Here is a 288,358-nt window from a genome sequence, read left to right as displayed (position 1 = left end):
ACCAGGCATCAGTAGAAATTTTGCATGAGCTCAGTCCTGATTCCTTTCCAGAGGAATAACTGGAGCAAAATTTCCAAAATAACTCAGCATGATATCATTAATCTTAAAGATGTCAAGAGACTAGAGAAATGTCAAGGGATTCGGTGTGAAAGAGTCCTAGGTTTGAATCCAGGCCGTGCATCTTACAAATTCAGTGCCATTAGGCAAATTTTTTATTAACCTCCCAGGCTTGGATTCATTATCTGTAAGATGGGGATAATAATACTTACTTCATAGGATTAGAATCACAGTGATAACATAAATCGAGCAGTTAGAAAATATCAGGCACATAGGTGCTCAGTAAAGCAACTCTGGTTGTTGAGAATGTGAGACATGCACCTACTGTGAAGTAAGGACATCCCTCCCAACTTCCAATTGAAATACGAACAAGGACAGAGAAAAGAAACTAAAGGTAATGACAGAGACTCTTAGGATAGACTGACCACCTAATGTCAGAAATGAAAGAAATTTCTACAAACTAATGGGCTTAGAACTACACAGAGAAACATTTACCTGGGCTCCGTTTTATAAAATGGAGATTACCTACAGAAAGACAATTCTACTTCTCCCCTTATCCACCCCCAAACTCAAAGACTATCCAGTGTTTGAACCAATCCAGAAGCTGAGCAGCTTTCCATCTGCTGCTTCAGTGCTGAACCGCGAGGGAGCACTGTCTGTTGTCATTCGTACCCCAGTATGCAGGAGTTCTCAGAGCACACCTAGAAGGGGGCTTGCTCCCACACAGCCCATTCTAGGCTCCACAAGGAGAACACTACACAGGCTGGAAAGGGCCCACTGAGAATGATAATCCCCCCATCCCACCCAACGTGATCCAGTAACTCAGAGGGCAGTGCACCAGGCACTGGGGTTGGGGAAGGCTATCAGCTCCACGGAACGTGGCACACCAAGCAAATGCTGACAGGAGCTGAGCCCTGGAGGCTGAGGGACCACAGCCACCAAGAGCAGATGTGAGGGAAAAACTCAAACCGCATACATACAAGTGGGCAGAAGCGGACCAGAGTCCGTTTTCCTCCCATTTGTTGACAAATACCGTGGATGACAGTTCTCTGAATCACTGGCTAAGAACAAACTGAAGAGGGGGGAAAGGAGAAGTCTAGGACAAAAATACTGCAATGCAGGAGAAAGACATCTGGAAAATTCTGAGAAAGGCATATGTCTGAATGTGATTTAATTCACATTTCAAAAAAATTTCAGAAAGCTGAAAAAAAGAATAATGAAGAAAAAGGGAAAAAAAGGCCTTATAAAATAATACTATGAAAGAAAGAACAGGTTATAAGCACCATACAGACAGGTAAGGCTCTTGTTTCATTTATTTATTTTTTTTAGGCCAGTGCTTAGCACAATTCCAGGCACATAGTCACCACATAATAAATATAAATGACATTCACCCAAAATTAACTGCATTTACCTCAGGGTGGTAACTTACCAGTGATATTCATTCCCTTCCTATCGTTTTACTGCATTTTCTACAATCTCTACAACCAACATGACATGCTTTTGAAATAAGGAGAAAAATGCATGTGAATTATGTGACTTCCTCGCTGCTGTTATCCCCTCTGAACATGGATGCTGGATCGCCTCCCAGGAAAATTACTCTAATAGAGCTACGATGAGGGTGCCAGCACATCTTCAAGCACATCTGGTAAATCGGGCAGGAATAGCCCAGTGGAATGAAATTTCAAGAAAGAATGTGGATCCTTATGGAGAGAATCTGCCTGGAGGGAAGGAGAAATCTGCCATACTGAGCCAGGCTTAGGAGCAGAGCCTGAGGATTAGAGGAGAGACATAGTCCAGCATGGTGGGTGGTGCCTGAGACATTCCAGCTGCTTAAACCAACATGTGTGGCCCTGGAACCTGTCTAGGAGATCGCAAGAACCTAACTTAGAGCCATTGCCCTGGTAGTGACATTAGCTGTGCTGGTGATGGCTGGGCCTCCGGTGATGATGGGCGAGGAAGCAACTGGGTAAAGATGCTGCATAGTGAGTGTTATGCACAAACAATGAATCACGGAACACTACATCAAAAACTAATGATGTAATGTAGGGGATTAACAGAACAATTAAAAAACCCAAATAATTAAAAAAAAAAAAAAAAGATGCTGCATAGAGCAGTCAGCCAGAGAAGAGACTAGTCCAAGACAGGGGCAGGCCGGTGGTCTGGAGTGGGAAGGTACTGGCAAATGGAAGTGGGCAGAGGGAAATCAGCCAAGTCTAGCGGCAGCAGCAGTGGGATGTGAGTAGTGTCAAGAGGGAGAAGCAGACCCTCAGAGGCAAACATGCGGACCACACAGCATCGAAGGCAATGGCCTTGATGGGGTGGGAAGGAGCGGACAAGCAATGGTAGCAACATGGGCAGTGGTCCAGATGCTGAGGAAGCAGACTAACCTAATATGTGCGAGAACATAACACCCCTGAGGATGCCCTGGAGGGACTGGTGTCCACCATCAAATGGGAAAGCCCACTGAGCTTATGTGGTGTTAAAATGACCCCAGGTCCACCCAGAGACAGGGGAGACCTATTTGTAGTTGAGTTCCACAAGCAGTACAAAGTAGCTGAAGGGGGAATTAGAAGAACGAGAAGCTTCAGTGGCTCCCCACTCAATGCCTCATCACCCCATCTCCTTAACCTGACATTCAGGACATCCAGGATTTGGACCCGGTTGCGTCTCCAACCACTTCCCACTGGCGTACTGTGATCAAACTGTAGTGTTCAGCCAGAAAGTCCCATACATTCCAGAACTTGGTGCTGCCTGGGAGATCCTTCCAGTTCCTTTATTACTTCAGCTTCCAAATCTTAGGACTTGCCCTCTCTGAGTTTGCAAATATGATGCAGAGATGTCCTAAGCCTTTTGGATCTGAGGCCATCTTTGAGGGTCCTGGTGAACTGAAGTGTATAGGTGTGGAGGAAAATCTCAGCTCTAGGTACCAGGCCTCCTGGCTTTACCACCCACTGGCTGTTGAGGATCTGATGTTGGCTAGTTTACTAGCTCCTAGTTTACTTGGCACCTCCTCTGAACCCACCATATTTGAAATGGTAAAAGTAGTATTTACCTTACAGTCTACCATGAGGAATAAATGCTATAACAGTGAGACCCAGGAAATATGGGCTCTTTGTGGCCTGACATATCTGGTCCAGGGGCTCTGGCTGTCCCCGTCCCTTTTCAAACATCTCAAAGGTGGAGAGTATCCACATCTCAGCACACCTGCAACTCTGTGATGGTGTCTCAGCTTCCATGACACCCAGTTAGGCAAGATTCTGATAAATGGTACAAAAAGTGCCTACCACAATGCCTGGCTCTGTGCATGTACTCAAGAAATGTTATGTCCCTGCACTACACCTGAGCAAAGGATAACTTCTCCAATCATGTGCAAAAAATATCAGCTTAATTCAAGTAGCTAATGGGTTCTGGTAGAGAAAAGAGATTATAGAAGGGCACTTAATAACACTCTATGCTTAGTAACCTGTTCTAGATGTAAAGTCAAGCTTTACTTCTATTTTAGCACTTAAAAATCTAAAATCTACTGACTCCTAGGATCTATCTGAAATGTTTGTCGCTGCTATATCTACTTCCACCAATTTTATCTGTGAAGTAAGCTAGAACCTCTCAAATTCAAGAAAAAAGTAACCCAGGACATGAGGACGGATTAATACAGAGAGTATTTATATTGACAGGAATCCCTGGACTAAAGGTCTGAAGCCTCAGGTGGTCAAGTTAGTGACAGGCACCGCATCAAGAGTCAGTGAGGGAATGTGTCTACTCTGGCCCTGCTCCGGGTGAGTAAGTAATTATACTTCTCTCCAGACCCCTCTCAAAGCCCCTTTCTTTTCTAGCCCCACCAGGGCAGTGACCTTTCCCCTATGTTCACACAGCATGTTCTCTCTACCTTGTTTTGGGGTCTTTTCATGGCCTTCTTATAGTTTTCCCACATACTATGATGAAAATTTAAAAACATACAGAACATTTAGGATGATACAATGAACATCTCTATCCCCTCCTACATACTTAGGTTCCAGAGTTGCCAACGCTCCAGTAGCTTTGATCTTCAGTCCTCACATCCATCCTCACTCAAGTGGGACCTGCTTTCTGGCTGTGAATGCCTCTTGGTGCTCTGTGTTCTGTCACATCTGGGACCCTACCACAGACATCTTTCTTCCATGTGCTCCCATGTGACCTCAGCTCTGGGGTCAGCTCCTGAGGCAATCCACTCTTTCTAAAGTTTATCCCTCAACCTATATATAAATTGAAGTTTAGTATTTTCTATCTCACAAGCATGCTTCAGTCCATGGTCTAACTGAAGTTTTACTTATTCTTCTTTCTGTCTCTGTGATTCTTGGAGGATGTGTGGACAGATTCTAATTTAGTGGCTTCCATTGTTCTAATTGCTTTCTCTTATAACAATTTATTCTTGTGCCTTGTCTCCATGACATTGGGAGAACCACAAATTTGATCTGTACAACTCCAAGGATACATTTGTACCCTAAGTGTTGAAATTATAGAGGGGTAGATTCTGGCTCTGTACAATTGCAGTTGTGAGAGCTGTCCAGAGATGCAGGGATGCATATTAGAAACTACTGTAGTCCAAACTTGTGCTCAACGTTGAAAGATGCAAGAAGTCTCTTATTCTCTAAGGGCCTCACAACTTACTGAGAGAGACAGATACACATCAAGGAATAAATGCAACCAAGGAGGGGCGCCTGGGTGGCTCTGTTTGTTGAGCATAAGACTCTTGATTTTGGCTCAGGTCATGGTCTCAGGTTTGTGGGATTGAGCCCTCCATCAAGCCCCGCCCCCAGTCAAGCCTCCCCTCCATCATTTCCCCCAGATGAGCTCCCCCAATCAAGCCCTGCATGGATCCCCACGTGGAGCTCCCCATGGAGCCCCATGTCAGGCTCTGCACTCAGTTTCCAGTCTGCTCTTCTCTCTCCCTACCCGCCCATCCTACTCGCACTCCTGCAAACTCTCTCTCTCTCTAAAATAAATAAATACAATCTTTTTAAAAAATGTGATCAAGGATTACAGCCATTAGGATAGGAGTATATACTGGATGCCCTGGAGCCACAAAGCAGAGGGCCATCAAATCTACCAGCAGGATACAAGCATCAGATGGTACCATAGTTGGAATGTCTCCAAATAAGATTTCTTCCACCCAGTGAACTACCTTTTTAGATTTTATTTTTATGGAAGTAATGCTTATACTTAAGACTCCTTCCCCAATGGGCCATTGTGTTCTGTTAGTTTGGAAGTTTTCTCAGACACAACTCATAAATGCATGGGGAGAATATGAGGTGTGAGTACATTAGAAGGCAGCTAGAGCACATTATTTGTTTAAAATAAGCTACTCCTTGTCAAGCAATCCTTTTCAAGCAATCCTTGTCTCAGGCTTTAAGCTCACACACATGTTCAACCCTGGAAGGAATGGCAGGGGAAATAGTCACTTTATTTAGGCATCCTGGAAGGAATAATTGACCCCCACTCACCTGCCAGATGTCTGGGTTAGCCAACATGAACTTGGGTTATGAACTAGGAGGACTAGGGAGACCTTCTGCTGCCATTAGAAATGTGAGGTAAAGGAGAAAGGTGATTAGATTCTTGAACCCACATTCAGATAAAGTTCAAGTTAATGAGGAATACTGAAATATATTTTTTAAGAAAACAAAATCATGACTCTCATATAAATATAAAATTAACATGTCAAAGATTTCACTTAACTCAACTCATGAGGGAACAAATAGGATGTTACAACCAGTTCAAAGGAGAATTCAAAGCCAAATAGATATGTACCTCCATCCCCCCACAGAGGTGTTGGGACATCAGTTGTCCTCCCCACTGGACAAACTGTGTTTGCATATCTATGAGAGAATTATCTACATTGCTACCAGTTAGTTATCTATAAGTTATATCTTTAAGACAAAGAAAACCACGAGGACTCAGTAAAATCAGGGAAGGCAGAAGGTGTCCTAGACAATCTCCACTTTTCCGTCAAGTTCACTCAGTAATCTTGTTGGTTCATTTCAAATTCTTTCACAGATGACCACCCCCTCACCCCCAGGGATTACTTCCAGACACCTTGAACCAGCTGTAGATCACTGTCCTCATGGCTTGAGTCATCTCTGCCGCCTCGCCATAGTCACCAGCAACATATCCTCACTCTTCCCACTCCCTCACTCTCAAGCTGCAGCTCTTCTCTCAATGTGACCTCAGAAATAAATCATTTGTGTCTGTGTCCTCGTGCCCCACCTCCCCACAAACCTCCAGACACTCATCAACTCATACCAATAACTATGTACAAGTACAATTGATTGTAAGCACGTGTGGAACAAGGTCGAAGGAGACATAAATAAATACAGAGATTAATATGACAACCATGTCTGGCATATAAAACTGCCTCCTCTTATACCTGTGGTCATCTTTATGTGCAGTCCCTTGGATGAGAAATCTTATGCAGAGTATTTAGTTGTTCCTTGTCTGTGCTCCAAGAGTACTTAATTTGTTTCAGATTTGTTCTAGATTTAGTTTTGTAGACACATGTCTTCCTGCACTGTAAAAGGCGCTCCTTCAAATAAGGGTCATGTTTTTATCATCTTCATGCTTCTCCCATCCTCACTCAATTATTAGCAAAAGGTCAGACAATTCAATTGAATTATAAAAGAATTTATTGTACACCATCAAATAAGACCTGGACAGTTCAACTGAAATAAACCGCTATTATAGTGACAGCCAGAGTAGAAGCTGAGCTGAGCTGAAGGTGGGAACAAACAAAAGGTGAGGGTTCAAGGATCCCTGAAATGTCAGAGAGTCTCAGGGAGAAAATAATTTTTAACCCGTTCAGTGGTTCTTCCATTTCCAACAGGACAACATCATTTCATGACAACAAGGCCTCCCACCATGGGGTCACCTGTGCACCTCTATGATCTTGGTTCTCTTCCACTCATTACCCCAGGTTTACACAGGATCCTTGAGATTTTCCAGACATGGCATGCCATTTCAAAACCCATGCCTTTGCACGTTCTGTCTGGAATGTTTGCTTGACTCTTAGGACTAAAAGTCAAATGGCATCTCCTTTATGAAACTTTTCATGGCTTTCCTTAATGCAGTTGACACTCTCACCCCTCTGCCTCCACCCATCTCCCTACCTGTAAATCAAATTCGGTAAAACCCATAAGGGCTCTGGATTTATTCCAGCTATTAATATGACTTCTTCCTCCAGCCAGACAGAGAACACTGACATTTCAGCATTTTTCAAGTGGGCTCATACCTTCTGAGTCCTATGGCTTCCCTTTGGAGGGAGCTGCACTAGTCTGGCCCTCCTAGTCTACTTTCCTTGGATCACTCATTGTTCGGAAGAAGAATGATTTTTCTCAGCTGTCAATGTGGTAAAATGGGCCCCCTCCTCAAGACATTTCTTCCTCTGTGGAAGCTTGCCCAGAGCACAGAAACATCATCACACAGTCTGTTTCTAAAACTGTTAAGTGGCACAAAAAATGGTACTTTGCTGAGGTTTTCTTCTTACCTAGACCGTCCTCCATCACAGCTCACAAAAGGCTGCCACACAATTACCACACTCTGACAGGCACTTCGTAATTTCCCTGAGCACTTCAGTCAGTTTACTTCCTTTACCTCTTTCATTTTCCAGAGTAATTGGAATGAGTCAGTCTCTCCCGTTGCCTCCCAATTGCCAAGCAACCTCTTCGAGAGCGACGAAAGCAGGTACTGTTTAGGACTTTTTATGTATTTGTAGTCAGGGCCAGAAAGGTAAGCTTAGAGCTGACATTTCCAGTTTCAATTTTGAGTCATTTTGCTCTTATTAACTGAGATGTGACTTTGTTTCATCAGGTCACTCCGACAGTCTAAGTCCTTCATTGTCCTTTTTGTGTCACGCAGGATTAGTTCCCAACTCTTGTCCTACTTTAGCCCAATTTTCCTTCCTATACCCCTCCACCACCACCACACACACACAGAGTAATATGAACTTCCTACTTCAGTCTTGTGCTTTTGTTGTTGCCAAAACTCCTTTCTCTTACGTGCTTCCCCTTTGGGTATATCGTTGCTCTTCTGCTAATCCAAGTCTATCCTTCAAAGACCAGTTCAACCCTTACTGCCTCCAAGCAGATGCACATCCTGCATTTTAAGATTAAGAAAATTAATGAATTCGATGAATCACTCATTTTTTTTAATTTGCAAATACTGCCTTCTAGCCTATCTGGTTTTATTGGTTGCTAATACTCTCTGTTATATGAAACCCTGAGATTCATATACCTCGGAGAGCTCATAGAGTTATCAGGGATACACAAAAGCAACAGATAATTACTTAGCATTGCAGTAAATACATATTATTGATAGGGGCAAGTGTAGGGGTGTCTGGAGGGTACAGGTGGGGGGTATTGACCCCAGGTTAAGGGTAAAGAAAACCTTCCTGGATTGAGGAGCTAGGTGGTGTTTATTAGATACCTAAAAGCAGTAGTGCACTCCACCTGGGCAGAATGGCACATGCAGGCCTTTTCATTCTCTTGGATCTTGGCACACGCCATTCTGTCCAGGAGATCTGCAAGCAGAAGCAAATAGTCTGGGGTGTGGTGCTAGAGGGGGGCAATGGTGGAGCTGGGAGAGCGAGCTTGGTGACTTAAGACTTAAAATGGCCCTGCAGGTTAAGGCACAGCATGTGGTATATGCTGTAAGCCCTTGGGACATAATGGAAGAAGAGTTTTAGGTGATAGTTGTGATGATCAGAGACTCTAGAAAGAGCTCTTTCGAAGTGGTGTCTTAGATGGATCACAGGTAGACAGAACTGGTTTTTCTTTTTAAAGATTTTATTTATTTATCTGACAGAGAGAGACACAGCGAGAGAGGGAACACAAGCAGGGGGAGTGGGAGAGGGAGAAGCAGGCTTCCCGCAGAGCAGGGAGCCCAACGCGGGACTCAATCCCAGGACCCCGGGATCATGACCTGAGCCGAAGGGAGAGGCTTAATGACTGAGCCACCCAGGCGCCCCAAAACTGGTTTTTCTTTACAAGTCAGATCATTAGAAAAGAATCCAGACACATAATGAAGAAAGCAGAGATTGCCTCAAGCTCTTGCTTATTTCTTGAGGTGAATATTATCTCCCGAATGGCTAAGTTCCACAAAGGCAGGAACTGGGCCTGATTTATAGCTACCTTCTCTCAACCCACTCTGAATGTGCTCAACAAAGTGGCGACACACAGTAGGCCTGCAGTGATGCTCTCAGTCAGGGATGCTTAATTCAAAAAACCAACCTGTATCTTCTCTCTTATTTTTCCAGCACAGATACAGTTTATACGTTAGATCTATCATTTCAAATACATTTTTAATAAATCTTAAATACACACAAAAGAAAAATTGCAATGGCAATACCCATAGTCACCATCTTGCTAATGAAATGGTCATTATGAGTACATTGGATGCTCCTGAGTCAATTTCCCTGTCTCGTCATCCCCTGCTCCTGCCACACAGAAAATCCAATCCTGAGTTCTGTTTTTATCATTGTTCACCTTTTCTTTGTAGTGTGAACACATCAAGGTGTGTTCTTGGTCCGAGTATTTTTGAGTTTTACCTGTGTTTGAACTTCCTAAGAACAGATTCATATTGCATGCATCCTATGACTTGCTTTTTTTCAGTGATTAATTTGTTTCTGAGATTCAGGCCGTACTCACTTTCACTGCCCTTTATCACTAATTAAGTGAGTATCACATTGTGTTTATCCATTGCTCTAACAGTGGACAGCTGGGCTCTTTTTGGCCATTGTAACATTGCTGTTATAACTTCCATTTGTATATTTCCCAGTAAATTTACCACTAGCTGATTCCATGATTGGAATCAAAAACTGTAAACTTTCGATTTCAACTGATCTTGATATTGCAAATGTAAATGACAGTTGTAGAGATGAGAAGTTTTTGACATGAATGGAAAATAGGAAGACTATTGATATTGCCTTTTCCCACATGATTAAAAAAGTAAGTAGAACTTATAGAGGATTTACATTTCCGTGATCACAGGAATATAATAAACCAATAGTGCTGTTAGAAATAGCTTGATGGACGACAGATGAATGGATAAAGAAGATGTGGTATATATATACAATGGAATATTATGCAGCCATCAAAAGGAATGAGATCTTGCCATTTGCAATGACGTGGATGGAACTGGAGTGTATTATGTTGAGCGAAATAAGTCAAACAGAGAAAGACATGTATCATATGACCTCACTGATATGAGGAATTCTTAATCTCAGGAAACAAACTGAGGGTTGCTGGAGTGGGGGGCGGGGTGGGAGGGATGGGGTGACTGCGTGATAGACACTGGGGAGAGTATGTGCTCTGGTAAGTGCTGTGAATTGTGCAAGACTGTTGAATCTCAGATCTGTACCTCTGAAACAAATAATGCAATATATGTTAAGAAAAAGAAAAAGAAGAAGAAGGTAGCGGGAGGGGAAGAATGAAGCGGGGGGAATCGGAGGGGTAGACGAACCATGAGAGACGATGGACTCTGAAAAACAAAGTGAGGGTTCTAGAGGGGAGGGGGGTGGGAGGATGGGTTAGCCTGGTGGTGGGTATTGAGGAGGGCACATTCTGCATGGAGCACTGGGTGTTATGCACAAACAATGAATCATGGAACACTTCATCTAAAACTAATGATGTAATGTATGGGGATTAACATAAGAATAAAATTAATTAATTAATTAAAAAAAAAGAAATAGCTTGATGGAGCAAAGGTCTTATATAAGATTAAATATTGCCTCTGATTATTTTGCCTACATATAGTTCTCTTATATTTACTGATAATTAATGGGAAGAAACAAAACCCTCAAACAAAGATCAAACAAAACTGCCTGAATGTAAAGCTTGTAAAGGTAACTTTTGACCACACAACTTACAATGACAACAAAGATTAAAAATCATATGAAATTGCAACTATTTTCTTAAAAGATTAGACAATTGTTCTAGGAAACTGAATTTTCTTGCTTAAGCTATAATTAATTCACCACTCAGTATGCTAAGTGTGTTTTGGTGAAAGAGCATTTTGACTGGCTCACACCTAGAGCTATGATCATTAAAACTGCCCTTCCTGGCTCTGATCCAAACACAAGGTGAGGCTTTTATCTTTCCCAGTGATCTTGGGCAAGGGGACCAATCTGAGCCTCAGATTCCTTTGAATCGGGTTTTATCATCTCAACCCTGCATTGCTTAAGTTGCCAGGATGGCCGAGTGATGCCAAGCATGCAGAAGCTCTTTGTAATCAGTAAAATTCTGGCCGCATGTACTGGATGACGATGGTGATGGAAATTATGTTACTAATATGCTCAAATAGGCCACAGGAAGACAAAGTTTCTTATTGGGAATGGGGGTAAATATTAGGGTTCACTCTGAATCTTTGAATTTTATGCTACACTAAATGTGTCAGTCTGTGAGTCAGTCATACTGTTCCGGATTGAATTTGGTCCCTTCAAAAATTTTATGTTGAAATCGTAACTCCCGCAACCTCAGAATGTGACTTTATTTGGAAATAAGGTCATTGCAGATGTCATTAGTTAAGTTAGGATGGGGTCATGCTGGACTAGAGTGGGTCCCTAAGTCAAAAGGGAAAATTTGGACACAAACACACACAGTGTGAAGATATAGGCAGAGTTTGGAATGATGCTTCTGTAGGCCATGGAGCGCCAAAGATGGCCAGGAACAACCAGAAAGTAGGAGGGAGGCAAGATCAAATTCTCACTCATAGCCCTCGAAAGGAACAGATCCTACCCACATCTTGATTTTGGACTTCTGGCCTCCAGAACTGTGAGAAAATGAATTTCATTTGCTTAAGACACTTGGTTTATGGAACTTTGTTACAGCAACCTTACAAACTAATACACACATATGCACACACAGACATGCTTAAAATATATAATAAGGGGAAATTGTTTCAATATTTGGTCAGATTTACAAATATCTTTCACAGTGATAGAATGGATTATCAACACTAATTTCAGGAAGCCCACTGTTATAATAATTACATGTACAGTATTTTCATTGGTAACTAATAAGCATATAGTCAGCTTTACACATCAATGTGCAAAGAATTTGAAATATAAATTATTTTTTTCCTAAGAGCAGAGCAAAGATTATTTGATATAATATATTCAGTGCTCCTGAGGACTCTGATATCTGCTCTTTTATCTTATTTGATGAATAGTTGGTAAAATCCTTCTTGAAATCAAGTTGGTAAAACGTATTAAGTACCATAAAATACAATCTTCAACCTCTTGTAATCTGCCAGAAAGGAATTTACTATGGAATTCAGATGCAGAATTATGGATAAAAGATATATATTCCCATGTTAGGTTTGTTAATATAGACAGTAATCATCCAAAATGCTCAAACAACATGGAGATGGTTAAATCAATTATAACAAATTTTAATTTAATTTACTTTTTTTTTTAAGATTTTATTTATTTATTTGACAGAGAGAGACACAGCAAGAGAGGGAACACAAGCAGGGGGAGTGGAAGAGGGAGAAGCAGGCTTCCCGCCGAGCAGGGAGCCTGATGAGGGGCTTGATCCCAGGACCCCGGGATCATGACCCGAGCTGAAGGCAGAGGCTTAACGACTGAGCCACCCAGGCACCCCAATTTAAATTACTTTTAATGTTTAAAATATACTGTTGGGTGACAAATAGAATATATATGAAGCAGGGATTCTCAAAGTCTAGTAGTGAAGCTGATGGGTGTCCCCAAGAGTCTTTGAGGAAGTATGTGAAGGTAAAATTAAGTTCACAATAATACTAAGAAGTTATTTATATTTTCACTCTCTTCTGTCATGTGTACAGTGGAGCTTTCCAGAGTCTATAGGATGCATCATGAATATCTGAAAAAAGCTATTAAAATATTCCTCCTTTTCCAATTTCGTATCTGTGAGGCTGGATTTTCTTCATATATTTAGGCAAAGCAATATATATCACAACAGTTTGAATGCAGAAGCATATGTGAGAATCCATCCGTTTTCTATTAAGTCAGACATTAAAAAGATTTATAAAATGACACCATTCTTTTCACGTAATGTTTGCTTTTGAAAAATATAGTCATTTTCACGAAAGTATGTCACTTGTGTTGACATGTAATGAATTTATTATTGCAATTTTAAACAAATAAATGTTTAAGTTATTTGTCAAGTTTAATACCGAAGAGTAAATATCAACAAAACACATGAACAACACTCTTGGGAATCTTCAATGATTTTTTAAGATGGGAACTTGTTTGAGACCAAAGAGTTTGAGAACTCTTATTCTAGAAAATATTATTTCAACTATGTAAGGAAGAGCTGGAAGGAATTTGCTGAATTATTGGGACTATCCTGAATTGTTAAGAGTGATTATCTATGGATGTTTGGATCAAGGGTCATTGTTATTTTAACATTTTTACTTCTCTGTGTTTCCAAAATTTTCCACTTTAGTATGTCTTTCTTTTACATCTGATGAAGGGTAATTTTTTTTAATTTGCAGTTTCTGTTCTTCACCTTTAAAAAAATATCTCTGCACTTAAGCCATCATTTAGAACCTAAAATTGTAAAATGTCTCTTAATTATACTTGCATAGAATCTCAGCTCATAAAATTCTGCCAGATTTAAGGTCTACAGACAAATTAACCACAAGTTATATAGAGGTAGAATTTATAAATGGAATTTGCACTGCACCAGGGGCTTCCAGAGAAATGGCCTTTGAAACACCGGTGAATGGAGGAGGTATCTTCCAGGCGATGTTTATGCCAAGGTTGAGATAAAAATTCACTTTGCATGTATTTATTTATTTATTTACTTATTTGGTTTATTAATTAAAGGTTAATTGCCATAGAACCTTAAAATTATCAGTAACCTTAACTCTTATCCATTTCAAAATCTGACCTGTACAGGGAGGCTGACAACTCAAGCTCACCACCCATTTGTTTGGACGCTCCAATGACCAAAGGTTTTGGTTAATACATTCCACTATTCAGTAGCTCTGCTTGTTAAAAAAAAAAAAAAAAAAAAAATTCTGAGTATGGTCTTCTTAATGTCTACAAACCAGGACTAGATGTATGATCTTGGGCTAGTTCCACAGGTAGAACATTATGTTCTTAACGTGTCATAGGACTAATAATATATGTTCTCAGAAAGTTGTTGTGAGGATTATATAACATATGAAAATAAACATAGCAGTACCTGACATATAATTGATGCATAATTTATGTCCATACCTATAGTTTATTTGTTTGTTTGTCTATCTATTTATTTATTGGTACTCTCTATACCCAACATGGGACTCGAACTCACTACCCGGAGATTAAGAGTCCCATGCTCTTCTGACTGGCACCCCTGTATGATGCCTATTGTTATTTTTGTATTTCCAAATACTCCCAAACTGGTATTGGGGCCAGCCAACATGGGACCCTCACTATCTTAGGAACATTCTAGAATCAACTTACTTTTCTCTGATCAATTTCCAGTATTTACATCCTCCAGCAAACCCTCCCAGCCTACTTAGGAGTTTTCCTTTGGCTCCAGAACTTCTAGAGCATATATTGCCTGGGATCCTTCTTGCTGCCTTGCCGTACCTATATCACAGGCTTCATAATAGGCTAAACAGAGTTTTCTGTCTCCCTGGTTGTCTCCCTCTTGGTGCCTAGCACAGCCTCTTGGTGGACTAGTTGGTTTCTGATACATCATCTCACTCATGGTTCTGCTCAACATTTCTCCTCTGGAGTACTTTGGGACTATTTAGTCTCCTTTGCCCCCCGTGGAATAATTATTAGACTAAATTAGACTCCCTCTCTCCCATTCAGTCATCATGGCTCTGGAGGTCCTGTGAGTAGGATGAATTAAAACAGAAATCTCTGTCTTGCTGAATCCTAAGATATGCTAAATTTGATTAGCAATTTGTCGTATTTCTCAGTCCTTTGGGATTAGGCAATATCCCAGACAAATTCTCACCCAGACAAGTTTTCATAAATATTTTAGAAATGCCAATAAGTTCCCAAATCCCTTACCATTAGTTTCATCCTTCTGCCAGCAGAGGAGTGTAACCATCCAGAACTATATGGAGAATAGAGAGGAAGGGAGTGAGCATCTTATCAGGATAAACATGTTACCATAATGGCCTTTGTCCTTATTCTGAGAATCTGGAGATTTCCCAGTAGACCAAAACCAGGTTTCATAGTACCTCAAACTGAAACTCAATATTCGTAAAGATATATAAGACAGATGCGTATACATTCCCTGTATTTTCTACCTCTAACTTACTATAAAGGATTCTCTGAGTGAAGGCATGTTTGTTTGAAAAAAAAGAAAAAGAAAAATCATTAATCAGATGGCTATCAAAAAAAAAAAAATCTCATCCATTTTGTTTTGAAGAGTCCAGATAGAGTTGGGGAGGAGAGTAGCAAGTTTGAAATTTTCTGTGTGAGTTTACATTGAATTCTATTTTAAATCAGAGCTCTGTATGAGTATGGAAATTTGATCTCAACAAATAGCATGAAATAATATATGAAAGTTCCTCAAACAGTTCCAGATGTACAGTAGGGTCAAGAGAAATGTTCCCACTCATCTGAAGTCCTTCTCTTCTGATGTTATGGAAAACCTGAACTATTTTTATAACTGTACTGTACAGCAGAGGACATGACAACTTACTCTCAATATGGGGAAAATGATCATACTCTTCAGAGCCGACCACTCTCACATTTACTCTTCTTTGGGGAGTTGGAATATGCCAATCAAATGAATTGTTGTTTGCATATTCTTCTTTTACTTCTGGCAGCTTTAATACTTCCTAAAGTGTTGGGCAAGCTCTTCCTGAAAGTTCAATATCCCTAAGTTCCAGTCCATAATGCCAGGTCTCATAGATAGTGGCCAATGGCCTGTACCTTCCTCCCTTCCATTATTTTCATCAGTCCCTCAACTTCTGTTGACACAATGAGTAATCCCTCTATTACATAATGCATTCCCAAGCAGATAACATCAGATCAAAAAATCGCCTTGAATTCTTCATGAGTTTAACAAGTCACGTCAAACGGTTCACTAATGCATTTGCAATGAATCCCAAAGTGATTGCACTATTCCTTTTGTAACATTACAACTTCTCTTCTGTCTTCTTTTAGAACTTTAAAGGGGTATATTATGTATTTGTGCTTTACTAGTGGTCTGTGCGTTCCTCTATATGTATCTGTTTGCATACATGTGTTACTGTGCATGTCTACATGTGTTTGTGTATGTATGTGTGTATGTGTGCATGTGTGTGTGTGTGTGTGTATATATATATACATATATATATAGTTTTGTTTACAGTGTATTTCCCAATACTATGTGATTGTGTGAAGGTTGTGTATCCACAGTGTGTGTATGTGCATGTATTTTTGTGTGTCCATGTGTTCCTGTGGGCTTGCCACATAGAGTGAAACACTTGAGTTTCCTTTTCCTTAGAATCCAGGGCGTTTGTCCTGTTTTGCCTGTTGTTACATAAGCTGGATAAGTCAAAACTCAGTGGGTTTATCAGGAAGAAATGGATTTTGCAATCTCGCACTGTATCTGTTATTTCTTCCTCACTGGTCAACGACTCCACTGACGTGTCTCCTGATGAATCATGGCTCTGAGAAAGGCAGTGACGTCAGGTTGTTTAAATGAAGTAACTGTGGAAGGGACTTGTTATCTTTTTTTAATTTGCTTGGGAGTATTGATAAAAAGATTTATTCTTATTTTGTTCCCTCAGAGTCTTGGGTGTATTTAGGCTGCTGACCAGATTTATCTATGGAAACAATTAAATTTCATGCATAGCTGAGCTCACACACAACAAAAAGTGGGCTTGGCCCTGCCGAGATGGAGGGTACCAAGAATCCTGGCAGGTTGTATGGTCCCCCAAGGCTCAGCAGCTGTCTGCCCTGTTTTTTTGGTAGCAAAATCCAATTTCCACTCTACCCACATGGGCTGGGAGACAGCAGGGATCCACACCAGCTCACAAAATTTTGGCTTCCTCATCTGTGAAACGTGACCAGACATATTAATCTCAGCGGCGGGCAGATTAGATTACTGGACAGGATGAACAGATGCCATCATCAGACATGAAACTGCCACGACAGAGCCAGATTGGAATTGGAGACAGATCCTGGGTTAGGGAGCAAGCATGCAAATAAATTGGGTCTTGGAAGGACCTCTCAAGTTTTTAAATGATATCTTGTTTACCCCCAAAACATATCTGAAAGTCTTCTGAAGTATTTTTGGCCAGAACACCGTAAGTCAACTCTCCTACACAGATAGCTTCAGAGGATCTCTCTTCTGTGGTTCTCAGAATGAAATTTCAAACTTTGTTGCTTGAGGCCCTCCATCATTAAACCTCAGCTTCTCTTTACAATATAATCACCTGTACCTGCTTTCTCAAGCCTTCTGTACAGCGATCTCTTGCGTCCTGTGCTAACCCAGATCATCAAATACTTGCCTGTAGAAAATACTTCATTGAATTTCTTCTCTGATTTCCTGGCCTGGATTTGTGAGATATCTCTTTTGTTTTGAGTAGAAATTTTCAAGCTGGACATTCTAAAATACCTGCTAAAGGGTAAAGAAATAAGAATAGTCAAGACATTTAGAAAGAAAAGGAAGAAAAGGAGGAGGAGAAAGAGGAGAAGAATGGGGGGATATGCCCCAATGGATATTAGGTCTTCTTGAGAAGCTAGAGTAATCAGGACAGTCTGGTGTTGGTGTAGGAATAGACAACTGGACCAATGCGACATGATGTTGAGCCCTGATAAATGACAGAGATTGTTTGCCACATGTGCATGGGGAACATCTATTCAATAAATGGACATGAGACTAATCAAACATATTTATACAGGTGCAGGAAAAATGGACTCTCTCCTGTCATACAAAAATCAACTCCCTGTGAATTAAGGACGTCAATATCAAAATGAAAGATCTAAGTAAAAAATATAAATGCTATTCAATTTGGAAAAAAAAAGTCATATAATCCAAGTATTAGGATACAGACCAACTTGATCTCTTATATTGCTCTGGAATGTGCAATTGGGTAGAACCACATGGGTAAAAATGTTGTGTCATTATCTTGAATGTTAGATGTTTTCATACTCTGTTCCAGACATTTTACTCTTAGGTACTTACCCAAGACAGGAGAAAAAACAGATTGAATAGGAAATTTCAGGATCACAGAAGGTGGTAACATTTAACTCCATACCTCAGAGGGAGAAAAGATAATAATAAAAGCCAGTACAGAAATAAAAACAACTCAAAAGCAGCAAGAATAGAACAGCTTAAAATAGAGTCAAAATGGAAGAACATAAGCTTAAGAAAAAAATCATGCAAAAGTAATTGGAAAATTACTAAGAGATCAACATCATTGGATAGAAAATGATATCTGTGCTAAAAAAAACAACAACAAAGGACACTGAACTTTCGCATGATTATTTTTCTTAAAAATAAAGAATAGTATAAATGAAACAAAATGTATTCAGGTATATAATATAAAAATACTTCCCTAAAATATAGAAAATCTGCACGTGAAGTTTGAAAGGCCACAGTTTTTGGGTTGTTTTTTGTTTTGTTTTGTTTTTTTCCAGAAAACTGATACATAACTCTAAAGCCAAGAAATACTCTGGTAAAGTCACTGAACTTCAAAGACTGATCAAACAAAAGAAGTCAGAAATTTGATGTCATTTTTATGGATGAACTAAATTCATATCACATCTATTTAAATTGAGAACCAGAGCTAAAAACAATATGAAAGGGGCGGCTGGGTGGCTCAGTTGTTAAGCCTCTGCCATCAACTCAGGTCATGATCCCAGGGTCCTGGAATCAGTCCTGCATTGGGCTCCCTGCTCCACAGGAGGCCTGCTTCTCCCTCTCCCACTCCCCCTGCTTGTGTTCCCTCCCTCGCTGTCTCTATCAAATAAATAAATAAGATCTTTAAAAAATATATGAAAACTACTGTTGCAGAAAAAAGCATAAACATTATAAACTAACACAACGCGAGACAATATAATTAATAGAAATTAGGACATTAATGTTCTCAATTAGGAAATTAAGAAAAAATGTAATTGTATTGATGTCCTCGTTTTTCAGAAAAAAATTCAACATACTGATAAAAGTAGCTACCTCAGGAAGTACAGATTTATGTGTATTATTTATGATTCCTGTAGTAACCACAATAATACCTAAGAATATATTATAAACTCTGCAGATTTTCTGAAGGAAAGACACACACACACACACGAACGCACACACAATCAGTGGGGGAGACAACAAAGAAAATGGAAATCATGGCAAATCTCTTTTTTTCTCTTTAGCTCCACATATAAATATATGAATGTATTTATTTATATCTCTCTTATCTTTGTACATTTCTTATGCTAGGACAACATACTTCACAAAGTAAGTACTTGCAAAATCCATGCTGTATTGGAGGAGATCAGGATCACCTCAGAGCCATTAAAACCTGCTGCACCACATCCTCCCAGGACCTCCCAGCTGCACCTCTACCCCCCACCCACCATGCTACACTGGCCCTTCCATTCTCTAAATCCTCTTTTATCTGGGATATCAGTCTTTGATCCAATTCTGGAATCAGAGAGCAGATATAACTGGGAGGGATCTTTCAGGCCTGGGAAAATCCCTTTACCTGTCTGCTTTAATTTCTTCCCTTGTAAAATGTCTTATTTTGCTCCTTCACCATTTCTAGGGCATGTGTCTTACTTTCCTACTAAACTCTGTGTTCTGGAAAACCTGTACCGTGGTCTTGAAAATCTTCTCTTTCCTATAAAGCGTGAAGCACTATCTCTTGCTCATAGGAAGGGCTCTGTATTCAGCTACGATTGAATGAATAGAGGATTACATGTTAGATTGAATATACTGGGGTTTAACTGTATGCCAAAAATTCTGCTAATTGCTTCACATGCATTGCATAATTTAATCTGCTTAGCGAGCGTATTTCTATTTTATGCTTGTACCGAAGCATAAAGAGATTAATAAACATGCCTGAACTGGGATTTGGACCCACGTAATCTGGCTCCTGACTTGCTTGACTATATGGCAGAGACAAAAGAGTAGCATGTATTTTTTTTTTTTTAATTCAGCTGACTTGTAGCATGTATTCAAAGCTTTAGAATACATGGGTCACTTCCTTCCGCATGCCCAGCTGCACCAGCACCAGGGAACTTCTCACCCTTTCAGCAGGTGGAGAGGAACCCCCAGGGGTAGAGAGATGCTCAGTGAAGCAGGTGACCTACAATTGTAGGATGGTGTGCAATATCAGGCACCACTCTTGCATAACAGCTCCTCTGTGAGCCAGGCCCACATGGGACTCAACAGGCACAAGACATGGCCTTCCTGCCAACCTGCACCTCCTCTGCAGACAGCTTAGGAAGTGAGTGCTTCCAACTCACTAGGTGCAGGAAGGAGTCAGGGATGAAGAGAGCCTGGGGCAAGTCCCGGCTTTGAGGAACTAGCCCAGGAGGGAGGTTTACTCTTACTTGTGTGTCCAACTAATGAATTATGCTACTTGAAGTCTCACAAAGCCTTTGCAGTTCTAGGAGAGTCATCATTACGACTGTAGAAATGTGTTTGTGTCTTCCAGAATTTTTAGTTTCATTTTCATTTAAAGCAAACCTGACATCATTCATTTATCAATGAATCTCCCTCAGGGGTCTGCTATGCTATCCTGCCTCCTTTCTGCTTCTGGAAGAGACTGAGATGTAGCACTGACTGTATTATGGTGCCATCTTTGTTCTCCAGCTGTCTCCCCAGTTAGACTGCATTGCTTCTAGATCGAGGGAAGAATATGTTAGTCATCTCTGCATCAGCCACACCTAGAAAACTAAGTGGAATTTGAAACACAGGGAGAATGTGGATTATTCTTTGTGGCATTCAGGTCAACATTTTAATTAGTATTCAAAATGCTGGCACAACATTTTTGTATGTGTGGCACATAAAATGGCACAACATATGGTTTATGTATTTACTACATATACAAAATAAAAACAAAACGTATTATCATACAGGAATAATGACTGTGACATCTGGGGACATTTCATTCTCACACAAATGTGTGTAATAGCTAGATAGCTAGCTAAAGAGAGTCCCCCAAAATGTGAAGATTTCCATCTCCAGACTCTCAGGATGTTACCTTGCATGGCAGAAGGGACTTTTCAGATATGATTAAGAACCTGATATGGGAAGATTGTCCTGAATTATACTGAGTAGGCCCCATGTAATCACAAGGCTCCTTAGAAGAGGAGGGCAGGAGGGTTGGATTCACAGAAGGGGATGAAAGGACAGACGCAGAGGCTGGAGTTCTCCCAGGTATGAGTTAAGGAATGAGCAAAGCCTCTAAAAGCTGAAAAAGGCAAAGAACAGGTTGTCCCCTATACTTCCAGAAGAAATGCTTTTCTGCTGACCTATTTGGATTTCTGATCTCCAGAACTATAATATAATCAGTTTGTATTGTTTTAAGCCACAAGTTGGTGGTAATCTGTTAGAGAGCCTATAAAACTAACAGATAAAAAGTATATTAGTTTCTTAGGGATGCCACAACAAATTACTATAAACCAGGAGGCTTAAAACAATGAAATTTGGGCGCCTGGGTGGCTCAGTCGTTAAGCGTCTGCCTTTGGCTCAGGTCATGATCCCAGAGTCCTGGGATCAAGCCCCGCATCGGGCTCCCTGCTCGGCAGGAAGCCTGCTTCTCCCTCTCCCACTCCCCCTGCTTGTGTTCCCTCTCTCGCTGTCTCTCTCTCTGTCAAATAAATAAATAAATAAAATCTTTAAAAAAAATGAAATTTGTTCTATCACAGTTCTGGAGGTTAGAAGTCCAAAGTGAAATGTTGGCAGGACCATGCTCTCCCCAAAGGCTTTAGATAAGAGTCCTTCTCCCTAACTGGCAGTCCTTGTCATTCCTTAGTGTGTAGATGCATCGCTGTGATGTCTGCTGTTCCCATCACACGGCAGTCCCCCTGTGTGTATGTGTCTTCACATGGTCTTCTTATAAGGACACCAATCACTGGATTTAGGGTCCACCCTAATCCAGCATGATCTGAATTTAACTAATTCCATCTGCAAAGACCCTATTTCCAAAAAAGATCACAGTCTGAGATTACAGGGGATGACTTTGGGGAGGATATTATTCAATCCAGTACAGATTAATAGGTAGGTAGGTAGGTAGGCAGGTGTATATAGATAGATAGATAGATAGATAGATAGATAGATAGATAGATAGATAGATAAATAAACATTCTTTTACAATGCAATTTTCATTGTTGTATAATATTTTGTTATATGTTTATAGCAGAATTATTCATTCTTTTTGCCAGAAGCACATTGTTATATTTACCAAAACAGTTATTTCACTAGAAGAACTGCCCCTGTTTCTGAGTATCACATTCTGTATGGGATAATGACAAACTGCAACCTACCCTGGCAAACCAGGACAGAGAATGGACTCAAATCATTTCTCATGAAGGTCCATGGAAGGAACTGGAATGATTAATCAAGATAAGAGAAGCTTCAAGACATACATGGAAGATATTTTCAAAGACTGAATGTATGACCACATTAAAGAGAAATTAATCTTATTCTATTTTTCCTCAGTATGTTGAACTAAGGCAAATGGATCAAAAACCATTCCAAAAGAAAAAGTACTACAGTGGCCTCACCTCTCTGTGTGTCCTTCCTCATGCAGATCTTGGACCCCAAAATCTTCAGTCTTAGTAGTGCTCCAAAGCCTTCAAACAAATGTTTTCTTAAAATAATTTTGTCAAAAACCATGGATGGGAGGTGCCTGCATGGCTCAGTTGGTTAAGCATTCGACTCTTAATTTTGGCTCAGGTCATGATCTCAGGGTTGTGAGATCGAGAACTGTGTCTGGCTCCATGCTAAGCATGGAGGCTACTTAAGATTCTCTCTCTCTCCCTCTCCCTTTGCTCCCCCCACCCTGCTCACACACACACATTATCTCTCTCTCTCTCAAAAAAACCATGGATGGTATGATATTTTTTTAAACTGTCAAGAACTGCTATGGGTCTGAGATTTCCCCCTTCTTACAAATGAACAAGTTATTTAATTAAAGTTTCATTAATGCTTTGGAAGATAAGAGACTCCTGAGTCAGATACAAAGGCTGACTTATTACTCATAGCAACAGCAGTAGCCAGAGTGTCATCATTTTCTTGACCTGTTTCCAGACCCCAGTTCCAGGGTGATATGAAAAGGGCCAGGTGGTGCCTGAATGTGCAAATGGTTGTTTACAGGAAAGAAACACTGCATTTAGGAAACCCCAATCTTTTGTATGGTCTCTGCAATCCTGTCTGACCATTGCCCTGGAAAGGTGTATTATTGCTATGGAAACAAGCTTGAAAAAGTCATCCACATCAAAAGTTGTCAGCATATCATTGCTCACAAAACATTCAGAAATGCAAGAAACCCATTGATATTTGTGTCTCAACAAGAGCCACCCCTACTTCATTTTTATACCATCTTGGTTTCTGGTCAATTTTCCCATGAGTTCATCACTACGTCAGCCACTTTGATTCATCTGACCGGCAGCACTGGGATCAACCCCATTCAGTTTGTCTCATATTATATTTAGTTAAGACTGCTATGAATAGGACCCCAAACAGCAAGATGAGGTCAACTTGAAGTATTAACCTCATTCAGTGAGAAGCAGAATGTGGATGAAGATGAGATTGGAGCTGTAAGCTAGAGGCAGATGAGAAAGGATTTTGTATGCTTCGTTCTGCTTCCAATTTATTCTACTGGTGCCAAAGAATGATCAAAGAGTATAACAGGAGACTTACCCAGCTGATGTGCACGTGAAATCATTCTCCAGGGTGGCAAAAGGGATAACAGCTTAGAGAAGATGCTAATAGAGAGAGACCCAGTTCTAAAGACATTTTAATACCGCATTTAGTAAACACTGAGGCTTGAAGAGGATAGACTTGAAACGTATTTAGGAGGTAAAATCAAGAGAACCTTTAAGAGAAGGAAAGAGGAGAGAAGAAAAAGTCAAGCGTGACTCCCAGGTTTCTGGATTGGGGAACAGTGTGGAGGGCAGTGACGTTCCCTGAGATAGGAAAGCTTAGGATAGTGGTTTTGAAGGGTATTGGCAAGTTCAGATGAACCTGTTAAGTGTAGACATCCACTGGGACGTCTAGCAGCCATTAAAGTTAAGGATCTGAGGTGGTAGGGAGAAAATGTACTGAAAAGGTCAGTTTGGAAGTTATCGGCACATAGGTTGTAACTAAAGTCTGAAGACTGGATGAGAATTTCTATAGAAAATATATCTAGAAAGGTCTAAGGGAAGAGCTCTGAACAGCAGTGTAAAGCCTGCAGGGGTGGCGGTGGGAGTGGGGAGGAATGGGGAAGGAGGAATTTCTGCCATAGGGCCCTGCAACAGAGTGCCAGAAGGAAGGAGTAATCAGCAAAGTGATTAACTAAAAGGATGAAGATGTGTATTGGATTTAGGGAGAATAAGATCATGGAGGACCTGGGGGAGAGTCATTCCATGGAAAGGTGAATGCAGAAGCTAGTTGTAGTAGTGAGCTGTGAATGTCATAATTGGGCATGTATTGAGTATGTCTTTCAGCCATTAGGAAAATTTCATTATAAAATGTCAATTCTTTTTAAGAATTAAAGGGAAATCCTTTGCACTGAGGCTTCCCAGGGCCTCTGATCTTACTAAAGGGAAAGGAGGAGATGTATAATTCATTCGCGTTTCACGTTTGCTTGGCAAACGTGCAGGACATTCAGTGGGAGGCCGTACTTTGAGAATATAGCAGAAGTAGCAGTAAGATGCCTTCCACTGATGGGGGTGAAAGGGTGGTCAGCTTGTGGTGCAGAGTTTGTCAAATTTTACTAAAGCGGAAAAAGGAGATGGTCTAGCAGTCTGCAGCTGGGTCAGACAATAGCATACCTTATGTCAATACACAAAAGCTGTAATAATGCACAGTTTCACCAAGCTCATATCATCCTTTTTTTTTTTTTTTTTTAAATGTGTAAGCCCCAGAAAAAGATTTCATAGAAGTGTGTCTGGAGGAAAATAGGAAATGTCACTGCCACTGAGTTCTATTCAAAATGAGCAGGAGAAAAATACAGACTCAGGTAATTAGGTTTTTAGATCCAGCTCAGACTGTGGCATCTGTTACCCCACTGTCTTCCGAGTCTGATGTGTTGATCAGATGTTCAGTGGTGGGAAGCAGAGGGTCCAGAGCTTTCCTCCCAAAAGCAGAGCAAGAACATGGGCTTTGAGCTGACGGAAGCTAGAGGCAGATGAGAAAGGATTTTGTATCCTTAGGTAACTTGCAAGTTACCTAACCCTCTGAGCTTCATGGCATTTGGTTTGTATTTTTCATTTGTGAAAAGGAGTTAGCAACCCTTTATCAAAATATTATTGAGACGATTAAACCACTCTTCCTTCCTTCCCTCCTTTTCTCTCCAGTGAATATCTACTCCTTCAGGTAAAGGACCTCTCAGGAATCTAGGTGCCACCTTCCCAGAAATTTGTATTATTTACATCAAGATCATATCCTGCAGATAATGGATGTGAACTTGAAAGTACCGCCAGAGGCAGGAAGGCCTTCAAAGGCCTTGGAATTCCCCTGAGCAGATTGACCCTTACCAGGACTTTATTTCAGCAACAAAGCTTTTTCAAGCTTTAAAATGACTCAGCTCCCGAGGGCCATATGCACAGTTTTCCATCTCATTAACAAAAAGCTTATTTCTCATAAACTTTTAAAGAAAGAACAGCTCTTTCCCAAGAAAACAACCTCTTCTCACTCCAGTCCCTGAAATTGGATTGAATATCACCAGGCAAACTGTAAACACCATTTATTTCCCAGTGCAAATGACCCCCATCTGCAGACTTGGCAGGATGGGAAGTGTCTCCTTTTGATATTCCAGCTATCTGGTATTTTCTTGGCATCAAGGTGTAAACTGCAATTTGGAGAGTCACAGCTATTCAATTTTCAGAGGAGAGAATTTGGAATTCTTTCATCCAAAAATTTTAGGGAAGGGAAACTAAACTGATCTCTGGCAAGTGAAAATGTACATCAAAGTCTCTTCATTACACTCAGAAGGACCTTTCCATTCCTTGATGGGGGTTCTATTCCCTTAAGTCTACACTCAGGTCTGAAATAATGTTTACTGATACCCAAATGCATGGTAGATTAGAAGTTAAAAAAAAATTTGAAGTAGAATGAGAAATTATGGGCCGACGGCCTATCAAAAAGAAATGTCAGCTAATATTTAAAAACGGGAGTGAAAGCTAACTATGACAAACGTAGGAAATCAAAAGCCACAGCAGTTAATGAACATTTGGTGCTGAGAGATAGGCCCTGTATCTGCCAATCATGCCCAAGGTCACCACTCTGATGCTGCTTGTCACAGTGAGGGTTGTTCAATGCAACATCCAGGAAGTTCCCTCTTTCCTTCTGTCCTGATTTCTGTCTTGATAGATTCCTTTTTCCGGTTCCAGAGTTTCAAGTAGATGGAATCATACAGAATGTATTCCTTTGTGCCTGGCTTCTTTCATGCAATATCATGTTTTTCAGATTCACTCATGTTGTGGGTGTCATGTATCCATTCTTTTTTCTTTTAATTCATTTATTTGAGAGAGAGAGAGAAAGAGCATGAGGAGGAGGGGCAGAGAGAATCTCAAGCAGACTCCGCACTGAGCGTGGAGCCCAAGGTGGGGCTCAATCTCACGACCCTGAGATTGTGACCTGAGCCGAAACCAAGAGTTGGATGCTTAACTGACTGCCTTACCCAGGCGCCCCATGTATCCACTACTTTTTATTGCTATTTAGAGTTAGTATGAATTTGCCACAGTTTTGTTTATCCATTTACATATTGATGAGCATGTCTACGTAAGTCTTTTCGTGGACATATGTTTTTATTTCTCTTGCTAAATATCTAGGATTGAGACTCCTGGGTTTTATATGGTTGGTGTATATTTAACTTTTAAGAAACCACTAGTTTCCAAAGTGATAATACCATTTTACACTCCTACCAGCAATATGCAAAAGTTCTAATTTCTTTACATCTTCACCCACACTTAGCACTGTCAGTCTTTTCACGATTTAGCCATTCTAGTGTGTGTGAAGTGATATTCCCATTGTGGTCTTAATCTGCATTTGCTTTATGACTAATGAATGATTTATAGAGCAGGGATCTGCAAGCTATGTCTATGGGCAGGGCCGGCTACATAGAATATGTGGAATAAAAACACAGAGACACTTGCATTAAAGTTAATAAAAATGCCAAGAAGGCAGCAGCAGAACATTAAACAAAGCAAGAAGCCCTTCTAAGTACAAGAACCTGTGGACTGCAGAGGGCACGTGACCTTAAACCTGGCCTTGCCTATGGGCCAGATCCAGCTCATATTACGGGCTGTTTTAGTACGGCTTATGAGCTAAAAATGGTTTTTATATTTTTAAATAGTTAAAAAATGAAAAAGGTCATATTTTGTGATACTTGAAAATTACAGGAAATTCAAATTTCAGCGTCCATAGATAAAGATACTTTACAATACAGCCATACTCATTTATTTATGTATTATCTATAGTTGGACAATGACAGTGTTAGTAGTTGCAACAGAAACTCTATGGCCTGCAAAATATAAAATGTTTACTGTCTGGTGCTTTATAGAAAGAGTGCCAACTCTTTTCATGTGTTCATTTAACCATTTGTATATTTTCTTTTTTTTTGAAGTGTCACGTCCATGTTTAATTGCATTGTTTATCATTTCATTTTTCAGTTGTAAAAGTTATTTATTTATTATGGATATGATTCCTTTGTCAGATATATGTGTGAAAGATATTTTCTCCAAGTCTCTGATTTGACTTTATATTTTATTTAAAAATTTTCAGGGCGCCTGGGTGGCTCAGTTCGTTGGGCAACTGCCTTTGGCTCAGGTCATGATCCCAGGGTCCTGGGATGGAACCCCGCATTGGGCTCTCTGCTCAGCGGGAAGCCTGCTTCTCCCTCTCCCACTCCCCCCTGCTTGTGTTCCCTCTCTCGCTGTCTCTCTGTCAAATACATAAATAAATAAAATCTTTTAAAAAATTAGATAGATAGATAGGGATGCCTGGACAGCTCAGTTGGTTAAGTGTCCTGGGATCGAGTCCCACATTGGGCTCCCTGCTCGGCGGGAAGCCTGCTTCTCCCTCTCCCACTCCCCCTGCTTGTGTTCCTGCTCTCGCTGTCTCTGTTTCTGTCAAATAAATAAATAAAATCTTTAAAAATAAATAAATAAAAAAAATAAAAATTTTCAAAAGAGCTAGAGGTTTCAATTTTGGTGAAATCCAATTTATCGATTTTTATTCTTTTATGATTAGTGCTTTTTTGTGTTTTAAGAAATCTTTGCCGGGGCACCTGGGTGGCTCAGTCGTTAAGCGTCTGCCTTCGGCTCAGGTCATGATCCCAGGGTCCTGGGATCGAGCCCCACATTGGGCTCCCTGCTCCGCGGGAAGCCTGCTTCTTCCTCTCCTATTCCCCCTGCTTGTATTCCCTCTCTCGCTGTGTCTCTCTCTGTCAAATAAATAAATAAAATCTTTAAAAAAAAAAAAAAAAAAGAAAGAAATCTTTGCCTACCTCAAAGTTGCTAAGAACTTTTTCCTGCTTTTTTTCTGGGTATTTTATACTTTAATCTTTTATACTTGGGTCTATGATCCATTTTTAATTATTACGATTTGAGAGGGGCATACTGAGAGGTAGAGGTAAAGGTTCATTTTTTTCCCACATGAATATCCAGTTGGTTTGCAACTGTTTGTTTAAAAAAAAAAAATGTTTCTTTCCCCATTGAATCAGAATTCTGTTGAAAATCAATTGATCATATCTTTTTGGACTTTTAAATGGTAAAATGGTGTAAGTGTGAACTCATGCTATATTTTCTCTTTACAAAATCATCTGTATTTCCTAGCTCTGTCCACCAGTAGTGTCTAAAAACAATAACTAACTTTGTAGAAATGAACATCACAACTCAAATATTGGTGTCTAAAAACCATTTCACACCAGAAGAAACCAGAACGAATCTGGAAGAAAAAATATAGTCTGGGATATTTATCATGCCAGAAAATAGATAAGCTATGGAAGACTATTGAGTTGTGGCAAAATGACAGAATAGCCAATTTCAAGAGGCTCCCACTGGCCCAACATGCACCAATTTGTAGACCAAATTAATAATAGATGTAATAGATTTAATACATCAAAATGCATGAAAAAAATCTATATGTTTATAATCATGCAAAAATAAACACGCACGCACACACACACACACACACAGAGCAAGTCCATTTATATAAAAAGCAGTCTATCATACAGTTACAAAAAAGCAGATCCAGGGTTATTGGGGGGTGGGACAAAGAGAGCGTTGGACTGCAGAAGGGCACAGCGAATCTCCTAGCGGTGATGGTGATGGAAGCATTGCCCATCTTGAGTGTGGCAGTGGTTTCACGCATGCGTAATTACCAAAACTCTTCAAACTGCGCACTTTAAATGGATGCGGTTTGTTTTACATAAGTTATTTCTCAATACAAATGACAAGCGGCAAAAGTTCAATTAGGTAAATTTAGTTGAAAGGATTTTTCTGAGTTTCTGTATACCTAGTAATTGTCTTTGTTCTGTCAATTGGGGAGAGAGGAATGTTGAAGTGTAAAACTATAAATTTGCGTGTTTCTTATCTTAATTTTATAATTTTTGCATTCGGGAATTTTGAAGCTGTTTTTAGATTCATACATATTTATGATTGCTGTGTCCTCCAAATGAGTTGCTGTTTGTATTATTATGAAATGCCCTCTTTATTTTTAATTCTGTCTTGAAGTCTATTTAGTTTCATAAAAATACAACCATTTTTCTTACGCTCATTTTTATGGGATTATCTTTTGCATCCTCTATTTTTTTTTCTTCAAATTGAAAAAACATTTATTATAGGTCACATACAGTTGAGTATTGCTTTTTTTAAAATCCATTCTGACATTCTCCTCTCTTTTTTTTTATAAGAAATCTTCAGTCTGTACCTTATGCAATTATTGGTATGGCTGTTTCATATCCACATTTTGCTTTGTTTTTCATTTGTTTGTCTACTGGTTTTCCTTCTCATTGCAAAAATCTTTTTTGTTTTTTCTTTTTAGTATTCCATTTTATTTTCTCTGTTGGCTTCCCACCTATCCTAGTCTTGCCCCAGGGCTAACAGTATTCATCATTAACATATCCGTCTGTTTAGAGTCCACATTGTACTACTTCATACTTCACACTTTACACTTGGCTTTTCAAACATTCAGTTTCCCAATTCCCACTTCTAACTTCATGTCTGCTGCTTCCCATGCTCAGTTCCTACCCCCTACTTCACAAATATAATAGCTTTAGAAAAAAATATAATTCCATTTACCATTCCACCCATCTTTTTCTTATAGTGCATTAAACCATCAGGTGTCTTTTATGGAAATCATGGGAATAATAAAACATAATAATAAAACATAGCATTATATACACACACACGTGTGTGTGTATGTGTGTGTGTATTTCAATTTAATTACCATGTGCTGTTCTCTTCCTTCCTTCTTGTAGATCTCAGTCCTAGTTTGCATCTGGGATCTTTTTTTTTTTTGGCCTCAACAATTTTTTTTAAATCATGCTTTAGGGAAATTTTTTTTTTAATTATTGAAGTATATTTGACACAGAATGTTACATTACTTTCAGACGTGCAACATCATAATTCAACTGCACACTTTAACATTTATTGTAGTGTGATTCTGCTGGCAAAAACATTCAGCTTCCAATTTTCTGAAAATGTCTTTTCACTCTCATTTTTAAAGGATATTTTTGCAGGTTATTGGATTCTGGATTAACAGATTTTAGTTTTGCAGCAATTTAAAGCTATTGTTTCAGAGTCTTCTGGATTCCATTCTTTGTTTCTGATGAGAAGTTAGCTATCATTTATACATTGTTCTTCTGTATGTTATGTGGCTTGTTTTCTCTAAGTGCTTTGAAGATTTTTCCTTTATCTATTATCAGTTTAACTGACCTACTTACATCTGATTTTATCTGTATTTTTTTCTGCCTTGAATTTACTGTGATTCATGGATCTATATGCCGAAATTTTTCATCAAATGGGGAAAGTTTTTAGTCATTGTTTCTTCCAGTATTTTTTTGCCCTATTCATACTACCCTCCTTTCATAGGTCCTATTACATTTATAGTAGACAGTATATATTGTCCCATAGTTTCTTGAGCTTCTATTCATTTTTAAAATCTATTTTTTCTTTGGGCACCTGAGTAGCTCAGTTGGGTGAGCATCTGACTCTTTATTTTGGCTCAGATCACGGTCTCAGGGAGGTGGGATCCAGCCCCTGAGTGTTGTCTGGCTCTGTGCTCAGTAGGGAGTCAGTTTCTTCCTTGTCCCTCTCCCTCTGTCCTTCCCTCCACTCATGCACTCTCTCTCAAATAAGTAAATCTTTAAAGAAAATCTATTTTTTTCTCTTTTTTATTTCATATTAAGTAATTCCTACTGATCTATCTTCGAATTCATTGACTTTCTCATTTGTGAAGCCAATCTAAGGATTTCCTCTTTTAAATTCTAAATTCAGGAAACTCATTTGGTTCCTTCTAAAGTTTTTATTTTTTTTGCTGAAATTTTCTTTTTGTATTTTATTTATAAATGATTTTAATGTATTAAAGCTATACTTTTCTCTTACTCTTTTAATAGTTTTTACCCATTGCTTCTTCAAACTTTTTATAATAGCTTTTTAAAATACAATATACTAGTGGTACCTGGGTGGCTCAGTCAGCTGAGAGTCCTACTCTTGGTTTCAGCTCAGGTCATGATTTCAGGGTCATGGGATGGAACCCCACATCAAGCTCTGTGTTGGGCTCCATGCTGACTCAGCATGGAGTTTCTCTCTCCCTCTCCCTCCCCCCGCCCAGTACTCTCTCTTCAAATAAATAAATAATTTTTAAATAAATAAATAAATACAATATACTAAATCCAACATCTAGAGCATTCCAAGGTTGAATTTTAGTGACTGTCTTTTTTTCTTGATTGTGTGTCATGTATCTTTGCATACCTGGTAATTCTTGATTGTCTGCTGGACTTTGTTGGCAATATGTAGTACAGATTCTGGATTCTGTTGTTATGTCCACTGAATGCTGAATTTTGTTCTACTAGGCAGTTCAAGCACTAGTTGATTAGATTGAACTTGGATAGCCTTGGTTTTATGCCTTGGTAGGCCAGATCTGTGGAGCATACAAGCTGTTGCCTGACTTCTTCTAACTTGGCAGGACTTCCCATTCAAACTCGGCATCTCCTATAAGTCTCTTCAGGGCCTCATTTTAGTTTTGTTGAAGGTACGTCTAAAATAGACTTTTCTCTTGAACATGTCCCTTGCTCCTAACATAATCTTTATGGTGCCCTAGCTAGATGCATGTAGCGTTCATGAGATATTAATGATTTTATCGATTTTGGCTAGATAAAATTGTCACTATCTCCCAGCCCTTTCAGACCACTAGGCTATTTGTTTTACTCTCAAATCCATGGCTGCCACTTAAGTAAATATCATAAAATTCCACATGCATGTGCAGCCCAACCCTCAGCTAAGGACTTGTGAAGAGCTGCCCCCCCCCACATGCTTCTGGATCAGCCCTCCATTCCATGACCCCTTCTTCTCTAGTGCTCTGCCCCAGAATGGTAGTCATTTCGTTGTCCTGAATCAGATCTCTACCTCCTCGGATCAGTGGGACCACCATGCTCTGCTTACATCTCTCTCACTGGCAGAAAGCCAGGTGGGGTTCACCTCATGAGTTTCCCTTTTCTCATGGATTGGAGTCTTGCACTGCCTGGTGATCAATGCCGAAAAGAATTATTTGTCTATTTTGTTCAATGTTATGTTTGCTTATATTGGGAGACCCAATATAAGCAGGACTGGCTACTCCATTAGTCAGAAGCATGTCTTATGCAATTGCTTGTATGACTATATCCTATTGATATATCACTTAATTTTAAGTTTCTGCTTTCTAGAAATGTACACGTGCAAAACATACAGATACTGTTAGCTGAAAGTCCTAAAAACTTTTTCATTATAATTAAATTATAATTTAATCAATTATAATTAATTATAAAATAATTAAATATAATTAATTAAACCAATTAATATTTTGTTTTAATGGATTAATGTATTAATGTTTTAATATTGAAACTTTCACAAGAATGATATTTAACCTTCATTATTTATTGGAGTTTTTTTTCAACAGGATTATAAGCTAGTGATGGAATAAAAATTAGTAACTGCTTAGTCCTGAGGTCATTACCAAGGATCTCTGGAGCCTAGCTTGCTGTCAGTTCCTTATCACCACCTCCACTTCCCTCCAACATCTAGGACTGGCTCAATTTGATGGAGGCATGAGCTATTTAATTTCACTGCATTTATTCTCTTGTAAATAAGGTAGCACGTATCTTTCTTGAAACTCAGGGATGATAAAATTAAGGTTAAAATGGGTCTCAATCAGCTGTTACACTTTCATCTAGTTGGAAAAAAATATTGGTGGAGTTTCTATTTAATGTGCCAAATACTAGGTAGGAGAAAATATTCAGGAAAAAAAAAAAAAAAAACATTAAGAAAAGGAAGGGAGGGAGGGAGAAAAAAAGAAAGAAAACAGGAGGAAAAAGAAAAACAGGTCCCTGTTCTGAAAAATATTACTGTTGAATAATTTCCCAAAAGACCTAAATTGTGATGCCATATGATGGGATTGATTCTGGAGATACATAAGTGAAATACTAAGGAAGCTTGGAGAAAAATATTTAAGTAGGTATAAATGCAATAGGTACCAATTTCACTGTCAAAATTTCTCACTAGTAAAGATACCATTTGCTTTATTTCTCTACAACTAAATTTACTTTATCAGAGAAAGCACCATTCCATTTTGGTAGAAGACAATTTAATCTTACCAATTCAAGGAACATTCAGTCATTTCTGGTTTAATACTGAGTCTCTCAAGAAACCACTAAGCCAATTCAGTATTTTCTGATGCTTTTTATCTATTTGTTTGGGTTTGAGTAGGCGGTTTACTTTTATTATCCAAGAATTGTGGTGAGGACAAGTAGTCCGTAATTATCAGCATGTATCTGTGGTGGCATCTTCTATGATGAGGATCATTCTTCATCATCACTGCATTGTTGACAGAAAATTCTACATTTTGGTTTGTTAATTCATCACTCTGTTCATGCAGGTCATTCTCTATCTTCTTTAACCCTACTCCAATGCCTGTCCTGGTCAGTTGGCTTACACTGTAAAATTTCTGTACCCTTCCCAGAGCACAGGCATAACAGAAACTGGACAATTGCCTTCCCCAGACTGATTGTATGGTGTATGGCTGCCTTTGGGCCCATTTTGGAGTAGTGAAGTAGAGTGATTAAATGTACAGACATTGGAGACAATCTTCCACAGTTTGATCCCATTCTACCAAGGACCAATGGTCTAGCCTCAGTCACCTAACCTCTCCATGCCCCTCATTGATGAAGTGATTATAATAGTATTCTTTACTTCCTAGAGTTGTTGTGAGAATGAATGGTAGTGATATATACAACGTGCTTAGAAGCTGGCACAGAGTGAGCATTATATAAATATTATCTATCTTAGCAGCAGAGCCTAGACTTTTCACTCAGCAGTTTCTCCTCAAGCACCAAGTTGAACCTGGCTCTTAAATTATAATGCTTGCAGTCTTACAACAATACCTCATGGGAAATTAAAGATAACCAAAAATAGAAACTAGGCAATGTCTCTTTGTGTTTGGATTTATATCAGAGAACTTCTCCAGGTTCGCAACCTTTAACTTCCAGTTGTGTTCTTCAAATTTGCCTTTTCTCACCAACTATATTGCTTTAGAGTAGAAAACTTATCTTGCAATATTTGATATTTTGTTCTTTTTCTCTCTTTTTAATTTTTTTTAAGGATTTTATTTATTCATTTTGAGAGAGTGAGAGAGAGTGTGAGAGAGCACAAGCCAGGGGGAGAAGCAGAGGGAGAGGGAGAAGCAGACTCCCAGCTGAGCAGGGAGCCTAATGTGGGCTCAATCCAGGACCCTGAGATCATGACCTGAGCCGAAGGCAGACACTTAACTGACTGAGCCATCCAGGTGCCCCTTTTTTCTCTAAACTTATGGGATAAACATGGTCTGCATCCTAGAGCACTCAACTTTTGCCATTCAAAACAAAAACAGAATCCACTTTCCTTTTTCAAAAAAATCCTCATATTTATAAACTTTGATTTAAAGACTTGAATTTGCTATAGAATTCAAAGCTTATTTTTGTCAATCAAAGTTGAATATCAACTACTTCTCTTTGCAAACCTACTGTCCAAGTCTATTCTGGGGCAATGGATGCTAGTGACCAAAGAGCCAGAATATCAAGTATAAAGAAAAGATTATTTAAGGCCATCTGAATATGTTTTACTTGCTCCCTCCAGATCCACCTTCCAAATTTCTCTGCCCTTCTCTGTATCTCAGGATGCTGAGTTTTATGAACCATATCAATGGGCCCACTTCCCCTCTGGCTTCCTGTTGGGTTTGGCCAATGGGCAAGACTGACAGTCATTATACTTGGTTTCCTTCCTGTTTGCTCTCTGCAAGTGAGCTGGGACCCTCTGCTAAAGTCATATCCTTTCCCACTATTCTGGGTACTCTTTCCCAGGCCCCAGTATCTGCTCCTTATCCTTCCCCTTTTTGGATTGGGGTTGCAATTACTGTCCAGCCTTGGTAGCTCCTATTGGTTTCCTTTTAACCTCCCCATAATGTTGTAAGTAGCCTCTTTATTAAATACTTCATTTTCCCATTCAAGTGGGCTCTCTGTTTCCTGCCAGGATATTGAGTGATCCAAAAGGAAAGCGGAAACTCCAGGAAACAAACAAACAAACACATTGACCAAAAAGGGAAACATAATCATGACATTCCATTTATTGTTCAAAAAAAAATATTAAGATATTCATATTTTTAAATTTAAAAATCAGCCTTTAGATGATTCACTAAAGATTTCATTATGGTAGCAGAATAGAAGGTAATATAATCAACTGTGAAAATTTTAAAGTCAAGGTAATTGACTTTACTGATACTGAAAGATACTGAAAAGAAGATACTGAAAAGAAGAAGAAGTAAGGTGAAGAACCACTAACATCCAATCATAATAAGTAAAGGGTGGAGGGGTGTCTATGATCAATGGTAAATAGACTAGAAATGTGTGCATACATAATTTAAATCTATAAAGGTCACTAAAAATAGTGGACTAATGCTCTTTCAGGGTGGGAGGAGGAAGGTAGAGAGAGGTATAGGTGAGCTAAGTCTTCATCTCTCATAGCAGGAAATCAATAGCTTACATTTAAATTTGACAAATGAAGAAAGAGAGATTTGAGTGTATTATTTAGACTTATGGAAATAATGACCAGAATAATGGCGAAAGGAAACAGTATGGAGTAGCTGCTTAGAGGGCAAGGCTGTGTCAGAGAAGGAAATAGGGCAGAGGGGAGATTATGACCTCCCATTCAAGGTCCTCTCCACAATTAGGGACATGGTTTTGAAAACTGTGTGCACGCCTTACTTTGATTCTAATATTAACAACCCTGAGGGAGTTGTGAGGAAGCACCACTGGTCTTTGGTCAGAGTTTCACAGTGAGTATGAGAGTCAGGCAGAGGAGAGAGAGGATGAGAGCAACTTCCGGCAGCTCCCCTTTCCAGTTCCTGGGGGAGGAAAGTGGTTTTTCTTACATCCTAAGAAGGCTTGCCCCTATGGCTCCAGGTTTGCTTCCTCCCTTTGTGCCTGAGTCTCAAACCTGGGCAGCTCTCTTTACTCTATGGAGCTGTCTCTTCTCAGGGGAGCTGGAGAGAGTGAGGCTCTGTTCCACTTCATGCTAGATGCCTCATGCTGGGATCTGAGGAATACACATCTCTTCTGCTCTGAGGTAATGACATCATTTGTTTGGTCATTTTTATACATGAGTGAGAAATTTGCTTCTTTATCAGCCGCCCTCCTCCAATCTTGTGATAGCTGTTGTTTCAAAATGCAGTTGCCATTGTTTAATGTATGTGGGTACCTCACAGGCAAACTTTGTAGCCCCCCCCCCCCTTTCTCTCAGGGCCTTTAAGACTGACTTCTGGAGAGCAAAAAATGGGACCCTTGGGTCTACAGTCAGGCTTGGGTTGAGACTATGAGTCTCAGATGAAGAGTGAATCAAGACACAGGCTGCTCTGATTTCAGAATGTCACAAGAATCTGGAGCCTGCTGGTTTAGGTTGAATGTTCCCTCCATGAAAGAGTAAAAGTTTCCATGTGAGCACACAGGTACAATCAGTGACAACCAAAGCCAACCATGCTTGAATCTTTTCATTCCCCAGTAGGAAAGGGCCCATTCTCTTTAACCCATCACCCAGGGTCATCAATAATATGCCCCCGGCCCTATTTCCCCCTCCCCTCTCATACATTCAACTCCTCACTCACAGAATAGGCACACCTTGTTCCCGGCAAATATCCCATGCTCTCCCAAGTCCATGACTGTGCTCAAGCCATTTGCTTTCTCTACAGCATCTTCAGCGGAAACACATCCTCCCATTCCTTCAAGTCAGCCAATAGGCTGCTTTCCCAGTACCTTTTACAGTGGAGAGACCAGGATTTAGTGAAGGGAAGAAAGTTCCCCAAGGTTACTTAAATATTTAGCAGAATTGCAGAAAACAAGACTCTACTCTCCTTGTAGAACTCCTCCCATCAAACTACATTGATGAATATATTTGTGTCTATAGTTTTGTGTTGATAATTACAACTGACTTCTGAGTGAAATTTTCTTCCTCTTCCTGACTTGGATATCTGGGGTTTTCCATATGCTAAGCCTCCCAGGCCCTGATGTGCTTCCCTCCTGGTCTCAAGGCCACGCTACATGTTCATCTAGATGTTTTCTACTCCTTTACTCTCACAAGGGCTACTACTTTGCTTCTCTTCCCCAGTGTTCATGGATTTCTTGCCTGTGGTTCAGCCTGGGACTGATTTTCATTCATCCTCTTCATAGCAGGGAATTCATGAAACTTTTCAGAGCACCTAGAAGCCAAGAATATGAAGTGAGTCACTCATTCACAAAGAAGTGTTTGCATCTAACAGAAGTAATCTCAGCATCACACCCTGGTCCCACCAAGTTAGGAGAATGCTCACAAAGGACAGAATTGGAGACAATAGGTGAGGTCCCAAGAGTGGCATCTCAGGCGTCAGCAAGCCAGTGGGGAAAGGATTTCTGCAGGCTGCTAATCAGCAGAACCACAGACTCAGAGCCTATCAGAAAATGGCAAGACCATCGAAGGTCTGTGGTACCATCACTATGTGTTCAGATAGGAGGACTGGCTCCAGTGGAGGGCAGTCAAGTGCATGATAGCAGCCAGTTAGCAGGGAAGCCAGAAACAGAACAGAGGTCCCTGAACATAGGGATCCAGAATTCTATTTATAATTTTATTCTTGCCCACATTTATCTTCTACACTTACAATTTTAGACTGTGTTAAAATGTACCCCAAGTTCCTGGGCAATATGACTCTCTTCTTGGGTGCAGCTATGGCCCTCATATGGATTGGTTACAAAAGACTGGGTTGAATGATGTCTTGTCCTGGTGATAATGTTTCAGTTTCTATAGGTCTGGATACTTGATTCTATGTATGCTTCAGAAAATAGAGAATGGATTTGCTGAGGCAGTCCCTGTGTTGTGACCTCTTGATCTGGGCCCTCTTGATCTGGGCCCATTTCTATGTTCCCTTAACCTTAGCATGCTCTGCAGATATCCCTGCCCCACTTTACCCCATACTCCCACGAAACTTGCAGGTGGTGAGAAACTTGCATGCTGGTCCCCTGACTGGACAGACCAAATTGCATCAGGGGAAATCACCAATTGCACAGCCATGACTAGATGTAAGATGACCAACTCTCCCCTATTTGCCTGGAACTTTCTCACTTCTAAAATTGGAAACCCTGCATCCTGGGAACTTTCTCAGTGGGATGGTTGGTCATCTAATGCAAAAGGAGGCAAGGCAGCTGCATTGTCCTGCTTCTAAACATGCAGCAGGTAGCAGAAGCTACTGCTCTTCATGTTAGATTTGGTGGTGGGAAATTGGATAGTCTAGATAATTAACAATTGGTCCACTACTGGATAGAATAGCCAAGTATGGAGGGAGTGGGGGTATGGTGGTGTATGCTACGTAAGGAGATTGGACCTTGTGCTATAGGCACAGGGGAGTATTTGTGGGCGTGATTCTGTGTTTTATAGTGACATGCTTTTCAGAGATATGCTGAGGCATATTCACCCAGCATTTAGGACAGAATAGATTGGACTCGGTGAGACTGGCAATAAAGATGGAATTTCAGGGGACAGAGAGAGGATGTGACTCCTCAAGGTCACACAGAAAGTACATTGTAGGGTCAGAAATAGGACTTAGGGTTCAATAAATGTCCCAGATACTGACCAACAATTGGCAATTTTCTCCTTCAGTTGATGGTAGTGAAGGGGTAGCACTGGTTATAGTGGGAGCCAGGAAAGTGGTGGTGGGGACCAGAATATGAGGTTAGTTAGAAGGGGTCCCTCAGTGACTTTTTCAACATCTCCCTCTCTTCTTTTCTCTCCTTGTCCTCCTCCTCTTCCTTCTCTACCTCTTCCTCCTCCTCCTTTCTTTTTCTCTCCTTCATCACAGCCACCTCCCCATGGTCTTCCAGCCTTCAGTCTTGCTCAGTGTCCCCACCTGTCTACCACATCTATCCTCTGCCAACATCATATTATCCCAGGATCACAGGGCAGTGAGCCATCATAATTTAGTATGAAGGTCAACCCCTCGCTCCTGCTCCTCGGGATTCCCACACTGCACCTTACCTCTTCCCAAAGGAAATAGTAGCTCTAGGAGAGGGATATCAGAGCTCAGAGAGCAATGGGGAAACACCACCCAAGGACCTACATCTCCCTCATGCAAGTGGAGCCCCATGACAAGGGGAAAGTATAGAGAATTTCCCACTCACTGCAATGTTTCTCTTCTCTTCTTGGTTCTTGGCCCACTTAGGTCATATGGCTGCTCTGTTTGCTATCTGATGCTATCAAACAGCTATTTTTTGGTTATAGTTTCATAATTTTTCTCAGCAAATGGACTGATCTGGTCAAAGATTTTCTATCGGAACCAGAAGCTGAAGCCTCAAGATACATTTCAAATGCATCATCTTTGAGTCACATTAAATTAATATTTTTAAGCATCTTAATAAGTAATATCTGCCTTCTAGGAATATTGTGCTAAGTTTTGCTCCTAATAGCATTAATTAGAATACTTCTTTTCTACTCCACTGAGTACCACTGGACCACCCCCCCATCATTATTTAAAAAAAAATTAGTTTGTTTCATGAAAAGTGTCTTTTAATTTATCAATATCTGCTGAATGAGAATCAACTAGAATACTTAGAAGTGATTTTTAATGTGGTTTGTTTCCTAATGCTGGGGAATCGTCCATGATTCATTATGAAGAATTAATGTGCAGAACGTGGTAAAATTATGAAAACATTTTTTCTCTAATCCATCCCTCTTCTTTCATCTTATTCCATTCTCTCATTTTTGCCATGAAAAAAACAAACTGTGATTTCTTGCTTCTCACTGAGAGAACTGATAAGCCTTTATAATACTATTATTATATTATTATACTGTTTTTACTATATTGTTATACTATTATTATTTAATGTGCCTGAACCCACATTAGAATAAGTGCCAGAACACGAGCATGAAGTACAGTTAGTCAGTGCGGACAGTCAGTGGTGGGATATTCCAAACAGCTCACCTGAACAACCCGAGCCCCACTGAGCTCTGCAGCTCACCTTCACTCCAGGGCTATCGGGGGCAGCAAAGACAGAGAAACAAGTGTCCATCCATGGCTGTCAGCGGGGGACTAATCAAATAAACCAGATTTTTTTTTTCCTAGGAAAAAAATAAGAAGTATCTTTATTTTTTGCTACAGAGTGATCTCCAGAAGTTATTTTTAAGAAAACTAAGAATGAAGAAAAAAAAAAAAAAAAGAAAATGCATGTGAGTGGCATTCTAATCTTCATTTAAGGATGTGGAGATATTCATATAAATATGTCAGTTTAAATGTTTAAAATATGGACAAATAAACTATAAAAATTTTTTTAAATTATAAAAAGAATGAGGAAAAGGAAAAGGATGGACAGGAGTAGACAGGAATAGAAACCAGACTTCCTTGAATAGATCTGGTTCTGCAGATTTGATTTTGAAGCAATGAAACTATTTTATATGATAATAAAATATTAAAGTCATAAAATACTCTACCTAAATTTAAAAAAGTGAATAAATGAACTAAATTTACCAGTTGGTAGAAAAAAACTGTTAAATAAGAAAGTATTGCATACAACTTTAAAATATAAGAATTTGTACATGTCCAGTAGGATATACTTTTAGAGGAAAAAGAATGACCTGCAAAATTTTTAAATTTTTTTCAGCAACCATATTGTTAATGGTAGTATCATTCTTATTTCTTTTTATAGAAGTATTTCAGCTAATGGAAAACAAATAATAGAATTAAAGTATCACTATTTTACAACCCTTAATTAATTAATCTGGGCATTCTTCATTAAAGTCACTAACATAACAAAACAGTCACCAGACATTATCAACCTCCTGATGTAAAAACATAATACCTCCTGTGAGGCTTAGAAAAAATAAAAGCTCAAATCTGAATATCAAACCCCTAGACTCAGGCACAGACTTACACAAAAGCTGGGAGATAGACCTATGCTTAACACACCACAGGGTGCCATCAACAGAACCCAATCAGTGGGAAACTTTATAGGACAAATGGCCTTTTTTCATCAACAAATACATAGCAAGGGGATAAATAGTAATGGATAGTGAATCTGTTGATATAAAAGGGATCAGAAATTATATCCACCAATTGCGATGTGTGGACTTTCTTTGGATTTTCTTTTGTCTTGAATAAAGCAATCTATAAACACAGTAAAATATTTATGACAATTATAAGGCAATTAGAAATTTGGGGGGGTGGGCAAAATGGGTGAAGGGGGTCAAAAGGTGCAAGGTTCCAGTTACAAAATGAGTAAGTCGTAGGGATATAATATATAGCATGGTGACAATAAGAGAGGGAGGAAGGGAAGGAGAGAGAGGGAGAGAGAGAAAGAGAAGAAGAAAGGGAAAGAAAGAAAAGAAATTTAAATGTTGACTGAAGGGACACCTGGGTGGCTCAGTCATTAAGCATCTGCCTTTGGCTCAGGTCATGATCCCAGGGTCCTGGGATCAAGCCTCATAGGGCTCCCTGCTCTGCTGGAAGCCTGTTTCTCCCTCTCCCACTCCCCCTGCTTGTGTTTCCTCTCTTGCTGTCTCTCTCTCTCTCTGTCAAAATAATTAATTAATTAATTAATTAAATCTTAAAAAAATAAATGTTGACTGAATATTTGATATTATAGAACCATTGTTAATTTTTTAAGTTGTAAAAATGATATTTTGTAGAAGTGCCAGATACAATACAAAATATCCAGTGAAACTTGAATTTCTAATAAACTAAATATAAATTGCTCTTGTAATTATGGTTTTGGGGTTTGGTTTTTTTTTTGGTTTTTTTGTTTGTTTGTTTTAAAGAGGGAGAGAGTGGGGGGAGGGGCAGAGGGAAAGGGGGAGAGAGATCTCCAGCTGACTCCTTGCTAAACGTGGAGTCCAACACAGGGTTTGATCTCATGACCCTGAGATCATGACCTGAGCTGAATCCAAGAGTCTGATGCTTAACCAACTGAGCCACCCAGGCGCCCTGTGTAACTGTTTAATGCACTATGCCCTGTGTATTTTTATTTGATAAACCTGACAATTCTAGTATTATGGATATATTGAAAACAACAGTCCTTATTTCTTACGTATATACATACAAAACTATTTAAAGATGGAAAAAAATTATCTCTGAATTTGCTTCAAAATACTGTGGAGACAATGCAATGTATTACGGTATAGATAAAACAAGATGAACTTTCATCGTTAACTGTTAAATCTTATAGATGGAGATGGGGCTGGGGCAGGCTCATTATATCATTCTACTTGTGTGTCTGTTTTGAATTTTTCAAAATGAAAAGTTTAAGGAAACGTAGTCTGAATATTTCCAGTTCTATCAGCACCTGCATACAAACAGGCAAAGTAATATCAATGCCCACTTATTTAACTTCCAGTGAATTATGTCAGAATCTTCCATATTTGTGTTAGCTCCTTTGGGGCTATTTCACATGTACTTAAGATGGTTTCAGTGGGCTCTTGTCAGGGCAACAAACACCTGTCTCGACTGCCAACACCACCGGCCACTGCACAGCCCCTTTCCTGATGGCTTCTGAGCTCTCCAGGTGTCAAAGCTGCGTTCTGGAAGCAAGGTTAGGAGGGGATATTATGCAACTCTGTATCCTGCAGTGTAGTGCGGGTCCTGAAGCAGCGCTCCTTGGAGCCAGTCTCAAAAAAGCGTAAGACATCTCATGTAGCTCCAAGAGTTAGCTACTTTCTTCACTGAAACAAAAAATCAGCTGCTCAGGCTGAGAAAGAAGTAAATAGTGTTCCAACTCCATTGCTTTTTTCTCCTCTGGTCCCTTCCACCACCCCTGTCTTGGAACTCATCCCGAGCTAAGGTCTTTGGGAAGGGTTATTGCAAATGAAGAGGTGATTTCACGACTCCAACCCCCCTATTATACAGCTGGAGAAACTGAGTCCTGAAATAGGCTGCAATGTGCCCAAGGAAAACTGCATCAGAGGCTGATTCTAAATTCAAAAACCTGTTTTCCTGTGAAACAAAAATCAGCTGCTCAGGCTGAGAAAGAAGTAAATAGTGTTCCAACTCCATTGCTTTTTTCTCCTCTGGTCCCTTCCACCACCCCTGTCTTGGAACTCATCCCGAGCTAAGGTCTTTGGGAAGGGTTATTGCAAATGAAGAGGTGATTTCATGACTCCAACCCCCCTATTATACAGCTGGAGAAACTGAGTCCTGAAATAGGCTGCAATGTGCCCAAGGAAAACTGCATCAGAGGCTGATTCTAAATTCTAAAGCTGTTTTCCTGTAGTTATTAGGCACTGGGGCAGGTGAGATGAGCCACTACACTCTTTAGGGGATTTTCCTACACATAGTGGAAGCAGTAAGAAGCTCCTCCAAAAGGCAAAGTTGTAGCCCTTGAAGCAAATCCCACTGTTATCCTGGGTCAGGGCAATGATTCTTGCACATTTTACTGGTAAAAAGAGGTAATATAGCTGTCCTTTAGAGTAGGTGAGGTAATGCGAAGTTCCCTATAAACTGGTGTCCTGGGCATTACATCTGAATCATACCTCTGTGCATCATTATCCAGAAGGGTGCTCCTGAACATAGCTTTGATCATCCAGGTCCTTCAAGCTGGGATATGGTAAACAGCTACCAGTTCAGCTATCTTTGTGGGGAGAGAGCAGAGAAGTGAGCCAGGCAATGTAAGAAGTGAATACCAGTTGCTATGTAGGGAGCACTTCCTAAGGGACAAGGACTTTTTAAATGCTTCCCACCACAATATCTTACAAAGTACTATATAGTCCCCATTTTACAAAGCAGGAAGCTGAGATCCAAAGAAGTTAATATACTTCTCACACAGCAAGAAGACTTTCTCACTTAATGTCTGATGCCATATTCAGAACAGATCAGAGATAGAGATGGCTATTCCCATTTGCAGATACCCAGGAAAGATGTGACCTACGTGAGGTCACTGAGAAATATTAAAGCAGGTCTGGGTTCATAGATCGTGTCTCCTCCTTCCTGGTCAGTGGTCTGTCTACAGTTCCACATTGTACCCATTGAGATTAGGTCATCTTACCCTTGGGCTGCAGTGAGCAACCAGGGCCATTCTAGAGAGATCTGCTCAAAATATGCTCCTTCCTAGCTCTGATTTCAGCAAATTCCCCACTCAGAGTTGTATATACTCTCCTAAATGTTAACTAAAAGGTACACATTACTGAGAAGAGTGGATTCTGATACTCATCTTCCTGCAAAGGTTAACTTCTATCCAAATTTTCCATCCATGGCCCCCTCTGATGATTCAGAAGTTGTGTGGTCATGAATGAAGAGGTGCAACTACATATTTGGAGCTTTAATTGAACAGTAGAGATATAACTCCACTTGAATTAATAAGAACTGCTCTCCTCCTTACTGCTGGTAGAATCGATGGTATTTTGTATCTTTGCAAATTAGTCCTGGCAAACCAAAGGAGGTGAGTCAAGTATTATTCATCTCCTTCCCAGAGTCCTTAGGATCAGAGATATAATATTGATTTTTGTATTGACAAATTTATAAAACAATATTAGAATTTATATGCCAGGAATAAACCTTGTTCATATCATCTGCAACCTCTTTTGTGCTAGAGAAGAGGAGCCTTGGATACTCTGTAGCAGCCAAGACAGCGCAGAGAACATCAGTTACCAGGATGCTTTTGGGCAGATCTGGGCATCCTGCACCTCACAGGCTGGTACATAGTACATGCTCCATTCATGATTCCCGAATGAATGAGTGAGTGAATGAACATAGCAAGGGAAGTCTGCTTTTTAAAGTAAAATAGTACATAAATGAAATGAAAAGTATTTATGAAAGCAAATCAACCAACCAACCAAATAACAACAAAATGTTATAAATGAGTATGCTGATAAAGAGGAAAATAAAACAAAATGGCTAAAAACTTAATGTTCATGAAAATTAGACTCCAGAATGAAAAATATCACAGTCTGATTCCCTCTGAATTGTAAAGACATGAAATTTCATTTTAGCCTCTATATAATTCTATTTTAGGGGATTTATGTTTATTTCTATTTAATTCCATTTATTTTGGATAAATGTCAAGTGGATCTGTGGTTGATAATTGTGGCAAACTAGGGTTGTGATATCTGATAACTCTCTTTGAAATCACACACACACACACACACACACACACACCCCACCCAATTATTTATGTAGGACAGAATGGTAAATAAATCTCAGTTTGAAAAGTCAAATTGATCTGTGTTTGCTTCCTGACCCTTCACTTACTAGCCTGGCTAAAACTAAGTGTCTCATTTGCAAAACTGGAAACATGATGTTTATGTTACAAGAAAGTTTCAAAGAAATAACTCATTTATCATTTTAGCAATATATACACAGGATGCATCCGATACCAGGTATCACGCTAGGAGTTTACATGCATGCACAAGTTTCCTGACTTCTTGGAGTTTACATTCTAGAGGGAAAGACACAGAATAAAAAGACAGCAAATAAGTGACAATTATAGATTGTGATTAATGCTCTGAACAAAATAAACAAGGTGTTTTGATAGACAGTGATAGGAAGACCTACATTAGATAATCCAATCATGAAAAGCCTCTCTGAAGACATTGAATCAGAATCCTTAGAATTGAGGAGTAACCACTAAGGAAAGAAGCTCAGGCAGGGAGAATGGTGAATGCCAAGGCCCTGGAGCTGGCAAGTCCTTGGGAGGGTCAGGGGGCTGCAGAGCAGTCGTCAAGGAGAAAGCTGATGTGAGCTGAGAACAAGGTCAGAGTCAGGTCACACAGGGCCTTGTAGACCTGGAAGAATTTAGGTTTTATTCTAAGGGCAAAGTGAAGTTATTCAAAGTATTAAGCAGGAGGATGACTTTGTCTGATCTACATCTTTTTAACAATCTGGCTTCTGTCTGGAGCATGGACTGTGGAGGGGCAGAAGCAGAAGCCAAAATATAAATGAAGAGGCAAATCATAACAGATGAGAAAGAGAAGATGGGGACTGGAACCAAGAAGGTGTCACGGGAGAAAGAGCTAGATGTGGGCATTTTTTGTGTATTTTGGGTAGAGGATGGACAGGACTTGATGAAAGGTTGGATAATGGGAGTATGAGAAAGGGATAATTCTAAGAAGGTCCCACATTCTGCTTTAGGGAATAGTCTGGCTATTTACTGAGGAAAAGACCTGAGGAGGAACAGGTTACTGGTCACAAATAAGATAATGCATACCTTGTATGGAAAGCGCTTAACGCAGTTCCCGACTTGTAATGTGCTTTCAATGGGTGGTACTAAAAGAAAATGCTTCTATTATCTTATAATTCAGGTCCATTAGTTTCCCTTGACAACCTATTACAATTTAAATAAAATCTTCCAGAAGCATTTTCAGTTTCACATTTCCTTGCTTTATGTTCACTTGTCAGTAACTAAATGTTTAAGGTTTATATACTCCTTATCTTAAAATCTCATGTGGGTAACGAGAACAAAATTGCCATCAAACTGTTCCACTTTTCATTTTAAATAAACACCGCACACTAGAGTGATTTTTGTGATCCATTCTTCCCGATTCTTCCTTTACAAGAAGACAGAGATGCTCTTAGGCCAACCTCAACAATGGCTAGAGCCGTTGACCACAGAGAGACAGACTACAGTTCTTCTTGTCCAGGACCAGTGACTGGGGAGTCCCAGAAATAGAGCAATCAGTGTTGCTAACATGTACAGGGAGATTGCCACAGGCTGGACAATGTGCCTTAAGTACTTATAATAAGGGCAGCCCCTTGGAGCAGGCATGTTGCTCCTTGACTTAGAGATTCAGATAGTTATTAGAGCAACTTTCCAGCAGATGGCAGCAAATGGTCCTAAAGAAGGGGCACCTCATTAAATTGCACAAAATTGCTATTGGGCTAGGACTGGGTACACAATCTCTCATTAAAAAACTTATAACCACCCAGTAGATGGGTTATATCATTACCTCCATCATGCTGAAGCTCACAGAAGAGCGGCATATGGCCTAAAGTCTACTGTAGAAGAAAATGAGAGAGTTGGAATTTGGAATCCAGGTCTGAGTCAAAAACCTAGGAGCTTAATTCCTATGGTGTGTGAACTCCCCAGAGACATTTCTGGTTCCTCAGAATGATTGTGGACCTTTTGAGGTTACAAATTTTGGCTGATGTAAAGGAACCTCTTCTAAATAGCAGAGCTACCCCACAGTGGAGCAGACTATTTCCTGAGATGACTTGCTCACCAAGGCAGGAGACTTGAGTGGAGATGCTCAGATGGCTGACCATGTCCAAGAGACTTCTGCAGGAAAATGAATTTGAGCTAAATGGCCCATGACATGGAGTACTGCAGAGTAAATGAAGTCAGTCTCTGGGGGAGGAGTGTAGGCAATATGCTCATTTCAACAGTACTTTGTGACTCAATGTTAGGTTACATTTGGAGAAAGTTTCAGAGCCTATTTAAAAGCCAAACAAGAAAAGAAACTTTATTACTTGTTATTTCTTGTTTCTCTTGGCTAGCTTTCCCTTAAGTGATCACCAGACTTGACTCTAAATAACATTTAGCTGTTTGTTAAATTTTAATGTAAATCAAGGTACAGCCTACAATCTACCCTACTGATAATACCCAAAAAGACATGTCTACTAAAGACAAGTAGGATCACTGGATTAGTACATAAGCCCCCAGGGTAACAAATTTGATTCAGACAATACATTTTAGTGCTTTTTTTAAAAAAAAATATTTTAGTCACCTTCCTTTGTAGTTATACTTGCTGCTTTTGGAATAATAACAATCCCCTGGCATTTATCTAGTACATGATAAGTTTTAAAGTCCAATTGTATATATCATATCATTTTCATTTGATCCCCGTAAAAAACTTCGTGACGTGTAACAGACCGAGATCGGTAGCTCCATTTTCCAAATAAGAAAACTGAAAGAAAAGAAGTGACTTACTCATAATAAATGGCTGGTCGAGACCTGAACTCCTGAACCCCGAAAAGACACTATCTTGGTTTGGTATTTAAAAGCTTGGACTTGGGGCGCCTGGGTGGCTCAGTCATTAAGCATCTGCCTTCAGCTCAGGTCATGATCTCAAGGTCCTGGGATCGAGCCCTTCATCGGGCTCCCTGCTCTGCGGGAAGCCTGCTTCTCCCTCTCCCTCTACCCCCTGCTTGTGTTCCTTCTCTTGCTGTGTCTCTCTCTGTCAAATAAATAAATAAAATCTTTTAAAAAATAAATAAATAGTCCATTGTCTCTCATGGTTTGTCTACCCCTCCGATTTCTCCCTCTTCATTCTTCCCCTCCTGCTACCTTCTTTTTTTTTTTCTTAACATATATTGCATTATTTGTTTCAGAGGTACAGATCTGAGATTCAACAGTCTTGCACAATTCACAGCGCTTACCAGAGCACATACCCTCCCCAGTGTCTATCACCCAGTCACTCCTTCCCTCCCACCCCACCAGGGGTGTGGGAGGATGGGTTAGCCTGGTGATGGGTATTGAGGAGGGCACATTCTGCATGGAGCACTGTGTTATGCACAAACAATGAATCATGGAACACTACATCTAAAACTAATGATGTGATGTATGGGGATTAACATAAGAATAAAAACATTTTTAAATAAATAAATAAATAAATAAATAGGGGCGCCTGGGTGGCTCAATCGTTCAGTGTCTGCCTTCGGCTCAGGTCATGATGGGTCCTGGAATCAAGCCCCGCATCGGGCTCCCTGCTCAGCGGGGAGCCTGCTTCTCCCTCTCCCACTCACCCTGCTTGTGTTCCCTCTCCCGCTCTCTCTTTCAAATAAATAAAATCTTTAAAAAATAAAATAAAATAAATAAAAATAAATAAAAAATAAATAAATAAAAGCTTGGACTCTATCTTCCAATAATTGGGTTTACTTCCCAGCCCTTTCTCCTCTTAGCCACATTGGCCAGGTCATTTAATTTCTCTGGCCCTTAGTTCCTTCATTCTTACAATAAGGTTAATAAAAATATCTATCAGTTACAGTTGTTGTGAAGATTATATAATGAAACCTAGGTACTGACCAGAACATGGTAGCACCCAACAAATTTTAGCTACTACTAGTATATTCCGCTATCTCTGATACTTGTGTATTTATGCTGCGTGGGTGAGGACCACATACTGGCAGTTGTCTCTGACATACTGGAAGCAATAAAAGCACTTCAGTGTGACCCAACACCAGTCCTTCTCTGACACATTGATAATGTGAGTACAAGTAGGTGCGGCACCCAGGCTGACTATTCCAAAACTGAAACCCAAATTGGAAAGTGTTGATAAAGGAAAAGATTGTTAATGACACCGGAAGAACAAAATCCATGGTGGCAAAAATGGATAATATAACCACAGTAAAATTAAGAATTTCTATATTTTGAAATATGCCACAATTGGTGTGAAAATACAAGCCTCTTTCCAGGAAAATATATTTCATACTAGATGAGAACTAGCATAGAATTCTTATTCAGAATATGGAGAACTCTCAGATATTTGTATTATCTTGACAAAGGGTGATTTGGCATCTACTGTGTGCTAGGAAGTTTTCTGGATGCTGAAGTAGAACTTAAATTCTAGAGAAGGAAATACACAAGCAAAAAACTAATTATGTAAATGCATATATAATAAAATCTTCATAGGTGCTATGAAGAAAGCTATAACACAGTAAATATGTCAAGATTGTTGTGAGCAGTCTCTTTTTAATGGGTAGATTGAAGAAGTATTCTCTAAACAAATGATATGTGAATAAAAATCTGAATGAAACATCCAGTTTTGCAAACCTCTGGAGAAGAACATCCTAGGAAGAGAGAACATCAAATGCAAAGATCCTAGGGCAGGAACATTTGTGATATAGTCAAGGTATAGTGAGGATACCAATGGAGTTAGTGCTGGAAATTGGCAAGAGATGACCCTAGTAGATTGAGACAGGTGTTGAGTCATACTGTGACCCATAGGCCTTGGAAGGGCATCTAGATTTTATTCTGAGTGTAATGTGAATCCATTGGAGGATTTTGAGCAGGGAATGCACAATCTGACTTCTAGAATCATAGGCAAGAGACGATGATGGATATGACTTCAGTGGCAGCACTGGAGATGAAGAAAAGTCAGTGTTTACGGAATATATTTGGAAATAAAACCACCAGTGATTCCTAATGGATGTGGGAGATGAGGAACAAGGAATCAAGGGGCTTGAGCCCAAGGAATTTGTTAAATGATGATAGCACTTTCTGAGATAGGGAGATCATGGGGTAGGGGAGTGTGGGGGACAGTGATTTATTTCAGAGGAAGGGCTTTCAAGAATTCTGTTTAGGCAAGTTACGTTTGAGATGCTCAATAGAAATCTAAGCAGAAATACCAAATAGGAAAGTGAAGATATGAGGTCTTGGAAGAATGTGGGACAGGATGAGATCATGTAGGGAGTCTGTGGAGCTGAGAAGGGACAGGAAGGGGAAAAATAGAAACAAGTGAAGTGGGAGTAATCAGGTTATGGGAAGAAAACTGCAGTTGGAGTGGAGATGAAAAGCACTTGAAAGAAGCTAGAATGTTTCAAAAGCAACAATCAAAAGTTACAAACACACTTAGCCCACCTCTATATCTGTCAATTCATGGACATCAGAGAAAAACAGCACCCACTTGAGAGGACCTCTGGGTAGGGCAAAGCACTTTGGATATACCCAGTTCTGGGGTACAATAAGACAGTGAATAGTCCTAGAAGATAGTTCAAAAATAGTGAATTTACTGGTGACAGATAGCAAGTGCTAGGAAGGCAGAGAAAAGCTGTGGAAAGTTTGAGGAAGGGTGGGAAATGTAATGAGATGACAGAATGCACAACCACATGGGATCAGAGTCCTGGGAATGGTAGATGATGACCTGGGGGTCTTACACTTCCCAGCTGGGTGGGGAGCCATTCTGTGTTACTTCTGATGGTGTTATAGGGGAAGATAGGTAACCCATTTTAACCTCAATATTCATCTTGGGATTGGTCTCTAGGTCTATTGATGTTGTCCTGCACAAGGCAATAGGTGGTTGTGATTTGGGAATTATTTCTAGCGGGCCTGAAATTGCCTTCATGGGACTGACTTCTGGTCAAGATGTAACATGTACTGATTAATAGTATTGCTTATAAGCATGAACCAAGGTGAGCTTGAGAAGAGTTTTTATCAGCTTGGGGGCATTGTTTATACAGCAAAACGGATGGTTTACACCTTAATTTAAAAAAATATATTTTATTGCTAAAAATCGCTAACCATCATCCGAGCTTTCGGCAAGTTGTAATCCTTTTGTTGGTGGAAGGTCTTGCCTTGAGGTTCATGGCTGCTGACTCATCAGGGTGGTGGCAGCCAGAGGCTGGGGTGGCTGCGGCAAGTTCTTAAAATAAGGCAACAGTGAAGTCTGCTGCATCGATGGACTCTTCCTGTCATGAACAATTTCTCTATAGCATTCGTTGCTGCTTGATAGCATTTCACCCACAGTAGAACTTGGAGTTGGAGTCAATCCTCTCAAAGTTGGAGTCAATCCTCTCAAACCCTGCTGCTGCCTACACAGCTAGGCGTATGTAGTACTCTAAATCCTTTGTTGTCATGTTGACATTTTCACCAGGAGTAGTTTCCATCTCAAGAAACCACTCTCTTTGCTCATCCATAAGCAGAATTCCTCATCTATTGAGGTTTGATCACGAGATGGCAGCAATTCAGTCCCATCTTCAGGCTCCACTTCTCATTCTAGTTCTCTTGCTGTTGCCACCACATCTGCAGGTACTTCCCCCACTGAAGTCTTGAACCCCTCAAAGACATCCATGAGGGTTGGAATCAGCTTCTTCCAAACTCCTGTTTATGTTGATATTTTACTTTCTCCCATGAATCACAAATGTTCTTAATGGTATCGAAAGTGGAGAATACTTTCCAGAGGTTTTCAGTTTACTGTGCTGAGGTCCATTAGACAAATCACCATCTACGGCAACTATCATCTTACAAAATGTATTTCTTCAATAGTAAGACTTGGCAGTTGAAATTACTTCTTAATCCATGGGCTGCAGAATGGATGTTGTGTTAACAGGCATGAAAACAACATTGACCTTGTTGTACATCTCCATCAGAGCTCTTGGGTGAGCAAGGGCACTGTCATCAGCACTCTTGGGTGGCCAGGTGCATTGTCAACAAGCAATAACACTTTGAAAGAAATCTTTTTTTCTGAGCAGTAGGTCTCAACAATGGGCTTAAAATATCCAGTAAAGTAGGTTCTAGACAGATGTGCTGTCATCTAGGTTTTGTTATTCCATTTACAGATCACAGGAAGAATGGGTTTAGCATAATTCTTAAGAGTCCTAGGATTTTCACAATGGTAGATGAGCACTGGCTTCAACTTAAAGTCCTCAGCTGTATTAGCCCCTAACAAGAGAGTCAGCCTGTCTTTGAAGCTTTGAAGCCAGGCATCGACTTCTCTCTAGCTATGAAAGTCCTAGATGGCATCTTCTTCCAATAGAAAGCCGTTTCATCTACACTGTAGGTCTGTTGTTTGGTGTAGTCACCTTCATGAATTATCTTAACTAGATCTTCTGGAGAACTTGGATGCAGCTTCTACATCAGCACTTGGTGCTTCCTTCACCTGGCACTTTTATGTTACAGAGATGGCTTCTTTCCTTAAGCCTCATGAACCAACCTCGACCAGCTTCAAACTTCTTCTGCAGCTGCCTCACCTCTCAGCCTTCATAGAATTGAAGAGAGCTAGAATCTAGCTCTGGATTAGGCTCTGGCTAAAGGGAATGTTGTGGCTGGTTTGATCTTCTATCCAAACCACTAACGCTTTCTCTATATTAGCAAAATGGCTGTTCTGCTTTCCTATCGTTTGTGTGTTCACTGGAGTAGCACTTTTAATTTCCTTCAAGACTTTTTCCTTTGCATTCACAACTTACATAACTGTTTGGCACAAGAGGCCTAACTTTCAGCCTATCTTCGATATGCCTTCCTCACTAAGCATAATCATTTCTAACTTTGGATTGAAATGAGAGATGTGCTGTTCTTCCTCTCACTTGAACACTGAGAGACCATTGTAGGGTTGTTAATTGGCCTAATTTCAATATCGTTGCATCTCAGGGAATGGGAAGGCCAAGGAGAGGGAGAGAGATGAGGGAACAGCCAGTCAGTGGAACAGTCAGAACACATACAACATTTATCAGTTAAGTTCACCATCTTATATGGGTATAGTTCATGGCACCCTAAAACAATGACAACAGTAATATCAAAGACCACTGATCTCAGATCACCATAACAAATATAATAATAAAGGAAACTTTGGAATATTGTGAGAATTAACAAAATGTGACACAGAGACACAGAGTGAGCAAGTGCCAATGGGAATAATGGCACCAATAGATGTGCTTGACACAGACCTTCCATTTGTAGAAAATACGGTATCTGTGAAGTGCAATATAGTGAAGCACAATAAAAGGAGGAATTCCTATTTTGTGATAAATGTCAGAGTAGCTGTAGCCTTGGGGAATAGGGACAGTCTGTGAAGGGCAGTGAGGGAACTTTCTGCTCTAGCGGTTCATGCATGCAAAACGCACAGCACATTTAGGCTTACGGCACTTTAATCTATGAATATTACAACTTATGGAGGATCTCAAAAATGGACAGAATAAGATACCATTTATAAGAATTTTGAAACTTGAAAAGAACACTAAATGTGCTGTATACAGATGTAGACATGTTGTAAAATACAAAACATATATATTAACCATTAACACAAACTCTGGGATGATGGTTATTTCTGGGGAGTGAGGGTGAAAGATTTGGTCCAGAGGAGTGGATTTTAATTATCTTTATTTTTTTTTCAAAGATTTTATTTATTTATTTGACAGAGAGAGACACAGCGAGAGAGGGAACACAAGCAGGGGGAGTGGGAGAGGGAAAAGAAGGCTTCCCGCGGAGCAGGGAGCCTGATGTGGGGCTCGATCCCAGGACCCCGGGATCACAACCTGAGCCGAAGGCAGACGCTTAACGACGGAGCCACCCAGGCGCCCGTTATTTTTATTTTAAAGAGAACACCTTGTCTCAGTCCAGTTAGGCTGCTATAACAGAATACCATTGACTGGATGACTTATAAACAACAGAAATTTATTTCTCAGTTTTGGAGACTGGGAAGTCCAAGATCAAGGAGCCAGCAGATTCCGAGTCTGGGGAGAGCCCACTTTCTGGTTCCTAGATGCCATTCTCACATGCCCCCATGCCCCAAATACCATCACACTGGTGGATTTGGTTTCAACAGATAGATTCTGGGGGGACACAAACATTCAGTCTATGGCACATATGGTACAAAAAAAAATGTCCAAGAGTTAACATTTAGTTGATCTTGGCTGTGAGTATATAAATGAGAGCTACATATTTGTTCTATTTTAATGTTTTAAAAAATTTCACAATAGCAAGCTTTAATTTTAATGAAAATGATAAGAAATTTCTGGGGGTTAAAAGCTGAAAGGCAAAAAGTAGCTCGTAGTGCTAATTCACATCAGATGGGGCTGCATTTCCCTGGTACCTGAAGGAGCAGCACCCCACCCCTGCTTCATAAGTCCTTCTGCTCCTCAAGTGCCTTCAGCCCAGATGGTTATTCTCAGAGGTCCTGGGAGGAGTCCATTGCCAAAAGACTTTATCAGTGGTCAGGAAGCTATTTGTCCTGTGTTTCCAAGCCAATCCTGGTCTACAAAATCATCTCAAGCAATGTGGTTTCAGGACCTCTGGTTTTATATTAGGAAAGCTGAGACTTTGGCAAAATCGATGAGTGCTGGAATTGGAGCCTTCAAGCCTCTGTGATTAGTACGGCCAGAGAAGGTATTCTGCCACCTAAGCTTGCTCATCTGAGCTGAGCCACATCCTGCCCGGCTCTGTGAGCAGTGGCTGCCCCAGCGTCAGTGATCACATGGTGGCCCAGTGGTTCTGGAAGCTCAGGGTCAAGCAAGATTGACTTCCTTCTCTTTCCACTTCCATTGCCTACTAACATAGTGGAAATTAATATTATCAATTTATTATTTTCCCTAGATTTTTTATATATTTTTTAATTAAAAGTATATTTTATATATATTTTTCCCCCATTATTTTTCCCTATATTACTCCTGGTGAGCTTTTACTCCTTGGGGTAAAAAAATGTCAGAGGACCTTTGGAAACATACATTCTTTCTTTCTTCCTTCCTTCCTTCCTTCCTTTCTCTTTTTTTAAGATTTTATTTATTTATGTGAGACAGAGAGAGTGTGCACAAGTGGGAGGGAGGGGCATAGGGAGAGGGAGAAGCAGGATCCCCGCTGAGCAAGGACCCCTACACAGGGCTTGATCCCAGGACCCAGAGATCATGACCTGAGCTGAAGGCAGACGCCTAACTGAATGAACCCCCCAGGTGCCCCTTGCATATGGGTTTTTCTTTGCTTCCAATGCCATTTTCAGTCCTTAGAACTCCTTATTCTCAAAGACTCTAAGTTGTGATGGCTTCCTGACACCTGTTGACACTCTTGGACATTCCTTATTATGTGCTCCATCCTCAGCAAAGCCCGTATGGCACTGTATTGTACCTAGGGACTGGTCTGTCTGCTTTCCCCACAATTATGTCAGGTATTTGAGAGAAGGACACTCTTATTCCTCTTTGTATTCCTATTGGGTAGTGTCTGGAATACAGTAGATATTTCCTATATTCTTTTTTTTTAAGATTTTATTTATTTATTTGAGAGAGAGAATGAGAGAGAGAGAGAGCACATGAGAGGGGGGAGGGTCAGAGGGAGAAGCAGACTCCCGCTGAGCAGGGAGCCGGATGCGGGACTCGATTCCGGGACTCCAGGATCATGACCTGAGCCGAAGGCAGTCGCTCAACCAACTGAGCCACCCAGGCGCCCGATATTTCCTATATTCTTAATTACGGTATAAATTAATGAGTGTTTTAATTAACAGAGGAGTGAGTGGTTGTGTGAGGGATCAGGAGATGGTAGAAATGAAAACATTTTAAAGAAAGAAGAGCTTTGAGACAGTCCCTGTTCAGCCTCTGCCTCCTGGCACAAGGGAAGCTGATTGCTAAGGTGATGGGAGAAAAACTATTTATTAGACTAGAGCAGCAGACATGCTGGCAATGAGAGTCTATCAGGCTGGAAAGATTTTGATCACAAGAGCTGAGAGACGGTGTTCTTTCATTAAGAACTTTTCGCTTGACAGTAGCAATTTTTATCACAATGTTTTCTGACCCGGGGACATATCAAGGGGCTGTTTTAGTGAGTCTGTTTCCTCTCAGTGGATAGCCCTTGACTTTTCAACTACTTTAATAAAAGAAACCTTGATACACTGGAGCCATTAGCAATGTGGCTTTCCTCTTTCGATGGAGTTTTTAGCTCAATCCTAAATATGGATTTCCTGAACTTCGTATTTAAAGCCCAATGGATCTTTCAACTGCCCCTCTTCACCAGAGCTTCAGGTACCATTAAGTCCATGGCTGTGTGAGAAGAGTGAGTAAGCCTAAGTTCTCCTTCCTTTAAAAATGAATGTATTATTAAGGAATAAGGAATAGAAGGTTCGTGGCACAAGACAGATCAGAGAAGTGCATAGAGAGCTGTAAGAATAGAATCCAGAAGAGGGAATAAACCCCCAAGAGAAGAAACACTTCCAAAAATGCTGTTAGAATGTCCTAGGTAATACATAAATAACAATTTCCTCCAATATATTTTATACCCATTTTTTTATTTGAACACAACAGCTCTGTGAGGTAGGTAGCAATCATTGCTCCATTTTACAGCTTGAGAAACTGAGGCCAGACCATTGGTGCTACACACAAGCACTAGATTAGAGAGCAAACAAGTGGTGGAGCTAGAATTTAAAACAAAATATTTTTGTATCCTGAGATTAGACTGTTTTTACCGTGTCACATTACCTCAGCTTGAGAGGTCGAAACAGACAAGACAGGCAGATGCCTTTTTATTTGATGGCCTTTTTTCGAGTACTTCATAGAAAACAGGTTTTGCACCATAAAGCACACCTAATCCTCCAGAGGTGGCTATTAGTTCCCATTTTTATTCATTACTTTGTGTCACACAAGGAGAAGCATCACTGAAATTCAGTCTCTGCCCCCAGGAAGTTCCAATGAAGAAGTTGCTAGTTATTCAGTGACTAAGAAGCTTCAGAGACTTGCATAATTCTTACGAGACTGAACATCAGCTGTTTGCCACTTCTTGGGTAGGAACTACGTTAAACGCATCCTGGAGACATCACTTGACGTCTATAACTCAGCGCTCTTTTTGCCTTCAGAGATCTTCAGTCCCCATTAATAAAAGGAAAGGGTTTCTCTAAGATCTTCCAGTTCCTGGAGAGATATAATTCAAGGAATGACCTTCCTGAAAAAAATGCATCACACATGAAGGGCACATGTTGAAAATAAGCCATTAGTTAGTTGACAAATTACACAAGTTATAGGAGAGGAGAGAATTGGTCCACTCAGACCAACCACCTTACTGCCTTGTCGCAGAACCATGGACATTCCCACTGGGTTTATTATTGACAGTATTTGACAGATGGGGAAACTGAGGCACAGAGAGGCCAAAGCGTTCGCCTAAAGCCACATAGTCATTGAATTGCCAGGCCAGGATATAGCCAAAGCACCATCTTCTTTTTTTTTTTTTAAGATTTTATTTATTTATTTGAGATAGAGAGTGAGAGAGAGAGAGAGCACGAGAGGGGGGAGTGGGAGAGGGAGAAGCAGACTCCCTCCTGAGCAGGGAGCCCGATGCGGGACTCGATCCCGGGACTCCAGGATCATGACCTGAGCCGAAGTCAGTCGCTTAACCAACTGAGCCACCCAGGCGCCCCGCACCATCTTCTTTTAAATATAAAAAATCAGTTCCATCAAATTAATTTGCACTGGGAGCCAACTACATGCCAAGAGCATGAGTTTTGAAATAAAACAATCTGAGTGTGAATTCATAGAGTAGTGGCTACTCAGTTCTGTGAAGTTTAGCCAGACAGCCTGCCTTCTGGTGCCTGATTCCTTGACTATAAAAGGTGTTGGATGGAGGGAAAGAAGAGAAGATGGACATGATGTAAATAAAGTGTCATATGTTCATGTGTCCTGGATAATATCCAGTTCAAATTAAGTTTTAAATAGTTGGGATTTTTTTTTTTCAAAGTCTGAGACATACTTATTGATTCAATTATTAGCTACCTATTACTGGCCATGGAGGATGAAAAGGTGTTCCTCATCATTGATTCTTCTCAAGATGACAGTTAATGATATGATCCAGTGAGGGGCAGGCCTGGAAATGACCTGTCTCGTGAAAAAGAATTTGGGACCACCCAGAGGCACCTCCGAGCCCCACAGTTCTAGTGGAATGGAATCAGAGCCTGACTCAGAACTCTCTGTTCAGTTTTTCCAGCTTCACTGTAGAGGCTGTAGCATCTACCTTTGAAGAAGTCAAAGATTAGTTGGGAGTGAGAGATGAAGACCCAGGGAGCCATCAGAGGGAAAGGCCATGCTCTTTTCCACATCTCTGACTCTGGAAATAATAAAGAACAGAAAGCACAGCATGGGCAAAGGTGGCCCTTCCTTGAGGAGATAGCACCTTCAGTGGGAAATCAGGGCGTGTGTGTTGTGTGTGTGTGTGTGTTTGCGCACGCTCAGGCCAGTGTAACAAGCTAGTGGCATGTGGACACTTGAACCCAGGGGACATGCAGTGGTATTCTGGGAGCTCAGCTTTCATGGAGGCCAGAAAAAGACCTAAAATTATCCCACTTGCCCCTGAGCTATTGATCCCTGGAGGCCAGCATGAGACAGCCCAGTGCAGGAGAGGGCGGTGAATGCTAGAGTCTGGGGAGGATGTGCTTCATAAGAGAGAAACTGGGGCTGGAGAATTGGACCCATTTGATGTCAAGTCCTCAGTTCTCTCCTTACAGTTCCGTGACCACACCTCCTTGAGGAACACTATTCCCTTTGTGTGCACAACTAGGGTAAGAATACATACTTTGGTGTATAAGAAACAAGATAACCTATTTAAAGTTAGCAAGTGTGTGGCACAGAGTAGGCAATTAAGAAATGGCTGGAATTAATGATTCTGAAAGAAACAAGGAGACAGTGTATGGAAATATGAGACCTAAAAGACCCAAACTGTGGGAAAAACCTGATTGCACAAGCTTCAGAGGCTGGTTTCCAGTGTTGAGGCCAGATTGGAGACATTCCGATGCAGATATGGAGTCCTGGATGCATAACAGCCCTTTGAGCCACTGGCCAGAGGAAAAAAAGGGACCCCATCTCCCTCCTACATCAGTCTATGTTTGATGAGATTCTGAAACCAAAATACACCTCTTCAGACCAAATAGCTACTCAACACACCTTTCCCAACAAAATCCTTACCTTCTCAATATCCTTCTTTAGCAGATTTAAGCTCTGAAGAGAGAAATAAAGAATATTTAGGACTAAAAGGGCAATTACAACAAACTTAAACCCTGCCTTGTATTACATATAGGGAAACTGAGGCCTGGAAAGGAGAAATGACCACTAACATCACAAAATAGTTGGGTGGAATCAGAGCTCCTAACTTTCCCCCACCTACTACAGAAGCCACTTTAAGAATTAGTTTTTTCTAGAACAGATAGGATAAAAAAATAAAGGAAAGAAGGGAGGGAGAGAAGAAGGGAGGGAGGGAGGGAGGAGAGAGGCATGGAGATCAGGTACATCTAAGAAAAGTTTGCTAAATCTAAGGATTTTTTTCAGCAGGCTTTTGGCATGGGAACTTCCAGAAGGTAGGAAGCCCTTAAAACTGCTTGTCTTCTGGCCCTTCTCTCTCTGATTTCATCTCCTGCAAGCACCCCAACCATCCTCTACTGCATCAGCAAATCCTAGAACAGACCTTGCCTCCTGACCTTTGCGCATACTGATGCCTTGCAGTGTTTACCTGGGTTATGACCAATGGAGTTTCATTTCCCAGCTCAGGCATCCCACAGGACCCTGAGCTCTCAGCCTTGGCACTTTTCATACCAAATCATAATGGTCTGTTTGCTCATCTGTCTTACCACTAGTCTGTGAGCCCCCAGAGCACAGGGGCTGTATCTTACCATCTTGATTTCCCAGTGCATGCCACTTATTTATCTATCTATCTATCTATCTATCTATCTATCTATCTATCTATCTATCTATCTATTTATTTATTTATTTTACTTATTTAAATGACTGAGTGGGAGTCCATGTCAAGCATGAAGGAATATTTATTTCTGCAAGGTTCTTACTAAAGCCTTGTAGGTATGTTCATAAATCCTTCATCCATAATGCAATGCTGATTACATTATGAAGTCCTATCCCTAGAGTATATCTCTACCCAGATTATTCTATTAGATAAAACAATATCTATAAGTGATAAGTAAATAGTATTTATATACTGCAGAGATTGTTATTAGAAACTTGCCACAGGAGGTTTCTAGTATAGTGAAATAGGAGTTTCGAGTGTAGCAACTGTAACTCCACTAGAAGATTCTACAAGTCCATGCTGGGCCTGCTCACGACGACAGCTTCCTCGTCTCCCTCTCCTACATGCAGGCTCTCTACTTCCCATATCTCCCCTCCCCCGGCCTGGAAGCCAGGCCTGCAGCAGTAGTCAGTGCCCTGGAAGGAGCTCCATCCTGAGAAGTTCTGTTTCCATTGGGGGCTTCTCAACCTTGGAGTGAACCCTCAAAGAACAGACACCCAGGCTGTCTGCTGTCTCTTCCTCGGAGGTACTTTTTTACTTGCACTGTGATCTTACCGTCACTGCCTAGGGAGAGATGGGCCAAGCAGGAAGGAGGTCTCCAAAGCCCAGAAGAGGTTTGAAGCTTCTGTTTGACTCACACCTACCTGCTCCAGCATTTTTAAGAAAGCTTTCTACAAATGAGATGCTTATGGGGACATTTTGTAGACTACTATCCAAACACAATAGTTCTTAGTATTTGTCCACCATATTGTAAATTCCTTTCTGGGTGGGGACTCCAGCTTATTAGTCTTTGAATCCTTAGGACTCAGCACAGCATCTGGCTCAGAATAAATCCTTAAAACACACACTGAATGAATGATTGAATGAATGAATGACAGCATGAAGAGTTAGCTAGCATGAGTCATGAGTAATCATATGATTTAATGTAACTTAAACCCTTAGTCTGGCACTCAAGGCCTCTTATGACTAACAACACTCCGTGCATGTGTGGACATGGCTCATAAAGCTATCCTGAGGATTTTTTAAAATTTTTTGATAAAAAGATTAGATTCAATAATCCTGATTATAGTTAAATAAAACAAAAATTGAAAATCACCAGAGGAGAGAGCTAAAGAGTATTTTGTGCTCTCTTACTCTAAAATACCTGTGTTCTGATGTAAAATGTCCTAGATTTTAGCATTAATATGCTCTGGCTTGCCGTGGCCACACATGGCTGGTTTTGTTGAGTTTTCTGGAGCAGCTGAGTGTGGCCATAGGCCGGTGTGCTCATTCTGTTGATTATGTCTCACTGCAGCGAGCACAAGGATTTATTGCAGAAAGGAGAAAACATCAAGATAGGAGAGGACTGGGTTTAGCTTTCCGTGCTGCACAGACAGGCATCTGGACCTTTTCTGCCTCCCTGGGCTTGCCTCTCTGGGTTCTGGGGCTGAAATCACAGATTCACAGTGGCAGTAAGAAAGTTCCTCAGGCTCTCTGGGGGCTGAGAACATTCTCACGCAGCCCTGAGTGCCCATGTCAGAGGAGGAGCACCCCCTCAGGAAGTTGCTGGACAAGAGAGAGTCGAGGGGGGCTGCCTGGGTCAGACATTTCGAGGTTCATGAGAATCATGATCAAAATCTGCAGCGGGAAGCTCCTGCCTCAAGCGCCCACTTTCTTGCTGATTTGAATGACAGGGTGGTAATTACAGGTTCTTCACAAGCCTCCTTAGACCACACTGTGTCTCTGTAGGCACTTACATTTTATTTGATGACAGTGACATTGATGAATAATAGTTTCCACCCCTGCAAATGATTACTGATTCTATAGCTGATCTAATAGAAATGTTGCTGCAAAATTTAACACTTTACACCAGGAGAGAAACATTCTCCCTTGTGTGCAGTTTTCTCATTGGTGGTCTTGTGCCTGATTTTCCTCTTCCCCAAATCTCAGGGATTTTGCTAGAAAACTCCATTCGTCCTCTCTCAATCTGGGATACAGAGCTCAGAAACAACACCTGAGGTTCACTGAACGATTACTGCATGCCAAGCACCCTATGGGTAGTAACTCATTTGATCATTTGCATTCCCGAAATAATTTGGGTTGGTACAACCTCGTTTTGCTGACCCAAGGTTATCATTGGTCCTTATTGCAGCACAGAAATACGCTATTAGACAAAGACACCTTGTATAAATTTAAGTAACTTGTCCAAGAGTAGTGTAGCTCGTGATGGAAGGAGGCTGAGATGAGGATCCAGGAAATTCATAATCACCGCACCACAGTCTAGCAGGAGGGACAGGGACCTGAAGCAGCAGGAAGAGCACAAGGAGCCAGAACTCCTGGGGTCAAGTCTCCGCTCTGCCCCTAATGACTTGCTGCGACTGGTGCCAGACCACAGTGCCAGTCTCTCCAGCTGCCACAACAAAGCACCACAGAGCAGGCAGCTCAACCAACAGAAATGTCCTGTCTGACAGTTCTGGAGGCTGGAAGTGCAAGACGAAGGTGTCGGCAGGGTTGTTTTCTTGAGGCATCTGTCCTTGGCTTGTGGAACTATCTTCCCCTGGTGTTCTCCCATGGTCGTCCCTCTCTGCACGTTCTCTCCTGGTGTCTCTCCCTCTTTTTATGAGGACCCCAGTCATATTGGAGTAGGGCCCCCCATATCACCTCATTTAACCTAAGTACCTCTTTAAAGACCCTGTCTCCAAATAGAGTCCCATTCTGAAGTACCGGGGTTAGGACCTCAACACACGAATTCCAATAACACTGGCAAAAATCAAGGCATCAGCAGGGCTGCATTCCCTTCGGGGGCTCTAGGATAGAGTCTGTTTCCTTGCTCTCTTCAGTATCTTCTTCCTTCTTCAGAGCACATCATGGCTTCTGTGACCACATCCCCCTTCCCGCTCTGACCCACCTGCCCCCTCCTCATAAGGACTCAGGATTGCATTGGGCCATCCGCATCACCCAGGAAGATCTCCTCATATCACAGTCCTAAAGTAATTACATCCTCAAAGCCCCTTTTACCATAAAAGGTAACATACTCATTTTATTTAAGTGACTATTTGAGACTCATTTAATCCTCTCTTATAATCAATGCTGTTTTGCTTTTCTATTGCTGCATCCCAAACTACCCCACAATGTAGTGACTTAAAATGACAGTTGTTTCATTATATTGCACGATTTTATGGTTAGGCATGCTGGCAGGCTGTGACTGATCGGTTCTGCCCCTTGTGGCATCCACTGAACTCACTGGCAGTGAGCAGCTAAGAGCTGGCCAGCTCTGCAGATCCAACATGGCTTCTTTCTCCAGCCTGGGGCCTTGGTGGGCTGGCTGAGAGGCTAGGCTCAGATGGGGCCCTCTCCTCTATCGTGCCAGCTCAGAGACTCTCCTAGTGTCCTATGGTAGGTGGACTCCTTACCTGATGACTCAACGTCCAAGAGAAGTGCCTGAGCTGCAGGGAATAGATGCCGCCAGTCTCTTAAGCCTGTGCTGGGAAACTGACATAGCCCATTCCACCATATTCTTCGAGCCAAAGCAGTCACCAAGGCCATCCCGATTTAACAGGAGAAGATGCAGACCCACTTCTTAATGGCGGTAGTCAGAGAACTTTCAGCTTTCTTTAACCTGCCGCAAACACCAACAAATGTGAGCTGTTGTCCTCTCTCCATAAGAGGTAAAGAGCAGATAGAAAGAGAAAAGATATTGTTGCAGGCAAAGCCGTTAAATATTTTGGTCATTATCTCTGGTGGACAAGCAAACTGAACAGAAATGAGACATAACTGGAGTCATGAGGGGAAACAGAGAAGGCGCCTCAGATGGGGCCATAGCAATGAAAGAGGGTAGCAGCCTGGAGCTAACAAGTGCAAGGTCAGCTAGCCAAACGGCTGGTCGGTCCTTGAGGCCATCACTACTCACAGCACAGGATGGTAGGAATGTCCATCCGTCTTTCCATTTATCCAACTTAACATTTACTGAGCATGTACTATAAACAAACACTGAGCCTGTCATTAAAGATATAAAGATCAATCAGACAAGATCTGCCTACCAAGGGCTCCGAGTCCCTGGAGAAAAAGACACGGCAGTCCTTAAATATGGCATACTATCTACAATTATCAATGATAACCTTGGGTCAGCGAAACTACGTTGTACCAACCCAAACTATTTTGGGAATGCAAAGGAATGGATAAAAAGACCAATTATACATTTATTTAATTTTCCTTGCAACTGCTACTTAAAACATGTCCGTCCAAGGGAACTTAATTGCTGAGTTTCTTCCACAGTCTGGAAAACTCAGATATCAGGAATTACTTGTTTGCTGTGCTTACTGCTGTCTTCCAGGGGAGTCTCAAGATTCCTCTGTTATCGAACACTGATAGAGGTCCCACGATGTCCCTGGCACGGGGCTGGGAGTTTGTGTTACATAATCAACACAGCACCCATCCTGGAGAGCTTCTCGTTTCTGTGAGAGAGACCAGTAACTACTCTAATGTCTATCCCACACTGTTCAGCAAACGAGAGCCCGCTGTGAGCCAGACAGCACTCTAGGCGACAATACTCAAGGCACGCTGAGCTCTTTCCCTCGTGGGACCTACAGTCCCATGGGAAGGATGACAATAAAGAAGTAAACAAATAGGTAAATAATATAAATTTAGAGTACCATATATGAGCGGAAAAAAAGAAAAAGGAGGAGATGAGGCCAAGAGGACTGGGGCAGAGTGGAGAGGGAGAGGGGGTCTATTTTAGATGGGGTTGTTGCTATTTTTAAATTTCCTGAGTCATTGAAACACACAGCACGTGCCTAGCCTAGTGCCTGGAACACATTATATACTTACTATTCCAATGTGTAACCACCACCACACCCCTGCTGAGACAATGTCACTCCTAGACGTGTCTCTTCAGAGAGTAAAAGCACGATGAGGACACAGACCAAGGCTAATTGGCCAATAAGTAGTGAATAGTTGGTGAAGTGTTGTAGCCAGCGGCCCAGAAATATTCTAACTCTGGGGCCCCAGATTGCCTGAGAAAAGACGAGACAGAAATAGATGCCCCCAATCTTTTCATCTAAGATTTTTCATGGACACTCCGAGAATGCAGCAGGAAGGGACCCCACATGGAGAACAATTAGATTGTCTTCCTAATCTGGTTGCTGTTTTATTTATTGGCTGGTCTTGGGGATGAGAAGTATTTACGGAGCAGGAACACCTATTAGTTTGGAAATTCCAGGGCATATTTATGCACTTGTGTTAGTAATTAACTCCCCAGAAACCAATGTGGGACTTAATTTGGGGAAATTTTGTACTACCTGGTTTGGCCAGATTGGTAAATAAATGTAAATCGCAAAGTTACCTGTACTGGGAAGGAGAGAGAAGTGGGGCGGGGGGCAGGGAGACAGAGAGACAGAGAGAGGAAGTTGGGGAGAGAGGGGGAGAGAGAGGTGTGTGTGAGAGAAAGAGGGAGGGAGAGAGAGAGAGAGGGAAAGAGAGGCATTTTCCTCTGAGGGGAGAGTCAGAGCTTCATTCTCAAGTCAAAGGTCAACCAAGAGAAATAGGCAATATATATTGACCTTGTGGCTTCAGGGTCCCCTGTGTGGCAAGAGAGGGGAGCTTCAGTGACCAAGCCCTCTCAGCTCTCCCACTGGCCAAACCAAGTCACACGGACAAGCCCAGTGTCAGGGAGGGAAAACTACTCACGAGCACGGAAGGGAAGAAAATTACTGTGGCCATTTTTTCCATACAACCTAACACTGTTTGGGACCGACTGTTTATTCATTCACTCAGACATCCTCAGTGAGGACCTTTGTAGCAAAGCTTACTCTGGACCAAAGAGAAATCTGAAACAGACTTTGATCTAGAGCTTCCTATCGAGAAGGAGAGATAAGTACACAAAAAGATGGACGATGTAGTCAGTATTCAGTGTCGTGTGAGGGGGAGGAACAAATTACTCAAGGAGTCTAGAGAGCCAGGGAGTTACATCAGGAAAAGCTTCATGAAGGAGATGGCATTTAATGCGGACCTAGAGGGATGGCTAGGAGTTCTACACACTCCGATGTCTGTGAGAAGGTATGGTATTAGTATGGGGCTGAGCAGCAACTGGGCGGGAAGTGACGACTGAACCTTTATTTCTCGAGACCCAGTGGCTTCCCACACTTGCATTGCCCTGTCCATGTGCTGCACATTTCTAGGGCTTTCTCCTTGATAGAAATCGCTCAGGCTTTTGTTCACACTCCAGCTCCATTATCTTGGCATAGGAGTATTATCCAGAGAAGAAATTGGTGGGAATGGGGAATTGGGAAGGAGTACAATGTTTCAGGAAGGCCCTGACCCTGTAGTCTCTAACCCTATCCCAGATTCAGAGACCATCCCAAAAGAAGGATAGACCAGAGCAAGAGGTATGAGTGGGAGTGTTGCTTCCAGAAAGGAGGAGGTAAAAAAATCAACAGAAAGGGGATGCTTAAGAGATACTGGAGGCAGGCAAAGCAGAAGCACCACTAACTCTGAGATTTCTGAGTTGGCCACAAAATGACAACGATGCCATCGACAAGACAGGAGAGTGAAGTGGGTGCCCAGTCTGGGATTTTGCATTTGGGGTCTTTGTGCGACACACTGGAGGGAAGGTGCAGGGTAGCGCTGGACATTTAGATCAGACTGTGGGCGCAAGTTGGAGGTTGGGAAGGAAAATCATCAACGAGGGGATAGGTAGTAAAATCCTGGGTACAATGAGGTCACCAGGAAAGAATTTACCAAAAAAAAAAAAAAAAAGGAGAGGGGGAATATGGGATCTTTTTGTAGCAGAGGCGAAGGGAAGGCGCAATGATTAAGAATACTGATTTTGAAACCCAAACTGTGGCATTCAAATCCTGGCTGCACCTAATTAACGACTGCATCTCAGACAAGTCACTGGCCCCCTCTTGGGTTCCTCGGGTGTAAAGTGGAGATGGCGCCTACCTTGATGAGTCATCCCAGGGATTCCTGGCATGAATATAAGTGAAGTCTCGAGACCTAGGCCTGACACAGAGTACGTGTTATGAAAGTGTCTATAAATTTAAATATGTGTAGATGCCCACACCCTAGGTGGAAAGAAAAAGAGATCGAAATGTTGTGCCATCCGATGCACAGTTTGGGGAAAAAATGGACCAAACTGCTGAGTACAGGATTGCTGTTCCACTCAGGAGGTGTGAACAGCTGGGGGGGGGGGGGGGGGGCTCTGTGAATCATGACCCACACAGACCGAGAGACTCAGCCATACGGGAAGGGATTGCAGGCTGCAGACATGCAAACACCCCGCAGTGTGCAGGCTGGAGATGCGGCGGCCCTTGGGCTGAAAGCACAGGCCAAGGAAAGTGGGCTTGTAGCATCAACCAAGCCCTAGAGCCTGCAGTGGGGATGAAATTAATCACACAGGACAATTGGAGACCCGGTGGCTCAAGACGCACCATGACTTGATGATGCTATAAAAGAAAGGAGCAGAGAAAGAGGATTTTAAAGATAATTCCATGTTCACTTGTGTTCCTCTGCCTCCAGCTGCCTTGAGCGCTGGGCTACCTCTACTTTCTATCCTGGGAAACTCCGAGAACACATTCCAGACTTTAATAATGCATATGCTGGGGGGAGTGTATGGAAATAGAATGCCTGATGAAGGTAAGAACTGATAAGCAATGTCAGCCAAACTTTCTAAGCACTGCTCCCTAGAACTCCATCACCCTTGTGTATATGCAGTTGTGTGTGCATGCGCTCCCCCCCCACACACACACACATTCTTTTCTTTCCTTTTCTTTCCTTTTCTCTTTTTCTCTCTTCTTCTTTTTTTAATTTGTGCACTGGCTCCACATTACCTGTAGGACAGGCTCTCCCTCCTGAGGATGACATTCAAGGCTTTCCGCCATATGGCCCCACCCTCTCTGCTGCCTCATTTCCCATGATTCCCTCAACTCTGTCCTGCAGCTAAGTAAGCTGCTCCTCGTTTTTTGTGCATGCTACAAAGCCTTATAACTTTTACCTTTAATAATTTGTTCTTTTAGTGGATCAGAAGGAAATCACCTAATATCTCAGTCTCGGTTTCCTTTTTGTTAAAAATTATCTTGCCAGATTTGTAAGGAAAAGTACTTTAAATACTGGTAAATCGTTTTTCTTTCACTGCCAAGCATATGATAAGCATTTAATAAACAGAGACAGCTGGTTTTTTCTTATTATTTCTTCTGTTAGCAAAACTGCTGTTATTTATAAGAGTTTTTGTGTATTACAAAGATTATGAAAATAGAAAGACATTGAAATGCCCCTCATTCCATCTTTGTGAAACATTCTGTTCATTTCCTGGATCATCTATATACAAATTTATGAGATCATGCCACATGTAACTTTGTTTCCTGATTTTTCCACACAGCTTTATATCACAAATATTTCCCTACATTCCTAAAAATTTCTTAAAAATACATTTTTTTGCTATGTATTATTCTACTTCATGGATTTGTTTACTAGAGCATCCCCAATTCTTAACTATGTAGGTGGCTCTTCTTGGAAATATCTTTTTATAAGTAAAGCTGTGATGTACATACTGTTAGAAAAAAAATCTTCTGAACTTGGATTATTCCCTTAGGATGATCTATAGAAATTGAATTAGTGGATTAACACATATGAACACTTGAAAGCTCTTTACACATATTGAAAAAAATTGCTTTTGGAGACGTGAGACTGATTATACGCCCACTGCCTACCCCCAGTGGGCTTCAGTTTCCTCCAACCCTGCCCCTTTGGGACGGTGTATGTCAGCACTGGAAAGCAGTAACCAACAGCCATGGGTTTTCCAGGGAGCTGACTGGCTTTTCTGGATCCCTGGACAGTAATAGCACGGATTTAGATATTCCTGAGGTCTCCCCACATGAGACAGAGCAGGGACTGGACTCTGGTGCCCTCAACCCTGACCGCAGAATCCAGCATTCTTTGGCTACCTCCGTGAGAACAAAATAAAAGCTCAAGTTCTGTGCATCCTGAGCAGCGTATCTTGCAGAAATTGGGAGGTGAGGTGCTTACTGAAAGGAGGCTGCTTCCTACAAAGACTGGCGAAGACCAGATCATGCCAGTCTGTGCCACGGTGAACCCCAGCCCTGGCCTTTCACCCACTCCCCACCCCCTGCATTACAATACTAAAAACCTTGCCCAGGGGTGGAGACTAAACATGTTAATTACACATATGATGCGTGATGAAGCATGACCTTGAAGTGCGCAGGTGCGAATAAATGCCCGCCTCTCCACACTCAGACACCGCTCTTTTCCCACCTAAGTTTCTTTAAAAACGTCTCCCTGATTTCTCCTTGGGGAAGTCAGCCTGAGGATTCTTCCCTTTGTGCTGCACCCCACCTTGTGCTCGAGCATAAGCCCCAGTAAAGCCTTGCTTGTGCTTTTAAATTTGGGGTCCTGCCTGGTACTACTGTTGCTGGGTCCAAGGACGTGAGTCCGGTAACACCCACACCTGCCGGGGAACCTTTGTCTCCCTCGACGAGATGGTAGAGGGCAGGCTCTCAGCCAGGTCTCTTGGAACGAATGTCACATCATCTCTGCACCTCAACCTCCCCATCTGTAAAATGGGGGTAGTAATGGCATTGGTCATGGAGGGTTTGAGGTGAGGATTTGGAGAGCTAGTGTGAACACGGAATGATGAGAACACCTGCATCTTTTGAGGTGAGTTCCTTTGGTGCTCTGCGAACACTCCTGGGGATTGCCACAGTGGAAGGACTTGCTCACAGCACGTCCCTGCCGCCGTAGCTGCCCCGGGAGAAGAATGTGACGGGCAAAGTCAAAGCCGCGACTGATGAATACAGCTGGGCGCGCGGCCCTCGGAGGGGAGGAAGGTCGGTGGCAGGCCCCGTTCTCATGGGCTCAAGCTCCGATTCTAAAATTAAACTCTTCTCCACTACCCCAAACTGCCGCGTGCATTTGAGTGTCGCCCGCATTAAGGAACAGTTCGTCATCTCATCTCATTGCCATGGTTACACCTCCAAGAGCAAGAAACGTGTGGCTGCCGCGGTTGTCAGATCAGGCCTGCTTTTCTGTGATTCAGGCCCAGCGCTGCCAAGTTGCTGAAGGCTGCTCTCGGGAGGAGCTCACTGAGGCGGCCCGGGAAGGACCAGAAAGCCCTTCCGCTGGAAGGCCAGGCCTTGGCCCGAGGTGCAGACCAGCTTCCCAGCCCAGAGACTGACTCTGACTTGTAAGGAGCCCTCTGATGTGAGAACCGGTTGGTGGTTCGGGTGGACTCAGAGGCATTTAGCAGCACAGGGTGTCGCTCGAGGCCGTGCGTGAGTCCCTCGGCTGGGTCCGGAATGCCAGGCCTGGCGAGGGTCGTGGCGCCTGCCGGGAGTCCAGCAAGGAGACAGACACTTAGAGGAAATACACGGAGGAAACACAGAAGGGTTGGCTTTGGGGGCTCAACAGGAGCCCTCTAGCTGCAACCTGGAGAAGGGTGGATCTGAGCAAGCCAGCGGGCCTGGTTCTCTCATCCACACGTCCCTCTGCCCCATGAAGAGAACTTGCCCTTCAGGGCAACTCAGAAAGAGAGCGGCGGACTGACTAAAGTGCGACTGCAGCCTTGTGCTGTGAAGGGTCAGTCAGCATCTTAGTCTTTGAGGGCCACGTATGATCTGTCACATAATCTCTTCTTTTCCCCCCACAACCCTCCTGAGCTCCTGGGCCACATAAACAGGTCCCGGGCCAACCTCCCTTCTGGTCTCTTTGTTATTCAGGGTGACCTCTGAACGGGCAACATCCCCATCACCTGATGGGCTCTTCCAAATGCAGAGCCCCGGGCCCCTCAGCAGACCTCCTGAAGTGGGATCTGCATTCTGAACAAGATCCTAAATAAAACTCTGGAAAAATCCCGTATGAGGTGTTGAGAACAAGTGTTTCTCTCTAATAGCAAAAACCACAGAAACCTGTAAGCATGGATGAAATGCCCATTTGGCAAGTTATTGTTTCAGCACCCATTACAATGGGGCTTGTAACAGTGTGTGTATGTGTGTGTGTGTGTCCTTCTAACTACATGGTGAACTCCTGGAGGACAGGGAACCAGAACTTGCTCACGTCTGAGTTCCTTGTTCCTTGGGTTTCCCTGTGTAGACAAAGAACAGGGCAGAAGTGTTGTTTGCCTTCCTGAGCAAGGAATTCCTCCTTACCACTTGCTGTGAATCTTTCGAAATCTTCGTTTCCTGTTTTGTAAAATGGGGTTCTGAATCCCTTCTTTCCAGGACCATTGAAAGTATTCAACTCTGTACAGAGAGGGTCCCTCCCAGTGCCTCGTGCATAAATGGTACTTTGCAGGCGGCAGCTCTTGTCGGAGTGATGGGTCAGGCAGAGTCCTGAGGAGGTCTGTGGCATTATACTGGGAAGAGGCCTCTAACAGAAGGGCTGAGGAGCAGCTGGGGCCCTGAGAGCCCCCCACAAGCACCCTGCCCCTGCCACACCTCCTGTGTGATGGGTCAGATCCCCTTGACCTTGACATAGAGCAGCTGATGTCTGTAAAGTGATACTCTAAAGTCCTTCCCCACCGGATAAGAATTTCGGGAACATAGCTATCCAAGTACCCAGCATGGATATGTCGCACGATGGTACCAGGACCATTAATAATTACATGATAGTAGCAGGATTCTAAAAAGCACCAGGAATATGAGGTGCTCAGCACTTGAGTCTACTCTTGGTGACTTGTTGGGAATGAGTGCCATCTCGTGGACATAATTAGAAACGCTTTAATGATTACCCCCAAATCTTATCATACACATCTAAGTCAGTGTTCCTTAAAGGTCTTTTTTCAAAACTCCTAAAAAGAAAAAAAAAAGTGGTATCTATCCCAATACATGTTTATTTTTTATTAAGTTATATACATTATAATATTAGTAGTGTATTATGCACTATATATAAAACATAGCCATTTAATCAATCCACCCTTCAACCAATATATATTGAATTTATTGTGTTCCTGTTATGGGTCAGGCACTGTCCTGAGCATTTGGAATATTTCCACAAATAAAAAAGACAAAAATGTCTGCCCTCATGTAATCAGATAATACACTTAATTAGTAAGAAAATTACACAGTATGTTAGAAGGTAGTAAGTGCTATGGGAGAAGAAAATGAGCAAATTGTGTGAGGGGGATTGAGTTGGGGGGGTATTGGGGACAGGTTGAAAAGATGTTACTTAAATAAGACTCGGAGATGGGAGAAGTGAGCATGTTGGTGTCTGAGTTTCTGGCACTTGGGTCAGAGAGAACAGCCAGTACAAAGGCCCTGGGGCAGGAGTTTCTGGCACATTTGTGGAACAGAGTAAGCCTCTGAGGTTGGAGTGGAGTAAGACACAGGGAGTGGGAAGAAAGGAAACCAGAAGGAAACTCAAGGGTATATAGCATTGGGTCTTAAAGGAAGATTCTGACTGACATTTTAAAAGTATCCTTCCAGCCGTGGAGAGGAGGCTAGTATTGTGGGTCAGGGACATAGAGAGCAACAGAACCTAATTAAGGGGCTATTCCATTTTTTCCAAGTGAGAAATTAAAGTAGCTCAGCACAAAGGGATTGTTGTGGTAAGGGCATACCAATATATTTTTTAATGAACAGATGAGATAAAACTGTAGAATTAGAAGCTCTAGTATTTTTTTCCATACTGTGAGAGCATGTTGCATTGGCGATCACACACTTAGGCAAGGTAATTTCTGAAGATCAGAAGGCTGCAGATGAATTTTATAAATCTGTACTAAGTGTTTTACAAGAAAAGGAATTCATGGAAGAGCATGCTTTTTGTGCTGAGACTGGCTTATTTCACAAGGACATTGGCAAACAAACCTATACTACACAAAAGGCATTTAAGGTGATGAAAATATTGTGACCTGACCCTGTATTTCCCCTTGGAGCAATAATTCAACATTCACTAATTGAGTATTGGTGATGAGTTTATAGAACATAACTATACTGTAAATAATAATTGATTGTATATTTTCTGAAGGCGAACATGAATATGTTCATCCATTTTTGGATGCTGTGATATATTGATTGGAGAATGGCCCTAATTTTTCCCTTCCTTCGCAGTATGTCTTTCCAAATCCTTCCTTCTAAAAGGAGAGTCTATTTTCTTCCCTTTGAATCTGCACTGGTCTTTGTCTTGCTCTGGTCAACAGAATGTTGGAAAAGCAATACAGCGCCACTTCTGAGCCCAGCCCTCAAGAGGGCGAACAGCTTGTATTCTCTTTCCCACACATACCCTGAGGTCATCATAAGAACATGTCAGTGGAGGCGCCTGGGTGGCTCAGTCGTTAAGCGTCTGCCTTTGGCTCAGGTCATGATCCTAGGATCCTGGGATCGAGCCCCGCATCAGGCTCCCTGCTCAGCAGGAAACCTGCTTCTCCCTCTCCCACTCCCCCTGCTTGTGTTCCCTCTCTCGCTATGTCTCTATCTGTCAAATAAATAAATAAAATCTTAAAAAAAAAAAAAAAAAGAACATGTCAGTGGAACAGAAGGAGTTTTCTGAGCCATGGCCACCTGAGATCAGCCACTAGCCTGCCACCTGCTGGACACGGGAGAGAGGAATTGCCAGAGCAAACTCAACCAGAATTAGCAGAACCAAACCACTCCACCAATCTGCAGACTGGTGAACAATAATAAGTCGGTGTTATTTTAAGACTTTGACCTTGGGATGATTTGTTATGCAGCACTATTATGGCAATACATTACTGATGCAGATGCTGAGAAACACTCTTGGCTTTGCTTGGTGTTTTGTCTGTGATGTAACTTAAGATGACAGCACAGGGAGACCAGAGGATCTGACACAAGAGTCAGCCTCAGTTCCCAAGTACTTTATGGGAATCGAGTTTTCTTACTTGTCAGATTTGGCTTCTGGAATCATCCCTCGAGCTCGGGCTTCTAACAAGACCCCAGATAATCCATCATATAATAGAGGTGGACTGTGGTGGTTTCATCCTAATAAATGGACAACTGGCTTATTTGTTTTGAGCAGCTAATATTTGTGCACATAGTCCCATAGCAGGCTTACTGTTTAGACCAATCACACACATGCATCCTCAACAGTGACCATGTGCTCAACAGTCCACATGTGAGCAACCTTGGGGCATTTGCATCACCAACAACAGGAAGCCGAAGGAGTCCAGTTTTGTTCGATGCCATGATTTTAACATTGAATAATTATTCATGCTTGTTTCCCTTCTGCCAAAAATGCTGCAAATATCCCAGTTTCATGATATAATGTTAGTGAAATTAGACTGGAATAGTTCAAGATTGTGTAATTCATTATATTCGGCTTTAATAAAGATCGCCATTTGATGTAAGCCACCAACAGAATCCCTGGTAGTGCCAGTTACATAACACAGGTGGCCTCGTGGGACTTAAGTATGATAGCTAATTGGATCCCCACACTTCTTTAAAATTAAATTCTCTGTTTGTCTAGGGTCAGGGGGGTTACATTTAGTCCATCAGTGAATTATTAATGTCCAGTTCCAAGTTAATATTCCTGGAAAGACTTTAAGTACTATAAAACTAAATATAATTAAGACCTAAAATGTATTAGGTGTATTTCCAAGCCTAGGTAAGGGGAAATGATTATCGCGTGACCTTTTAATGTCATCTTGGAGTATTGTATAACAAGCCTGCCTGGGAGTCACCTTTCTGTCTGTATTAGGAACATAGCCTTTGACTCATTCACTGGTCATAACTGACTGTAACCTCTTACAAAGTCAGAGGTTAACTACAGAAAATTGATAAAATCAGGGCTTTATATGTGTGCTTCTGAGGTCTATGATATTTAGAGGAGAGGGACGGGCACCAGAGGCCTCAGCTGGGGTTTTGAAACATGTGTAAAATTGGGGAAGTCGGAATGAAGAGGGAAGGGGTTCCCCAAGACAAGGCATATCTGAGAGGAGACACAGAATCCAAAGGATCTTTTGAGGTTATGAGATTCATGCACTGACTTCCTGTATTTCTCCTTCCTCTGTGGTTTCCAGCTCATACTAGGATCTCAAATCAGTGTTGAATGAGCGCTTTGAGGGAAACACAGAGAGAAGGCCGGATCTGGGTGGGAGGAGTCACAGAAACCAAGCTCCACATAAGCAACATTTTGCTCAACTGAGTGGATTGCAGGAGGGGCCATGTGACAGATGGCATATGTCAGCACCTTAGTTACTCATTTGAGGAAATGGGAAGATTTTTTATTTCTAGATTATTTCATGCATGCAAAAGGACTCATTAGATTTCTTAAAGAAGCCACAAGATGAAAAAAACTTACCTAAAATAAGAAGTTGTAAGGTGTATTAGTTATTTATTGCTGTGTAACAAATTACCCCCAAACTTAGAGGCTTAAAACAACATGCATATATCCTCTTACAGAGTCTGTGGGCTGTGAGTCTGGGCATAGCCTAGCTGAGTCCTCTGCTTCAGGGCCTTCCCTGAGGCTGCAATCATGGTGTTCACTGGGGCTGCAATCTCATCTGAATGTTCAACCGGGGAGGATCCACATCCAAGATTGTTTGTGTGGTGGTTGGCAGGATTGAGGTCCTTGTGGATGTTGGGGCAAAGACCTCAGGTCCTTGCTAGCTGCTGGATGGAGGTTTCCCTCAGTTCCTTGGCAGGTGGGATGCTGCACTAAGGCATCTGGTTTCATCACAGCACACAAGATGACAATGTGGGACAAAATGCCAGCAAGAGAGCAGTTTAGCAAGACAAAGCCACAGTTGTGCATAGCATAAATCATAGAAATGATAGTCCATCACTTGCCTTATTCAGTTCCTCCGAAGCAATCATCAGGTCCAGGCTTACACCCAAGGGTGGGGATTACACAAAAGCAGATGCCAGGAGATGGGGAAACTTGGGGGCCTTCTTCCAAGTCAGCCTACCTCAAAAAAGGCTCTGGTGAGATGGACCCCTTCATACTCTGCTGATAAAATTGTAAATGTGCACAAATTTTTGGAGAGCTATTTAGCTATATGTGTCCAAATAACAAATGTGTATACTGTATGATCCAAATATTTTTTAAAAGATTTTATTTATTTATTTGACAGAGATTGGGGGGGCAGCAGAGGGAGAGGGAGAAGCAGACTCTCAGCTGAGCAGGAAGCCCCATGTGGGACTCAATCCCAGAACCCCAGGATCATGACCTGAACCAAAAGCAGATGCTTAACCAATTAAGCCAGCCAGGTGCCCCTGATCCAAATATTCTAATGCCAGGACTATCATAAAGAAATGGTTAAAAACACACAGCAAAAGTCTGAGGACAAAGATCTTTGTTCTGATCCTATTTGGACAAATGAAGCCTAGGAAGGCACATAAATAGGTCCCATTAACGTAGAACTGTGGCATGTTTAAATTTGGGGATGTTGAGCAATAATTGAAAATGAGCTTTGTTCACTTAAACATATATCTTAGAGACAATCACATGGCAACAAACATAGTCTTTCCTCAATCTCACTAATGGCCACATCATATTCCGTTATATGGATATTACATAATTATTTTAACCCAACACCTACAGAAGTAGATAGTTCAGGGTTTCCCATCTTGCTTTTACAAATGTTCTTGTAAATAAGCTTGCCCACAAATTGCAGTTTATGTGGAGAACAAATCCCTAAAGGTGGAATTGCTTAGGCAAAGAGTTTATATGTCTTCAGCGTAACTAAATGAAGTAAGTGGTAGCAATACTCACACACATTGCCTTCATGCAGAGTGAGAGCAAGCATCTACTCATGATAGCAACTTGAGACAGTCGTCTCTTTCCCAGCTCCCCTCCCCACCCAGATTCCCGCCAGTAAGTAGACTGAAGGAAGACCATGCCAGAAGGCTCCAGAGGCAACTGAGCTATCAAGAATCCCTCATGACATGTGGGTGTCTGCATAAAGTGCAGAGGGGCATCTTATTGGTGCCTGGATCTTTCTTAAGCCACAGTGTCTGCTGACCCACACTAGTGCCACCAGGCTTGGGCAAAGGCCAGACCCACAGAAGGATGGAGCCCTCCAGGCAGGAAGGGGCCATGATGGGGCATTGGTGGCATTCCATCAAGCACCTCTGTCCCTCCACTCTTCTTACAGTTGGAGGTTACAGACAGAGGTGGGTGCTCATCCCAGCAGAATCTGGGTCACGATCTTTGATCATGCCCCTGGCAGGTGATCTCACGCTTGGCTTTACATGGGAAGGTTCTCTGCACCTCTTTCTGCTGCTCTCAGTTTGGGGCTCCACTAAAACGGACAAAGACCCAATTTTAGCCTCATGCTCACCATTAATACCTTTTTCAGCACAGCTTGCAAGGAGGACTGGTGCTCTATGCTGTATACCTTATTGTCCTATTATATTTCTTTAAAGAAACAATCAATGAACTATTTAGCCTTCAATAAAACAAAGAAAAATAAGCTCTATGAAGAATAAGCTTTATTTTACAAGAGAAAAGACTTTGGATGTAACTATAATTTTTTTAAATGTTTAAGCCAATTAAAACTGTACATTTTTGTAAAAATTATTGTAAAATATTTTAAAAATATAGGTAAACTTGTATTGACTATGTAAAAACACCATAAATTACTAGAAAGAAAGGACCCAGGATGTTCTATCCCAAGGCATGAATTGTTTTCAACTTAATATTTTGGGGCGATAAGAAAATAATTTCATTTTGTAGATTTCATAATGTAGATAGCTTATTTTCTCATTTTTATAATTATTAAAAATTTCTAAATACCAGTCAATACAATTTTCTTTTCTTTTACAACTAGAAAATCTAAGTTAAAAGATGTCCATGGCCTGAGGTATGTCTCAGTCTACTACTACCACCCAAGGGACTCATCAAAATATTTAGAGCAGAGTCAGTCACCCACGATTGACTTCATTCTGAAATGATTATGCATGACAAGATGGTGGCTTCTCCCACTGGGCCTGAAGGCAGATGGCTACTCCCCTCTGCTATGACAGAGCTTTGGTGTACTTCCTGTGGAGCATCTAACTGAACACCCTTGGGTCCTGTGTAGCTGCCCTGTGTACAAATCATGAACAAATTAACATTCGATTCAGACTCAGTGCTAACTCTTTCAACTGGGAGACATGTGTCACAAAATGAAGATCAGAGTTTTAGCCAGATTTGCTTTGAGCTATTCTCTTCAAAGCAGTGAGCAGGAAAAATTACACTAAATCTCTTCTGGGAAGGAATGTTTTTATATGAGGTTATTTACAACTCACTCTGAAAAGATATTAGAATTTGAGAAATTTTCTGGAGTGCTATCCTAATGATCTTTAACCAGGATTTTATTTTTCTTAAATCTAGTTTCATAATAGCTGACCATTCGATTTTCCAAAAAATTTGCCCACCGAAGTGGAACCTTTCAATGGAGCTGTTAGAGACCTCTACCCTTGAAGCCAGTTGCTTGAGATAAAAACATAAAGCTCATAATAGAAGTGTCTAGAAACCATTGTTAACAGACTTTAACCTTTTCCTAAGGCTCTCCAAATCATGTTGATGCCATTTGCTTGGAACTCAGAGCACAATGGGCGCCATTTTTGACACCAAGGGAACCGACCTCCATTTTGTTTAAGAAACACTGTCAGTTATTTAGTAATTGGGGAATAAAAGTAACAGAGAGGGAAGAGGAGGGAAAGAGAAGAGAAAGGTTAGGGAAAGGAAAGGGGACAAGAAAATTGTTCCTGCTCATGAGAAATCCTGACAATAACTTTCTCACCGAGGCTCATCACCCTTTCTGCAGGTAGAGAATGGTGGGAGTGAGCCGAGAAGAAAGGAGTAAGGAATCAGAGAAGTCCCTGCATCAAATCACAATGGGCTGAATGGGCCGCGGTGAGGACCTGAGCTTTTACTGGGATCCGGTGGAGGACAGAATATGAAGATACAAGGTTGGAGGCCGGGAGGCCCATTAGGAGGCTGAGGCTGATGTAAACAGATACGAGATGGCGGTGGCCAGAGCAGAGAGACAGCCCTGGAGGCACTGAGAAGTGGCTGCCCTGTATTGTATTGTGATGGTAGAGACACCAGCCCAAGTAATTTAAAAACCAGTAGCTGCACAGGCATGTGCTGCTGAGAACAAGGCTAGAGCTGTTCTAGGGTTTCAAGTTCACTTCATTGCCAAGGTAACAATCAACTCTTCTAACCTACTAGCTGGGCATAACGGCCATAGCTTTACCATAAGAATATTGTGAAATACTGTGCTTATCCTTGGCTTTGCTTAGGTTTTGTTCGTTTTGTCTTCACTTAAAAATTAAACGTGGCACCTGGGCACCTGGGTGGCTCAGTTGGTTAAGGGACTGCCTTCGGCTCAGGTCATGATCCTGGAGTCCCGGGATCGAGTCCCGCATCGGGCTCCCTGCTCAGCAGGGAGTCTGCTTCTCCCTCTGACCCTCCTCCCTCTCATGCTCTCTGTCTCTCATTCTCTCTCTCACAAATAAATAAAATCTTAAAAAAAAATTAAAAAAAAAATTAAACGTGGCACCCTATTTCAGTAACTCTTCTGTCCCTAGTTGCCCAGTATAATGTTCAGCCTTTTCTTAATAAGGTTTCAAATCTGTCTTTGGAGTGATAATAGGAATAATAGCAACCACCACACCTAACCGTGGACCCAGTGCTCCTCCAAGCAGTGCGCGGCACCCAGGAGGTGGGTGCTATTATTATATTATTATATTCATCTCATATGAGGAAGCTGGGCACACAGAGTTAACTTGTGTGAGGCCGCAGAGCCTCTCCTGGAGAACTGCGGATCCAAACTCTGCACTGCCATGTCCTGCTATCTCCCAGCACAGCCTGTATTTTTGTACTTGTAATATTGAAAGAGGGCAAATCATAAATTGAAATATATATGTATGTATATATATTTATGTATGAATATATATTTTTATGTATATATATATATATATATATAGAACATGGTTTGGGATATTTGATAGACACATCTATAATGTGAATTTCAGCGTCCAATCTGTTTTTGAATGTTATGTCCATTTGGGGTTGGGGACCTGAAGAAAGACAGGATAGTTCTGTCTTTACAGTGACGTCACCTAGAGCAGAAAGCTCACACCCATACACCCAAGAGTCCAGCCCCACAAGAGGAAGATAAACCTCACAAGCACAGGAGACAGGGACAGGGCTGATGGTAGGAATTCAGACACTGGCATGATCATTTAGAGCAATAAATCTGCTATGAGCAACACTGGCTGCTACTCACCCATGGTACCATGGGATTAAAATAAGAATGAAATAAACAAACTAGAAAGAACAAACCTGGATTTTAGAGTCAGGGAGACTTGCATGTGAATCCTGGATTCAACACTTGTTCCCTAGATCACCTTGTAGATTACATCTTCCGCCCACCTGTACCATAAGGATAGCAACCCCTACCTCCTAGGTTTGTGGAGGAGTGTGCTGGAAAGTCTTTTGTCCACTCAACTCCACCGCCTCTTTCTTCTAATGCTAGGAGCTGTGGATCCAGAATCACCTTCCCCACACAGTTCCATGTCAGAGAGGAACTCCCACGGGATTTGGAGCGTGGAGGTGAAGCAGAAGCCACCAGGTGGAGTGGTCATGAAGGTGAGACAAGTGGCTTCATAAACGTCTCCATGAGCTCCCACGTTGGTCCCTAGACATGGCGGCTCCTCGGACTCCCCAGTGAGCCCTGGTTTCCCCACCTGTCTCACTGCCTCAGGCTGAAGTCATCTGTGACGGTTTCTACCATCATCTGCCTGCAGCCTTGTAGATCTCTCCCTCTCAGCTCCTCTGATGTTCGCAGAAGTCCCAATTCCTGTCAAGCTCACAGTGATTTTCTTGTCCTGACAATTCAGGCTGAGACACGAGGCTCAAATGACAATACACACAGAAAGTTGGCACCAAGAAATGGGTAGAACCAAGTCCTTTGGTATCTCAGAGTGATCATGAAGACATTTGAGGCAGTGGTTTGTACCAATGATTCTCTTCTTCCTTGGATGTCAGAAGATTCTACCTACTTACCAGAGTCCAAAGGTAGTAAGGGTCTGGAGAAAATGCAAGTGGGTTTGAGGCCTAGTTCCAGACCATTCTTGCTGTGTGGTTTTCACTGAGTTACTGAACCTCTTACAGGCTCATTCACTTGTCTATGCCTTTCTAATTAATACAGTTAGAATGATAAGACTTAATTTGAGATTTCAAGAACACACCCATGAAACACCTTGCACAGACCTGGCATGGAGTAGGGATTCAACAAAAGTTAGTTACCTTCTCTCCACCCCTTCCACAGTAAAATGAAGGGTGTTTTCAAAGACCTGGGGGCCACTCAGGGCCCCTGGAGCTTCAGGTGTGAAAAGGAGAGAGTCCGAGCAGTAGATAGGAGTCCAGGTCAGAGAGAGAGCCTTGACCGTCCATCTCCGTCTGTTACCTCTTACACATATTGTTTAATTGCAGCAACATTTCCAGGCAGTAGGTGCTATTATCCCCATTATGCAGACAAAGAAACAGAGGCCCAGAGACACTGACTACATCACCCGAAACCACTGACTCCCTGTCTATGGAATTTGCTTTCTAGTCAAGTAGAAAGACACACAAATCGTTCATTGATAGTGACATGAAGATGTTATTAGCACCAGGGCCCGGAGGAGGGACGCCTCCTCCAGCCTGGTGGGTGAGGGAAGACGTTCTGCAGGCTAAGAGTAGGAGGAGGTGTTGAAGCAGGAGTCTTCAAGCAGAATTCATGTGGGAATCTTCTGAGACGTCAATATGACTGTGACACATCCTTGCTTAGACTTTCTAGTGACTTCCACCGCATGCAGCATACAAACCCAGCTCACCTCCCAAATCAGGTCTCCACTTACTTCCCTGATACCATTATCCTCCACTCTTCCCCTTGTCCACTAGAACACCCCTTCCCTGGCCTTCTCTGTGCACTGGACCTGCCAATCTTACCCCAGACTCAGGGTCTTTGCACTTACTCTTCTTATTGCTTGGAATTCTCTTCCCGCCCTCTCTTCTTCCTTTGTAGCGGGGCCCTCTCCAGGACAGCTCTTCCTGATCACTCTTGCTCATTATCCCCAAAGTTGTTCTTTATCACGTTTCCCTATTTATCATCTTCAAAGTGCTTATTAGTACCTGCAATGATCTATCGATCTACCTGTTTGTCTGCTTTTCTCTATCCATCCGTCCACCTGTCCATCCATCCATCCATCCCTCCCTCTCCCCCTGCAACCACTGAGGGAAGTCCCCTGAGCGCAGGACTTTGTCTTTTGTGTTTTGCTGCCTGGTGTCTAGGTCAGTCCCCCTGTAAATGTTGGATGAATGGCCAGCTGCTGGAGGGAATTCAGAAGGGATACTTGCAACTGCTCTACCAGAATCTTCTGGAGGAAGGAGGACCAGAATTGGAGCCAGTTGATAGACATTTGGAAGAGAGAAGGAGATTCATACTGGAGTGCAGGTTAGCCCTCCTTTTCCTCTAAAACAGCAATGCAAATGAAAAGTAGGTCATCCCAATGAACTGTTCTAAAGTACTAGAATGGATGAATATCAGACAAGGGGCCTGGAAACCTGGCTTCTTGTCCTGACTCTTCAAGTAATTTATCCCAGGGCTTCCCCTCTCTGGACAGAGTGCAGTTTGGCTGTCTGAGAAGGGAGCGGGTGGAGCTCGGTGGATCCCTGCACCACCCTTCAGCTCACAGACTCCAGATGAACACATTGTCAACACCCTTGCCCAGTCACTGCCCAAGTAGGAGGTGGGGCTGCTTATTCTAGACGTGGCCGCACACACTCGGACCTGCCACCATTGGACAGATGTCTCAAAGACAGCAAGGTCTATTCTGAACCTCCAGGAGGACATCACGGACCCTGTTGTCACACAGCCTGTGTGGGCCTAAAAGTCATGCCGGCTGGGAGTGTGGGTATAACTTTCTGCAGCCAGCAGGTGGCGCCACTCTCCAAGGCACAGTGCTTCCCAGCTAGAAGGTCGTTTGCATGCCCTTGGAGCTGGATGACATGCAAAAAATAGCCAAGGCTGATGTTTAGTAAATATGTTCGGGTGCTGGTGCTGGCTCCCAGGGGATGAGAAGGGATTGACACGTAACTGGATACGGGAAAGAGTGCAACTTGGGAAGCGGGCTGGGGAGAACAGCCATTCCTCTGAGTTCCTGTGGCCAGTCTCAGCAGGGAGCTGGGCACGGGACTCAAGCCCAGGGTCCCCACATCTCCACCCAGAGCCCCCAGCCTCCGCCATCACCCCATGTGGCCTCCTCCCACAGCCCTGACCTCAAGGCCATGAGGATGTTGCAATCTTCATTTTTGGAGTGAACACAAGACAGTTGTTTCTCTGACCCAGGGGCTTTGGCCTGTGGGCCCTGCAGCTGTCTCCACAGGAGGCGAAGGCAGGCAAGGGCTAGGGAGAGGATGGGACGGACCATCTTGTCTGAGATCTGGTCTCATTCTCTGACAAAGTCAACAAACATCCGCCGAACCCTTCATCTGGGCCAGGCTCCCCAGACGGAGCCGGCCCCACCTCCAGGAACTCCTGCACCAGCAGACGGACAGACAAGTCCACAGATGGGGTCACTGTGCCGTGCAGGTAGCCGGACAGCTGGTCCACAGCAGGGAGAGGGCTCCCTCCAAGTCTGGTGGGGACCCGGCTGGTGAAGAAAGGGTCATAGAGGAGGTGACACGTGAGCTGAGAAGTAAAGGAGAAGATGTGACAATGGTTCCAAGCAGACAGAGCTGCCGAGGCAGAGGCTGGGGGTCATGAAAGAGAGCCTGGAGTCTGGGGGCTGTTTTGATCTTGCTGGACTTCGTTGTTCAGTGAAGAGGTGGAACTGTGGCAGGCAGCAAATAAAACCTGGAGGGCAGCGTGTGCCATGGTGAGGGGCCTGGCAGTATGAGAGCAAGAGACGGTCCCCGAAGGGCTTTAGGCAAAAGAGCAGCCTGGCGACAGTGCAGGAGAATGACCTTGACTGTGACAGTGGTGTGGTGTGAGATTCATGGGAGGGCCGCTGGGGAAGGCCGGAGCCAGGCTGACGGATCGGAGCTTTGCAGCGAGATGCTGAAGCCCAGCTTAGGGCTGAGACCTCGAGGACAGAGAGGAGGCAGAGGAGGGGGCGCCCCAGGAAGAAGAGGCTCTCTGCCTGCAGCAATGTCAGCCAGAGAAAAGAAGCCAGCCCCCTCGGTTGGTCAAATACCCTCCTTTCCATAAAGGCCGGAGAGAGAAAGCCTCAAGATGTAATTTATGTGTAAATCAGCCTGCATTTTTCCCTGGCTAACAGCAGAGGATATTTGAAGATCTTGTCAGCCTCTCTCTTTGTTCGCTGATCTCCTCTGATGAAATCGTTTGGAAATCCCAAGTTTGATAGGACTCGGGAGTGTCCAAACCTCAGCTGTATACACAGTGTCATTTTCAGCTTCTCCGGAGCCCCTGGTCTCAATGAAGCATCAAAAACAAACAGACGAGATGAAGCCAGAATCCAAAGGCAGAAGGGCTGGGAGCAGGAAGCAGCCAGGATCTCGGAACGAGCGCTTCTTCACAGTTGTTTCTACTTACTGTTCGCCCCGGTTCTGCAAGCGGGGCCCATCACCCCCTCTCCCCACCCACGCTCGCCCCCGGCCAGAGGCAGCTCGGGCTTGGGGAGACAGGCCAGCCCCTGGACACTGAGGACGGCGCTTTCCAAGGCCCGCTGCTCTGCATCTGCTGGATTCATCTGCTCCGTGAACTCTCTACAAAACCGCTGCATGGCTCACGGGTGCTCTTCCAGCAGAGTCCCCCAGGGAGGGCAGGCAGTGTCCGTCCTGAAGGCCAAGTTCACGGCGCCGGCCTTGCTCAGCAGCTCCAGCCTCCACGGTCACGTCTGCAGCTTGCGGGGGGTGGAGGGCAAGCCCTGAGCCCGGCCCCTAACACAGGGCTCTGTCCTTGGCAGGATCCCACTGGTGTCCATGGGCAACACACCACTGACAAAAGTCCCCAGAAAAGGAAAATAGAATTTCTGAAAGGCCGAATTCAGGAGATCCTTTGAGGTCCAGGGGTTCTCCCTGCCCCGTGCTATATGTTAAGACTGTTGCCCCGATTTACTGCCAACCAGCTATGCAGACTTCAACTAGTTGCTTAAATTCTTGAGCCTAAGGCATATTCTTTCTCCAAATAAAAGAAAGATGAGAGTGTTGAACGGATGGCCTCTAAGTTCCTTCGAGCTGTAGGGGGTTCGGATTCCTTCACAGTTCTCTCACTGACTCATTGAGCAAAGATTCAAACCAGGAAACCATCAGCCCCTGCTCAGGGGCTCACACTCCACGAGAGATAGAGCCATGAGTAAAGAAGTGGAAGAATACTGTCATGCAGAGGGACAAGGGACGGGGGACTCACAGAAAAGGCAGTGAGTTGCTCTTCGGTGGAGGGTCAGGAAGGCTCCTGAGAAGCAACGGGCTACAAGAGGAGGAGGGTCCTGATGGACACCAGGGTGGGTATGGCCGGGCGGGCACAGCAAGCAGCATGGGCAGGGCCTGGACACATGAAGGAGCTGCGTGTTGGCAAACTGATGAGTGATTCACTCAGGCCCTGAGGATGGCAGGGCAGGTGAGGTGGAAATCGAGCCTGACGTTTTAGCCAGAGTCGGGATCATGAAGGGCCTTGAGTGCCATGCTCCAAGTTCAACATCAGCACCTGTTCTGCCAGAAACAAGCAGAGGACAGGAACCCCAGGCCCTACACATGAGAGTACACCTCTGCAAGTAGTGGAAAACTCAGGGAGTAACTAAGTTAAGGCTTTAGTTCAGCTCAGAAATTCATTTTTATAAGATAGGAGGCCATAGATCCCCTTCCGGTACTGGCTCAGGTCATCCGTGAACTTCCAGGGCCTCATCCCAACAGTCAAATCCATTCCCTTCCAGGGAAACTGAGGCGCAGAGCAGCCCCGAGTCTGTGCCAGGAGTGAAATAACCAGTGGTCATGTGGCTGGGTTCCAGAACTCTGGGGAAAGTTCCAGAAGGAGCCAGGACTCCTTGATGCTCACCACAGCCAAAGGCGACCAGGGACTGAGACAGCCCGGGCAGTAGCCACAGGTGGTCCAGAGGATGGGGCCAGGAGACCAGAGCAGGAGGAAATGCCTTGCAGCCTTGGTGAACTGCTCCCAGTGCAGACACTAAGGTTTGGCGAGTTATGCACACCTGGGTCTCGGTGCAGGCTCTGCCACCTAGCAGGGTGACTTCGAATGAGTCAGCCTCAGTTTCCTCTCTGTGAAATGGGGCCAATACTACCTTCTTTGCAGGGTTACATGAGGGTTAAATGAGACCATGGATGTAGGGCACAGATGCATGCTGCTGAGAAGTGGGGCCCCAGCAGGGGACCATGTTCCAGCCCCCTTTACACTGTAGCGGGGCCAGGAGACCGAGTTCCAGCCTCGGAATAAGGGTGGGAGCAAGGTCACACGTTGAAACCTGGCCTGTAAAACCCTCTCACATGATCTCTGTCTTCTTTCTTTCACCTGCCCACCAGAGGGTGGTGGCCACGGGGGCCTCGGAAGCCAGGTCTTGATGATGGCAGAACATCCCCGTCAGCCTGGCTCCCTGACATGTTCTGTGAGTTAGATCGACATGTTCTGTGAGTTAGCGTTACTCTAGTAATCCAGTGTTCAAGGAAATACCGTGCCTAACGTAGAGAAAGTGTTCAGTAAATGGATTCCGTTAACGGATAGTCCCCAGGTGTCTAAGCATATGCCAGGCAGTGAACTAATTATCAGAAAGGATCTGTGAGTACAAAGCACTCCCATCTTCAAAGAGTTGGTCGGAAACCCAGATGAGTAATTGGCGGTGAGGGCATAGTGTGGAAAGGGCTCTGGCGGGGGTGGGCCCAGGACAGCAGGTGCCATGCATGGGGCACCTCGCTCGGTGCTGGATAGTCAGGGAGCATCATGTTTCACCTTCACTCTTGCTTTCCTTGAGGAGCCCGCCCTGGCCTCTCAAGTGTAGGAGTGACCCACGTGACCAGGAGAGTGAGGGAGACGGGAATGGGTGAGAGAGCCTGTTGTAGGCGCTGGGGGCTGACAATGGTTGGAGCACAAATTATGAGTGGGGAGAAGTGGAGCTGGAGGGAAAAGCAACCATCAGATCATGAAGAACCCGCACAGCACGTGAAGGAGGGAGGTATATATGCTAAATACTGGTGTGTGACTGAAGAGATGGAGGTGGGGGAGAGACAGGGAAATATGTGCTCTTTATCTTTTTATTTTTTTTAAAGATTTATTTATTTGAGAGAGAGAGAGCAAGCATGGGGGGTGGGAGAGGGAGAAGCAGACTCCCCGCTGAACAGGGATCCCGACGTGAGGCTCGATCTCACGACCCTGAGATCATGACATGAGCCAAAGCCTAGAATCGGACACTCAACAGACTAATCCACCCAGGCGCCCCAATATTTGCTCTTTTTTTTTTAAGATTTTTATTTATTTATTTATTTGAGAGAGAGAGAATGAGAGACAGAGAGCATGAGAGGGAGGAGGGTCAAAGGGAGAAGCAGACTCCCTGCCGAGCAGGGAGCCTGATGTGGGACTCGATCCCGGGACTCCAGGATCATGACCTGAGCCGAAGGCAGTCGCTTAACCAACTGAGCCACCCAGGCGCCCCTCAATATTTGCTCTTTAAACGCATTATTGCAGCCGAAGTGTGGACCACAGTCAGCTGGGAGGCGGAGAGATCGGATGTTGGCTCCTGTCCTAACGCACAGAACATGCCGGTAGTGATAACAGCTCAGGCTTTGACCACTCACTGGGCTAAAAGCATTATTTAAGCGGTCCGCGTGTATCACCTATTCTGACCTCTCAACAACCTAAGTCAGCCCAATGATCATCCCCAACTTAAAGGTGAGGAAACAAAAATGCTACAATGTTAAATAAATTGTCAAAGGTAACATAGGCCAGATCTCCAACTCCAGAACCCACACGTAGGCCCTCCAGCAGTGATCACTGCTCTCTAGGAAGGCTAAGAGCCACGACGGTGGGCGTAGAGAAAAGCAGTAAAGCAAGAAAAATCAGAAAAAAGCCTACGAGACTTGGTGGAGCCCTGACAGTTTCTCGGCCCTTGAAGCTTGGGGGGGGGGTGCCATCTGCTATATTAATTTCCTAGGGCAGCTGTAATAAACTGTCACAAAACTAGTGGCTTGGAACAGCAAAACTGGATCCTCTCACAGGTCTGAAGCCCAGAAGTCCAAACTCAAGGTGACGTCAGGGTTGATTTCTACTGGAGGCTCTGAAGGAGACTCTGACCCTTGCCTCTCTTCCCGGTTTTGCTGGCTGCCAGCAAGTCTTTGTGCTCCTTGCCTGGTACTTACATCCTTCCCATCTCTGCCTCCGTCTTCACCCTTAGCCCCTTCCCTTCTCTTCTAAGGACACTTGTCTTTAGATTTAGGGCCCACCTAATCCAAGATGATCTCATCTTGAGATCCTTAACTATGTCTGCCAAATAAGGGTACCCCATTCACAGGCCCAAGTGGACATATCTTTTGGAAGAACTCCATTCAACCCACCAAGGTTGAGAAGTCTACCCACCAAGGTTGGGAACACAAAGAGAAAGCTGTCATGGGTAAACTCTCACAAGCTCCATTTTTCATATGCTGGGATTGGAGGGTTTTGAGATTTCTGAATGTTGCTAAGTAAAAGGTAGTTAGATAAATAAATCTAAAGCTCTGTGTCCCCATCAATGCTGAGACTCAAAAATCTTCAGTAAGTGGACAGAGGAAATGCCCCAGGGAATACATATTGAGACAGAAAAGACAGGAGCTCATATAAGAGCCTGAGAAGAAATGGCCCAAGGGCTTGAGACTGGCCTGAGGAGTCACAGAAAGGAAGAGAGGAGTGGAGGTAGGAGGGAGTGGGCATGGGGATAAAAGCCTTGGGGCAGCCTGTGGGAGGTCCCCAGAAGTGGCTCTAGGGCTTAGCTTCCCAGGACTCTTTTGGGGCCTTAGTGAGTACGGTCTCAGAGGAGGATAGTCAACTCTAGACGGCACAGACAATGTTTTCATCAAGTTTGATTGTTAATGGAAGGGAGAGATGGGGCTGTGTTCAGAGGTGGACACAAGACAGAAGACCCTGGAGCGAAGGGACAGATCTGGGGAGGAGAAGGATGGAAAGGCAAGTGATGGAGGGGATAATCAATGGGGCAAGTGAAGAGTGAAGGAATCACATCTGAGACATCACAGGAAGAACAGGGCATTTTTTTTGGCTATAGAGGGGAGGTATTTCAAGGATGAGAATGACTGCAAGTAGTCTGTAGGTATGAAGTCAGGAAGTAGAGGGAGATGGTACCCTGCACCACCTATTTTCTCTGTGAAGTGGAAGATAAGGTTATCTGCGGGGAAGGAGTGGGAAGTGGAGGGTGGGAAGTCTGAGAATCATCAAGAAAATTTTAAATAGCTACTATGGGAAACAAAGTTGACTTGGGAACAGAAGGATTTCTTGGCAGCATCAGGGTTGGAGACCATGAATGTTCTCTGGCAGCATTCTGCACAGTTGTGTGAATTTCCCCAGAGGTCCTAGTGAGGCTCAGAGATGGTTTCGTTGGAGCAGAATTAGGGATATCCGGGAAAATCCAACAGAAAGATAGCAGGGCAGGATGTCCGCAGAGAAGGTTGAAGGGATGGGCCCTAAAACCCACCCTGAAGAAGGAAGGAAGGAAGGAAGGAAGGAAGGAAGGAAGGAAGGAAGGAAGGAAGGGAGGGAGGGAGGGAGGGAGGGAGGGAGGGAGGGAGGGAGGACAGAATAGATCTGACAAGGTAGTAGAGGGGTCAGGGCACTGGCAGTATTGAAGTACACAAAGGTTAGGGGTTAAGGGACAGAAATGAGCAGCCAGAACACAGGAGGCATGAGCAAAGAATTGTATGTTTAAACTTAACAATCAGAGGGACAGAAGCTCCAGAAGATGGTAGTATCTCAGAGTGACAAACTGAGGCCCCAAGGAAAAAGGAAGGTGTCATCTTATGTCAGGTCCCCTAGAAGCAGAGCCTGAGGCAGGGATTCTCACAAAAGTGATTCATTGAGGGGATGCTCTCAGGGGAAGAGGAGTGAGGGAAGCAGGAGAAAGCTGAGGAAGAAAGCTAAGCAAGGATGTGGTCTTGCCTGGAGGCAAGTTTCAGCCAAAGGAGCTCTGGGGCACAGACTGTACCAACAAATTGACCCTGACTCGAGGCAGGGGACCAGCCTTTTGTACCCCAGTGCCAGTCAGCTGTTGGTCACTGGCACCTGGTGGCCCCATCTGGTCAAGGGCAATCCTGCAGAGAAAGGAGCAGCTGCAAGCAGTTGGCGACCCACATTTACAGCAAACAGGAGTCTGCCGCCTCAGCGTGAATACAAGTCTAGGACAGGCACCAAAGGCATCCATGTCCCAACTCCCACCTCCCACCTCTACATACAGGGGTTCGGGAAGAATTGACAGCCACCATGAAGGGAAGCAGCTGGGGAAGTTGTGTCCTCAGGGGTAACATTACCCGATTTGACACTTCAGGATATGGGATATTTGATGACAAGTCCGAAGGGGCAGGAGAATTTGTTTCCCACAGATCAGCAGTTCCAGAGGGCAAAGGGACAAAGTCTTGTAGGAGAAAGAGGGTAGAAGGTTGAGAAACACAGAGTAGGTGATGTGTCTGAGAAAGGACAGGTGACCGAGGGGCTCTGAGCTTAGATAAGGCACATACAGATAGAAGGCCTATGCGGTCAGCTGGTGCAAGGTATCTAGCCTGGTGGGAGAAGAGAACCAGGCCTCTGGGAACATACCAGCTCCATCTCAGTTTGGTCATGCTCTCCTCATGAGCAGGGCGGTAAGTCAATGAACTGACTCCAGGACTGCTATCCATGATTTCTCCTTCCTAAGACCCACTCTGGAGCCCAACACTCCCACCTGGACCTGCACCCATTTTCCTGCCAGGAGACAGATCGTTTGGAGGGACGCATCAATGGTTTGGACCCCAGAAAGAAAAGGAGCACTCCATCTCCAGCTGACTGACTTTCCAGCCCATCTCTAAGGCTGAGCTCAGGCAGGGCCTGTCCTCCCCAGGTCTGTGTAGGCAGCTGAAACATGTGTGTTCTAGTCTCAGCCATCAGAGGAAGCAAGAAGCTGGCCTGAGGATCCGTCCCACAGTGTAGCATATGACAAAAGTGCCATTGGATCTGCCCATCCGGTGAGTTTTATGCTCCTGGAGCCCAGCCAGGCATGTGGGGAGGAAGAGATTTGGGTCCACTGCAGGTGTCTGAAGGCTGGTTATAATTTTTTTTCTTTTTTCAGGGTGTGAACCTGTCTCTAGGACCTGTGAGTGAGCAACGTTCTTGACCATTACAGAGCTCCAGGTTTCCTAAGTGTTGAGCTAAAGGACCGGCAGTGTCCTTGGCATCAGAACGCTAGGGTACTCTAGCTATTTGAAACTTACCAGGTGGCTTTGGACAAATCCCTTGCCCTCTCTAGACACCATTTGCCTCATCTACATGGTGGGGGATGCCACTGACCACCTTCCAAGGCTTTGGCAGGGACAACAAGGAAACCTTCCTAGCACAGGTCCTAGCAATGTATGTGTTTGGGGACTGTTCCTGCTCAAGACTGTGACCCCCCAGAGGACTGTCCCAAAGACCTGGACATCTTTGTATCCCTAACCCTATGGCCAGAGGCAGTGTAGCCTGCAGTTGAAAAGGAGCATTCTGTTCTCCTCCCATAGGCATGACTGTGGACTTGGCCTTCACTGGACTTTCCAATCCTGGGTCCAGGCTGGCCTGGTGTCCAAGCAGAACAGGCTTGGGGTAGGACACCACACCTCTGCAATCAGCCAGAGCACACCTCATGAGCAGCCACCTGGGGATGCGCAGGATCTTTCCCTTTAGAAGCAATCTTTGGACCTAGAAAGGAATCATTAGAGGGAGGTCATGGAAAGATAGAAATCCCCTTATTTGCATATCTTGCCCCCTTTTCTTTGGTTTATTTGAGGCCAGCAGATGACTGAGTGGATGCACGAGTGGGAATCCCAAACTGGACATCGTGGTGACAGAAGGGTTCTGTAGCATCCCCAGTTCTGCACACTGTGGGGAGGCAGGAAGAGAACCCCAGGAAAAGCACTGTTGGAATCGGGGAGCAAGAAGGGAAGGACTCTGGGTTCCCCTGGTTTGGGGCAGGTTTGGTGGCCCCGTCTGCCTTGAACTACCATGGCACAGGCAGCCGCCCAAATCCCGCACAAGTGGACCCAACTTGACACTGACTTCTAGTTCTGAGGCCCCAGAGCAGGGTCGTGAACTCCTATGTATCTGAACCCAAGGTGGCAGAACAGCCAGGATCTCAGAGCCACGAGGCGGCTGAACCAGAGGCAATTGTTCTAGCACTGATCCGAGAGTGAACTGGGGAGGACGTAGAAAACAGCAAAACCTCATGTCCCGTCTCCAGCTCGGCAAGTAAAACCCTTTGCAGAGACCGTTGGAGGGACCTCTCATCTCTTCAGGCCAATGATTCGGGCCGCTGAAGTCCCCAGATCATCCCGGCCAGGATCTGAGTTTGCAAGGCCTGCCCTAACAAAGTAGCACAGGCTGGGTGGCTCGAAAAACAGGAGATTCCTCAGAATTCTGAAGACCAGAAGTCTGAGATGAAGCCCTCCGCAGGGGTGGCTTCTCCTGAGCCCTTTCTCCTTGGCTTGTCCACGGCCGCCTTCCTGTGTCTTCACGCAACCTTTTCTCTGTGTGTCTCTCTGTCCTGATCTCCTCTTCTTGTAAGGACGCCAGTCTTAGCGGATTAGGCCCACCTGTGTGACCTCATTTCACCCTAATTACCACCTTAAAGACCTATACCGTCCCCTAATACAGTCACATCCTGAGGCTCTGAGGGTCAGGCCTTTAACAGATCCATGTTGGAGGGAGACAACTCAGCCCATAACAGCCTATAACTCATTCACTGAGGGAGCTGGCACGGTAGGGTGCAAACAGGAAGCTACTTCATTCTTTCTCACCAAACCTCATTAAATGCTCTGCATGGACACCCCTCCACCCCCTCCCACACCAGCCCTGGGCGAAGTCTCAGGCTGGTCTCTGCTCTTCCACTCGCCCTCAGTAAATAAAACAAATGTGTCTATTTCTGTCTAAGACAAAAACTCTACCTTCTCCTCTGGGTGTTTCCAGAACTCACCATCTTTCTCACCCTGCCCCCAGGCTGTGGCATTCTGGAGACCCCATTCCAAGTAAACCAGGTTCCGGTGTCTCCACCAAGCTCTCTTGAGTGGGTTCATCACCACTCCCTCCAGAGAGCTAGGTGGTTGGTGGGCAGGGCACCCTACTCCTCTCTCCCATGAGCTGGGAGGGATACTCAGCAGCCTGAAACTCTCCAAAGAAATCTTCCCTGCACGTTCTTCCACCTCTTTTTTGACTAAGGACTGAAAAACCAATTTTGCCATTTATTCCCTGGCCCCAGGTCGTTGCTTGGCATGCACTCTACTGGTGTCAGCCTTTGGGATCTCAGCAGAAAGTCTCAGTATAACACCCTCTGAGATTTGTTTCCACATAATTTCAAAGTCAACAGTTGTCTTAGGGAAACTTAGAGCTAGAAACCAAGTCCCTGGTAGAAGGGACTGGCTCAAGGGTGCCCGGGCGGTGAGTAACAGAACCAGACTTATAGTCCCAATGGCACACCTCCCCGGGTTGCAGTCTTCCCAACACACCGCCGTTACATTGGACCAGAATCAACATGGTTTCAGATCCGTGTTTTCCAAATTGAATAGTGCATCGTTAAAAGTATATTGGATATGCTTTCAAAATGCCTCCAACTCCGCGTGTTACAGAAACCTTTTGTCTCCATTTCCCTAGGAATGCTATTGTCTAGAAGGGTCTGACTGCAAAGGGAAAAGAGGGGAAAAAATCATTATTGAGTTCAAGGAGAAGAGCTTGGCCTGACCATAAAAATTCATGCCTTCTGGTTTGTCCCCAGCATTGTAGGCCACTCCTGGGTTGAGAAGAGTGTGACTTCTCCCTCCCCCTTAGCTCTCTCTCCTCCCTCCCTCATTCTCCACACCTCCCCCAACAGGAGGATGTTTAAATTCTGGGAGTGGAGCTCCCATCTGCTCACGACTTCTCCTATCACCATGGTTACTGGGCCCAGAGTGGTCTCTGTGGGGACAGAGGCAGAACAGTAACCAGGGGCAACTCTGCGGCAAAAGGCTATAAAAGTGAGCATCAGTTTTAAACCCCCAGTTAAATTGGCATGCCCATACTCATGCAATTTTGTTTTTTGAAGTGCCATGTCAGATTTTAAAGGCTTTTGATCCAGGACAAAAAAATAAAATCTGATATGTTTGGTAATTCCTTACAACTGTATTACAAATTCACTCTTTGGGCAGTGCTATGTCTGAACACAGGAGTGAGCGGTGGGGGTGGTGGGAGGGTATTGGCCACATCTCAGCCCACCTCAGCCGCACCCCGCGCATGGCCCAAGATCCAGGTGGGGGCAGGGAGCAGGGAGTGGTGGGGGTGAGTTCCTAAATCTAAACCCAATGCAAAGGACAATGGGAAAAGCTGGTGATGCTTATAATTCCTGACCCCCAGTGATCTGACTGAGTCCCCAGCATAGCCTCAGTAACGTTCAGGTTCTGTGTGCAACTGTCTTTATTTTTTTTCCAACCAGGTAGGATTTTTATTCACTGAGCTCTGGGCTTAGGTGCCATAGGAAGAGAGAGAATGCAGACACCTGAAGTGGTTTGGGAGGACTTTCCATTTGGTGGGGAAAAAAATGAGCTTTATAATCAGAGGGTCTCCGCTTCCAGGCTGGGCTCTTGCTCTTTGGGGCTTTCCTGGTCCTCTCTCTTTCTGGGAAATGAGTAGGGTGGCAGGGTGCTGGGTTAGAGCAGAGCATCTCAGTTTGGGGGCACATGATGCCACCTGCGAGTATGTCAAGGACACTGGTGTCCCGGTCCAGCCTCCAGACATTTGATCAGAATCCCTGAGAGTAGAGCTCAATGGAGTTTTCAGAACTTCCCAGATGATATCAGTGGGTGGTCAGTTTAAAGCCAGTGGCCCAGAATGCTTCAACATGCCTTCCAGCAAGGAGCTGTAACCCTATGAGGAAATGACCTGGAACTGCCAGCAAGGGAAAATGCCCAGGGTGGACCGCACGCAGGTGAGGCGTCCTGGTCTGCTGGCAGCTCCACACCCGGGCACGGCCAGGGCTGAGTGAGCCCAGAGGCACAACTCTGTAGCCAGCCTGCGGGGCCATAACCCAGCTGTATGATCTCAAGCAAATCCTTTTCCATTAATACTACAACTTCTTTGTATCTAAAATGAAGGAGGCGATATTTTGAAAGTGTTAAAATGCAGTCTCTTTAGCCTATGTAACTAAATAGCTGTGTGACCTTGATCGAGTTACTAAACCTCTCTGGGCTTCTGTTTCCTTACCCATAAAATGGAAAGAATAATAGTTCACAGGCTCAAAATATTGAGGGCTTCCCTGAGCTAATTCAGGCTTGGCAGTACCGGTCTTTAGGAAATACACAGTAGATGTTGGAATTACAAATCAACCCTGCAGCATTGCAAATCAGAGCGGATGGACTAGGTGCTTGCTGAGGGCCTTTCTCGGTCACTGAAGCAGCGCCCTGAGGAACAGAGTGTGCTTGTGGCAGATAGTGAGGGAGCGAGAGAGTCACAGAGAAAGAGGAGAGAAGACTTCACTTGCAGGATAGTAAATGGGGTGCACACCCTTTTGGGAGCAGGGGCTGGAGCTAAAAGAGATATGGACTTACCATCAGACAAGAGAATAGGGAGAATTCATGAAGGCGGGCCCCTAAATATTGGGATGCAAAGGTTGAACTTTTCACGTACCCTAGCGATCCCACACATTTCTCACTGGCGGATTTCAACCTCAAACAAAATCTTATAAAGAATCTGATTGTATACAACCAATAAAAGTAGAAGTCTTTGAGCTGCAGCTAAAATTCTAGGATGGAGCTAGAATCCCTGCTCTCCTTGGCGTCCTCGTACCATGGCTGGCCCCTAGCAAGCTTTCTGGTGCTCCAGGATTCTGTGGAGCACGGTTAATACCCACCAGTGTGAGGAGCAGAGATGCTGGGATACAGCAACCAACTTTGTTTTTTTTAATCCCCCCTGTGCTGTGCTATGTGCAGTCTACAGCCACCAATCCTTGATATCTGTCTAACGTCAGACATAGGATCTTGAACTTGGAGTCTTTGAACCTGAGCGATTAATATATTTTCAGGCTGATTTTCATCACGTGCCCTATCCCCTTGGAGAAGTTAAGAAGCTTACCTGAGTTTACTAATGATTGAGGGCAAAGGAGTATTGTTCGAATACTGCTATAATAACACTGTGTAACACACAATCCCAACAACCTCACAGGCTTATTAAAATAAATAGTTATGTCCCATGCACAGGTGGACACACCCACTGTGACGTTGTTGGCATCTGCCGGGTTTGGCTCAAGTCCGTTGGGATTGGCAGAGCTTCGCCCTGACAGTGGGTTGGGTGTAGACCTGCTCCACACGTCTGTAAATTCTGGGGCCAGCAGCTACCTGGGTGTTTTGCTTCCCATGGTGAAGTAGAGGGATAAAAGGAGACTGGTGTAGCCTGGCCATGACCCTTAAAGCTGCAAATCAAAACAGGCACCTGTCACTTCCACCCACATCCATTCACCAGTGCTCGCCATATGGCCAAGGTCAAGGTCAGTGGGACAGACAACATTCTGCCCACAGGGAAGCCTTGGCAAGAGAAGGAGGGAAAGGAAAAACAGTCAACAGACATTCCCTACCATAGGTGAGGATGGTGGGAAAGCTGAGCAGGCACCAACCCGAAGCTTATCACCTCTTCTCATGCTCCCAGCCCATATCCTCTCTCCTCCAGCCAGCCTCTCTGGGCCACCCAAGTTGAAAGAGACCTCTGCCTCTCTGACCACCGCTAGGCTTGGTTTTTGTCCCTCTGTTAGCTGTCTCCTGAGTTAGATTGCAGGTGGTTCAAACACCGGGTTTCCCTTGCTGCCCAGCACAGGTGGGCACATCATTGCTCAGGCAATATATGCCGCTTGGTATACAGCTAAAGGAAGGATCCAGGAAACTTCTCTGGGAGGGTGATGCAGGATGGTAAGGTCATGGGTCATCCCACTCTCTTTTTCAACCACTGAGAGCTGCCTTGAGGTGTGGCAACATGATGTGATGAGAAGAACCAAGGCCTTGGTTCACCACAGGCCTCATGATGCCTGTGATTCTTATCTGTAAAATGGGAATAATAGTAATTACTTTGCAGGATGACTATTGTTTTTCAAACATACTACCCATAATCTTGACTCAAGGCCATCATACTTGCTGTCCCCTCTCCCTAAGCTGTTGTCCCTGTTTATCTGCATGATTCACTTCATCACTTTAGCCAGGTCTCTGCCAAAATGCCACTTTGTCAGAGACCGTCTTTCATAATCTCTCTGAAACAGCGCACAGCCTGCTAGAATACACTATCTCCTTGCCCTGTCTGCTTCCTTGCTGTACTCACTGACACAACACTCATTTGTTTATTTGCTTGTTTATATGCTTAATTATTGTCTGTGTACCTTCCCAAACAGGAGGTAGACTCAGTGGAAAATTGAGACGTTGTTGTTTCAACCATTTTAATAATCTCTGTATCTCCGTTGCCCATTATGATGTCTGGAAGCTGCTTATGAAACATTTCTGGAATGAATGAACTATAAGGATTGAATGAGATCATGTCTGTTTGGATCCTCACACGGTGCCTGGCACTCCATGCTCGCTCAATAAATGGTAGCAATGCACTCTTCTAGTCTGTTCCGGCTCAGAGCCCAGCCTGAGTCTTTCTGCTCTGGGTCCAGAGGATGCTGCGAGCCAAAGGAGAGCACTGAGCCTCTGGGGCAGGAGTCTGCTTGCAGACTTGGGCACATACTTAGGAATTTTCAAGCACTTAGCTCTCTTCCTTCATCCTTAGCAAACAGAAGAGCCTTGATCTTGAGGGGGCCCAGAATATACTCCATCATCTTTATTTCCTCTGAGGGCCCTGGACACATCATCCTCCAGATTTACCATGTGAATTACATGCATTCAGCTCATTCCTAAATGCCTTCCTCTGTGTCAAGCAGAAAAATCAAGTCAGAAAACTGAACTCTGATTAAACACATGCATGATTCCATTTTGTTCAATTAGAAAAGCCACTATAGTAGAATGCATTGACATGAATTGTAAGCCTGAAAGTATTTTATACCCCCCCGCCAAAAAAAAATTCCCTTAGTGGTGATTCTGGCCCCTCTAGTATGAAACTTACAAGCTCTGAAGAAGTTAGATAATTCTGTAAAAATGAAGGATGAAAGCATGGACAGTTCTGTAAATGGAACTTCAGTACAGCTTAAATTTTAAAAACCTGCTTTATGGATTTTTTTTCATATTTGGGGCACTTTGCCTAAAATCTAAAAAGTGAGGCTCAAAGTTTCATGATTAAAAAGTCTATTGATTCAGGGTTAGCCCAGCTCCTGCCTGATGGGCAGTGGCCTGGATCCTGAAGAGACACTGAAACAGAGTCCCTGCCTTCAAGGACCCATCCTGCCGGTAGCCCCAACCACGTTCATAAGTGTGGTGGACCTTCAGGCTTGGGGCCGGGGCCCACGATATTGCTAAGGGCAGACAAAAATGTTTTAAATTCTTTGGAAATCAGAAGGAAAATGGAAGGAATGATGATGAACATGTAATAATGAACCCAGCCCATACTGAAATCATATTCATACCAACACAGTCATAAACTATAATTTTAAAAAAAAGTCTAACAGGGGAAGGGCCCACAAAACCAAAAGTGCCAAAGGCCTTGGAAGTCCTAACACAGTCCCACGTCTCCCCCGCCTCACCCCTGCACCCCCCCAAGGCCATGGGTCCTTGAGATGCTGGTGGTACATCTCCCCACCCCAATTCTGCGTCAGCACCCTGGGTACAAGCTCACTGAGGTGCAAGTGTGGTGAAGAAACTGGGCCCACTGGGGCATGGGACGAACGGAAGACCACTGTCACAGGTTTGTGACAGAACGGGGCCACTGAGTCCTGAGAAATCAGTCCGTGTGACCCTACAACTCTATTCTTAAAAGCTGAGGGAAGGGAACTGAGGACAATCTGAAATATTGGGGGGAATCTAAATACAACAGACTCACAGGCCTAGTCTGTTGCTGGGGCTGAGAATCAATAAAATGGTTCTGTATGGTGACTGGGCAGAAGAATTAGCTCTGGCTACCTCTCTGAAATTGATCCTGTGAGAATGCAGGACTCCTGAGGCAATCCTTAAGACCAAAGGACCTAGACAGGCTTCATAAACCTTCAGTAAGAATGAGCAGTGGGTAATATATTTTCATTTTGATGTGATTTTTTTCAGAAAGCTAGCTCCTGGAACAATAATCACTGATAATGAAAGTTCTCCTCATGTCCATAGGCCAACTACTTAATAAAGACTCAGAAGATGCACCTACATTATTTTTAGTGGGGGGTTGGGGATTCCGAATGCCTTACAGGAAATGATTTTTTTTGTCAGTTTCTAAAGTAGGAGATGAATGGTGGCCTATAATAAAGTCAAGAAGTAAAGTGTTTTCCATCACAGAATTCTGGCTTGGAAAGCTGGGAAGCCCCCTAGAGAGCATTCTGTGCCTTCCCCAGGCAGGGAGTGGGTGGCCCCAGGTCTCCCAGGGAGGTAACCAGCAACCATTCCTGGAGGATAAGAGAAGAAATCATGCAAATATTTAGTGAAGGGGCTGAGAGTGAACCGCCCCCTTCAAGCAGCAAAGTCCCATGTAGATGTCTCAGAGAGTGGGATGTCTTTTTTTGAAGGATGAATGCAAGATCTCCAGATGAAGTAGACATCAGTGTATGCAAGCCCAGAGGCCGTTTGGAAGATGGACAATGGAAAAATACAAGTCACTGTGTGTCTGAAGCATGGGGACCGTGTTGGTGGAGCGGGGAGAGGTAAGGCTGGAAAATGAGGAAGGGCTCCAGAGCCAGTTTAGAGCCTCACTCATGCTCCTGTGTCATGAGCAGGAAGGCATTTAGCAGACATGGAATTTCCTCTCTGTGATGACCCGAGATGTCATATTTTATGTGCGTGAAAGGGATGAGATTCATTCTAAGTGAGGCACAGATAATATGTTTATTCTGAATAGCCTTGCAGCACTCTCTTGTTGGAAGATAGGATGTGAACCTCAGCTCAGAGGGGAAGGGAGAGGGTCTCTTGAGTAGGAGGGAGACTGATGTCTATCAATATTTCAGTGAAAAGAAACATGAAAGTTTTTTCCCCTGTGGTGGGAAAATCATTACAATTATATTCTTTCCTTTTTTTAAAATTTTTTTAAAAGATTTTATTTATTTGCGAGAGAAAGAATGAGAGACAGAGAGCATGAGAGGGAGGAGGGTCAGAGGGAGAAGCAGACTCTCTGCTGAGCAGGGAGCCTGATGTGGGACTCGATCCCGGGACTCCAGGATCATGACCTGAGCCGAAGGCAGTCGCTTAACCAACTGAGCCACCCAGGCGCCCCTTATTAAATTCTTTCACTTGAGCGTTGCTTTCTGCCTTCAGGGACAGCATCAAAAAAGATGCTGAAAATTCAGATGGAGAAATCATGGCGAAGAGAGAAGGAAATTGCCAAGAATCACTCACAGTGAGTGATTGCCAGGGCAGTGATTAGAACTCAGGACTCCTAGAAGCTCTATGAACCCAGAAAACTAACATCAAGAAATGCAGAGAGTGAACATTAGGCCCAATCCCCTCCCCACTGGGGTCTTGGGCTAAGGTTAAATTCTGGGCTGACTGGTGCTTGTCAGATGTGAAGTCCACCTTATAGATAGATAACTTTCGAGGAGGGAAGAGAACCGGATCCGATGAGAATGGGGAATTGGGAGAGGTATGGCATGGTTCAGAGTCTCTCTAAGTGGAAAATGTCTGAATGCCAAGCTCTTAAGGGGTTGGGAATCAACAGATCTGAAATCCCTGTAGGGAATATGGACACCAGTGCCTATGAAAGCAAATTCCTCTGGTTTCCCAGTTTTGCCAACCCATGGTCAGCTCCATCTGACAGCTTAGCAATGGGTGAGTGCATCTCAGTGTTGAGTGCCCCCCTCACTCTATAGCCAAATGAAAATGCAATGCCCATCTAGTTTTCCTGTAGACATTTTGTCCGGGAATTACATTCACTTTTGTTCAAATGAAGGATGTCCTGAGCTACATTTCCCTCCCTGTTTGGGCCATAGTTGGTCTCAGAACTATCCTAGCTCTGATATTTATAGCTTATTTATGTTAGAAGAAAAGTGGCTATGTGTGTAAAGCAGATACTCCTTGTGATGTTTTAGAGCAAGGTTGATTGTTGGATCATTCTGCCATGGGTCCTTAGATTAATGACCCTTAAATAGAGCCTCCACTCACAGTAAAATCCTGGGAAGACACGAAGGATGGAAGGAACCCCAAACAACCAGCAGAGCTCCATGAGAAGCAAGCACACAGGAAACAGGCCTCTCTATTACCTCCAACATTGCAAGATCATGATGGGAAAAAGCCTGCTTCTGAAGTTTAAGGAAAATGAACAAAACCTGAGTTTTTATGGAAAAATTACCTTGATGCTTGAAGACAACATTTGCAGCTTTCTTACTTATAAGGTGTGAAGCTCGCAGGAATTATGTGGCTTTTGTTTTTATTTTATTTTCCCTGTTCCATAAGGGAGAATGATCAAAACAGGATGGCGCATCTTGGAGTCTTACACTGGCCATTGTAATGGGCAGAGCATTTGAGAGTCGATGAACAGACCAGTTGCTTTATCCCTGGAATATTGTTACTGGGGCAGCCTCAAAATACATAAGAATTTCAGAGATAGCTGAGAATCTGGGCCTTTTCACACTATTTTGTTTTCTAAATTTAATTATTTGCATTATCTTGAAAATCAATTCAGTGTTGAAATTATTCCCCAAGAAGAATATGATATGCCAAGCATTTTTACTCCTCTGAAGAACAATCCACTCTCCTCTCCCCATTGGTAAAAATACTTTCCTATCTTCCTAGTACCCTGCCAATCTCCTGAGTTGAGTGCTCTCAACTATTGAGCAGGATTGCCTTCTCCATAATATCCTCGTCCCAATTATACTAATCACATGTGATTACTCTTCATTCCCTGCCTTCATACATATCCCTCAGTCTTCCTCTCAGACAAAGTCTCTACCCTCTAGGTGTTCCTTGTCCCCACCCTTTGTCCAGCCACCCTTTGTACTAATATTTTGGTTTTCTGGTAGTTTGTAGCATTGCCTTGGCAATGTTGATGTGAAACACCACCACAGGGAGTAAATCCTAGTATGCTTCTATTTCCCCAGAAAATAGCATGATATATTCAATAACCCATGTGAAATTTTGCCTTTCCCCAAGTCCAGCTAATGATTTTCATTGCCTTCTGCCTTCATGGAAATTTGAAGATCAGCCTGAATTATAGGTAACTTTCCTTATGTCATGCAATGAGTTTGAAGAACTCTTGACTCCCACCTATTGCCACAAAGTGGTGCTAAGATCATGGGTATTTGATGAGGTGTCTGTTGGGTATTTGACTAGAGAATTTAGACTCAATGTCCTCTGGTCATGTCAGACCCTGATATTAAATGATCCACCCTCTGGTCTGGATTTTTATTACTCGTTGTTCCCTCCCCTCTTTTGCTGCCAACAACTCTGTGTCTTCCATTCAGAACAAATGACATCTGGGCGCTCAAGTGTGCAAACACACACACACACACCACCACCACCACCACCCCCCCACCTTTGATCCTGCAGTCTTCCTTCTCAAGAATCAAGGAAAGCATCAGACAGATGATCAAGGTTACTTGGTGTCCCTTTCCTGCAGTCAATTGCTTTCCACACTCTCTCTTCCATTCAGATGCTCTGTTGAATTCAACCAATATTTTCTGGACACCGTACTGAGTGTGGAGAATACAGATTTGAACAAGATATTGCCCATGCCTTCTGGTTGTCCACTGTCTGATAAAGGAGGCAATTGCGTAAATAATTGAGAATGCAACATGATCAACAAGGGAATTGAAATATTATATGACTCCTCTGAAGTCACAAAGCCAACGACTAAGGGAAGATGACTAGAATTCAGGTGTCTTGTGTTCTAGCCAGACTTTACCAGAAAGAAAAATATACCTTTGTTTTCATTATGATAAAGCAAAGGATGACTTAATGAATACATTTAATTACCCATATTTGTGAGGAGCTTTAAAATGCCTCAAGAAATAGACATGCATGGAAGAATTGGAGGGTTGGGAGAGGAGGAAGAAAAAACTATAAAAAATAGAACAATGTGTATTCTAGCATTCTATTTTAAGAGGAGGGAAACAAATAGTGTTTGCCAATCCATCTTGCTCCAAGCCCCTAAATGTGGCTCGAAAGTCCTCTGGGTCAACATGACTTCTGGAAGAGAACAGGGAAAAGTGAGCAGGGAGAGGTCAGACATGGGGCATCTCAGAAATAACAGCTCCTGTTGGAATTTCCAGTCAGGGAAAGTGGTTGTCTTTCCATAAGAATCAGAAGAAGCAGGGATCAGGCATTCAGCATGGAGTCCCCCACTTGGCTCTGGCATGGAAATATCACACAAATCCTAAAAGGCACAAGGGAATGAGAATTGATTGAAAAAGATCGAATGTGATGAAGTGGAAAAAAACAAAGTTTCGAGTCAGAGTCTTAACTCCTTCACCTGCTAATGTGCAACCTCAGTCATGTCCCTTGACTCTCAAGTGCCTCAGTTTTCTTGTGCATGACAGCAGAATAATGATGCCTTCCCTGCTAACCTCCTGGGATGGCAGGGAGGTAAGGATAAGATAGAGGACGTGATGCCTGGGGAATTTTGAAATGCTCCGCACAAGTGAAGAGTTCTTGAAAAACTACCACAGCGTGCAACGACTTGTGTCATAGCATCTGAACCCACAGAGCTGGGAAGACTTTTGTCTAACCACAGCTTTCATTCATTTGTTTGTTCATCTGCTCTGCCATTCGTTCTGTAAGCTTTCGCGGGGGATGGACCCTGCGCCAAGCACTACGCCAGATATGGACTTCAAAGATGAAGGAAAATGGCGCCTGCTCTCAAGGCGCTCACAGTCTGGTGGGGGAGACCGACCCTCAGATAATCAAATAATGAAAGGCAAGGAAAGCACATTGAAGAGATTCCCTCAGCTGTGTGAGGCAGGGGTGATGGCTGAGATGAAACAGAACTATAGCTGGGTCTTAAAGGGCGTATATGGTTGAGGCCAGGTTTCTGATTTGGGGGAGGGGGCATGGTGGAATTCAGTTTCGGCAGAAGGATGAGCCCAGGCTGTGCTTGAACTAGGAGACAGTGAGCCCTCTTCTCTCTATTGTGGAGGACCTGCCTCCTGAGGCTCTGCCAGGACCACTTGGAGGGCTCTCTGCTTTCTCTACCCGATTCTGACTCAAGCACTGAAGGATGTGTGACCTTCCATTCTCCCACTGAAATTGGGATCATAGTTAATTGATCTTCTATCATTGATCCAAATGTACCATGCCCCTCAGGTGATTAGGATGGCAGAAATATTGGGGCGAAGAAATATTAAGTCATTGAGCTTAAGTGACTCTCAAGCAGAACACCTGTGAATGTGTTTCTGTACATGCTCTGAAGGGCTGCATTTTTATCTACATACAAAATTAAGTAGCACCATCAGCCAAAAAGAAAGAGTATGGAGGGGGGCGCCTGAGTGGCTCAGTTGGTTAAGCGACTGCCTTCGGCTCAGGTCATGATCCTGGAGTCCCGGGATCGAGTCCCGCATCAGGGTCCCTGCTCGGCAGGGAGTCTGCTTCTCCCTCTGACCCTCCCCCCTCTCATGTGCTCTCTCTCTCTCTCTCATTCTCTCTCTCAAATAAAATCTAAAAAAAAAAAAAAAGAAAGAGTATGGAAACTCTGTGGCGATATGTTGAAAAGCCCAACATCAGATTTCATACCAGGTTCTGAACACAGGCTTCTCAAGTGGCTTAGTTCCCTAACTCCAGCATCTTTATTCAGGAATAGACCTGCAATTTCCATGTTGCAGTATGGATGCTCAGAGAAGTCAGGGCAAAGAGTGGCTCAAGCAGTAAATATGTCTGAAACCAAGCTATGTTCAAAGACTGGGGTTTCAGATCCTACCTCTGACCCCTTCTGTCTCCTTCCCTGCTTCAGACCTGTTCTCAAACCATAACTCTGTGCCCCCTACACACACACTCCCCATTCATATGGCTTTAACAAGTCTTAACCTCTTTGGGTCAATTTCTCCTAACCCCCGCCACCTCCACCACACTTCTTGCCAAAAGCTAAACCTTGAAGTCCTCACTACCGCATCCTTCTTCTTTCTTGCTATCCAGATCAGTGTCCCATCAAACATGCATCTCCTTTTCCTGTCCCCACCTCAAGCCTTGTGTCCTGAAGGCCATAGTGGGACAGCATTCTCCCATCCTCCCCCAATCCACCTTGCACACAACTGCCATATGGCCCTTCCTCAAACACAAACATCTCCATGCCTCCCTGTTTCTTAAGAAGTGGCTGGTTTCGTGTTGTCTGATGTTCAACTTCATTGGCTGGCCTCCAAGTTCTCCCCAGTCTGCACCCTTCCAACCATATCTCTCGCTCTGTTTCAGCACCTCCAGGAATACTCATCATAGTCCTCATCTCCTTCTATCTCATACCTTGCTTATTCCCACTGCGGCTCTGTGCAATTGATACTGTACTCCTTGAGGATGTCCTCCTCACATTAGAATTACCATATCTTGCTCTTCCTTCAAGACTCAGCTAGAACTTCATGTCCTTGATGCCTTGCCCCAACTCATGGTGAACTCCCCCATGGCATGAGCTCCTGCTGGTTTGCCAAGTCACTGGAATAATTTCTTAGTTATTTCCTGGGCTTATATGTCAGCTTCTTAACAGGATAATAAATTTCTCAAGGACAGGAATAATCAATTCTAGGTGTGTCCCACTAGGCCTGGCACATAAAAGACATTTAGCAAATGCTTTTGAATCAAGGAATTTTTATGACAAGCAACCTGAAATAGATTCAAAAAAACCAAAACAAAACAAAAGAGAAAAGCACGCATATTATCCTATGAATTAGGTAATTCTGAGATTAAAATAATAGTTAGAAATTATAACAGATCAAAAAACAGTAGGCTTTAAAGCTCTTTTGTGAATGCTGGAATCCAATCCTTGTCTCAGGGTATGCTCTGGGGACAATCCAAGCTAAGACAACTCCAAAAGCCATACTAGAGTTTAAATTCTACCTGTGGAGTGAGGAAGCCAATAAAGTATTTTCATCAGGGAAGTGACATGTTTCACACAAACACACACACACACACACACACACACATACTCATATGCATATACAAATTATATATAGATAGATTCATTTTTAAAAAATAATTATCACTGAGATGGCTGGGAGGAGGAGGGATTGTAGAAGCAAATGAGAAGAAGAAGGAATCTGAATTAAGAATTTTTGGCCAAAGTCAGGGCAGGTTTAAGGTGGTCATGACATAAAACATTAAGTTCCTGACCTCCTCTGGCTCTAGCCTCTGTAGCTACAGCTGGTCAACTTTGCCTATTGGAAGTGATTTTTATTTCCAAGGAGGTGCCCGCCCACTTTACTGGAAGCTCTAATTGCAGATTACACCCATGTTTTCCAGGGAGAAAATGACACCTCCCCACTGACTCATGTTCATTTATTGAATAACTTCTAATCCCAGGCAGAACAAGAACAATTTGAGCATTTTTTCCACTATGCTCATCCTCAAACTTATCTTGGGCCTCTCGTAGAGCACGCCATGTGAAATGTCTTCATTTATTAGGAAGATACATTACCTGGTGGTAGAATAGTTTATCTCTAATCCTGGCTCTGCTTCTAACTACCCTTATCTGAGCCTCAGTCTCCCCATCAGAAAAATAGGTATGAAAATCCTCACAGAGGAGCTGCATAGATGAAAAGAAGTAGCTAGATGTTCTAGAGGCTCACTGTTGGCATGGCCTTGATTAAAATGTGACTATCCACATCCTTAAATCTGCAATGAGTTAGTCAGACCTGGTAAGGACTTGTCTGCTAGGAGGTCCGTGGGAGAGTCAGGGCCAAGCCTGCTTATCTCTGAATTCCCCACCGTGTCCACCTGGGGTCTAACATGTGCCCATCCTCCTCGGGTCAACAGGAAACAAGGGGCCCGAATAACGTTTGAAGGAGCCTGATGCTGAGGCTGTGACCCCATTTTGGCATCCTGGGGAGGGGAGAATAGAGGAGTGAGGTGAACAGAGGAGTTCATGTGCCAGAGCCTGGCTCAGCTGGGCATCTCAGGAGAGCAGTGCTCATGCACCCCGAGGGATGGGGTGGTGAGAGGCTGGGGATATCTCTGAAAGGGGTGCTGAGCCCCTGTGATGAGCCCAACTGGTGCTAAGCTGGACAGCTCTGAGGACAGGACATGGAGAGAAGCATCTCTGGCCACTCAGGGACTTGTCACAGGGCTGGGGGACAGAACTTACATATATGAGAAAGCCTGTGATCCCTTTCCTGAGGGTTGTCCAAGGGGAAGTTCTGGGAGGGAGGTGGGGCTGCCTGGATAAGGGAATTCTTCATGAAATGCTTACAGATGTCTCTGCCTCCCCTACTCTCCCATGTTCCCAATGTCCTGTGTTCCAGGTTCTAGCTCCCGTCCTGGTAGTTGTCATCTGGGTACTATTCTAATCCCTTCTTGCAAGCTGTGAGCATCCAGCGCCACAACCAGAGCATCCCCAGGCTTTTGCTCAGCCCAGGACATGCTTAAAAGAGTTGGACATCCAACGTTCTCTGTGATGTTTACAATAACCCACAAGACAGGTAAGACAAATGTTCTCACGAGCTCCAATTTATAGGTGACATAATACACGAGGAGGTCAAAAAGCCCACCCAAGGTCACACAGCTTATATATGGGGGAGTTTGGACTTGAACTTCCAATTCTACTTCCTATCATGGGGTATTCAGGTTGTTGCTAGTTTCAGCACTAGATCAGATGAGGACACGAGCAAGTGCACTGGCCACTATGCAGACTTCAGGTGGTGAATGAGGCAGCTGGATGCCCTTTTTCAGGGAAGCAGAGGAGGACAGCTCTCTCTAAGTGGGTGAATGGAACCGTGACCTCAGAGCATCATGGTCTCTGGTCTATGGGTTGCATGAGCTCAGAGCTACCAGCTTAGGTTAGCTCATGGGAATTCTGAGTCTAGGATGCTTGGAAGGCAGCTTCTGCATCCCCACACCCGGTGACACTTCCCACTGCAGTGGAGTTTTATCCCCAAAAGGTCTAGGAGGCCCCTCTCTGTAGCCCAAGACATGCCTGCAGGATGCAGGCTGGGCAATCTTGGCACTGTCTAGTTGGGGACACTGGGGTGCTGTGCTAAGTGACTTGTCTAGCAGGGAGCCGACGGCTTCTCAGTGTCCCCACCCTCCATGCCAGAGGATTATCTTTAAAAAAATTAAATAAAAATACACACACACACTCCCCAATCCTCCCAGGAGTGCACTTGCTGTGCGACAGACGGATTCTATTTCTGTTCGAAGAACACGTGGCCTCGTCAGTAAGAACACGCCAGAGACACAGCAGCTCCAGGAAGGAGGCCTGCTCAGCCTAGCCTGTGTTCAAATTACAGAGCAGGTTTTGGGGATGGGCTTGGAACCCCCCCGGTTGCCCGTCATTTCTAAGGAGCTGACACTTCACAAATGTTATTTCTTTCAGAATCTGGGACGTTTAGGTAGCTAGAGATATTATTAAGGCAAGCTCCGAGGGTGGCAGCTAAGTGTGATTTCTGTTAGAAACAGATCCACAGAGGGTCAGAACTGAAAGGCACCTTTCAGTTGATGATTTTGCATGGGGGGACCCAGAGAGGAGAGGACAAGGCATCTGCCCAAGGACACATAGCGAGGGCACCAAGCAGCTGGGGAGCCGAGCCAGGTGCTGGCCGTAGCCAGGCTCTTTACTCAGGCTATAGCTACCTCCTAGTTTTCTTTGTGAAAGACAAGTAAGCGCCTCTGTCCAGGAATCAAAACCACTGAAGGCCATGTCCTCCCTTGATCCCTTCCTATGAAGGTTCTGACTGCAGACCTAAAAAACAAAGAACTCTATAAAATAAAATCATCTTTGGGGCGCCTGGGTGGCTCGGTTGTTAAGCGTCTGACTTCGGCTCAGGTATGGTCCCAGGATCCTGGGATCGAATCCCACATCGGGCTCCCTGCTCGGCGGGAAGCCTGCTTCTCCCTCTCCCACTCCCCCTGCTTGTGTTCCCTCTCTCGCTGTGTCTCTCTCTGTCAAATAAATAAATAAAATCTTTTAAAAAAATAAAATAAAATAACCTTTGTTTCTCTGTTCTTGCTTCTGGAAGCTCCTGCTTATTGGTCTATTCAGTACTGAGGACTATGGCTATGGCTCAGCCCCTGGGGTGGGGCGGTGGGGTGACCCCAACAATTTTGGGTGTTACCACCCCCTCCCACTGAGAACTCCCAGCACAGAGCAAGACCGGAACAAGGGCTGTTTGTCGAAGTCCTCACCCATTTTGGAAGCCCCATCTCAGACATCAGCTATTCTAGAAAGCTTCATTTGACTGCCAGCGAGGTAAACTATTTATCAAATGAGCATCCACATTGTGTTTCTGAGCCAGCTTCCTCCTAAGGAACCTGGGGACACACAGCGTTGCCGTGAGCATGAGGTGACACGCATGGGCCCACAGGCCCACACTACAGTCCGTGAAATCCCGTTCATGGATTCTCTGTTTGACCTTCCCAAGGTCACATGCCAGCCAGATGAAACAGTATTGAGGGCTGGTAAACTCCTAGCGCTGCTTTTCATGCCATTCCCAGCGTCTATAGCCTTCTCCATTCTAGGCTCCCACACCTCCCGCACTCCCTTCCTCCCCCAACCCGCACGCCCGGCTCCCAGGAAGGGCCCCGCCTCTGACCCAGACCCCCAAATCCAAGGTCAGACACTGCATACCCCCATCTATCTTCTTACCATGTTCTGTGTCTGAGCACTTGGAAAAATGCTGTTGTCTACCAAAGGGGAATTCTGGTATCATTCGGCAGGGGCCTCATGGCAAAGCCAGAAGGTCTTCCTGGAGACCCTGACATTGCCCAGGGATGAAGCAATCTCCTCCCTCATACAGCCCATCAGCCTGGAAGGCAGCCTCAGGGTGGCCAGATTCCAGACTTGCAGTCTAGACGGTTAGTCCAGCCTGACCCCCAACTGAAAAATGTGAAGTGCGAGCTGGGGGCAAGGATGAACTCCTGGGGGAGGAGAGACCTTTCACACCCGGCCCTCTGTGTGACCTCTGGAACACGGGAGAAATCTGAGCAGTGGTACAACTGTCTGGGGAGGGGTCATGCCCCATGGCCTAGTTAATCACGGTCCACAAAGTCTGAATTCAGGGGCTCAGAAGCAGCCCTAGTGAACTCGCCGCAGTGTGACCGCTGACCCTCTGTGGAGAATGGAGCCACTGTTCCGGAACAGGCCTCCGCCTCTCGGCGTCCGTCCTCCAAGTCTCTTGCTGCCAAAGCAGCAGTCCACCCTCCCAGCTGGGGTCCTCCCCTGTGAGAGGTCCCAGAGGGGCCCAGGAGGCCCCAGAACCACCCAACCTGGAGACATTCTCCCATCTGGTGGAGTCTAGGCTCTTGCAAGTGTCACGGCAGTTTCCCAGGGTCACAAGTTTGGAGCCCAGAGATGCCCTGGACACAGAAACAGAGCAAAGCCAAGGCTCAGATACCTTCATTATAATTTTGATTTTACATGGCAGCCAGGGCAGCCAGGAAATACCGAGTCCCCTGCCTGAGAAACCAACACAGACATGAGCCTTCGTAGGTAGTGGTGAGAAGCATACTCATGCGCGGACACGTGCACGCCAAGGCAACATCCTGAACGTGAGCCCAGGAGGAGCGGCAGAGAAGCAGCAGTGTTTAAAGATCCAGGGCATGCAAACGTGTGCCACGGGAGCTCACTGGTAAGAGAAGAGGGAAGAGTGTTGCAGAGAAAAGCCCATTTCACAACCCCTTCCTGACTGTTCTGTAGCGTGTCCCCCAGATTGCCCCAAAGGACTGAATCACTCACTCCCCCAACTGCTGGGAGTATTGGTAGCAGATGGTTCTCAGCTGAGTTCCTCTCTTTGAATCCCTGAATTGCACTTCCTTAAAGTGAAACACTTTGCCCAAGGTCACACCCTTCCTAGAGGCAGGCAATGACATCCAGTGACTGGTCATTAATAGGGTACAAGAGCCCAGACTCCCTTCTTCTATTTAAAACAACTCAGGGGACATCCCCGCTCCAGAGCTGTCTGGAGCAACAGCTGAGGCCTTTCTTGCAACTATACTGCAGTGTGGCTTCTCCCTCTGCCTAATCCACAGCCTTTGTTCCCTGTAGATACCAACACTGAGGAGCCTCCCCAGTGAGATTCCTTTTTTTTTTTTGGTAAAGATTTATTTATTGGGGGGGGGCAGAGGGAGAGGGAGAGAGAATCCCAAGCAGACTCCACGCTGGGCGTGGAGCCCAACGTGGGGCTTGATCCCAGGACCCCGAGATCACAACCTGAACCGAAACCAAGAGGGAGATGTTCAACCAAATGTGCCACCCAGGCGCCCCTCCCCAGTGAGCTTCCTGCACCCTAATCTCAATTTCTCAGGCTGGTTCCTGGAGAATCCACCCTAGACACCAGGTGAGGCCCCAAGCTCACTGATGAGGAGGCACCCAGAGAAGATGGTGCCCCCTGCCCTGAGTAACTCCTAATTTCTGGGGCAGGTGAGCATGCTCAAGTCAGAAGACCTGGATTCAAGCCTTCCACTCTGGTTTTGCCTTGTACTACCCTGCTCCTGGTGCCTCACTTTCTCTATCTTGAGAATAGTTCCAATGACCCATCTCATGTGGAGCATGTGAAGATCCCAAGAGAGTGAGCACTGGTCCAAATGCCTCGTGAGCTGTAGGGGGCTGCATGATGTGTTGTGCAGCTAACTCGACGTGTTTCAGGGGTGCACAGGGCAGACCAGGAGCCATTCAATCAGCCCGGGGTCTTCTGGGAAAAGAAAGATCAGGGAACGCATGAGTCAGGGTTCTCCAGAGAAACAGAATCAATAGAACAGATACAGGAATGGGTATTTATTATGAGAGATTGGTTCACAGGATCATGGAGCCTAAGAGATCCCATAATCTGTCATCTGCAAGCTGAAGCCCCAGAACACTGTGGTATAATTCCAGTCCAAGTTCCAAGGCCTGAGAACCAGGGAGCTGAGGGTGTAAATCACAGTCCAAGGTAGGAGGAGACTGATATCCCAGCTCCAGGTGGCAGGCAGGATGCAAAAGGGGTGAATTCTTCCTTCCTCTACCTTTTGTTCTGTTTAGTCCCTTAAGGGATTGGATGATTCCCACCCATACTAGGGAGGACAATCTACTTTATTGACCCCACCAATTGAAATGTTAATCTTGTCCAAAAATATCCTCACACACACTTACACCCAGAAATCATGTTTAATCTGGGCACCCCATGGCCCAGTCAAGTTGACACATAAAACTAACCATCACAGGGAGCGGGATTTTGAAAGATCCTGAAATGGGAGACTCGAGTCCCCATAATGGTCACCCCTGAGGGTCTTGGGCAGGGCATGTCTTCCTACTGGAATGCACTGTTCTCTTTTCTTCTGTCCAGAAAAAAATCTGAAGTTATCATCTCTTCCTAATGTTCTAACTAATGCAAGTGGAAATGATGAGCTTTCTTTCTGTTCCCTAGAACACTCAAATATACTACTTTGACAACGATTGGGCTACTACCAATCTTCCTAACCAAGTCTCTTAATTATAAATACTCAGTGTGAAGTGAGTTAGACTCTTAAGCCCCTGTAGACATCCTAGGACCCTCGTTGTGGGGAATGAAAACTGAACCAATTGGCCAAGGATGTGCCATCTTGAACTGCACTAGAAGGAGCATACCAGGTCAGTGCCCCTGCTAATTAGAAAAGAGTAAGACCTACAGAAAGGGACATGGACATGTAACAAAGGGGAACAGGGCAGAAGGCAGGAAGGGAAAGACAGAACCCTCTACAATGTAATGTGTCTGACCTTGGAGATCATTAAGGGGTTTCACTGTGACCCAGAGATGCCACTTCAGCATCCATGGACAAAGGATTCAGCCACAGCACTGCTCAAAACACATAAGTGAAGCCAGCATTTCTCCATCTCTGTTTGGCATGATTCTTCCATCAACTGAACCAGTGACCTCACAGACTCAAAGTCTGGCTTGCTCATCTCCTAAGTGAATATTTTTTGAATGAACAAATAAATGATGTTTCATCCTCAGCCGCTCCCTTCCTCCTACACAACAACAAACATATAGAATCTACATACGCATGCATAAATTTACTAACACATACGTATACAGACATATCACAGGAACTCACAGACTTCCATATGTGCCCCAAAACCCTAGTCCATAGAGTCACATGCATAGATAGAATGAACTTTGACATAAAAGCAAACACTGGGACCCATGTCCATATTCAGATGCACACACACATACACACAGAGATACTTACACTCAAATTTCTTTGTCCTAATTCATGGTTTATCCGTGGATTTATGACCCTGTCTGTGACCCTAGGACCTGGTGAATTGTGATGACAATTTGACAATTTGACAATGTAATCATTATCTATTTGACAATGTAATTACTCATGTAAACCCTTATTCCAGCACACAATGGATGAACAAGGTGGAAAACCAGTGTGACTATTGAAGACCATTGAAGACCATAGCAACAGCAGGTGAAAAGTGAAGAAACTAGTGTGAAGCTAGCCTCAGCACTTCAAATAGGACTGGCAAAGCCCTCTGTTATTCAGGTTTTTTGTTGCTCTACTTTTGGTGAAAAGTGAGAATTTCTTGTTCTTCCACATACACAAACAATTCCACGTGTGTCCAACTTTAAATTGATGAAGCCCAGCAACTCAAACCAAGTGCTAACTACAGACGCTGGAGGGGGCTGGTCTTCCGAGAGACCAGTCTCCTCCAACTCATTCCCACTATACAGAAGGTATGATGGTTGGATTCAACGCCAGCAATGTTATGTGCCAGGTATCATGGCAGCCATGATGGAAGGCAGCAAACTATAAAAGCATGCCCTCAAACTGATGTCCCTCTGCCCTCCCTAAAAATCCCTTTCAAATATGAAATGTTATTGAATACTCACAACTTTACAAGGGAGAAAAATGGCCAAATGAATGATTGCCTCCATTTCATAGAAGACACTCTGACTCAAAGATGGTAGGTGACAGCTCTCAGGTCAGAGGTCCGAAGAAGGGTAGACACATTTTTAATTATCTGTTGAAAAGTGAAACCTAAACTCTTTGCACAAGAGACAGCTTCCTCCATATTTTAGACCATTTATAACAGGAGTGACAGTTAAGCGTGACTTAAGAAAAAAAAAGGGAACAAGAGAAATTAGTGCTCTAAAATAATTCTGGTTTGGGTCATACTGATTCATGCGGGTGAAAGGAAATCAGAATCCTGCTGGGCGGGCAAAGGACTTGGAGGCCTCCGACATGTGAATTGGTCACGTTGAATTCTGTCATCAGATTCCGGGTCTATCAGTGGTGCTTCATTTGCATTAAATGAAAACGAGTCCAAAAATACACACTGTTGCTAAGGTTACATCTTGCTGGATGCAAATGAAGATGTGTTTGTGCAGACCAGTTAAAAATATCTTGGCACTAGCTTATTTTCCCATTGGCAAGAAGGGATTTATCAGGAGCCTATTAAACTGAGAGGTTAAGTTTACCTTAGTCAGCATTAGGGGTCTGGAAAGAGCATTATTTCTGAGTGATATTTCTGGAACTTGCAGGAACTACTCTTTTTTTTTTTTTTTAATTCAAGTCATAAGTCTGGTTTCAGTAGGGTTTTTTTTTTTTTTTTTTTTAATAGAAATATCACCTAATAACAGGACCTACTGCTACAAATGTAGACATACTTCTCCAGGTTCTGAAAGAGCTAACTGCATTGATATTTGTGAATCTGAGAGGAAATTGGGAACGAGCAAGCAGAGGGGTTGCAGTCTAGTCGGATAAGTAGAGAAGAAAAGCATCATTTCCATCTTGCTGAGTCTTTGATGTACATTGTTATACTTAATTCTCCCAATCACCCTGCAAATGAAGGGTTATTATTTGTTTTTAAGTTGGGGAAACTGAGGCTCGGGGACATTCCTCCACTCTGTAGTAAGTGGAGGGGCCGAGAGTTGAATTTAGAATTAATTCTGAATTCATGGCCTTTTCTCTATATTGTTCTGCCTTAATAACTGAAGATAAATGATCAAAGAAGACTATAAAATAGGACATATGAGCCCAAAAAAGCAGATGAAGTTTTGACATTGGAAAAAAAAAAAGGCATTATTGAAAATGGAAGTGGTTTTGACTTTTTAGCCCAAATTCATAGCTTTGCCTGAATGTGTCTCAGCTTTCCATGGGTGGGGACAAATGCTTCTGCTTCCCTTCCACTTCTGGACACAGCCCACCCCCCAAATCATTGTCCCACTAGTCATCAAATCCAAAAATGTCAAAGCCAGAAAGGGCCTCAGAAGTCATCCCACACCTCCTTCTTGAGGCATGAAACTCTGGTAGGGAGAGATTCCCAGAAGGGAGGCCATTCATCCATCTGGTTGAAACCCCGAATATAGATGGTAGCTCACGTTTATTGAACACTTACTCGTATTGAACATGTGGCTCTTCTCCAAGTACTCTACCCCCTTTAATTCCTTTTTTTTTTTAAAGATTTTATTTATTTATTTGACAGAGAGACACAGCAAGAGAGGGAACACAAGCAGGGGGAGTGCGAGAGGGAGAAGCAGGCTTCCCGTGGAGCAGGGAGCCCGATGCGGGGCTCGATCCCAGGACCTGGAATCATGACCTGAGCCGAAGGCAGACGCCCAACAACTGAGCCACCCAGGCACCCTACCCCCTTTAATTCCTTACAGCAACCTTATGAGCTAAGTGCCATTACCACCATTTTGCCAATGAGGAAAGTGACACATAGAAAGTGTCAATAACTTGTCCAACCTCACATAACCTCTGAGTGGTGGAAATGGAATTAAGTCTCATGTAATATGTCTTAAAATACTGGCTTCTTCACCACTGCCCTTTACTTCCTCAAAGTATCTCCTACTTCACAAAACAGGCCATGTCAGTGTGTTTTTAGAAGGGTATTGTCCACATGGGTGATATCTCTTGTTTACTTTGGAATTCTGTGAGATCTGGAAAACTGGCCAGGCATGGGAAGAGGAAGCCGAAGGAGGGAAAAAAGAAAAAAATGAGAGAGAGAGAGGGACAGTTAGAAAATCTTGGGCTCAAAAAGAATATGGGGCCAATGGTCAATTCTTTCTAGAGCTATGCTATGGGAAAGGGGACCAACCTAGTAATCACTACACTCAACGTATTGAGCATAGGTTAGAGGTCAGATGTGTGATGTGCACTGTTTCTAAGCTTCACCACAGCCCTGCAAAGTATGTGTCACTTGAAATACAAAAATAAATAAAAAGTCCCTTGAGTCTCATCTTCCCTCAAAACAGCCCGCCTTCCATCCCATGCCTCCCAAAACGCCACTCTTTCTGGCTGTGAAGCCAAAGCCTACGTGTGCCCCTGGATTTCACTTTTCCTTGGTCCCCACATCTGAACTACTAGTAAGTCCTAAGGGTTCCACTCTTGAAATACATCTTGACTCCCCTCCTCTCCATTTACCCTACTACTGTCCTGGCCCAGACCATGACAATGAGTTACCCAGATAACTCCTAATCCCATCATTGTTCTCCCACTCTCTGCTCTTGTTTTTCAGAGTAACTGGAATTATTTTTCTAAATGTAAGTCAAATAACATCTCTCCCTTAAAAAAAAAAAAAAATCCACTTGCTTCCGAATGAATTTCAGATAAAATCTAAACTGATCTTAGGATTTCTCCCTTGCCTTTCTCTGTAACCCAGTTTTGAATCACTTTCTGTGTCACGTGCCATTCCTCAGTCACACTGACTTCCATTTCTTCCTGGAGCACTCTGAAAGTGATTTTAGTTCGTGTTCCTTCTGTCAGCAAAGCCTCCCCCCCTTCTCTTCAAGTAGATGGTTATTTCTTATCTCTTAAGTCTCAAAAGCTGAATGTCCCCTCCTCAGATCAACCTGTCTGTGTCACCCAACCTAAAGGAATATTTTCTATAACATTCTATCATATTACCGTATTTTACTACTTTCGTAATATTTATCAATATCTAAAACTATATTTTTATTTGTTTACTATTCATTATTTCGATGGACTGAATGTTTGTGTCTCCCTCCAAAGTTCCTAAGTTGAATTTCTCATCCCCAAGGTGATGTCATTTGGAGATGGGGCCTTTGGGAAGTGGTTAGGTCTAGATGAGGTCATGAGGGTGGGGCTCTCGTGATGGGATTAGTGCCCTTATAAGAGGAGGAGACTCTAGAGCTCTTTCTCTCTCCAGAAGCTTACACCAAGGACAGGCCAGGGGGGCACACGGGAAGAAGGTGACTGTCTAGGAGCCAGGCAGCAGACTCTCCCCAGACACCAAATCTGTCGGCACCCTGATTTTGGTCTTCTGGCCTTCAGATCTTGAGAACATGAATTTCTATTGTTTAAGCCCCCCAGTCTGTGGTATTTTGCTATGGCAGCTACAGCAAACTAATACACATAATATTAAAACATAAAATGAAGAACATAATTGCACAAAGCCATGTATATGTCCTGTGAAGCGTTGTTTTTGCAGTCGGGGACATTTGGAAATAGACTTAATTTTTACTCAAAAGAGAATTATTTAAGTAAACTGTGGGTAATATGTCTATTACAGGGAATAAAAGTAACATTTAAAAATATACAGAATATCTATTTGTGCTAATATTAAAAAGATCAACGAGATAAATCAAAAAAGCAAGTTACAAAACATTACATATAAAATAACCACATTTACATGTTTTTTTTTAATATGGATATATCTGTATGTGTATATGTATTTGTATGCAAATGCACAGCAGAAGTTCTGGAAGGATACCACAAACAGTTAACTGTGGTTACCTCTGGGGAATGGCATAGGTTGTGTACATTTATGAGTGTGTGTTGACCTTTTCCTTCTAACTCTGTATATTTCTATGTTTTGGCAAATTCTACATTGGTTATGTATTCCTGTACTAGTAATGCAGAAAAATGATTCCTTAATTAACTTGCTATATCTTAATTAACCCATAATGCTAATTTCCTGTCCCTCCTGGCCCAGCCTGTTCTGCCCAACCCCCCAGTACTCTCTGATGCAGCCTCTAATATCCCTCAGCTATGTGGGAAGCATAGTTCAAGCCTTGTAAGTCTTAGTATGAGTAAAAATGCTGGGACAGCAGAAACATGATGGAAATTTCATTAGTGAACTGCATTACCAGGACCAAGACTGTTAGGTTTGGAAACGTCCACCCTTCTGCCTGGGAACATGGGGTGTAAGGTTCCTGCTGTGGCTTGAACAGTTGTTTCCATTTTGGATGCCTCTAAAGCCAAAGGAAAAAGAAAGATAGTCATGAAAATTAAATTATTTGAATTTGAAAAAAAAAATTATTTACCAAGCGCCTACAACGTGCCAGAAACTACACTGGAAAATGTGCGTACGCAAGCCCATTCAAGCTGATATAACCATGCAAAAGCAGTATTATTGTTCCCATCTTACAAAAGAACCAGAGCTAGGAGAGTTTGCTTAAGTGGAATGATTCTGAGATCCCTTAATGAAGGGCTGTGTTCTCTCAGGAGACAGAAGAAAGGAAAATGTCCACTGCCCCCTCCATCTTCCCAGATATTAATTAGTACCTTCTATGGTATGCCTTTTGTCTCTTGCCTGGGTGGTGAGGCAGGGCTTGGAGGCAGGGCTTGTTCTTTCTTCCAGGGGAGGTTTCCTGAGGCATCACTCCCTCTTACCACTCCCCGGCCTCATTCTCTTGGTGCTGATGCAGAAGGAGGCACTGGGAGGCAGTCTCTCACTTGCCAGGGCTCTCACTTGCCAGAGGCTATCAGCTAGAGCAGGTGTCAGAAACAGAAGTTTGCTTCAGACCAAGAAAGGAAGAAGCTGGAATGAGGTATGAGGTCTGGGGTAGTGGGGCGCTATGGGGAAGTGGAGTCAGAAGTAGGGAATTTTGGGGGGTACCTGGATGGCTCAGTTGGTTGAGCATTCCACTCTTGATTTTGGCTCTGGTCATGATCTCAGGGTTGTGGGATGGAGCCCCACATCAGGCTCTGTGCTCAGCATGGAGTCTCCTTGAGATTCTCTCTCACCCTCCCTCTGCCTCTTCCCCTGCTTGTGCTCTCTCTCTAAAAAAGAAGAAGAGGAAGAGGAAGAGGAAGAAGAAGAAAGAAGAAGAAGAAGAAGAAGAAGAAGAAGAAGAAGAAGAAGAAGAAGAAGAAGAAGAAGAAGAAGAAAGGAGAAGAAGAAAGAAGAAGAAGAAGGAGGAGAAGGAGAAGGAGAAGGAGAAGAAGAGGAAGAAGAAGAAGGAGGAGGAGGAGGAGAGGAGGGGGAGGAGGGGGAGGAGGAGGAGGAGAAGGACAAGAACAAGAACAAGAACAAGAAGTAGGAATGTTGGTACATTAACTATATTCTGTCTTGATGTATCTGGAGACTCACTGACCAAGGAGAAGATAACCTTCCCAGAGCTAGCTAATTCTCTGAGATAGCAAAGGATTTGCCTGGGAGTGCAACTTTCCTGTGCATGGCTCACAAATCCAGAGCCCATATTCCCAACCACCTCCTCTATCTGGCTTTTATATTCCTGAAGGTAATATTCCTCTGCCCTACTTTTCCCAAAGCCAGGTCTCAGACAACTAGGGACAGCCCCTATGCTCAAGAGCCTACTGAAATTACCCAAGAAAGTCAAGGCTACATCTGTTTATCCTGCTTTACCTCGCCTTTCCTTCAGAAGCCGCAATATAAAGCCCATGTTTTCCCTCTCCTTCCTTCTGCCTCCTGACTGAGCATGGTGCTTCCCTGTGTGGCCCTGTGTGGCCTGCCATGCCTCCTGTTTCCAGGGAACTTTGAGTAAAAATGCTTCCTTTGTGACAATCACTTCCGTTTCTCTGTGTCTGACCATATCTGATTAAAAACAAATCCAGGGTATGATCCAGCAATGGCACTAGTTACAGGTACATGATGAATCACTAAATTCTAATCTACAAATCAATATTGCACGGTATGCTAAGTAAGTAAAATTTAAAAAAACAATAAAAACAAAAATAAGAATAAACAAATAAAAACAACAATGCTGGGGAGCAGTTTTTAAATAGTTTATCGGGACAGAAAGTAAGTATCAAGATGCTTAAGATGCTCACTAATTTAAGCCACCTGGGACTGTGAGGACTGGCCTGTGATCGCTCCACCCTGACAGGAAGCGGTGCCCTTTGTCAGTCAGAGCTCTAGAACCCTCTTTCCCTCCCCTTTATCATAACTGCCTTTCTGAGAAGTGTCTCTATTGGTCACTTATTGCTCTCTGATCTTGAAGGACTGCTGTAGGAACGTGAAAACTCTTGTCTCTGGGAAAGAATATGGAGACCTTTGTGTGAAAACCTGGATGGCTTCCCAACTCCTGATCTGACCCCTCTAATGACAGTAAGGCATGCATCTAACCCCAAAAATGCAGGAAGCATACGAGTATTCCATTGAGAACAAAGACCTTGGGCCCAGTATATTCTAACAAATGCAGGTGCAAAACGCATTTCAGAAGGAGGAGCTGAGTGAAGAAAAACTCTTTTTATTCCTTCACTTTAAGGAACTTTCTTGGCACATTTGATTTTAAATATCCAGAAGCAAACAAAGTCGCCATTAAATTCACTTCAAAGGCCTTTTCTATGAGCTCTAATGGGACTTTGGAAGGCATTGATGGTCATGAATTTGCTTTTATTCCTTTTAATGCTGTGCATCTGATGTGCTAAATGCGCTAAGTACCTAATAAGCTATAAATTAAATTGAGAACCACTTCATTATCTTGTTCAGGGAGTGAGTTATCCAACCATTAGTTAATTCACCCATTTCAAAATAAACAATAGACATATTTTACAAATGGGAGAAATGTATGTTTTTTTTGTTTTTTTTAAAGATTTTATTTATTTATTTGACAGAGACAGAGACAGCGAGAGCAGGAACACAAGCAGGGGGAGTGGGAGAGGGAGAAGCAGGCTTCCCGCTGAGCCGGGAGCCCGATGTGGGACTCGATCCCAGGACCCTGGGATCATGACCTGAGCCGAAGGCAGTCGCTTAACCAACTGAGCCACCCAGGCGCCCAAAATATATGTTTTTTTAATAACATTTATTAATTACTGCTCCTGACATACAAGCAAGACAGTAGGCTGATAATGAGCTCTATCATACTCCTCTGCTTCTCCCACGGTAAGAAAGAAAAAAGAGAGAATTCCAAAGTTCACAGATGAGTAAGAGTATACATCAAAATAAACTCCTATGAGTATTTGTATTGTATCAAGAGCCAAGAGTTAATACCTGTGGCAAAAATGAAGAGATATGGCCATGTATTTGGAAGGGTCTAGAACAGCATTCACTGCATGAAGCCCAGAGCTGTGGACTGAACCTAGAAATATCCTAACCAGTGCATAGGAAGCAGGATGACCTAACCAAGTAGGGGATAGAGGCAGAGTTACCACAGAGAAATTAAAGTTCTAAGGCTATAAAGGGCACTATCATGTGGCCTTAATGAGCACTTTTTAGAAGTTGTAAAACTCCTGAATTGGGAAAGTAAAAAGTGGCCTAGTTCCAGTTAATCTCATAGGTCTCCATATGACTGGTTCTGCAAGTCAATCCACAAAGGAACTCCCACAAAAAGGAATTCTACTGAGTGTGAGAAACCACGTGAAGAACTGCCACGTGAGGTCATTAGCTGCAACAAAGAAGGGAATTTATTAAAGAAGAGACTTTAATCAGCATTGTTTAAAACATCCAGAGAGACAAATTAAGGAAGGGAAAATATAAGCAAATAGTATGGAATGAAAACATAATGGATAAATTTCAAAAAGAAAATGTGAATTCTTAAAAAGAACAAGGAAAGGACTAAAATCAGAGTGGGAGGGAAACTCAGTCATTTATTAATTGATTAAACAAATCCAAGAAAGAGATTCATCTAGAATGCAGAAGCAACAGAATCTAAGAGGAATGGAAGCTAGACTATGAAATTCTAGCATGCATCAAACAGGTGTTCAAAAGAATTGTCCTGTATTTGCTATCTTATGCAAGCTATGACCTAACTTTGATCTAAAGGTTCTAATGACCTCATAAAGTGTGTTGGTCAGTTTTACTTCTTTCCCTATTCTCTGGAATATTTTCTTTTTTTAAAAAAAGATTTTATTTATTTATTTGACAGAGAGAGACAGCGAGAGAGGGAACACAGGCAGGGGAGTGGGAGAAGGAGAAGCAGGCTTCCCACTGAGCAGAGAGCCCAACGTGGGGCTCGATCCCAGGACCCTGGGATCATGACCTGAGCTGAAGGCAGACACTTAATGACTAAGCCACCCAGGCTCCCCTGGAATATTTTCTATAAGTTAGGGGTTAGCTGTTCCTTCCTTGACAATTGATAAAATGTCTATCTTTAGCCAAATGAGCATGGGGAACATACAAAGTGGTTGGTGGCTGGGCATTGGACATTTCAACTCTAAATGAAAGTTATTTAATGGTAATCTTTTAAGGTTTTCATTTCTTTTTCTTGTAAGGTTTTTTTCTTTGAGATGTAATCGACATATAACATTATGCATTTCAATACATAATGCTTTGGCATTTATATATATCATTGCAAAATGATCACCACAGTAAGTCTAGTCAATTTTTTTTCTTGTGATAGAAACTTTTAAGGTTTACTCTTATCAACTTTCAAATATAATGCAGTATTATTAACTATAGTCACCATGCTGTACATTATATCCCCATGACTTACTTATTTTATAACTGGAGGTTTTTACCATTTGACCCCCTTTACTTCTTCTTGCATCAATTTTCATATTTACATTTTGCCTCAAAAATTTTATGTTTGTTATTGGTGGAAAATTAATTCATTTCTAAATGTGCATTTGATAAAATCCAATACTCATTAGTGATACTTTTTAAATGTGAGAGCCTACTTTAATCTAATAAAGGTATTCTACTAAAATATACTAACAAGCTTCCCACTTGTTTATTTAACATTGTATTAGAATTCCTGACCAATGCCTTTAAGCAAGAAAAATAAATAAATGATAAGCTTTGACATACATAAAACTTTTATTATTATTTTATTTATTATTATTATATTATTATTGTAACTTATGTGATTTTGCAGATAAAAAATCATCAAAAGAATCTACATCCAAACTAGTAGAATTAGTAAATGATTTTAGCTAGATAGGTCTCTGGGTGGATTAATAAACAAAAATTGTATTTTCATATACCAACAACAAAAAAATTTGCAAATGAATTTAAAAATGAATTCCATTATAAGAACATAAAGAAAATATCAAACACCTACGGATATCTCTAACAAAGGATATATAAACACTCTATACAAAAAACATGCAAAACATTACTGAGATAAATAAAAAAAGACAAAAATGCAGGAATATAAGATATCATAGAATGGAAAGCCCCATATTATGAAGATATCAATTCTCCCCAGTTTTATTTCAGAACTCATTGTACACAAAATCATACTACCAGCAGATTGGTGTTTTTTCTTTCATTTGTATTTATTTCATTTGTATTTATTGTTTCTTTTTCTGGGAAAATTAATTAACTGATACTAAAATTAAAAAGAAATGCAAAGGAACAAAATAAGTTATGATAATCATGAAGAACAAAAGGAAATTGGATAAATTGCACTCTCAGATATCAAGATTTATTAGAAAGCTATAGAAATTAAGAGTGTATGACATTGGCTTAAGGACAAAGAAATTAGTGAAGCATAGCAGCAGATTCAGAAACAGATTCACATATATATGGAGAATTTATTTATGACAAAATGGCTCTGCAAAACCATGGGGAAAGGACTTTTTCAATAATTTTTTTTTCTAGTTCAAGTAGACTTTCATATTGAAAATCATAAATCTTGGGACGCCTTGGGTGGCTCAGTCAGTTAAGCGTCTGCCTTCGGCTCAGGTCATGATCCCAGAGTCCTGGGATGGAGCCCTGAGTCAGGCTCCTTGCTCAGCCAGAAGTCTGTTTTTCCCTGTCCCTCTGCCTGCCGCTCCCCCTGCTTGTGCTCTCTCTCTTTCTCTCTCTCTCTCTGACAAATAAATAAAATCTTCAAAAAAAAAAAGAAAATCATAAGTCTTGACCCTTACTTTTTATCATATTCATCGTATAAACCATCGGATTGTTTACCTAAATGTGAAAGGTAAAACAATACAGTTTCTAAATTATAACATTTACTCAATAATATATATACTGAAGGATATAATTCAGCAAAAAGAAAAAGCCAGAAGAAAAACAACAGTGAGTTAAGAAGTTGATAAAATACTTCAGTAAATATGCATTTTATTGATTGTAAATAATAAAACTTAAAATAAAAGTAAAATGTATATTAAGTTGGATACTACTAACTCATTTTTAAATAATTCACGATGAAATAGAAAAAAAGGAAATCACTCAGTATTTAAAATGAACAGAATATACTACATCTTAAAATTAAGACATGTAGATAAAAAGGACATACAAATATGGAGCCAAATGTCTCAATTAGAAAACAAGAAAAAGTGAAAACAAATGAACTAGCAGTGAGGGAAAGCAAAATAACATGATAAATCAAAATAAAAGGAATTTTATAAACAAATAAAATAGTAATAGAAAATAAATCAACAAAATATTAAGAACGTTTTTTCCAAAGGTTTTCTTTTCAAAAGCCTAATAAAATATGAAAAACAAACAAAAAAATGGAAGGCTAAAAATAATATTACAAAAAAATAGAGACCTACTCTAGATTGTGTAGAGATTTTTAATTAAAGGAGAATAAGAAAAGCTATGTGCCAATGGATCTGAACTCTAAAAAAAATGGAAAACTTTTTGGAAAGTGATAAAAATAGATTCAGTAAGAATATTATTAAAAGATCATTGTACATGTTTAAATGCACTATTGAGTCCAGCTTACTGGTGTTGTATCCGGGAATTTTACATCTATACTTAAAAGTGAGAAAGATCTATGTTTCCCTTATTTGTGTGTTTGTTTTCTTCTTTTTCTAATAGAAGATTAGATCCTTATTTCATGTATTCCTTTTAGTAGTTAATCCCATGAAGTTGTCTCATATGCATTATAGGAAATATTATTCTGAAATGTACTTGTCATAAAATAATGACCTTCTGTAGTTAAAATTTATGAGGACCTTGCTCATAAAACAAAACAAAACAAAACAAAAACAACCTTGCACGCTCTGTTCTTCCATCCTTCTCTCACTGTTTGGTTTATTTTAATCACCCAAGATAAGCTGATGTGTAGCAGGCTGGAGAAATACTGCCAGCTACAGAGTCATCTTTTCCAGTCCCTTCTATGCTAGCCTCCCCCAGCCTTGCCCCCCACACAATTAGAAATCTCACAAGTTAAATCTCCCCTAACACTGTGCCTGACACATAATAGGAATTCTTTTCTTAAAAAAGATTTTATTTATTTATCTGAGAGAGAGAGAGACAGTGCAAACACATGAACAGGGGGAAGGGACAGAGGGACAGGGAGAAGCAGGGATCCCAATGAGCAGGGATCCCAATGCGGGACTCGATCCCAGGACCCTGGGATCATGACCTGAGCTGAAGGCAGACGCTTAACCGACTGAGCCACACAGGTGTCCCCGTCCTAGGAATTTTATGACAGTCTGTGGAATTGAGTAAAACTGAATAATTATTATCATTTTTTTTATTAATCACATTATACAGTCTATTTCATGTTCTACACATTTTGCTTTTTTCTAACAGAAGAAACAGGAAGATGCTGATCAAATCAAGTTCCAGGCCTGGGGCTACTCATAGACAAATCTGATTACCAGGTTGTGTGGATATTGAATTCCATTAAGTCCCAGGCATTTTCATGTCCTTTTTAAAAGCTTTTTTTTATTATAGAAACTTTCAAACAGTTACAAAAGTAGCCACAAACTCCTATGAACTTATTATCCAGCAGCAACAATAATCAGGTCATAGCCAGTCTCATTTCATCCGTTCTCTCTCCTATTCTTCCCCATAATATTTGTTCTGTGAATTTTATCCAACTTTATTGAGATATAATTGAGATATACCACTGGGAAATTTTAATGTATAATGTGATGATTTGATACACATATGTATATTGCAAAATGATTACCACATAAGGTTAATTAACACATTCATAATATAATACAATTCACAACATACTAATCACTCCTTTTTGTGTGTGGTGAGAACATTTATGGTCTACTCTCTTAGCAACTTTCAAGGTTACAATACAATATAGTTAATTACAGTCACCATGCTGTACATTAGATCCCCAAAACTAACTCAGTTTATAATTGGACATCTATATTCTTTGACCAACATCTCCTCCTTTTCTCCACCACCCAGCCCTGGCAGCCACCATTCTACTCTATTTCTACGAGTTTGCCTTTTCAGGTTCCACATATAAATGAGATCATGCAATATTTGTCTTCTTTGTCTGACTTATTTCACTTAGCATAATTCCCTAAAGGTCTGTCCATATTGTTGCAAGTGGCAAGATTTCTCTTTTTTTTGTAACTGAATAATATTCCATTGTACAAATATACACTGCATTTTCTTTTTTCTTTCTTTCTTTCTCTTTTTCTTTCTTTCTTCTTTTTTTTTTTGGAGAGAGAGAGAGAAAGAGAGCAAGAGAGCAAATGCAGTTGGGGGGAGGGTCAGAGGGAGAGGGAGAGAGAAAATCTTAAGCAGGCTTCATACTCAGCACAGAGCTGACATGGGGCTCTATCTCACCACCCTGAGATCATGACCTGAGCCCAAATCAAGAGCCAGACACTAACTGACTGAGACACGCAGGCACCCCTACATTGCATTTTCCTTATCCATTCACACATCAATGGACACTTAGGCTGTTTCCATGTCTTGTCTATTGTGAATAATCTGTGATGAACATAGGAATGCAGATACCTTTTCTAGGGAGTTATTTCATTTCCTTTGGATAAATACCCAGAAGTAAGAGTGGGATCCTAAAATTTATATGGAATCACAAAAGACCCCAAGTAGCCAAAGCAATCCTAAAGGCGGGGTGGTGGTGGGGGGCGGGGAGATAGAGGCATCACACTTCCTAATTTCAAACTATATTACAAAGCTACAGTGATCAAAACTGTTTGGTACTGGAGTAAAAGCAATCAAGCAGACCAATAGAATAGAACTGAGAGCCCAGAAATAAACTCATGCATATCCAGTCAATTAGTATTTGGCAATGGAGACAAGAATACTCAATGCAGAAAGGATATTCTCCTCAATAAATAGTGTTGGAAAAACTTGGCTATTCACTTGCAAAGAATGAAACTAGACCCAGATCTTTTACCCCTCACAAAATTTGACTCAAAATGGATTAAAGACTTAAATGTAAGATCTGAAACCATAAAACTCCTAGAAGACATAGGGTAGAAACTGCCTTGACATTAGTCTTGGCAAGAATTTCTTTGGATATGGCACCAGAATTATAAGCCACAGAATGCCTGCTACATGTTCTGCATGGAGCACTGTGTGTTATATGCAAACAATGAATCATGGAACACTACATCAAAAACTAATGATGTAATGTATGGTGACTAACATAACATAATAAAAAAAAAGATAAGAGAGAAGTGTTGGTGAGGACATGAAAAAAAGAACCCTTGTGCACCATTGGTGGGAATGTAAATTAGCACAGCCACCATGAAAAACCATATGGAGGTTCCTCAAAATATTAAAAAATTAAAAATTTTTCTAATGAAAAAATGCTAGCCATCTTCAAAAGTGTGTTTGTCAAATCCATGCGAAGTCTAGACCAAAATGTCTATGCAGTGAATATTTCCTCTGGAAAGCTTTCAGTTTTTGCAACAACAGGAAGTCTCTATTTGAAAGTGACAGTAGCAGGTGGCCATCAGAAGTCCCCAAAGAATCTTCCAGAAGGAAAGGCCTAGTGTGAGCATTTTCTGTACTTGACCCAGCACCCACCAGTAACAGAAACGTGAGCCCTGGCCCTTTGCTGAAATGACCACATTTGCCTCTGCTTACAGCAAAGGAGATGCCTGATAGTGGCCAAGTATACTCTTCGAGAGAACGAATGACACTCTGGGAAGCAATGGCTTAAGAAAATAAAACCAGGGGCGTCTGGGTGGCTCAGTCATTAAGCGTCTGTCTTTGGCTCGGGTCATGATCCTGGGGTCCTGGGATCGAGCCCCGCATAGGGCTTTGTGCCCAGCAGGGAGTCTGCTTCTCCCTCTCACTCTGCCCCTCCCCTGGCTCGTGCCCCCCCGCCAAATAAATAAATAAATAAATAAACCTTAAAAAAAAAGAAAGAAAATAAAACTAAAACAAGGTTTCTGTGACACTAGGGACTCTACCAAGATCCCCTGAGGTCTTTGTACTATTTTGGGGTACCTATTTCTCCCTCTGCCTTTGCTTTGTACAGCCTCAACCTGAGACACTTCCTTCAGCTTCTGGAGAAGATTTGCCTGAAAGCAGATGGAGCTGGAGCCAGAGGGCCTGGGGATTTACATTCTTCTTCATCCACCCATCCGCTCTTAGCCAAGGGACTCCATGAAGCTCAAGGGAAGACCAACTCTGGTGCATTCACACCCAGAGCTCCCCTTGGAAGCAGGCTGAGCCTGGAGCTTTGCTTGTAATCTCATCCTTGCTTGCTTTCTTCCTCCTTCCCCTTTTCTGTTCTGCTTCCATCGCTCCCTTACTGGTTTATCCTGGCAGCACATTCTACATAAATCATTTGCACATGAATTTCACCTCACCGTCTGCTTCTGGAAACTCAGCCCAAGAAACTTCCTAACCCCCAAAGAAGTTTACAACTATAAAAAAAGGGTATGAATACAATGGTGTTCACTCACTATTCAGTCAAGCCTGTGCCGTGTGTTATAGAAATATAATGTTGAATCACTCCCTCAAGGAACTTTTAGGCAAGTAAAGAGCACAAGATAGAACATAAATAATTATGCCATATAGCATCAAGTAGGATGTCCAGGGTCTTGATGGACCATATATTTGACTCCTTCCACAGCCCCATTCCCCTTTCCAACTTTCCACTGAAGTGCATCAGCCAGGAAAAAGATGGCAACTGTATAACATCACTGTAAAATAGCGGAGCTTCACACTACATGCCTGACCACAGATGAGGGTGGAGAGAGCAGCCATTTCGTATACACAACGTGATGCCCTCCCAGGCAGTAAGTAAATGAAGCCAGTCCCACTGCCATACCTCCTAGCTTCCCGCCAATATCACAATATCTACTGGATAAATTGTTCAGGATGGAGAGCAAGGACAGAAGAAGAATAAGGTCGTGTGTCAGAACTCATCAGAACAAGAGTCCTCTCACATCGTTTTTAACACCCATGCACAGACAGCCAGGGACATGGGATGGCTTTGGATCGACAGGATGGACATGAGGAAGAGTCTGTACATAGAAGGAATTGCAAGATTCTACAATCTCTGTGGGGGCCCATCTCAGTTACAAGCTTGGCCTCCTATGGAGAGGATTAGATGCAACAATACCATTGGGTATCTGAAAATTTTCAGGAGTCTCAAAAGGCAAGCTGAGCTCAGCACTCAGAGCAAACGGGACATAGGGAGACAGACTCTCCAAAGAAAAAAGAACACACTTAAACACAGAACAGAACAAGCAAAAACCTCTTGTGCTCTGAAGGCTCAAGTTGTCATCTTGCTTGAGTTGAAGGTGGTAAATATGTACATTCTGCTTTATTCTTGACATTGATAGAGAAACACAGGTGCATTTTTTTAAATATAAAGTAATCATGAGAAGAAATGAATTAGGATTAACAACTTCCAAAGCAATACAGTAAACAGCCAGAGGGGAAATAATAAGAAAGCAAAACTAACAGAAAGTATAAAATAGCATAGCAGGAATGAGGTCAGCATATCCATTATCCATAATAAATGTAAATGAGTTATGAAAATAAAATATATCAAAAGTTTAAAATAAAATAATAGATTAAATTACACCAGAAAAATGCAAACAGAATACAACTTGTAGTGATCGCATTATAATAACAAAGTGGAATTCAAGAAAAAAGCAGTAATGGGACATTACGGTTTACTGAAACAGTGCTTCATAATGAACATAGAATACCTATGTACACTTAGAAAGCTTTTTTTCCAAAGTTTCCTCAGAATTTGCTATTACAAATAGACAATAAACGATAACAGGATAGGCTAAAGTATACATCAAGCAAGTTCAACTACATAATCATTTTTCCAAATGTACGCAGGATAGTGGTCATGGAAAACTCAAAATAGAAAAAAGTTCCAAAATCAAGATTGACAGGCCATATTCTATGACCACATTGCAACAAAAGAGGAAATTACTAGGGAAAAAAAGCTTAAAAAAAAATAAAACCACTCTTTTAAGTAACTTTTGTTTTTTTAAAAAAATCAAATTTGATGTCATAAATTATTAATACATTAATAATTAATTACAATAAAACACAGCATAGAAAAACCTATCCATTTACTTAAAGGAAATCCATGAGTTTAGGCTATTTTTCATTATTAAATAAAAAAGATGGAGAATAAATGAAATAAGCATCACGCTCAAAAAGTTAAATGAAGGCAAACAAAATAAACTGGGAATAAATTCCTAAAGATAAAGCCATAATTTATTGTGAATCAGAAAACAACAAAAGTTAAATTAAAAAAAATTTAAAAATAGAATTGAGGGAAGAAACCAATAAAATGATAATTCTCTAGTAAATGATCTCATGGAAAAGAAGAGATAAAGCAGAATTTAAAAGCAACAAAAAGTAGAACTTTATTTCTTTTTTTTTTAAGATTTTTATTTATTTATTTGAGAGAGAGAATGAGAGACAGAGAGCACGAGAGGGAAGAGGGTCAGAGGGAGAAGCAGACTCCCTGCCGAGCAGGGAGCCCGATGCGGGACTTGATCCCGGGACTCCAGGATCATGACCTGAGCCGAAGGCAGTCGCTTAACCGACTGAGCCACCCAGGCGCCCCAAAAAGTAGAACTTTAAAGGACAATTTTAAATTATAAGACAACTCTCTGTATAACGGAATGCTAATGAATTTGAAAACCCTTTATGAAAACACAAATTTCCAAAACTGGCTTGTGAACAAAACCAACATCTGAATGGATCAATAACTTCAAAAGACACTTAAAACTCAAGTCACTTAAAACCAGCCCCCTAAAATGGCAATAGTACAAAGTATTTTTAAAAGTGGACATTTAAGGATTCAATAATTCTGGGCCACCTGGGTGGCTCAGTTGGTTAAGCCGCTACCTTGGGCTCAGGTCATCATCCCAGTGTCCTGGGATCAAGTCCCACATGGGGCTCCTAAATAAATAAAATATTTTTAAAAAGAAGGATTCAATAATTCTCATGTTATTATGTTTTTAGAGCACAGAAAGAGATGGAATGTTTCCCAATTATTTTTATAGCTGAATTCTAATGTCAAAATGTAGTAGAGACATCCAAACATAAAACCACAGACCTAACATTTGAAAAGGAAATATATGTGTATAAATAAATTACATTTTCACAAATTCAACTGTATATTTCATGATATAAAAACATGATATAAAAACAGGGCACAGGGGATACCATTGTAGCAGTTTTAGCAAACGGAACAAATAGGATTCATTTTATTTATGTCAAAGTAATTCAGCTTTAGGAAATCTATGAAAGGAATTTAGAACATTAACAAGATAAAAAAGGAAAAACCCTATGATCATTTCTGTAGAGAGCAAGCTGACATTTGAGAAAATTAATATCCTTTCCTGACTAAAACAAAATAATTTTTCAAAATGGAGTCAGAAGGATGCCTGTAAATGCCATCTACTTGGGAAGCACAGGTGAGAGGTCTTCCAGGAGGAGGGGCTCCCCAGCATGCACACTACCGAATCCAAAAGAGTGTACGCTGATCATCTCCCAGACCCAGGGAGCAGGAAGCCCGTCTGCAAAGGAACCAAGCCAGTGTCTGCAGGGGTAGGTTGAGGGGTGCAGGGAACGGGTAAGGTAAGGTGGAGAAATAAAGAGTGGAAGGCTTCTTGAGAAAACACATTCATGATGGGGAAGGGGAGGAGATTTCACTCTAAACTTAAAAGTTTGGACTTTCACTTGGTATCTTGGACTTCAAATTCTACTTTCTGGACTGAGATTAAGTAACCATAGAACTATCTGTTATCCAAGAATGAGGAGGCAAATCGTATGTCTGCTGAAGTTTTCTATCAGAGGACAGAGGAAAATGACCTCCTCTGAACATCTTAGATTCGGGTTTTAATTACGTCATCAGTTCGTGGTTAGTCAATTGCATTAGTTACCTTTATCTTCAATTCCATGTAAACATCTGAACCTATTAAATATTTTTAAAAATCTTGTTGTGGGGGGCTGCCTGGGGGTTAAGCATCAGACTCTTGGTTTCCCCTCAGGTGTGATCTCAGGGTCCTGAGATTGAGCCCCAAGTCCCACTCCTGAGACTGAGCCCCAAGTCGGGCTCCATGCTCAGTGTGGAGTCTGCTCCAGGTTCTCTCTCTCCCTCTGCCCCTCCCACTTGTGCTCTCTCTCTCTCTCTAAAAATAAATAAATAAATCTTAAAAAAAATTTGTGGGGATACAGGTAGGGCTGTATTGAATCTATACATTGACTTGTGGGGAAGTGATATTTTTATAATATTAGGTTGTTTCTATCCAGGTATTCTTTTTAAATCCTTCAATGGTTTTCTAATTTATTTCCCAAAGGCTGGACATATTTCTGTTAGCATTTTCCTTAGGTATTTTTAATTCATTTTGTAGCCATAGGAAGTACATTTTTTCCTTTGTAATTTCCAAGTAATAGTTATTATATGTTGGAATCTATTCAGATTTCATATTGGTCTTGAATCTAGCCTCCTAATACAATTTGTTATTCTTGTATGTTCATGTTATCACTGAAATAATTAAATGGTCTGCAAATATTGTTTTTGTTTTCTAGTATTTATGCCTCTTACTCTTTGATTCGTTGTGGGAATTATGAAACTATGTGGACTCACTTTATGGGAGTGAGGATGTTTCCTTTATTTGTTCACTTACTGAGGAGTCTGTGTGTGTGTGTGTATTATCAAGAATGTCTCTGGTATCTATTTAGATGATCCCATAGCTCTTGTCCCTCTATGTGCTAAACAGTGAATTTTATTGGTTTCCTCATGGAGAACCATTATTACATGGCAAGTCTTGGGAGAAACCTTAGATAGAATAATGCACTATTCTTTGAATTCCACTGCAAAACTCAATTTTATAAGCGTGCTACTTCTGAGTTTGGGACATATGCTTGTGAGATTGGCAAAGATTTGTGTGTGTGTGTGTGTGTGTGTGTGTGTTATCTTGTGCAGGTTTTATTATCAGGATATTAAATTGGCTGTGAAGTGTCCATCTTTTTTTGTGCTTCTAGGACAGTTAATATAACATAGGAATTACCTCACTTATAAAAGCTACCTGGAGAAGAATCTTCTATAGGGCTGGATCTTGGCTACTTTTTCCCCCATCTCTCTCATGTAAATAAATAGGTATGTTAACTTTTATTTGTTCAATTTTGCTAAATTTTATGTCACCAGAAAAATCACCCGTGATTTTTAGTTTTTCAATTTTCATTAAGAGAAAGAATGTATTATTTTTATTATGTTTAATCATGGTCATTTACTAATCTCCATATTTGTTCCTTTATGTTTTTTTTACTATTATGTGTTTTGGGTTAATTTGCCAGAGATCTTCCACTTTATTGATGTTTTCAAAGAATCATCATTTCATTTAACTGTTCAGGTTTTTTGGTCACTTTTTAAAAATTTCCATATTTTTGTTTTTCTCTTTGTCAAAGATCTATTTTTTAAATTTATTTTAAGGGTTTTCCCTGCATTTTTAAGTTGTATACTTCTTTTATTCTCAATTTTTTTTTCTCTTACACGAAAGTAAGACTATGTTTTCCTATGAATACTACCAAACTGACATGCTATAGCTTTTAAAAACGTAATACACATATTGTAACTTATTTCTAAATAGATATCTTTCCTCTTTAATTCAAAGCTTATGTTATATCTTTGCATTCTAGCCTTGAATCATAACATACATAGAGAAAAGTGCACAAAAAGTATCAGGATGATGTGTGAAATTTTTTTAAATTTGAAATTAGTTTTTAGTGTAACCCATCCTTGTGATGTATTTTCTAATTTTATTACAATACTGCCAGAGAATAAGATCTATATGAATGCTTCCTTTTTTATATATTCTATTAAGATTTTCTTTGATATTTAACATGTCAATGTTTTGTATTATTTACTCTTTTGGGAAAAAAAAGTCCTCCTCCTTACTGGTATAAAGTTTCATAGAAATTGTATGCAAATACATATCATACAAAGACATGTGATGTATCATGTATGTCCCATCACATCATGCTTCAGATTTCATTTAGTTATCCTCAGTCATTCCCAAATTTGCTCAGATCAGAGTACAGCTCACATAAAAATGTATTTGGATGACACCTTCGGAAAATGTGCAGAGCTGCTAGAAGCCTGAAGCCATTGATTCAAGGCTGTGGCTGCCACACGTGCTGCCAGGACAGGCCATGGCCACATGGCTCAAGATGTCAGCACTTGAGTGACCCATCTGCAGCCCCTACCGCTGTGGGGAAGAATCAGGACGCTCAGCTTTCCATCCTTTTTTTTTTTTTTTAAGATTTTATTTATTTATTTGAGACAGAGAGAATGAGAGAGAGAGAGAGCATGAGAGGGGGGAGGGTCAGAGGGAGAAGCAGACTCCCCGCCGAGCAGGGAGCCCGATGTGGGACTCGATCCCAGGACTCCAGGATCATGACCTGAGCCGAAGGCAGTCGCTTAAGCGACTGAGCCACCCAGGCGCCCTCCATCCTTTTTTATTGATTACTTAATCTACCAATCAGAAAAATATGTATTAACATGTCACACACAGAATCTGTCTCCAGTTTTATTTCACGTATTTTGCAACAAGATTGTTAGAGGTCTAAAAAACAACCTGGTTCATTCATATCTTCATTCATTCATATCATATTTATCAGTTATAACAAACATTTTATCTCTCTGTTGTCTTGCTTAGAAATCCTCACTTTCAGTTCTCTTTTGCCTAAACTTAATATTGCTATTTGAGCATTTGTCTACAGCCACGTGCCTTGTGTAGTTAAAACAGTTGCTTAAAATTGTTCCTTCTGGGGGTGCCTGAGTGGCTCAGTGGGTGAAACGTCTGCCTTTGGATCAAGTCATGATCCTGGGGTCCTGAGATTGAACCCCTGCTCTAAAACCAGGGATTTTCTATGATTTTCTATGACTCATTCCCTGCTCAGTGGGGAGCCTGCTTCTTCCTCTGCCTCTGCCCCCTACTCATGCTTGTTCTTTCTCTCTAGTGCTCTCTCTCTCTCGAATAAATAAAATCGTTTAAAAAATAAAATAAAAAATAAATTGTGCCTCCTGTGTTTCCTTCTGTTTAGGTGTGTTACTTGTAGATGGTTCAGAGCTAGCACCCCATCTGAGGCTCTCTTCCATTTGTATTCATCGTAATGATGTCTGTTGGACTTAGTTTTGCACCCGTATTTTCTATTGAGTCCACTTTCTTGGTGCATCATTTTATTTCTCTGTCCTGGGTTTGTTTTAATCAGCTGAGTTTTCTTTGTTCATATTGCTCTTCTGGCATTTTAATGTTTATGCATCCTACTTCACTTTTGCTGGGGAAAGCTTATAAATTGTGGCGTGACTTATGGACTGCTGACCCAGCTGGTATCCACATCCTTTACTTCAGCAAAGCAAAACCTTAGTAAAGTTTCACCTTCTTCCTCTCTCTAACTTCAGCCTCCTTCTACATTCAGATTGGCGTTAAAATATTTTTAATGTTGGGGCGCCTGGGTGGCTCAGTTGGTTAAGCGACTGCCTTCGGCTCAGGTCATGATCCTGGAGTCCCTGGATTGAGTCCCGCATCGGGCTCCCTGCTCGGCGAGGAGCCTGCTTCTCCCTCTAACCCTCCCCCCTCTCATGTACTCTCTCTCTCTCATTCTCGCTCTCTCAGATAAATAAATCTTTAAAAAAATATTTTTAATGTGTGCAAAAATAATCACTTCAACCGTAAGTTTTATTGGCTGCTGGTGTTTGTGTGGTGTGGTTTTGTTTGTTGTAGGTTTTATTTATTTATTTAGCAGAGTCATTTTTTTAAACCTGTATCCTTTCTTGAATTTATTATGTATTTGTCAGAATCTGTGCTTAAGCTTATTCAAAGGCTCTCTGAGTGCTCAGTTGTATGATTCTTGGGTTGTTCAAATATCTTTACTTTGTCTTCTCATTCGAAATTTAGTTGGGAGTTTGTACTAGGATTCTAGCTTCAAAATGATTTTATCTCATAACTTTGTAAAAAGCATGTTCCACTCTTTTTAGCTTCCAACACTGCCACAGAGAAGTTATGTGATAATCCAATCTTCAAGCCTCTGAAGGTACCCTGGTTACAGTTTTCTTATTTCTGGAAGTTTGAGAGGATTTCTCTTCTCTTTTATTCTGAGCTTTTACCAGCAGGGGTATGGGTGTCCCATCCTTTATTTATTTGTTTGTGTGTTTCTTTCTTTCGTTGCTTATTTTAATTAATCTCAAGCAGCACTTTCTGGGTCATTAGATTCGAAGATTCTATTCTTTTTTTTTAGCTTCTGGATTATAATATGTGACCTGTCTCTTCTGAAAGGAGAGTTGTTCTTGCTGTTGATCACCTGAAGAGGGGCAGTTTCTCGGTAGGACAAGGTGTGAGTCTGTAGACCAGAATAAAGCCTAGGGTCTCTGTGTTCCCTCCGCCAGAGGACAACTTAACTTCCTCCCACATACTCAGTCTCTGTCCCAGTCACTGGAGCATGGAGGAGCGGGATCCCCAAATGATGGAGCAGAGTTTTTTTTTTAAGTATTATCTATTTTTTTATATTTTTAATAAAGATTTTCTTTATTTATTTGCCAGAGAGACAGAGAGAGAGAACACGAGCAGAGGGAGAGTGGCAGCCAGAGGGAGAAGCCGACTCCCTGCTGAGCAAGGAGCCCGATGCGGGACTTGATCCCAGAACCCTGAGATCATGACCTGAGCCAAAGGCAGACACTTAACCGACTGAGCCACCCAGACGTCCCAGAGAAGTTTTTAGCCAAAGAGAGATTGAATAATGTCTCAAGAGATGGTTTAAATTTCAAGATCAGAATAAGCTTTATACCAGATTGAAATTTAGGTCTGGATAGTATTTGTTTTGTTCCACGTGTGTTTGGCATGCGTGTGAGTGTGTTTTGTTTTCCTCTGGCTAACCAGTACGTAGAGATTTGGGGGTCAAGTCCGTTTAATTACATGCAAATGAAAAACTAATAATTGTCATTTTCTCTGAACATCCAAGTTGTTATGAGTGGTACCTTGTGACTCCTTCTAATAGCAGCCTTTCAATAAATTGTTAAAAAGAAAGGGGAGCAGGGAGAAGAGCAAATGAGTAAAATCCTAGCAAATCACTTAACCAGATATTTAACTGACTCTATGATCTCTCCCAACCCACCTTCAAATATTTTTCTCATTTCTTCCTTTCATCTACCCAATCCCTTTCCAAGGGTAATTTCTTCCAAAATTAGAGTGTCTCAGAAAATGTACTACGGCTTCATCATGAGAAAATTGCTCTTTTCGTTGAAGTGGTGGCCTCCTCCTTCCATCTGTCCCAATGCCTCTCCCAAGCCCATTCGCTTCCCTTCTGTTCTGAGTTCTTAGCTTCTGAGTATCAAATGCTGAGCCTCGGTGGGCACAAAGAATGGGAATTGAAAGTGGAGCTGAGCAGAAACAGAAGCACAGCCTGGCAGAGACATGAGGTCTGATAAGAACCAGGGAGCAGAAACAAAAAGAAGGCGCTCTATACAAGTGGCCCAGAAATGGCCTTTGTGTAGACCCGTCACTGCTGGGAATTGAGGGAGGAACCTGCTCAGGTTGTTGTCAGGAATTCCAGAACATCCTATCAAGGGGCTTCTGGCCTTGTTTGCTTTTTTCAGCTTTCTGCATCGGCAGGTGTCAGGCTCTGGGCTAGTGTGGGCCAGGGTCTCAGCGACGGTGCCAATGGAGAGGAGAAGAAATCTGGCTATAAAGCAAGTTTTATTGTGAGAACAGCTCGAGAAATCTCCAGCGAGTGTCGGCTGCTTTGCACCTGGCTCTGCGCTCATGGAGTCAGCTCCGAGAAGGGACCGTCAGAGGGCACCCAGGCCAGTGGCACAGAGGGCCTTTACGTGTACAGATCAGAATCAACTGCCATTGGCTTGGGTGCCACTGTTAGCAAGGAAAATTCCCTCCCCAGCGATGAGTTCTCACAGACCCTCTGGTGAGTTATGATTCGAATAAGCCTACCTGGGCTAATGTTGTGCTCCATGCCCTCTCTTCTGCTCTCAGCCCTGTCTCTTTCCTCTGTCCCCCCGGAGAACGGTTCCTCCAGCTGCCGGCTCTGTGGTATTTTGTCCAGAGTTACAAGGCTGTCCTCGAGAGTGTTGAGAACAGTAACGTGCTTGCTTTACCACAGCTATCTTGAAAACCATCGACATTTAAGTTGTTTTCCTTAGCAAGTCATGCCAGAACAAACACTGTCACCTCAGCTTTCAGCTTCATCTGTCCCTGATGAGTACCCATCCCTGAGCCTCCAGGGAAGGTCTGAGGGTTGGCATCAGGGTCGACATGCACATTTTCGGGCCTCCGGGTCTAAGGGACAAACTGGACTGGCTGCATCCACCTTCTCCGGGTTGACTCTTCCGTTTGGGCCTGGCTTCTGGGTCTGGGCAAGCAGGCCCCCTCTCTCCCCTAGAGGGCTGAGCTCTACGTGCCCCGACTGGGTCGGCTGCATCTGTGCCCTCATGGTGACGCCCTGAACAGCCTTTGACAGCCTCGGCTAGGACGCGTGGAATTGAATCATAACCCGGAGCTCCCATCCCACCGCCCAGCAGCGAACTTGGCAGAAGCAGACTCATTCGTTCATCTTCCTCGGCTTGTGTTCGCCCACAGAGTCTTTCCTCCCGTTCCCGGAACAGCCGTGTCATCTCCTCCCCTTTCCTCTATGTGTGAGTTCTCGGCCAGCTGGCTCTGCCCTTCTGTCACAGCGTCCCGAGAAGCTGCCCTCCTCCGCCCCTCACCCTTGCTAGCTCAGGCCCCTGCAGCCTTCTTTCCGATGCCTTTGGCCTCTGTGGATCCGCATGCTGCTGCCAACGGTGCGTTTCCAGAGCTGCATTCGAGGTGACCCAAGCCCTCTCCCTACCCAGGGTCCAAGTTACCCCCTCTAGCAGCCTTGCCAGATGGCCGATCAGCTCTGCCCGAACATAGCCAATGACAAGGGAGTCCCTGCCACACCATATTGCTCTCCAATTTGTGCAACTTGGACAGAAAGTTCTTCCTCAAAATCATAGAGAAGGAAAAGGGGACCTTGTCAGGTTCCCAGAACACAGACCTATTGTGGTACTGCATGAAACGGGGCCAGAGCACTCCAAGAACCACCCAGTCACTGGGGAAGTCAGCGCCACGTCTGGGCTAGAACAACTGCACCGCCTTCCTACCTTTGAGTGAACCCCGCTGCACGGTCTCTCAGGTGTAGCTGAGCTCTGCCTCCCGTGGTGTCACCTCTAGCCAGACTGCTGTTCCTCTGGGGACGCAGGGGACCCCCTTTCCTTTCGCTGCCCCACACCAGCGGAACTTGCACCACTGTTCTTTATGGAAATTATTTTCATGGGTTCCTGGAACCTTCTCTTCCTCAGGCTCAGTGCCCAGTGCTGGATCCATAAGTGGACAACAGTTCCACCACGGATTTTAGTCATGCCTATATCCAACCTGGATTTCCTTTCTTACTGGTTCATGCACAGCTCTTCTTTCCAGAAAGACGTTTCCCGGGACCTCCCTCTGGAAGCCGTACCTGATAACTGACCTTTGCCAGCTCTGGCTTCTTTCTGCAGAGGTTCCAGTAACACTGGCCAGAGATTTCTCTACTGCGGCCATGGTCTTGGCCATGTCACTTGGGGCTCTTTGTTTTTCTTGAACACACGGAGCTTCTTGGAGGCAGAGGCTCATGTTTTATGGACCATAGGTAAAGAAACCGGGTGTGACTTTTTCATCAATAACTGTTATCTAAGTTTCCAGTTTTGATCACTTTTGCATGAGGAAAATGGGGCCCAGAGAGGTTGGGGATCCCTCAAGTTGAGTACTATCAAAGCCTGGCCTAACACCCAGCCCTCTCATCTTCCATTCCAGTGTTTTCTTCAACACATCCCCTTGGCCTATATAGAGTTTCAAGACACCAGTTCTTTATGTAATTGATTTACTGGTTTAGGCAAATTTGTATGTCCTCTGAGTAAGATAGTCACCCCTTTAATAACGTCAGCAAGCTCATACACCGTCTCTAATTGAACCTTTGTAGGTTTTCGGCCTCCAGAGAGAACTAGGCACAGAGGGTCACTTGGTAAATGCTTTTTTGATGACAGCAGTGATTTTTATCAAAAGCCTTCATTTAAGCTAAGTGTGCGAGTCTAGGGCACAAGGCTAGAGTTTTTACTCACATTCCCACCTTCACCATAAACAACTGCAAGGAAGTTCTGCAGGCTGAGCAATGTAAGCTCTCCCTCGTCATTACTCCACAACCACACTCGAATTCTCAATTCCCCAAATAGAAAATGAACTGAATAGACATTAACAAAGCAATCTCTCCACTTCTTTGAAAATTGCAAACTAGCTGAGTTTTTCTCTTATGGTTGATAATAGCCATGCAGAAATCAATCATAATTCTTTCTCCTCAGCCTCTGAAATACATCATTTGGAAAAGCTTTCCTTATTGGGAAATAAAATGAGGAGAAAAATCGTATTAGAGACTAATGAACTCACATAGCGTTATTTTCATTACTTAGTAACCTTGGGGTATGAATAATTTTCTTTAAATAAATTTTTTAAACATGGACTAAGGGACACATTGCCTTAAACATCTGCAGTCATCAAACAATATTGATAACTTTTTTTTCAAGTTCATGAGCTCTGAGACAGAAAAAAAAAGGTCTTTTATATCTTCAGGTATCTTTAACTGCAGTCACATATTCTAGCTAAAGTCCTTTAGCCTAGGGATTGACCCAGATTGAGACAAAGGGGACATCCATTCTAGAAGCATGAATGTCTATGCAACAACCACAGCCACAGCTCAGGGTGCAGGTGTCTTGTTTTCCTGTAGGGATGGACAGAGGACTTCACACAGGGACTAGGCACATACTCTAGGCTGAGGTGTCTCCTGGGAACCAAGCTGGGCACCACTCAGAGCAGGCATTAGCTGGACAGGTTCTAGAGAGTCAGGCACAGACTTTGGGACTTCAGAAGCCAAGGAAGGGTGTGGTGAAAGGGTGAGTTGTGTAACTGGGCAGGGCTGCCTCTTTGCTAAATAGGTGGCATGATTTGAAGTTAAGAAGAAGCCAGCTTCAGGGGTGCCTGGGTGGCTTAGTCGGTTAAGCATCTGCCTTCAGTTCCTGTCATGATCCCCTGCGTCCTGGGATCAAGCTCTGCGTCTGGCTCTCTGCTCAATGCGGAGTCTGCTTCTCCCTCTCCATCTGCCTGCTGCTCTGCTTGCTTGTGCCCTCTCTCTCTCTCTCTCCCTCTGTCAAATAAATAAAATAAAATAAAATAAAAAGGATAAGCCAGCTCCAGCCCAGTGTTTCCTATGCACCTACTAAGTGTCTGGCTGCCCACAGGAGAGCCTTCTTTTTTGCTCAGGGTTTGTCTCTTCCTTTCAGAACGTATGTGTCCCCAGTCCACTGAAAAGTAAGGCACCCTGAGCTGAAATGAAAGATGCTCCTCTTACTCAAAACAAGATAGAATTGCTGGCTTAAAAATAGAAAAAACAAATCAACTAACAATTGTAAATTCAGAGCTCTAACTTGAGACCAAGAAGGGAAAAACCCCAAGTTGAAAAAAAAAAAAAAAAGATGAGAGGGAATCTCAAAAATGGTGAGTGAGAGTTAAAACCAAAAAGTGTTACAGGAGAATTGGAACCTTAATAGCTGGGACTAGGGATTAATGCCCACACAGAGAGAGAAATTTAGCCAGCAGCCTCATGTGGGTGGGCAGCTGGGACTGAGTGGCCTGAATTGATTCTGCAGCCACTAGCATTGCAATTGGTAAGAAAATCACTGCCCACCTAATCCAAGAATGCTATAATGAAGCTGCCTATTCACCTAGGCCCATAGACGAAAATAGACACACCTGCAGGTAATCAGAACACAATGAGGGATCCAAATTTAAGGCACCCGAATAGTTCAGGACCCTGAATAAATAAATTAGCATGAATTAGCATAAACATCAGTTCAGTACACTTAAATCCATAAAGTCCCCGCAGATGCAAATGAGAAACTGTCACCTAAAGGAAGTCACATGTGTTTCTCATGGAAAATATCCTCACTGACAACTAGATCATAGCCAAAATTATAAACCATATGAGAAAATGAATGACCAGGAAGAAGAGGCAAGAGGAAAAACAAATAATCCCAGAGATAAGAGAATACTATTTAGAAGACTGTAAAATAAGTATTTTTAAATGTTTGCAGAGGGTGCCTGGGTGGCTCAGTTGGTTAAGCAACTGCCTTCGGCTCAGGCCATGATCCTGGAGTCCCAGGATCGAGTCCCACATCGGGCTCCCCGCTCAGTGAGGAGCCTGCTTCTCCCCCTGACCCTCCCCCCTCTCATGTACGCTCTCTCAAATAAATAAATAAATCTTAAAAAAAAATGTTTGCAGAAATAGAAGAGTAAATAGAAATCACAATGTAAGAAAAAGGACAATATGAGATAAGGAAAAATAAATTCTAGAAATGTAAATTAATTAAAAACAAACAAAAAAACCTATGACACTCCAAACACGGAGACTGTGCATTCTTTTCAAGTACATGAGAACCATTTCTAAAAACTAAATATGTATTAGGACACAAATGAAAATGTGTTCTTTGATCAAAATGCAAGTAAATTAAACAAAAACTTTTTTTTTTAATTCGAAGGTGGAGACTTTCAGTTTCCACTTCAACATGTAAAGAACTTGGAAATTTTCACTCCCACACTCACAACAAGAAAAATCTAAAAAACTTAAATGAAAAACAACAACCTTTTATATATCAGTGACCTGAGGTCACAGAAGCAGAGGCTGAAACCTCTAGTGGAGCCTGGTAGGAACACTTAAAGATTCATTGACTAATATCTGGAGATGAAGTGAGGACTAGCTTGAGAGAGTTTGAGCCTTAGGAGGACCCCCTCATAGGAGTAAGACTTAATCACAAGATTGTAGAATTTTTCCCCTTTTCTAACATCACAACATCAACAAAGCTCTTCTTTAATAAGAGGTGATTATAACCAAAAGAAAATGCAAGCCTCAGCCCCCATTTAAGAAGAAGTCTCTAAGGAAACTCAAAGATAACCAGAGAAATAAAACAAGGACACTAGAAGAAATCTCAGCCTCTGGCACAGAAGTTACAGGGAACAATAACACAGCTTAACTCCTAGCCAGATAAATATAAAACCTCGCAACTCAGTTGCTTTTACCTGATAGAAACATCATGTAGGCTTTCAATAATAGATTACAAAGGATGTTAAAAGGCAAAATGCCAAAAGGAAGAAGAAGGAGGAGGAGGAGAGGAAGAGGAAGGAAGGAAGGAAGGAAGGAAGGAAGGGAGGAAGGAAGGAAGGAACGAAGGAACGAAGGAAGGAAGGAAGGAAGGAAGAAAGAAAGGAAGGAAGGAAGAAGAAAGAAAGGAAGGAAGGAAGAAGAAAGAAAGAAAGAAAGAGAGAGAGAGAGAAAGAGAAACGCTGTCTGAAGAGACAAGGCAAGCATCAGAGCCAGAGTCATATACAGCAGAGATTTTAGAATTATCAGACAAGGAATTTAAAATAACTATGATTAATATGTTAAAGGCTCTAATGGAAAAAGTGGACAACATGCAAGAACAGATTGAAAACTCTAAGAAAGAATCAAAACAAGTGCTAGAAATAAAAAACATTGTAAGAGAAACAAGAATGACTTTAACAGGTTCACCAGTAGATTGCACAGGGCTGAGGAAAGAATCAGCGAGCTTGAAGACACGTTGGTAGAAACTTCTCAAACTGAAAAATTTTAACCCTAAAAAATAAACTCCTACTGACTGTAAAAGAAGGCCAAATGGAAGTTATAAATATTTAGTGCCTAACAGCAAAGAAAGGTTTACATAGTATAACATTTAAGTTACTCACCTTCACAATTTCTGGGATACAGCTAAAACAGCAATTAGATGAAAATTTGTATTGTTGAATCCATTTACTCACAAATAAAAAGATACAGAATAAAAGTGAATTCAGTTTTCTATTTAAGAAATTTTAAAAAAGCAAAACAGAATATACCTCAAAAAATAAAAAAATAAGAAATAACAAAGTTGAAAGTTAAATTAATTGAAAATGAAATATAAGAATTATAGGGTATGATATGATTAACCCAATTCTTAATATCTGCGATAAAAATAAAGAAAACAAACAAAAAATACAGAAATTCATTCATAATAATCATTAAAATCAAAAGCTTACATACTAAAAGTCTAACAAAATATACAAACCCCTAGCATAATTTTTAAAATGAAAGGAAATGAATAATATCAAATATATTAAAAATAAAAAGATCACATGTTGAATTATATAATTACTGATAAAAAATTTAAAAATGTATAATAGTACATTGCAAAATTTTATGTTAATAAATTTGAAATTTAGATATAACCATTTTCTTGAGAAATATAAATTACCAAAATCTACTCAAGGAAAATTGAAATCTTGAGCAAATCAGTCTCATTCAGGAAATTGAATAGATAACTAAAAATGCCCCTTCTTGGGCACCTGGGTGGCTCAGTTGGTTAAGCAACTGCCTTCGGCTCAGGTCATGATCCTGGAGTCCCTGGATCGGGTCCCGCATCGGGCTTCCTGCTTGGCAGGGAGTCTGCTTCTCCCTCTGACCCTCCCCTCTCTCATGTGCTCTCTCTCATTCTCTCTCTCTCAAATAAATAAATAAAATCTTTAAAAAAAAATGCCCCTTCTTCAGGGAACATCACAGTGAGTTATAGTTTCAAGAAACTGATAATTATTGTTTATTTTAAAGCACGCACAACTATTTCTGAGAACAAAGAGAGCCACCTGAAACAAACAAGGGTAGTAAAAATAAATAAATAAATAAATAAATAAATAAACAAACATACCAATTTCATTTGTAAACACAAATGCAAAAGTCTAAATAAAATACAATTGTTTCAACTTGGAAGTTTATCTTAGAAATTCTCATAGGATTCTCAATAGTCCAACAACAGGGACACCTTGGTGGCTCAGTCAGTTGAACCACCAACTCTTGATTTTTGGCTTAAATCATGATATCAGGGTGGTGGGATCCAGCCCTGCATCAGGCTCTGTGCTTAGTGCAGAGTCTGCTTGTCCCTCACCCTCTCTGCTCTCTGTCTCTCTGTCTCTCAAATAAATAAATACATAAATAAATAAATAAAATCTATTTTAAAAAATAGTTCAACAACAGAAGATCCATCAATAATAGCTTATCACATTAAAGAAAATGAAAAAGAAAACCTATATGAGATGTAGAAAAATAATTAGATAAAATTCAGCATAAAGATCCCTAGCAAATTACGAATAGAAGAAAATGCTCTTGTTTCATAAAAGCAGCTACCAAGAACTTTCTGAATTATTATAACTAATTGTGAAATTCTGAAGGCATTCCCAATAAACTCAGAAATGAGACAGGGATGACCCATATATGCATCATGTACATAATCTACATAATTATGTAGTTATGATTGATAGTTCTAAAAATCCATACTATTGAATAAAGAGAGGTGATAACCAGAATACCATATGAAGGCCTTTATGAAAACTTTAAAACTACAATACCATATATTAAGTGCACATACTTATTTAGGAGATTTTTAGAAAATATGAATGGAAATATTCCCTATGGCTTCGTAATAGTGGTTGTCTCTGGATGGGGAAGATTGGGATTGGGGCTAAAAGATGTGTCAATTGGTTAGATAAGGTTATGCTGTCAAAACAAACTCCAAATTCTCAATCTCAGTGGCTTAAACAATTGGATGTATCTATGTCTCAAACCATATGTCCATCAGGCACTGGTGGTAGAGACCGGGTGGCTTCTCAATGTCATGCTTTCTCCGGGACCTAGAGGGATAAAAGTTTTTGGAGAGTGTCACCTTGGCAGTTGAGTGTTCAAACCCAGAAGGGCCTTATATCTGCCCACAAAGCACTGGACAGAATAGGTGACAAGATCCTGAAAGAAGGCAGGGAAGTGTGGTCCCCCAGCATCCAGAAGGAGAGAAGAACCAGAATTTTTTAGCATTAAAAGTTCCTACTACCCATGGGAACTTTTTAAATCAATAATCATTAGTATCCTATTATTAATCATTAATGTCCTATTATGAATTATTAATATCCTATTATTTAATAGAAAAAAATGAAGCACAAATAAGATGTTATTCTAGGTGATGGGAACATGGGTATTTGTTACATTATTCTTTGTATACATATTCCCCAAAAAGGGGTAAGCACTTCTCAATCATCACTCGGTAGTGTCAATTTAAGTGTCTGTGCTTGGATCAGGACAAAAAATAGGAGAAAGGAAATGGGTGCATGCTGAAATCAAACTTTCCCATTCACTTTCAACAACTAGTATCAGCTTTTGAGAGTATCAGAAAGTCTCTCTGTAATGACCGCTCTCTAAATCTCTCATCCCCAGTCATGTCTGTCTAACCACAGTATTCATAATGTCCCAAGTACATCAGCATCACAGTACATTGCCGTTATTTCTAACTTTTCTTTTTCTTCCCTGGATCAGTCCTTCTCAGTCTTTCACAACTTTTCCTGGAAGCTCTTCTCACAGCTGGGTTGAATGCCTGTCCCTAAATTCCTTAAATGCTTCTATTTTCATGTCTGTTTCACACCTGGGCAGTGAATTCACAAGAGCATCCTTCCTTGTATCTCTAGCACCAATGGGAGTATCTGGCATATAGTAAATGCTAAGTAAATTCTTAAATATGGGAAATTACAAAATGTGTTCTGAACTTCAGTGATTTTTGGTAGGAGACAAATAAGGGCCAAGGAAAACCTGACCACCTGCAGGAAATTAGCATGAAATTACCATGCATGACACTATGGCAATAAACAGAGGCAAAATAGTCTGCTGTCTTTCTGCTGCTGAATGAAATAATGATTTTTTTGTTGTTGTTGTTGTTTATCTTTTCACATCTGTCATTTTATTTGATTCTTTCAACATTCTCTAGGGAAGGCAGAACAGACATTTATTATCCATGAGTTTACTGACCTACTCCAAATTGTAGAACAAATCTAGCAGATCTGTTCCTAGAACACAGGATTGAGGACAGCAAGCTCTTCCCACCAGATCACGATGCCTGTTTGGATTGGTAATTTCCAGTGCTTGTCTCCAGAACTCGCCTGGGTCTCTCACTCCATAGGCTCATCCATCTTGGGGACAACACCCAATGCTGTGCAATAAAATAGTTTTAGGACTTAATAAGCAATTATGGAGGTAACTGGATAATTTATGTACAAAAGATAGTATCCTAAATATGTAACAAACTGAAATTTTTAGGGCTTAAATCAGAAGGGGGGTGTGTGTGAAGATTTGTTCAGCATCAAGGAGAGAAAAAAACACTAGGCTGGAACCAGCACACCATGTTTTAAATCCACCCCCCCCTCGAAAAATCGCAGCTTCTGCCATTTATTTACCAAATGACCTTGGGATATCACCTTCCCTTTCTGGGCCTCAGTTTTTTAATCTGTCAAATGAACAAACTGAATTAGATTATTTCCAGGGCCACTTCTGCTCTGAGATTCTTTTAAGACCTTGAAGTGCCTAAATGTGTGTAATGAAAGATAATGTTCTTTTTATTTCTAAAAAAAAAATCAAACCCATATTAAATAGATTCGTGGAAGCCTTGGGTATAGAGGAAATGTAGAAATCAGAAAACGAATTGCATTTATGTACAACAACATAAAAATCATCATATTTTCTAAAATCTCCCATTTCCTCCCCATTAACAGATGGGAAGCAGTTTGAGGGAGTTTATTGGATGAAGCGGCTGCCATCTGAGCAGTCACACCACATGAGTGACGCTAATGAGACAGGTGAAATATTCAAGAGTCCAGGACTCTGCCCAAGAAATCACGGCATCTCTACCAGGGCCCTGTTGGGCATGCTCATGAATTAGTCTTCAGCTCCAAGAATAGACTCTGTAAATACTATTTCTTATAATGATGATGATTATTATTTATAGCTTGCCCCCGCCTCCCAGGCAAATGTTCCAGGAAGAACAAAAAGACGCTTAGTGTAATTAAAACAAAGAAAATGTAGAGGTGTTGGCATGTAAGGAAAGGGATCGTTTCAACATCAGAAGCAGAGAACTATTAGTTAGATTTGCTTAATAATCACTAATGTGGATTTTATTTTAAGATCACACAGCTAGAAAAGCACATTGTAGAAGGTTTTTTTTTTATTATTATTCATCAGGAAAAAAAACCACTCTAAAAAAGCACTCTTCTATTAAAAAGATCCTGTGTTGGTACTTTCAAGCTTGGTTATACTTTACTTTTCCAGAACTAACTTGAAAAGACAGTTTTTCTAATCTCTGGATCTTGAAGGATTCAGTTTAACTCATATTAACTCAGTGGATATTTATCTAGTGGACCTTAGATGTCAAGCACTAAGAACACAGATGTTTTATATGTATATAAATATGTATATATGTATACCTATCGGGTATATTTGTATTTTTATATGTTTATATATGTATAAAATATGTATATGTATGCATATATATGAGATATATATACATATGTACATATATATACACACATATGTACATATATATATATTTCTAAATTTCGGGAGCTCAAGAAGTGAGGCACAGAATTAAAACACTGAGATAAAGTGTGTGTGAGTCAGTGGGCCTGGGCAGGCTGAGGATCAGGATTCAGAAAAGATTTTGTTACAAGATGATGTTCTCCAACCTGGAAGGATAACTTGGAGTTTGTCCATTTGATAACAGAGAGTGGGCATTCCAGGGAGAAGAAATAGCAGGCACAGAGAGAGGAGTGATATAATATTTTGAGTTAAGGAGTAGAAAGAAATGCAGCAGGAAGAACAAGCAAGGGCAGACTATAAACAGCCATGTTCTACAAAGATGTAAGACTAGGTCCTGGGGCTGCCCCCATCACATACGTCTCTTAGTGGGGTTGCTGGAGCTTCCGATGGACAGTAGTGGGGTAGATTGAATGTGAAGGCCGAGGACCAATCAGAAAGCTGTCCAGGTAATTCAAGTGAGAGCTGGTAAGGGGTTGATCTGGGCAGTGGCTAAAGGGAAAATGGAAAAAACAAAAAAACAAAGCAGTAGGAGTTCTAAATATATCAAGCATCACTATTATAAGGTAATTTTGAAGTGATTGAAGAGTCAAAACGCAAACACAGTAGGTTGAAAACCATTAACATGGCCATCTATGTGAATGTCACATACAGTATTTCTGTGCATGTAGACATGAAACCTTCGTGCATTACTAGCAGGGCTTGTAAAAAAGTTCAATACAGTTAATCATTCTGTTTGGTGAGAATTTTTACATCATCTTAGTACCCAGTTGTGCTTTCAGCTTCCCACATTGGACACAAAGTCTGATAGCAAGAGAGAGTATCCTGGCTTGTGTCCAAATTAACTTGTCAGCTTGCTCATTGATAAATTTCCTGAAAAGCAAAGACACCATTTGTAAAGAAAAGGAAGAAGATCAGGTTGTCCAAGGAATGCAATGCTTGGTTCTCAATTGTGATTCATGACACCTATGTTTTATTTTCTTAGCTGTGGCTAGGACTCAACTGATGACTTGAATGCGTTACATCAAGCCTTAATTTCCCTGGCTATAAAATAGGTATACTCAGAAGCGAGCCCCACTTACCTGTTTGTGATGCTGCATAAATGACTAGGCAATGCCTATAAAATGCTCTCAGCCTTTGCTCAAAGGTCCCCATATATGTGTCATTACTTTGTTGATGGTGATTTTGGAGTTGGTGTGGGCTTTGTGGGTGGTGAGGCAGAGTCCCCTAGAGGGACTGACTCATTTTGTCTAAGCTGCCAAAAATTGATGCAATCAAAAATTTCTGGATTTACCTGGCTAGCCAAATATTGAGATCAACTGACCATGGAAAAGTATCAGAGGGTTTGGACTTGGAAGAGACTAGAAGAAGTCTTACCTTGAAGCCTTGCAAATTAGAGATGGACCGAGAGAGAAGAGAGGAAGAATGAAAGTAGAAATAACCTAAGGGTGGAAATAGTGAAAATCATTTTTAAAATTTGGTAGCGAAGTTGCATCAAGCACTCCGTTAGGTACTAATTAATTATCTGCCTATATGTTATCTCATTCATGTTTCTATCTAGCACACAGTGGCATCAATAAATGTCGGTTGCGTAAACAACCTTGTATGGTACATCCTATTACCCCTGTTTTATATGTGTGATGATCAAAGAAGCAGGAAGTTGAGAAACCTGCCCAAAGTCATACTGCTCTAAGCGGGAGAGAGCCCAGATTGAAATCTTGACCTCACTGCAAAGTTTCTGCACAGTTCCCATGACTCCCCTGCCTCTAGTCGTCCACTTTCTTTCCCTCTCACCACTGTGTACTTCATCACCAGTGTCCCCCTTTCAGATCCTGGGCTATGTCATCTTTCTGCATTGTTGGCCATCATTTGACACTATTTTTCCAGATCTTAGAAATGTATTGCTCCCTCTTCTCTTTGGGAGGAGATGGGTGGATGCTGTTGTGTATCATTTTTTACCCATCTTGGAAGCCAGTACCTATATCTTCCAGATTTGCCATATGTAAGGGATCTATTCCATATATAATGCTCCTTACTTTCAAAGGCAGGGTTTTTTCTCAAATAACTGCGAAGAATCAAATTAGGCCCATAACCTTCATATGGGAGAAGAACCAGAGACATCTTGCTGCTTTATTAATATGTTTATAAATTGTTGGGGAAATCGCCAAAGAAATGCAAGACGGGATTGAATGGCTCACTCATACAATTGGCATTCACTGAGTGCCATGTTTTTATGTATCAGGTGCTCTTCAAAGTACTAGAAGGATACAAAGAATAATAACACACAGATGCTGGATTCAAAGAGTTCATAGTCTAGGCAGGAGGCACTTATAGTCTATGTTCATTATTTGCAGATTTCATGTTTGTGACTTTGCCCACTCCCTGAAATGTATTTGTAACCTCAAAATCAATACTCTGGGTACTTTTCCAATGTGTCATTTTCCAACGTGCACCAAGCAGTGAGAAACTCAAGTCGCCAACACTCATGTTCCTAGCGGAGGTTGACTGAGGCAAAATTGACTTCTTATTCGGCTCCATACTGTGAACACGTGCCCTTTCCATGGCCTACTTAGGGCCAGGCTTTTCATATTTTTGTGGTTTTTGTTGGCCATTGTATGTTTAAAATGGCCCCCGTGCATAGTGCTCCTAAGTGTGCAAAGGGGTGGTGTGTCTTATGGAGAAAACACACATTAGGCAAACTTCATCCAAGCATGAGTTACAGTGCTATTGGCCAGTTCAATGTTAATGAATCAAACCATATAAGGTGACATTAAATAAGGTGTTTTCAATAGAAACAGATGCAAGACACAGTCTGGTGAAGGTGATGGTAAAGGTGTGAGTGCAAAACTATAGAAACACACAAGAAAGAACAATGGACTCCACCCAGGAGAGCTGAAGGAGGCATTATAGAGGGGTTGCTTATGAGCTGGGATTTAAAAAAAAAAAAAAAAGTAGAAACTCAATGAATGAACCAGGATGGAAGGTCGTTCAAGGCAGACTGGAACCATGTGCAAAGCAAGGGAAATCTGAAAGAGCCTGACATGCTCAGGGATTGAAAAAAGGATTTAAGTCAGATATTTTAAGTCACAGCCTCCAAATCATCCACATGCAGAATTTGCAGGCATTACCAAATTTCTCCACACAGTTTGGACTGTGATTTTTTGCAACAAGGAAGTGTGTGGTATGTCAGCTGTGAAAATTGGCTCAATATTCATAATCAAATCTATTATGCTCCCTCTGAAGCCTGGGCCATGTTTCCGTAGAAACCCCTGGTTACATAAAGGAACCCTGGCCTGTAATTGGCAAGAACCTCCACCACCTTTGGAAGCCATTATAGTAAGCCGGAGGGAAAACAAGTGCTATATAATTCCTGCTGGAGGAAAGTAAACTGGGAGGACAAAAATCAAGATTCCTGGGGGGCCTGGGTGGCTCAGTCAGTTGAGCATCCGACTCTTGATTGCAGCTCAGGTCATGATCTCAGGGTTGTGGGACAGAGCGTGGGACTCTGCGCTCAGTGGGAAGTCTGCTTGGGATTCTCTCTTTTCCTATGCCCCTCCCCCTGTTCAGGCTCTCTAAATAAATAAATAAATAAATAAATAAATAAATAAATAAATAAAATCTTTAAAATAAGATAAAATAAAGATTCCTTCCTGGAGAGTGGCAAACAGAGAGCACTGTAGGGCTTTGGGATACGGTATCAATCATTCAGCCTCTGCCTCTCATCCTCATCTATGAATCAACCCAGTAACCAGCTCATCCGCAATCAACACTAACTGTGTGGCCAGCATTATTCAAGGCACTAGGAGGCAACACATACACATACCCGATTGCTCTGTCCTTCACAGCTACAGAGCAGTTTACGTTAGCCTTCCCATCAACCTTCTGAGGTGGGTTTTATTACTTCCATTTTATAGAAGAGAAAACCAAAACTCCAGAGTAACTTAAGTGCACACAGCCAGTGAGTGGCAGAATCAGGATTTATGCTCAGCTTCGATTTCACATCAAGTGGAAGTTCTATCCATGTCTCAGAGAAGGTCCTTGTCCTCGAGAAACTTGTATGTGTGATGACTCAGAGAGGTAAGTGGCTCAGATTGTTAGTTTCATAGGAATTCAGAGTAAAGAAGCACGAACCACTGGCCCCAGACATCATGAGCATCAGAACAGGTTGGTCTTTGATAGCTGGAGATGGGAGAGGGAATCATCCTAGGTGTCAGAGAAGCAAAGGTTCAGAAGCAGAAATGATCTTTTGGAGGAAGGGACTTACTCTGAGAAAGAAAACCTAATTTGTCCAGGAATTTAGAGGGAACATTCTCCCAGCCCTAGAATGGATCTCAGTGGATGTCGAGGAGCCCCACGTGAGATCAGCCCTTGTGGCTTTGTCTCCATAGAGGATGCTCATCCTTCATGACCCTGCCATTCCATTCCGTAAATATTAGTGGGCACCAAGTTTGTGCCACGTATTGTTCTCTGCACTGGGGATGTTCAGAGAATGTGTTTTCAAATGTGAGAGAGTAGAACCTGATCCCTGGGGGGCAGCCCACGCCCCCCCCCCCCCCCCCCCGGTGATGATGGTATTTTTCACCTGACCATTCTCATTGCTGCCTTTTCTTTCTCCACCCAATCCCCAAGCACACTTCATCTGTTGTCAGACTCTGTATCTGACGCTCGGGTCAAGGCCACCCAGTTCCCTGAAGCTGCCAGGGTCAAGGGTAGCCTTCCTGGGCTGGTGTTCTGGTTCTTCACTCTCAGCCACTTTGTGCTATCCTTCAGACACTGCAGCCACACCAAACCCCTTTCCACCAGGGCCTCCCTCTACCTGGAGTGTCAATGACCCCATTTCTTGCCTATTGAAGACTAACTCACCCCTCAGGATTCAGCTTAAAAGAATCTACTTCCCGTTTCTCCCAATCTCGATGAATTCCTTCTTGGCCTAGGCCTATACACCAAATGCCCCTATTTTCGCCTGCTTTCTTTTCTGCCTGGTCATAAACCAGGCCTGGCAATCTGTCTGAATCCTCCTCAGGGCCAGGGACCTGGGTCTTTATGCCATCATTTAGCACAGCCTGGCCCTGTGTCAAAGCTCAAGAAATCTCTTTTTAAAAAATAAATACATGAAGAGGATGTCCTTGAAACTAAACTAGTTCAGTTTTAAAGTGAATTTAATTAAGACATTAAGGTTCATTTTAGCAAACTTATATTGTGAATGAAAACCATCTGAAATTTAATCTCAACCTACCTGCCCCTTCAATGACAGTTTAATTTCACTATAATCTTTATTATAGTAACCTCTAACCCTGTTATTAGTATTACTAATGAAGTTGAAAGACCATGTCATCTGATTATTGTGTCTTAGGAAACATTTAATTGTTAAATTCCACACTGATAATTAGAAACCCTATCATTTCATAATGGGCTAGGCAATGTTTTACAGGTATCCCTCAATTACTGAAACAGAAGCCATCTTTTAAGTGTGTGGAAGTGAAATCTCATACATCAAATAGTCTCTTCTCATCAACCTAAGCTATATTATTATTAGAGACAGACCGTGTAAAGTAAGGAGTATTCCTGTGGTCCGAAATGATAGTGTTTTATGGGGTGAATGGCATCTGTGGCTGGCTCATCCTTGTCCTTTCCAGAGCCTGGCCAGGTCCGAGGTGGAGAGAATAAGCCAGAAGTTGTGGTGTGTGGATGTATGGGGGTGCGCTAAGAAGGCTCTTCTGATAGAGCCGCCCAAAGGTAAAATGGACTGTCTTTGCAGGGATCGACAACTGAGGCTGGGCGGGGCATGAGGGGCCTTGACCCCCAAATGAAGAAGGGGAAAGTGTTTGTTTGTTTGTTTAAGATTTTATTTATTTATTTGAGAGAGAGAGAGCACATGAGAGGGGGGAGGGTCAGAGGGAGAAGCAGACTCCCCGCTGAGCAGGGAGTCCGATGCGGGACTCGATCCCGGGACTCCAGGATCATGACCTGAGCCGAAGGCAGTCGCTCAACCAACTGAGCCACCCAGGCGCCCGAAAGTGTTTGTTCTAAGGACACTTCCAATTGGGAGAATATTTCGTTCTAACTAGACTGTGCCCTCCTGGGCCTTACCCGAATTCCTACCAAAACCCAGAGCAGGAGCCATGCTAGGCAGCTCACAGAAGCTTTCCAGAGTCTGAAGGAGGCTGGGTTGGCATCACCTTACGCATGGGGACAGAACTCAGAAAGGAGATGGCGTTGAACAAAGTCTCCCGAAGCTCTCCACACTCTGGGACCTGGGCACCTTATACTCCCAGCCCACACACCCGCTGAAACTGACCGGGCTTCCCGCACAGGGCTAGGCCCATTGTAGGGGTTTAATAAATGTTTCATGATGCTCTGGCTGACTGGGAAAGGAAGCAGGAGAAGGCCCCCCCACCCCCTCACCCCTCCCAAGAGGAGCTCTGACTCACAACCTGTTTGGCACCGTGCACCTCTCCGGTTTCCTGGATCTCTCTCTCTAATGCAGAAAGCCTCCATGGCAGATGTTTTAAAACAATGATCATGACAATGACACCTTAATCCCCTACACTCCCCTTGCATCATAGAATTTTTAAAAATATTTTTGCAGGCTTACTCTTCTGGGTAGTTAGGTTATTTGGATCGATCATTTGCAAGACTTTTTTGGTGGTCCCATCAGATCGCTGCAGCCCCCAGGGCTGGGAATCTCCTCATAGTATGAACACGGAAGGACGGGGAGGAAGGCCGGCTTCAGAACCCAAAGTAATGTGAGAGTGAGGATAGAGGTTAGGGTGGTCTGGCTGGTGGCGCGGGCACTAAATTGAGGGTGGGCGTGCGCGTCTAGGGACTGATTGCAGGGTCTTTCTCCGGTTTTCGTGGAGGGAATAATGGGTATGAAGGAATTCCGTGTGTAGAAGCAGCAAGGGCTGGTCCCGGCTTCCTCTCGGAGGCCAATGCCAAGGGGCCAAGGCCGAAAGGAGGGCAGGGGCTACCGTGTGCGGGGTTAGCCCGCACCAGCTCCCGGGCGCGGAAGGGCTCGCCGCGCGCGTGTGGGGCGAGGCGGGTGCCAGCGGGGGTGGGGAGCCCGGGGGGCCGGGGCGGGGCGGGGCGGCCGCAGCGGGCCGGGCTGGGGGCGGGCCGGGGCGGGCCGGGGCGGGGCGGGCCGGGGCGGGGCTCCGGGGCCGTCTCGCAGGCTGCGGCGGCCGCGGGAGAGGCGTCCACAGCGGCGGCGGCTGGGGCAGCGGTGGACGCGCGGCCGAGCTGGGCGGCGGCGACCCCGGGTGAGCGCAGCGCGGACGCGGCGGGGGCGCGGCGGGGGCGCGGCGGGGAGCGCGGGTGGGGGTCGGCAGGGAAGGGGGCTCCGGAGGCGCCGGGGCGAGCCCTGCCATCCTTCCCCAGCTCCCGACGCCCCTGCAGCCTTCAGGGGAGGGGGGGAGGGAGGGAGAGCGGAGGACCCAGTCCTTCAGCCCTTCTCCAGCCATCCGCCGTCCAGATGTCCGTCTGTGCGCCCGTTGCCCCGCTCCCCAGGGCTGCCTCCTGATTGTGTTCCCCGATCACCCCTGTCACCCCTCAGCCACGCGGTCCCCCGGTCCCCCCGCCCCCAGCCAGGTATCTTCAGCTCCAAAGCCATTTCTCCAGGACACCCCAACCTTCTGCTTCCCCCTTCCCATCACCAGAGGCCCAGGCTCCCCACCTCTCTCTACAGAGCCAGAAGCAAGGATGATCCCCCTCCCCAGTGCCTGCACACCTGGACCATTCCGCTGCAGCCTGCCCCAGATGTTCTTAGCCAGTCAGCGCACTGCTGTGCCTAGGACCCAGGCCTCCTGGCCCTATCACCTTCCTCCTCCTGAGAATCCCAGTCTGGCAAAAGGGACTTTACAGATCTTACGCTTTGGGAACAATTTGACCCACTTCCCAAAAGGCTGGTCCCAGGCCAGCCATGCAATTTGTTGGAGACACCTGTCTTGCCTGCCAGCTGAAGGACTAAGAAGCCTCTGTCATAATGGGCCAGTGGGTACCTGGATCCTTCTCCAGGCTGTCCTGACTTGCTGGCCAGTGTCCCCAGGGACCAGAACCAAGACCTTTGCCATTTAAGACCCCCAGAAGTATATGCTGACCCCACCCCCCAGATCCTCAGAATTCCCCCAGCCACTGTGTTGGACGTGTAGGGTCCAGTACTGATGGGCCACCCTTCTGGGCCCGGTCTCCTCGCCCATGTCCCTGTTTCCCTGTTTGCTCCCCAGGGACTCCAGGGCAGAGTAATGGGGCAGGTGTTTTGGGCCTCGGTCGCCCCCACAGCTCTGTGGCCCTCCTGCCTTACTCTGTTGGAAACTTTTCCCGTCTTTCACCATCACCATCCCTCTGGATAGGGCCTGGGCCATCTTCATAGCACTGAGTCTCCAGGGCACAGCAGGCTGGGCTGGGATCTTGAAGGACTGGGACCCGTGCTGCATGAGGGCCAGCAGGAGGAGGGTGGCTGCTAGCCAGGTCAGGCTGGGCATCTGGGCCTGGGGACTAAGGCTTTAGGGTGGGTCCTTGGCTTTCACTGAGCTCCGAATGGGGTCCCAGGCTCGCTTTGCTGTGAAGAGAGGAGGCAGAGCAGGGGCTGTTTTTCCTGCGTGCTTCTGACTGTCTTGTGTTGCTATGGTGACAGTTTTGCCTCTCTTCCTCCTCCTTACTCTTCTGGGAGCTGGTTTTTATTGGTCTGTTGTCCTGTCTTTTATGGCTCTAATTTCTCCTTTCTACTTGCTCTGAAATAAACAGTCATAAACATGGGCACTGGGCCCAGGCTGGGGGCTGGCAGAACTTCACCTCCTTCTGGCCCTGGGCTCCAGCGAGGGGAGAGAGGTGGGGACAGACCTGCCCACACTCCCTCCTGCCCTCAGCTCTGGGAAGCGGGCAGCGCCGCCGTCTCGGGCACACGGTGCCTTGCATCCTACCTCGGTGCTAATAAGAGATTCCATGTGTACTGGAGGAGCTCACTGAGGTTCATGACAGCGCTGTGTGGTAGGGACTGTCCCCACTTTGCAGATGACAAAACTGAGCTCAGAGTGAGCCTTCTCCCTCGGGTCACACTGGATTTAGCACCGAGTCAGTGCTCCGTTTTTGTTCAATGAATGAAACAGTGATGGAACTGGCACCAAACGCCCATCTCCCTGACTTCCCACCCTGTGGGCTTCCTGGTCTTGCTCCTCCCGGGACAGCAGAGCCCCCTAAACCCTGTGTTCTGGGGGTGCTGCTGACTCCCACAGTGGCAGGCTGCCAGGGAGCTGCCTGTCAGGTCTCTGGTGCACCCTTGACCCCAACTGTGGGAGACCCAAGTTGAGAGGAGAGTGAAGCCACTTGTGACTTCCTGTTTTTTTACTCAGCCCCCAGAAGCATTCAGTTTGCTTTTGCTCTCCGGGCCTAGATGCAACTGGGTAAGTCAGGGGCACTGAGAGCCAAGTTAACCCACTCCCCCGCTCCGCCCCCATCCCAGCCAGCCCTGAGTGAGGAGTTCAGCGTTTGCCAGGGCCACAGGGTCACCGACTGTCAGCTGTCGGTGACACTCTCCAGAGAAGCTGCCCCCTCTCTTCCCTTTTATTTTCCCTTCCTCACACACACTCTTCTTTCCCACCCTCTTCCCTTCACTTTGCCTATCTATGCTCCAGGCTTGGTAACATGAAAAGACTAGGGAATCAACAGCCTCATTGCCGGATGTCGGCCCTGGGGAACTCAGTTCACTCCTATGGGCCTCAGTTTACCGTCTTTAAAATGGGGCTGACAGCATCTGTTCCAATCGCCGTGTTTGCTTGTTCCTGAAGGATGGTAAGGAGTAGCCTGAAGAGGGTACTTTGAAGATTTGAAAGCCTGAAGCACCGATAATGTCTTCATCCCGTTGGGAAATCTCAGTGTTGCAGAGACCCTGAGCTCCTGCCCAGAGATGGAAAGCTGACCTAGGAATCATTAAGCTGTGATAGCTCAGGTCTGGGAGGCATTGTCTAAAGTCATCTTGTCCAGCCTTGATGTTGAATTCACTTCCATTCATGCACTTGACCTTCACTGAGCATCTACTCTGTACCAAATACAGTTTTGGCAACTGGGCATTTAAAACACTGTCCATTATTCCTTTTTTCAAAGAACGTAGTCAGACATAGAAAGAGATCCTTATGATGCGTCAGAGAGGTGGTGTGATGAAGGGGAAGTTGGGGTGATGTGGGGCCCCAGATGCCTTGACTAGGTCACCCATTAAGGTTGAATCAGGCAGCCTGTGCTTGGTGGTTACAACATAGTTGTCCTACCGCTGCCTGCTTGGGGAGCCCGAGTCCAGCCCTCACTGCGATGGGGTGATTGCTGCAGAGCCCCTCACTCAGCTGCTGAGCAGGAACAGCAGAGGCCTATGGCAGGGGAAGCAAGTCCTGCCTTCCTTGCTGAGTTTCGACTCGTCGACCCAGTATCCTCTGGTTCCTAGTTCATCCAAGTTAAAATCCTTTCTCAGAAGCTGCATGGTGTGATTGGAAGGAAGTGGATCCTCGAGTCAGCTATGAATCCAGACTCTGCTGCTGCTGTGTCTCAGCTGGGGGATCCTGAAGGACTAACAGCTCCGAGCCTCAGTTTGTGTACCTGTAAAATGGCAACACTGATACTTGCCTTCCAGGAAGTAAATGATCTTATGTCTTTATGGCTTCTGGCATGGTGCCCACCTCACAGTAGACTTGCCCTTATTTACTTTCATTGATTAGAAAAGAGTTCTCAGTTACTGGGCCTCTGGGTCCTCTTAGAACTGCGGTGGGGAGCTCTTTGGACTAATTCTGGCCTTCAGAGATCTATTCGTTATCTGGGAAGGTTAAAAATTGCCCATGCTTTGGTTCTTCAACTGTTGGTTAGTCTTTTGAGTTATCTCTCGCCAGATAAACTATACTCCACAAAACGGTGCCTCTATGCAAATCACCAACACTTTGGCTTTCTCAAAGGGGAACGAATTTGAAATGGCCAAAAAACACTCTGAGTTTCAAGCATAGGTTACTATCTGTGAGAATATTTTAATTTGATATAAACCCACATGTTTATTTTTGCTTCACTGCCTTTGATTTTGGTGTCAAATGCAAAAATTCATTGTTCAGACCAGTGTCAGGGAGCTTATCGCCTATATGTTCTAGGCGATTTATGGTTTCAGGCCTTATTTGCAAGGTTTTAATCCATTTCGAGTTCATTTTCATGTACGGTGTAAGATAGTGGTCCAGTTTCGTTCTTTTGCATGTGGCTGTCCAGTTTTCCCAGCACCATTTGTTGAAGAGACTGTCCTTTCCCCGTTGTATATTCTTGGCCCCTTTGTCAAAGAATACTTGAAAATGAATGCTTCATACGTTTCATACTGGACATGTTTAGCTTCCTTTTTTTAAAGTTACCATATATATGTTATACATTTTTCTCAAATCATCACCAGAACTCTGTGACATTAGTATTCTTGTCCCCTTTTTATAGTTAGGGAAACCGGGAAAGGCAAGGTAACTTGCAAAGAGTCCATCAGCTAGTAAGGGACAGGGCCAGAATTTAAAACTGGGTCCTGCTTGCACTTTCTGCCATAGTATACAGTCTTGTCATTTCCTTGGCTGGTGTGTCAGTGACCTAAAATAATTGTGTTTGGAGAAGGAGAGCAGATTTCAATGGGAGTGGAACTGGTCAGTAACTTAGACTCATAGTAAATATTTAGAGACTTTATTAAGGGTTTTGCTCTCAGCGTAGCATTAATAAAGCTTTGTGCAGTTGGTGAAGGCCTCATTCCTAGAAGTGATGAATGGAAGAAGAGTCTGATACGTCTGAGTTAAGAGAAAATGTTTGACGATGTTAGAAGTAGCTTCCTTTGTACAAGAATGGATTGTTGCTTTGTCATTGAAATAAATTGAACTGATTTTGTAACTGAACGTATGAATGGAAAACATGACAGGTGCGTCCCAGGGATATATACGGACCGAAGCAACAAGGTCAGAAAATGTGGATGGATGGCTTTTAAATGTGAGGGTGATTTGGATTCAGGCTGGCATTATAACCCACGTCTAGGAAGATGGAGGTATTGAAAAGCAATTACAGAATTGTGCACTCCTAGCCTTTCTCAGGTAATTTAGAAGCCTAATTTCCCTGGTTTGGGGAACCCGTTGTCCCAGTGAATCCAAGTGCTGAAAATGGGTGCCATGTTCACCAGCAATGTGCTTACTGGGTCCAGCTTAGCGCCACAGACAGATGTGCTTCTATTTGCAATTATCTCAGGGTCTGAGTCTGGTGTCTGCTTATTTAATGACTTCACTTTCTAATAAAAATTCTGTATGGTGTAGATAATTAGATCTTTAAAATGAAACTCGGGAAATGGTATGCCCCCAAAGAATTGAACTGCAGTTTTATGATGGATCAAGCATTAAAATGAGATCATTCATTCATTCATTTAACAAATATGTATGGGGTAGGTTCTTGCCCTGTGCTGCACTAGATAAGGAACAGAGATCAATAGGGCATCATCCCTGCCCACAGCTGGTTGTCATTCCAGGGGAGGCCGAGGAGGAGACGCACGCCTAAGTGGAGCTTGGCATTTGTCATACAGAGTGCCGTGTGCCAGAGAGAGGGAAATGTAATCGTTTCAACTCTTACTCCAAGAGTTACTATTGTGTTATTTGTGGAGCACCTGAATTACACCTGACATGTTTCAGGGAAGAGGGGGAAAGCACGCGGCTTGGACAGCTGATGACCCGGGCGTGGCTCTTAGCTCTGCTCCTCGCTGCCTGGGTCCGTTTCTCTGTCGGTAAAACGGGAAGGTTGAATTTGAAGACTTAAAAGAGTCCTTCTGCATCGAGGAGCCTGATGATTCTAATACGCCCGGGGGGCTCCTTTTCCTGAGTGAGAGGGGAAGAGGCAAATCTGGCAGCCTTAGTCAGTGGGGCTGCCGAGGCCGAGCTGGGGAGGGCGAGAGCCAAGGGTGTTTTCAAATAATCCTCTCAAAGAGCAGAGAAACCTTGCGCTCCTTCCCAGAAAGGGAACCGCTGTTCTGGTTGAGCATCAGATAAATGAGTGGAAGTCAAGGCCAATGACAACAGGGAGAGACAAAAGGGATGCAGGAGCTCAGCAGAGGCGGGGAGGAGAGTCACCAGCTTACTCTCACTTTCCATGGTCCCTGCTGACATGGAGATGGAGGGCTTGGCTTCACAGAAGCCTTGGCTACTGCAATTGTTTTAAGTTAATGTCCTTTTAAAAAAATAATAATTTGGTTTGATGATTCCCAGGCTTTAGAATAAATGAAAATGCACAATCATCTTAGGATCGTGAGGAACAATGACAAACACACAACTTCCTCAACACTCCATCAAGTCCTGTCTTTCCCATTGACCACCAAACACAGGCCCCTCCAATAGCAACCACGGGACTGGGTCCCAGTCGCCTAGAGTAGCATGGCAGCGTGCTGTGGCTGGGGGACGAGCAAATTCTCATCTGTCTGAGTCTCGTGGTCCTCTTGGTCCAGCGTGGGCCACAACACCTTCTGAGCCATGTAAATTATTGTTGGCAGCAATCGTGAGCATTTAGGATCACTTTTAGCCATCTTCTGACGAACTTTTGAAAGAGATATCCTCATTCTGGTTGGGGGAACAGAAATGCAGAGGTGTTGATGAACTTGCATCAAGTCACCTCATTAAGGAAGGTTGTGGGCTGCTGCCTGAAGCCACCTCTATGTGCCTGCAAAGCCTGGTCTCTCTCTACCACCGACACGAGAGATGAGAACCGTGCCTATGTGAGGAGCGTGGAATTAAGAAGCATGCATCTTGGGTAGAATCCTCATCTTCAAGAGCTAGATGTGCTTCCATACCTTGAAATTGAAAGAAGAAGAAGAAGAAGAAGAAGAAGAAGCAGCAGCAGCAAAGAAAATAGAGCCGTATTTTCAGTGCTTCCCCATCTCTGCATTGGGCTGATGTCCTTGGAGGGTGTCCTTTGCTCAGCCCACTTCATCAGAGAATGCCATCCAGCAGTAATGAGCTGAGCCTCTGGTGTGTGCAGCATATGTCCTTGCTGAGCTGTGGAGCCCACCCAATTGAGACAGGTTGTGCAGAACTTATATTTCAGACCTCTCCCTGCGACAGCTGGAGGTCACAGGAACGCGTGAGAACTGTGGTCTTAGCTCACAGAATGACGGACTTGCTTGTCCTCGAAACTGGAATGACACCTTTGGTCTACTTCCTCTATTGTACAAAAACTGAGGTCAAGAGAAAGAGACAGATAGATGGGGAGCCAATACCAGAGGCTTTTCCAAGGCTGGGGCAAGAATTCAGCTTCGCTAGAGCTGCAACTGGGCTCTACCTCTTTGAGAGGTCTAGAGGTGAAAGGAGCATCTAGAAGTTCTGGGAAAATATCCCGGGGCTACAAGGCGAACGTGCCCCTGGAAGCAAACAAACCTGGATTGAAATCCTGGCTCTTCGCCTCAGCAAATTCCTTAGGCTTGCTAAGGTTCCTAAGTTTGTCATTTATGAGCTGAAGTTAATAATATTTGTGTCTCAGGCATATTGTAAAGGACAAATTAATTAAACATATGTCAGTCTCCCTTTTTTTGCCTGCTCTTTGAAGAAAATTTGAAAAGTTTTTGCTACTTCCTTTAGGCTCCTCTTTATTTGTTGTTTGGGGTGAAAAATGACACGGGGCTTTTCCTTGCTCCTGACAAAGCCCCCGAATCCACTCCTCTGGGTTGATATTTCTAGCTGTTATTACTTGAATTGAAGCTGGCTGTAGTGTTTGCTGGAGTGTAAGACAAGGGTTGTACTTTATAAGGAATGCGTCTCCCCACCCTTAGTCTTTTTCTTATTTATTTATTGTGTGTGTGTGTGTTTTCTTTCTGGAGTGTTGAGGTTTCAAATCTGGGCCCTTGAGTGCCTTCAGATAGAATAAATGAGGTTGTAAGCTATTTTCTGACATTCCCTTCTTTGCAAGTCCAAAATCCAAAATACTCTGAAAAGTTAAAGTTTTGTCTTTCATAGCTCATTTGGAGGCAAAAGCTGGCCTGATCGTACATAAGATTATTTATAGTTTCTATTTATACCACTCTAGGTGAGTAAGATTTTTCATCAGATAGATGAGTGCCCCTGACCCTGCCCAGGGTATACATAACGTAGTATATGCACTATATTATTGTTCTAAAATCTGAAAGATTCTGAATTTGGAAGTACATGTGGGGAAGAAATTTCAAAGAAGTGTTTGTGGGCTTCTTCTTCAAAAGCCCATAGGAACAAACAGCATCCCTTGGGTTGGGGGGTTGGGAAGGCATGGGTGGGGCCCTCGAGACTCCTACCTTTCGTACCAGATGGTATGGTGACATGGTTCATCCGTTGCTCATCAAAAGCCTTAAAGCATATTTTGTATGTGATATGTATTATATGCTGTATTCCTACAATAAAGTAAGCTAGAGAAAAGAAAATGTTGAGAAAATCATAAGGAAGAGAAAATATATTTATAGTACTGTACTGCAATTGTCAAAAAAAAAAATCTATGTATAAGTGGACCCGCACAGTTCAAACCTGTGTTATTGAAGGATCCGCTGTAATAGGGAAAAAAATTAAATGACCATCCTTGGCACAGACCCAAAACAACAGGAGCAACAACAACAACAAAACTTTTTGTTTTTTTTTAAGATTTTTATTTATTTATTTGAGAGAGAGAATGAGAGAGAGAGCACATGAGGCGGGGAGGGTCAGAGGGAGAAGCAGACTCTCTGCTGAGCAGGGAGCCAGGTGCGGGACTCGATCCTGGGACTCCAGGATCATGACCTGAGCCGAAGGCAGTTGCTCAACCAACTGAGCCACCCAGGCGCCCAACAACAAAACTTTTTAAAGCATCGGTTCCAAAGTTTCATTGAGACAAAGTAATTTTTTTTTAAAATTCCATAGAACTAAAAATAAGCTGGGAATTTTTGGTCTAGTGTGGCTTATAGTCCAATTTCATCATTGGCCTTTGGAGGAAGGTGGAAGGGAATTTTTAAATCCTACTCATCATTTTAGCCGTGTGAGGAGGAACCAGGGCCTGAATAGTTGAGCCAGGGGAAGTGAAAGCGGCCGGCAGAGCGTGAGAAGGTCTTGCTTCTTATCTTGGGTCTGCTCTTGACTTGTTGAGTCAGCTTGAGCATGTTGCTTCCCTTCTCCCAGCCCTAGGAACTCAGTTTCTAAGTAATAAAGTCTTTCTTTCTCCCTGTCTGAGAGGCTAGGAGTGGAGGTGGGGGCCCCAGCAGAGTGAAAAGCGCTGAGCGACTTGCTGGCTGTGTTCTGGTAGCTTGCATCCGGCCTCCACACGGACTGGAGAGGGAGGCCAAGAGGCTGCCCCCCGCACTCTGCATCGGTTTCCTCCGGCTGTTCCTTCTCACGACACTGATCCTCTCATTCCTGGGGTTGGTTTGTGTGGGATCCACGGGGGCACCAGCACCTGCACGGATGCCCAGCAAGGGCTCAGTGGTCTCCAGCAAGCGTTGCAGGTGACCGGGTCCCTGCTGCAGGTGGCCGGTCCCTGCGGTTGCTGTCATGACTAGGGTTGTTGTCGAGATCATGGCTCGGCATCGCTGAGGAGATGTCAGGAAGGAGCGTGAAAGTTCCCTATTGCAGAGCGTGGGACCAGGGGAAGGTCTGCCCAAAGGAAATGGAATAGTCTGCACCTTTGTGGGCTAAGCATTGATTAGAGAACACGTAGGGAAAGGGCTTTGGGGACCAACCTCATTCTCTCTCTCTTATTTCTTTGCCTTTTAAGTTTACACTTAATGTATCATAATTCTGGCTTTTGCCAGGTTGAGCATTTTACATGTCCTCCCAGATCTAACAACGTTGAAGAAGTCGGTAACTCTGCCTCTCCCTGAGCACCCACCCCGATCCTCTCACCTAGCAGTGACTCGTGTTAGGAACCAAGGGCCTGACTGTGGACAGGGGTTTCCACCACGGAGAAGTGACCTTGAATTTTAGGATCCTGAGGCCCTTCTGTTTGCAGAGACTGTGGGAGCCACTGGGGAGCGGGAAAGATGGTTGATACCGGGACACACTGAGGTGGGGGTCCTTCTGAGGATGGCTGGTGCTTATAAGTTAGAGAGGCCTGGGCTCCTGCATGTGTGTGTGGGTGTGCATGCATGTGTTAGGGAGTCCTTTCAAATTCTGGGAGGTGCTGCCAAGGCCTGAGCCCTGCTAGGTGCTCTCTGAGCAAGGCTCCACCTCGACCTGAGCCCTGGTTTTCGCGTAGCTCACTGGGGAACTGACCACTGAGGTGCTCCCCCAGGGCTAAGGGACCCTTTGTGTTTCAAGGACCAGTGTGACCCCTGAGATCGGCAATTCTGGGCTTCACTGGCAGGAGGCAACTAAATTATGTTTCTTAGGGAGAAATAGCTAACCCTTTTGCTTTGGAAGCACAGAACCCTGTCAAATCTTATTCTAGACATACTTGAAAACATTCAAATCCTTTGAGCTTATTACTTTAAAGATAAAATCAATGAAAGAAAAACCGAATATAAAGTTTAAAAAATAAAGGACAAGGAAAATAGTCAGTTTTATTTAATAGCCAATTGGGGGACATAGAAAGATGATGAAAGAGAAGGAAAAAGAGAAACCCAGAAGGGTAACTGTGGCGGCTGCCTCTGCCCTAGGAAACGGGGGTCCTTGGGTCCTCTTGTGCAAGCTCAGCAGAGTCGGGAGCCTGGAGGGGAGGGGGAAGAAGGAACAGAAGTAGGGAGCTAGGGATCCTGGCTCAGTTCCGCTTCCTAAGCTTCCGAGGAGCAGGAAGCCCTAGCGGGATATGGAGGGAGCACTGCCTGGGGAGTCCCTGGGGAACTGAGGTCTGCCACTGACTCACTAACCTTCTGTAATCATCCTCCCTCTCTGGATCCCAGTCACTGTCTAATGAGTGGGTTTCACTAGATGAAGTGTAAAGCAATTCCTGGGGTTGATGAGGGAAGTCTGGCCCCAGACTCCGGGCCCAAGGCTCTCAAGGAGATGGAGAGGGTTGCCTGGCTCTGGCCTGTAGTGGTGGCCTCCTTCCCCATAGGGTCCATATGGGGCTTTCCTTCCTCATGCCAGGAGGCAAGCGTGTAAGCGCCTGCCTGCATGAATGAAGTGCTATAGGCGTATGTCCTATTTTGTCCTCCTTTTAAACCACTGTGTCAAGACGCCATCCCTCCTCCTCCCTTTTTTACACTGTTCAGTCGGTAACCTGCTAGTGAGGTTGTGGGTTGTATAAATTTATCCGTTCAACCTCAACTTCAGGAAGTACTTTGAGTAGCTCATATAAACAAAAATAGCAACGGTGTTTTTGATATTTCATGGTATATGCACATGAATTATTTTTATGACCCAGGACCAACAGGGCCCCTCATCTTTCAAAGCACACTCAAATGTTCAATTATATTAATAGTAATGAATTATGCTCTTCAGCATGCATTGAGCACCTATTAATTCCATTTTGCTAGGCTGTTTATGTACATTTCTCACCCTAGAGACAACCTTGCAAGGTAGATCTATTGATTTCTCTTTTGAAGATAAAGACAAGGAAGTCAAGAGAATTTTACAAACTTGCTTTGAGACATGGGATTGAAAATGGGGCCCCAGGATTTTGACTCAGATCTGCCTGGCTCTCAAAGTCCTCCACTTTCCCACACCACATAGTTCACTGCTTCCAGGCCACAATCTTATTTTTTTAGGAAAATACGGATTTTTTTTTCCTGCCGTGACTCTCCTTAAGCCTCAGAAAATAAAATCTGAGTTGGAGTTTGTTGCCTTTTTCCAGAATGGCGACCTGAGCCCTGGTTTTCATGTAGCTCACTGGGGAATTGGCTCTCCCTACTGTAATGTAAACTTCATGCAATCATTGTATTTCCACATAGCAAACTTTGACTCTGCACTTCCAAAGAGGCAGACACTGTTCTGGAAGCTTTTATGTGTCATTTAGTAGGAGACGATGTGGACTTTATTTTACAGAGGGCAAAACTCAGACTCAGATGCAATTATTTACACAAAGGCAAATAGCATATGACAAGTGGCGGTTTGCTTTGTGAATTAACGGTTTAGAATATAGTTCTATAGCGTTCTTGGGATTTTGCTTTTGGCCTGGGACCGAAGCATCCCTTGTTAAACCGCAAGATCAAGTTCAGCTAACCCACCCAGCTCACACCCTCATTGTGCCTGGCTTCCTCAGTCTCTGTCTGCTGCGGTTGGAACTTGATTTGGTGGTTGTGGAGAAAGGCATGGTTCCTCTTGTCCTTTTCCATCTTGCATTAGCCTGCACCATCCTCAGCTCATTTTAGTTCGTTTGAACTCCTGTTTTAGTTTCATTGCTCATCATAGACTTGCCAATATTATGTATTAGCTTCCTATTACAGAGGAGAAAGCGGTAATATGATTTACCCAAGATCACATGTGGGCTAGGCATTCTCTTGCTGAAATGATTTTTTTTTTAATTTTTTATTTAAATTCAATTAGCCAACATATAGTACATCATTAGTTTCAGATAATTTTGTTTGATAATTTATTAGTTGCGTATGACACCCAGTGCTCATTGCATCATGTGCCCTCCTTAATGCCCATCACCCAGTTACCCCATCCCCCCCACCCCCCTCCAGCAACCCTCAGTTTGTTTCCCAGAGTCAAGAGTCTCTCATGGTTTGTCTCCCTCTCTGATTTCTTCCCATTCAGTTTTCCCGTCCTCACCCTTTGATCCTCTGTGCTGTTTCTTACACCTTGAATGTGCCCAATCTCATCTGAAATGCTTTTTATTTACCCAAAAGATCCTTTGAGTTTCAGTTCTGGTGTTACCCTCTCCAAGATACATCCCCCAACTCCCTGCCAAATCCATCCATTCATCATCCATCCATCTATCCATCTACTTTTTCAACAAATACTTATTGAGCACTCACAGTGTGTTGGGGCCTTTCTCCTCTGTGTCAATTTCTGGAGATTCAGCAGTGAAGCCAACAGGCAAAACTCCTTGCCCCCATGAAACTTTATTCCATGGGGGAAAGATGGGCTATGAGCATGTATATTATGTTAGACATCCTATGTTCCATGAAGAAGAATGAAGCAGAGATGGTGTACAGAGTGAGGGGTGAGTGGGGGGAAGAGTTGCTACTTGGAGTTGGGTGGTCAGGGAAGTCCTTGTGAAAGGTGAGGATGAGGGCAAGTCTGCAGGAAGTGAGAGAATGAACCATATAGCTTGCTAGGGGAAGCGTGCTCCAGGAAGAGAGAAAGCGGAATAGGTGTACCCAGCCCACTGACGGGCCAACAAGGAGACCAGGGCTTGTAGCCGAGTGGACAGGTGGGCAGCGGCAGGCAGACATGTCGGGGCGATAGCCTTGGGCTGGCCTGTGATTTCAGTGCTCTCCTGCTGTCCCCTCTGACTGAGAGCCTTCACCTTTTCCGCTGCTCTGTCCCCATACTGGTCTGTGCACCCTGGAGGGAAGGCCTCTTATATCCATGGTTTTCACATCCCCAGCCCCCAGCTCAGGCCTAGGGGAGAGGAATAGTGCAGCATTTATAACTCTACTCCTTTTCTTCTTCTTTTTTTATGGCCAAGTGTTCTCATTAAAGACTATTTGTGATTCTTTTGATAAAAAATGGTTATTTTGAAGGAATGCCTCTTCTAAACTCCAATTAGCCAGTTCCTTTTTGGACAGCCATCAAACGGATGGACTCACTAGGGAGAGAATAAGGTGCCAGGAAAAAGCTGGAAGCGAAAGTTGCAGAGAGGAGGGCATTCACTGGAGTCCAGAGGAAGAGGGCCTCACCAGAAATCCCCAGGGATTTAGCAGGACAGCCCAGTTCCCTGCTGGGGACTGGTGTTTACAGAAAGTGACCACAGGCTGGAACGAGGAGGCTCTCGAGAAACCCTCAAAGCGTGTCAGGAGACCAGCCAGGACTTTCCACTCACTGCTTCTCAGAGGATAGCTGGGGAGGGGGGACCCCCAGGGATCTGGAAGCCCTCATCTCAGGAGACCTTTCTGGAAAGAAAAGAGCATTTCCCCTGCTAGGAAGTTTCCCCTCATGGAGTGGAACAGTGGTCTCTGAGAGGCTTGGGCTGCTTCTGAGGTGGGGCAGGAACATGTGGAATGCAGCTGGGCTAAGAGATGAGGGCAGGGCAGAAGCGTGTGGCCTTCAGTCACGTGCCAGCATCGGGGACCGCCCATGACTGTCGGCTCCCACCTTCCTATCTGCTCCCAGTCAGAATCCTGCATCCTCAGGACAAAGGGGACTTACAGCCACTTGGCCCAACTCCTATCCCTTGGTGCAAGTAGCTCAGTAGGGTCGAAGCAAGGGGGTCTGGGGAAGGGGAACCGAAGCCAGACATCCTGAAGTCTGTGAGAAGTCATTAAGGAATCGCAACAAGGCAGTGGTGAAATTGGACTTTCAACCAGAGGGACTTGTGTGTCAAAGCGGGTGTGACATACTTACAAAACTGCGGAGAGTTCACCGATGAGAGTCGGGGAGGAGAGTCATTCCTTTATAGCTGGGGTGTCAGGTGGTGGGCTTGTTTAAAAGTAATAAAGTGGGGAAAAGAAAAGTTTGTCTCATAATTATTCAACAACATATATATTTTTTTGAGAATGGACCATGGGCAGGCACTGTGCAAGGTGCTTGTGCAGCTGGATCCCCATGCCCTCACGGAGTCTCCATTCTACCGGGACTTCTAGAACTGTTCTTCAGGACACTTGAGATAAGATCACTTGAATGCCCTGGCTTCAGATGCATGTTGCAAATCTTTAAAAGTGGGGGAATACACATTCACAGTACCTGATGTTCGAAGAACAGGGAGCGAGGTCTGTACCCGCCAATGACCTGTTGAAAGCAAGTCCCAGCCTTGCCCAGCTCTCCTCTCTTCCTTATTGGTGGAGTTGACCTTCTTTCCTTGCAGCCCTCCCCCTCGGGGATCTGATGAACATAACAAACTTTGAAAACAAGTTAAAAGCGCTCTATAAATTGCAAGGTGTTACTCACCTGCCTGGGAGGGACCTCCCTTAGCAATGTGGCACCTGTGAGAAGTCTGGATGAAGCCTAACGTTTGTTCGCAACCCAATCGTTAGAAACCTTGCTTCCCCTGGTATGTCTCTGACAGCCTGTATGGGCTTTCTTCTAGCTTTCAGAATGGCTTTTCCTGACTTTATGTTAGTGTCTGGCTTCTGCAGGCCTTTAAAAAACCTTCACGTGTATATGTGTATCTGAGTGCTATGGGGCTGATTGTATTTTTTGGTGGATATCACACTAAAGAAAGAAAAAGGCTGGGATGGTCGCTCAGGGTCTGAAAAGCCTGGGGTGCTGTATGAAAATAGCATCTGTGGGTAGAGAGCGGAGAGGGAGGTGTCAGAAGTCAGCCTCGCTTGGGTCAGGGTAGGAAACCAATAGTGTGAATGAAAAGCAGCCTCGCAGGGTGCCAACTCTCTCAGACCCCCAAATATAGCTTTTGAAAACTGAGCTTTCTGGTGAAAAGATTAGCTGTTGCTGAATGCCTTCCGTGTATGTCAGTAAGCTGGGACAGAGAGTGTAAAGCCTGCCTGAAATGTGTCTAAATCAATAATGAAGGTGACTCACTCACACCCACTCCTGTTGAAAGGAGCTTTTTTTGAAAAGTGAAAATAAGAGGGAAAGAAGAGAATAAAGCAAAGACCGAGAACAATTGGTTTGGATTTAAAACAATAGGAATAAGAGAATTGAATTAGTCACTCCAAACAGATCCTGTGAGCCTTTGTCCTGAATTACTACCTCCCTGACAAGGTTTTAAGGTCATGGTTTCTTTATGCTATTTCCTGATAAAATGACACACTGTTCCCAGTGCTGGCTTCAGGCATGTGCCAGGCATCCTGGGGATACGTGACATGGAGCTGCTGAGGGGCTACTCTGGAAACTCAGGAAGCCTTGCTATGGCCAGAGAACAGCCATTGTCCCTGAGAAGTTTCAGTAGGACCACGTGGAGCCCCTCAGCCGTGGGGCAGGAGAGCTGAAGCTGGCCTCCCCCCACCCTGCTGCCCACTCAGTTCAATGTAGATGGAAGCTTAGTCCTTTGGTTCTGCATTTCTTTTACTGTAGATCTCTTGTTCTTTGGCTAGATCATCCCTGATCTCAGGAAATGGCCCAGAGACCAGGGAAACCTGTGTAGTTTGCTAGTGTTTTAATCAATCTACAGTTTGCAAAAGAAATTTTTACACTAAAGATGTGTCAGTCCTGTTTTTAATCACACTGGGCTATGATAACACCTATGATTTTGTTTCTAGTGCCTTCATCTCTTTGCTGTTTGATTCTGGGCCATCACTTAACCACTCTTAGGTCTTGGGGACTTCATCCATAAACTGGACATAATTCCTTTTTGCTGTCCTCAACATTACTACCTATGAAATGATTTTATAGGTGATAATGTGGTGTATTCGTCAGCTTTGCTGCGGTGAGAAATAGCCCCCAAATTTCAGTGGTTGTGGCAACAAGCATCTCTCTTATGTCACATGTTGGGGGCTGCAGATTGGCTTTGGTGGTATTGCTCCACATTTCTTATTCTGGCACCTGGGCTGAAGGGACAGGTGCTTCTGGGAGTGTGTCATGCTCATGACAGAAGGAAGAGAGTGAGCAAGGTGGCAGAAACTGCAGGTGCTTCCTGAAGCTTCTGCTTTATTCTACTTACATTCCATTTGCTAAACAGGGCAAAGGGCCAAGTCCTCTATCAGGTGTGTCCCCCTCCCATGGGAGGGGAGGTCGGACATGCAAGTCACGTGGCAGCCAGACAGGCAATATAATCTTTTTACAGTTGAGAAGACAATGGAGCCTAACCCATACCTTATAAACCTATGAAACAAGATGGGCGTGTTAGGTTCCTAGTAAGATAATATTGAGCTGCTATTTCATGTTGATATTTTAGTTAACTGAAATACGCTGACCTAGCCAACATTTGATTACACTAGAAGATAGGTGCTCCAGGATGGAGGAAATTTTATGTCATTTACCCCCAATATGCTGGGGGTAAAACCTAGCACCGAGCCTGGAAAATAGTAGGTAACAGTACATACTAGGTGTGCTGAATAACCGCATGAGGTCACACTGCTCTAATTCTCTGGGAACTCAAAAGCCAAATATAATTAAGGTTTCCACAGTCTATTTAAGATGAGAAAATTTGGCAAAGCACGGGTTTTAACTGCACACTAGATAAACAGGTTATCAGTGTATTTCTTAAATTCAAACATAATCACATCTCCGAAGCCTTTCTTTCTTTTATGTTGGAACTCCTGTCATTACATCAAAGAACTCTCATGCAAACATAACTCAAGGTCCCCAGCAGCGCTGATGACCTCTGTCCTCATCAGGGGCAATAATAACAGTGCTATTGGCCATTGTTGTGTCTTTGGGGCTTTCCAGAGCTCAGATTATTCCTCCTATCTTTTGTTGTTGTTCTTAACCTGTCTCGCTGGTAGTCTCTTACATTTAAAGAAAAGAAAACCAAGATGCCAAAATGCGAGGGCAGGGCCAAAGGCTGTGCAGTGGGCGTGGGCCCCTGCTCCCCCAGCTGTGTGATCTCAGGCTAGTTACTCAACCTCTCTGTGTCTCATTGTTCCCATCTGCAAAGTGTGGATCATAATAGCATCTTCCTCCCAGGGTGTTGCGAGGAGCTATTGGGGTAATATGTGTGAAGGCTTTGGAACCATGCTTAGCAGTAGTGAGTGCTCAGGACGTTCATGATCCATTTTATTTATTTATTTATTTAAGATTTTATTTATTTATTTGACAGAGAGAGACACAGCGAGAGAGGGAACACAAGCAGGGGGAGTGGGAGAGGGAGAAGAAGGCTTCCCGCGGAGCAGGGAACCCGATGTGGGGCTCGATCCCAGGACCCCGGGATCATGACCTGAGCTGAAGGCAGATGCTTAACGACCGAGCCACCCAGGCGCCTCTCATGATCCATTTTAATGAGTAGCTCTGTCCAGCCTCAGCACTGAAGGGAGAGCCAGAGCAGAAATGAGGTCTTGGATTGTGACTGGGATGTGGGACCCCATGGACTCAGGGACTGAGATGGGCAGTGAGGAAGCGAGGACCCTGCAGCAGACGTGGCCATGCTCCTGTCTGAAGAAATCTCATGACATGGTGCAGAGACTGGAAAACTCCTCAGGTACAGGGCCTTCATCACTGCTGTCCCTGAGCTTGGGTGGGGGGTAGGGTGCGTCTGCGAGATTTCCAGTTCGGGCAGGGCTTCTAGTCAGTTCCAGCCTGTGGGCCTCCCATTGCTATGATGATGACTTGGGCAAGAGCTTTCCAAAGCAATCCTCAGTTGAGACGCCAGGGACATCCACAGGGATGTTGTTCATCTTTGTCTCTGGCCTCGAGTGATGGCCTGGGTTAAGCAGTGCCCGCCTGTCTATCAAAGGCATCAAGCCTCTGCACGTGGCTCCAGAAGCAGGTTCGGAGCTGTCTTCAGGTGAGAGGGTTCCAGATGAAAGGTAGGCAGGCGCCTCTCCACCCAGATGTCCCCCATAGTAGGAGGTGCCTCGCATGCATATAAGATCCTCTGGGGGTCCTTGCAAGCCCTCCACAGCCCTTTCCTTCTAAGACCTTGAACAGACAATGTTCCAAGAGGCCAGTGTGTATTGTATTGTGAACTTGAAAAACATGACGTGTCATTCTGCTTCTCCGTCTATAACTGAGATTTACCTTTCCTCTAATGGCATTGAATTTAAATAATTTCATCTGGAGCATCCAGAAACTTTAAAATCCATTTCAACATCTAACCCTTTTGTCACCAGGATTAACAGGTACTATTAGCAAATTGAAACAACTCATTTAGAATGCTGTGTTTTTGTACTACTGGAAAATGTAGACCTTATTTCCATTTTATCATTTTTCCCTTCTGCTGGTGTTAGGGGGGTAGGACGTTCTGCTCTAAAACGTATCATTCAAGGGTGCATGGACACTGCTTTCCAGGTTGATTCCTACTTCTGATGTCTCCCTTACTCTGCACAATAGCTCTGGAAATGACACCTTATTATTTATGCCCATTTTATTGAAGAGGGAACTAAAGCCCAGGGGCTCATGTGAGCACTTGGCTCAGGTTATGATAGCTGATCAGTGGAGGGGCCACGACTTGAACCTGGAAGCAGATGTGGCCCGGAGTATGTGGTCTTGGCCCCTGCACAGGGTAGGGGCATCGGTCAGTTGCACGAGGATCACATCGACCTTTCTGAGGGTACTTTGGCCCTCGCAGTTTGGGCCAAAGTGAGTTAGGATTTGTGTTTATGAAAACCTTCCCACTTTGGCTCAAAGTGTATATATGAGGGTGGTTTTAGCAGTTAGGAGAAATGGACACCTGCACAGAAGGCCCAGTCTGCAAGGGAGGGAGGAGAGCTCAGGATAATCCAGTCTGGGCTCCCTGGTGGGTGAGCTCTTCCCATCCATTCCCTGTTGTCAGCTTCTACCCAAGACTGATTGTTTCCCCTTCTGCTCACGTGCATTGGCAACAGGACTGTGACGACTGAGCCTGGTTCATTCATAAATTTATTCCCTACGTCTGTCGACAAATATTTATTAGCACTTGTTATGTCCCTGGCACTGAACAAAATGCAGCCCCAAGTTTTACCTTTCATGCACACATGCGCGCACGCACACACACACACATTGACCTACACACACACTATGTGAGGCCATGGGGAGCCCTCTGGGAGGAAGTGGAGCTGGGTAGTGCGGGGAGAGAGTGAAGGAGGTTCGTGCCTATGTGGGTGGTTCAGAGGAGGCGTTCTGATGAGCAGACTCCTGAAAGAAGTGGGAGATGGGCCTCGGCAGTGTCTGCAGGGAGAGGTGGACTGTATAAGGCAGAAGGAAGAAAAAGTAAGAGTGTGTTTTGCTGGTTCAAAGACAGGAGAAAAGAGCCAGCGGGATGTGTGGGGGAGTGAATGAAGCCAGAGTGGTGAGGGGAGAGCTGGAAGTCGGACAAGACCTGAAGGGCCTTGCGGAATGGGTCTCTAACAGGGCGACCGGAAACTAACATTGACGGAGAACCCACCGTCCACTAAGCTCTGAGCTGGGTCTCATCTGATTAAAAAAGATTATTTTATTAACTCTGCCAGAATAGCTGGAACGGGACAGAAAGCTGAGGGGCTTGCCTGTAATCAGGTAGCTCACAAATGACAAAACAGCATTTGGACAAGGTCTTTTGAATTTCAGAACATATCACAGACCTGCTTTGAATTTAGACATGTGTTCATTAAAACTGACCCTTGAACACCGTGGGGGTTAGAAGCTCCCACCCCATGAGCAGTCACAAATCCCTGTATCACTTTTGACTCCCCCAAAAACTTAACTGTAAGTAACTTACTGTTGTTGACTGGGAGCCTCCCCAGTAACATTAACAGTCCACACATATTTGTATCTTATGCTTTATATACTGTATTCTTACAATAAAGTAAGCTAGAGAAAATAAAATGGTACTGAGAAAATCATAAGGAAGAACAAACACATGTATAGTACTCTCCTGTAAAAAATCCACATATAAGTAGATTTGCACAGTTCAAACCCGTGTTACTCAAGGGTCAACTGCATTTAGGATTTGAATATCATTGTTCATTTCTCTGCTTTGTATCAACTATGATGATGTAGGAAAGCTCAATTTCTCCTCTCTGATTTGCATGAACACAGGTCATGGCCATAACACATCTTTTCGGAAGTGAGATTATGTCAGATTTGGTTTCATAGCTTGAGCAAATTAACACATCCGCTGTTACCTGGTATGGGGTAGTGTGTTTCCAGAGAAACAGAACCAATAGGAGATACACATGCGTATCCAAGAAGTCCAAGCTCTGCAGTCGGCAAGCTGAGACCCAGCAGAGCTGCTGGTGTAGTTCTATCCAAATCCGAAGGCCTGAGAACCAGGGAAGCCGATGGCTCTTCTGGAAGGAAGGCAGGAGACCCATGTGCTAGCTTAAAGACAGACAGAGAGTGCAAGTTCTCCCTTACTCTGCCCTCTGTTCTATTCAGGCTTTTAAGGGATTGGATGAGGCCCACCCCCATTTGGCAGGGCATCTGCTTCACTCAACCCAGTGATTCAAATACAGTATATGTTAATCAATTGAATTTAAATAAAATAAAATAAAATTTTAAAAAATGTGAATCTCATGCAGAGACATCCTCAAAGACATGCTCAGAATAATGTTTAACCAGGTATTTGGGCACGCCATGTCCCAGCAGGTTGATACAGGATACTCAACATCACAGAGACCATTTTTTTTTTTTTTGTATATTGACTTTGCATTCAGTGACCTAATTAAATTAATCCTTATTAATTCTTTTTTTATTTTTTTATTTTTAGTTTTTTTTATTTTTATATTTATTTATTTATTTTTATTCTTATGTTAATCCCCATACATTACATCATTAGTTTTAGATGAAGTGTTCCATGATTCATTGTGCATAACACCCAGTGCTCCATGCAGAATGTGCCCTCCTCAATACCCACCACCAGGCTAACGCATCCTCCCACCCCCCTCCCCTCTAGAACCCTTTTGTTTTTCAGAGTCCATCGTCTCTCATGGTTCATCTACCCCTCCGATTTCCCCCGCTTCATTCTTCCCCTCCCGCTACCTTCTTCTCCTTCTTTTTTTTTTTTCTTAACATATATTGCATTATTTGTTTCAGAGGTACAGATCTGAGATTCAACAGCACAGAGACCATTTTTATAAATATAAATACAATTAAAGAAAATTGAAAGTTGCAGTGAGGAAGCTTCAACGGTAGATGTGCCTTGCAGGGAGGCCTGAGCTCACTTGCCGGGACCATGCCCAGAGCCCTCTCCCCTTGCATGGCCCAGCTTCTCTAGATTCCTAAGACTGCTTTTAGCTAGTCAAATGCCCTTCATTATCAGAGCAACATTCAAGTTCCACTTGATAGGTTGACTGAACAGGCAGGATTCTCTGAGATCATCTGCACTAGGGATTTTCTAACATGGTCTATGTCATGGTCACATGGAAAATGATACTATTTGTACAGCACACAGAGAACATGGTGAAGCTGCTTGTGGCCACAGGGAAATGGCCGGGGGCTGGGGGGGGCCCTCTGGCCACCTTGAGCCCACCAGCTGACTCCCCCAACTATGGGCATACATTAGCCGATCTTTGCCACATGGTTGAAAAAAGCCTGATTTAGCCCAAGCCATCTATTTTACAGATGGGAATACTGAGGCCCAGAGAGGGAAAAGCAGGAGCAGAGCACACCGTTGGTGGCCGTGCATGGCTCCAGATTTCTGAATTATTCATTAATCATTTGCCACAAGTTGCCAGAGATGATGCCTTGTGTGTGTGTGTGTGTGCGCGCGTGTGTGTATGTATATATATGCATGGCCTCTTCCCCACTAGGTTATCAATGGTCTGGGGACAGAGTCTTTGCCATGTTCTCTTTCTTTTCTTCACACTCCAAGTCAGCAAGCATAATGGCTTGGACTTATCTCTGTATTAAGGTATAAATGAATAACCATCCATCCATAACCTTGAAAGTAAACTACGGTGTACTCCTATGTCAAGTGTCCCTTCTGCCGGAAAGCATCCCCTGATGTCCCTGGCTGTGAATAATCTGCTTTGTTTGACCCTCCAGAGAGTCCTTTTCATGACACCTGAGTGCTTTTATGACTTTCTCCCTTATATTGGAGTCACAGGTGAATGCATTCCATTGTCCTTTCCAATAATACAGCCACTTTGAAAGGAGAGTGACGTGTGGTTCATGAAACAGAGTGGCATTGACTTAGCCGACATCCGATTCGTGTTCAGCGTATTTCGAGGAGGGCCGATTGCCTATCAGACATTGCTCGTAGTCTGTTGGCACAGGGGCTCATGTTGATCTCGGCAGCCCTGTGAGGTGGCCGTGACATGTTAGCTTCCTCTTATGGGCCAAGGAAACTGAGATTTGAAGAGTGAAGGTACTTATTCGAGACAGTTTTAGTTGAGGCCAAAACTTCTGGCCCCAAGTCTCCCACCCTTCGCACCAGCCCGGGATGCGTCCTTCTGACCTTAGCTGTTGGTGGAACCAATATGCAAGCCAAGAAGAAGTGAGCTAGTTAACTCAGAGGCAGATAAACGCCGGACGTAAGTCATGTGTGATTTTTGTTACTGGTCATAAAAGTACCTTCGTACTGGAGAAAAATGAAAAGAATGTTTGCATTCGTGGATGCGTTCTGCTTACCTCCCCTTGTCCCCTGGAATGTCTGCAAGTTCTATTGAAATGTGACTTTCAGATGCGAGAATGTCTTGCTCCCCTGGTTTCTACCACAATGAAAACGGGAATTTATACCTTTTCATTTGGATGTCAATCAGTTTCGCTGATAAGTCTTGCCATTTAGGAGGTAAATCCAATCAGCTTCTGGTCTCTGGGAGGCCTGGTGGCCACCGCTCCCTGTGTGTGTGTGTGCACGCGTGTGTGCACGTGTAGGGGGCAGGTCAGTGAACGTCCTGCTTTAGTTCTCTGCCCTACTTTCTTATTTCTCATAGCAATAATTGACCCCTTCCATGGTAAAGACCCTCCAAAAGTAAAGACCACCCAGTTAATTCCTGACTCTAATCAGAGCCCAAAGCCCCTAATCATGCTTCTGAGTTTGGTCATGGCAAGTCTCTTCACAAACATCTGCAAAGAAAACATGCTTGGAGGAATCTTTTGGTAGAGAACAGTAGCTAAGCCCCAGCACCTGCATGACAGATGCTTCTTGAATAGCATGCTCAGGCTCCAGCTCCCTGGGGGATGCGGCAGGGAGCGCCCATAAAAGAAATGGTCATCTGAGCCTAAAATCAATGAGATCAGCCTTCAAAGGTTCTTGCACATCCTCACCACAGCCTATGAAGATGTCCTTTTTTTTTCTGGATGCAAACACTGAGGCCCCTGTGACTCAGCCCGACCACTAAAGGGGCTGGTCCTAGAGCAGAGCCTTTCTGGTTCCTATCATAACCTGCCTGTGGGGCAGGTGGACACTGCAAGCTAAGTGGAATGTTCCACTGCCCCCGAGGCCTGTGCTCTACATTGAGTCAGATCAGAGCAACAGAGCAGAGAGGGCTGAGATACTGGTACAGAGTCAACAAGAGGGTTGTATGTTGACACCCTTTACCACTTCAGTCCTGCAGGTAGATGAACTTGATTTGAGGCATCAAATCCATCAAATGTCTGCTGGAAGCTGGCCATGGTGCTAGGTGCCAGGGGCAAGTGAGGGCTAATGCATTTTCTGCCTCAAAGATAAGTCTGGTAGAGAGGTGTTTCTCAGAATATTTTCTTATATCATGGAACTGGTCCTGGCAGGAGAAATCCAGAAGGCATTTACTCATACCTTCATTGATCAGATACATACTTTGAAGACATAGTGTTTTCACACTATGGTGGGCACTGAGGGAATGACAGGGAGCGAGACTGTCATGGGCCTGGTCCTGAAAACATACACAGGATATTGAAATGTAGGTGAATCTAGACAGAACCAGGGATACTCTCCTTGTAATATCCTAGGGGGGAAAATGTGTAAGGTATATAAAATTGCAGAGGGGATGTTTATACACAATTATTTACCAACTTTTGTGTGTTTTGTTTCATTTTGACTGGATCTGTTTTTTACAAAAAAAAAAGCATAATTATTCACTGAAGTCCCTTGAACCTTCCCTTGGCTGGTCTGGACAAGTTGGGAACTGTTCAGGTCTGCTCCTTCAGTGGTTTTATATAATTCAGGCAGGCTTTCGGACACTGCTGTGTCTTAAGACGGTGGAGAAGGGTGTATCTCTAGGCCCTTGCTTCTTACATTTCCCCTGTCTACAGATGCCTTTCTCTGTGGCTAAATGCTGTTTATTTTTTTAAGCTACAGTTCAGAGATCATCGGCTAAAGTCATTCATTCAAGCATTGGGCAACTATCTATTGAATGTCTACTTAGTGCATGCATAGTTCTAGGCTCTGGGGATAGGCTTACATCAGCAAGGGGAAAAAGTAGATAATAAAGGAATAATCATAATAAATCAGGGGAAGGTAATGAAGTGATATTTATTACCTTCTAGTATATTAGAAGGTCAAAAAAGCAATGGAAAAAAAATGGAGCAGAGTGTAAAGGGAATACATTTTGATCTATGCTGGATGTATTTTAAAGGTAAGGGCAGAAGGATTTTTGCATGTGGGACGTGAAATAAGAGAGGAGGCTAGGATGACTCAATATTTTGTCCTAAGAGACTGGATGGATGGAATTGTCATTAGCTGAGATGAGAAAGACTGGGGAGGGGGGAGGCGGGGAGCAGCACCGGGAGAGCAGACGGGGAGTTCAGTTTGGGGCCGAGATAAATTTGAGGTAGGCGTCCAAGTGTAGATTTTGAGTAGGCTGTGGTTATGGCAAGTAGGGGAGAGGTCAAAGCTGGAATTACAGATTTGAGATTCATCAAAGTAGAGAGGTACTTAAAACCATGAAACTGGATAAAGTCACCAAAGGCATGAGTCCTGATAGAGAAGAAAGGGCCTGAAGGCCTGAGTCCCAGGAAATGCCAAGGTGAAGAGTTTGGGAAGAAAGTCAAGGAAGCAGCCAAAGAGACCTAAGAAGGAACAGACATTAAGTAGGAGGAACAATGAGAGATGTGATCTAGGGGTCAAGTAAATAAGACTTTATGGAACAGACAAGGATTATCAGTGACTGTGTCACAATTGATGACGGTCTAGTAAAGATGAAGGTTGAGAACTGACCATGGGATTTAGGCTCCTGGAGGTCATGGGTGTGGTCCACTAGGGCCCCACCCACCCGTTGTTTGTCCCCCCCCCATGTTGTGTGCTCCTTTCACGACGTTCTACACAGCAGCAAGGCGATCTGTTCAAATAGCCAGGCCCCCACAAAATAGCTTATGTCTGCAAGCCTGGAGCCATCCTCACTAATTACTTAGGTAACGTTGGTGAGCACCGCTGGTGTACCAGGACCTATCTAGATGGCATGAATGTGCACATTCCTGTACACTCCTCTGCCCTCAGGTATCTTACTGTCTAGGGAGAAAACCAAGGTGTCTGGGCTCTGTTATAGGGCCAGGAAGAGACTGAGGTAGGATAAAATTATGGAAGTCCAGAGCCAGAGAAATTTCCCCTGGGGGTCAAGCTTGGGTCCATGGCTGAAGTGGGCTTTGAATGTGGTCTTGAAGGATGGACAGGATTTGGAAATGAGAAGGCGGAGAAGAGAGAACTATTTCAGACAGAGGGAACGCTAGAGCAAGGCAGACAGCTGGAAAGGGGGCACTGAGCTGGAGGGTACGGTGTGGGAGGGAGAGACACTAGTGGGAGACGAGGCCTGGAATTTTGGCCAGGACCTGATGAAGAGAGTCTTAGAAATTAGAGGCTGGGCTTTATCTCTTGGTCAACGGGGAAATCATGAAAGGCTTTATAGCCGCGGAGTGATGTGGGAATAGCTGCGCCGCTTCGGAAGAGTCATCTGGCTGCGTGTGCAGAACGGTCCAGAAGAAAGAAAGAGAAGGACCTAAATTAGGGCAGTGGCAGTGGGAGGTGGGAGGAGGGGTGGGAGGAGGGGTGATGTGAGACACAGCACTCAAGAGTGCGGGGTGCCCGGCATGTAAGCTGGGGCTCTGGGCCCTCCCTAAAAACCACAGGAGCCGTTTGAAGTGCAGTGGCCTCTGCAAGTCACTGGTCACTCGTACTTGTCACCTCCACCCCCATCCTCATCTGAACGGGGAGTGCTTGAGCTTCACCTCATTAATGGCATAGAGCTTGCTTATTTTTGGAACTCTGTGATTAACACAGTCTCTGCCTTTAAGAAACAAAGGAGCTCTGCATTCCTGGACTCTGTGCCTGCACTTTAAGGAGGTAATTTTGGAGATGTGAGAGATGAGTGCTGCTGGCAAGGGCCCATCCAGGCCACCTCCAACCCTCAGTCTCTGATTTTTCTGTTGCGTCTGGGTGGGTCAGCTGCGCACAGCATTTCCCGAATTGTCGGGCAAGGCAGTTGTCAGAGCCCAGGGAGGGCAATGCACGGTGCCACCCTGACTAGCAGTGCCATAGGAAATGCCAAGTGACCCAGATGGGGCCCGGGCAGCCTGCCTGCTCATTTTCCCTAGTAAATCCACCCCAGGAGCATGGCCTTTGTACTGGAGGACAGAAACCCTCCCCCTGCTCTGCAACTCTCCCAGCATCAGCTCGAGTGGGCTCAGACGTAGCAGGTAATGGCACCCAGGGGGATCATCACTGATTTCGGTGAGCTTGGAACCCCAGGCTGTGGGGGGAGGGGCTGGCCTGCAGCCAGCACCAGCATCCCAATTCGTGTGGCAGCGTAGGGGGACGAGCCTTTGTGGCAAGGCTGGCTTCCTCCTGAATCTGCCCATAAAAGGATAAAAGTGCTGCTATCTGGTCGGCATTGGGTAGGATTGCTGATGATAAATTTTTTAAAAGTGTGGATTTTTCCCCCCTTTTTGCAAAGTGGGGGGGGTGGGGGCAGGGGGAAGAGAGAGAGAAGGAGAGAGATTGCTTTCACACAGTTTCCAGCCTGTATGTGCTAACAGATGGATTCAGACTCATCTTTTATCTAGTGTTACAGAAGATAAAACTAAAACTGGATGATATGCTGGCCTCTTCAATTTACAAGAGGAAAAAAAATAAAAAGCTTTTTAAGGGAAGCCCTTATGGTAGAAAAGAATGGTCTAAAATATTGTCTGGCTTTACTCAAAAGGCAAAGTATAGCAGGACCATTTAAAAGTGATTTTCTCCCTCCCCCTCCCTGACTTCTCCAAAATATATGATCTCTGTGTCAGAAGTAGGCCAAGCTTTAAGGCTATCATGAATTATATATCAAGAGACATCATTACCCAAGAGTCTTGAACAAATGCCCCATGGTTTAAATTTTACAGACCTTTTTTTTTTTTTTTTTTCCCTCGATGGCAGCAATTTCGATCTCTGCCTTTTTCCTTAGATGGAAAAGGAAAGTGTTTTACAAAATGCACGAGGAGACGTTATGCTAATAAAGGTAATTGTGCAATGACTGGAAACTGCTCTGTTCTCTTCGGAAGGAAGCTTTTGTCCCGCGCACACTGGCCCTGCTCTCCAGGTACTCAGGGGAGCAGCCTGCTCCGGCTTTGTCTTGTCTGATTTCAGCAGGAGTCAGACATGCACAGAGCAAGGGCTGACTGAGAGGGGCAACACATGAACGGGGCATTTGTGCACCCACCCTTTATGACAAAGATCTTGCCATCATCTGCATATCAGATATGTTTTCCCCACCTGTGTATTCTCTCAGATTCAAGAAGGGCTTTATGAAAATAATTCTTTGATCCGATATGGGAGCCATCCACTGGGTAAAGAGGAAAGGGAGGTGTTTGGTGTTTGGTTTTTTTTTTCCTCCTTAGAGCTCTGGAAGGGATCAGAACGTTAGCCCAGAACACAGGTGCAGAGGACACGATGTATTGGGTAGGGCGTCCAGACAAGAATGCCTGTGGCTGTAGGAAGGGATCGTCTCTGCTCCAGGCCCATAATCTACCTCCCAGTTCATCCTTCTGGGGTGGGTATTTCTCAGTGCTGAGCTCTCCTTTAGATAGCCCGAGAGAAGCCGGCTACAATTCTTTATATAGGCTTCTCATCTTTTTTTAATCTTTAATAATATTTTTATTAACTATCTCCTTTTATTCTTATTATGCTTTGGGATATGGTGGGCACACATGTTTTTAGCATTTTAGAGATGAAATAATTGGAAGCTGGAGTGGAGATGTAATTGACTGCGGTCACTGTCACTAAGCAGTGAAATACACATACATCTCCACACACGCATATATGTGGTCTAGAATACAAACCTGATGGTATCATCCTGCCACTGCCAAATTATAAACGGTGAACCCTACGATCCAGCTCCCATTCGGAGGGGAGATTCCTTTACGAGGCTTTGCTGGTACTCTGTCTTCTAGCTCAGCCCCTGCCTCGAGTTTCTGTTCAGGCTTCCCTCCCGCTGCACCCCATCATGTTCTTACATCCTGGCCATACCCCACCGCATGGAGTTCCTTACTTCCAGAGCCTCATCATTTCTGTCCATATGTGTTGCCTTGTTGTGACCCGAGCCCCAGAACCCTCTCTTCCCACTCTCCTTTGCATGTTCCTCATTTTCATGGCTATGTTCTGGGTGGATTCCAGACTCAGTGCAGGTCCTCCTGTGAAGCCTTCATCCCCCAGATTCCCACCGTGTGGGTTAGTCATCCATTACTGTCACTTCCCATTGCAGCAACCGCAACACCGTATCTTAATTGTCGTTTCATGTGTTTATCTTTTCTGGTAGTTCAGGAGTTACTAGCAAACATGAGTGAGGCACCACACTTTGCTCTCAGAATCTTCATCCCCAGAGTGGAAAAAAATTCAGGAAGGTAGAAGTAGGCTGCAGGGTGGGCCTTGGTGGGATTCTTCCTCCCGTCACTGTCCCTCTGGATGCACCCCAAGCAAGGAGTCAGCCCGCCAGCCTGGGTTCGATGACTGTCCTGTGTACCGTTCAGGTGTGTGGTTGCTTTCAGACCCCAAGATGAAGTCACCACTGCTGTCCCATTTATCACCTCCCCTGACCCAGGCCTTTGTACTGTGCCCAGCTGACACACTTGGGAAGGTTAGTCTGCAGGATCTGTGGTGTTTGATCTAGCACTGAGTCAACGAAGTCACTGGGGGAGAAGCAGGCTGTTAGGGTAGAAGGAACACAGGATTCAGACAGACAGACCTGCGTGAGAATCCCACTCCTGCCATGAGGGGGCGATCTGTGTGATCTCGGGAAATTGACCTAAATGCTCTGAGCCTTTGTATCTGTCTCAGTAAAATGAGGGAAGAGATGTTGTATGAAGCTATTTTTTAATAACAAGAGCTTATTTTGTAAAGTACTTGGTACCTAAAAGATATTCAAACTATTGAGCATGAAAAAAGTCCAACTTCCACTCCAATAAATCAGATTATTAAAAATATAGCAAAATGGGGCACCTGGGTGGCTCAGTCATTAAGGTCTGCCTTCGGCTCAGGTCATGGTCCCAGGGTCCTGGGATCGAGCCCCACGTCAGGTTCCCTGCTTAGTGGGAAGCCTGCTTCTCCCTCTCCAGCTCCCCCTGCTTGTGTTCCCTCTCTTGATGTCTCTCTCTGTCAAATAAATAAATAAATAAAAATATATATAACAAAATGATTTTACCATTACTGAGGAAGAAAGTCATCCTAGTGTTGCTTTAGATATTATGACTTTAAAAAAAAAGAAAAGAAAAGAATTTGTTCAAGGCACAAACATCAGAATACAAAAGAAAAATCACTAGCTCTGTTTGGCCTTCCACGCGTTTTCTTATTTCTCTTAGCCTGGGTTGCCTTATCTCCATTACGGGCATAATGAGACCGTGTTGTCAGGGTGTGGATGTGAGAAATGAATGAGAGATGAGGGGTGGAAAAGGCCACGCGCAACCAAGGAAAGAGCTGGTTCTCAGTAAGTGGTTTTGAAATTTCTTTCCCTGAAGCTGTTCTACTCCCATGTGTGAATTCTGCCTGGATTGTAACTAGCCTGAGCTCCAAGTAGGCTTGGAGTTTAGTATAGAGACCTGAACAAGAGCATCTTCTGGGCACTCAAAAAAAAAAACAAAAAAACAAAAAAAAAACCCCCAAAAAACTGCATCTGCCTGAGAGTCAGTACGAAACTTGGCAGCGGGCCTGGGGCAGCCCATCCTCTCCCCTGGGCCTCCAGCTCCTTGTCCATAAGGTGCAGGGGAGAGCAGACAGTTGCCCAGGTGGCTTCCAGCTCTGGCATCCTGTGAGTCTAATTTATAGTTGAGTGGGTTGTCATTCACAGACCAGGAAGGGCCAAATTACCCTCATTATTCTGCTCGCAGTTCTGGTGCCTGAGAAGCCACTGGGTCCTGCCACATCTAGAATTAGCTCTGAACCCTTGGGCTTTTAATTAAAGGGCTTTGTGAGTCAGATATCTGTTTTATGGTCAGATTCAGATCTTCAGGGAGACACGGAGGGAGGTCCTCTGTCCTGCCATCTCTCCTCCTTGAGAAATCGGCCGCCTCTCCCAGTGCAGGGACAGGGGGCTGGGAGATTCATGGGGGCCTTCCAGGCAGGGCTTGTGGCTAAGCCTGGCCCCAAGGCCCCACGGACTCCAGGCCCCAGAAGCTCAGGGACAGCTGATGTGTGGCCCGCCGTGGCTTTTTTCCCTGTGAGTGTCTGAGCTGTGCCCACCCCGGCTGATTCAGTTGCGGCTCCCCATGGTGGGCGCAAGCCTGGAGTAGATCTTACCCAACACCCTTTCCGCTTCGGGTGGCTTGTGCTAAATGCATTTGCAATCCCATGTGGTAGAAGGGATAAAAGGATTGTCTTAAAAAAAAAGTGGTTTCTGAATGTGTCGAAAGCAAGGCTGCCTGCTGTGTGTTTTTAACAATTGCCTCCCCAGAGGAGGGTTGAAAACCTCACCTTTCAAGTTGTTTCAACTCCTATTAGAAAGTGACTTTAATAAAGTTGCTCTTCTGGGGCGCCTGGGTGGCTCAGGCATTAAGCGTCTGCCTTCGGCTCAGGTCATGATCCCAGGGTCCTGGGATCGAGCCCCGCATCGGGCTCCCTGCCCTCAGGAAAGCCTGCTTCTCCTTCTCCTACTCCCTCTGCTTGTGTTCCCTCTCTCGCTGTGTCTCTCTCTGTCAAATAAATAAATAAAATCTTTAAAAAATAAATAAATAAATAAATAAAGTTGCTCTTCTGACCACGGCTGCTGTGATTGCCAGACTGGTGATTATTTGTCTAACCCGAGTCTCCAGGGCTGGAACTGGACACCATTTCCCTCCCAGAGGAGCTGAAATTGTGTTAGTTACATTCTTCCACCTGGTGTCACCTTGCAGGGGAGGGTGTGCGCACGCGCACTGGAGTGTGGGCTTTCGGGAAGGAGCACATCATGGTTTCAGACCCAGTTGCTTTTCCCACAATCCATTATTGAGCCCATACCTTGTGCCCGGAACCGCATCTTGTTCTGGTCCTCTCTCCCTGTCTCCTGCATCACAGTGTTCCACACCCATCGGCTGTCTAGGGTTCCTGTGAACTGACCCAAGTCCCCTTCACGTTTCTCCCAGGTGCCAGTGTTTAGGGAACTTGAAAGGGCCACTGTGTTTGAATATCTCCCATCAGGGTTTTTCAGCTTCAGCACTGCTGACACTTTGGGCAAAATACGTCTTTATTGTGGGAGACTCTCCGGGGCTTTGTAGGAGGTTCAGCAGCATCCCTGGCTTACCCTGGGTGCCAGGAGCACCACACACCTCCAGCTGGGATGGCCAAAAATGTCCACAGACATTGCCAAATACATCTTCAGACTTTACACTTACCCAAACACCCTTCTGTCCATTGTCCTAGTTTATATAAGTTATGCGTAAGGATTTTTGCTCCCCTTTCATAGCTGAGGTAATTGGGGGCCAGGAAGGGAAGACTTGCCTATCAAACGGTGAGTCAGGGAAAGAGCTAAGGTTATAATTTAAGTCTCCTGTCTTCCCAACCCAGTGTCGTCCTTATGGATCCATTCAGTGTGCTGGAGATGTGTAGTAACTGATTCTCTGGGAAAAGCAAAAACAAAGCAAACCTGATTAGGAGTGGTTACCAATGTCATAGTACAAGTACACCCACCATGGCTGGTTTCTTCTCAAAAGACATCCCTGACCCGGGAGGTGGGAGGAGACACGCATAATTGGCTCTGGTCGGCTGGTGCAGCAGGCTCCAGGATGCCACTGGGCCCACGTGTGCTTCTGTTCAGATAGCTTTGCTCTCTTCTGGACCTCTTCTACCCCTCTCCCTCTTCCCCATCAACAGATGCACTTATACTGGGAGGTGCCATGGGGAAGCATTAGCCTGGCGAGGGCTTTGATCACCTCTTTGGATAAGTACAGAACAGTTAGAGTGGAATTTTCTCCCTCTCCTGTTAAATCAACATTTGCTTTCACAATCTTTCCACCTAAGGAGCTGCAGAAGCAGGCAGCTCTGGTCTTAGAGCAGAAAGCTTACGGAGCTCGTCAGTGGGATCTCCTGGATTGAATCAACTCCTGAGCAGGAGCTGAGGGCTGTTAGTCAACATCAGTCATATTGAGTGCGAGGTACCTGGAGGTACAAGGTAGTGATGGCCACAGGGCTATTGGACATACCATTCTGGGGGAATGGGAGTAGGGAGTAGGCTAGAGTTTTAGTCCAGATATGAATTTTGACTTCTGCAAGCCTCAGTTTCCACACCTGTGAAAGGGGAACTAGCTTATGTCGGGAGCCTCACCTACTCAGTTGCTTGAAGGATTGGGCTGGTTGTCATAATAGTGTAAGCTCATCAGGCCTAAGGACTCGCTGGTCTTGGCTTTTTCACCTTGGCCATTGTTCAGTGCCGTACGCTCCTTCTCTCTGGTCTAGCCTTAGACCTGGGGGAGCTGGGACTGTGGGAAGAACCCTCAGCTGGGTTATCGAAAAACCTGGGTTCTCATCCCAACTTTGGTACCACCTCATTACATAACCCTGGGAAGTAGTCAGTGTGACTAGAATGTGGGTAGCCCCACGGGAAGGGTGGGAGCATGATATGGCATTGGGATTTTATCCTGAAGTCTGTGAGAAGTGCTTAAAGAGAAGACGCATCATCAGAAGTGTGCTTTAGAAAGTTCTTTCTGCAGAGCACAGGGCCAGAGTTCAGGCAGGATGAAACCAGTTAGGGGGTGGTACAACCATCCACTCAAAAAGTGAGGAAGCTGGGGCGCCTGGGTGGCTCAGTCGTTAATCATCTGCCTTCAGCTCAGGTCATGATCCCAGGGTCCTGGGATCGAGCCCCGCATCGGGCTCCCTGCTCCGCGGGAAGCCTGCTTCTCCCTCTCCCACTCTCCCTGCTTGTGTTCCCTCTCTCGCTGTGTCTCTCTCTGTCAAATATATAAATAAAAATCTTTAAAAAAAAAAAAAAGTGTGGAAGCCCTGCATGGGCGCTAATGTGGAGTGGCACAGACAGAAAATGTTATGAGAGTTCAGAGAAGGGAGAGGTCGCAGAGTATCAGAGAAGACTTCCTGGAGGAGGTGAGGCCGCTGCTGACTTGGAAGAATGGAGATGTAATGGAAGTATAAGTCTAAGGCTGCAGAACAGGGCAAGAAAACCACAAAACTGCAGTCAATCACATTGGGCTTAAACTGAGAATTTGTGTAAAGGATGGCGATATAAAGGACCCGTTGATGGAGGGACCTGAATGCTAAGCTTAGGAAAGTAGACTCTGTTAGAACACAGTGGGCCTCACAGGAAAAGCGTATTTTCTTGTTTTCAGCTTCCATAGGGCCCAGATCCCAGGCATTTTCCTGTCTGCAACTCCTACTTGCTTTTTTTGCCTTTGGCGAGGTGTGGGGTGCCTGGGACCCTGACGAGGGGTGCATACACTCGCCCCCCACCCCAGCCCTATGCTGTTGAGGAAGGCGCCGACCCTCTGAGTCTTGAGGATGAAGGCCGCACTGAATGCTGATGGATGGCTCCTGATTGCCTCACGGCGGGGGGCCCAGGAAGGGGGTAGCTGTGCTGTCGTGCTTTCGCAGTCCCCAGTATTTGTCTGCCTAGGCCAGGGTGACCATGGTCCCCCGCGATAAGCCGTCTCCCAGCTGTCGCAGGTACGTTCTCCATCATTCGCCGCCGTGTTTACTGTGACCCTCTGCCCTTACTAAGAAGGATGGAAACGCATGTCAGTTTCATGACAGTGTGTCTGTCCCTGTCCACGAGGTGAAGGCTGGCCAGCCTCACAGTGTCCAAGGTAACTGAGACTGGGGCTTCCCATGAAGCGTCAGGAAACAAGAGTTTTCTGGGAAATGGCCCGAGCCAGGTAGCATAACCTCTGAGGCTCACGTGAGTGAACAGGCTCAGAAGGGAAAATGACTCACCCCCGGTGGAACCGTCAGGAATTGGTAGCGCGAGGACAGAAACCAGACACCCTCTAGACCTTGTTGTATCTTTGTTGGATTTGGATTTGGATTCGGCCATTCCGCAGGAGGGGGTCCATTTGCACAGTAGTTTAGCAGAGGCCTGCCTTGTAAGAAAATCACTTTCTCAAATGGCAGTATATATCCTAGGTTAGGCTCTTAACTGCATTGATGGGCTCCATTGATGGGCTGTTCGAGACATCAAGAGTCCCAAGTTCCAAGGACTTCATTATACCAGTGGCAGTGAGTGACTTGCCCAATGTCTTAGCGATTTGGGGTTAAAGCAGAGACGGGAGCCCAGTTCACTAGCTTCTCAACCCACAGTGTTTTGCTTCCCTTCGGTCTCATGGCAAAAGTGCTGTTTCTATAAAACACCCAACACAGGCTGCCTAAAAAGTGCCCTCTGTTGGGGCGCCTGTGTGGCTCAGTCGTGAAGCGTCTGCCTTTGGCTCAAGTCATGATCCCAGGGTCCTGGGATCGAGCCCCACATGGGGCTCCCTGCTGAGCGGGAGGCCTGCTTCTCCCTCTCCCACTCCCCCTCTTGTGTTCCCTCTCTCGCTGTGTCTCTCTCTGTCAAATAAATAAATAAAATCTTAAAAAAAAAAAATGCCCTCTGTTGGAGCGACTGGGTGGCTCAGTCGTTAAGCATCTGCCTTCGGCTCAGGTCATGATCCCAGGGTCCTGGGATCGAGCCCCACGTGGGGCTCCCTGCTCAGCGGGAAGCCTGCTTCTCCCTCTCCCACTCTCCCTGCTTGTGTTCCCTCTCTTGCTGTGTCTCTCTCTGTCAAATAAATAAATAAAATCTTTAAAAAAAAAAAGTGCCCTCCGTTGTTGTAGGCCAGGGGCTGGTGGGGATTTCACAGGTGGTTTGTGGCACTCAGGTGGCATTGGCTGTGGGAGATGCATGTGGCGCTGGGAGTGTGAAGGCTGCAGATGTTTGCACAGAATGCCGGAACACTCCAGTCGTCGGGAAATTGGACAGCAAATGACTCCGGCCAGATTGGCTTTCAGATTGTGCTCAGTGCAATCTGGCCAAAGCACCATTTCTTAGTTTCTCACTCCTGGGCAGCCCTGGCCTTGAACTTCAGAGCAATCATTTACTCTCATCGTTCAGTTCAGTTTTTCCCACTTATTTAGGAGCAGTTATATTTGCTAAAGTTCACATAGGGGCCAAGTACAGCATTGGTCACTTTTAGTGTTGGGTAACCCTAACAACTCTGAAATGGACAGACAGAGAGGCCAAGGTGCAAAGAAGTTATAGTTCACAACTGATGGGCTCGAGACCCCAGGCTCTTACCACAACCTCATCCTCCCACTAACACTTAAAACGTATCTGATGTCCTAACCCATGGTCAGCATCACAGGAAACACCAGTGCGGATAAAGTCCTTCACAGCCTGACACCAGTCTCTTTTCCTGCTGTCTCCGCTACCACTTTCCTTCTTCCCCAGCCACGCTGAGCCTTCAAGGAAGCCAGATTTTACAAATTCAACTATTGATACTTGCCATTTTTGCAGGACCCTGGAGTTATAACTACCCTATAAAGATAAGTAAGACAGCCCCCCCCCCTCTTAACCAGCTCCCTGTCCAGTGGCAGAAAGAAACCATGAACATAAGTAGCTTTGATATTTTAGAAGACAAAGCTCATTTGATCTTCACAGTGGCCCAAAGAGGCTGCTGGTGTATATTGCTGAAAGATCTGCATTTAATAGACTTTCCATCTGAAGATCAGAGAGAAGCAGTGACTAAGTAAAGGTCACACTGCCCAGCCAAGGCCAAGTTGGGAGTAGACCTAGGTTTCCTTGACCGCCTATAAAACGTTCCTGCTACATCAAGGCGGCCTCCTGGCTTGTGTCACTGGGGATGGTCAGGCATGGCCTCTGCAGGCTGGACTGTTTGTCTCTCTTTCTTATTCCTTCCTGCCTGTGGAGACAAGGCAGCTGTGAGCTGTTGATGCCTCAAACCTGTTAGGTTGTGCCCCTTTCCTTCCAGAAAGGCAGCAATCCTATGGTTGCAGCCCAGGAAGGGAGGAGGAAAGGTGAAAATTCCCCTGTTGTCTGGGATTTAATTTTATGACATTCGGGGTCGTCAGGGGGAGGACACTGGCCCCATTCAATTTAAGAAGTGTCTCCCCCCGTCCACCCCAGAGGAGGACCTCTGGTTGATGTGATCAACACTATAAAATGCCTTCTTCTCAAAGAGGAGGGAACCACTGAAGTGGTGGTGTGCAAAGAGTGAGATGTGAACTTCTTGAGAAACTGGGCAGAGTTTTCTGACGGGTCCAGCCAATTAAGCTGGTGTCCTCCTGCCATCCACATGGGGGGCATTTACCTTAGGGCTGTTGAGGTATGACAGAGATGGTGAACAGATGTTAAGCCATGACCCTGGAAATGGAACAGATGTGAGCTCGGGAGTAGAGACCCAGGCTCATGTCCTGGTTCTGCCACCACCTGTCACTGCCACTGGCGATGGCCCTCTCACCCTATGTCAGATGCACCAGCTGTGAGCTGTAGCATGCGGTGTTAGAGATTGAACTTGGGCTCAGAGGTGTACCCCTGCCCCCCGCCCCCGCCAGCTCACTGTCAACCTTGGCTGCTCACTCAGCCTCTCTGAGTTGCTCTCTAAGTCCTTACCTGAATGATGAGGCTAAGGGGAGCACAGCCATTTCCAGGAGGGCCACGTGATGTGCAGCACAGGGCCTGGCACATAGTCAGTGCACAATGCAAATGAGTGCCATGCATTGGTCCCCTCACCGGGTCATCCACTCATTGACCTCTGACAGTCTAGGATTGCCCCAGACCCTCTGGGCTATCACCATCTGGACTCCAGCCTGCTCCCAGGTTGTGTTCCCAGCACAAGAGGCTACATGCCAAGATGCAAGAAACTGGAATCAGTCGGGAGAACTGTGTCCAGTCCTGGCTTCTCTGCCTACCTGCTGGGTGGCAATAGACAAGTCCCTCCCCTTTTCTAGAACTCAGGGATCCCCTGATGGCATTAACAATCATATTAATAGTAGTAATGATAGTACCAATCGCAGTAGTGGGTTTATTGGTGGTCCACACCCTAACCCCCACAACCTGTGAATGTGACCTAATTTAGAAAAAAGGGTCTCACCTATTAATCAGATATCATCACTTGCAGAAGCTCCTACAGGAAGCAGATAACAGGCATTGCTGTCTGTGTTACTGCAGGATGAGGCCTGGGGCCGGTGCCTCTGAGAGCAGCCCCTTCAGGCGTAGGTAGGCTTCCTCAGCCCTGTGCGCGTCTCTAGAGCCCGCAGAAATCACTGGACTACAAGCGCTGTGATGTTCCTTGATTAAATGAATGCCGGAAATGGTCTCTTCAGAGAACCCGCTATGGCCTGATTCTTAAGCAGGCCTTCCTTTCCAAAGGCTCCAGCTCGGCACCCCCCAGGGCAGGGGCAGTGCTGTCCCTGAGGAAGTAGGTCTTGCACCCTGTCGGTGGACCTCAGTTTCTCCAGTGAGGCTGGGTGGCTGTTTCCCTCCTGGTTGCCGTCCTGCTGCCTTAGGCTGCTCTGTAGAGGAGAGCCCCTGAACCCTCACATTTGGGGGACTGGCTGGCTATCAGAACACCTGCACATTCAGGTTCTGGGTGTGAGGGCTCAAGGAACCCAATGGTCCTTTTAAAATATATTGCTGAAACTCGTCACGCCTTGCTTCTTGAATCATAGTACAACTGCTTTATAATCTAGTTACATCAGCCTTCTTACATGTAAGGCCTATGAGCCCAGCAGATTTGGAAGGCGTTCTGCTGAGCAAAGGAGAGTGAATGGTTGCAAAGGGGCATTTGCGTGGATTGGAAAGCAGGGGATCATCCAGGAGAGTCCAACACAACTAGACATAAAAATAACCCGCCTCACGGGGCTGTGGATTATATTAGGGTTGACCAGATGTCTTGTGCGCCTGGGACGCTCCTGCTCGATGTCTGTTGTCCCAGTGGCATTATTAATAATCCCCTTTTCACTCTCGGAAGGATCTGGGTTTGGCTGGTAAATCACGTGGTCACCCTAATTGCGTGTCTCCTTGTGTGTGCACTTAGTAGAGACATGGTGTGGATGATATATTTGAATAAAAACCCGGTACCTGTGTGCTTTGACAGCTCCAAAGCTGGCTGTGGGTGATCACCCCTGGACGGCTGTGACTAAGGCACGTCACCGTCTCATAGCACCCGTGGCTTCGAGGTGAATTCATGGGCCAAAATGTCAAAGAGATAGCGGTTGAGATCCTTTCTCATAACTTGCTGGCTTTTTGATCTTGAAGAAACTACTTAGCTTATCTCAACTATAAATTGAGAATAATCCTACGGACTCAACAGTTGGTGTCATTATGAAATAACCTATGTCAACAAGTGCTTATTTCCTGACACACAATAAGCTACCAACATATGGCATTGCCATTATTATTATTGGTATTATTATTATTTCATGGCTGTTATTATTTTGGCTTTAGTCTCTCCGTCTGTGACATGGTGAGGGATAATCCCTGTCCTGCCCTGCTCCCTGGATCTTTGTGAGACTGAAAGCAAGTAGCATCCCCAGAACCTAGTGTCCCTGGGAGCGTGCACACTGTTCGAGGCGAGGATTTCCGGCAGAGTCTCACTCGCGCTCCTGCCCAGTGGATCCATCCCTCTGTGACACGGAAGATAGGTTCCCAAGATATCATCATCCTTCCACCCGCCCTGATGACTCTCCTTGCTGGCCCTCCTCAGCCTAGCCCACTTCCTCCTCCCGTAAATAGCGCTGTGTAAACACCAAGGCCAGAATGTCATTTAGTGGTGCCAGCTGACGGGGGGTGCCAACCAAAAGTGGGCAGTGTCCAGATTCCTGGGTGGGCCTGCGAAGCACCTCTCAGTGTTCTCTACCTGGGGAGTTTCCTCCCTTCCTGTGCCTCTTGCATGAAGGTGTCCTCTGTTCCCAGGGTTCTTGCTTTATTCCCTGGCTCTTTCCACTAATTTGCCTTTCCTCATGCCTCGCCCTTTCTCTCTCTCTCTCTCTTTCCCTTCCTCCCTTCCTCTCTTCCTCTCTTTGTCTCTTTCTTTCTCTCTTTCTTTCTTTCCTCTGAAAGCGAGGATTACCTAGTGGTTGAGAGCAGGAACTCCACCTAGACTGCCTGAATTGAAACCTTGGCTCTACCTACCCCTCCAAAGCTGAGTCCCTTGGACGTCAGTTTCCTTATCTGTAAAAAGGGGCAAGAGTGATGCGTCCCTCGTGTGGTTGCTGGGAGGTGTCAGGGGTCACTAAGCTTAAGAACGCCTGATGCCCAGTAGGCACCTGCTGAATGGGAGCTATTTTTATTATGTAAAATCCTGCCTGCTCCTATTTCTTCGGCTTGGCTGGTGCTCTTGGTGCTGTGGGAAGGAGGCTGCAGGGAGGTCTCCTGATCCGAGTCTAGGCTCTGCTGCTGGTTAGCTGGGACTCTAGGCAGCACGCTCCCCCTGGGGGCTTTTGAGTCCTTACCTGCTCAGCCTGGATAGTGGGAATGGGTCCCACCCATGCTTGGCCTTCTCACCATGGTCTGCCTTCTCTTTGGTTTGCCCCTGCCCTGCCCTTTCACTTCCGGAGCCGTTCAAAGTGGAGGACACACAGCCATTCTGAGGTCTCAGCGCCCCCACTGAATGGGGCAGGGACACAGGGTGTGGAGGAAATGTCACAGGTTGTAGACTGGAGGTCAGGAGGTGCCTGCCATAGTCCTGGTTCTGTGGTGTGACCCTGGATAAGTCATTTCATGTCTCTGGATTTCAGCTTCCCCAGTTTCAAAATGGGGGCAATTACCCCTCTAAAAAATGACCCAGAATGAGGTAATGAAAAGTGTTCTGCTGGCTGCCAGGTGCTGCAGAAGCGAGGGCTCCTGATGGTCTCAGATGGAGCCGAGGGATGTGGCCACAGCTCTGGCCACAGTCCACGCTGCTGGCGACAGAAGCCCCTCAGCGTTGGGGTTGTGTGAGCTTGCGCGGCTTGTGGGGACCTGAGGTGGGAGTTGTAAGTGTCCTTCCCTGCCTGACCTCTGTTCTCTCTGAGGGACATCTGGCCCATGGGTGACTCAAACAGGAAACTACCAGCCATCACTTCAAAAAGCTTGGACTCCTCTCAAAGATAGGCTTACTTTGTGTTGCTCTGTGTTTGTTTGGATGGTGGGGGAGTAATTTACAGAGTTGAGGGCAGATCCTCAGAGTGAGCCCCTCCCTGGGAGGGCCTCTGTGACCAAATCAGTAGGATGGAAGGAGGTCGGGTGTGCTGGGGGCCAGATAGGATCGTAAGTTACCCAAATGCTGGTCCGTGGACCGGAGCCAGGATGGTGATATCAAAACTTTCCAGAAGCTTTGAGCACTACTCCAGGACGGAATTGTACTTTCTGTTAGCTTCTCCAGATGCACAGTCAGTTTGGGAACTGCTAACGTGGGTGGGACTGGGCTTGCCTGTCCGAGGGCTCCACATTACCCACCCCTTCTTGGTCCCCATCAGGACGCTAGAAAGTGTTAACAGTATTAGCTCTGCGGTACGATTAGGTTATGATTAGCGTTATTTGTTTGTGTGGTTGTCAACTTAACCAGGTGACCGTGCCCTTCATGATGCACAGTGGGAGTTGGGGGACTTTTGAGGGGACAACATGGGTAGAAGAACATTCTGGAAGTACCAGAGAGTCAGAGTCTGGCAAAGACCTAGCGTTCTACTGGCTTGACGCTCTTAGTTTTGTGGTGGAAGAAAGTGGGATTTTGGCTGGGCCAGTCAAGTCCCTATCATATACACGGAAAATGGATTTTAATTTTGAGGGTGTTTGAGAGAGAAAGCAGTGGGGATGGGACCGTGTCCCCGAGACCTGGTCACTTCAACTTCTTCTCTCTAGTTTCCAGGTCCTTCTGTGGCACATCCAGCAAGAGGTGAGAGATGCAGTCTTACCCCCGGATCCTTCTTCAGAAATTCACCTTCTTCACAGTCTACACCCAAGTGCACAGGAAACAGCCCCTGTGTCAGGGCTCCCTTTTCCTCAGGCTGTGCTCTGTGATGGGAATTTACAAACTCAACCCCAAATCCAGAGGAGACAAACCTCCTTCCCCCTTTACCTTCGAGACCCGGTTTCACAAAATGCAGGGCCAGCCTCACAAATGCCGGCTCAGGATTCACTTTCTCATCAGGCCAAGGACTTTTCAGAGTTGCTGTGTTTTCCATATCATTTCCTTCCTTCCTCCCCCGCTCCCCCCGCTTTCACTTCCTGTTTTTTCTTCCTCTTTCTCCACCCCCTAGCCTGGCTCTCCAGCCCTGTCCCTTGTTGTCTGAGAACAGGAACAAAGCGCAGAGTGTAGATAACCATGATTTCCTGATGGGCCCTCTCTCGCTGCTGACAGCCAGGGCCAGGCTCAGGTTCTCTGGGGCACTGGAGCCTCTGCTGGGGGCCCAGCAGGAAGCCTGGCCTTTAGAGCCCTCTGTCTGAGAGAGAATCTAACAAGAGGAATCCTTCATGTCCTTGCAACCATTCATAGCTTCCAAAGAACTTTCTCCCGCATTCAAGCGAAAGCACTGGAAAAATAAGACAACTGCTAGTGTTTGGACCGAATAACTCAAGTCCAGTTTAGATGGACAAAACACTGATGAGTGAGTTTGATAGGAGTTTATTTCTGGTTCTGCACTTTATTCTCCTTATGACTCTACAGATCATTCTGGTTCTCTGAAACTCGGTTCCCTAGCCCTTTGGAAAAATGGAGTTATGGGTGGCTCATAGGGAATTTTTGAGGACAGATCAGGAAAATGTATCTGTAAGATTCATATGGTAGGCCTGGCAGATCTTATTTGCTGAATAAATGTGAGATCCCCTCTTGGGTTTTGGTTTTCTGCACAGGGGAGTGGCTGTTCAAATCTACAGTAGCCAGAAAAAAAATCACATAATAAATGATAGCCCTGGGAGGAGGGTCCATATCTGTTACTGTGTTTTCCTGAAACGTGGAGAGAGAGAGAGAGAAAGACAGATGAGTGATCTACTGGCCAGGCATAAATCATTGAAAAACAAAGCCCACCCACCACTGTGCTCCTGGGGCCTGCTATTCCATAACAATATTTTTCTGATGAGAAATAGAACAATCCCAACCACAGGCCTGAGGTGGCCTGTTTTCACTTATTTAGCTCCTAGGGGCAAACCCACAAAAACAGCAGAAATCTGGAAAAAGTCCCACCTCCCTTCTTGAAAAATCTGTTTTAAAAAAAAAAAGACTTCCCAACCAGGGTCAATGACCACTTGTTTGAGAAGTCAGCCTGACCATGAAGCTACTTTTTAAAAAATTCCAAAGGCCAGAGAGTCAGAGACATATTCAATTTGAATTCTGCAAGTGGCTGAATCCTTGAATGAGGCTGTTTGCTTCTGAGCCTCAGTTTCCCCAACTACAAAACGAAAACATTACACAAGTGGTGATTGCATCAGTTTCTTGTAGCCCCGGTCATCTGTAATTCTGGTATTCTCTCTGTTCTCCTTAACAAATGGATTATTTCTAGAAGAGAACAGGAAATGGCCTCTCAAAGTAACATGACTTGCATTCCCTTTTAGCAGATTATCATCACTCAATTGAGGACAGAGAAACAACAGGACTCTAGGGGGCCACAGCCTTGATTTGGGAGCCAGACTTGCCTTGTCCAGCTTGCTCAGCTATTTTGTCCCATCAGCCTGGACTGGTGAAGCTGAATCACACAGGAGAACTCCAGGTAAGAAACAACTGACTTTGGTTATAGCAGACAGCACAGTGATAATCAGCATGGTTGGTGGAGAGAATATGTGATATGCATGCTTCTAGAATACTTGCAAGTATGAAGGGTAGTCATTTTACCAGATTCATCATCTTTGATTAGAAGTCATGCTTCCTCAAATGATGTACTATAAGCTGGCTAATTGAATTTACATTAAAAAAAAAAAAAGAAGAAGTCATGCCTCCTAACACCACATACACATAAAAGGGGGGAAAAAACAAAACAAAAAACTAAAAAAATACCAAAGATATAGTTTTGAAGTAGTTAAAGGTCCCTGGGTTCTACAACTGCATTCTGAGTGGGAGCTGTTGTTATCCTGGGTCTGGTGAATGCTGAGGCGTGGAGTAGAGTAGCTTAGAACTACAGGCAGGGGAGAGCAGATTTGAGCTGTAGTTCTAGGTTACTGTTCTGTGCAGAATTCATCTGAGATGAAGAATAATCCAGGTTCCACTCTGTCCATCCTGGTCATGCAGACTTAAGTGAACAGGAGACACCCTTTAGTAGCAAACCCGAGATGGAATTTGGGTCTCGTGCCAGAGGTCTGGCTTGCGTTGCACTCATTATAACGTTTTTTTTTGAGACATTTTCCGTTTGTGCAGTTATCATCCAAGACCACCGCGCTGTTCCAGCTGCGGGTTGCCGGGCCTTACTGCCTGTTCGTTGTTCCTACCTCCCTCCTCTGTCACCTCCTCCCAATCCATTATGGACATTTTTCTTCTTATCTGCCAGGACTGGGCCACACCTCCCTGAACTTCTTCATTGAAGTTGGACCTGACATGAGCTGACACACCTCCCAAATGACTAAAGATCTACTGAGGGGCTCAGCACCCTGGATGCTAGTGTTCTAGCACAGTTCCTTAAGCTGGCCCAGGGCACCCACTCTGACAAGATCAGGAGTCATGAAGGAGATGCCCATACCCTGAGATGGCCACACACCTGTTCATCTTTCTCCAGTTGCCGGCATTCCCTTCTGCTGTCCTCTGTCCTAAAGCTCTTCTTCTGCATCTAGATATCTTGAATTCCCTTGAAAACTAAAAGCAAAAGCATTTCATGTAGCTGAGCATAACACAGAAGGTAAGACCAGGAGATTTCTCAGGTGGTTTCCAGTCCAAGTGCCCAGGATCATTTTATCCTAGACTTGTTCCTAATACCACACTCTCATTCTTTGGGGGCGATAGGATTATCTTGTGCTCCTTTCCTTTCTTCGTCTCATGGTTTCTTTTCCTAGGGTGGCCACCAGGCCACAGCATAATCCAGAGGAAAGAGAAGAGCTTTTGGAATCAGACCTGATTTCAAATCTCAGTCCTGCTATTTATTAGTTCCATGATTTTGCTGAAATCATTTTAAATTGCTGAGGTTCTGTTTCCCCACCAGTAAGATGGGGACAATATGCCCTATGTTGTACGCTTGTGATCAGGATCAAAGGAGATAATTTCTTCCTCAAAGAAATGTTAGCTCCTTTCCCTCTCCAATCTTATTTAGAGCTCCTTAAATAGAGCTTTGATCCCCCCCATCGGGTTCTATTAGAACCTTGTGCCTTGTGTATCTAGTAGCTTGAGGTACTAATTCGTCCAGCCATCCCTTCATTCCACAGATGTACAGCAGGTGCCATTCTTGGTGTTAGGGATACGGCCCAGAACAAAACGAAGTTCCTGTTCTCATGGGGCTTGCATTCTAGTGGGATCATGAGATCGTCAACAAGTAAACATATGTACATTATATCAGGCAGTGTTAAGTGTTATAGAAAAAAATAAAGCAGGAAAACATAAATAAAGAACGCCAAGCCAGAGAGATGGGAAGTGGGGAAAGAAGGAACAGGATCCAAGGAAAGGCCTCCCTGCTTAGGCGTTATTGGAGTAGGACCCAAACAAAGTGAGGGAGTGAGGCTCGAAGGAACAAAGACCTGAGGTGGGAATGTGCCTGGGCTTTAAGGACCTGCAAGCAGCCGGTAGGATTGGAGCAGAAGGAGCGAGGGGACTGGGGAAGGAGGTGAGGATAGAGAGAAGCAATCAGACCATGTAGGGCCTCATACGCCACTGTAAGGACTTGGACTTTTATGTTCTGGCTGGCCTTTCCAGAGATTCTTCTCCCTTTCCTCCCTCTTCCCAGGAGCATCTCCCCCTCCCTGAAGCATCCCTAAATAGAAAAAGGGATGGATGCTCTTGCCCAATAGAGTATGAGCCACCCATTCCAAAACCCGTGTTGGGCATTTGGTACCAAGACTCTGGAGATGAATGAATGAGATGTGGGCCTGTCCTAGGAGCCTGCGGTCCAGCACTAGTTCAGGCTGCTTGAGAAAGTTGCCCTGATAAATTAGGCCAAAGTGAGGAGTTGTTCTAAATTGGTCCTTGTGGAAGCAGTTTGCTAGAGTGGCCGTTTTCCATTGGAACCTCCCACAGGTCACTTCTACCCGATTTCTTGGAATGCATTCTCTTGTGTTGCCAAGTCTTGCCTTCAGGGTAGAGAGGGGATCGGTTCATTCAGCAAACATTTGAGTGCCTGTTCTGTTTCAGTGTCAGCGTAGACGCTGGCTACAGATGATGACTAGATTCGCTCCCTGCCCTCGAGGGATTGATGGTTTTCCTAGTGACCAGACGATACCGTCTGTGTTGTGGTAAGAGTGGGTGTGAGGGAGCCCAAGGAGAGGCTCCTGACCCGCATGGAGGGGGCAGAATGGGGCAGCTCCTGGGCTGTGTCATCTCCACTCAGTCCAAGTGAATAGCAGGGAGGGTGGGCAACATCAGGGAAGGGTACTGGGAGGAAAGGGATAAGCCAGGGCTGCCCATCAGAGGCACTGTGCCTGTCAGTCATTGTGGCCGTGGAGTGTGAGATGAGGCGAATCTGAGGGGCCCAGTTAGAGGGGGAGGACGGAAGGCTCACCAGGGGCCTCGAATGCCCACCAGGGGTGTCGAGTCCACATGAGGACAGCTCAGAGCTGTGAGGAGTCTTTTTAAAGCAAAGATCGATGGTCTGATGAGATTGGAGTTATATGAAGCAAAGGGTCTAATTTTACTGACCCTAAATTTATTCTGATTTATCAAAAGTGGTTGGTTTTTATTTTTTTTATTTTTTATTTTTTTTAAGATTTTATTTATTTATTTGACAGAGAGATAGAGAGAGCACAAGTAGGCCAAGAAGCAGGCAGAGGGAGAGGGAGAAGCAGGCTTTCTGCTGAGCAGGGAGCCCGACACGGGGCTCGATCCCAGCACTCTGGGATCATGACCTGAGCCGAAGGCAGATGCTTAACGACTGAGCCACCCAGATGCCCCAAAAGTGGTTGGTTTTTAAAGTGCTTGTTTTATACGTACTTCTTGTAGAATTGTAAGATCAGAGTCTCCTCAGAGGTAAAGTAGGTTCGTACAGACGGACTGAAGGAGATCGCCGTCTGGTGCCAATGAACACGCAGCCCTTTCTGTCGCCCTCATGAATGGTAAATGTTGACCGTTTCATGTGCAGCCTGGGTGCACAAATTGCTGGGATGTGGTTAGAACATGAGCCTTTTTTCTCATTGGAGAGAGTGGCTGGCAAAAGCCTGTGCTGTTCTAGGAGGAATGGTGGAATTTAGGTCTTGGTACATTTTCTTCTAGTCAGAAAGCAAATGGGTAATATCCATCTCTTAACCCTCTCCTAGTTGAATGTTCTCTTTAGAAAGGACATATTCACTGGCCAGGCAATACCAGAGTTCCTGCCATGGGCCAGACGCTGTGCTAGGCCTGGAAACCATCAGGACGGATCAAGCATGCTCACCCCTCCAAGGAGGTCAAGTCTGTGGCAATGACAGGGAAGACAAGAGTCACAGACACAGATGGTGGGCAGGGGCCCCTTGCCCGAACAAGGTGCGGAAAGGGAGGGGTGCCTGGGTGACTCAGCCGGTTAAGCCCGTCTGACTCTTGATTTCGGCTCAGGTCATGATCTCGGGGTCATGGGATTGAGTCCCGTGTCAGGCTCCTCACTCAGCAGGGAGTCTGCTTGAGATTCTCTCTCTCCCTCTGCCCCTCCCCTGCTAAAATAAATAAATCAATCTTTGTTTTAAAAAGTGCAGAAAGGGAGAATGTTCTCTGCCTGGGGAAGTCAGGGAAGGCTTCCCGGAGGGGGCCAAATGAGCTGGGCATTGAAGGGTGAGTAGGAGTTGAGAGCTGGGCAAGAGACAACCCTAGTACAGAATGGCACTCTATAAATACAGGCCATCATTGGTATGTCTGTGGTGGTGGTGGTGGTGGTGGTGATGGAGAGGAAATAGCCAGAGTGATCATCAGGCACAGATAATGCCTCAACTCTGCTCTTCAGAGCCCATTAGTAGCCGCCTCCTCAGCCTCCCACCTTGTTCCCAACAGTGACTAAAAATAATCAGATTGACTAATTTGAGTTGCTCTCTCCTCTGACCCCATGGAGGTGTCAGTGAGCGAATAGGATGAGAGGGACCACGGAAAGAAGTGGAAAGAGGAGGAGGAGGAGGAATCCATCCCCATCATCCAGAAACATGGATGTAATGACGTCTCTTACACTGGGGCTCTCTGGTAGCAAAACTCAACTTCCCAGAAAACCAGGTCTGCTGCTTCCCTCTGAAAACTGCAAGAGAGGTTGAGAACTGTGTCTGTCCCTCTACCTTCCTCTTGAGGGGGGGCGCGGAGACATATATATGTAAATACGTGTGTGTGTGTGTGTGTATCCAGACACATGTACATATGTGTGCCGTCTATGTGTGTACATATAGGTATGTGGACACACAGACACACACACATCTGTGTTATTTAGAGTCTATGCTAACCTCACAGAGCCCGGTGCCAAGCCCTCCAGCTGCACGTGCTGGCATGGGGTAGAAGCGGCCTGGCCGACCTGCGCACTTCCCCAGCTGTGCTGCAGTCTATGTGCTTCCCGGCACTGGGGGTTCACAAGCACCCCAGGATGCCAGGGACAGAAGAGGACACTGAGACTCAGAGCCACGGAGCAGCTTGTCCAAGGCCTGAAGCTCCTAGGTGGTCAGGAGTCAGGCTGTCTTGTAATAATTGTCCCCTCGACTGCTCTGCATGCTGCGCCACCCTTCTGATAACCCAGTGAGAAGCGGCGGAGAATCACCCTTGGACGTGGCCCTCCCCTAGAGCTCTGAAATGCAGCACTGGGCAGAGCAGTGGTATCCTGCCATGGAGTCCTCTCTGGATTCCTGTGGTGCCGGCAAAGTCTCTACATCTTGTCCTGCAGGTGTCTGTTTACATGCTTCCAGGGACGGGGAGCTCACTACTTGATAAAACAATTTGTTCTAGTTGTGGGCACTAGGGATCCTTCCCTCCTTACAGAGCCATCTCTGAACCTAACCCTGTCCCATTTCTAGTAGGCTTACTTCCAGTTTTTTTTGTTTTTTTTTTTTTAGTTATCTCTGTTCCCAATGTGGGGCTCAAACTCATGACCCTAAGATCAAGAGTAGCATACTCTACCGACTGAGCCAGCCAGGCACCCCCTCATTACTAGTAGGCTTAAATCTCAACAGCAAGCAGCTTAAGGAGTGAGTGCTTTGCTCGGTTTGGAGTCTCCAGGAGACACAGGCAGCCCCATGACATAGACCCCCTCTCCATTTCTCCTCCTGGAGAACCAGGAGAATCAGCCGGGGCTTCCTCATCTCTTGCTTTGGGGGGGTCTGTGTGTTCTTCCTGATGGGCTAGGCTGAGTGGAACACAGAGCAGCTGGGTTTCTTCTCTTCTCACTCTAAGGAAAGACCTCACCATGAGCTTTCTCCCACACTCTTCTCTCCACAAACCTGGCCATCCCAGGGTGAGTAAGAATTTCCTTGGGATGCCTTTAACAGACAGAAAGTGAAGTTTGAAAAGAAAAAGAGAAAGAAAAGGAAGCAAGGAAAGGATGACCATAGTGTCAGGGTTAACTTGGGTTCTAGCCCAGGCTGTGGCACTGACTGACCATTTGACCTTGGACACCCCTTCCCTCCTCCATCGTCACTACGAGGCAGTTGGGCTTGATGGTTCAGGGCTTTCCATTTCCAAACTTGACCCCAGAGAGCATCCTTGAATGCTGCTGAATCCGCACGTGACCCCGCAGGACCCCAGTGTGGGGGTGTGGGGTTCACATCCACATCACCCCACCAGGAAGCGCCTCTGGAAGGTGAGAAACTGGACCTCTCATCTTTTCGTGGCTCGCCAGGCCTCCGTCAGCCCTGGACTTCAGAAGAGCTGATGTGGTTCTCAGACTGAAAGGGCTCAGCCTGCACCCCCCACCCCCATCCCGAATCCGTGAGCCCTGGTGTAGCTGCCACCCTTGCCCTGCCCCTTCGTCCCAGTTTTCCAGCTTGCTGCAGCTCTGTGTTCCTTCTCTGTGCTGGGAGATAGGAGAATCGGCTTGGGGTGCTTGGCCTAGCCCTGAGGGCAAGCCTGCCTTTCTCTGGGACTTGGAAGCTGCCGGCCTGGTGGCCCAGGATGGAGACTTCATCTGACCTGCAATCCAGAGTTAGGCCCAGGCTGCAAATGGGCAGAGGCATTCTGGGGAGAGAATCGTTACTGCCGAAAGCCTGCTCGGAACGTGTCTCCTCCAGAGACCTCGCTTCCCAGCACACCCCCTGGCTCTTCTCCTGACCATGCGGCTCGTCCAAAAAGAAGGGGAACAGGGAAATCTAACGTACTGTCTTCAGTTGCCATCACACGGGATACCTGGAGCCTGGAAACGTGATGACATTTGCGAAGGCATGTGTCCCTGGCTTTAGGGAATGACATGATAGTGTGCATCAGCGAGGACCGTAGGTGAGGTTTGGTTCAGTAATGGTCATCATGAAATGCGGTGTCACGTTATGGTTCGGAGCACAGACTAGAGCCACATCGCCAGAAGGCTAGCTGGTGAGCTCGGACGGTGACCACATATCTCATCCAACAGTTTCCTTGTCTGTAAAGTGAGAAAGTCGATGGCGCCTGCCATTTGGGGTTGCTCTGCTCTTTCAATGAGCTAGTCTAGGTGTGGGCTCTGGGCGGCGCCTGGCACATAGTAAGGACCCAATTCATGTTAGCTCTTTTTATTTTGATCTGAAGCCTTCGTTGAATATTTTATTAAAAGTTAGTTTTCGGGATGTGCCGTGGGTTCCGGCATCGAAGAGCTATTTATTAAGCATCTTCTGAGTGCAGAACTAGTCCCAGAAGGAGTTTCAAAGCTGAAGTCAGCCACAGTGATGAGCAGTCCAACCCCAGACGTGCGGCACCGTCTGGCCATTGGAACAACCAGAGCATCTGAGGAGACCAGAGGCAGCAGGAGAGATCCCCGAACCCGGAGGCTTCTCAGGGCAACGTGGTGGTTCAGAGTCAGGGTGGTGGCCAGGAGGGGATGGAGGCAGGACGCTGGAGGCAGATGGTGGGTTGTGAGGAGGAGGAGGATCTCCACAAGGATGATGGAGGGATGGGGGAGCCGCTCTGAACAGGAGGTGGGAGAAGAGCTAAGGAGAGAGGGATTGCTTGAGAGCCCTGAGGGCACCCAGGGGGGACCCCTCCACTCTGTCCAGCTCCGTGTTGGGGGAGGGAGAGGGCTCCGGATGTGCCAGCAGAGGCCCCCCACACAGGCAGGACGGGCGCAGGCCCGCTGCCCCGCACTGGGAGAGCACAGGCCCCTCTATGTGCCCAGGAGCCCCAGCCAGGCCTCCTCTCCTTGGAGGGCCCCACAAAGACTCGCTTGTTCTCCCCTGACATCAGACCTCGCCCTCAGGACTTCTCTGTTCTTCTGGGGCAAGATCTCACACAGTGATAATGGCCTGAAAGGGAAGACTGGCTCAGGCGTCACCATGCCAACCCGCTCCCCGGCAGAGGGCAGGAAGATGGTGCCCACCACGTGAGCCTGTGCACCTTGCAGGTCCTGCCGGGCACAGAGCCGAGCACTGGGCGCCTGGTCCCAGCCCCATGGGAGCTGCTGGTAGTGGTTCTGAGAAACGCCAGCTGCGTGGTCAGGAATGGGCAAAATATCAGAGGGCCAAATTAATGATCGCAGTGTACAATGAGCTGATTGTTTTCTGGTTGGTTTTCTTTTTTTTTTTTTTTTCTCTTAAGTAAGCAAGTGTTGCATTTAAACACCTGGGGTTTCTATTTTAACAGAGACTTATGTAGAGAGTTTTACCTTCGAAATTTCATAAAATCTTACTGTTCGGGGGCTCCTGGGTGGCTCAGTCAGTTAAGCATCCGACTCTTGATTTTGGCTCAGGTTAGGGTCTCAGGATCCTGGGATCAAGCCCTGCATCGGGCTCCACGCTCAGCGGGGAGTCTGCTTGAGAGTCTCTCTCTCTCCCTCTCCTTCTGCTCCTCCCCTGCTTGTGCTCTCTCTCTCAAATCAATCAATCAATACTTTTTTAAAAAATAAAAAGAAAAGCTTACTCTTTAGAGGAATCTGTGAGATCGGCTGGTCTAGCTTCTGTCTGATCTTTTTTTTCAAGTGAGTTGACTGAGGCTGGGGGAGTAGGAGGCAGTGTGGACAATGGGAAGAGTAAAGCCTTCCCAGCCTCTCATTCCAGGCTCTCAGATCGGGATCCTGTGTATAAAGCCCTTAGCACAAAACCTGGCCCACAGCGGGGCTCAGAAAAAGCTATCCCTGATTATTTTGTGAACTTCCATGTGTGCCAAGTGGGATCAATAAATGAAACACTCATAAAACAAAATACATGTTAATCCAGTACAGGAGAAGCTCCTGATTCCCTTCGTCCTAAAACAGCCACTTACTTTTGAGCTACAGGAAGGAAAGAGGGCTTGACATTGGAACTTCCAATCTTTAGTCTAGGGCAGGGCTTCTCAAACATATAGACAAGGCCACAGGCTAGTCTGGGAAGGTAAGCTGGTGTCTCCGCAGTCTCTCCATGGTGCTTCCCACACTCCGCTGGGCACCACAGGACCTGAGCTTATTTCATTTAGCTGGGTTCTCAGCTGGTGCAAACCGCACAGCAGCCTCAGACCTCATATTGGAATAAAAGTTTGCCATCTTCAAGTAGGACTAAGATGCAACCTAAACACTACTTGAGCCATCTGTTGAGGCTGCTGGAGAGCAGAGCTTTCAAACATAGTCATTTGTGGCCACGGCCACCAGCCTGGGAACCCCAGCTGCAGGGTAAAGTTGAAATCAGGATAGTGCGTGGTTGAATCATCAAGAGCAGGGCTGGCCTTTAACATAAATTTCGAGATAAACTCCGTGAGTTTGTTTGTTTGGTTTAATTGTGGTCTTGGTGGATCAATCCAAACAGGGAAGTCCCATGGTGACTTTGCTGGGTTCTCTGTGTATTGTGGGTTTCCTGCAGGAGCATCCTCTCTCTCTCAAGAGCAACATTGTACGTCTGTGTAGAAATAGCTTGTCTATAAGCGCCGGGGCGGGGGGTGGGGGTGCAGTCACTAATGGAGGATCTCCCACTATCCTAATTTACACTTTCAGAGTATTTTCCAGGTGGGCCAAAGTAAACTATAGAAACTCATTTTGATAAGCTGAGGATAGAATTTCAGCCTTCCCCCTCCCCCTCATTTTTTCTTTCTCTTCCACTCCAACTGCAGTCAAGGTGATTCAGTCACAAGCTATGTTTCCCTTGGTGGCAAACGCGACTTAAGAAATTAGTGAGAGCAGCTGGGGAGGATGCTTACTTACCCAAATGGTTGAATCCAGTGATTTTTTTCCCCCAATTGCCATGGCTTCACTGTTGGCAGCCTGGTTAAGACCAGTGCTTTTGAAATGACTTTGATCAGGAATTAAGTGAATTATGGTGTTAAGCAAGCATTGGGTACTACAGCTGTGAATCTGAACACTGTTTACTACGAAGAGGAATAATGTTTAGAAAATATCCAGGACTTTGAAATCGATCCTGCTGCTTTGTCCTTTTTACAAACTTCTGCGTTTGTTCGAAGGCCCTACCCTGACCTGGTCTGGCAATTTTAACGTGAGGCGATAATGCCTCTTAGTGGAGAGCCTATTTAACTGCAAGCCCTTGTATTTGCCCAAAGAAAAACTGGGTTTTGGCAGCATGACATCACTTTCACAATTCTTAAAACTAAACAAGGTACCTGCTTTTGAAGGTCATCGTGAAAATCAAATGAGATAATTTGTGGGCAGCGCTTAAAACAGCACGGAGCCCAGGACTGCCAGTGGCCGTGACCGTGGTCATCTGACAACGAGGATGTGGGGAAGCAGGGGATGACTGAAGTCGTCTTTGGAGTCCCCAGGATTTCAGTTTCAGGGCCTTCTGTGTCAGCTGGGATATGTGGTAGGAAAGGTGACGGAAGCTGCACATCCTCACCTGAGATAAGACTCCCTTCCCGCCGGCCCACCTGCCTGCAAGACCCACTTCCGAAAGCGCACCCATGGTTCAGCCTTACATATTCTCACTGTGCAGGAAATTTGATTCAAAACGGCATCCACGGGGCACCTGGGTGGCCCAGTTGGTTAGTACCTGACTGTTGATTTAGGCTCAGGTCATGATCTCAGGATCCTGAGGTCCAGCCCCATGTGAGGCTCCGCCCTCAGCCGGGAGTTTGCTTAAGATTCTCTCCTTCCCCCTCTGCCCCTCCCTCAGCTCTCTCTCTCTCTAAAAATAAATAAATAAAATATTTCAAAAACAAAGAGGCATCCACAAGTGGGAATTCATGGACCTGAGACATGTTATTTTGTCATGCCTGTCCTTGACCTTGGGCTTCTCCCAGCTCGGCCTCTGAAGCTGATTGGTGGGGCCAAAGGCGGGGCCAGTCACAGGCTTCTCTTTGTGAGGAGTTGCTGGCCATCTCCTCCAAGCCGGTGAGGCAGGCTATTCTCAGAGCCTGCTGCCTGTCTTCAGTTCACTTGTGCATCCCTGAGACTGTAGCTGGCCTTTCAGATGACTCAAATTTTCTTTCTTTCAATTTTCAAGCATAGCATGAGATCCCTGTCTGCTTCTCCATATGCCAGAAACTAGTTACATCTTTTTAAAACTAGGTGAAAGGGGGAAAACATTTCCTCCCTCCCTCTTCCCTCCCTCCCTTCCCTCCCTCCTTCCCTCCCTCCCTTCCTCCCTCCCTCCCTCCCTCCCTCCCTCCCTTCCTTCCTTCCTTCCTTCCTTCCTTCTTCCTTCCTTCCTTCCTTCCTTCCCTCCCTCCCTCCCTCCTTCCTTCTCTCTTTCTCTTTCTAAGTAAATGGCTGGGACTCAAGAGATCTTAGATGGATACAGATTTTGGCATTCATGCTGTCACTTCTCCACTCATTTTTTTTTCCATTTATTAGCAAACACGTATTCCCTGAGTGGCCTGCTGTGGATTCAAGCGTAAGTCCTAGCTCCTGTCCTGGAGGTTTTCACCTTCTAGGAAGAGAGGCAGACAGGTAAGCAGGAGTGACTGGAATGGTGGTGGTAGGGTGGTATGTGAGGACTCCAAGGGCTCTGGTGAGAGGCAAAGGGCAGGGGACACCGCCCCCCACCCTGGGAATGGGGACAGGCATCAGGACAGGCCCCAGGCCAGTGGAGGATGGGAGTCTGCCGGGCAGAGAACTACCTTGAGAGCAGGTGTAAATGCACATAGGAAAACCAGTCCCACCACTTCATCATAACCAGAAGACTGGGATCTGCCCAGGGACCGCAAAGCTGAGCGTGTGAGAGCTGTCACTCCCAAGACCCTCTCGTCCATCCCCACCGAGAGGGCGTGATCTCAGCAGAGGGACCTGGGGTTGGCTTCCATCCAGCTCTGGGTCTCCCCAGTAGCCAGATGTCCACTGAGAGGTCTCCCTCCCAACTCCACAGCCTCCTTCTGCATGAGACCTTTCCAGTGTTTTCCAGCCCAGACGAATCACCCTTTCTCTTGTACCCCTTTTCCAGAACACTTTCCCTTCACCCAAACCACAGGCCTTCCTAGAACGCTCCATGCTCTACAGTGGGCTTTGAACATGGCTTCTTGCCCTCACTGGATTGTGCTCTCAGACCACTGCAGGGACCGAGTCTTACTGAGCACGGGTCTCTAAAATGAGCGAATGTTCATGTACTTATTCCTTAGACCATTCGTCAACTTTCCAAACTCTATTGAGGACTCTGCTAGGTATCGAGGATCTTAGGGTCGTCGGAAGGAAGAGGTTATTTAAACTTGGGAGCAAGTGGCCAGGATGAGGAGAGGTGTTGGAATTCTTTGGTGGTGGGCCATCAGCTAAATTATATTGAATATAAATTGATAGCCTGGCACAGCTAGTAGAGTTTTGCCAACTAAACAAAATCTTCGGTTATAGTGGTACTTTCTAGAAATTCTGAAAAAGCTTATTACTTATTCCAATGAAATGCTGCCATTTCGTGGGCAATATAACTAGACTCCCAGAGCCTTGGGATCTGTATTAACATCATCGCTTTGTCACCTCATGGATTTTTTTTTAAATTTGAAATTTGAAAGCCAAAGGACAGAGCTTTGGTTTTTGCAAATTATCCCCAACCTAGCGCCTTCATGTTACAATTGTACTATTATTATAATTGCAATGAGAGCTGATTTGGGCTTCTAGGGCTGGGGCATGGCAGGTCCTCAATTGCTCCTCAAGTTCCAAAGGGAAGGTGTCTAAATGAGAGCATGTCATATTAGACCTTTGGAGACACGGGAAAGATGAGACCAGGCTGTCCGAGCATTGCTTCGTAGAGCCACTTTGTTGAATATATGAAAATCGTTTGTAGTTTGCGCGCCTATGCGTTTCATGACATTTGCTGCCTCCAGCATACGCAAGCGCTTGAGAACAGCATTCCACCAGATTCCAGAATTACTACTGTTTTTCACAGACTAACGCTCTAGCACTCCATGATGGCCGCAGTGGCCGATTCGGATACAGCATGGAACATTTGAAAGTGCTGGGGGTCTACCATCACTGTCCTTGCCAAATAACTTGAAATCCAAATGGCCTCAAGGAGCAAGACCAGGGCGGCTTTTGCAGAAAGTGTTGTTGGCGTGGAATGCTGTGACTTACATGGAAGGTCCATCCCTGTTGTAATGAACTTAGCTCACGATTTGGCATTAGGTTGCCTGGATGCATATTTGGAAATTGTTGCACATTTTTACTGTATAAAACTCTAGGACTCTGGGGCAGGGAGGAGTTCCCAGCTCATTGAGCCAGTCCTGGTGGGCAATAGAGGATAAGGATGAGGCTCAGAGCCGGGAAATGACTTTCCCCAAGGTTCTGCAGCAAATGAATGGCTAAAATGAGATTAGGACGCAGAGGCCATGGCTCTCTGTGCACTTGGTGGCATTACAGAGGCATCATGGTCAATGTTATGTCCTGTGTCCATTTGGCCTTGGGTGACACGATAGCCATCTGACCTACCCAAGGTGCCAAGCTGCATTTCTGCCCAGGAATGTCCCTGCTCCCGCTCTCTGGTTGCAAAGTTCCTACATAATCAGTCCTCAGCTGATTCTTCTGACCTTCTCTTCCTCCCTCCCTTCCCCTGCCCTCCCCTCCAAAATACACTTTCTCTTTTACAGTTTCATACTGTTCCTCGTTTGGACCATGCTCACTGGACAGCATTTCCCCATCCCCTGCAGTGGCTACTTCTCCCTCACTCTTATGCAAATGGCCGTGTCTGACCAAAATATCTGATGACCTGAGAGCGTCTCCTCCCATGGGATATGGAGGAAAAAACTTAGGTTTTGTTAACAGAGAGCTCCATGGGGTCATGGGAGTTCTGTTCATGAATGAATGACTACATTCATTCCAAATGAACATATGTGAACATATGTGTGGTGTTCCTACTATGTGTCAGGCCCTAGTCTAGGAGTTGAAGGTACATATGTCAGAGATTAAAAAGAAAAATAAAGGAAGTGACTGGGGGTGGGGTGAGGTGAGGAGAAGTGAAATCCAATTTTGGACTGGGTGGTTAGGTTGGGCTCCCCTGAAAAATAAACCCTGAACAGAGACCTAAAGAAAAAAACATGCAGATATATTGGGGGAAAACATTCTAGGTAGAAGGACTAGCAAGTGCAAAGGTCCTGTGGCAGAAAGATACGTGGTAAGTTCAAAAAAAGAAAAGATGAGGAGGCAGAGGTGGCTGAAGCAGAGTGAAGGAGGGGAAGTTGCAGGAGATGAACCACTTTGTGGTACCATCACAGAGGGACTTGTTGACTTTGATAGGGATCTTGTGCCTTACTCTGAGTAAAATAGGACACTGCTAAAAGGATTTAAGCAGAAGGGTGACAGCTGGGAAATCTGTTTAAGGGGCAACTACGATACTCTGGGCAAGAGGTGATGGCTTGTGGCTTGGTCTAGGGCACTGGTGATGAAGGGTGTGAGAAGCAATTGGATTCAAGATACATCTTAAAAGTATAGCTGATGGGATTTGTTAGCTTGGTTATGGGGTATGAGAGAAAGAGAGAAGTCAAGGATAACACCAGCTTTGTTGGACTGAGCATCTGGACACATGGAATTGCCATTGGCTGAGTTGGGGAAGACTGGAACAGGGCAGTTTTAATGTTGGGTATGTTAAGTTTCAGCTGTTTATCACAGTCAAGTAGTCAATTGGATATACGAGTCGGGAGTTCAAGCGAGGGGGGTCAAGGCAACAGGGAAGAATTTGGAAGTCATCAGCATCCATCTCTAAGATGATATTGAAAGCCCTCCCAGATATCAATAACTGTAGGAAGGAGGAGCTCTTCGTCATGGCCGGGAGGACAGAACTCAGACCGGTGGTTGGAACAATAAAAATAACAAGAGTAATAGTGAGTTATGGCAACTACCATTTATGCATCTGGCTGCTTACCTCTGTTGTCTCATTATTTCCAAAAACCACCCTTGAAGAGGTTGAAATAATCTGTGTTTTACTCATATTGAGACTCTGACTCAAGGAGGTGAAGTAAATGTTGTTAAATAACATTTATTAAGACCACCCAGCTCATAAGCTGGCTGAGCTGGGATTCAACCCAAGTCCATGTTGCTGTTGCTATGCTGAGCATCAATCAGGAAGCAGATCACAGCTCAGTTTAAGGAGTTCAAGGGCATGGTCTTTCTCTCATCCTTGCCAAACACCTTTCAGCTGAGAATTTCTACCAGCTCAGCCCCCACCTTCAAGTTAAGCCTGGCCTGAAGATCGGGCACTTCAGGTGCAGGATGAAATAAAGCCCGAGGGGACACAGAGTGCTGCCCATGCCAACAGGGCACACTATGTAAAGCAAGGGGGGACGATTTGAAAAAAAGCATTAGTGATGAGATACAAGACAGAGTCACGCCTCTGCTCTAAACGTCAGCTACAGTTTAAAGCAAAGACATTACCAGGAGGCGCTTGTTGATTTCCTAGTGCCAGAGGTCAGAGGACAATGCCCACCCTCCCCGAGGCAGGTGTTTATGGCACACTGGCCCTCTGCAGGCTCTCCGCTCTGCTGTCCTCTGTGTCAGGCCAGGCCGCAGGCAAATGAGTGCGGTGGACTCCATCTAGCAGAGTAAGATCTGACTTGTCCAAGGTCTGCAGCTAGTACATGGTACCTTAGAGATCTGAACTAGGCTTTCCAGACCCCCGAGCTTCTGCCTGTCGCACCGCACTGCTTCAGAAGGGAAAGGAGAGACGGGGCTGGAGGAACCTTGAGAGCGCCTCGTGTCCTCCATCATCCAAGTATCCCCGGCATGCAGTTCCGGGGATGGCCAGCAGAGGGGACCACGCACCCGGGTTTCTCCAGCCCGCTGCCTGAAGCCATGTTGAATGAGCAAATGTCTGCAGCAGACTATGAGATCTACATGTCTCCTTGGCAGGAAATCCTCGAGGAGCACTGCGGGGTTGTGCAAACAGCCTTACAATGTCCGCTTGTGTGTGTGCACTCGGCTTCGCCTGCGTCGCCCACAATGCTCTGTTTTTTTTGGATAATGGGGCTCTGTGGACCCATACGCCTTGTCATGCAAAGGGAGGGACCTGTATTTGTCATAAATGGGCTCTTGTATGATTAATAGCTGGGCGAAGGAGCACGCAGCAGCCGTTCAGCACCCAGCTTCACGTCCTCACTGAGGCGGTGGTCTGAGTCGGCTTTCTTCCCTTGCTCCAAAGCAGCAGTGCAGTATTTATTGCTAAAAGGGAAATGACTTGTTTACGTGGTGGCTGCAGTTTGGGCTACGCACGACAGGAGGTGCAGAAAACTGGCATTTGTTCTCAGGGGCTGACTGCACGCCAGCTGCTTAATCGGCATTCTCTTTATTTCCTCAATAGCAACACTGCAAAGGAAGTATTATAATTTGCATTTTACAGATGAGGAAAACTCTGATTCCGAAGAGTAGCAGGACTTGCCCAAGGTGTCCAGAGCACATGGTATTCCCATTAAACGACTCTCTTTCCTTTTCAGTGTGGTCCATGGTCCACACACTTGAAGATGCCTTCCTCGTCCTGTCTGGCTGCCCATACACTGAAATCAGTGATTTTAAAACAAATGAGGAATTTCCATCCCCGGGCTTTGGTGTGTTTATAGTACCTCCTGGAATTATATGCAAAAAAAAAAAAAAAATGTGGGTCTGTGTGGGTGTGTGCATTTTTCTGAGAAGGCTGATTTACATCACATTCTCGAAGTCATCTGCGATCATATTTCTATTTGGGGACATGCTTCTTTTTCTCTGACCTCTTCCTCTTACCGGTGACTGTTTTCTCTATTGAATGTATTCAAAGCTGACATCTCACTGTTGTAGCTATGCGGAGACGACTCTTGTCACACTTCCGAGCAGAGGGCTGTGTGCTGTGCTGGACCTGGGCTTGGTGCTCGGTGGGGTGGAGGAGGAAGGAGGGAGTGAAATGGGTAACATTCTGAAAATGAAGAAGACATAGCCCTTGAAAGAATTCACAGCAAGGAGGGTTGTTTACTCAGCCCGGGAGTCAGGTAGGAGGTTTCTGAGAGGAAATGCTATTTGATTTGGGTCTTGAAAGATAGACAGAACATCGGCAGGCAGAGGAGAGGGGAAGGGCATTCCAGGCAAAGGGAATAACATAAGCAAAGAGGGGGGGAGGCAAGAAGGAGGCCAGAGCTGTTGGCACTGTCCATATTCTGGTGTGACCAAAGTACATAGCGTTCGAAGGAGCTGAAACTTGAAAGGGACCTCTGGGTCAGTTTTTATGGTCCTGAATACCATGTAAAAAAAAAAAATTGTACTTATCTTAATTTGACAGCCAGCTTGGAAAACATTTATGCTAAAATACGCCCTCCTTCCCCAGCTAACCCCACGTCCCACTCAGCCATGGAGTCTGCCTCGGGAAGCAGCTCCTTGCACAAGAGCCACATATCCCAGTGCTCAGCCAACCCGCCCCACCCACCTCTCCCGTCCCAGCCCAGGTTGATGGCCTCGATCACTTGCTTGGGGTTCAAGCCAGGGATTCTATTTGAAAATGTTAGTTTGGTCTTCCATGAACAATACTTTGCAATCAAGCCGATGGCTGTCTTCAGAAACTGGAAACAAAAGCAGAACCACTCCTACCTCTGAGATTTCAAGGGAGGTTTTCAGGCCCTTAGATGCCCTTCACGCTTGAGATATCATGGACCATGCCAATCTCCATTGGCTTCAAATTCTTCAAGTTTTTAGTATGTGAAATGGCTTTTGTTGGTCTTTTTGGCACTTACATAATTTTTGACATCTCCCCCCAAATAAATTTGACCTGGGAAGTAATATCCCGAATGCTTTGACATGTCAATTCCAAGTCTCCTTGGGTATACAGGTGGGCCCCAGTTTAAGAAAACTCAGCATCTGAAAACCTAGACTTGCAAATCAAGTCAACCCACGGCACTGGGGTGGGTGGGATTCTCCAGGGGGCTTTCACTTCCCAGAAGGATTTCTTCCAATAGCACCTCCCTGTGCATCAACCTGCTAGGTCATATTTTACCACCTGACAGTGAACTATGGAGGCAAAGAAACTTCAAGCACAAATCTGTGATGCAGCTGCCCATGGAATGAAAACCAGGCAGAGATGAGGGGAAATCTTCTTTTTTTTTTTTTTTTAATGTTATATTGTAATATAACAGAAATGGAAGAGATTTAATCCTCCAGCAATCATTTTGCACGTGACGTTTCCTGTGACATGCTCCGGAGACTAGTACGTGATCTGAGGTGCTTGGAGTATCTGGTGTTGCATTAGTGGGGGTGGGAGGGTTGGGGAGAGTGACTCAGGCGATAAGGGGATACTGCGGCGAAGGGGAGGCACGGAGAAGGGTGGGTCTCGGGGAGATGAGAACGTTAAGTGGATAGTTTGGGGAAGAAAATGGATCTGTGGAGTATAGTAGGTGCAGAAATCTCAGATGACACTCGGGTTTCTGGCTCATACAATTAGTTGAATGATGATGCTTTTCACTGAACAATGGAGGGGAGGGATATTTGCAGAGGATATTAAAACCCAAACCCAAATCGCTGTGCTTTCAGGAAATTCACTTAGGTTTGCAGGCCTGGAGTTGAGGAAGAAGGTCCAGTTTGGGGCTAGGGATTGAGAAGTCTTCAGCATATGGGCAAAAATTGGGAGTCGGAGGGTGTCACCTGAGAGGGCGGGAAAGGTATGAAGAGAGACAACTGGAGACCGACATTTAAAGGTTCGATGGAGGGAAGTGGAAACTTGAGAAGGAACACTCAGGGAGAGGAGGGAGGAGCAGAGATCAGGGAGCAGAGTCAGGGAGGCGGGTTTGACCCAGAGCACATGCGCCAGGACTCAGCTCCTCCCTCAGAGGAGGGGGGGGCCGTGTGCTTGTTGAGCTACTTACCTGAGAAGGAATTCTGGAAAAAGGAGATTTGTAATCCAAGAGAATAGACAGTGTTTAATCTAAATCACTGATGGCCTGGTCTGGACAGCCCAAATTTTAAGTAACTTCTTGGTGTTTCCTTTCAGTTTCTAGACTGAACTGAGGCCATCCCAGAAAAGTCAAGGAACTACCCCACGAAAGGCTTTTCCAAGACTAACGCTTAGGTCCCCAGGCTGCTGGCTCTGCAAGGGGTCACTTCCCCTTTGAAATTAAGCAGAACTGGCCTGGGTGGGCTGAGACTGTCAGCCCTCCTCCTCGGTCAGGGGCAGACTGATCAACCTGTTTGCTCACAACCATGTTCTTGATTTCACAAGTGAAAGGGAACAAATTCACTAATGACTTCCCAGCGGCGGGCTGGTCCAGAGCAAAGCCCCAGCTTGATTGTTTCCATATTCACGAACATTTGAAACTGGGGGGCGGGGGGCATGTTGACTTCCGTTCCCTAAAAAAGAATCGGATTTTGCCCTCGTTTCTTGGAGGCTTTTTGCTGCTTTAATATTGGTGTTTATGGGGAAATTAGCTATGATGAGGTAATAGTCTATTTAGAAAACTGAACTCAGATACTGAAAGGGCTCTTTTAAACCTGCATTTAATCGTTGCGTTCCATAGTGGTCTCTTGGTTTTTTGTTGTTTTGTTGTTGTTCTTGTTGTTGTTGTTTTGAGAATTCCCACGGATTGTCTTACGACTGGACTCTAGTAGTTTGTATTCCACGGGAACCGCCAAGCCCTTTTGAGGGACATCGTGGTATTAATGATCGATGAGAATATTCAAGGCATTTTCCCAGTCGAATGACATCACTTGTAGTGTTGAAACGTTTTGAAAACACATTTTAGCCATTAACTCATTTTTATTGTCAGATGAAAGTGCTTTAACAGACTCACTCTACTTCAGTTTTCCTCCTTCATCTCAGAATGAAATCATCTGTTGGATTCTTGGCAACCCGTTCGGCAACACAACGGAGAACCTTACGGCTTCGTTACCGAAGTGGCAGATGGGGAAGGGCATTCCAGCCCAGCCCAGCTATCTAAAATCGCTAACCTGGCTTAGCAGATTCCGGCTCCTGGAATTTATAAGCTGAGCTACGTCATTCCGTTGGTGCATTTTGTCCCCCCGCCCCAAGCAAAACAGGTGCTTATTTTGTTTAGGCAAGGCACCTTTATTTCAGTTGAGAGGTATTTTTTTTAAAGCCACCTATTTTGTATCTAATGAATTGCAGGCTGATGGTTAACTGGTTCTGCTTTTAATTCAAAGCAGTCAGGTCGTGTAAATGGTGTGCCGGGGGGTTCTGTGGTGACCAGAGAAAGTGTCTGGGAGCCCTGTGAATAGCAGACTATCACAGCACAGACTATCATTCCTCCTGGGACATCTCCGTGAAAGCTGCTGATGGTTCATGGGCGGCAAGCCAGAGGGGTTGTTTTGCTTTGCAGGGCAGTGTGGGGAGCCCACAAGCCTCTGGTGTCATGGGCAGCCCCTGCCATCCTGGTCCTTGTCATGATTTCTCCAGCTTTGAACCTTGTTGATCAGGTTGAAAGGTAGATTATCTTACTAGCCCTCCTAAATTCACAGACAGCCCCTAAAGCCGGAGCTGGTCTGCTTTTCTCTGTTCTGCTGGGGGACATCTCGGGGCGCTGTTGTAGTTAGTAGGTCAGACTCCAGATAAAACTACGTAAGGCCCATAGCAGGATCCAGCTGGAGGCCCTGGCCTGAGAGCCGAGACCAGGCTCCCCTTGGAGCTCTGCTCCCGAGTCCAGGCAAGTAACTGACCAGGTTAGCAGTTCTGAGATTTTTTTAATTTCAGTAAACCAGTAAAATTTCAAAACAAACTTTGGGAATTTAGGATGCAACTGTCACCTTTGCTTTGTAAAATAAATAAAAAACGCTGCTGCATAAACATGTTTGAATAGCTTTAGCTTTCTGCAAGCCTCATGACATAGCCTTTATTTTTCATGTTTTGCCCTAGACTAATGATGCTTTGGAACCACAGGGCAGAGCAGTTAAGGATTGCTTATTTTTTTTAGTGTTAACTGTGTTCTAGGCCCTGTGCTAAGTGCTGGGCGTACAGTAAGGTATAAAAACAGCCCTGCCCAAGAAGACGGGACCTTGAGAGAGCTAAGGGAGAAAGCGTGTAATCACTCGCGGTCCAGGCTGATAGGCACCGTGACATAGTCAACACAGCATGTTGGATGAACGGAGAGAGGTAGAGCTCACTCGAGGGACGGGATTTTGTTTTACCTGAGGTGGGGTCAAAGAGTAGGGAGGAGTCAGGGGGCTCCTTCTGAAGGCCCTGGTTTCCAAACTCATACTTCAAAGGGAATTCCAGGGAGGCACTTGCCAAAACTAGTGCTTAGAGGTCACATGGAATTGGATTCCAGACCCTGCTCTGCCACCTGTGGGCTTGAGAAGGTTTCTAAATCTTGAAGATTATTTCTTTATCTCTAAAATTGAGATAATAACTGTTCCTACCTCATATGGTTGTTGTAAAAATTAAAATATGCTAATAAACGAGAAGCTCTCATCACTATGGCCTGCAAAGCATTAAAAAATGTTAGTTGTTATAATAATTGGAAGCAGAAGGAGAAGCATGTGCAAGGGCCCTGAGGCAATAAAGCGCAGGGCTCCTTTAGAGAAACACAGGGTGTGGGGGGAATGTAGGGTCCCTGGATAGGGAGGAAGACAGGGGACAGAGGAGATGAGCAGAGGCCAGAGGTCAGGTTCTGTGCTCAGTGCATGTATCTGAATGCATTCTATCCTGCAGGCACTGGGAAGCAGTGGAAGCCTATTAAGCAAGGAAGTAACATAATCAGATTTGTGCTTAGAGAGAGGGTGCTGCCAGTCGTATGGAGATGAATGGCAGGGTAACAAGACGAGTCAGGAAGATCGGTCTGGGGGTATTTGCTGGATGCAGGCAAGTTCTGCTGAGTGTGTCAGAATTAGGATAATCAAGGGAGGGGCAGAGAGAAGTGTGCACAATTGTATGAACCATCCATGGGGATGTCCCTGTTAGGTTGCCGATTAGCACATTCTGGTGAGATCTTACGGACTTGGAGCAGAAACCCTCCAGTGGCAACAACACACTGCACTGTACTTTTTATGTCTTAAAGAATGGATTGGATGTCCCATTTACTTTTTGTGTTGGTGGATGGAGCATGAGATCGAGAGGCAGGCTATTTCCATTCTGGTCCCTTCTTTGGCCCTAATGTGTTTTGGGTCCTTGAGCAAGTGCTTTTTTGTAAAAATAGAAGCTATAAAAAGATGATCCCAGTTCTAATATAGGATATATTGTGATGACATTTGAGACTCTGGATCAGGAAGTCCAGAATCCATCTGGAAGACTTAGGGAAAGACACTACACCTGACCTGTGAGTTCTGGTCTGTAAAATGGGTCCAATAATACCTTTTCTACATTTGACACATGCTGATGTTGAGGGTGAATGTGGCCAGACACCTTTCTGACAAAGGTGTGATATTATATGAATATATGTCATTGTTGTGTTTGTGATTGGTCTGTGGCTTGTCTGCTGTGCTGCAGAAGAATGTTAGGATCAACCAGGACTTCTTATGTCGCAAAATATTGATTTCTTTTAAAAAAAAGATTTTATTTATTTATTTGATAAATAAATAAAAGAGAGAGAGAGAGAGAGAGAGAGCAGCAGAGGGAGAGGGAGAAGCAGGCTCCTCGCTGAGCAGTGAGTCTGATGTGGGGCTCAATCCCAGGACCCTGAGATCATGACCCGAGCCCAAGGCAGATGCTTAACCTACTGAGCCACCAGGTGCCACCAGTCGCCCACGAAGTCTTTGATTTCTTAAAATCTTTGCACCAGGGACAGGGATGTTAAGTATTTTAGATTCTGGAAGGTATTGGCTCATTCCAAATGCTAACAAAACCCATCCCTTCTGATAGAGGCATTGGGCATTTGTCATCTTAGACCTTAAGGAAAAAAATATTAGAAGGTAAAACCCGGCAGGGCTACTGTTTTATCTATTTTTTTCCTCACCTTCTGTTCTTATTGATAAAGGTGATCTTGGCTTTGGAATTCTCCTTTCAAATAGTCTTAGTTACTAAAGAAATCTTCTGAGGGCCTATTCTCTAATCAAGAAAATTGGCGTTGGAATTCTGGTGGATGCAGGAAAAGGTCAGCATTCACAATAATGTCTGCACCCTGGGCCTGAGTCCTTTGTTATGTCTTACTTACAGTAAACAGATTAATTTCCTCACAAACTATGACCACATTTTTTAAAAGCAAGCTCAGATTGGTTTTATTTGGTTTTACACTCTGGGAATACAGCTAATGCTATTATTCAATTTTTCCTTCCAAACAAAAACAGAGTTCCAAATTATACACACACACACACATACACACACGTGTATGTGTGTGTATGTGTGTGTGTGTGTCCTTTAATTTTCTCCTCTCTTTTGGAACTGGAAATGTTAGCAGAGAAATATTTTTTAAGAGTCTTTGTTTTCTACTGAGGAAGCTTAAAGCTAACTCCCAATGGAAATCATTTTGCGCCCAGAACCAAGAAAGTAGTCATAGAAAATACCACATGCACATCCCAAATTGTCGCCCATGGGAGATGAGGGCCTCCCTTGGCAGGGACATGTGGGCCTGTCTCTACAGTCATTGTTAACACTCCTACAGTGACTAGAGAAACGCCTTCATTCTAGACTACTTGGGGAAAAAATGCGAAAGAACCCATTTCAAAATTACATAGCAGTAAAAGAACCTTGAGGAATAAGCCCTCTGTATTTGGAAGACTTGATGAGTCACCCAGCTTGTGCCTTTTGCTCTCCTCTCATCCCTAAATCCCACCCCCTCCACCCCCCAGCTGGGGGGCTTCTCTTGGCCAGTCCAGATCCATAGGGTGCTTCATGCTCTCAGGACAGCTCATTTCTATTAAGCCAGCTTTTCTGGGACACTCCACCTGCCATGGTTTTCACGTCCCTCCCTATCTATGGCACTGAGCAGTGCTCATGTGAAACAGGCCACTTTGGAATGGAACAGAAACTGTGGACCCTCTTCCAAGAAGAGAGAGTGCATCCGTGTGATAGCAGGTTAGCCTGCATGCAGTTTCCACAGCTCATGGACTCCCAAAGTCCCCAGACAGAGGCCACCTAAGGGTCTGGTGCTCCAGGTCTCCTCCTGTGGGGAAGAGAGCATAGACTTCGGGGTCCCAGACTCTCAAAGTCAAAGATGATTTTATCTTTTATTCTCCTGCAGGGCTCAGAAAGATGCTTTCACCACCTGAACCTCTTTTTCTTCCAATAAACATGAAGATAATTATAGTGAACTCAAGGGTTGCTATGAGTTTTGAGTGAACTAAAATGTGTGAAAGCTCAAGCATAGCACCACGCACACAGTAGGCACTCAATAAACTGTGGATGTTCTTGTCCCTCTCGTGTATAGTAGTAATATAATAATAAGCTATAGGGGCGCCTGGGTGGCTCAGTCATTAAGCGTCTACCTTCGGCTCAGGTCATGATCCTGGGGTCCTGGGATCGAGCCCCGCATCGGGCTCCCTGCTGGCAGGAAGCCTGCTTCTCGGTCTCCCACCCCCCCTGCTTGTGTTCCCTCTCTTGCTGTCTCTCTGTCTGTCAAATAAAATCTTTAAAAATAATAATAATAAGCTATAATTCTTCTGATTGGTTATTAATATGTACCAAGTACATACTGTTATTTTTACATTCAGTTAACATTTTTGAGCACTTACCATTTATCAGAAATGTGTTATATGCTTCCTGGGTGGATCACATTCTTAAGCCTGTTGCTATCTCCCTAAATAGAATATGGATCCCCTGAGTGCTGAGGCCATGCCTTCTGTCATTGCATACCCCACCCCCATGTGCCTTGTATAGTCAGGGTGTTCAATGAGTAATTGACTAAATCCCTCCAGTAGTTATTACAGGTGTCTTTTTTTTTAATTTTAAAAACAAAGTTGGGGGAGGAGGAAGGGGAGAAAGTTTCCACCAAACTGCTATCAGATTCCCTTGTCTTGGGATAGGAGTTTCCTTTTTCCTTTTATTTAGATAGGTCACTGTCATCAAGAGAATCAGTGTTGAGGAAGGCCAACACTGGAAGGAACCAAGTCTCCTGGGACTGAGTGGGCAATAATCCTAACTTCCTCTTCTTTAGATTGCTGGCAAATCTATACGTTACCCCTTTGTCTTTTGGCACTTCATTCTTTTTCTTTTTCTTTTTTTTTTAAGTTATGTTGACATTTTTTTTTTACCTTTTTATTTATTTATTTATTTTTATTATTATGTTATGTTAATCACCATACATTACATCATTAGTTTTTGATGTAGTGTTCCATGATTCATTGCTTGCGTATAACACCCAGTGCTCCATGCAGAACGTGCCCTCTTTAATACCCATCACCAGGCTAACCCATCCTCACTTCATTCTTTTTCAATGGAGATGTTTCATGAGTCACTTTGGCAGGGTTTTCTTCATTAGATATTTATGTTTTTCTTGGGCTTTATGCTATATTTATGAAATTGGACACAATCATAGACACAATCATTTGGTTAAAATTTGCAGTTTTCAATGATTTTTCTAACATTTACTAAAAGAGTGACCTAGTTGTTCCTATTTTCAGAAGCATTTGTATATGCTTGGAATTTTTATGTTGGAAATGGCTAATAATGTATACAGGTTTATCTGAAGACCCCAACCTCTAATTATTACAAACTTGCATAAATATTGTTTTTCTGAAAATTTTGGGTTTTTATAAGGATTTATATTTTTTCAATCAGCTTCTATATTTAATTTTAATAATCCTAAATTTTCTGATCCTTAGAAAATGTATCTTTCTCCTAGGTATATTTTGAAGATAAAATAAGAAAAATATATCTAAAATACAGTATTTGGCACATAGAAAAATATCTTGCGGTGTTAACTATTAATGCCTTTAAATATTGACCTAGTGATAGTGAAAGTGATTTGCATAAAGAAACATGGATCTCACGAGACCAAGCATGAAAGATGAAGAGAAATGGAATTTATATAAGTCAGGGGATATTATACTTCTTTGATTCTCTGAATATCTTAAACCATAAAATGACTTGTAATGTTGAATAATTGTAGCTGATATTTGCATGGCATTTTACAGTATACACAATCTTTTCACGCCCATTTCATTTAGTCCTTGCAAGAACATCATGCAGAAGATATTATTATATGACCATTATGTAAGATGAGGAACCCAGGACTCAACAGCTGAAATGAATTGCTCTAGAATAATGGGAGAATTGGATGGTGCTTTATATTTGTGCAGCTCTTTCAAATTTTCCTGGGTGATCTCCTTCATCTACTACTTACGGTGTACATCTTTTGAGAACACCAGTTGGCCATATTGTTATTTTGAGCTACTCTGTGCTTCACATCCTCAAGACTATGTCTTAATCTTTTTCCGTGAATCCTAGCTTACAATGCCACGGGAAAACAGGTCCAGCCAATAACTAAGGCCAACATGCGAAGAACCCAGTAGACCTTTGCTTTGGTAGAGAAAGGGTAGTCCTGGAAAATCCAGCCGTGGAAGAAGACTGGTGCCTCTAAGAGCAAAGGGCCATCCAGAGTGGTAATTGATGAGAGCCACCTTCCAATGCTATCCTCTAAAAGCAAGAGACCTCCCAAGTAAAAGAGTCAGAGAGTGTATTTGCAGGGCCCACCCCTTAATAAGGTCTTACCCAACTTGATACACCTTTCCTTTCTCTTCATCCGATAGCCAAGACCTTGTTCTCTTCCCTTGCTGCACCTCTACCAGACTCTCCTCGCACAAATGAATTCAGATCTCACAACACTCAGGTGCACACTGTAGCTATAGCAAGTCCCAGGAAGGCTTCACTTCAAGATGATCTCCGAAGATGTCAAAAGAGTTGTGTGTGTGTGTGTGTGTGTGTTTAAAGTAAGCCTACACCTCACAATATAGACAACATACCCTTTAAGTAATAAACATGCTCTATACATTATTACTTGACCTCTTTTATGCCTGGAATCCCTCTTACCATCCTCTTTTGTGACTTCTATTTCTAGTATTTTAGTACTTTAGCATCTACATTTTTGGCTATACTTCTCTCCTTCAAAATGGTTCTCCTCCCCCTGTTGCATTACCGGGGAGAATTTTCCTGTCCCTGGAACTTATATAAACAACTTCTTTCCTTATAGAAACTGCCAAGAATCATCATCAGAATCACCATCATTTTAAGGGACTCAGGTTAAGGTCCTCCTAGGAGATGCAGAGCTCCTGCTGAGTTTCTGTATTTGTTCTGATAGAAGTTCCCACACCATAGGGGAGAATGGCAGGTAGCTGGCATCCCTTGGGACAGACCCAAATACAACGTGGAAACCAGAATTCCCGCTTTCTCAAGCACAGCCCCGGACTGCCTGCCAAGCTGTTCTGCCACTCATTCAGCTGCGAAACCACTTCTGTGCCCGTGGGAGCTGGGATCCTTGGCTCCTCCTCAGATATGAATGACTTCCTCTGTCTACTCTTAGCCAGAGGAGATTTCTCTTTGTCTCAGCTGCCTCTTAGCTATGATCAATTTTTCCTTTTTCTTTTTAATCCAAAAAAAAACAAAAAAAACTCTACTTCTTCATCATAACCCATTTGTTTTTATTTTCTGGACACCAAATCTTGAAAGAGACCATTTTTTCTCCTTTGCTTTGGCCGGCAAAAGCTTAGGTCAAAATTGAACACTCATCTCCAGTAAACATGAAGACCTTGAGGCCCAGATGTCCTATAATTCACGTGTTCCTTGCCTCTCTATCTTCATCTTCCTGTTCTACTTTTTTTTTCTCTTCTCCCCGCTTTTGCTATGTAAGTATTTGCATTCTCTAATAGCGTATAATAACTTATCTTACGTTCTTTTATTGAACAAGATAAAATATTTTTTAAAAATCTTCATATGAATGAATTAAACCATCTCACTCGTAATGTGCTGCATAGAGATGTATTTTCTATGCAGTGAGGAGTTATTTGCAAAGACTGCAGAGTCACTGCCAGGAGGATATGGCTGGGGCGGTGGTGGAAACCCCACAGATGAAGGTCCCTTCCAAGTGGACTCTGGGGTCTCTTCTCAGTGACCGTCTGTGTGATGTTAACTCACTTTGAAGACCTGAAATCAGAATACACTTCCATGAATTCTTAGTGACCTTGAAGAGGAGCAAGAAGTATCAAATCTTTCTGTACTTATTCAAAGAGTGTATATGGAAATGCAGGTTCCACAGGATTGGACTTCACCCCTAATACTACATAATGTCCCAAAGTCATCATTCCAGACAGTTCCTTTTGGGTATCTGAAACATCTAGAATACTGGGAGTTCCTTAATTGACCGCAGTTGATGTTAGAATCATGTTGCAGTGTTTGACCATATCAGCCAGCCAGCTGAAATGACCTCTTGAACAGATAGAATTCTGTAGCTGGCTGATATTTGAGTGTGTCTATTACTAATTTTAAAGGCTTGACATACTTTCTGCCCAGGTAGTCTGACAGTAAAATCACGTACAAGACAAAGTTTTAGGAAGGAGCTAAATCCATTCACGTCTCGTGACACATTAATAGCACAAAACAAGGAAAATCAAGAATATTTAACTTCCATTAAGGCATTTTATGTGAAAGTTGGGACTGCTACTAAACAGTAGAATCATCTTCCTACCAGAAATGTCTCTGGGTCTGAATTGGAATTGTTCATTAAGCTGGATACAGATTCTTTCCAAGAGACCCAGGAGGATTTGTGAATATTGCCCAGTGGCAGGGATGGACTACACCAGTTCTAAGCTTTAATTTGGCAGAATCTACCTCATACAGAGCTTTGCTCAAAAATATCTTAAATAGAAATGTGCATAAAGGCACAGGAAGAAGAGAAAAATGACAGAAAGAATAGGGAAGATTCTTCTGGAAGAGAGAAGCATGCTGTTTGCTGCCCAGTGCACGTGTGCGGGTGTGTATCTCTGTACACACCACACCACACACACACACACACACACACATGTACGCACATGCCCAGATACATGTCTCAAGATGGCAGAAGTCTAAGATGTATCTTGTCCAACCTTCTGCCCAACACATAATTCACTTCTATAATATTTTTACAGGCTGATGGAGAACATTTCTACTTCAACACTGCCAGTTACAGGAAGCTCACTATTTCACAAAGCAAATCCCTCGATATTCAGATGACTGGAATGGTTAAATTTTTTCTTTCATGACATTGAATGAAGATCTTCTTCAGTTATTTCTTCAGTGACCCCAGCTCTCTTCCCTAGAGCTGCATACAACCTATTAACCCATCTTGCATAGGATAATCCTAAATAAGTATTTGAAGGCTGTTATAATCATGATAATGATGATGGTTGTAATTGTCATCATCATTATCCATACCAGCAGTACATAACATTTCTTGAGTACTTCCTGTAAGTGATTTGCAAAGCATTTTATATTTTGATCTCATCGATCCTCAGGACTCAATGAAATAGATACATTTCAAAAATACATTTTACAGATGAGAAGACTGAGGTTGGAGAGATTAAGCAGCTTGTCCTGGCTAACAGAGGTAGCAGGACGCAGAACTAGGATTGCAATCAGGCTTCCCCAGGCTCTTTTCTAGCTTCACATTAGTGGCCTATTCCATGGATGATGTGTGCAGGTGTTTTCTCAGGGGAGGATTATGAGGACTAAAATATCACGTTCTGCATCCAGGGGAACTGCTGGCTACATACTGTCTCACACAAAGCACTCTCCACTCCTCACATCTTTCGTATAGTGGTATATTTTTAGGAATTCCTGTATCAGCATAAACACTGTCTGAAGCCCCGTGCACAGAAAACTGCAGCCCTGCGGTTTTCTTTTACTGGTCCAATGATTTTTCAAGTTGATCCTTTACAAACTGAGGTGTCTGAGTCACGAGGTAGAGAAATGCCTTCCAAAGAGCACAGCACCCAGCATCAAACTGTGGCTCCATGAATATGTGCCAAATGAATGAATGGACCAGTGGCCTCCTGAAAAAGATAGTTTAATGTCTAGAGCTGAGAGCAGTAGAAATTTTGCTGATTACCTAGTAAAACTATGTTTTCCCTATTCTTTTTTGTTAAGTTGGGATTGCAAATATATATCACATCTGTATTTCTCTGTTGGTTTGATCCCCTCATGCAATTACACTGTCATTTCTTTGAAAATAACTTTTTGGATTAATATCAATATTTTTCATTTTTGCACTTCATGAAGTAGCCAATCTTGTTCCCACTGAAATGTCAAATTACAAGAGTTTCTGACTTGCCAGGAAGTTGCACTTCTGGGAAATCTGGATTCCCGTATAGGCCATGAGGGGTCCCTTGGGCTCTAAGTCTGTGTTTTCTAAACTCTTTTCCTCAGAAATTTTAAGAAACTTTCCTTTCTGGACAGATATTTTAATAATATCCTCATTGTGCTTGTCCATTAACATGGTATGTTCCTATTATCAGTAGAAAGGAAACAAAGCAATGCTGAAGTATTAACTGTAAAGATTCAGGGAATTCGTGAAGGGGAGAAGGAAACAATGCAGAATATACCTAAGCTCTGCCTCCTATAACTAAAATACCTGATTTTTAGAATACCATCTTCTTTGGTTAATTGTCATTATAGTGAATGAGACACAAAACACAAGTGTATTTTCCAGAGACAGCTTGTGACATTCTTCTCACTGTCATACATTATATGGTTTAGACCAGATATCCCTAACTTTTAGAGAGCCAGAACCTCAGAGATATTTATCTGTCCTGATTTAGGAAGAAGTTGCTAAGTTATTAGTCATCACCTGGTATGGAGATGCTTTATATCTGCTCTTCAGATGCAACTAATGGGGGTCCAGTGTGATTTATGCAAGTTAGTAAAATAGGTCCAGCCCTTTAAGAAGTCTATTTTTTTTTCTTAGAAGAAGAAGAAGAAGCCAAAGTCTATTTTTCATCCTGTTAATGGTGTTTGGTTTTATGTTGCCTCTCCTAGGTTTGCTGGGATGGGAAACCTGCTCAAAGTCCTTACAAGGGAAATTGAAAACTATCCACACTTTTTCCTGGATTTTGAAAGTAAGTTCCAAAAATTAAAAGATAATGATGGGAACCTTTTTGCTTTCTTTATAGCTTGTTGATAGAGAAGTTATAAAGATTTTTTTTAATTTTATTATGTGATACTTAAATCCACATGTCACTATGCATTTCTTTCTGAGTCTTCAAAGATTATTTCATTTCTTTCTTTTCTATTATTTTTTTAAAAAATCTAATAGAAAATCTTTTTAATGTGTCCATGGTTTTCTTTGATTTTAGAACCACTTTCATCAATCATCATCATGTATTTTTTCTTAATAAATTTTATGAAACACTATATCATATTCTAAAGAAAAATAGCACATGTAGTAAACATAGATTAACATAAAACAAATATCACTAGACATGAAAAAATATCAAAACTAGAAAATAGGCTTATAGATTATTTTTAAGTCATCTCTGTTGTTTATGTTTTTGATTATATAAAACTATGTAAAACTTTTGAGATATACCCCTTTTATCTGAAAGTTATGTTTCTTTTATCAAAAACCTAATTTTTTTTTCCTAAGGTAAAATGGCTTGTGAATTATGACTGAAAAAATATTGGGTTTTTTTTCTTATCTTGTTTATTTTCTTGATTGAATATACTTGCAGATGAGTGACACATCTGCAAATTTATCAACTAAGCTCATATTTCCACCTTTACTATTATGTTCCCCTTTTCCTAAATTACAATTCCACAAAAGCAAGCACATTAAATGTACTTTTTCCCCAGTATTTACCACTTGTTGCAAACTTTAACCTGCGTTAAACTTCAATTTTTCAAGTGTTTATGTATATTAAAAAATAAGGCAGAATTTCCTTACATATAGATTAAACTTGCTAACAGAGATTTTCTAGGTAAAGGCTAGAAGTCCCTTCAAAGATACAGTAAAGCAAAAGGTGACTGCTCCCTAGATATATATGTCTTTTCAGAATCTTCGGTAGGTCTCAGGTAGTTGCATAAAAAGGAAAAGTGACCCCGAAGCTCATTTTGCTGCTGCTGTTTGGATGGATTTGGTTGGGAAGGTTTGGGTTGGATTTGGTTGGGTAGGTTTGGGTTGGATTTGGCTGGGTTTGGTAAGTGGTATAGGTGGGATCAATACCAGCTTGATATGACACATCAAAAAAATGTTGTTTTTTTTTCCCGGTGTAACTTTTACAACTCCAATACACATATCTTTGTTGTGGCTGCTCTTGTTGTTAAAATGAAGATTTATTAGTAACTTTTAAGAATTTTACAAGATAAATGACCTAATATCCCATCCCCCTAATCTTACTACTTGCATGTTTGGTTGATTCCTTCCACTTCTTGTCACGTGCATGTTACACTGTTGCATCCAGCATGTACAAAGTCCAAGACAGTGGTGAAGGTAAAATACTCCATTCACTCAAAACTTGTGTGTGTGTTGGGGGGGGCATATAAAGACCTATGGGAGTTAAATGCCTGCATTTAATTTTGAAGCTCTAAATTCCACATGCACCTGCACATCCTGCTCATAAATGCCTACCAGGTTCAGTGGCCCCCATTTGTCCATTTAGCTATTCTTGCATTCTTGGTTTTCCATGCTTTTACAAAGAGTAGTATTGAGTTCTTTGTCAAGACTAATTTGAAAAGCCTTCCAAGTGAGAAAATTACAGTCTGCAGGGATTTAAAGCAGTGGTTTTCAACGGGTGTTCTCTGGAGTACCAGGCTTCTGGGGTTATGCCTCAGGGGGTCCCCGGCCCACTGCTGCAGAAGGACTGTCGCTCTTCCTCTCTCCTAAGACCCAGCACTCAAGTCTGCTCAATCTTGTACTTTGGGTAATTTCTTAATTTTTTTTTTTATTTTTAAAAAGGTCATGGTGGCTAAAAAGAACATTTAAATATCTTGAATTTTGATGATGGTTTATGGTACCAAAAACTCCATTTGTAGATATGCTATAGTATCTTCAACAAGGTTCCTTGTGGACTGGATTTTCATGCCTTGGGGCTCATTAGGACTAGAGCACTAGTATGTAAGGAAAACATAAAACTATAAATTTACCCAAAAAATATGTGAACTGTTTATTTCCCCATCAACCCCTAGGAGAAGGTTAACATTATTTCAGTGAGACTCTGAAAAGATAAATAGCTGGGCTGACGTCACATAGGGAATGAGTGAGGACCTGAGATGGAGCACAAGTCTCTGGCTCTCCTCCTCAAGAGCCCATCACAAGCAGCTCTGAGGAGTGCGACAGCCATCATCCTATTCCTGACTAGAGAGCATCTTTGTTATCTACGAACTAACACATCTCATGGAAAAAATGTTTTTTTTCTTGATCCTGGAAATCCTCTTTCCTAAAGATGGTTTTCAAAAAAGAGTGGTGATGGACCAGAGGGTAGCAAAGGTAGGCTGTGGCCATGATTTCTCTGTGAGTCTGTAGATCTCAGCTCAGCACAATAGCAGTATGTGCATTATGGTTATGAACATCCATGTAAGCCAGGCGACATCAGGGAGACAGAGCTAAACAAGCACAGTCATTGGAGTCTCAGACTGCTGTGCAGGGTAATATAGGCACATTTTTCGAGACAAGATAAAAATAAGGGGCTAAGACCACACTGTGGTCTGGGAGTAAAGAGGAAGAAAGAACATGCATCTAGTTTCAGGAAATGGAAGACAACAGAAGGAATTGGAGAGGTCTTCTAGCCAAAGGTGGCCTTTAGAGTGGGCTTTAAAGAATGGGTGGTTTTTCTATAAGCATATAGGGAGAGGAGTTTTCCAACAGTGGAAATAGGGATAGGAATAGGAAGGGCGTGTTTGAAGACTAGCAAGAGCCCCAGTTTAGACAGAGCATCACGTTCTTGCTGAAAGGAAATGCGGGCAGAAATGGAAGGCTGGTTTGAGTTAGACCACAGCGGTTGCAGAAGCTCAGGGCTAGCGGTCCACAATTGCGGTTTGCCTTCAAAAAGAATAGCTGAACTCTCTGAGGGAAAACTCGAGAGCACACAAAAGCTTGGCATGTGGGAACCTTAGGTATGCTCATGCTTAACGGGAGGTTGATGAGTCAGAGGATCAGGAAAAGACACTACATTGTAGAGGAAAGAGAACATCTTACTAAACCCAGACTCCGGATGGCAGGGTCTGGGCCCCACTCAGGTTTGCAACCCAGCACTTCACCCCATGTTGAGCATGGAGCACGGATCACCAAAAAAGCTTTAGTAACAGATGCTGGCCATGTGAAGGAATGGAATAGAACAGGCTGGATGGAGGCAGTCAGGAGAGCACAGACAGTAAAGGAGGGACTGTAAATGGATTCACGTGCTGCAGAACGCTCCAGAGGGATAAGGCTTGGGAGGGGATGGGCGGGGTGGGCTGTGAGCTGCCCAACTACTGTAGCCAACTGGCAGAACAGATTCAAGACATATTTCTTTGCGTATAGAGTCTGGACTGCAAAGAGTTAAGGAGAAAGCAACGGAGGGAGGAAGGAAGGCCAAACAGCATGTAGCAACAGCTTAAATGAATTTGGCACCCTCTACTTTGAGTGTTGGATGTTCTTTTTGAAGTCGGTGATGGAATATAATTGAACTGGGTCAAATAGATATAATTAAGCTGGGTCAAAATATAAGACAAAATTAGATACATCTGTCCTAAGGTTTTCCAGTTGTGTAGATTTAATTTAAATTCTTGTCTGACCTTTGCAGGGAGTTCTACACTCTGTGCTCACATTTTTACACAACAGTTTAACATCTTTTTTATTGTTGTTGGGTTTTTCTTTTTTTATCCCACTACTTTTTTTTTTCTTTTTCTGTCTCTATCTCCTTGTCATATTTCCATTTCCTTTTTGAAGGCTGGGAGACAGAGGGGGAATAAAATGCAACCTAATCTTGCCTGAGTGATGGTTTTGGGGACAGTGTACAGGAAGATAGATGCCTGAAGGTCTGTTGATGATTGTTTAATTGAATCTACCTGTTATGGCACCCAAAGTGGGCAGCATGCATTAGCCCTCCAGCAAAATAACTCCAGTGATTCCCAGACTGAAATGATCATTAGAAACATCTGGTGGATATAGTTTTTACATAGTTGTCTCAGCTTCTCCCCAAATTCTGATTCAGTGGCCTAGTTCCAGGAATCTGTTTCTGCCCACATTTCCCAGGTGGTTCTGATGATCAGCCAGTTTGGGAACCACATTTAACTAATGCATCCAAGTGAAGCATTAACCCACCCTAGAGTTTGGGACGGTGGAGCTGACCAAGCAAACTTTCGAGTTCCCAGATCCAGAGCTGAAGTCTCCGGAATTGGTCACAGAAGACTCCTTTTAGTTTTTGGTTCCCTATTTTTCCCTTGCCAGGCAGGTGGTATAGAGTTAGCCATAAATCAGAACTCTGAGTCTATTATAGAGTGACATACGTCCTCAATCCTTCATACAGTATCCACTTTGGAGTAGAAGGTCTCCAAGACAGGCAGAAGTTCCAGTAGATTAAAATCTATGCAAGGGCACCTGGCTTCAGAGAAACTCTGTCTCAGCAAACAACTCCATCTATCAAAATGTTCCTCTGGGGTCTGAGTAGATATTTCTCCAAAGATAAACAAATGACCAATAAGCAGAGAAAAAAACATTCACTGTCATTAGCGAAGAGGGAAATGCAAGTCAAAACCACCATGAGATAGCACTTCACAATAAAAATAATAAAATGTGTTGGTGAGGATGTGAAGAAATTGGAACCTTCCTACACTGCCAGTGGGAATGTAAAATGGTGCAGATGCTTTGGAAAACAGTTTGGCAGTTCCTCAGATGTTAAACATAAAGTTACCCTATGACCCAATGATTCCACTCCTAGGTACATCCCAGGAGAAATGAAAACAAAGGTCCACACATAAACTGGTACATAAATATTCACAGTAGCATTATTCATAATAGCCAAAAGGAGGGAACAGCACAAATGCCCATCAAGTCATGAATGGACACATAAAGTATGGTATATCCATTCACTTGAATATTATTGAGTGGTAAAAAGTCAAGTATTGATGGAGGGGTAACTTGAAATCATTCTGCTAAGTGAAAAAAAGCCAGCCACAAAAGAGCACATATTGTATAATTCCGTTTATGGGGAATGTCTAGATTAGGCAAATCTACAGAGATAGAAAGTTCATTAGTGGTCGTCTGGGCCTAAGGGTGTTGGGAAGAAATGGGGAGCAATTGCTAATGGGTACAGATTTTTTTGAGGGATAAGAAAATGTTTTAAAATTGATGATGGTGATGATTATACAACAATGGCAATATACTACATATCATTGAATACTTGGGATGGGTGAATTGTGTGGCATGTGAATTATATCACAATAAAGCCGTTACAAAAAAAAAAAGCTTCTTTTAGAAAATCTGATTTCTTGCTGCTGGTTAATTCTGAAGCCATTCCATCCACTCAAAATAGATAATTTTTCTTCTTTACCTGACTAGTCCACTTTTTAAAATTTATTTTTATTGAGGCATAATTTACATGTGCTGAAATGGACAGGGCTTGAGTGTATATTTCAATTTTGACCAATGCCACACTCTGTCAAGACAGGATATTTCACTCCAGAGTTCCAGCATGCCTCTTCTCTGTCAATCCCCTGTCCCTGACCAACACCCAGAAACAACTACTGGTCCGATCTGATTTGTATCTCAAAGATTAATTTAGCTAATCTATAGTCTTGAACTTCATATAAATGGAGTTATACAGTATATGTTTTTTTTTTATCTTTTTCTCATTCAACATAATGTTTTTTGGATCCAGCCATGTTATTGCATGTATCATAGTGTGTTCCCCTTTTTGCTGAATACTCTTTTTTTTTTTTTTTTAAGATTTTATTTATTTATTTGACAGAGAGAGATACAGCGAGAGAGGGAACACAAGCGGGAGGGGTGGGAGAGGGAGAAGCAGGCTTCCCGTGGAGCGGTTCCCGCATGAACTTCCCTGCAGAGAGGACTTGGATGGCATCTTATACTTCTAGCATTGCATCTCCAGTGTCCAGCATAGAGCTGGGCATGAAATATCAGCTTAGGAACTTTGATTTTTTTTTGTACTGATGCTAATTCAGTAATTATATGCTCGATCCCAGCACTCCGAGATCATGACCTGAGCCAAAGGCAGACGCTTAACGACTGAGCCACCCAGGTGCCCCTTTGCTGAATACTCTTATTGTGGGACAGTTTTTGTATCCATTCTCCTGTTGATGATCACCTAGGCTACTTCCAGTTTTTGGCTACTATGAGTAAACATGCTGTAAACATTCTTGTAGAATCTTTTCGTGCATCCCTTCTCTTTTCTAAATACCAAAGAGTAGACTTGCTGAGTCAGTTATATACAGCTTTTCAAGAAACTGTCAAATAGTTTTCCAAATGGGATGTACTATTTTCCATTTCTACCAGCAGTCTAGAGTGCTCAGGTGTAACACATCTTTTCCAAAACTTAACATTGTCAGTCTTTTTTCTTTCAGCTATTCTAGTGACTATGGGATGTTTTCTCCTTGTGGCTTTAATTTGGATTTCCATGATAACTGATAATGTTGGACGCTTTTGCACGTGCTTATTGAATATTCCCTTAGCATTTTTAGAATATATTATCCACTCAAGTCTTTTATGCATTCTTACTTGTAGGATTTCCTTGTAGGTGTTCTGGATACCTGTCATTCATGAGATAATAGCTTGCAAATGTTTTGACTCACTCAGTGCCTTGCCTCTTTATTCCTTGTTTTTGCATGAACAGAAGTTTTAAATTTTGGGGAAGTGCAATTTATTATTGTTTTTCTTTTGTACTAAGTGCATGCTATCTCCTCTTTAAGAAATTATGGCCCGGGGCGCCTGGGTGGCTCAGGTGGTTAAGCGTCTGCCTTCGGCTCAGGTCAAGATCCCAGCGTCCTGGGATCGAGTCCCGCATCGGGCTCCCTGCTCTTTGGGAGCCTGCTTCTCCCTCTGCCTCTCTCTCTCTCTCTGTCTCTCATGAATAAATAAATAAAATCTTAAAAAAAAAAAAAAGAAATTATGGCCCACCCCAAGGTCCTGAAGACATTATACTGTTTCCTTCTGGAAGTTCTAGAAATTTAAGCTTCACATTAGACCAGTGACCAATCCTGAACTAATTTTTATTTATTTTATGAGCAATGTTTTTTTTTTTTTTTTTTTTTTTATGCGCTATCAACTTGTTCTAGCACAGGTAGATTGCTTGAATGCCATTATCAAAAATCAATTCAGTGTTACATGTTTGGGCTTCCTATTCTCCCCCATTGATTTATTGATCCTTTTCACCAAGTAATACCAAACTATGACAAATAATAAATCTTAAAGTCAAGAAGAGTAAGTCCTTCAAATTTTGTTGTTCTTTTTCAAGATTTTGTTGACCACTCCAGTTCCTTTACTTTTCTAAATTAATTTTGTAATCTGCTTTCAATTGCTACAAAATCGCCTTGCTGGGATATTGATTATAATGATATAAAATCCAGAGTTCAGTTTGAGAATTGATATCTAAACAATATTGATTCTTCCTACCTATGAGTATGGTATATCTTTCCATTTGTTTAGATATTCTTTGATTTCACTCAGCAGTGTTGTATAGTTTTTAGGGGTCTTGCATATCTTTTGCTAAATATATCATTAAGCATTTTATATTTTGACCATAACAGCTTTTTTATGCTTATTGTTTGAATGGCATATGTTTCCCCATCCTGTCTGTGCCTTTATCTTTACAGGGTATTTCTTGTAAACAACATGTAGTTGGCCCCAGCTTTCCATCCAAGCTGATAATATCTACCTTTTAATTGGAGTCGTTAGCCCATTTACATTTAATTAATGTTTGTATCTGAGCCTATCTTGATGTTGATTTCTACTTGTTGTATTTGCCCTTTGTTTTTCTCTTAATGTCTTCATGCCTTTTGATTAAATATAATAATTTTGGTATTCTCTTTGATCTTTTCTGTCGGCTTTTTAGTTCTGCCTCTTCATGCTTATTGTAGAGATTACAGGATACATCTTCAGCTTATTAGAATTGATCTTCAACATGTATTCTTCATTTCATGAAGAATTAAAGACTCTTGTCACAGATCCTTCCACTCTTGTGCTCTTGTATATTTTGCTTCTACATCTGCTAGAAACTCCCCATTGCAATGTGTGGTGGCCTTTTCCTTTACTTTAAACTCTCAGTATGTGTGTGTGTGTAATTTAAATAGATATTTTCTATTTGTGGACATATTTGCTGGCTCTGGTGTCCCCCGTTGCTTCTTCACAACTAGGTGTCTTTGGTATCATTTCACTTCCGCATGAACTTCCCTGCAGAGAGGACTTGGATGGCATCTTATGCTTCTAGCATTGCATCTCCAGTGTCCAGCACAGAGCTGGGCATGAAATATCAGCTTAGGAACTTTGATTTTTTTTTTTGTACTGATGCTAATTCAGTAATTATATGCAGTGCGTCTCCTGCATTGTAGCATCAGGCAGGAGCAGCAGGAATGGGGATGGGGTCTTAGGGGGCAGAGAGGCACAGAGGGATGACATAGGGCACATCAATATTGGGGGGACATTAGGAGAACATGTTCTCTTCTTCCAAGAGTATATAACTGTATTGGGGAGAGACGCAAGCACGTTGAGCAGAGACAATAGTACACGTAGTACAGAAGCCTAGAAGAATATGGAGAGCAAGTGGCGGGCTAGCCAGAAGAGAAAGTGCAGCTTCTAGAGTTAGGTCGAAGAAATGTTTCTTGGCAGATAGTAACTGAGAAATGTTCTTCTTATAAGACAAATCCACCTTTATGAGCATGATAGGAATACCAAGAACAATAATAGTGGTCATGGGGTGGGGGTGGGGGCTAGTTAGGAAGGAAATTCTAAAGCCTCCAAGCCACTCATTATACTCCCAGAAAGGCTCTGGATATTGTGACCTATTAGGACTACAGCTTCCTACTTCTTGAAACAAGGAGGGGTGTCAGATGAGCCCCTCAGCTGGGATGATTTTCATGACACAGGCTACCTCCTGTCACTACTGAGCTTTTCTTTCTTTCCTTTTTTTTTTTAAATTAAGTGTTTTATTTTAATCCCAGTGTAGTTAACATACAGTGTTACGTTAGTTTCAGGTGCACAATATAGTGATACAACTCAGCTTTTCTTTCATCTCTCCCTTCTCTGGTACCCTCACTTCTGCTAAGGTTGTTCAGAGGAGGCTAGATAATCTTGGGAGAGGAAAGGGAGAAAATAAGAGATGTTTTCTGGTCACTTTACAGATGAAGCAAACAAACAAAAAAACAACGGAACAGAACATACCTGGAAAGCAATTAATACTTATGCCAACACGGAGATTCAGTCACAGCGAGTCATTAAATTTCCAGCACTTTCTCTCTCTTGCTCTCTCTTTTTTTTTTTAGATTTTATTTATTTATTTGACAGAGAGAAACACAGTGAGAGAGGAAACACAAGCAGGGGGAGTGGGAGAGGGAGAAGCAGGGAGCCCGATGCGGGATTCGATCCCAGGACCCTGGGATCATGACCTGAGCCGAAGGCAGATGCTTAATGACTGAGCCACCCAGGCGCCCCAGCACTTTCTCTTTTTAAATGCTTTTGATCGGGGCACCTGGGTGGCTCAGTTGGTTAAGCGACTGCCTTCGGCTCAGGTCATGATCCTGGAGTCCCTGGATCGAGTCCCGCATTGGTTTCCCTGCTCAGCAAGGAACCTGCTTCTCCCTCTGACCCTTCCCCCTCTCATGTGCTCTCTCTCTCGTTCTCTCTGTCTCAAATAAATAAAAATAAATAAATAAATAAAATAAATGCTTTTGATCTATGTCAACATCCCATTATGACCCTCCAGGCCATAGTCCCTACAAGACTATACAGGGAGGGGACAGGGCTCTTGTCAGTGTCCCTCCCTTTACCAAGAAGTAATCTGAGAGCCAGAGAGATGAATGGATTGGGCCTTGAAGTCTCATATTCGTTTAATTTTTTTCTAAGATTTTATTTATTTATTTGACAGAGAGAGACACAGCGAGAGAGGGAACGCAAGCAGGGGGAGTGGGAGAGGGAGAAGCAGGCTTCCCACTGAGCAGGGAGCCCGATGCGGGACTTGATCCCGGGACCCTGAGATCATGACCTAAGCGAAGGCAGACACTTAACCATCTGAGCCACCCAGGTGCCCCAAAGTCTATATTCAGTGAGTGGCAGAGGTGGCAGTGGGACCCGAGGCTCAAAGCTCTCCGTCCTTGAAGTTCCCTCCTTCTCCCATAGCATCACCGGGATCCCACAGCATGGGGTTGAAATGGTTGAGCCTTCCAGCAACCTCAGCCCTCCCTGCTTTTTGCAGGCCCTCATTCACTCTTCCACAGGAAAGGGCTCTGGTGCTGGACGACTAATGTCCCTGTGCAAATAAATATGTGAACCCAGTCACACATTTTCCAATGGACCTTTGCAATTTTATGTGGTTTCTGCAAGCAGCTAGTATTCTGCTATAAATCATTGCCAACTTTATATCCCCAAATGTTAATTACAGATAATTAGTTATGTTTCTTAGTCTTTCCTGAAGGGGAGAAGGGTGGAGGGGTAAGGAAGTGGTGGGCAGAAGAGCTAGGGATTTCATTTACGGCTGTGGCAAATCCTCTTCAGTGTTTATACAACAGCTGCTGGGGTGTGAGAGAGCAGTATATCCTATTGGTGAAATGCCACGGCTTCCTTCAAAGCCAAACACATCTCCACATAAATGGTGTCTTCTGCTCACATTATCTTCCATTAATTTGTTTGATTCTCTGTCAGATTTTCCATACAGTTCTGAATAGGTTGTGAGGAGAAGGTATGTGTGTTCCCCAGCCCTTGTGAAGACACAGTGTGTCCTTGGCTGATTTACAAAGATAAGAGCCCTTTGATTTGACAGCCCTACTCTGGTTTGAGCCCAGCTGCCTCTGCCCTGGGGTATGTTCACCAAAGATGTTCCTTCCTGACAAACAAAGCACTCAGCCACCTTCCTCTCCATCCGCCCACCCCGTGGAATGCACGGCATTCTGCTTTCAGTAAACATCACAGGCCTCCACAGCAAAGCCTCCACCTGACCCCAGTGACACCAGAATCCTGACAGTTAATATCCACAGTCACTAGCAAATTGAGCCAAAGGAGGGTAAATAGGGCCCCTGTAAACAAAATGAATATGGCCTCACTATCTTCCTTGATAAGAGGGTTATTTTTCCATTAAAAAATTCTAGGCACTTAGAATTCAGCGAGTTCTTGACAATGTATTCAAGGTCACAGTGCACATGAGACATTTCATACTTCGCACAACAGCAAATCCAGAACAGGGTTTTAAATCATCGCCTGGGGAATGGCCCTGAATAGGCTTGTTCCAGGGCCCCTTGGAGGATTGGTTTCTAAATTGCCTGTGTAAATCACAGGTGGGTTGTCTGCTTGTTGTTTTTTTTTTTTTTAACAGCTTCATTGTTAGACAAGAGCAGCCCAGCTTGATGTAACCATTCTTCTCAATGGAGATAAAATCATTGACAATGATTAGAATTTTAGAATGTGATTCTTAGAGGAAACATCACCGAGGAATTCACTGCCTACAACTGAAATAAGGCCTCATGTCCATCAGTAATACATCAGTAGTATTATTGGTGGGCATATGTATGTGTGTGTACCTTTGACTAAAGGTCAATTTTTGTGTGAAAAGTAGAAAAACAAAACCCATAATTCCGAGTTCCTGTTCCCTCAGCAGGTGCTTTAGAAGGTTGCCGATCAGTTAAATATCAGCATACCTTTTCAGTCACTAATTTTTCAAGATGTTTCTCTTTGACATCTGAAGACACAATATATTTTTAAAAACATGGCTACCAACTGAATCTAAATACAGAGAAAACCAGAAGTAAAGACCCCAAAGCCTCTCAAAGAGATAGTCCAGAAAACAAATGATAACAGCCTTAGGATTGGGATAGTCAACATAGTTGGTGCAGTTTTTCACTCAACAAATATCCTAATAGTTTGTTAACCATAACAAAGAGACATTGAGGCTGTAGATGAATAATGGATGACTTAAAAACACAAATATTAATGAAAGGGTGAATAGCCAATTTGATGGTAGATAAATATACATATATAAAAACAATAATAGTGAGAGAGGTTAACAGTATAGAAACTATTTGGAAGAGCCAGAGGAGAGGATCCAGAAGTAATAGGATCTTCATTTCTTTCACTGCTTCCCAACACCCACATCCTCTACCACCTGGTCAATGTCCTCATATGTTCATTGAGTCATGACATATTTATTGAGTGTCTCCAATGGGTAGGACATATGGAGGCACTGAGGATAAGATATAGACTCTGTCTCCAAAAATCTTCCAATTCAAAGACAAGCAGAAAAATCACCATTAAGACATAGTGTGAGGGCGCCTGGGTAGCTCAGTTGGTTAAGCGACTGCCTTCAGCTCAGGTCATGATCCTGGAGTTCCAGGATCGAGTCCCACATCGGGCTCCCTGCTCAGCAGGGGGTCTGCTTCTCCCTCTGCCCTCTTCCCTCTCGTGCTCTCTGTGTCTCATTCTCTCTCTCTCAAATAAATAAATAAAATCTTAAAAAAAAAAAAAAGACGTAGTGTGAGAAGTAAATCATTCATCCAGGTATTTTATTCAGCAAATCTTTTCTGAGCATATACTATGTGCCAGGCATCATGGAGATTTAAGGTCACATGAAATAAAGCCAGAGTCCCGTGGCCTAATGGGTCAGATTCTCATTAATTAGTCTTGGCTGTCTGGTCACATGGCTGGGGGATCAAAGTAGAATGAATCATGAACTTCCATAGGGTTATGAGCCAATGCCAAATTAGGATTACAGAGTCCTTTTTCTATTTGAAAAAAAACAAAGACAGATAGATTAGAGCTTCTCCCCAGTCAGCACTCTCCACCTTGCAAGTTGACCCCACATGTGACTTGAGTCCCTAGAAGGCAGGGACCATGCTGCCACCATCAAGGGCCTAGTCGATAGCTAGATGAAGAAGTGACTTCTCCTTCCATGACAGGGGAAGAAGAAAAAAAAAAATAGGGCATCCAAGAAGACTAACAAATTATGGAAGAAAACGAGCCAACACATTTCTAGTCGGGATGAAGAAGGAATGATGAATTGGACTTCTCCAACCCGATCCCACCCCTGCTAAATGGGGCCATATAAAAAACGTTTTTAATAAGACACCAGGACATCTGCCAAAAGAAACATTTTCTCAGAGAGGAAGGCTGGGACTGGGGGGTCCTGTTTCACAGATCACTGCAGTGCTGTGAGAGGGTTCCTGTAAGACGGAAGGGCTTCTCCACAGCCCCAACTCTGCCACCCCTGAGAGAGATGTGACACCACCCCCATGTCACTCATCCAGCTCTTTGTGGCCACATCAGTGTTGGGGTTGAGTCGTATCAGAGAGCGAAGCTTGCCCGTCTATGGCCAGCACCACTTTTAGGCCACTCTCTTGGAGATGATCTTCTTTTTGAAGCATTTAAGAAAGGGCTATCATTTTTAAAAACTGACTGAAACTTTTCTTCTTTTGTGTTAATCACTGGAAGAATGGGTTTTTGTGTTTGTCTGGTCCTCATCTTCTAGCCACTTCATTTTAATTCTGTTTTGTCTAAAACTTCAAGTGGCAACTCGCTCAGATGGAGCCATTGTGACAGCCACCATCAGAAGGCTCCCTTTCCTAGTCTCTAAGTGTCTTCTTTACATACTACTTTATAATTACACTCAAAGAAGCTTACCCCCACGCCCCCCAGAATTTGGTCACAGTCTGTTTTTCTTTTCTTCCTCTTCAAATAACTCTCTCTCTAGGAAATGGCCTTTTTTAGCTTCCGATTTTTCAGTGCATTCGTCAAAGGAGGGAAAGGACTTGAGGGAATGAGCTTTTTCTTTTTCTTTGTTTTCTAGGACCTTCATGCTGCATTTTTGTCACACGTTCTCTTCCCGGACTTTCTTCTTATTCAGAAATTGCCCTGGAATTCTGTTCACTGAAATACCCTCCTCAGTTACAGGCTTCCTAACTTATGAGGTTTTAAAGGTTTCTGTTTAAGACACCCATATCACTTTGAGAGAAGTTTGGGGAACAGGAAAGGATAGGCTGTGAAGTCATTAATATCATGCGTAACAATGTACCTGAGAATTTTCCAGAAGCAGTGGGAGAGTAGAAAAGGATAAAGGAGTAATCTAGCTTCCCAGGCTAGGTTCTGTACCATAACCTAGTAGGTCTCTGTCATGTTCCTCATGATGCACTCATGAGTGTTATACCCGACATAACTCTATCCTACCTTTTCATGAGTGGGGCCTGCTGAGAGAATTCACTATCTTAGGGCTTGGATATTTGAAAATGAATTTTTAGGAGGTGACATCTATCCCCCTTCTCCATTAGCAGTGCCTTTGTTTGGGATGGAGATTAATTTCCTTATTAGCCCAGGCATGTAACCTATTTTATAGGTACTGGGAGATAAAACCTAATCTTTACCACCATTTGACTTCCACCCACCAACTTCCACAAAATACTCGTGGGGACAAGAATATATATTGGCTATAGGAATGCAATGTAAAAGTGGGAATTAAGAGCTAAGGAAATGCTTCTGTGGCTGTCAGAATATGTTCTTTATTTATGTAAACCTGAATGTGTCACTTATTCTTGTGGGTAGTGTTTATAGTCAAGATCAATGTTGAACCGTACAATTGTCTTTAAAATGAACCTCCTGTTGGGGGTGCCTGGCTGGCTCAGTCAGTAGAACATGCAAGTCCTGATCTTGGGGTCATCAGTTCAAGCCCCCACATTGGGTGTAGAGCTTACTAAAAATAAATAAATAAATAAATAAATAAATAAATAAATAAATAAATAAATAGACAAAAAATAACCAAATAAATAAAATGAACCTCCTATACTTCTTTAGTTCACGTTCAGTGATAAATCTCAATGCTTTCTCCATGTCTTTGTGTTCCAGAAAGATACATCTCTGTCATGGCCCTGCAGGATTAATATTTTAAGCTTATTTGTTTCTATGGTAATATAAGGGGGACTGTTTTCCCACCTATACTCAGATTCACAGATTTTTAGTCATAACAGAACTATTCAGTAGCTTCTCCTATTAAACGTGGCCCCCCAAAGACAATATTTATTCCTTCTATCACCCACTTAATCACTTGGCACATAACAGGTGTGCAAAAAGTCTGCCCTACACAAATGAGTAAAGTGCCCGCAGTGATTCCAACGTGCTTGGTGTAACGTGTGCAGACAGATGGATGACTGGCTTGAACTGAGTCGTGGACAGAAGCTGTCTCAGGTTCCTTTCCTAGCAGCTTATAAAAAAATAAATAAATAAAAAAGAGTAAAGACCAAACCTGCAGGAATTAAACAGGACTATCTAGTAGGTAGAACTGAATGCTGATCTTCCTTCCAAGCCATTTGTAAACATCATCCCTCTGTGTCTTTTTGTTTCCCTTCTGCTCAGATGCCCAGCCTACAGAAGGAGAGAGGGAAATATGGAACCAGATCAGCGCCGTCCTCCAGGATTCTGAGAGCATCCTCGCAGACCTGCAGGCTTACAAGGGCGCGGGGCCAGAGATCCGAGATGTATGCCAATGATAACACTGAGCTGACAGCACCCTCAGACGAGAAGGGAAACCCACACATGCACACACACCCAGCAAGATTAAGTAATAGCCCTAGTATTTCCTTGTGTACTAGGAAGAACAAGGAGGGTAATGTGGTTTTCACGAAGTATGAATGGCCCCTTTTATTCTAGTACATTAATCTGAGCACACGGCACTGTAGACTGTGTAAAACATTAGCCATTCTCTTCTCAGTCATACATTTCATAGCACAGGACTGACGTTTAAACAGTGATTCCTCAGCATATTACTTCATGTAAGGGAAACATACATTTAAAGTCTAGGACGACAGTTGAAATATAAGTCATGAGAAAAGAAAAGAAAACCAAAACTGTAAATCATGAGGTCTGGGTTTGCATGAATTTCTCAGCATTTTGTAATAATCTTGGCAGGTCCCACAGTATCACAAATACCAGCCGTAAACTAGGTTGCTCTAAGTAGCCTGCAGGTCTGCCATCTTGAAATGACTTTGAGCTTAAAAAAAGAAATCCCTGAAAAACAAAACAAAGAAGAAGATTGTCAGCGTGGCTTTTAAGACTTCATAATGCCTTAAAGGCAAGAAACTTCACACACCTTTTTTTGAAATAATTAGTCTTGTGGAAGGGTCAACACATACACACACGTGCGCACATGAGCACATCTATACGCACTTACAGGCACACCCTACTGCCACTGTCCCCATCTTTCTGGAAGAAAACTCACTAACATAATCCGTAAGCTGCTGAAACCCAGACAAAACAACATTTCCAAGAATGTGACAGCCTCTTAAGAGGTGGTCTTTCTACTTAGGGATCGCCATTGATTTAGATATTGTAGGTCACAGAACAGAAGGCACGTAATACGTATTATAGAGAAAGGAGGATGTCTACAGGATCTGCACTTCCTAATGAGCTCTGGCTCTACTTTAGTAGAATCAAAATGTGGTAGAGGAAGGCTGAATGGCTTCCAATTAGATTTGCAATTTTTTGCACCTAAAATAAGAGAAACAAGAGGACAGGATCTAATTGTAGGGTCATTTACATTATGTTCAAGGGCTAAAATCTCCATTCTAATTGAGCGTCTTGGAGGACAGTTCGGTGAACTGATGTCAGTTTATGAGCACATTAGTGAAGTCTATCAGGCATTGTATTTTCTTAAACTAAAATCCCTTCTCAATCTTAAGGCATTTTGATGTGGAGCTTATTACTTCTTTTTAAACAGACAATTTTATCTTGATTTTGTAGGCGATTCAGAATCCCAACGACATTCAGCTTCAAGAAAAAGCTTGGAATGCAGTATGTCCTCTGGTTGTGAGGCTAAAGAGATTTTATGAATTTTCCATAAGGCTAGGTGAGTATGTGTTTGTAGTTTTCATCCCGCATATGAAGTTCTGTTACAGAGTTTGCTTAAGGAGCAGAAAGGGCTAGCTCAGTGCTTTGGGGAATGGCCCACATCCATCTGCAGTGTTTTAGGAGAGGCCATTCGTGGACAGAAACACCTGTCATTTTCATTTCTTTAAATTCATCTCAGAGTTCTCTGCCCTGCAGTTACCTGCACATTGAGGATGTCTCTACTGGTGGATGTCCTGTGGTCTTGTTCTCAGCTAACAGTTTTGTTGTGGGCTGATCACATTTCTAAATGACAGAGAAGTTGAAATGAACAGGTTACCTGCTAACCCCAAAATCTTGATTTGCTGGAGTCATGTGATAAATTTAATATAGTAAAATATGGGAAAAACAAACAATATTCTGCCCTTAAGCTTTAAAAACAACCTGTACGGGTACAGGATGGCTTTGCAGAAGCAAGAGTAAAGTCGAGTCTGGTTAACAATTGGCTCGATGTGACCACCTGTATGATCTAACAACTCCCCCAAGAGTAAAGCTGTCTAAGGTTTCATTAGTTAATACAGCTAGACGAGGAAAGGGATAGTCATGTTTACTTTTGCTGTAAATGAATGTCACATTTTAGGAGTTAGAGAAACTGAAATACTTTAGGGGAATAATAGTCATGGTGTAGAGAGTACTTGAAGCTAAGACCCAAAGGGAATGGTTGAATGAACTAAAATAGTCTTTCAAGAAAAGAGAGCTTCTGGAGACTCTCAGTTAGCTTCTCCCTGTTTCCTCCTTCTCTGTTTCTTCAAAGTGTAAATCTAGACCCAGTGAACTGAAATCCTAAGGAGCCAGATTTTTAACAGAAGGATAAAGATGCACCTGTCAGAGCAGACCATGGTAGAACTGACTACCTCAGAAGGCAGTACATCCCCATAAATGGAAAAGGCAAGAGATGTCCTTGTAAAGATGCTATAAAAGACAATTAAGGACTGTAGCTCAGGGGCTAGCAGACTTGTCTGTAAAGAGCAGATAATAAATATTTTAGGCTTGGGGGCCATCCTGTCTTTGTTGCAGCCACCCAACACGTCCATTGTAGCATATTAGTAGCCAGAGTCAATACATTAAGGAATGGAAATAAAGTGGGGCTATGTGTTAATAAAACTTTATTTGTAAAAATTGACTGTGGGCCGGATTTGGCCTTTGTGCCACTGTTGGCCAACCCCCGCTGTAGAGGGTTGATTAAATGAGTCAGTATTGTTAGAAATATGTTGAAGGGAAAACGGGAGGGACTGTTTAGGGATAGACAAGAAGGAGGAATGAGACTGTTTCAAGGACAGTAATGGAGGTCGATATGGCAGTGGGTTGGCAGAAAAGTACCACACAGTCTCATGGACAGGACCCAAAAACTTGTGTCTGGTTTCCAAACAGTGGTCGGAGCTGGCACTATGGAACGCTGAGAGTTGAGCTGAGCTCTGAGGGACATGGGCAAAACTGTGTGGCCCTGGGGGTGTTCCACAGGTAGGGGGGCAGTCTGCTCAGGCCTGATGGGCTCCTTCTCCTTTCTTCACATGTCGCACTGTACATGCTATGGGAAAAGACATGGAGAAGAAAGACTCAAGCAGGTTATCCCTGAGAATGTCAACGGGGCCTAAGAACTGTGCTTCTAGAATGATCTCTGTGGGCTACCTCAGATATATATTTATCACTTTGACTTTCAGAGAAAGCTCTTCAGAGTTTATTAGAGTCTCTGACCTGTCCACCCTACACGCCAACCCAGCACCTGGAACGGGAGCAGGCCCTGGCAAAGGAGTTCGCGGAAATTCTCCATTTTACCCTGCGATTTGATGAGCTGAAGGTTAGACCACACACGCTAAGACAGTTTAACAGACTTGTCCTGAGGACCTACTGTGTGCCAGCACTCTACTAAAGCCGTGGGGCGGGGAATAGATGAGTACAATGTAGCTCCTTCCCTACAGGGACATAAAATGTGGTGAGAATTTGCATTCCTTATAGTCAACGTGATGTAGGATGGCAGTTTGTGCATGGAAATTCAAAATCTGCCAAATTCGAGAAGAGGAAACCTTTTCAAAGTATCTGTGCTGATGGAGAACAAGTATTCTTTCCCTGCAATCTGGCTGATAGGAAAAGCAGGGCCTATATTAAAACAATGAGGCTCTGAGTATTTTTAACCAGAAGTTACTTTGATTATTGTATAACCAAGAGATGTCCTGGTATATTTACCGAGTCTAGAGTCTGGGCTCCTAATGCATATCCTCTCTGTGATGGGGAGCGATGACCTTCTTTCTTCTCTTCTGAATTTCAGATGAGGAACCCAGCTATTCAGAACGACTTCAGCTACTACAGAAGGACGATAAGTCGCAACCGCATCAACAATATGCATGTGAGCCCCTGGGTCTCCTGGTCTGTACACCCATTCTCCACGTCATCCTTGGACTGCTGCATCAGGCAGGGCCCAGGGAAAAGACAGCCTTCATCTGTAATTCCGTTTCCAGCAGACACTGTTTGGGGATTTTTGACCCTGTCTTTATCAATTGTGTCTTCTCTTCTTATTTTCATCAGCTAGACATTGAGAATGAAGTCAATAATGAGATGGCCAATCGAATGTCCCTCTTCTATGCAGAAGCCACGCCAATGCTGAAAACCCTTAGCAATGCCACCATGCACTTTGTCTCCGAAGTAAGTGAGGCTGAGCACTGAGGTGCTTTTTTTCTTAACTGCACAGGAAAGCTGCTAGCAGGGCTAATATACTTTTGTGTCTCCCATTTAGAATAAAACCCTGCCAATAGAGAACACGACAGACTGCCTCAGCACGATGACAAGTGTTTGTAAAGTCATGCTGGAAACGCCGTAAGTGAGATCAGAGGCGGATTCATGGTCTAGAGGTCACGTGGAGAGAGCTTGTTAATATGATGTTGTTGATGATGATGATATTGATGGTGGTGGTGGTGGTGGTGTTAACATTCGGGTCAGCACATTGACATTTACAGCTATATTATCTGAATTCATTTTATAAAGAACTCTGGGTGATAAATGTAATCAGCCCCATTGTATAGTTGAGGTTCAAACTGGTTAACCGACTTCCCAAAGGTTGAGTAGTTGTTAGACGGCAAAACCAGGACTCAAACCAAAGATGCTGTAGAAGATGGGGAAGGGCCAAATGGAAGGCTGCCTAAATGACTGGGTATTATTATTATTATTATTATTATTATTATTATTATTATAAGTATATTGGAGAAGAGATTTGGCAGAAGATTTAGAACGAAGAGCAGAAGGGGTAATATTGTTGCAAGAATGATAATGGATTATCAGACTTCTGTCCCTCTTCCCTTCTCTTTTTCTCCCTTCCCTACCCTTCCCTACCCTTCCCTTCTGACTCTGCCTCTCACAACAGTTTTGTTGTACTTAAACTAGCTGCTGGATTGTTAGAAGTGGCAAAGGTTGTTAATGGAGAGGCAGCGTGGTAATGAGGAAGTCCACACCCACAAGCCAGGGTTCCAGTTATCTCTTCAGCCACTTTTGTGCCTGTAGACAGGTGGTATGGCTTGCAGGGCCTTGTTTCCTTCTCCTATGAGGTTCCCATAATACCATCTATGCGGCAGAGGGCTTGGGAGGGCCAGAGACCTCAAAAGAGCCATATGAAATGTGATGCTCTGTTCAAATGTGATATGGTGTTAATTTCAAATATTTCACTTATACCAAAGTTAAGATTTATTCCAAGACAGAAATAGTAATCGTCTTCATTGTGGGCCCAATTCATAATGAAATAGGTTAGTTAAGAAAGCCTCTAGAATTATCTTGAATTATCTGAATCATCAGGGACCCTGTCAAGGTAAGTGAACAAAATTCAAACTCCACAAATACTCCCAGCCCCAGTGAATGGCACATAATTTCTTTTACGTATCTTTGCCAATCCAATTCAATCTGCAGCCTGTGTCTTAACAAAGGAAGTTAGTCTGACTGGAGACATGATAGCCGCTCTGTAGAAATGAGCCTGATTCTTTTTCTCCATAATGAAGCCATTATTCTCTATAATCTTGGACAGCCAGAGGGTCCTGCTATAAAATATTCAAGATTGATGGGTGGGGGGAGTGATGTACGTGACGAGCTGGCCCGCTGAAGGGCAGAAGAGAAGAGAATTTACTGCCCTCTAATTTACCTTATTTTCACACTGAAGTGCTGGTTGGATAGATTCAAGGAGAATTATCATCATGGGCTTCTTAAAGAGCATATTACCCTGGTTGTTTCAGGTCCGGGATTGTTCTTAAGATGATTGGAGGAGTCTAAAGTGGACAGAAATGGACGTGCTCCAGCAAGGAAGTTAACACGGCTGCCATTTCTTCTCTCTTCCAGGGAGTACAGGAGTAGGTTCACAAGTGAAGAAACGCTGATGTTCTGCATGAGGGTGATGGTGGGGGTCATCATTCTCTATGACCACGTTCACCCCGTGGGAGCATTCTGCAAGACATCCAAGATTGATGTAAGAATAGTGATGAACTCTGCTTTCCAAATAAGAGCTCTCGTGAATAGTGCCAGACAGACCTTGATTTTCTCTCTCTCCCTCTCTCTCTCGCTCTCGCTCTCGCTCTCTCCTCCCTCCACTACTCAGAGGTGGGGATTTCTCCGAGATGCAAGCCCCACCCCATGGCAGCTATCCTCATAGCAAGAAGTCCAATCTTTTTCATGTGCTTACAAGCAAAACATCCAACCAAAAACCATAGCAGGAGCTCAGAGACACTAATCCCCTCAGCCTGCAGAGAAGCTGAGCAGATGTGAATAGTCACTTAGTTGCAAACTGCCCCTTCAGTTTGGGTACCCAATGTGCCATATGAATATATAGATACTGATGTGTCATATGTGACTTAAAGTAAACAGCATTGGGAGATACTGGATTATGAGACACCATGGTCAAATTTCAAACAACATTCCAACTTCCTCTCCTACCAACCCCCACTGGTGGCTCTACCTGATGTCACTGAGATATGCTTGAGCCCCATTCCCTGCCCAGAGGACCCTCCCTTCTTTCTGATGGGTGGATTCCTTTAAACCATTCCACAAATGTCACCTCATTCAGGAACACATCTCCTGTACCCTGCATGGTCAGGACCTCCCTTCTCTGCTGGCTCCCAGAGCACTAACCATTTTGGATTTTCTGATTCCCTCACAGACCCCAAGTTTCTTTGTAAGGACAGAGACTATGATCTATATACCCAACATCTGCTCTACCGCCTAACACCATACACGACATAGAGCATGATGCTCAATAGATACTCCATAGTGTTTTTGCCGAATGAATGAATATAAGTGGAAAACTCATGATTTTGGTGTGCAAGCGACTTCTGTTGATTGTAGCATAAAGGACATCTCCTCTTAGTCCTCATCTGCAGCATCATCCCCATAGTGTATCCTGTGTGTTAATATAAAGCCTTTTAAGAGCACAATAGGCCCCTTTGGGATTCACTCTTTCTGACTGTGCTAAGTTTGGGGGGCACACCCTGTTCTCACTCATCTGCACAGAAAAGCCTCTCTGATACTTTAGTGCTGTGCCGACAGAAAGTCTTCATGCCCAGAGGGACCACGAGTCTGAAGAGCATTAAGGAAATTTATCAATTAAAGTGGAATTAGACTACTTATTTTGAAGGTCTGGCTTCCTGACACAGCTAGGCATGGTTGTTCATAGAGCCTTTATTATTATTTTTTATTTTTTAGTATGATTTTGTTATTTTCTGTCTACCAAGAAAAAAAGTATTTAGTATAAAAGAATTAGGAAAATGTAAGAAATCAAAATACAGAAAATTGAATGTATCTTTCTATAGTAACCTTACCATAGGCGATGACCATGGTCAATATGGCAGCATATCTACCTCCCTTCCTTTTATATGGATGTTTGTGTATATGCACGTGTGTGTGTGTGTGTGTGTGTACATAACAGATCAGCACCCTGCTATAATTGTATTTTATTTGCATCACAGTATATCATGGAATTATTTTTATACCAATGAACATTTTTACTATATTCTTTGTGAGGCTTTAACATTCTTATACTATGGATCAAATATAAATAACTCTAATAACTCCATGAACATCATTTGAATGTGGATTGAGTTTATTGTTTGGTACGCACAGGACATTCTCATTGACCAGAGCCACTTGTTAACTTGTCACAGAGTCAACAATTAAAAACACACTGGGGACAACTATGGCTTGTATCCCTAACATTCTAAAAGCTTGTCCTTGCTGGTCATTTACTGAGTCTTTCTGATGAGGCCATAATCATTATATAATGTTAAATCTAACCACTCATAGTCTTCATGAAATCTATTTGTTCCTCAGTCTCACTAGGAAAACCTTGTTCATACTGAAGTGTGCATGTTTCTCTTAGAAAGTTTCAGGCTGGGCGCCTGGGTGGCTCAGTTGGTTAAGCGACTGCCTTCGGCTCAGGTCATGATCCTGGAGTCCCTGGATCGAGTCCCGCATCGGGCTCCCTGCTCAGCAAGGAACCTGCTTCTCCCTCTGACCCTCCCCCCTCTCATGTGCTCTCTCTCTCTCTTGTTCTCTCTGTCTCAAAAAAAAAAAAAAAAAAATCTTTATTAAAAAAAAAAAAAAAAGAAAGTTTCAGGCTTACCAAATACAACACATATTCAAGATGGGCCATTTCCTTTGACACCATAAAGGGGCGCCTTCAGATACCAGTCTGCTTCTAAGCCAGCAGTTATAGGCACTGGGTTTATATATCCTTTAAGTGTCATCAGCTGTGAAAAAACAAATATTGATTTGTGAAGCCCTGAGATGTGTGTCATTCATAATATGCACTTACAAAGAACACACCCTGGAAACCCAGATGAGGGAGAAGCTTATTCTGCTTCAAGAAGAGACAGAGGGTGATGATGGAGGTGGATCTTGGAGAAGGGCTAGGATTTTCCCAAGTGGACAGAGGGGAGCGGGGGAGCCCTGGAGCAGTGAATTGTCAGAGCCACGTCACTGAGGCCCAAAAGGGTTGGGTCATTGAGAGAAGAGATGCCATTCTTGGGTGCCAGAAAGCCAGGCTCTCTGTGTTCCTGATAGAATGTGGGCACTTATCAGAGAACCTTGGGGGTCCCTTCTACCACTAGACCATGAGTTCCACCGGGAAAGGGACCAAATCTCTACATCTCTGGGCTGGAGCCCATTCTTGGAAGTGAGCAGGCTCAGGATGGCACACACCTGGCATGTTTTAGGCTCTGCCTATCCTGCCTATCCAGCACCTCTGATGGACCATGACCTTCTTTCTTGATGAGCCTATAATGTGACCCTCAAATGACTCTCAACCCTGTGCTTCTGGCTACCTCCATCAATCTACCAGGGTCTATCAGGCCATAAGGTAAAACTTCCTACACACCAGAAGTATACCCACAGAAAATATTTGAAAGAGACCATTATGAAAGAGGTCCTTGGTCTATCCAAATTCAATACAGAGCATGAACATCTGAGTTTAAAATGAGCGATTGTATTTTTTGCGGGAAGATACTTCTTTGTCAAAAAAAAAATTCTAGGCTATGCATAATATAATGTGATCTATGTAAACCTAGTTTTCATAGACTTCCCAAATTATGAATAAATTATATTCCAAGGGCACAAAAAACTAAGAAACTTACCCAGGTTCATGCAGGTACTAAATAAGCAAGGATGGAGGAAACCAAAGCTGTCTACCCCCAAGTGGTTCATATTCTTTTTTCAAAAAAAGATTTTACTTGTTTATTTGACAGAGACACAGGGAGAGAGGGAACACAAGCAGAGGGAGAGGGAGAAGCAGAGGGAGAGGGAGAAGGCACCCCGCTGAGCAGGGAGCCCGATGCGGGGCTTGATCCCAGGACCCTGGGATCATGACCCTGAGCTGAAGGCAGACGCTTAATGACTGAGCCACCCAGGTGCCCCAGTGGTTCAAATTCTTAACCTCTGTCCTTCACCAGTCCCCTCTTAGGGAGCCAAGATAATTCAGGCACTAAAATCTCCAAGATCTCCAAGATCTTCTGATAAATGCCAGCATGCTATTAGAAGCACAAAGAGGTGGTGGTTACTTCTACCTGATGAAGGTAACGAGGTGTGCAGAGGCCTCCTGGTTTTAGTGATCTTTAGCTCTGTCCTAAAAAAAAAAAAATGCCAGTCAAACAGCTAAAGGAGGAATAACATCCTGGAAAGAGGGATGGCATAAAATCATTGGGTTTGTAATTCATGCAGTCAGTGTCCACTGAGCAGCTACTGGGAGTGGGGGGTGGGGGTAGCCCTACGCTTGGCTCTGGAGCACAAGACAAGATCACAGTCTCAAGTCTTTGGCCCCAAATGGCAGACGCATGAAATGTTCAATGGCAGTAGAGTATGAAAAGTGATACACAGCTTCTAGAAGTGCCCCGAAGAGCAACTCACTAACATGAAGGAGTAGGAAGGTCTGTTGGTCATTTCTGTATTTGATTTCTCTGGGCAGAAATAACACGATCTGATTAGGCACCGATGGTAGTATGAACGGATACTATCATGGACACAGTTGCTAGGCTATTAACAAAATGTTGTGCTTTCTCCTCCCAGATGAAAGGCTGCATAAAGGTTTTGAAGGAACAGGCCCCGGACAGTGTGGAGGGGCTACTGAATGCCCTCAGGTAAGCCTCAGCCCTGCGACGCTTCAGAGAGACTTCAAACTTAGATGCTGTTGGGGACCAGGCCCTAGAGCACCAGGCTTAACCCTGTGCATGTCTTCACACATTTAATCCTCCCAACAACCAGTTGAAGTCAGTACCATTTTTATCAGATGGAAGAAACTGAGATGTAGGGAAATGAAATAACTTGCCCAATGTCACACAGCACAGGACAGAGCTAGAACATGCCCCTGGGTCTGGGTGACCCCACAGGCCGTGGGCCTGACTCCAGGCTGCACTGCCTTGTGGTCAGTGGAGACTCATCAGAAGAAGAAGCTTCCTGAGTCTCACTTGCCCCTTCACCTGCTGTATGTGAAAATTGTGGGTGGCTTTTGAAAACTCTCATGCTCAGGCTCCAACCCGACTGAATGAATTAGAGTCTCCAGGGTGGAGACACAGGCATCCACTCTGTGTTTGTTCTAAAGCTCCCTGGGTGACGTGCTCTACCCTGCCGGAGGCCCAAGTATTTGGAAGCTATGGCTCATTTCAGCTTCTAACCGCTAACAACTGATGCCCAGGCAGCCTCTCTTCCAAGGATACACGTGCTTAATACACTTCAGAGAAGGGAGTCTTATTTTTCAGCCATGACACATGTACAGGAATTTGTTAAATCTTACTACCACGTAAATCATTCCACTGCCGGATTGCAATCTGGAAGGTTTATGGTCCTTGCTCTCTTATTCATCTTTGATTTTCCCGAGTCCCACTCACTGTTGTGCATGCAGTAAGTGTTCAATAAGTGTAAGTGGACTGGATCAATGATCTTCTATCTGTGTACAATGCTCATGTCTTATACTCCACTCCCGAGTATGTTGTCTCATTTAATTATCACAACTCAAGAGAGGGAAGGTGATCTATTATCCCCATTTAATAAATGAAGAAACAGCCACACATTTAATGAATAAAACTGAGGTTGATGCTGTTTTGTGGAGCTGCTAAGTCATCATTCTTCAGAACAGATGTAGCATTAACAGAGTAGCCTTCCAGATTCCGTGCGTGAACCAAGCTTTTCTCCATTGGTGCCCATTTCCCAGCAGGCTGGCTTCCCATACGCAGTAAGACTCTGGTGCCTGAATTTTTTTTTTTTTTTTTAACTTTCCAGCCTCATTTAATTGAGCAAGGCTTTGTGAAGAGCAGGGCACTGGGCTGAGCAGTGAGCCCCATCTGAGTGTTGGCATCTGTGGTTTCTTGTAGGTATTGTGGTGAATGGCTTTTGAGGCAGACAGACTTGGGTCCAAATCAGAAGCCACAGATCCCTCACGAATCACATACGTTGGCAGATTTGTGGTCTGAAATGGGTCATTTCACCTCTCTGATTCTCAGTTTCACCTGTAAAATGGAGGCGGGAGCCTCTTCCGCAAAGAGTTAGTGTGGGTGAAATGAGGACTTACACGAGTGTCCAGGACCTGGCAAGGTTTGATGACATGATAATTCCCCTTTCCTTCCTTTCATACACGGTGCCTGAGCCAGGTTAATGGTGAGGCTGCAGACAGTGCTGCTCCTTATTTTGGTTTGTTTACCTGCCTTTGTGCCCCCTTGTGGTGGCAATGAGCATAAGCCTTCCCAGGAAAGTAGAAAACCATCAGCGTTGAAGTTTTGGGGGAATGTTGGGATGCAGATCCACATTCTGAAATTTGTAACTCAGCAGGGGGAGCCTAGATGGTTGAGATGCTGCACTCCTTCACGTGAAGTTGACCTCCCCGGAAAATGTGATGGCTTCTATCTCCTCTGTATATTTATTTGATTAGATTAAAGGTCTACTTGTTGAATAACCACACTACAAAATTCCTTTAGGAAAAAGAATCAAATACTAAATCCATCCGAGAATACACTGGGCACGAAGTGTGGTTATTTGTGTAAGGAACGAGCCCGAGTTTGATTTCTAAATAGCCATTGTGTCTCTCAAGGTAAAGGGCTGAGAGTCATCATGAAGTTTTGGCAGAGCATTGTTTACACGCTGACCCCCATTGCTTTCTCTCCATCCAGGTTCACTACCAAGCACTTGAATGATGAATCAACTTCCAAACAGATTCGAGCAATGCTTCAGTAGGAGCTCTGCTCAAAGAAGAGGATCTATGTACTGACCTCAGAAGATGTATATGTTTACATAATTTAATACAGATTGATGTTAATACTTGTGTATTTACATAACCGTTTCCTTCTTGTCACTGAAATATATGGACTTTAATTTGTATCTTGACTGACTCAACCCAGCAGAGCATAAATTGACTTGAGAGCCTAACCTTTGATGTCTAAAACAAAACCCTCTTCTCCAAAGCCAAAATTTGGAGATGTTGATCTTTACTACTGGAGTCCTTTAACTACACCTGTAACAATCCAAAATTCCCAATAGTTTGTGGTAGTGTTTTAATTCTAGATGTGTAATCTCTCTGGGAAGTTTACTTATAGAAACACAAAGTATTTGATTTCCTGTGCCGGCTTGGCTACAAGAAACACAACCGTTATCCTGACAGAGGGAGAGAGGCATCCAAGAAAAGAAAAATGCATGTGAAGACACAAACTCAAGTATTTGGAATTCAGCACGCCCCTCACCTCTCTTCCCTCAGACTGCAAACCACATGTGCAGCTTTTTGTTTGCACGTTATTTTATTTAGTGACATATTCCCTTCTCTCTGGATTTATATTCCTCTAATGTTCCCTTTTGATTCTGCAAGAGGAAAATCACCTGCGCTTGAATCCATTTGTAAGAAAGAAGTGAGAATAGATAGATGTGCTGTCATAGCTGAGCTGTGAAGGTGGTTGTCTTGGAAGTGGGGGACAGGCTGGGAGGAAGGACACACAGGCAACAGGACAGTCCTCTCTCCACTTCAACCCTCTGGCTTTGGGTAATTTTACTGACACTCCAGGTATCTGTGGGGTCCTGGGTGCCCAGCAGCTCTCCTGAAATGGGCCCTGCCCTTTGTGGGCTGATCATGTGGTGACAGAGGTCTCGGGTACTTCACTAATTTCCAGAAAACTGGGGACTCCAGAGGGGGGAAATGCTACATTTTCCAGTTCCCTAATATTTAAAAGGTAGCTCCTCCCTGACCGCATGGCTAGCTTGCTGCAATGTGTACAACTTTGGTCTGAGTACATGGATTTAGTCCTAGCCTCATTGATCCACTATGTGGTCTTTGGAAATGCACTTAAGCTCTTTGTGTCTCACTTTCTTCATCTATAAAATGGGCAATTAGAACAGACGATCTCCAAGAGCCCTACAAGGCAATGAGCCAATAAAATGGCTGACTCTTACATGCTTCCTTAGGAAATAGAGTCCAGGAATCATCACCCCACCTTGTCTTGAAGATAGGACCAGGCCTAGAGTCATTCTGTCTGCAGATCGGAGCTTATAATGGAACCTTGAAATTCTCCTATTCCGATGTCCACTGGAGAAATGTGACGAGGGTGAAGTCAAACAGGATCAACCCCCATGTAGGACTGGAGCCCAGGATCCCTCACTCCTGACTCTTTCCCTCTTCACCATGTGGCCTATGCATACATACTATGGGATGAGATTGGACACTTTTAAGTCAATCTTCAGTCTGGCTTATTTTATTACTTGCCTATTTCTGACAGAAGGAAAGGGTTGCCCAGTGATTGATAATCCCAGAAGTTGGGCCTGGGTACACCATGTCCCAAGGAGCGAGCCGTCAGACACAATTGATTTCCAGACTTTCGTATCCAGTTGGTATTCTCTCGAGTCCTCCAAGAAAGGGGAAAGATACTTTTGTTTTGTTTTATTTTTAACAACAGCAACAAAAAATCCAGTCAAGTGACAGAACAGATTCTCTGGTTTATATCTAAATGTCAGTCAACAGAGAGAAAAAGTCCCTTTTCCTTAGAACTTTTCAAGCTGAACAAGTACAGCTCCTTGGATTGGTGGGGGGGGGGTTCCTCTCATCAGGACAGGAATGCACTTAGATGCACTTAGATGGCCTTCATGGCCTTTTCAAACCTAGGGATTTTAACACCTTGGAAGAAGCCAGGAAATGGGGTAACAACGGGTGAGAAAATTCATTGACTGTTCAGCTTAAGAAATGTTCTATTTGGCAGCCTCACATCATCTTTGGGCAGCAACTGTCAAGACAAGAATTATAGAGGCACTCAATGTTTATCATCATTGGGTCCATTTGTTTCCTTTATTGGGTGAGGAGCTTAAGTCTTGGAGAGAGGAAAGGACTTGCAGAGGAAATCGTTGAGCACATTTATAATTTTTAATTAGACTTTTATCAAATGGGACCAAACATACAGGAGGCGCTGCTGGCCTGCCCCAATATAGCCAAGCCACCTTGTTTCAAAGCTAATATCCACCTGTCCATGGATTTTCAAAAGCCCAGTTACCTCTGATGATCAGGAGGACAAGTTAATTGAACGTCTGTGATCACTAACAGGTAATGGATATTGGGTCCACTCCTGAGCTACTGTGGGAGACAAATTCTTTTAACAGACTGCCCTCCAGGCATCAGGAGTCCATGAAAAGTCATGTTTTCTTTTCCTGTGTGCGCTGCATGTGTTTAAGACCCGTGGGTGGTTTGGGGGAAAGTGCTAGCCACAGTACCCATGTCGATGTTAACTATATTTCATATTGGATGTTTCATAGTTTTCAAATAAACAGTGTTTTCCATTACTCAGATATTTATTTGGGGGCAGACAACAGGTGAAAATTACATTTCTCAGATTCGCTGCTACTTTGGCACCATGACTTTGTTCTCAGAAGTTTTTCATGCATCACTAAGAGCTGCTAATGAAAGCAAGTGGCAGTGAGTGTTTTGAATTGTGGTAGCCCATTAGGGCTGGAGTATTTATTAACAACCAGAAAGAAAGTCTTGATAGTAATCTCTTAATTGTTAGTTAACTCATGCTTCATCATTTGCTTCTAGTCATCATCATTGTATCAAGACATTAATGGTAAACTGAGGTTTTTGATACATCATCACATTTAAGTTACAAAAAAGTAATAATCATGCTTCCTCAAAAGAAAAACAAAGCCTACCCAATCTTGGAATCCAATTGTACAAGTAGAATTCAGAGAATTCTCATTCAGTCTTGTATCCAAACAGCTACAGATTTTTCTAGACATTAATAATAAACAGTGGAATTTTATCTTAAAGACATTTTGGAACCTAACTTCCTCATTACATCTATAAAAGCTGTTTTAAAGTTGTCATATGTTGTTTGCTAAAGTCATTGTAATTTTTTTTTTTTTTGCCTGCTTTGCCTCTTTTTGTACAGAAGTTTTGAGTGTGAAATGAAAATTAAAGTTTGGTACATATATTTAAAAATATACCTCTATTTTATATGATGTTCAGTGCTGAGTGGGTGATGAGCACATGATCAAAGGTATTTGCTAAACATCGATATTTGCTAAACACCCTCTCTGGGGACCAGCAAATCACACCATCTGCCTTCCACCTCTCTTTATATACAACATAAAATACGCAAAATATTCTGCTCTTGGTACCAGCTATATTTTATTAATTTCAGCAAAGATTTTTCATTATTTAAAAAGGTATAGAATAAAAAGAGGCATGATTGATATCTAGAGATGCATGAGACCTACTTGTCCAAGGATGCTAAGGAACATGCATTCTATCTTTTGAGTGTAGTAGCCCTTTATGGATTCAACAAAGTCAGCCATTAACTTATTCTATATATGTACATTTTTCAGTCAACTTAAGCTTTAAAGCAATTCTTTTAAAAATTGAATTTTGAAATTGTCTTAGAGTAGCCTTGCATATTTTAAGCTTTTCACCTGAGACCTAATTGTGTGTGCTATCGATGGGTCAGAGTCCCCCAAAGAGAGCATCTCTATACAAAAGACAAAGGTACAATAATCATATCTATTTGAGACTCAAAGGGAAATGAGTAGGAATGGGAAATTTTCTGTAAATTGACACATTGATAAATTATAAATGGACACAAGCTGGAAGGACAGAGAAGAGAAGGGACCAAGAGAGGAAGAGAAAGACCCTAGTTAAATGAGTGTTGAAAGTCAAGAGACATGAAAAAATTAGTGTATGTGTGATTGTCAAGAGGAATACAGCTAGTGAGGAATACCCTTCATGCCAGCCAAAAAGTTGGTTGTTAATCGGGGCTCTCTGGAAGGATGGAGATGAGGAGTTTAGCTGGCCACATTCATGAAACCTGGTGAACAGTGAATATATGTAATCTGTATTCACACTGACTTCATACTCTGGGGTATCATTGAGTAGATAGAATTTCTAGGCAAGCATTTGCTGCTTGAAACGTCTGTACTATATTTAGTCATCACAACTTAAGTGATTAAATAATACTAAATAATATGTACTTATACTTTTTATATAATTTACTTGTACTATTCATATTCATTAATACATTATTCCATCCAGTGCCAAAATCCTGGTCTCTAATCGTAAAAGCAAAACAAAAAACGAAGAAACAAAGCCTTGCTGATCACACCCTCATATACCTTTTATACAGTGATAAAGAGAGGTCTTGACTGTTCTATCTCTTCAGCTCGAAGACTACAAAGAAGGGAGTTTTTCTGCTCTGGTCACATCAAGTTACAAATTCCATAAAAATACCTTTTGAAATTGTGGTAAGTAGAATTTTAGATAAATCTCAGAATTTTTTGTAGAGTCATTTAAGTTGAGAGATCTTGTAAACTCATTTGAGAAAGTCTTTTCCCTATGAAATCTTCCTGTTTTCCCCACAAATTGCATATTTCTAATTTCTTCTCTCTGCCTGCACTTACTGTTCATTTTTTCATTGTCCTTGTTTGCCCCATGACAGGCTTTGTTTCAAGTCAGGAGTTATATTTTATTAGCCATTCTTACAATGTTGTGACTTGAGGACCAGTGGTTTTAAAAGGCTCCTTCCACATTGAAAAAGCCTGTCTCCAGAAAATATTAAAAGAACTTGGAGGAAATTATAAAATTATTTTCTTCAAAATGTCAATATGTATGATTTTCCTTCCTTTGGTATAAGAGAAATAATGCAATAATATATATACCCTGTGGGGAAGGGTATAAAGGTGATAGTGTTATATGTGAATGTGGGTGGGGAAGCTAAAAGTATAGGGAGCTCTAGGCTGAACCAGGTGAATATTAACTACCTTCGTGTGCCATGGGCATTTCCACTCCTATGATATAGTCATTAATGCACCCCCTCTTCTTCCTTGCCTATCTGAAGTTTACCTAGACATCAAGGCCTGGGTCATACTCTACCTCTTCCAGAAGCTTTCCCTAACCACCCCGATTCATGCTAATCTTCCCTGTTCTTGGTCTCTAATGCATTTAATTTATTTGATGCTAAATATAGGGCATGGAACAGCACTTTATATGTTTGTTTCTTACAGTAGATGTGAAGTCCGTAAGGGAAGAGAATGTGTCCCTTATAGGGTCAAGCTCAATGGAAGCTGGCAGCCAATGGAAGCTGCCTGCAAAGGGGAAACTTCAGGGTTCTGACACCCGAATGCACTGAAATGAAACCTGGAGAATTAATTTCTATAACTCACACCTATCCACAGTAACAAAGTATCTGCTCCCTTGGCTGGTCAACTTTTTCCTGGAGGAAATACTTATCTACCTGCCAGGATATTTTTAACATCTGTGGACACAGCTTGCAGCTTGCAGCTGATATGCCAGGAATCCAGCTGAGAAATCAGGCTGTTGTCTTGATCAAAAGTCAGAGTCAGTTAGTCCTGGCAAGGGCAGGCATACTATCAGATGAAGTCTAGCTTGGTCTGGGACAAGGCTGCTTCAGAGAACTGAGCTTGAGGCAAAGGCAAAAGGGCAATAAAAGCCAGTTTCCAGTAACTAGACAAATCAATTCAGCACCTTGGATAGCAATCTAGGCATGTTGTCGTAACAGTCCATAGCCATTTATCCTGGAATCTGTAAGTCCTATTACTTGGTTCCACTTTGTCTCTAAAACTCTGATTATCAAAGATAATATGTTCATTAGAAAATTTAAGTTGCTAAGTAGCTGGGAAAGCATTTTTCTATGTCCTGAGACTTCTGAATATCACATAAGATGGGCAGAAAATAGTTTTGGAAAGGTGCCAGTATCATCTTGGGTTTTCATATTCATAGTTTTAGACTCAAGCTAAACTCATAAGAATGACTCTTCTTTCTTCTTTACCCTAACTTCTTCAGCTAATCATTAAGTCCTAACAAATATCTTTTCTAAAGAGGTCTCAAAATCAACTTCTCCCAGTTCATTTTGCTTTATTTCCTCTATGCTTCACCATTTTTTCTTAGAAGATCATCCAGCCCTTACTCTTCCTCCTGCCCACTCTCTATACAGCCAACACCATCTTCCTGTGACATATATCTGAGCATGCCTGTCATACGATTGCCTTTAGCAAGTTTCCTGAAATATGTTCCCAGAGATGTTAATTGATGTTCCATCAAAAAAGAAATTTTTTCAGCTTTCAAGTACTTTTGAAACAAGATTAAACATTATTTTTTAAAAATTTTTATTTATTTATTTGAGAGAGAGAGAGCACGAGCAGGGTGAGCGGCAGAGGGAGAGGGAGAAGCAGACTCCCCCACTGAGCAGGGAGCCTGATGTAGGGCTCGATCCTGGGACTCCAGGATCATGACCTGAGCCGAAGGCAGATGCTTAAGTAACTGAGCCAATCAGGCACCCCAAACACATTATTTTTTAATACTAAATTTTTTTATTCATTGTACATCTCCACAGAAAGGTAGAGCATATTCTGCATGGAAATCAGCTTGTTGATTTCTACACACACACACACACACACACACACACACACACACACACACTAGCTTGTTGGAATTTTATTAAGATTTCCTTGAATCTACATATCAATTTGAGAAGAATGGACATCTTAACAATATTGAGTCTTCTGATCTGTGAATATAGTAAATCTCCCCCATTTGTTTAGGACTTCTTTGATTTCATAAGATTTTTTACATAAACTATCTGTGAGTAAAGATAGCTTTACTTTTTCTTTCTCAATATGAATCCTATTTATTTCTTCTCCTTTCCCTATTACACCAACTAACCTCTGGCACAATGTTGAACAAAAGTAGTAAGAATGGACATTCCTACCTAGTTCCTGATCTTAAGGGGAAGCATCTAGTCTTTCATCATTATGAGTGTTGTTAGTTTTAGGCTATACATAGATGTCATTTATCAGATTGAGACTCTCTTATTTTGCTGAGAACTTTTATCAAAAACACATGTTGGACAAAAACATTAATTCAAGGGATACGTGCACCCTATGTTTATAGCAGCATTATTTACAATAGCCAAATTATGGAAGTAGTTTGTGTCCATTGACTGATGAATGGATAAAGAAGATGTGGTATATATATAGAATGGAATATTACTCAGCCATAAAAATGATTAAATCTTGCCATTTTCAATGACATGGATTGGGCTAGAAAATATAATGCTAAGCAAATAAGTTAGAGAAAGACAAATACCATATGATTTCAGTCTTATGTGCAATTTAAGTAACAAAACAAGCCAAGGGAAAGAGAGAGAGAGAAACCAAGAAACAGACTTTTAACTATACAGAACAAACTGGTGGTTACCAGAGGGGAGGTGGGTAGGGGGATGGGTGAAATAGATGGGGATTAAGGAGTGCACCTCTAGGGATGAGCCCCAGGTGATGTGTGGAATTGTTGAATCACTATATGGTACAACAGAAACTAATATAACACTGTGTGTTAGCTATACTGGAATTTAAATCAATCAATCACACAACAAAAGTACTAGACTCTCAGAAATATAGCATCTACAACATACAACATATAGTAAATTTAAGTGACATGCAGAGAAATCAGGGAATATTTATCTGTATGATAGAAACATATCCATAAATATCAGCGATGATAAAATTAGCAGACAAAAACTTTTAAAAAGCTATTATTAATATCTTTAAGGAGTTAAAAAAGAATACATGTTGGATTTTGGCAAATGCTTTCTCTGAATCTATTAAGATAATCACATCTTTTTTTTTTCTTTTTAGTCTATTAATATGGTGAATTATATTGATTTTTGAATGTTAAACCAACTTTGCATTGCTGAGATAAACTCTACTTATTCATGATTTTTTGTCCTTTTTACACATTTTTTATTTGACTTTTTAAAATTTTGTTGGGAATTTTCGCACCTATGTTCATAGGGATATTAGCTTTTAGCTTCCTTTTCTTGTAATGATTTCACGTGATTTTAGTATCAGAATAATTCTGGCTTCATAGAATGTGTTAGGAAAGTCTTTCGTCCTCTTCAATTTTTGGAAGAATTTGGACAGAATTCACCCTTCACTAAACTCCTTGACCTAATTCTTTCCCAGTCTTCTTGTATTAGCTTAAAGATCACTTCCTTTTGAAGCCCCATCTCCAGTCCTTAGATTTTTGCATCTTCCCTAGGCATATGTTGCCATAACCCACTATATTTCTTCTTTCATAACACATATTATATTTATAATTGCTTTATTACCATTAATTTTTTGGCCAGCTATAAGCTTCATCAAGTCAAAGTCCTTCTCCATCTTGCTCACCATTCTATCACAATTGCCTAGTAATACATAGCCCATAGTAGACCTAGACAACTTCCTTGTTAAGTAAATTAATTTTTTAACCAAATGCTCATTTAAGTATCTAATAAGAAGATTATATTTTTTTTTCTGTGAGATAAAATGTGGTCAAGAATAATATTGACAAATTTCTTAATATTGTACCATCCTTAAATACTGGAATAAATTCTATGTAGTCATACTGTATACTTTTTTATAATGTGGTATCATAAATAGCTGGCTTCTCTTTGGTTTAGTTTTATTTAGTATTTTTCTAAATAATAACAGCAATATTAGTGATATCACTAGTGATTTTAGTCTGTTTTGTGTGTACATGTATAAGTATGCACGTACATGATCCTTATTATAGAATTTATGCTAGCTTCTTTAAAAGAATCAGATTTACTTATTTTTTCTATCAACTCTAGAATCAAAAAATATGTAAAGACATATGTGTTGTTTGAAGACCTGAAACAAATTACTTAAGAGACTATTTCAACTGATATTTATAGGGTGGCATTCTCAGTCAGTATTACTGATTTCTTCCATATTTGGGAGCCTTGTTCATGTACTATTTACATTTCTTTTGATTTTAGTAGTTTATATATTCACAGAAAGTGATATATTTTATCCATATTTAAAATCATTTAACAAAATCTTTTATAAATTATTCATTGTTTCACTATTTTCTCTTTATCTGTAGTTACATATGCTTCCTTGGAACTAGCATTTTTGAGTTTGTGTTTCTTCCTTTTTTGCCTTGATTAGAAAAACACATGCTTTATTTATTGCATGCATGTATGTATGTGCTGTAAGAACTAGCTGTTGAGTGGCAGTGCATGGCTTAAAAGAGGGAGGTGAGCTCAAATTCAGACAGCAGCCTGGGTTTCCATTCAGGTCCCATGACTTACTAAATGTGTAATCTTGGGCAACTTTGTGCCTCAGTTTTACCATCTGTGAAATGATACTCATTATTAAAAAATAACAAAGGGCCTTGCATATGGTAACAGATCAGTAATTGTTAGTTACAACTATTAATGTCTACTGCAGTAATTTTTATCTTCATTATTTCCTGCTTTCCTGGTGAAACTTTTTTATCTTCATTTACTAAATTTTTAATTTATATTTTATAATGGTCTCATGTGGAACACTTAGTGTTTTTCCTTTGTGCATGGAAAAACTCAGGAAATGGATTTTTCTGTGGCAACACCTTAGCTGCTTCTCGTTATTGTTTTTACTAAGCTGTTTTATACTCTGGGTATAATTTTCAATCCATTAAATGTTATTTAGGAGTGATCTTCAATATCCAAGTAGTTGAGGATTTTGTTGGGTTTTGTACTCTAATTTTGTCATTAATATTAGTATTATTGTATCATGATCAGAATGTTTAATCTCTGCTACTGGTACCGTTTTGGAATTCATCAACGTTTTCTTTGTAGCCTAATCTTGGTTCAAATTCCTCCCCAAAACACAGCCCAATACCAGGACTTAAACACAGGCAGTTTATTGAGGAGATGAACCAGACAGAAGGAACAAGGGAACAGGGAGAAGGAAACAAGAAAAGAGGGGCACCTAACACCAGATGCCTTGTTGAACAAGTTACATTATGTGGCAACTGGGGTCCAGTCCTCTCAAAACCCTCTAAGAAACTGCACAGGAAACTTCTAAGTATTCTGTTATTGAAGGGCTGGATGCTGGAGCATTCATTCACAGTTTCCCTGCCTCTATTAGTTGAGCTTTATCCCTGAGCTATACCTGTACATGAGTTGAGCAAGCTTCCTCGACTTCAGAGAAAGTAAGAAACAAAAATGTGAGGAGAGAGAGTTCCACCCCTGAGCAGACCACTGGCAATGTGCATGAGAACTGCCCACCTATCATAGTCAGCTGCCTCTGACATCACGGGGTAGACCTACGGGGTCAGGTGTGGGGACCCATATTGTATATTACTCACAAAATCATCTCCATTTGTAAAGTGTGCTAACAATAAGGGTATATTTTGAGGTATGGTCTCCAGTCTTGGCTTCTAAATTTGCATAAAGAAGAAGCTCAATACTTCACAAGGCAGGCGATACTATTTAGTGATATATGAGAGTATTACCATTCCAAAAGAAATAGAGATACAGCTCTATATCATCTTCTGACTTAACAAATGGTAAATAATTGCTCATATGTATTTGATGAAGATTTTCTTTATGTTAAACTGGAACTTGAAGAGTAAATAATTCTCTAGTACTCATTAAGAATAGATAGAAGAGATACATTCTAAAGTCATTAGCATTAGTAATTTCCTGAAAATGTATTTTTTCTTATTATTACAAATAGTAACACAAACCTTATAGAGTGACTTCTTATTAAGTAAAATAAGAAATATTTGTAATATTATATGAAAGGAGAGGAAAACTCGATTGCCTCTCCTTAATTAAGAGACTTGTAATTTTTTATTTGATTTCAATATAAGTTGTTATTGCACCCTATAATACTTCTAAAAAATCATTCCCAAAGGATTTTGGATAGTCCCATAATATGATAAAGTCAGCATAAAATTAATTGTGGCAAGTAAAGAACATATACTTACAAAAACAGAAAGAAGAGCTAAGTAGGGTATATAAAGAACAGCTAAAAATATTTAGGACAGATGATGGATTAACACTGCTACTGGTAATTGGGGATCTTATGTAACATAAGATGTTACAGATGGTAGGAATTACAGATATGAAAGGTCTCACTCTGACAGACTTTGCCAGTGTTTTTAATAAATGTTCCATTCTAGCCTTAGACTGAGTTGGGTTGTTTGAGAAGCAGCCATGCATGGCATGTTGACTTAAACTACCTGTTATTAACTCATTTTGTAGCCTCAAGATAGCTAGACTGTACCTATAGAATTATAGTTTCCCTTACCGAATTTTTTTCAGAGGGTCAAATCAGCATCTCTGAATTCCTGAGGTGATAGGCAAGATCACTGACCCAGGGATAAAGGGAGGAAATTCTATTTGAAAACCTTTTTCATCTCTTCTCTGAACTAATTTTTTTTTTCATTTTTCAGTTACCAAATTACTTATACTGAGTATAAGACCATGTGCTAATTGCCAAAAACATAATTACGAAAGTCAGAGAATTCACATTCTAATGAGGGGAAGCATAAAAAATATGATTCCATTCGGTAATTACTATAGTAGAAATAAATACAAAATCACATCATAAGAAGAACATGGGAAATCTAACCTAGCCTGCTCAGCTTGAGGGAACGTCAAGGAGGTCATCCTGGTTATAGCAGCTAGCTGAACTTTGAGGACTGGAGGGAGACCTCCAAGGGGACAAGGACAAGAGGGTGATTCTATCAGATAGAATTGACAGCATGTGGCAAGAGAACATGACGCCATCAGGGAATTCATGTGGCTGGAGTATATAGGTTTTTTCTTCTGGGGGTATAAGAGGTGAGAGTTCAATGGGAGGTGAGGCTGAACAAGAAGGCAGAAATATATGAGGGTGATAGGAAGATATGGAAAGATTTTAAACTGTGAACTGACATGGCTGAAATTATGCCTTCCAGAGATTTATTTTGATGACTCTATGGGAGGATGACTTGGAAAATACGAACTGAAGAGAGGGAATGGGAGATGGACCAGTAATTAGTAATGAGGATACAAATAAGTATAAATGCTTACAGATAGCACTTACCAGGAGGTAAACCCAGAAGGTGAATTATGCATATTAACCTTTCTATGTGATCCCTACGATTTTAAAACCCCAATTTTTACAGAAAAGAAAACTGAGGCACAAAGATATCAAGTAAATGCTCCAAGCTCTCAGAGCTGTAATTAGCAGGTCCAGAATTCTAAACCAGGCAGCTGAGCTCCAGAACTCATGCTCTCAATCACTGCGCTTTATTTAGCAAGGTGAATTTTCATGGGCACTCGATACAAGTAGGCCACGTGTTAAGCACTCAGTGTAGCTTCCTCCAGTTACTCTTCACAACAATGGCGCTGGTAGGTAATAGTTTTAAACACGTTTGCCTAAAAAAAAATCCCTTTGCTTAAACAAAAGCTTGCCTAGAATACCAGCAGGTGAAACACAGACAAGCAGAGCTGGCTGAAGTGGCAGGGATGATGGATCTGGATACCTACCTGTTCAATGCCCAATATCCATGGAACACTGAAGACCAAAGATATTGAACTCCACATTTTAGAAACTACTTGTCCAGAAGTTATGGGAGCTTCCCAGGAGCTCTGAGGTTCTAATTCCCTATAGAACGAGAAGGTAAGTGATGTGAAGATGGCATTATGAGAGTCATCTCCCTAGGGCCCATGATGTATAAACTGGGGCTAGAAACATAGGTCATATTTTGAATAGGAGTGTCGGCACAGCTAAAATGTACAAAGGTTTAAAGGTCACAGTGTCCCCCAGTAAGCCAGGCTCGGTGACAAATCACCTGGTGTCAATGGGAAGTGAGGAACTGGGTCACATCACTGCTCTCCAAACCACCAGTTCTCCATGGCTCCCATTACACATTTCCTGGGGTTCTCCTCAACGTGCTAGTTTTTGGCAGCTGTTATGGCCTTAAGAAACCTCAAAGTTGAATCTCAGGGCTTGGGGACTCCACAGCCTAGGGACTGATACGTCACAGAGTAAGGGAAATGACAGCTTCAGGAAGTGGTAATGAGATATGAATGGAGGGTCCAGGAATGAAGACTTCAATCTCTGATCATTCAAAGACTGGATCTAGGATAGCTCTGGAGGTATATACAACTATGACCTCAAAGGACAGATTTGTGTAGAGGGACAAAGGAATCCTTTACCAAGTAGATCTGGCCACACTGGCTGGTTCACATAACACACATCACAGTGCTGGAATCCTGCCTACTTTTGGGGTCCTGAGGCTGGCCCACTTTCCTGCAGAAGCCAGGGTTAATTAATTCCTCTCAGCAAGCCCTGGGCTGGGGCTTGAATCGGTTAATGAAGTTTCTAAACTCGCTTTGCAATCTATGAAGGATGATTGCCATGCGGTAGCGGAAGAGACAGACATCCAATCATCCTCATTCTTTCACCCTTGGCTCAACCTAACACAATCTTTGGCATCTACGCTGGGCAATTCATCCAAACATGTCAGATAATATCTATAAAGCCCCCATTACAGCAATACCCTTCTAGAAGATATATTTTGTCCTTAGTAAAAGGCAAGTGCTTCTGGCACTGGGTGTTTCTTCCTCTGAGTGTCCAATGTGTGCTGGAGGAGATGATTATCTGTGCATGCAGAAAGGTTTACTGAGTTCCATCCCTTGTCTTGGATCCTTCCAGCTCTGACATTTGATATTATGCATGTCCTATCGGACTATAGTGAGGGCACTGAATGAACAGATGAACAAAACAAAGACAGAATGTTATTTTCTCTTGACTATTTTTATTTTCAGGGTTTCATTTGTAAACTACAGAGCTTACCATATTTATTTAACTTAATCTATCAGAATGACACTTACTTCATTAAATTAGGAAATTTTAATTAACTCATGAAGATTTCATTGTCTACTCTTTTATGTTCATATTAGGGTAGGTCATTTTGATGACAACTTTTATAGCTATAATTAAATATTTCTAATAGATTTAGTTAAATTTGCAAATAATAAGGCAGATTTCATCTTTATTATTCATGACAGATCCAATTTAGCCTTGTGGCAGTCTCCCAGCTCCTGGGGTCTTCTCTTATTTCTTTTCACAAGTGTCTGCTTTACTTAAGAAAAAAATATCAAGTCCTGATAATATCAGGGTTGTAAGGTCCATGCAATTCAGAGATGGGCCCATGAACAAAGGAAGTGTCTCTTTCTCTGCTGTGGTATGTGGAGTAAGCCTAACCCCACGTGACCAGCACACATATTTATCTCATGGCTTAATCAGCGTAAATCCAGAAAGTGGCAGATTGGCATGCATTCCCTGGGTTCTAGGCCATTCTGAAATGCCCTTTTATGACATTCCTAGAAGGGAGTCATTCTGCTGATGTCTGCACACTCCAGGGTTGGGGAGCTTATACCTCTAAAGGGACACTGGTCAATTAACTATTTAAAATGGATTTTTAATGTGTTCTTTATATTCAGCTAAAAAAGAGGATTGTAGTTCTTTTAATGGCACCTTTGTCTCACCAACCCCTACCAATGCTTAAAAGCCTAAAGTGACACAGGGTTATGAACATCAGAGTCTGGGAGACAGAACGAGTAGGGCTTATTGACTTTTTGTTCCCTGTTGACCCATACATGGATTGTCCCTTCTGAGACAACCTGGCACCCTTATTCCTAGCTTACTGATTTCCAGAACTTCAAATAGGACACTTTGTGTGGACCGAATGAAAGGACATAAGGACTAGAATCCTAAACTTTCAGAGCTTGAAGGGTTGCCCACTGCAAGTTCCTCACCATTTAGGCAAGAAGGCAAGTTTACCAAGGGGAAGTGACTTGCCCAAGGGCTGAGCCCTTTTTTTTTGTACCAGAATCCCTGGTCAAGATACTATGGTATCTTGTCAAAGTGCTATTACTGTGATTATAAGCCATTTGGATCTGGAAAAAATGCACCACAGCCCTGTATACAGGCCAAAGATGCTGAGGCCGTAGATCACACTTCATACATGGGAGTCAGTGCCCTGTTGGGACCTTGAGTTTTCCTAAGCATCTGTGGGACATTTGTCAGGCTCCACAGATCTCATGACCCTGATCTGGGGCCATACTTTCCCCTCTTGATCTAAAAGCCTGCCTCTCTCTTTCACCTATCCCGTTCTGTTGCCATGGCCTCCTCACCCCGAGGCATCTGTCTAGCTCCGAAGAAAGCCCTTCCCTTCCAAGGAAATAGTTTCTGACTCCTCCAGCCCAGTCCTCTGAGGACCACAGTTTGGCTGTTTATGCTGCTTATTTTCCTACTCTTCCAAGGTAGCTGCCTTTCCAAGAGATGGCTTTTGATTCACTTTTCACATGGTTTCCTCCCCAGCAGAGTTATCGTCTTTTGGAGGGTAGAGGTGAGGCTTGAAATTCTCTGTATTTCCGCACTCTAAATTCCATGGCTCCTGCTGGCTCACCGTTCCCAAGTAAGCTCTGAGAGCCATGGCTGGATATAGGAGTTAGCATGTGATCTGGAATATTTAGTAATATCAATACATTTGGCCCAATCTATTGTTATATTCCACCCTCCTTGGTCTAACATCCATAAAATCCATCCCCGTTTATGTTCCTGGGTTTCTGCTTATATAGAAACACAATTTAAATCCTTTTTGGTTTAAACTATCTCCCCCGGGGCTTTAGCATATATCTGTATGGCTAGAGCAAGTGGAGATGTGTCCCCCAGCTATGGGTCCAGTGGCAACAGGCATGGCTGTGGTGGATTGTGAGGAAAATGAGCATCCACTATTAAGGCATGGGATAGGAATAACCTACCCCCGGTAGGGTTATGATGAGGTTTTCAGGTAAAGGAAGGCTAGTCTAGAAGATGTTAATTCAGTGGCAAAGGGACCCCTGAGTCTCTTGGAGGCTCAAGATTGCCAGTTTCATCTGGGTTCAACCAGATATTCTCACTCCACATTTTAGTAGTCTAGTATTTCCCCCCAAATGTCCTAACTGTCACATAAGAAACCTGGTTAGACTCTGAATTCAACTGTCATTGTAATCCAGCAGCGACACAATAAATTTTTGGTTGATTTTTCATATGTCAGCCTTGTGGCTACAAGAAATAACAGCACATTTTAGGGCCTTCTTTTTTTTTTTTTTTAAAGATTTTATTTATTTATTTGAGAGAGAGAGAACACATGAGAGGGGATAGGGTCAGAGGACGAAGCAGACCCCCCACCGAGCAGGGAGCCCGATGCGGGACTCGATCCTGGGACTCCAGGATCATGACCTGAGCCGAAGGCAGTCTCCCAACCAACTGAGCCACCCAGGCGCCCCATTTTAGGGCCTTCTTGATCCTCAATATACTTGAGCTGATAGTGAAAGGACTAGACTGTCATTTTCTTTGTGTAATTGCTCAGTTGTGCTCCGAAGAATCCTCCCACACCACAGTTCCTATAGTTATCCTCACCACCATAATGACCATGTGCAGGAGCCACTGGGGCCCCCAAGACATGCCTTCAGTTGGCACTTCACCACGTTCAACCACAGGTGATAGCTTGACTAACCAGGATGCTACTGCATGCCATAGACTACCAGCATCTGATATCCCATTAGCAAAAACAAAAACCCAGCACTACATTCAAGTTTGAAGACCCAGCCAAACCAATCCTTAGATCCCATCTTTGTGGTCTGTCTCCTGAGACCCTCCCACCACAATTCTGTAGTAGTCAGGGTACAATCAGGAGACAGAATGCATACACTTATTTGAACAGAGAAAAGTTTAACACAAGGAATTACTAACTATAATAACAGTTATAGTTAATCTGTAAAGGAGTAATGAGTAATCCTAAAGAATTCCCTAACGTTGACAGAGAGCAACTATGGGGCAAATAAACTGGGAAGTCAGAGGGCTTTCTCCAAGGATAGGATTCACCTCCTTGGAGAAGGTGCGCTTTGTACCCTGTGGACAGCAGGGAGTTTCGGGGGGTTGTCACGGGTCAGAGCTGAAGCAGAGACACCAGGCTGAGGGTGGTGGGCATGGAACTGGGGCTGAATGCAGCAAACAGGAAATAGCCCTCCTAGGTTCAGGGAGGCTGAGACAGATGGGCAGGGCCCCACAGCCAGAACTGGCAAGAAGTAAATGCCCTTCTGGGGCACTCGCGGACCCAATATGGAAGGCGAGAAACCATGGGCTTGACTGGCAGGCTGGAAGCCTACAGTGATGCAGGCAAGCAGGCAAGGCTGGGAAGCTGGCCTCTGGAGAGTCTGATACCCACTGCCCTTAGAGGTGGTACTGAAAGTCAAAGGGAAATTGTCCACAGGGGTGCCACCACAACCTGATAGGGGGGAGCACCAGCAGATGTCCCTAAATGTGATGCTGGCCGCAGAATGGTAGGAGGACCAAGCAGCTCACCAGAATGGAGAGAGGCCCCCTTCTTCTTGACCTGTCCCTTCAGCGCCCTCTACTGGAAAAGCTAAACATTGCAGGAGCTGACAAAGGGAAACTTTACCGGGTCCTTCGTTATCACAGAGCAAGGAATGAAAGGTGAATTTGGAGCTAAGAAGCAATATTTGACACAGTAGCATCAATTATTATTATAATAATTAACATTATACATACTCTTTACATTTTGTCAAGTCATCTTTCTATTTATTACCTTATTTCACCCCTCCCATTATTAATTCCCTTTGAAGGATGACGAAATTGAGGTTCAAAGATCTTGACCCATCCCGAGTACCACAGCCAGTAACAGTAAAATTGGAATTCTAATGAGATTTTTGGATGACCACTTTCATTCTTCCTACCAAACCCATTGCCTTCCTCCCAGGGGAGCTAGAAAGAAAATTCATTGATCAGTAAACCAATATTTATTGAACACCCACCACATGCCAGGCACTGAGTCAGGTACTAGGTATGCAGAAGAGATAAAAGAGACATGGCCTATCCTATCATGGTGCTTATAGTCTAGAACCAACTTTATCTTAAAAGATAAATATAAATAATAATATTTTATGTTTTGCAGGGCTGAGAAACAAAATCAAGGATATTATATAGGTGTTTACATAGCCATTAACAATGTAAAAATCATTTTTACTCAGGCTGTAATAAGCTGTTTATTACAGTGATAGTTTGTTGATCTGTGGTCTTCATAAGGGGATAGATAAAAAGAATAAATGCATGTGTGAATGCAAAGTATAAGAAGGGCACAAAGGAAAAGAAATGGCTCTGTGAGAGAAGAAAGGAGATGTAGGGAGAGATTAATTAAGACAGAGGATCAGGAAGGTTGTATCTGAGGAAGGACACTGGGACCAAGGTCTAAAAGGTGAGATGTTAACTGGGCAGAGTGGAGGGCAGAACATTCTGGGCAGAGGCAATAGCCCTTGGGAGGAGGGGAGAGCCTGGCGCATTCAAGAAGTAGTCAAATCACCACACACACACATACACACACACACACAGCAGTGGAACTGGAACTCCGAGAGGGAAAAGGACAGGAACATGGAGATGAAAGAGGAAGTTGGGGCCAGGTCATCAGATCTTCCATCAGGGGCTTGTGAAGAGGGGAGCCGGGAGGCAGTCATGCCTGGGAACAATCCGAAGTCAAAGGGAAGGAGGAAGAGGGAGGAGAGAGCAGATGCAAGGGCAGAGCCTGATTCAGTGACCGCAGGGACCTCACAACCTCACAGCCTTGTCCATGAAATGCTGTTATGCGTGTCAGGCTTCAGGGAAGGCCCGCCTCTCGAACCCCCCAACCCTCAGCAGCACACATTCCTTTCAGGTCTGTACTTTGATGCATTCACAGAGAATTCAAACCATCTTTCGATTTCATAATTCAAGCTGTTGCTCTAGGCCTGACCAAAAGGGCAGGAAAGCAGCCTGGCCATCCGCCCCCGCCCCGAAGAAGCTGGACAGTCAGGATACAGGAGCAGAGGTGAAGAGTCAGGAGACCTGGGTCTCCATTCCGGCTGAGTCAGGATATCACATTTCACTTTCGGATCAGGGTTCTGATCTAAGTGGTCACAGAGACCCGATCACACCGTGGTTAAGAGCACAGACTGGTATCAGACACTCGAGGTTCAAATCAAGCTTCTATCATCTTCTGACGACCCAACTATGGTCATGATACTGAACCAATCTGAGCCTCGTTCAGCTCCCTCATCTTCAGGATGGGGACCATTCTGGTTATCTACCTGGTAGGATGGCTGTGAGTAGTAGGTGGGTGTGTGAAGGCTTATGACAGTGCATAGCACATCGACAGCACTCAGGAAATACTTGTGCTGCTAGCTGCTCATTCCCTGGATCTTTCCATCACTGTATAATATGGGCAGGACAGAAATAATCGTTATCCCACGTCATAGACAATGGACTTGAGACCCAAGGAAGTTGAGTCTCTTGCCTAAGGTCATGTGCTAGAGCTGGTTCTCAGGCTCACCCATTCTGAGCTCCATAGCTCGGTGTAGTTACCTTGAGCAAGTCATTGCAGTCTTTTTTTTATTCTTATGTTAATCACCATACATTACATCATTAGTTTTAGATGAAGTGTTCCATGATTCATTGTTTGTGCATAACACCCAGTGCTCCATGCAGAATGTGCCCTCCTCAATACCCACCACCAGGCTAACCCATCCTCCCACTCCCCTCCCCTCTAGAACCCTGTTTGTTTTTCAGAGTCCATCGTCTCTCATGGTTCATCTACCCCTCCGATTTCCCCCGCTTCATTCTTCCCCTCCTGCTACCTTCTTCTTCTTCTTCTTTTTTTTTCTTAACATATATTGCATTATTTGTTTCAGAGGTACAGATCTGAGATTCAACAGTCTTGCACAATTCACAGCACTTACCAGAGCACATACCCTCCCCAGTGTCTATCACCCAGTCACCCCATCCCTCCCACCCGACCCCCCACTCCAGCAACCTCAGTTTGTTTCCTGCAATTAAGAATTCCTCATATCAGTGAGATCATATGATACATGTCTTTCTCTGTTTGACTTATTTCACTCAACATAATACCCTCCAGTTCCATCCATGTCGTTGCAAATGGCAAGATCTCATTCCTTTTGATGGCTGCATAATATTCCATTGTATAAAGTCATTGCAGTCTTATAGACCTCAGTTTACCCAATAGTGAGATAATAGGAGTAGAGGGAGATTAGTTATCTCTAAGTTTTTTTCCTGACCTGACCATCCACACACCTATAATCCAATCTGGGGATTTCGCCGACTTAGAACTGGCAGGTTCTGCTCACGTGCTGCTGGTGGTTTGCTTCTGCGGGTGTCTGACAAGGTCGTGCCTGGCCGTCGAAGCCCCGAGGCTTTCCCAGGCCCGCATCAGCTGCCAGGCCCTGTTCCATGCTCTGAAAGTTCCCTTGTCACATAAAATTCTCCTTCTGACACAGTTTCCTTTTAGAAAGAAAGTAAATCATAACTTTTCACTTAAGCATTTCTGCTTCTAGTCAGACCTGCTTTAGCCTGACGTTGAAAAAGAGTATATTTGGTTGGATCACATTTCAACTCAGTCTAATAGATATTTGCTTAAGGGGGAAAAAGGTTGAAGAAAAAAGGGAAATGTCAAAACGGAATAATAAAATGGTCTATAAACAGAAGCAGGTTTTCTGCGATATGTTACCCCAATAAACCTGATAATAGTTCCCAAATGCACTGTCCTGGTTTGATGCCAGGCTGGGCGGGGACGGGGGGGGGCGGGTTATTTTTAATTTTACTGTAGCCAAACCATGACCTCATCCCGAAGGCATTCTCTCCCACGGAAGAGCTGTATCGAGTTATTTGTCGGCTGAAATTCATTTGAATGTGGACTCATCGGAAACATGTGTGGCCACAGAAGCAGCCAAGAGGGAAATCTGGGGAAAAAATAGGATTTTCAAGGAAACCCTCCCCTTTGTTTTAATGAAACAGGCTGGTCCTTGCAAGGCCTGGGGGCTTTGATAGCGTCAGCCCTGAGCCTGCTGCTCCCCGTGACCGCTCGGTGCCCTCAGCAGCGGAGCAGACCCCCCCTCCCAGCAGTAAAAAGCAGCCCTCACCGGCCACCCATGGGGGCAGGCCCTTGGCAGCCACCCTGTGAGCTGGACTCGGGCCTCCGAGTGTAGGCACCTTGGCCAATGCTCACACCTAATGATGGCCATGAATAATAATAAGGATGCCCACTCTTTACCTAACACCCAATATGGGCATTGTGCTAAGCACTTGGCATGCATCGTCTCTCATCCTCACAACAAATGTATGAGGTATGATTCGTCCCCATTTCACGGATAAAAAAACTGAGGCTTGGGGAAGTTAACTCCCTCAGGGCACCCGGTTATTTCGTGACTTAATCAAATTTCAAGTGCAAGCCTGTTTTATCTTAAGCTTGGGGTCTGGCCACCATGCTTCTGTGAGAGATTTGGAGATGAAAGATGCCTTCAGACAGGAAGATCAGGCAAGGCTTCATGGAGAGGTGGCATTTGAGTAAGTGGGGAGCACAGGTAGGATTTAAACGGGGGGAGATACACACCAGACAGAATAAAAGTCAAGAAGCGGGGGCATCAGGGAAATGGAACTGAATCCTGGAAGGAGGGAAGGAACTTGCTGGATGACCCCCACAAGAAAACAGTGGGAAAATCAATGGGAAATGTCTTGTGAGCCTGTATCAGGGGGAGCACCTGGTTTTCAGATGCCTAGGTAGGCTTGACCTGGAAGGGGATGGAGAGCCATTGACACGAGCTCTCACCTGGGAAGGGGTAGCATGCAAAACTGGGGAGGGCGGTCACGCAAGACAGTCGATGGAGCAGAGCTCACGAGATGGGAAAGGAGGAAGGGAAGAGTAATCTAGAGGATTTAGGATGTTACATGAGGGGAGGAGGAGAGAACAATCCAGAATGAATCCCACGTCTCTGGGAAGAGTGATGGGGATGGGGGTGGAGGGTGAACGGGATCATTCACAGAAATAGGTGTGAGTTTGTGGGTAAAATGAGAGAACCTTGCTTTGGAACATGTAAAGCTTAAATTATGTTGTTTGTCTCCCCGGCTCCCACATGAAAGGACCCAGTCACGTTCCTCTCTGTTTCTCCCAGGCTCCTAGCACAAGCCTCAGCATGTAGAATGTACTCAGTGAAAAACACAGAACTGACAGATTGGTATAATCACCCCCATGTTCCCCTCATTCCCCACCCTATGTTCCCCACCCCACATTCCCCACAGCCTAACAGATTTCACCCACCAACAGAGCTGGGTTTGGCCACACTCAGGATCCAGATTATGCATGCAGTAGAAGCACCACGTCAGCAGCTAAAACCAGTTTCTAAATCCAGAAAGAACCCGAGGAGCGGCTTTCTGAAAACGTTACATGGCCGCCTTTTGGATGGGACGAGATCTGACCTTAGCACAGGAGCCTGCCTTTTGCCACCCTCGGTATAGAGATGGATCCATCTACCAACAAGCCTTTATGACCAAGATTTCAAAGAACCAGAAAGAAAAGGCTCCTCCGAGCAGATGGGACATAGAATCAGTGGCTTTGGTTTTCAATCAAGCTCTTTCCTGTACAAAGCAACCTTGTAGGAAATTGATTATTCTACTGCCTTCTCAGAAATGGAGACTCTGATATTGAAGAGAATGGTTTCCTGTAAGACAAAAGAACAATGGTCTAGGTGTCTGGGAGTATCATATTTTTTTTTCTAGTGCCTTATAAACAGTCTTCATAAATAGTGCATGTATCACAGAAAGCTGGTAAAATGGAAGATAATGTACACCATAATGTTCCAGTTGGCAGAGGTTTCTCATTCCATGTGATTCTCCTGCCTGTGTCTCATATGTGTTGGTCATGTCATTTGGTTCTTTTCTCTAGGGCCATTTTTACGCCTACAACCCTACACAAGAACAAGGGCTTGTAAGGACAGACCTGTTTTGGCAGGGTCTCTGTCTTTAATTTCTGAGAAGGGATGCTCCAGGTGGCGTCTCTGTTTTTGAGAAGACATCATTATAAGCCACCTGACATGGTATTTTCAAACATTAACCAGGTATAACGAAGCAGTACAATAAACCTCAAGGTACCCATCACTTGAGTTCAACAACTATCAACATTTTCCCATTCTTGCTTCATCTGGAACTCCCACCCACTTTTACTTTGTATGTTTCCACCCAAACTGTGATCAGACTGTGCCAAGCAGCGTGCTTCAGCAAAATCTCAGCGGAATCCCAGGGGCTCGGCTGCTGCAGGATTATGAGAGCTTGACAGCGAATGGCATATTTATCTCTGCTCTCCAGGGCTTGTGCAGGACCTAGTGTGTCATTGACACTCAAAGAATGGCCTGGTGACCTCTTACTAGATGTGTAAGATTATGAAAACATCCTTTGATCTCTCCAGCCCCATATTTCTCATCTGCAAAACAGGAATGAGAAAAATCTGTCGACAGAGTGATGATGAGCATGAAATCGGGCGATGTATGCGAAGCCCATGGTCAGCTCAGTAGGGCTGCTCCCTCTGCCTACTCAGTCACTCCCCAGCTGCAGGAGCCCCGATGGGCCCACGTCACAGGAATCAAAATGCGCAGGTAGAAAGGGAAAGGCAATGAAAGGTAAATGAGGAATAAGGAAAAAGGAAGCAAAGAGAAAGAAAAAACAAAAAGCAATGTGGAGTTAACAGAAGGGGTGCAAGAAGGGAGAGAAAGTCCTTCCAAGCACGTGGACGCCCAGCTTCGTGACACAGTTACTCATGGAGGGATGGTGCATGCCAGACGACATCCTCTGTGTCTCCAGCTGAAAGCAAGCCAAAGTGCTTGGCACTATTTGCCCCCAGGCAATGTCCCTTGTCTCCACCATCCCCCATGCCAGCCGTCTGGGGTCCTTCTGTCCCTTCCTCATGGTCCGTGCAGGGCCTGCTTCCTAGAGAGTGTCTGGAGAAGGCACCACAACTGGGGTGTCAAGGGCAGTGAGCCCTGAAGTGTCCAGGGAGGAGGGCATGGATTCCCTTCCATTTGGTCTGTATAGGATCCGGACACGGACAATGAGAACATGGTGGGATGGGAGCTACGGCAGAGCTTAGCCAGGCGACACAGACAGTGAAGACAGTGAAGAGTGGTTAACATAGTTGCAGAGAAGACTTCTCCAGGAGAGGGGGCAGTTATGCATTGTCTTAAGTGGTGAGTAAATGTTTACCCAGTAAAGAGAGCAGGAGGAGGATTTACTTTCAAAAGAGGTCAAACTCCTATATTTGATTAGCCCATAGGTTAAACTACACTTTCAAACATGGAGAAGGTTTTTCTTTTTAATTACATGGTATCACCCCCATTTGCAGATAAAGATGGCAGTGCCCCTACACCACCAACCTCATAGTCCTTGCCTCACTGTCCACTCTAGCCTTGGGCAACCCAAGGAGTTGTCCCCATTTTATAGATTAAACAACTGAGCTTTCGGAGGCTGTCTCATCACCTTGACACACTGCAGCTTCCAATGTTCCAGCTCACTGATGGTCTATGAACCCCTCTCCCACCCTGCCCCCAACGCAGCCTCTGGAACCTTCACGTGGCACTTTGGCCCTGAATAGAATCAACTGTGACCTTGTCACCCATTCCTCTGGCCTGCCAGTTCCTCCACGGTGGGAATCATTCATCTCTAGATCCCCTGCCACCAGCCCAGGGTCTAGCAAAGAGTTGGTGTAAACAAATGTTTGTTGAATTTAAAGTAACTGAACCTTAACTTAAGGACGCAGAATGAAACTGCAGCCATCACCAGATGGTCTGCGTTCTGCTGGCAAACACTTACATGTGAAGAGCACCCAACTATGTGGTCTGGTTTGTGCATATTCCATCCAGATGTTTGGCTTCAGGTAGAAGCAGACTAGGAAATCCTTAATGAACAGACTAGTGTTTCTTACAATGTCGAACGTCCAGACCGCCCTGTTGTCTCCTATGCTGGGGCGGGTGGAATTCAGCATTCTTGAATGGGCTGCGCAGTCAAGTGCCCTGGACAAGGATGCAAGCAATGAGGGGAGGGGAGGGAGAGCGGAGTCGGCACACAGCCCCCGCGCAGGAGTGACTGCTCTGTTGGAGGGGGAGCAAGGAGCCATGGGGTGTGAGGAAGCAGCCAGAAAACTAAGTAGGAGTGGGTCCAGCAGAGAAAGATCCAGCAGCTTTATAGGTCATAGTAAGGATTTGTTTCCACTTTGAGTGAAATGGTGAGTCATTGCTGAGTTTTGAGCAAGGAGCGACTTATTAGAAATGGCATTTTAAAAAGAATCCTCTGACTTCTTTGCTGAGACTAGCCTGTGAGGTGAGCAGGAGAAAAGAAGGAATTTAAGAGGATTTAGGAGGCCCCTGCAGTGGTGGTGATGGGGACTAGGGTAGACATGGTGGATTGCTGAAAAATGGTTGATCCCAGAATGTATTCTGCCTTCTGCTTCCGGATTGTCTGTCCTTTGACTCCAAGCAAGTGCCCACTCAAGAATGCTGTCATATGCCTGTAACTGCATGTTCATTCAAAGAATGAATGAATGAATGAATGAACAAACAAATTATCTGGAGGATCTAGATGCTGGTTCTGAAAGACATACTCCCAGACATCTCACTTCATCCTTAACCTGCCATTTTGAGGGACATAGAAACTAAAAGAACAGAAACTGTGAGTGATGGCCCTAGCTGTGGTGTGGGACAAAACGACCTGTTTTTGAAGAAGAAGGAGAAGAGGAGGAGGAGAAAAAGAAGAAGAAGAGAGAGCTGGTAGATTTCATATTTTGGTGCTATTTCCAATTCATACAAAAGGAATTAGCAGAGGGGATCGGAATGGGAATTCTGACCCCCTGGATGGAATTAAGAGAGAATTAAGTTCTTACCTGAAAGGAATGCGGATAGGAGGGTGGGATCTGGAAGTCTGGCTGATGGGCACAGAAACCACCAGAAGGAGACTCCAATGTGGTCAGGCTCCATCTGGAGGACCTGGGCAGGCATGGCGTTCTCACAGGTAGGGGGCTTAGGGGTGAATCTCAGGAAAGCCCACCCAGGTTAACTCGGCATCTCCTGGGCTCCTCGGTCTGTCCCTCTGGTGCAGGGTAAAGCAGTCTTTCTCCTCCCTCACTCAGCCCACTTCGTGGGTATGGGTACTTCATCCAGTACAGAGCACAGAGGGGCTCTGTTCACACTGTCTGCTTTGAACCTCACAGCACCCCAGTGAGGCAGGGGTTGGTATCTTCATTTCACAAAAGACACGCAAGTCTCGAGTTTGGACGTGATACAGACAGGACCGTGGAGCGACTTAAAGAGACACAACCTGCCTGTCACACCAGAGCCTCAAAAGTATCTGGATCTCCAAGCAGGGCCAGCAGACTCATCTGGAGGAGGGACTAATCTGGGGACTTGGGTTGTTGGGTGTGAGGATGATGTAATGGAAAGATCCAAGTGCCAAACCACTCAGCCACCGAGGTACCACTGCTAAGGAGTTATCCCTGCCACAACAACCCTGTAGAAAGCAGGTGGTGGGCTCTTTCTCTTGCTTCCCTTTCTGAAGACTATGAGCTAGATTCATTTTAACAAGCCATTTTGATGGCTATAAGACTTCTGGAACAATGGCTCTTAACCTTGGCTATACAATGAGAATCACTTGGGCGACCTGAAAAAAAAAAGATGCTGGATTTTTCTGAGCCTGAGTAAAATGATGATTACAATGCCTTTCTCTCCAGGGTTCTTGGGATAACTAAAATGTTAATTAGTATGCAAAGCACCTAGTATGGAACTTGGCATATAGTTTACAATCAATAAGAGGTATCCATTATTACATTATTAATTCGAGCATACTTCTATCCTTCACTTTGCACGAAGGTAATTAAATGGTAGAAGGATGGTGATCATGATAATTATAATAACGATGATAAGAACAACCCCCTATTAAGGACAGGTGTGCTGGACATTGTATAAATATAACCCCTCATATTTACTTGGTCCTTTATAATTATCTAAGCGGCTTTATCTTCATCAAAAAACAAAACAAACAAAACAAAGTTCCTAGAGTACGTATAATAAATACAAAGTAGATGAAGTATGTATTATAAATGAAGCATCAAGAGGGTCTAATGATTTATCTAAGAGCACAGAGAAAGTAAATGTTGATTTTAGTAATATTAAGTAAAATGAATCCCACTCTAGGTCCTATAATTCAAAGTTGTCTTGTAGAAAATGTTTGTGATATTTCCATCCCCTTTATATCAACATTTTAAACATTTAAGATCACTTGAATTTTCTTAAATAAGGCTCACCTCGTCCTGCTTTCATCCAACTTTTCCATTTTTAGAATAAGATGTGATGTTGAAGACACTGTTGGGGATCTCAGCACGTCTGGTTTTGGGGTCTTCCCCCATGCTCCAGGAAGTTCCGTTATTGACTCCAGACTCCGGTAAATCCCCAGAGCTCAGGCCTTTCACATATCTGTGGTAGGGAGAGACAAAGAGCCTGCTTCCCAGGCTGGGTTCTGTTTATACTTCCTTGATCAGGGATAATGATTTGTTTACAGGAGACATTCTGTCTTCATTAAACTCATTTCTGGACAATCAATAGAGGGACGAAGATGACAGGGCACATGTGTATTTGAAATTCACACATCCTGCCTTGCTCGAGAGGGACCAAGGCTCAGCCAAGACTTTCTGATACTGACACCAAGGATCAAGACATCAAGTGTTCTACTTGAATCAAGGGAAGATGACCCTTCCCCAAAGGAGCATGAATATAGGCTCAATAAATGATTCTGCTAATTATTCTTTGATTCCTGGTACCCCTAGGCCCTGCCTATCATATCACATATATGGTGCAGTCTGATTTTCCATCCCCATTAAAAAATCATATTTGAAGATGTTTAATAAACAGACCAGTGACATTTATGCAATTAGGTGGTTATCTCTGCCCGCACAACATAGAGAAGGGTCCACCAGCCTTACCTGGCTGATATGCTTTATAAATGTCAAGGCTCATGCTTTAATCTGAGATTGAGATCAGAACAAAAGAACTTACACTTGTCTTACCTTTTAAAAAGTGGAATATTTTTAATTAGCTAAATATAATGTTTTTAAAAGCCTCTTATTTCTGCAGATACTTTTCAATGGAAAGTTACAAAAAATAAGTATAGTGTGGCTCATTTATGAATAATCACTAGTTCTCACTCACTTCTTTCCTTCACTCTACTTTCCTTCTTCAAGTTCAAGTGCAGTTCAACCTTCTCATTTGCCTTCGATCTCTTTATTGTCCACCTTGTGCATAGGCTCAACCTTTGTTCTGATGCCAGTCTGCAAAACAATGTCATTGTTGTTTAAAAAAATAAAATAAAAAGGATTTTTGTGAGTGATGGATGACCTAGCATTGAGTGAGCATCCTGAAGCTGCCCTCAACCCACCTGGGCATAGTCTCCAGGTAACTCACAGTCTAGAAGACCCCAAAGATTGTTGGCTGTGACTGCTATGGGCAGTCATTTTTGGCTGAGCAATCATCTTAACTTTGGACCAAAGGGGCTATCCCCCAGGGAACCTCTAATATGCTTCTTTAGATCTGGAAATTAATGAAGGCCTTGTCCACGTATTGGCAGCCAGGACTAAGAGACCCCTGTGCCCAGTGAAAATCAGACAGGAGCAATGCCAACATGGGTTTCATACCTAAAGGAAGGCACCTTGAGTGTTCGATCCAAGCTCCAGGCTTAAGTTTAGATCCTAAAATTGCAGTGGACAATGCTGGCATCAAGCAACAAGGGCCAAGGAACAAAGACATTTATGAGCTTCTGGAAACTGGAGATGACACTCTGGTTTGAAGAAGGGTGGCTAAGATCATGGGAGTGGTAAGATATAGAGTCAGGATTTAACTTCAGTCCTTCTGACACCAAACCTGAGTCCTTTTCCTCTTGCCATGATCTATGGTCAAAAGGCAAGGGGGTGTTGGGTGTGAATTGAGCTGGGTTCTTGCTGAGCCAGTGCCCAGAGGTCTCAGCTTCTCTGAAGTCATACTAAAATGTCACTATTGCATCCCCAGAAAGAGTCAGAAAGCAGTCTCAATCTGCAAGGTCAACAAACCTTCTTAGCACTTCATTCCTGGCCAGGAGAGGCAACAGGAATAAATATCTTCTTGTTACAAGACCTGGATCCTAGTTCTGGTTCCACTACCAACCAAGTGACCCTGAGCAAGACATCTCAACCATCTGGGCCCCAGCATCTTGTTTACAAATTAGCAATATTAATTTGTACCCTATGTATTTTTCAGTGCTAATATATTTATAAGATAGT

At 43.7% G+C, this 288,358-nt stretch overlaps 1 protein-coding gene across 3 annotated transcripts; it reads left to right on the top strand.

The window, feature by feature from the left end:
* Positions 1–157,265: 157,265 nt before the first annotated feature.
* On the top strand, positions 157,266–262,292 carry CYRIA (CYFIP related Rac1 interactor A). 3 transcript variants are annotated; one of them, XM_045884122.3, is made up of 13 exons: positions 157,266–157,377; positions 200,511–200,662; positions 211,904–211,999; positions 231,360–231,439; positions 246,853–246,974; positions 248,236–248,341; positions 250,041–250,177; positions 250,646–250,723; positions 250,903–251,019; positions 251,111–251,190; positions 252,694–252,820; positions 256,903–256,973; positions 258,996–262,292. In XM_045884122.3, the coding sequence occupies exons 4-13, from the start codon at positions 231,370–231,372 to the stop codon at positions 259,057–259,059; spliced, it is 972 nt and encodes a 323-aa protein (XP_045740078.1). In that variant the 5' UTR covers positions 157,266–157,377; positions 200,511–200,662; positions 211,904–211,999; positions 231,360–231,369; the 3' UTR covers positions 259,060–262,292. The 3 variants fall into 3 exon arrangements, with proteins under 3 accessions (XP_045740078.1, XP_045740077.1, XP_064427972.1); XM_045884121.3 differs by having other exon boundaries at positions 157,267–157,377; positions 200,508–200,662; XM_064571902.1 differs by lacking the exon at positions 211,904–211,999 and having other exon boundaries at positions 157,267–157,377; positions 200,508–200,662.
* The last annotated feature ends 26,066 nt before the right edge of the window (positions 262,293–288,358 follow it).

The sequence above is a fragment of the Mirounga angustirostris genome, unplaced genomic scaffold (genome assembly GCF_029215605.1).
Source record: "Mirounga angustirostris isolate CCGP_5_RB_7025 unplaced genomic scaffold, mMirAng1.0.hap1 SCAF_10, whole genome shotgun sequence".
Lineage (NCBI taxonomy): Eukaryota > Metazoa > Chordata > Mammalia > Carnivora > Phocidae > Mirounga > Mirounga angustirostris.
Note: the sequence above shows the minus strand (reverse complement) of the source record. Positions and strands in the feature narration are given on the sequence as shown.

Coding starts and splice junctions, on each gene's coding strand:
- CYRIA (XM_045884122.3), top strand. CDS start 231,370: ATGGGAAACCTGCTCAAAGTCCTTACAAGGGAAATTGAAAACTATCCA. Junction 250,178..250,645: donor TGCGATTTGATGAGCTGAAG/GTTAGACCACAC, acceptor TCTGAATTTCAG/ATGAGGAACCCAGCTATTCA. Junction 251,191..252,693: donor AAAGTCATGCTGGAAACGCC/GTAAGTGAGATC, acceptor TCTCTCTTCCAG/GGAGTACAGGAGTAGGTTCA.